This window comes from Sorex fumeus, unplaced genomic scaffold (assembly GCF_029834395.1).
Source record: "Sorex fumeus unplaced genomic scaffold, SorFum_2.1 ptg000061l, whole genome shotgun sequence".
NCBI lineage: Eukaryota > Metazoa > Chordata > Mammalia > Eulipotyphla > Soricidae > Sorex > Sorex fumeus.
The window spans coordinates 18,962,398-19,250,755 of NW_026606118.1; the positions used below are offsets into that span (position 1 = coordinate 18,962,398).

The 288,358-nt window shown below is 41.4% G+C and overlaps 2 protein-coding genes across 3 annotated transcripts; both read left to right on the forward strand.

The window, feature by feature from the left end:
• Positions 1–16,418: 16,418 nt before the first annotated feature.
• On the forward strand, positions 16,419–33,124 carry FBXO30 (F-box protein 30). The gene is made up of 3 exons (XM_056126374.1): positions 16,419–16,547; positions 24,715–26,762; positions 31,000–33,124. Exons 2-3 carry the CDS (start codon positions 24,726–24,728, stop codon positions 31,201–31,203), a joined length of 2,241 nt encoding a protein of 746 aa, XP_055982349.1. The 5' UTR covers positions 16,419–16,547; positions 24,715–24,725; the 3' UTR covers positions 31,204–33,124.
• A 19,140-nt stretch (positions 33,125–52,264) lies between these two features.
• Positions 52,265–194,058, forward strand: EPM2A (EPM2A glucan phosphatase, laforin). 2 transcript variants are annotated; one of them, XM_056126130.1, is made up of 4 exons: positions 52,265–52,359; positions 109,994–110,168; positions 183,241–183,482; positions 192,395–194,058. In XM_056126130.1, the coding sequence occupies exons 2-4, from the start codon at positions 110,155–110,157 to the stop codon at positions 192,670–192,672; spliced, it is 534 nt and encodes a 177-aa protein (XP_055982105.1). In that variant the 5' UTR covers positions 52,265–52,359; positions 109,994–110,154; the 3' UTR covers positions 192,673–194,058. The 2 variants fall into 2 exon arrangements, with proteins under 2 accessions (XP_055982105.1, XP_055982104.1); XM_056126129.1 differs by lacking the exon at positions 52,265–52,359 and adding an exon at positions 69,398–69,712.
• Positions 194,059–288,358: the final 94,300 nt, after the last annotated feature.

The window sequence follows — 288,358 nt, forward strand, 5'->3', positions numbered from 1 at the left end:
GATTACTATAAATTTCTAGTAAAAATTTCTTTAATCTAGAAATTTTAATTTCTAGATTTGAATTTGAAATCTGAAAATCAAATTTTTTTTAACTTTTCAAAAATTAATTTAGATTCTTTGATTTACAATACTGTTAATGAAGTTTTTCCATGCACATAATTAAAAAAATTTTTTTTTCTTTTATAAAGTAGTTCACAGTATTTGACTACATTTAATATTCAAACACCAATCCCACCACCTTCCCACCATCATACTTTGGGTGTTTCCATCCCGAACCCCAATCCCAGGCCCAAAGCAGAACTGAAATAGTATAATAAATAATATATTATATATTATAATATATACAATTATATATCATACTAATATATAATTAAATAATTAAAATAATTGTAGCAGTGTAGCACTGTCCTCCCCTTGTTCATCAATTTGCTCGAGCGTGCACCGGTAACGTCTCCATTGTGAGACTTGTTACTATTTTTGGCAAATCAAATACCTCACGGTTAGATTGCCAGGCTTTGTCGTAGGGGCGCGATACTCCCGGTAGCTTGCATAGCTCTCCAAGAGGGGTGGAGGAATCAAACCAGGGAGTATGGGTAGGGTTGGTCCTATGAAGTGTTGAGGTTCACTCATGGCTGAGGGTCGGCCTGAGCATGTGGAGCACAGCCGTGAGCAGGGCGGCCGTTGAGTTCTGGAGGTTTTCGGCTGCCAGGGTTGGGTCCCTTGGGACCAGGAGGGCTCTCATCCACCCGCCTCTGGGGCACCCTGAGTGAAACAGCCTGGCTCAGCCATGCACATGATTTTAGCCACACCCCTCACTAGTCTCCTGACCTTCCTCCCTAGGGACTCCGATGCCCCTTTCTTTCATCACTCACCCCTTCCACCAACTTAGTGGTGTAGAACACCTTTCCTGTTGTTTTGACTTGATTCTTAATGCTCAAGTAATATAGGTAGCTAAGGTTTACCTTTTTTCAGCTTTAAATGCTTTGACTGTATTTTTTGTTTTGTGACATAGGAATTTTTTTTTAAATCAGAATACAAGATTTTTTTTTTTATTAAAGACAGCTTCAAATTTCTATGTCTTTGAGGGGAGATGCAATGCATTAGCTTCATCTTTAGAATGTTTCTGTATGAAAACATTAAATAAAAATGAAATAAAATAAAAAGGAAAGCACTGTCCTCATTTTGTAACTTTTCTCATGGGAATATTACATAACATCAACATCTTTTAGAACTTCCTTTTTTCACTAAGAAGGTATCATTCTTATATCAGTGCATAGAGTTTCCCTATTAATCAAACAAAAACAAACACTGTCCTCTTGTTCATCGATTTGCCCCAGCGGGCCCAGTAAGGTCTCCATTTTGAGACTTGTTGTTTTTGTCTTTCAGGTAGCTTGCCAGGCTTTACGGGGCAGGCAAGATACTCTTGGTACCTTGCCGGGCTCTCTGAGAGGGGCGGAGGAATCGAGTCCGGCTCGGCTGGTCTGGCTTCTCACAAGGCAAATGTCCTACCGTTGTGCTATCACTCAGGGTAGCGTGTTAACCTTGCACGTGGCTGAACTGGGTTCAATTCCTCCGTCTCTCTCCCTATTAATATGAGCAGTTAATTATAACACACCATATTAATACATAAGTGTAGAACTTTAAGCATCTATAAAATCAACACTTAGGTAGAAAGAACATCACATCATTTCCCAAAGCCTCTTTCATGACTCATTTAGGCAGTAATTCCTGATTATTGCTATTCTGACTTCTATCACACCAAAGAATTATTCAACTTTTTGAGCATCATATGAAAAAAATCCATAAATAATTTGTGGATTTTGCTGTTCTGTATAATGAACACTGTACATCTAAGACTCATTCATTCTGTTACATGCAGAAATAGTTTAATACTTTTATTTCTTATAATGTTCATGTATGTGACATAGAAACTTAATTAAGCACACATGATTCTATTTTTTTTAATTTTCCCAAGATACTTGATTTTTTTGGTTTTTGGCTTATTTTTAGGGTCACACCAAATATATTTATATATTCACTTCACTTAAAATCACTTATCTTCCCGTTAGTCGTCGATTTGCTCGAGCAGGCGCCAGTAACGTCTCCATTTGTCCCTGTCGCGTGCTAGTGTAGCCCAATGGCATCTCTTCGCTCCGGGAACATGGAGGGCCTCAAACCGATCGTTCATGATCCTGACAAAGAAGTCTGACCATCTGGTAGGTGGGCGGCCACGCGGTCTCTTGACATCCCGTGGAATCCAATCAGTAACAGCTCTAGTCCAACGGTCGTCTTTAAATCTCATTACGTGACCAGCCCATCTGATTTTCGACACCTTGGCAAATGAGACAGCGTCCCTGATCCTTGATCGTCGACAGATGTCAGAACTCCGGATTCGTTCTCTCATTTGAGTGAAACGTGATATTCCAAGCATAGCTCTTTCTATTCTTCTTTGGGAGACCTGAATGGCGTTCTCATCTTGTTTGCATAGGGCCCAGGTCTCTGAGGCATATGTTAATGCAGGAAGAACAGTGGAATCAAAGAGATGTGCCCGGAGCCGGAGGTTCTTCGTCCTCTTAGCTATTTCTTCGACGTTCTTGAAGGCGTTCCAAGCCGCTCTCTTCCTCCTGCGCAGCTCGGGTGCCAGGTCATTTGTCATGTTGACCTCTCGACCTAGGTACACATAGCTGTTGCATTCGGAGATGGTCGTTCCATTGAGAGCGAATGGGGCGTCAGGGACAAGGCTGTTTCTCATAAACATTGTCTTCGTAAGATTCAACTGTAGTCCTACCTTTCCACACTCACGGTCAAAGTCGGCCAGCATTTGTGCCGCTTGGCTGATGTTTGGTGTTATTAAAACAATGTCATCAGCAAAGCGGAGGTGGTGTAGTTGCCGACCATCTATCTTCACTCCCATTCCTTCCCATTCCAGTCGTCGCATGATGTTCTCGAGGGTGGCACTGAAGAGTTTTGGTGAAATGGTATCACCCTGCCGCACCCCTCTCTTGACATCAACGATCACTTCTTTGTAGAATGGTGAGATCCTGGTAGTGAATCCGCAATACAGCTCACGGAGGATCCTGATGTATTGGGCTTGAATGCCCTGATTGGCTAGGGCTTCAATGACCGCTTCCGTCTCAACAGAATCAAAGGCCTTCTTTAAATCAATGAACGTTAAGCAGAGCGGCATCTTGAACTCCCGAGAAACCTCAATGAGCTTGGTTATCGTGTGGATATGGTCGATGGTGCTGAATCCTTTGCGGAACCGTGCTTGCTCACATGGTTGTCCTTCATCTAGTGTTCTGCCAATCCTATTCAGGATGACTCGAGTGAACAACTTGTAGATGACAGACAATAGGCAGATCGGGCGATAGTTGCCAATGTCATGGATGTCTCCCTTCTTGAACAGTAGTACGGTCCTGCTGGTTTTCCATTGAGATGGAATCTTGCATTCAGACAGGTAGCGAGTGAAGAGCCGAGCCAGTGTATTGATGAGTACTGACGGCAGGTTCTTCAGGTGTTCAGGTCTGACCTTGTCTGGGCCGGGTGCTGTTTGCTTCTTTACTGACGAAATGGCGTGTCGGATTTCGGAAGGGAGAACGTTGGGAACGACATACCCATCCTGTGGAATTTGGTATGTCGGCAAGTGGACATGGCTATCGAAGAGATTTGAGTAGAAGTCATGGATAATCTTCTCCATTGCCGTTCTGGAGGATGTGATGGATCCATCAGGACGTCGGAGGGCAGTCATCTTGGTCTTATAGTTGGCGAAGGACAGGCGGGCGTTACGAATACTTTTCCCGGCTTCTGCCGCATCTACCAGTACTTCTGCTCTTCTCTCTTTGAGGTCTTCCTTGATCGCATCTCTGCACTGCTTTGCGAGCTCGGACGTTAGCTTGCGGTTGCCTGAGGCATGCGCCAAACCACGCTGGCGAATTAGCTCAAGAGTTTTCGAAGATAGGCGACTTTTTGTGGCTATCTCTCTCTTGGCGTTCCTCGCACATTCATGGAGGTGCTGAACCAGTCGATCGTATTCCTCGTCAATGTTGTCAACAATGGCATCTTCCCATGTTGCCGCAATAGTACCAAAGAGTTCCCAGTTGGTGGTCGTTCTGGGAGTTCTCTTTTTGAACTTTGCAGCCCTTTCTCCCCGCTCTGTGAAGTAGAATTTTGCACGAAGGAGACAGTGGTCCGATCCCGTTCGAAATTTTGGGACAACAGCGACATCAGTCAGGCAAAACCGTCGATTGAATATGATGTGGTCTATTTCGTTGTGGAATCGTCCACCGGGAGACTCCCATATATATATATATATTTATATATTTATATTATAAATATATAAATATATAAATATAAAATATATAAATATAAATATATAAATATGTACATTTTAATATATTTATGAAATATATTTATATATTATATAAGTATATTTATGCTATATTATATATTATATTATTTATTATACTATTTTGGTTCTGCTTTGGGGCCGGGATTGGGGTTCGGGATGTAAACACCCAAAATATGATGGTGGAAAGGTGTAACGGTGGTGGAATTGGTGTCTGAATATTAACTGTAGTCAATGCTCAGGGGTTACTCCTGGCCCTGTACTCAGGAATTATTCCTGGTGGTGCTCACAGAACCATAAGGGATGCCGGGATACTGGACATGGAACCCAGGTGAGCCACGCTCAAGGCAAAAGTCCTACACATTGTACTATTGCTCCAGCCCTGCTTCTATTTTCTTAAAAAAATTACTGAGCATGCTCATTTTTTCTTATTTGTTACTGAATGATATTGTAAGCTCAGTTGTGGCATTGCTCATAGGAATCATCAAAGCCTGGAGGCATAAGGCATTCTATGAAGCTTTTCAGCCTGGATATTTCTATTCACTTTCTCCACTTTCATCAGATGCTCAGAGATTTATTTCTTGCTGCTTTTGGTATGTGTGCTTATTTCACTTCTTTTAAGCATATTTCAATTTGTGGCCTCGATTTTTTTGTATGTTAATTGAAAGTTACTTCCAACAGTACTGGAAATAAAACAGGATAATTCATATTTTAAATAGTTCTAATAGTAGGTGTCCTTTTGTTCATGAGTATTTTGGCATAGTTTAACTGCTCTTGGAGTAGCTATTTTAGTTAGTTGGGCTTCTGGGACATTGAACTGTTTTCCTATTAAATATGTTTTAGATACAGTTGAGTTTAGCAGAAGTCAATGTAGATGTATCTATAAAATATAAACTCTCAACAAAATAAATCAGTTTCCTGACTTGTGAAACTTCAGGAACATATGTTCCCCAACACATACTACCTTGTGAATGACAAGACAATTGTATAATCTCATGAAGTATATATGTCTATTGGCTATTTAAGTATTTAATTTCTCTTCTGGATATCTTATATATACATATAAATTTTAAAAAATAATATTTTTATTATTGAAGTCCTTTCAAGCAGTAATTTAATTCACCTTTTTTGTGATTCTCGCTATGATCTTACTGCCTAAGTGCTGAGTATTACTTCTCACCATGAGGAAATGCATAAATTTTGAGCTGCCTCATTGCCTAGATGGAAATTAAGGGTGTCTGTGTGTGTATGTGTGTGTGTGTGTGTGTGTGTGTGTGTACATATATGAAAAACTTTTAGCTTATGATCTACCTTTCTTAATAAAATTGTAAGCATGGTTAAAGTATTAGTATCAACAGATACAAAATAATATATTGATTTTGTAGAATGGAAATTAAAAAATCGTACCTCGTTTCCCTGTTCACCAACCCCTGGCAATCAGTTCAGGATATATAACCAAAACAATTAAATGAATATCTCTAAGAAACATCTACATTTCCATGTTCACTGCAGCATTGTTTACATAAGCTGAGAGATGGAAACAACCTAGTGTTTACTGACAGATGACTGGGTAAAGAAAATGTGGTAGTCACATAAAATGGAATACTATTCAACCTTCAAAAAAACCCTCTGCCACTTGCAATAGTATGAATGTACCTGGATGGCATTATTCTTCACAAATGAGTGAGATACATCATGGTTCCACTTATATCAAGCAGTAAAAATAGTGAAACTTTTTAAAAAACAGAACTTCCTCACTCAACAGGAAAATAAAAATATTATCAGAAAATAATTCTTTAATAGAGAAGACAAGTACAGAAACTACAGCATGAGTAGATTTTAAATTCCCAGATGGTGAGGCACAGACCCGCTGGCATCTTCATTAAAAATCCATCATCTCTAGACACTCTCTTCACTGCTAAGCTAGTTCTGGCTCTATATCCCTACATGAAGTCCTAAATGTCAAAGTCATTTTCAATACAGATTCACAGAATACTCTTACATTAACCTAAAAAAAATTAATATATTCAGTACAACCCACAGACCTCTGTGCATTTCTATTATATTGTTATTAGATTTATACTTGATTTATGGTTCCAAATATCTTTCTCATTTATTTAATCTGAGTATATCTATATCTTGAATTTTATTTCGTGTAATCTTACTTCAAACTTTTTTTTTTTTTGCTTTTCGGGTCACGCCCACTGATGCACAGGGGTTACTCCTGGCTTTAATTTACTCAGGAATTACCCCGGGGGGGGGGGTGCTCGGGGAACCATATGGGATGCTGGGAATCGAACCCGGGTCGGCCACGTGGAAGGCAAATGCCCTACCCGCTGTGCTATCTCTCCAGGCCCCTTACTTCAAACTCGTGAAGATGCAATTGTATTCAAAGGGAGAAGCTAGGCATACACAGAGGGCACATAGCGATGAATAGAGAGAAGACAGTGGGTAGTGACAGTGATGGAACAGAAGATAGTAGACACATATATCTTAATGCCAAATCCGTAATCATTTTATGGTACTGGACTTGATTATTTTAGTAAGCAACCCTCAAGTGTATGCAGTCTTCAGACTCTTAATGTGCCTCTGTTTTTCATTCCCAAGATAGTCCGGGACGACTCACAGGCAAACCAATGGATCATTGCCAGACGCACTTGGACCAGAGCGGGAGGCAGCCAGCCGCACTAGCCCTGCCAGAAAGAGTTGGCTTAGGAGCTCAGGTCATGCAGCCAGAGGCAAACGGGTTGGGGGAGGTCAAAGCAAAACACAGTCTCAGAATTCGCAGCCCTGGAGACTTGGCCTTGGTCCCGCCCTTCCCTGTGACCAGGCTTTCCTAAAGTGGTTGTATTTTAGATTCTGACTCCAATTACATTGCTCTGCCCCTTTGCCTGGATTGTTTCTGAATTACATTCAATACAGTCGACTTGGTCTCTTTAGTTCTCTGACTCTATCTTATTATTATCCATTTAATATTGAACTGTTATGAATGGGGGCAGGGGGGAACTGCAGATCAGGATCAGGAAGCAACTTGGATTGACCAATGTGGCATGTTCTTGTAAAGTTCAAGTGCCTTGTGTCCAAATGTGATGTCAAAGAATTGTTCTCTCTATTAGAAAATGGTAAGCAATGGTTCTTTTCTACATGCTTTATCATTTAAAAGTATTGTGAATAAAATTGACAAACAAAGCCATTGTCTGAGTCACAAACACCAAAAAATTCTGTTCTGATATAGTTCACTTGTTGAAGTGACTTTCTTCTTCTTTTTTTTAAAAAACCCAACAAAAAAAGTTCTTTATTGCAAAACTGTTAAAGCAACTTTCAAACAGAAACTAAACTAATCCAGCTCAATTTGAGGACTACTGTAAAAAAAAATATGAAAAATGGTTTGTATATTTCCCTCTCTAGGGTCTACTTATCCCCTTAATACCTCAAATACTTCTCATTAGGCATTTGCCTTGCACGTGGCCGACCTGGGTTTGAGTCCTCTGTCCCTCTCAGAGAGCCCGGCAAGCTACTGAGAGTATCCTGCCCGCACGGCAAAGCCTGGCAAGCTCCCCGTGACGTATTCAATATGCCAAACACAGTAACAACAAGTCTCACAATGGAGACATTACTGGTGTCTGCTCAAGCAAATCAATGAACAAAGGGAGCACAGTGCCACAATGCTACAGTGCTCTGAACCTCATTGTCCTGTTTCTTTGTAATCCTGGTTGTCCCTCATTGTACGTAACCCTCATTTTCCTTTTTCTATGTAAACCTAAGCCTGGTTAGACTCAGAATCTAGTTTCATCACCAAAGGCCCCACTAACTCTCTATTCCTTTTTGTCTTCTCTCTGTGTACCGAGACTAGATGTTTATTTTTGTTTTGGGCCTCCCATGCAGTGCTTAGGGAACATGGGGGCTTGATGCAAAGGCAGAAGAATGCAGTGTTGCTTGGGTTCTGCAATGCCAGGGACCCCCTCCCCAAGTGGTGTTCAGGAGCCTCTAGGAGGGGCCAGAGCGATAGTACAGTGGGTAGGGCGTTTACCTTGCATGCAGCCGACCTGAGTTCAATCCCTGGCATCCCATATGGTCCCCCAAACACCACCAGGAGTAATTCCTGAGTGCAGAGCCAGGAGGAACCCATGAGCATTGCTGGGTATGATCCAAAAAGAAAAAAAAAAGAAACAACAACAACAAAAACAACAAAAAAACCAGAGGTCTCTAGAGCTAGAAGAGCTACACCCTAAAATACTGAGCATGGGTGTGGGGCATTCAAAGCTGGAAGACTGACTTGGCTTGAATGTTTTCACCCCTAAACCCTGTGATATTTCCACAGTCCCTTACTCTTAAGTTCTAAACTCTTACACTGCCAGCCTGAGAAAGTATAATTTCACTTTTAAATTAGGAGACTTGATTTGTTATTAGCCGGTTACCAAGTACAGCAACCACACAGAAGTAGGGCAGACTGCATCTCCTCATTCAGAATTGTTGAGCTATGCAAACCCGGAAAGAAGATATTCTAAACACCCTGAAAAAAAGATGTATTGGTCCACGTGGTCGGCTGCTCTTTCTAAGGGCAGGTGCTGCCTCCAAGTAGGATGGGTATTTGACAGCAAGTCTGCTAGTGCCAGCTGTGCTGACTCTACCCAGAGAGACACATTGGCCTCCCACGACCATGTGTCTTCACTTGCGAAATGATAGATTGTTTTTCCCTAGGACCCAAAGCATTTGCTCATTTTATTCCTGAAAAAAGACAAATGCAATCATTAGCAGAGCCCAGATCTCCTTCCATTTCTTTGCTGTGAATTCTAGCTAACTTAGAAGCAACATATCCCTATCTCTCTACATGCTAGCTAAGTATAACCCAAATAACTAGTGAGGCTGATAATAAATAAATAGTAATTAGCTATAAAAACACTATATGGGCTGGGGAAGTGCCTCAAGTAAAGGAGTATATGCTTGACATGTCCCTGAGTTTGATCCCTGGTTCCACATGGCCTTTGATCCTTACTAGTTTTGTTTTGTTTTGTTTGTTTGTTTTGTTTTATTAGTGAAACACCATGAGGTACAGTTGTAGACTCACAAGTTGTTGTGCTTGGGTTTCAGTTATACAATGATCGAGTACCCATCCCACCACCAGTGCCCATTCTCAACCCCCACCAATCCCAGTATCCCTCCCACCCCCCCCCATCCCCCATCCCGCCCTGCCTCTGTGGCAGAGCACTCCCTTTTGTTCTATTTCTCCTTTTGGGTGCTGCGGTCTGCAGAAGAGACATTGGGTGGCAATCATGTTCGGTCTATAGACTACTTTCAGCATGCATCTCCCATCTGGGCGGATCTTCTCAGCACCCTCTATCTGGTGCTCCCTTCTCTATCTGAGCTGCCTTTACCCCTAGAGTATGCAGCTGGCCTCTAAGCCATGGAGTGAACAACCTGGTATTTATCACAGCTGTTCTTGGGTGTTAGTCTCTTATTTTGTTACTTTATGTTACCCAGATGAATGCAATCTTTCTATGTCTGTCCCTCTCTTTCTGACTCATTTCGCTTAGCATAATATTTTCCATGTAGTACCACTTACTAGTTTTGGATCATGAGGGCAGCAGCACAATAAGCAACAACAGCAAAAACAAAACAAAAAGCAAAATAATTTGTATGTATCAGACATATGTTAGCTACTAGCCACTTAAAATTTAGTTTAGTTCAATTACAATAATCAAGGTAGATTCTTCTTGCTTCGGGAAGAGGAGGAGAATAATTTGCCTTAGCTAATGAAGCTAACAAAACCAAACTGATATCCAAACCACTTCCATTTAAGAGTAGAAATCAGAGCAAAGGATCAAAATGAAGAATATTCTTCTAACATGGCACGAGGGTCTTCTGGTCCAGGAGATCTACTCTTGCTTACTTAAGTCAAGTCTGACTGAGGTCAGAAGTTATTAGGGTATACCCAGGTTGGCTTATGCTGCAGGGGGAATCATAGGAAGTAAAGGAGACTTTTTCTTGAGCAGATCCCTCCTCCTTAGATCCCACCAACCCCTTTTCAGTCATCCACCAGAATCACTACATACCCCGCCCTAAACCCAAAATACCTATATTTCTTGATATGTTAGGTCAGACTTCGTCAAGACCCTGAATGATCGGTTTGAGGCTCTTCATGTTCCTAGAATGAGCAGATGCCATTGGGCTACATTAGCACGTGACAGGGATGAATGGGGATGTTACTGGTGCCCGCTCGAGCAGGTTGATGAGTGATTTGACAGGGATGTTGACTTGACAGGGATGTCAAGTGATCAAATGATCAAGTGGTGTTACGTCAAGTCCAGGGTGGTTTTGTGTTATTGTTCCTAATGGTGCTTGGTAGACTGTATACAGTTCTGAGGATCAAACTGGGGTCACTGTGTGCAAGGCAAGTGCCTTGATCCATGTCTATCTCTCTGACCCCAAGAGAATTTTTTTTAACAGTGTACGCATTTAACAAAATTTGAGAATCAACTAAGAGTTATACAGTCAAGTCTGTTTCTTCAAGGAACATGACTGTGTGGCCTCAACTAAGGAAGGAAAGAAATAGAAGCATATATTGTTTACAATATTTCTCTGCATGAGATGTGTTGAGAAAAGGGTGAGCAGAACTGGGGTGTAGATTGCTCGCTAAACTTTGGAACCTCTGAGACAGACCTGAGGAAGACTAAGTACCCAAAGATAAGGCATTTGGGTTGTGAAGACATAGACTATATAACAAATGGCCTTCGTGAGCCTGCTTTCAATGTTTCCATTTCAGGTTGGAAATTTAATCAAGCATCTTCAAAGTGATGCAACTCAACTTAGGGTTAATTTAGTTTTCAGATGAGTGTGTTTGTTCTCAATATCTTGCTAATTAAGTCATAGTGTGTGGGAGTCAGGTCATAGACTTGGGTCCTGGCTCTGAAACTGATTTTACTGTCTTATTTAACAAAATATGGGTGATATGAAAGTCATAATGCTCACTGGGGCATAAAATGCCAGTGAATCTTTCCCCAGGACTTCTGCGAAAAGGATATCAAGGGCAATAAACTTTGCTTCTTCCTTTGTGTCTAGAAACTCGATAAAAGTCTAGATAGAACAAATTTGTCCTGCAATATCAAGGCAAATTGAAGAGGATGATGTCAGCATTGTACCTAATAAAGTTTTAATTATATCAGAATGTGCAACTCATGTGGGAAAAAATGGGTGCAGACTGAGGATTGTTTTGTGGATGATTCATCTTTCGCCAGAATCTATAGATGGAATAAACAGTATTTATATTTCATAGCTTGAGTCTGGTGCCTTAGACCACTCGGCCATCCACCGTAGGGTGTTTGCCTTGCATGCAGCCAACATGGCCGACCCGAGTTCGATTCCTCCGCCCCTCTCAGAGAGCCCGGCAAGCTGCCGAGAGTATCTTGCCTGCACGGCAGAGCCTGGCAAGCTCCCCCGTATTCGATATGCCAGACACAGTAACAACAAAGTCTCCAATGGAGACGTTACTGGGCCCGCTCGAGCAAATCGATGATCAACGGGAGGGCCTTTACTTTTACTTTACTTTTATATTTCATAGCTGAATTAAAAGCCATCTGCCCAGACCACTGCTAGAACCTGCTTCCACCTCAGGTCTGACAAGAAAGGATTCTACTTCCATTCCTTAATATAAGGTTGTTGGCAGGATTTGGTTGTTTGGGATTCTTACTTGGGGAAAGGCAGTGTGCATCTCAATCACTACTTGGCTATTGTACAGTGGAAACCCTCAGTTCCATGCCACATGGCCTTCCCCAAATGATGATTTGTTTTATCAGTGCTAGCAAGGGGAGACTGCCAGCAAGAAAGAACTCAGTCTTTAATAATCTAACTGTAGAAGACATATAGCAATACCTTTGACCTATTATAGAGTAGAAGCAAGCCACAAATCTTGTTCATACTCCCAAGGAGAGGATTACACAATAGTGGGCAGATGAGGAGACTTGGGTCGTTTGGGGACCATCCTAGAATTTGCGAGCTATATACAAAAAGGTTAAGTAACATATAATCTTGGAACTTTTAGGCTGCTATAATGAAATGCCACAGACTTGTTGGCTTAAAAATAACAGAACTCGGGGCCGGAGCAATAGCACAGTGGGTAGGGCATTTGCCTTGCACGCGGCCGAACCAGGTTCTATTCCTAGCATCCCATATGGTCCCCTGAGCACCACCAGGAGTGATTCCTGAGTGCATGAACCAGGAGTAACTCCTGTGCATCGCCGAGTGTGACCCAAAAAAGAAAAAAAAAATAACAGAACCATTTTTAATTGTTTAAATATTTGTTAAATTGTTTTTGATTAAAAACAACAGAAATAGAAGCATGAAAGTCTAAGATCATGATGACTGGTGAAAGTTGGGGTCACCATAAGCTCACATGGTGGAAAGGGCAAAGAATGTTTTCTAGGTCTCTCTCACAGAATATGGATCTCATTTGGGGGTGGGGGGAGATTCCTCAAATAATTAGGAACGAGTCTATTTCTATTTTATCATCCTTAGGATAAATCCACTAGTGTAAGGATTACTATAGAGACAGATGCTCTTTTGCAATTGTTGAATCCCTCCTCCAATCACACAGATTTTCAAAAAACCTTGAAAATAACTAGAGTGACTTCATTGTACTTACCTAGATTTCCAGAAGTTTAAAAATATTAAGGGATATGTAACACTACTACCTTCATTCTGAATTTGCAACAGCTATTGACCAGCACTAAGAACTTTGTAATGATCTAGACTTCCAGAAGTCTAAAATTATATAAGATATGTAATAATGGGCTGGAGCGATAGCACAGTGGTAAGGCGTTTACCTTGCATGCAGCAGACTCAGCCTACCCGGGTTCGATTCCTCCACCCCTCTTGGAGAGTCCGGCAAGCTACTGAGAGCATCTCGCCCACACGGCAAAGCCTGGCAAGCTACCTGTGACGTATTTGATATGCCAAACACAGTAACAAGTCTCACAATGGTGACGTTACTGGGCACGCTTGAGCAAATCGATGAACAACAGGAGGACAGTGACAGTGACAGTGATGTAATACTATTGCCTTCACTCTGAATTTATAACAGTTATTGATTAGCAATAAGTAACAACTTAGTGAGAAAGCATTTGTCTCATTTCCAAATTCCCTTTGAGCACACTGTGACTTGCAAGGCATTCAGACGCAGACATGGAACTATACTCAGTACAATCAAACATAAAGTTTGATTTATCATTTCTCTCAGCAGGCTTGAGAAATGAAGAGAGTTCATGAAAGTGTGAACCAGGGGTTTTTCCAACATACCTAACCAATATAAAAATTTTTAAATAATATGAATTTATGCATAAAATTAAATTCATCCCCAAGGTGCTAACAAGACACATTTATAAATAATTGACTCAGAGAAAAAAAATCTTTGTTATTCCTATTTTACAGGTTAGCTGCTCATTTGCTTGTGCACAAACTAATTTTACCTTGTAGTAGCAGTGACTCAAAATGGTACAATGCCTTAAAGACACTCAACAATCTTTTTGTAAGAATAGAATTATAGTTGGTTGATGAATATTTATTCTACTTGCGAGGCACTGTATTAAATCAACTATGAAACACTGAGATATGCATGATAATTTTAACAATGCCCTATTAACAAGTCTGTGGTATATTGGAACAAAAGCTGGGTCTTTTACATTTCCAACATTCCAGGCTGCTTTTGTTCATATTCTCTTGATTATTTATATAAAACAGTGAGGCTGATTTGAGGTTATGCACACAACCTTTGGCAGGCTGTTTCAAAATTACCATATAATTGTATGTTAATTGTCATAGTCTTCATACTTCAAATAAATTTATATAGGATATATAATTACAGTTATTAGATTCTAAACCCTGGCAATTAGGTGATTCAAACAGGTTCTTTCTCTGCAGTGCCTTAGGAGAATATCATTTTAAAACACACACACACACACACACACACACACACACACACACACACACAAAGAATGGTGTCTCCTACCACAGTCCCAGCTGGTAATTCTGATTTGTCCCATGATTTCACAGCTGCTATTACACAGCCCCCACCATCTCACACTTGTCTGGCCAGTGGAGCTTTCCTTAATTAGCAAATGACTTAAACTTTAGTTTTCACTTATTTGTTGCCTAGATTCCCTGGGCTATCTGAGTGCGGGCTAGTCTAACTGGCAAAGAAAATCTACTTGAACATTAATACTATTGGCCTGTTACTGAACAAAAGGAAGAACGGTCTGGTGGTTGAATGTGCTTTCCTTATTAATGGAATTGCTTCTCTGATATCTTCTCTTTCACTATTATTTGGCTTGGGGGTCACATCCAGAGATGCTCAGGGGTTATTCCTGGCTCTGCACTAAAGGTGCAAAGGTGCTTGGGAAACCACCATATGGGGTGTCAGTGACTGAACCCATCGGCAAACCGCCAACCACCTGTATCCTTCGGACCCCTGCTCTTTCATTTTAGACAGCTGTCTAGACTCTGTACTTTTACTTGGGGTGCTGGTTTAGTAAAGTATAGTAAAGGCCCTCCCGTTGATCTTCAATTTGCTCGAGCAGGCCCAGTAACATCTCCATTGGAGACTTTGTTGTTACTGTGTTTGGCATATTGAATACGTCACGGGGAGCTTGCCAGGCTCTGCCGTGCGGGCGAGATACTCTCGGTAGCTTGCTGGGCTCTCCGAGAGGGGCGGAGGAATCGAACTCGGGTATGGCTTTCCAAAGAGACTCGGCGGGGCTGGAGCGATAGCATAGCGGGTAAGGTGTTTGCCTTCCACGCAGCTGATCAGGCTTCTATTCCCAGCACCCCATAAGGTCCCCTGGGCAACGTGGGAGTAACCCCTGTGCATCGCCCAGGTGTGACCCCAAAACAAGAAAAAACAAACAAAAAACCCAAAAAGACTCAGGGCTATGTCTTGTCTACATTTGAGAGGGCCCACAGAGCATATTTTGTGGAGATCCACAGTCCTCTTCTTTAAGAAGTAGGTCAAACATAGCAATATTTTTACTTTTCACCTCGAAATGTACCATCTCTGACACTTTGCTAAAAACTGCTGTTAAGACCTCTTATTTATTGAATGAGGCATGGATATGAACAATACACTTTTTCTCTCTCAGCACAATACAAAGCTAATGATCTAAATTCCCTCTTCACTTTTTTTTGGGGGGGGGGAGGTCAGTGCTTGATGCCAACTCTCAGAGACATGTGAATCATGAGCTCTATCTACCCCTGAACTGCAGACCCTTCTTCCATCCTCCGTCAAGTGCAAAAATAACTGCAAGCCCCTCTTCTATGCCGACGCAGAGCCGACAGCCACGCTGCAGTGTCCCGTATGAGGGGATGCTCCTTCGCCTTCGCCTCCCCGAATCCGCGGCTGCGCTCAGTCCCTCCAGCGGGATGCAGGGCCCTCCAGAGCCCCGGGCACGGTCACCTGCTGGCCAACTGGAAGAGGCCTGCGATCCTCAAAAATAAAAAGCAGTTTCCCCGCCCCAGAAGTGAAGCTCTCCGTAGCACCCAGCTCAGCAAGGGGAGGGTGGGCTACACTGCACAACTTCGGGGAGCTAAAACTTGTGATTCTGCATCCTCTCTCGAGGAGTCCTTCCAGGAACAGACAGTTCTAAAACCGAACCCGACCCAGAGCGGAGCTGACGCGAAGGCCCGTGGGTCGGGAACCGCGGAGCCCCCCGCCCAGTCGAAAGCCTCCAGTTAGTTTACCCAAACCCGGCACTGCTGCCCGGCGCGTCGGTCTGAGGGCGGCGTGCGCGCGTCCCCGCCGAGCCCAGGGCGCGCCGCCGCCGCCGCCGCCGAGCCCAACGTGCGTGCGCGCGCGTGCGTGTCCCCGCCGAGCCCAGCGGCGCGTGCGCGCGCGTCCCCTCCGAGCCCAGCGGCGCGTGCGTGCGCGTCCCCGCCGAGCCCAGCGGTGCGTGCGTGCGCGCCGCCGCCGCCGCCGCGAGCGGGCGCCCGGCTTGGTGGGCGGGGCCGAGCGGGACGGGGCGGGGCTGCGCGCGCGAGGGGCGGAGGCCGGCGAGCGAGAGGAGGAGGAGGAGGAGGAGAAGAAGAGAAAAGAAAAGGCGGCGGCCCGGCCGGGGAGGAGAGGCGCGGCGGACGCTGACGGCGCCGGGGCAGCTGGGAGCGAGCGGGCACGGCGGCCAGGGCAGTCCGGGCCGGGGCCGCGCCGGGGCCGCGCCCGCCGGTGAGTGTCGGGCGGCGGCGGCGGCGCGCACGGGAGGCCGGCGCGGCCTGAGCGGCGCCGGGGCTGGGGGCGGCGGGCCGGAGCCCGGGCGGAGCAAGTCGGTGCCTCGCGGGGGGACCCCACTCCCCACCTACCTTTGGGGTGGGGGGTGGGCCCGAGCGCGAGGCTCGACGGAGCGAGGGGCGGGGGGTGCGTTCGCCACGATGCTCCCGCCGGGGGCCAGCCGGGAGGCGGTCGGCAAATGGCGACCCGGACGCGACCCCCCGGGTCACCCTGCCCTGCCGCGTCGTGGCGCGGCATCCCCAAGGCCCGGGGGGAAGCAGGAGTGGAACTTGGGAACCTCCCCCCGACCCCCCACGCGCACCCCCCCAGTTGCACCCCAGTTGCCAAGTTGCTCTCCCATCAACCCCCCCCAAACCTGACTCCTCTTGCACTTTATTATTATTATCATTATTATTATTATTATTTTCCCAGAAACTCGGGGCTCCCTGGGGCCAAACGGGTTAACCGGGGATCGCCTCATCCCCGGGCTGCACGGGGATGAGGGTTAAGTTGGGAACTTTTCCATTCATGGAAGTGCGAGGCTCGGAGGAGGCTCTTCTTCTCCTCCTGGGACATCATTAAAAGGGCAACTTCCAGGTTTCTTTCTCTTTTAGTATTTGGTTGTCTGTCTGTTTGCGGGGCGGGGGGTGGGTGTTTCCCGGGAGGGAACCCCGGGGGCCGCGTGGATTTCGTGGGGTGGGGTGGGGGGGGCCGAGGGGCGCGCGCGGCGGCCGGCGTTGTTTACCCGCGCGCCCGAGTCTCCCCCCCGCCCCCCCCCCCCCCAGGTCCCCCCGCGCGCCCGCGGCTTGTTTTTCCCCTTTCCCAGGCCGTGTCGTCAGGCCCAGATAAAAAGATGCTTGGGAAGGAATTGACCTTTTATTCCATAATTGCCCGCTTGACTCGGAGCCAAGCTCAAGTTATTTATGGACATTCTGTTATCGGTGTAGATTAACATAAAACTCCCCCCCTGCGTGCAAAAAAAAAAAAAAAGAAGTGGGAGGGGAGGAGGGGAAAAAAATAAATAAATAAAACCCCACAGCCACCGAAGAACTTTCTCCGACTTTCTCTTTGCCCCGAGTCAAGCCAGCTGAGGGGCCCAAGAGAGACTTGGGAGGGGGAAGTGCCCAGTCCCGGTTGTTGACCAGGCCAAAGGGAGAGAGCTTGAGTAGCTTTTTAAAGCCTGGTGGACTTTTTTTTAAAAGTCCCCCAAAACACCTTTGGGACTTCTCCGAGAGGTTTCAGTATGTGCCTTTGCTGAATCACTCTTCTTGATGCTTAGTCACTGTTTCTTACTCTAGAAGTTTAATTGCGGGGGCGGGGGGGAGGGGTGGATAACGCGGTGTTTGGGTCCCTTTTTTAATCGCCGGGTTGCTTTTATCTGGTGCTTCAGTGCGATGACATAAGCCTTCTTGGGGGTGATTTTTGAAATGCTCGTGGGTGGAGGTTTGCCAGTGTTATCGCAGCGGAAGTTTCCAGTGTAGGTAAACTTTTCTTGCATTCCGGGTGTACAGGATAGTTTTAATTTCAGACCAGTGCTTCCGTCTAGTTTTGAGACATTTGAGAAGCTAGAAATTGTCTTTAAGGAAATGGACAATTAAAGAGGAATAATAGTGCATGTTTTTGGAGAAAATGTATTGATAGATACTTTTAGGTCACCAAAACTAGGTATTGCTAAATACGGAGGTTTTGCTATTTGATGCAATATTCTCATCTGTGACCTTTTTATGAAGTTAGCCTTATGCTGCTTAGTTTTGGATAAATCTTTTCCAAATTTCTAATGGCTGTCAGTTTATTGAATGACTTCGAGGTTGTAGTACTTTTTGATGTTAAGCCTTGGACCAAAAGGATATATAAAATATGCTTTGATTTCAGAGTCAGCTTAATGAAATAGATGAGACTGGTCTTGGACTGTTAGCTGAATATAGTTAAACATGCCTCGATTAAAACCCATATGTAAAAATCTTTTCCAAAAGGATATTTTCTCCCCAAGGGTGGTAATGTTAGCATTAGTTTTTCCTTTGATTTCTGTAAACTTTATAAGTTTAAATGACCAATATTTTTGGGGGGAAAAACCTAAATGTGACTGTTTGTGTGAACTATGTCCCTATTTTTTCAGGAGTGTGTGTTTGTAGCCAAATGGACTCACATAATTATAAACAATCTTTGAGAGTTCTAGATTGTTTTCTTGGGAGAGTAATTGCCATAAGGTCACAGAGCTTAGATTCCTGGGAAGGCCATTCTCACCGTCCACTGGCAGTCGCTGCCCATTTTGTTGTTGGGTTTTTCCTGCTTTGGGAGCCACGTGGGGCTGTGTTCATGGACCCCGTGGTTCTGGGGGTTTGAACATGCAGTCTTTGGGCTCAGCCTGTTGAGCGGTTTTTCCTGACCTGCCCCTTTGAATACGCCTCGGTCCACCATTTGGGCGGGTTACTATTAGTAGATATACTTTGGGGCTTGGGAGAACTCCACCTGGCACTGTTTAGGGTTTACTCCAGGATCTCTGGGGTTGCTCCTGGTTGCACGGAGAACCCCTGGTGCCAAGCATGAAACCTGGACCTCCTGAGTTCCAAGCATGCCCTGTAGCCCACTGTGGCCCTGGGAGGATTATTTTTGTTGGTATTAGTTGACGTAGGTTCTGGTCTGGGGATTAAATATTTATTAATATTATTTTGGTTTTTACGTACATCTGCAGTATTTTCATTTGCTTGTTGAGTGAAGAACATTACAAGTAGCACTTTTAGTTTGGAATAAGCTCCTCATGACCATATTTAGAAATGTTACATGTATGTTTTGATTCTATTCATTACCGGAACCATAACAATGAAAAGTTTCCTTATAATCTCATAAAATTGAAAAGTCAGAACCAGAGTTTCGTAAAAGCATTTGTACATCGTAGTTCACTTAACTATTTTGAACTCATCAAGAGGCCGTGTGCTTCAATTCCCCCCCCCCCCCCCCCCCCCCCCCCCCCCCGGTTTTTAAAACTGAAGACATGGGATGTTCATCTGACACTATAGATTTATTGTGATCTTAAAGCAGAACATACCCAGTCAGTAAATCAGTCAGCAAGTGTTTGCATTCAGAATAAAGCCCTATGCCACACAGTACATAAAGGATGGGACTTGCTCAGAAGCTTTTAACGGATTGCTAAATTTCACGTCTCAGTTGTGTTATTTGTAATGAAGGTTAACTGATTTAACGAGGCTGAAGTTTCAATTCAGCCTTAAATGGAAGCAGCTTTTTCTTGTCTAAATAGTTGTCTCCTCTCCTCTAAGAGGAGTCAACTATAATGTTAAGCAGTGTGTTTATTCCACTTTGGACTTTGAGCTTTTTCTCACTGTGTACCTACTCTGGCACTTGCACTTAGTTCTCCTCTGCCTTTCTTTTAAAAACTTTAACACTTGAATGCAGTTTTCCCTAGCAATCAGAATGGAAATAGGTAGTAAAAGGGGTGTGTGTGTGTGTGTGTGTGTGTGTGTGTGTGTGTGTGTGTTTGGGGCAGCAGAGGCAGACATTAAGAACTGTACTGGGCTCCCGGAGGTGGCCCTGGGGACAGACCACATGGTCTTGCTATCGAGGCCCTGGGTTCTTGGGTTCCATCCCTGGCACTGCATTCTCCTAGAACATCATGGGTGAGGCCTCTGGGCCTTCTTCCCATGTGACCTGACTTTTTTGTATTTTAAAGTTATACAGTTACCTCCTTATGTACTTTATGCAATATCTCCTTATTTGAAAAAAAAAAGAAAATGGATTTTTTAATGACATAAAAGTATTTTTATAGCTTGCTTGGCTGCCATCGACTATAAGTTGGCAAAGAATTAGAAAATTGAAATGAAAATAAAGCATTTAATTACAGATATTTTCCAATCTAGTCAAACCTTCCTCCTCATTCAACTTAAGTATTTAACTTTAATAGAATTGAATACTATTTAGAATGTTTCGATTAATTTTCAAGAGAGTTTTGCAGGAATCCTATGGAGGGTCTTTATATTTAGTTCTTCTTAAACGTGAAGCCTTCATTTTATCAGTGTTTTCAGCTGGGCCTGCTGTCTATACTGTTCAGCTGACAAATCTGGGATTGATGGTTTAAATCCATTCAGCGGGATTTATGAGCAGTTGTGAAATATGGAGGCATATTTAATTTGACAATATTGATCTTGGTTAGAAATGATGAATCTGAGAGTTTTAAATTCTGATAGCTGAAGGTTCTCTCTCCAGAATACTCTGGTTGCTTAAGTGCTCTTCCCCCCACCCTTAATATATTCAGCCATAAGATGAAATTATATTTGATTTCTTATTTATATAGCTGCATTTAGAATTGTGAAATTGTTGTTTCTTACATTTATATAGGTCCTTGGAAATGTAACTTATTTTTTAAAGTAACTTAAAACACATATTCAAGCATAGCAGCGTGCTATTATAATTAGAAAGGGCCTAAAAAGGGCTTTCTTGACCATAGGGGTGATTAAGTATTCGAGTAAACTCTGGCAAAGTTGTGTAATATTCATTCCTTAAATAACATCTTAAAATTGGATCACCAGTTATTGACGTGCTGCCTTATTTCCTTAAACTTTTACAACTACTACATGTGCCTTACTATTCACATGCGGCATGATTCTGATTCCAATTTCAATTCTCGCTGCCACATAGATGACCAGGTCTTCCTCAGTCTGTGTCCTCTGGGTTGTTAGCAGCATTAAGTGGCATGGTATGTGTTAAGAAGGATAAAATAGGCACAGGGATAAAATCCTTCTCTCTGAGTCTGCTATAATAATAAATATTGTGGACTTATAGCTGTGGATGCCTTTTAATGAACATTCTATTGCATTCAGAGTGGAATAGTGTGGAAGATGTTATTTTGAGGTTTGAGAGCATTCTACCCTTTGGAATTACTGTTGCTTTGCTTAACCTGGTTCTTAACAGTTACTATTTTAAACACTCTGGAATGAAGTGTGTGTGTGTGTGTGTGTGTGTGTGGTGGGGGGGGTATCATGTACTGTGCATATAACATAAATTTTGCCTAGAAGATCGGAGAGCATTGGTCACTTTCATTGGAACTGCTTGGGTTTGTAGGTTTCTCTCCATAGCAGTCAGCATGTGAGATTCAGTCTAGTTGTTGCAAAACAAGAAAGCTACAGCTGTTTTCAGATCTGATCGCTCAGTAAAATTTGTCTTAATTCTTGTTAAAGGTCCTCCGAGCGTCTGCTTAATTTATAAATGTTTGTCATCATTAGTCTGTCATTTCTTCTGAGTATTTTAGCATGTCTGTCTTTAATTACTGACTGGTTTTGCTCCTAGCTTTAAATGTATGACCATTAACATTCTTAGTATTTAACTCAAACCTGTAATTTTTAAACATAATTTAAAAATGCGGTTTGATTGGTAAACGTGTTCCTGTTTCCCGTCATCCCCCATATCATTAAATGTCATACTACCAACTCAAGACTACTTAAACCAAAAACTCTGTCAAAAATGAATGCCTGTTATTTCAGTTTGAGGAAATTCAAGTCTGTAATGGAGAAAAATGCAAAGGAAAAGTTTGCGTTTTGGGGTGTGATTAGCTTACATTAGCTAACTACAACCAGAGTAGAGGTTGTAGCAAAATGTGGCACTGCACTGTAGCACTGACCTCCCGTTGTTCATCGATTTGCTCGAGCAGGCACCAGTAATGTCTCCATTGTGAGACTTGTTACTGATTTTGGCATATTGAATACGCCACGGGGAGCTTGCCAGGCTCTGCCATGTAGAAAAATACACCAACTATTATATTGGTATTATTGTCTACCAACGTGATTGGCTGTAAAGGTCTGAAGTTATAAGAGGAATCAAATAAGAAGGTTTAGGTGAGTTTTCAACAGCTTTTGAGAAGTTCAGAGTACCCAGGGGAAATTATTAAAAAAAAAAAGTGAGGAATAAATTACACAGATCGCTGAAGAGTAAGAGAAGAAAAGCTAAAGAATAACCTGAAGTAGGGGGAACCCAGGAAGATAAGGTTATGGAGGAAAAATGCTATTTTCACTTAGCATTGAGGATCTCAGTAGCACATTTTAATTAGATTAGAGGACTGGAGAGTATAGGAAAGGATAGAAGATCTTTTATGTTTCCCCTGAAAGCTCTCATCCCGATCATGTGGTAATGTGATGTTTCTATTGCCTCAGACTTGTTGTAGCTCCATGAGAAGGAGGCACCATGTTTTACTAATATTTATGTTGCCACACCAAAACACAGTACCTGGTACTAAATACTTAAGTGGTGGATAGGCATTTAGTGAGTGAATAATGGAAACTGGCCTTCAGAGGTAAGTCATTTGCAGGGACATCCTTTCTGGGTAAATTCTCTGGTTTTTTTTTGTTTTGTTTTGTTTTGTTTTTTAAAGGCTGTTGGTTTGTGTTAAAATTTATTGAGGCATATGTTGGAAAGACAATTAGAATCTTAAATATTTATGAAATTAAAAAAACATTTGGCCTGTCATCCCCTTTTCAGGAAAAAAAAATATGCAGCATTTCCATGGAAATCTATTTATGTGAACAAACTACCCCATCCCCTTCTCAGTTTTGCTTAAATATATCATGAAATTTGGATTCTTTTTGTTTGTTTTGGGGGAGTGGACCCATACATGGCGGTGCTCGGGGTTTACTCCTGGGCACTCAGGGATTGAACCCAGGTTGGCTGCATGCAGGCAGCACCCTACCTGCTGTACTGTTGCTTCCAGCCCCAAGATTATTTTCTTTTAGACTTGATGAACTTGATTAATTTTCTTTAATATTCTGGGTATGAAAAAAAACTGTTATGGTTGAAATTTTAAAGGTTAAAAGCTAAAGCTTTATCCTTAATCTAAAAGTTATGTATGCATTACCTTGTTTTTAGTATTGATTTCTATGCTGCATAGGGCGTTTGCCTTGAACACAGCTGAACCGGGTTCAATTCCTCCGTCCCTCTCAGCCTGGCAAGTTCCCCATGGTGTATTCGATATGCCAAAGACAGTAAAAACAAGTCTCGCAATGGAAATGTTACTGGTGCCCGGTCGAGCAAATCGATGAACAACGGGAGGACAGATAGGACAGTGCACAGTGCATTTAATGTACTGAATTATCTTGAAGTGTTAACGTTTTTTTTTTCACTTTAAAAAATTGTTTAAATTTACATTTAGTCACTGAGACATTGCTGGAGTGATAGCACAGCGGTAGGGCGTTTGCCTTGCATGCGGCGTCAGCCGATCCGGGTTCGATTTCTCCACCCCTGTCAGAGAGCCAAGCAAGCTACTGAGAGTATCTTGCCTGCTCGGCAAAGCCTGGCAAGCTCCCCATGGCATATTCGATATGCCAAAAACAGTAACAAGTTTCACAGTGGAGACGATATTGGTCCCGCTGGAGCAAATTGATGAACAAAGGGAGGACAGTGCTACAGACATTGCTACACCGAGATGTTACAAAGTTATTCATTACTGGGTTCAGACATAGTGTTTTCAACATCAGTCCTTCACCAGTGTCCACTTCCTTCGCCAGTGCCCTCCCATTGTGTCCCCGTTTGCCTCCCACCCACCTGCCTGCTTCTGCGGGGGGAGCTTTCTTTACTGTTTCCTTCAACATGGTTTACCGTTCCCATTGCTGGTAGGGTTCCATACATAACACTTTTCTACCCTTCAATCACCACCTCCTCCCTGTTGAATACTTCCCTCTGCAGTGGCCATTTCCCTCTCCCTGGCCTAACCCCAGCTCCCTCAAATGGCATGTTTCCTACCGAATTCCAGTTTTCATGTTCTTTGTTTCTATCGTTTCTAAGGCTTTTCTAAGATGTAACTGTTACATGGATTATAAACTATAGAATTGGTATAATTTAACCTACAATAAACCACTCGGGGGCTGGAGCGATAGCACAGTGGGTAGGGCTTTTGCCTTGCATGCGGCCGACCCGAGTTTGATTCCCAGCATCCCATATGATCCCCCAAGCACCGCCGGGGTAATACCTGAGTGCAGAGCCAGGAGTAACCCCTGTGCATGGCCGGATATGACCCCAAAAGCAAAATAAAATAAACCACTCTACATCATGATCTGATGTTTGTAAGCAGTTTTCTATAATTGATTTTTTTTCTAATTTATTGTATTTTTTCCGTTTCAACAATTAGATCTGGCCATTATGGAGGAGGAGTCGCAGCATTCACACTGTGTGAATTGTGTCAGCAGACGGTGTATGACTAGACCCGAGCCTGGCATTTCTTGTGACTTGATTGGTTGTTCATTGGTTTGTGGAGCTGTTTTTCATTCTTGTAAAGCTGAAGAGCATCGACTTTTATGCCCATTTGAACGCGTGCCTTGCTTAAATAGTGATTTTGGATGTCCATTTACAATGGCTCGAAATAAAGTTGCTGAACATCTAGAAACGTGTCCTGCAAGTGTTGTGTGCTGTACTATGGAGTGGAACCGTTGGCCCGTTAGCTACGCAGACCGGAAATCCTATGAGAATCTCAGTCGAGACGTTGATGAAGTAGCACAATTAGATATGGCCTTGGCCCTTCAAGACCAACGAATGCTCTTAGAATCTCTCAAAGTCGCCACCATGATGTCAAAAGCTACTGACAAAGTATCAGGTCCCAGAGAACAAATCTCCGTAAAATCAAGTGTTCCAGAAATCGCACATGCCAATGGTTTGGTATCTGTTGATGAAGAATCTTATGGTGCACTTTATCAAGCTACTGTAGAAACAACTAGAAGTTTGGCTGCTGCTTTAGATATCCTGAATACCGCCACAAGAGACATTGGCCTGTTAAGTACAAATCTTTGTGCTTCCCCAAGGGAAATGGATGAAGAGCAGGATGCTGGAGAAAGCTTACAGAGTAGAAATTCAAAAGACCAAGACGGTCCTGATGAGGATGAAATTGGAGCAGTGGGTGGAATTAATCGTGACACAAACCTGAATGCCCTGTCTGAACAGAATGGTTCCAGTGATTTATTATGTGACTCGAATACCAACTCATATGGAACTTCTGCTCTTTGTAATGGCTTTCCTGCGGGAGATATATGTACGCATGTCCTAGATCAGGATGAGGACTTGCATGGGGATTCAAAACAAAGTACCTTAACAAATGGAGAATGCGTAGCATCAGATGGCTCTTCAGATCCTTCTGGCTCAATCTCAATAGCAGCGCAGCTTCGGGAAGTTATCCCATCCAACACTTTACCCAACGGTACAGTTCAGCATCTCCTCCTGCCCAGTGAAGAGGATGAAGGGGAATTGTATTGGCGAAAAATAGGCTTAGGAGACTTGCGAAATTTAGATGCCTTACCTATCAGTCATACGCCTTCGTTCAAATTTATTTCTAATTCGTTGTGGTCGAAGCCAAAGGAAGATAAAGCCGTTGATACATCAGATTTGGAAGTCGCTGAGGATCCAATGGGCCTCCAAGGAATAGACCTCATCACAGCAGCGTTACTGTTTTGTCTAGGAGATTCTCCAGGCGGAAGGGGCATATCTGATAGCCGCGTGGTTGATGGTTATCACATTGACTTTGGGACACAGACTTTCTCCCTTCCATCTGCAATATTAGTTACAAACACCATGGTAGGGGAAATTGCTTCGGCTTCAGCTTGCGATCATGCCAACCCACAGCTTTCAAATCCAAGTCCTTTTCAGACACTTGGGCTGGATTTAGTATTGGAATGTGTCGCTCGGTACCAGCCCAAGCAGCGTTCAATGTTTACATTTGTTTGTGGACAGTTATTTAGAAGAAAAGAATTTTCATCGCATTTTAAGAATGTGCACGGTGACATTCATGCCGGACTCAATGGTTGGATGGAACAGAGGTGTCCTTTAGCGTATTATGGTTGTACCTATTCCCAGCGCCGATTCTGTCCTTCGACGCAAGGAGCGAAGATTATACACGACCGCCAGTTGAGGTCATTTGGCGTTCAGCCGTGTGTTTCTACAGTATTAGTGGAGCCTGCTAGAAACTGTGTGTTGGGATTACATACTGACCATCTGAGTGGTCTTCCTTTCGAAGTCCTACAACATATCGCGGGCTTTCTGGATGGATTCAGCCTATGCCAGCTCTCGTGTGTGTCCAGGTTAATGAGGGATGTGTGTGGCAGTCTGCTTCAGTCTCGTGGAATGGTCATACTGCAGTGGGGAAAAAAGAAGTATCCAGAAGGAAACTCATCATGGCAGATAAAAGAGAAGGTTGGTAGTTAAATCTTTGTGTGTGTGTGGGGGGGGGGTGGGAATGGGGGGCCCTGGGGGCATACTTGGCGGTGCTCAGGACTCCTGGCTCTGCACAAGAGATCTCTCCTGGCCGTGCCTCGGGGACCATATGTGGTGCTGGGGATAGAAGCCAGTCGGCTGTGTGCAAGGCTAGCACCCCACCAGCTGCACCCTCGCTTCTGCCCAGGCTAGCTTCATCTCAACTGTATCTGTCACTGTCACTGTCCTCCCATTGTTCATCGATTTGCTCGAGTGCGCCCAGTAACATCTCCATCGTGACATTTCTTGTTACTGTGTTTGGCATATCAAATACGTCACAGGGAGCTTGCCAGGCTTTGCCCTGCGGGCCAGATACTCTAGGTAGCTCCCCAGGATCTCCGAGAGGGGCGGAGTTTGTATAAGCCCTTTATTTGACATAATAGTTATCACTGTCACTGAAATAATAATATGTTGTCTAAAATTTGACCACCTTAAAGCTTAATAGGAGCCAGAGAGAGGACAGGCCTAAGTCACTTGCCTTGGTGCAGCCCATACCTGTTTGATCTCTGGCACTGCATATGATTCGGGGGTCATTACTCTGGCGCTCTGAGTTAGGAGTAGCTGCTGGAGCTGCACAGGGTATGGCCCCCAGCAAAACAGACACAGAATAACAGCAGGTTCTTTTTAAAACAGTGATCATGCACAGAAATCTAGGATAATTAGAATTCTCTTGATCACTAAATTCTGATTTGGCAAAGTAAGGAGACTGTTCCTTCATTTGTGCATTTTGCTACCCTTTTAATTCTCCAACAACTCCCTTTAGTTTTTTTTTATCTTTTTTATCTGTTTGTGTTTGTTTTTATCTTTTTTATATATTGAGTCACTGTGAAATAGACCCTTACAAAGCTGTTCATGATTAGGTTTCAGTCATGCAGTATTCCAATACCCATCCCTCGACCAATGTACATTTCCCAGCACCGGTGTCCTCAGTTTCCCTCCCTGCTCTTATGCTCTTATGGCAGATACTTCTCTCTCTTTCTCTCTCTCTCTCTCTCTCTCTCGCCCTCCCTCTCCCTCGCTCCCTCTCTTCCATCTCCCTCTCTCCCTCTCCTTCACCTCCTCTCCCTCTCTCCCGTAGGACAGTGAAGGAAGCAAGAAGAATCTTTTAAAATTATTTATAATTGGCAGTTTCTCTCCTTTCTTGGCAGTGTTTTAGAACTGGATTGTTGCTTAGAACGTGGTTGTTGCAGGTAGAACTAAGAGGAAGAGAAAACTATAGTATATTTGGATAATAGTGTAAATACATAGATCTGGAAATGTGTTAAGAGGTGAAATAAGAAGAGAATAGGGTTGGATACTGTTGGTGAGGACTTTGGGTTTAGCATATTATAAGGATATGTTGTTTAATTTGGAGCCTAAGCTGGAGATCTAAGTAAGTACTTATTTAGTATTTGGGGAACAGATTTGGCCCCACTGTTTTACTCCTATAACTACGTTTGCTGAGCTTCTGTTAGAGGAATCAATAAAAATTATAAGGTATTACAGATAACTTTGATTAAAGAAATGTAATCACAGGGTCATAAGGAGTCTCAATACTGTTTGCTTTAAGAGAATGTTCGCCTTATTCCTGCAACTCTGTTTCCAGTCTGTTTTAAATGTATGCCATTCTCACTGGAGAGCGTTGATAGCGCCTTGTTTAGATTTGCATTTCTCTAATAGTAATGGCAGAGAACACTTCGTAAATGTGCCTACCAGCCGACCCCAGGTCCCTTCTAGAAAAGGGTCTTATTTCCTTCCCCTGTGAGGTTCTTGTTGTTGCTGAGCTTTATGAATTCTTTCTGTATCTTGGATATTACATTAATCCTTTATGTCTGGTATGCAAATATTTTCTCCTATTCAGGAAGTTCTTTTAATTTCAGCCTCAGCTTTCTTTTGCCATTCAAAATCTTTTCAGCTTGATATATTCCCCTTAGTTTTTGTTTCCGTTGTCTTTGCCAGGGAAATCAGATCATTGACAATACCTTGGAGGTAGAAACAGATTTTTAAATGAAGTATTTCATACTGTTCATGATACATTGTCTTTATTTTCACTTTCAGTTACTGCTGGTTGCTTTATAGTCCAGCCCACAGTGATTTATTTACAGTTGCCTGTTGTTTGTTATCTTCAGTTCTTTGATATATGCAGTTCATTTGATCGGTAGAAATACAGTAGCCAGCAGTTACTAAGAACTTTGCCCTCATTAACTTAGTTGACACTCCTTGTTTTATGGTAAAGAGCTTCTTGAGGTTTTAGAGGATAACTCAGACCTAGGGAAGAGGTCTCTGGATCTTGTAATCTTCATCAGCTGTTCTCTCTTCAGATCTTCAAGAAAATTTTTAGAATTTGTTTTGGAGTCAATTTTTAAAATTTCTAAACAAATTTTAGAATTTGTTTTGGAGTCACACCTAGTAGTGCTCAGGGCTTTGTCCTGTATTTGGGGGATTGTAGGGCATGCCGGGGATCAAACCCACATTGGCCATGTGCTTAAACACTTAAAAATCAAGCACCCTGCCCACTAGACTCTGGCCCCAAGAAAGCTTTTTGGCATACTCCCCACCCCAAGCCTGTAAAGATGTGCACTGCACTGTAGCTCTGTGGTGCCTTGTTATATACAACCCATCCTGTACTCCTGCAAAAGTACTCATTGTTTCATTTTGAAATTGACTAAAGAATTGTCACTTTTCTTCAGTAATTAAGCTCCTTAAGAAGCAGAGCTTTCTGGGGGGGGGCGTGTTTATTGGGGTTCTTCGTGGTGAAAAATAAGTATTGGTAAAGGGAAATGTGATTGATATTTGCATGACTGAGACCTAAACCTGAAAGCTTTGTAACTTTTCCCACAGCGATTCAATAAAAAAAAAAAAGAAGAAGCAGAGCTTTCTGGGAACCAAAATAACTACTTCCTACTAAGCCTGCCTTATAGTAGTCTCTCAGAGAAGAGTTGATGGATATATGAGTGAAAATTGGCCCACTTAGGAAACATCAACAGAAGATGGGAGCCATCCATTTCTTCCTGCTTTTCTGAGCTTGTTTCTTTTTCAGACTCATCACTGTGTGATGGGGCAGGCTACTTGCCACCATTGATAATTTGAGCTAAAAGAACTTCTAATTCTTCCCATAGGTTCATGAGAGTGGGAAATTGTAAGGGAAGCGATTGGCTTCTATGATGTCTTTTGGTAACTCCCCTCTGTTCTTCCCTGACTCCTGGGAAATGGTTCCGACCAGGATTATATAACCTTAAGGAGGGCAGCAAGCGAGTCCCTCTGTGAACAGTGTTGGCTTCTGCACACCACTCCTACTTCCTAGAGTGTCTGTTCATTCCACGTCTGCAGTATTCTCTTTCTGTAGATGAGTTTGGGCGCTTGTCATATTTTATTCAGGCTTCTTGCCTGGGTCATCCTAGTCCCTCACACTTTTACCTGTGTTTAGGCAGTTTTATATTTGGAATTATAACGATGAGGGCATGGGTCACAATAGTGTTTGCTAGACAGATAAATTGATAGTGCTAAGGGCTCAATGCTAGGTGAATGAACGAAAGGGGTAAGTTAACCCACATGTTTCTCACAGATACCCAAGTACAGATGACAGGAGAATATTATGGAGTCAAATAACATTCCATTTACAGAAACTTGATTGTAAATTCTGTATACAGAATTTTGTAATTGTTTTAAATAAATTGAGGTCCCTGTGTCCTTGAATATTACCTATAATGCTAACAGTGGAAAGATAAATTGCCTTGGCATAATATTTTAGAGTATTTTTGTTAATGAATTTCACATAATAGTATTGGGAGAAAATCTTCGAGAAAAAAATAATACTTGAGTTGTCACCCCAAGGCCAAATAATTATGTGTCCACATTTGGATACAGTGAAAGAATAATGCACGGCCTATATTTGAGGAAGTCTCTATGACTTCATGAGGTTATGATTCTGGTTTTAGTTGTTTAGTAAGGCAGGTTGGAGTTTAATGTTTTGTCTTTTCGGTTATTTATTGAATTCATGATGTCAGAATTTATAAATGTTTGATAAATAGATTGGTATCCAAATGGATGGATTACGTTCAAATTTCTAGCTAATTGAAATGTTATATTGGATATTTCTCTAAGAGGACAAAAGTATATAGTTAGAGCAAGAAGTATTTTTATGTTTTTAGTTCTAGTAAATTGACTTGTTTAAATCTAAAGTAGACTTTTCTTTTAGGTATGGCGATTCAGTACTGCGTTTTGTTCTGTTAATGAGTGGAAATTCGCTGACATCCTCAGCATGGCCGATCACTTGAAGAAGTGCAGTTACAATATTGTAGAGAAACGAGAGGAAGCAATTCCATTGCCATGTATGTGTGTCACGCGGGAACTCACTAAAGAAGGACGTTCACTTCGCTCAGTTTTGAAACCTGTACTTTAAAAACTGTAACTCCCCTTGCACATGCAAGCACCTAGTATAATTTTCTTTGTAATATGAAACACTTTATTAATGTATTAAATATTACAACTAGCTAAATTTATTGTCACAATGTACATAATGTTTTGAAGTGACGTATATTTTTATAAAGTACTGTTTAGTTGGGAAAAAGTTGCCTTAATGTTTGAAATGTGTGAATTTTTGCTGGACAGGGTGATTTAATTCTTAGCTACACAATTTTCAGAATTGGTATTTCTACTGGTGTGCGTATTTTGGTTCTTAAATATTTTGCTTCTTGAACTAACATGATCCTGACCAAACACTTCTTATTTTCTGTGGGTTGTAACCCAGGCATTGAAACAGCAAAACTTTGATTTTTTTTTTCAACCTTGGTTTTTCAGATAAAAACTTCTCAGCTTTTAAGCACTTAAGCACTAACATAAGGTCATTATAAAATTTTACATTTTTATTTTCTAGCACTCCCCTTACTCTGCTTTCATAATATTAGAATCATAGCTACTATTTGGTAATGTTACTTACTAAGTTTTTTAAATACCAGTATTTTTGCTTTGTGTACTTAACCACTCTAATAGAGGTGTGACCTTAGGCAGCTTTGTTTTTGATTAGATACTACATCCAAAGAGTCATAGTAACGTGTTATATAATAGTGTAGGTAAAAACGAAAAAAAACCCTGTGAATTTAATTTGGACCTGTGTGTGGTATTTGCTAGGTACCTGGTATTTGGAGAGAAGAAAACAATACCTCATTTTAAGCATGAATTGGGCATAATGTGTAAATAAATTCCAGATACTCAGAATGCAAAAAGGGATTAAGTTTTTCATAAGCTTTAAATTTTTTGCCATCTGGGGTTTAAAAGTTATGTATTAAGACAAATGTGAAATTTGATACTGTTTTAAGATGACAATTGTGAAAAGCAAAAAGCTATTCTTTGTCGACAATCTCTTTAAAATATTTCTAGGTTAATTCCCTAGGCTTTTTTACCAAAACAAATTGATTTTGTCAAAAAGTCAGAGTATGACAGAAACAAAGACCCATGCTCATTTTATTACAGTTTAAAATTTGATTGCTACTATTACTAACCTGATATGTTTAGTAAAGAAGAGTAAAGGCTGTGGATGTAACTCAGTGGTAGAGCACTTGGCTTGTCTATGGTAAGACTTGGGATTCAATCACCTGCATAGGGGGACTGAAAAAGAAGTGCCAAGAATGATATCAGTTTCTAAAAATCATAAAATGGCATATGTACTTTAACATTTATTTCTAGGTAATTTCTGACATCTAGTTGTCTGACTTTTTGACAAGTTACTTGTTAAAAACTTGACCGTGTCTTCTCTTCCTACACTTGCCCCTGAAAGGGCTCTAGAATTCGGGAGTTCTTGATTCCCGTACATGGCAGCCAGTCCAGGAGGAGACAAATTCCCAACTGTTTAGACTTGGATTGGGTTTAGTCCTTATTATAGTCAAAATATAAGACATTGAAGACTCATCAGTTGTTTTACCTCACCTATTAGTAAACTCGTGCCTGCAAGTTTCCGATTATAAGACTGAATATACACAATCTATTTCTGTGCAGAAGTAAAGCATAAGATGTCAGATATCTTTGTAAAGGTACCACTACAAAGATATCACTGTAACATACCACTTTGTCTTGTAAAGTTTTGCTGAAGAATGTGCCTATGTTTAGGATAGCACAAGCATCAATGTTTCATGGTTGTGTTTTTTATTTTAAATGCTTTATTTTCTAGTTTAGGTCTTGTTTGCACACTGGATCATGAGATATTTAGTATTTCACCACCTTACATTTCTTTTACACATCTGTTATGCCACCATCAATTTTGTTAAAAAAATGTTTTTGTTGTGCAGCATTTGTCCAAATTCAAATAAAATTAATATTTCTCTTTATATGGCTCAGTAACTTAAAAAGAAAAGCTTTCATTTAAATAAAATTTTAATACTGGTTTGACAAATTTCAAAACAGTCATATTGTTTCATATTGTGGATTTTTTGCATGTTGTAGCAGTTGCTTGTTGGTTATCATTGTCCACCCTTGGTTCACTGGTCAGTGTTTAATTTTTTAAACTGTGTTTGCTTTCTCTACCCCTTTTAAGGTCTTCGTGAAGTAAAGATATTTTAAGGATATTGAAACTGTAAAAAAAGTTTCTGGAAATACTACTTTTGTAAAAATTGGAAATGATCAAATCAGTTCTCTAAGCATGAAGAGACTTACGTTGATCAAATATGTTGTCATTTGAGAAGAGTTTGTTGAATCCTTAGTTAAGCAGCAAGAAAAAGAGTCCATATCAGGATAAAGAAACATACTTCAATTTATTTTATCCTTTGTTTCTCGCAAGTTCCTGTTAGCTTAAATCTGTCTCTCTGTAATTGACTTTTGAAACAATCAGATACTTAAAGTATTGATTCTCAGTGGTAGTAATTAATCTCTGAAGTAGTCATCAGGGAATTTGTAGAAATGCAAATTTTGGGCCTTTCCCCAGACCTAATGATCCGGTCAGCCATCAGATCTAACAAAGGTTAGACCACCTCCAGGTGATTCTGATATGCGAATTTTGAGAACTTTGGAGTAGATTTATGTGTGTATGTAAATACATCTGTAATCCAAAGTCAGTAGTGATTTATTCATTGTAACTTATATTTGTTTTCTCAATTTTATAGCCTTATACAGAATATATTGGGTACTGTGGTTGTCCAACATTTAAACAGGACTTGTATTCACTAGTATTTTAAATTTGTTACTAGTATTTTACTAGTGTTTGTTTGGCTCACGTTAAATTGTGGTGTGATTTTTATCATTTGTTAGCATTTAGTTTAGCCATTATTCGCATTCTTGTTTAGTGGTTGCAAAGTCATGTGAACATACTAGATTTCTAGAGAAAGCTAAGAGTAGAAGTAGATGAATACTGGATTGAATTACATGAGAATATTTATAGAAATACTCTCAATCCTATCAGTAAGAGATATTAATGATTGGGCTTCTGGATTATCAGTGATATAGAATTATTTTGGTCTTTGATCCTGTTCTACCTGTGTTGTCAATATCATTATTATTATTCACCCAAACATTAGATCTTAATATAGTTGAAGATGGACTTTCAATAAAACATTCCTATTCTTTGAAGATACGGCAGTTTATATTATTGGTAATAGATTTTTAATCTGGCATTTTGAATGTAGCTTTTGGCATTTTGCACTCCAAACTAAAAAAAATGAGGTTATTTTTTAAAAGGAGTTATTATGCAAACATTAAAAAATGTTTCTTGCATAATAACACATTGGAAGGTGACATGTGATTAGAACCTGCAAAGTTGGGAGTTTAAAACTGTGGTTTAAAAAAAAAAAAACCCAGGGGCTGGAGCAATAGCACAGCAGGTAAGGTGTTTGCCTTTCACGAGACCAACCCAGGTTCGATTCCCAGAATCCCATATGGTCCTCTGAGCACCGCCAGGGGTAATTCCTGAGTGCAGAGCCAGGAGTAAACCCCTGTGCATCGCCAGGTGTGACCCAAAAAGCCAAAAATAAAAACAAACCAAAAAAAAAAAAACCCCACTTGACCCTTTTTTTTTTTTAAAAGGCTGTACCAAAAAAGCCTTTTGTTGGAAAGAATTCTAATATGTATTTGGTTACTTAAATTCTGTTCTAGACCATCTTATTTATTCAGCTGATGAGGTCAAGATGCAAGAATTAGTTATATATTCTTAAAAAAAAACCCATTTGTGACTTGTTCACTGTACTTAAAATAACTCAGTGATGCATTGTTAGGATTTCATCTAAATCTGATTTCCAAAACAAAATTTATAAGGCCAACATTACTGAACTTTCTAAATAAGATGAGGAAGGCTGGTTCTCTTCACAGCCACTTTTTAGGCAAGTATCTTCTTTCATTTAAAAAATGAAGATGCAAATGAGAGAGCCTTTCATATTTTCATTGTATGAATGAGGAAATAGGCTCTCAAAGCTTAGGTATTCATCAATATATGGAGTATTGGAGAGAAATGCTTCTTGGCACAGTTTACCCTTCTGTCACGTTACAAATGCAGAAAGAGAAGATACACTTAAGTGTATGGAAATAACTTTGGAAAATATTGTTACATACAAAATTTGATTCCTAGTGTCTTAGAAAGTATTACTAGGTTATACCAAAATGTAGAAATTAACAGTATGATATGTTGCTCTGAAATTTCTTCCCAAACTAGGGTCTTTTGCCACATTATTATGTTTTATTGCTTCTGTGATTGATAAAATTTTATAAATGTATTATTTATACATAAATTTATTTATATGTGTCATCTCCAGAAGTTGACCAAGTAGATGTTAACACATCTTGAGTTTTAATGGAGATAACACGTCTTGGGGTGCTTTTCTTTTTTTATCCTTAAAAACATTACAAACTGTATTGATGATAGTTAATATTTCTATGTATTATGTGGGAAATGACTTATTAATACACTACAAAAATGGAAAATTCATGCACTTTGAAAACACAGTAAATCTTAACTAATCATTTTAATGCTTGCTGTAGTAAAGCATCTGTCTTTATAATTAAAATAGTTTTGAAGTCAAATGATATGTGGAATAGAGAGATATGCTGGGATTTTTTCCCTACTAACACCAATTAAAATTTGAGCACTCTTAAATCAATCATTAATCCCATTAGCATGTAAATATGATAGGAACTGATTCTTCAGTACATAAGTAGTATTGGTAAGAGTAGCGTATGTGTTTGGAAGTCATAGAACTACTTCTGTAAATACTTCCAATTTGGGAAAGGTTAAATTGTTCTTATCCAGTGAAAGTAAATACATCACATTTAATTTTTACTTTTTTCCCTAATATAAATTGTTAGCTGTACCATACCCCTTCCCCCAGCTAAACAATATTATCCTTAAACAGGTAATTTGATAAGTAATATTAATTTATTCTTTGGCAGAAGTACTGACTAGAGCTACATAGTTTTTCTGCACACCTTCTGGTCATAGAATAATATTAATTGCTACATTATTATCCAGTAGTCTAATAGAGATGATTTATTATTGCCTGCAAGGATGATAATTTAAAGGACGTTATGCCCTTTGTCAGGATTTTTTTTTTTCATTTAACAGCTTTCCATATTGTCATCGTTTATCCCATGACTTAAATTTTCTGACAGGTGATCAGAAAATGAACTTTTAGCACATAGAATTTTCTAAAACGTGTACTGCCAAGTAGCCTATGTTTAGTAGTTCAGGTTAGTAGGTTTAGATTTGATAAGATAATTTATTCAGGTTCTTTTGAAGTCTCACAGTTCACAAATTTGTAGTATTTATTGTAAAACTGAAATTTTAGCACTCAGGTTTATTCATGTTATTTGATATTAAACCATACAATATTAAACCACGTATGGAAACTTTAATAGTACCACTTCTATTCAAAAGTAATATTACCCAATGATTATTTATATCAGCCAGATACAGTATTTTCATAAATATATTTCTCTTGAGGATTTGAAGCAAAGGGTATTGATTTCCCCCCTATATTCAGTTGCTTTGTGACAAACCTCCACCATGAAATAAATTGCTGTGAATGCTTAAAAAATTGAGGAACTTAAATTCTAAATGTTTTTGCTGCATTAAAATGTTAAAGTTGTTTATTTGATCAATGTTTAAGTATCAGTTTGTCCTGAAAACTTGAATTGCATTCTGCAAGGTATTTGCACTGACTCATCCTCTTACCTCAGATGTCAATAAATTTCCAATTTATTTTCCTTTCTCATGATTTATGTTGATAGTGGCTTTTTTATGAATGCAGAATGATGTGATGTTTTCTTAAAAAATATTTTAAGTAAAAGCTTGGTACAAAAGGGCCACATACTATATAATTCCATTTGTATGAAATAATCCAGCATAGACTAGTTTACAAAAAAATCAGATTAATGTCATGGAGGTGCTGGGAAAAGAGAATCCTGGGAAGTGATGCTTAATGGATACTGGTTTTCTTGGAATGATTAAAAAAAGAAATAACCCTGTAGAAGTAAGATAGTGATGATGATATGGTACAACATTGTGAAAGTACTGGGTGTCATTTCAGTTGTATGCTTTAGCAAATTTATGGTTTGTATATTTTACCATATTTTATACTGGAGGGTGGTTTGCAGTCATTACCAAGGTGAAAAAGAATGTGCTTCAGGCTTGTGAAATGCTCAAGATAATAAGAGTCAATTTGCAGCATTACTGATGTGACAAATTTACAACATTCTAATGAAAATTCTAAATCCCTTCACAGAATCACTGCTGGCTATAGCAGAAATAAGGTGTAACTCACAATTTTCTTATATTTAATACAAGAGGAAGTGACTTCCACTGTTAGTGTTCATTTTTTAAATCTTTTTTTTTTTTTGGTTTTACTACGATTCTATACCACACATCTTAATCACTTTTTAAAGATGTTTTTAAAATCTTGCTCTAAAAAATTTTGTATCAACTTCAGGGTTTTCTTTTTATAGTTTTGTACTTTGTTTCTTTTAAAGGACAGATGACAATGAACATGAGACTAAATAAAATTGAACTGATGTACATACGTTTTGTATTCTTTTGTCTTGTGGGAGATGCATTGGAATCTTAGCGATAGGTACTTTAGTGATTGTGGGAATAGCGGAGTCTGTCACGGTGTTCATTCATTATTCCCTGAGCACACCCTGGGCTTGATTCTGAAAGCTGTGCCTCACCCGTAGTTACAGAGGGAAGAGGGAATGCGACTTTTCCTTCATCTCCTTTCCCTTTCCTCTTTCCCTTGTTCCTGCTGCTACTGCCACTACCCTTGTATCTGCTAATTGTATCAGCTCCATGGGCAAGTTTAAGAAGGAAAGATTGTAGACAGTGATGCACTTTCAGTGCAAGTTCTTCTTTTAACTCTTCCCAGACACTTTTTAAAGTATTGCAAAATACACCTAATTTTAGTCTTGAAGAATGTGATTATTTAACAATTAAGTTTGCGGCCAGAGCACCTGTACAGCAGGTATGGAAGGCACTAGCCCAGCACACTGCTGACCCGGGTTCAGTCCCTAGCACTACATCTGGTCCTCTGAACCCTACCAAGAGTGATCCTTGAGTATCATTGGGTGTGGCCCAATAACAAAACAAAAAACCCAAACCAAAAACAAAAAAAAAAAAACAAGTTTAACTTCATGACTTTGGGGAAGAAGGCATTTCTAAGGAGTTGACTTTAGAAAATTGTTGATTCAAATGAGTTACAAGTTAAATTGCTTTGTACGTTACTTGTCTTTCATATAATTAGGGATGTGTTGTTCCCAACTGGAACAACAATAAGCATAATTAAATGAGCAGAGTGAGAGTGAGGATGCAAATGAGACGTTTAATGAACAGACTTGAAACCACAAGCTTTGTTTACATGCTACACCAGAGCCCCAGATCAAAGAGGATGGGAGGAAGGACATGTGACATTTTATACTCAAGCTTATTGTGATATTTCACTTTAGGATATGATTCTGATATTTCTTTAATAATTGGAGCTGCTTACAAATAGCTTATTGGACCTGGATTTTCTTAATCATCACCATTTTCCCCTAAGGTTTTGGGGATCAAAGCCAGAATCTCACACATGAAGAGCAAAAGTTCTACAGCTGGATTTTTTTTTCTTTTTGGGTCACACCCAGCCGATGCTCAGGGGTTACTCCTGACTCTGCAATCAGGAATCACTCCTTGCGGTGCTTGGGGGACCATATGGGATGCTGGGAATTGAACCTGGGACGGCCGCGTGCAAGGCAAACGCCCTACCCGCTGTGCTATTGCTCCAGCCCCTGGATTCATTTTTTTAGCATTACCTAAACATTGCATTCTTTTTTTCATTTCTGTCTTTATATATGCTACTGCTTTTGCTTTTTCCAACTGTGCCTAATAAATTTCAGTTCTAGGGTGAGGACTCATTTCAGATATTACCTTCTCCCCCCAAGCCAATGAGACACCATCATCTTTGTCCCCATTTTTTTTTTTAAAGTCACACCTGATGGTGCTCAGGGTTTATTCCTGGCTTTGTGCTCAGGGATCCCTTCTGGCAGTGCTTGGTAGACCATATGTCGTGCCAGGAAATCAAACTGAAGTGCAAGACAAGTGCACTAATTAATTAGTGAATTAATCCCTGTACTATATCTCCAGTCCCTGTATCCCCCGTTCATAAAAATTGGTTGGTTTTTTTTCCTTCAGTATTCATTATTGTCACCATCTATTTGCTGATTATCTCTACACCATAGACAGATGCCTTCAAACAGAAACCATGTCTTAGTTTTGAATATATGTGCCTACACCAATTAGACATCCAGTAAACTAGTCAGGAAAAATGATTAAATAACTTAATGCTGTTCCAGTTAGCTTTTGCTGCATAACATGCCTCCTCCAAATTGTAGCCTGAAAGGAGCTTAATTAGTGCATGGTTAGTTTGGCTGGCTTGGTTCTATTTGGTTGGCTTTCACATACATTGTCAGCTGATGGGTCAGCTAGAGGCTAAATGATCTAAGACTGCCTTACTCAGTTGCCTAGCAGTTGCAGGCTGTTAGCTGGGTGGTGGGAATGATTAGACCACATCTCTCATCATCCACTAGGCTAGCCTGGGCTTATTGGTATGAAAGTTGCAAGAAGAGCATGAGAATAGTTCCCAGTATGCAACCTTTTATCAGGACAATACCTACTACAGTTGTCAATGTCCCGTTTTCCAAAGCTAATTCCAGCTAATTCCAGAGTCAAGGGGGTTGGTAAAATAGACTCTGACATTTTGATGGGAGGGGCAATAAAGTCATGTTGCAAATTAGTGTGTAGATAAGAATGAAGAGATTCGTGGATTAAATTCTGCCACAAATTCCTAGAAAACCCCTAAAATTGACAGTCTCTTTTCCTCTTTTTAAGATTTTTTTCTAGCAGCGGGAGTGACAGTCCAATGGCTAGGGCGTTTGCCTTGTACGCGGCTGACCCAGGTTTGATCCTTTGCATCCCATATGGTCCCCCAAACACTGCCAGTAGTAATTCCTGAGTGCAGAGCCAGGACTAACCTCTGAGTATCTCTGGGTGTGACCCAAAAAGCAAAAAAAAAGAAAAGATTTTTCTAACAATACCAAAAGCCCTGACATTAAACACTAGAAATAATACAAAACCAGGATAATATTGCTTTCCTTTTACCAAACAGTAACATTGTTCTCCCGAAAATTCTTGAAAGAAATGAAGTTATAATTAAAAAAAAAAATCAGCAGGACTACTGATGTAGCACTGGTGATAGAGCAGCACAAGCTTTGCCTGTACACACGCACAAACCATTCTAGCACCACAATTTTTTAAAATCTTAAAATGGGATCATGCTAAAGATAAAAGTCACGATGTTCATCTTTTTGGGGGGGGCTTAAGGGTTAACAGGAAGTTATCAGAGCCTGCAGATACTCATAGAGGCCTAATGTTATACTTAGATGGTAGTGAATTGGTTTTTTGTTTGTTTGTGTTTGTCTCTGGCTTGCTTGCTAGAGTAGTACAGAGCAAAATGATAAGGCAAAGAAAAGAAATCAGAGCCGGGGATGGTCAAAGTTTAGATTCAGGCTATTTGAAATGTAGGAGAGAGCTGAAGAAAAGTGTGAATAGGTTGTTTGGAGTGATAGTGATGTAGCTTATGATGTGGATATTTTTATATTCTAGCGGAGAAAAAAAAGTTGGAAATTTACTTTTGAGAACTGTTTTGTCTCATGAGCCATGCTTCCTAGAATGCAGTTTAGTGTGGGGACAAGTCATGCAGAACACCAATTATGCTCAGGTGATCCATGAGACTAATGGCTCTGAGATTAACATTGATGGTATAGGAAGCTTAGAGAATTTTTTTAAAAAATTTTATTAGTGAAACACCATGAGGTGCAGTTGTAGACTTACAAATTTTTATGCTTGGGTTTCAGTTATACAATGATCGAATACCCATCCCTCCACCAGTGCCCATTCTTGGAGAATTTTTTTTCTTTCTTTTTTTATTTTTCTTTTTTTGGGGGAACCACACCTAGCAGTGTTCAAGGCTTACTCCCGGGTGTGCACTCAGGGATAACACCTGGCAGCGCGTGATGTAATAGTACCCAGGTCAACCATGTGCAAGGCTTGCCTTCTCTGGCCCATCAGCTGGAGAACTTTATGAACAAATTTTGTGCATGTAACCAATTCTCAGCCGTTACGGAGTACCGGTGAAAGAACTTTATTCCTGGGACTTGAGCAGCTGCTAATTGTAAGAGCATCGCCTGAAGCGCAGAGGAACAGCAGAATCTTGGGGGCTTTATGGCAGAAGAGTGACGGCTGCAGGTGAGTAAGGGGGACATGTTGTGATGTCGGGGACACCTTTGAGAGCCAGCCCAAGGGACAAGAAAACAGAAGAGCAGTTTTGGAAGGAGTTCCAGATAGGCACTTCTCCAGTTTCCTCTTTTGATGGACCTGCCTTTACAGACAGAACTGGGACATAAGAGGGATGTTTGAGTGGACGTGTGCCAACATATAATGCATGAGTGCATGACCCATAGAAAATAGCATATTTTTTCAACTACACACAATACCAAGTTTTCGTAGGGCTCCCCTATCTCCTCAAATTTGTCTCATACAGAATTGAATATAGCAGAAGCAAATTGCTTCTGCTAAGGTTTCTGATGATCAGACACAGGTCCATCAACAGTAAAAGTGTTCTTTTAAAATCTGCCATCCTCAAAACCAAGACAGAGAGTATTTTTTTTTCAAACATAGGGATAGTGGGGCTGGAGCGATAGCAGAGCGGGTAGGGCGTTTGCCTTGCACATGGCCGACCCGAGTTCAATTCCCAGCATCCCATATGGTTCTCCAAGCACTGCCAGGAGTAATTCCTGAGTGTATGAGCCAGGAGTAACCCCTGTGCATCTCTGGGTGTAACCCCCCCAAAAAGGGATAGCTATTATTTAAAAATATTTCTGCTTCCATAAAGTTTAAATTAAAGTTATAGGGAATCTGGGAGATCAGAGGATAGAAAGTTTCCCCTTTGGAGGCCATCAGAAAGATTACAGGGATATCGGAGGGCTAAAGTAGGCACAGTGGCCAAGTCGGCAAGTGGAGTCCAGTGGAGCGCAGAGAGCAAAGTTCCAGGATGAAAAGATGTTCCATGAAAACTTGGTAAAAACACAAGGTTGTTGAGACAAAGGATGGATGCCTCTATGTGGGACACTCATCCATTATATTCTAAGTAATTAATAAGAAATTTTTCAAAATCAAGCTTAGGGATGAGAGGGAGCAAAAGGGTAGTATAGGAAGTAACTTGCCTTGAAAGCAGCTGACTGGGACTCAATTCTGGTATCACATGTTCCCCTGAGCACTGTCAGGGCTGACTGAAGAACACAGAGCCAGGAGTAACCCCTGAGTACTCCGGATATGACTTCTATGGGGGAAAAGTTGATTTGTGTGATTTATTTTTTCTTGTTTTGATATATTTTAAATTTGAGGTGCACTTAATGATGCTCAGAGCCACAAGTACAGATGTGTTAGTGCAGTAGTGGAGAGCAAAACTCAGGGCCCCAGACACACTCAAAGTGCTAAACGGTGTGACTGAATCACCACCACTGAACATGAGAATTCCTTCCTAGGCACTTTTCGGAATAGCTTGCACTCTCCAGGTTCTTCAAAGATACTTAACCATTCCCTGCTTCCAATACTGCTATGAAAAATTAACTGTTAAAATATTTTTTAAGGGGCTGGAGAGATAGAGCAGCGGGTAAGGCGTTTGCTTTGCACGCGGTCGACCCGGGTTCGATTCCCAGCATCCCATATGGTCCCCTGAGCACCGCCAGGAGTAACTCCTGAGTGCAGAGCCAGGAGTAACCCTGTGCATTGCCGGGTGTGACCCAAAAAGCAAAAAAATAATTTTTTTTAAAAATTAAGGAAAAAAAGAAAGAAATTAAAGAATTTAAAAAGCAAAATATAGTTATTTATCTTCCCTTTGTAGATTACCTTTCTTTTTCCTCTACCTACTCCTAAGATAAGTTTTTTCCCCCCATTGGTGTTGTTTATTTTCATTATGGTAGGTATACACATAGGTTTCTTTTCCTTTTTGGGGGGACCCATAGAAAATAGCATATTTTTTTTCAACTACACCCCAAAACAAGTTTTCCTAGGGCTCCCCTACCTCCTCAAATTCGTCTCATACAGAATTGGATATAGCAGAAGCAAATTGCTTCTGCTGAGATTTCTGATGATCAGACACAGGTCCATCAACAGTGAAAGTGTTCTTTTTAAATCTGCCATCCTCAAAACCAAGACAAAGTGCATTTGTTTTTCAAAGTAAAGATAAGTATTTCATCATAGCCTTCAATCCATAAAATATTTACTGTGGAATGATTCACAGTGACCTAGTACAGATTTTCTCATACATAATTTATCTCCAATGAGATAAGGGCCTAACTCTAAAACATGCAACTTTCAATGAACTTTGCACCACTCTCTGAAGTAGTCAAGAATTAAAAGTAGAACTTTGCAATTTAATCTTAAGAGAAAGAGAGAGTCCCAGGAGGATTTTATTTTTTATTGTGTGACTCACCAGGACACAAAAAAACAGATGAGAAGTACACAAAGAAAAGACAGTCTGAAAAAATTTAAATTTAAAATAATTTTAAAAAAACACAAAAAAACAAACTAAAAGAAAAGACAGTCAGAGTCTCACTGGTGTTTGTCCTTTGGTCTATCTTCTCAGCATTTAATATGCTTTATTTTCATGATATTAGATGTAATTTTAGGGGTTGGAGTGATAGTACAGTAGGGCGCTTGCCTTGCATGCAGCTGACCAGGGTTCGATTCCCAGCATTCCATACAGTCTCCTGCATACCACCAGGACTAATTCCTGAGTGCTCAACCAGGGTAAGCCCTGAGTTTAGTGGGGTATAGCCCCCCAAAATATATTAGACATTCATTTCGATCACAAATGCAATCCAACAATAAATAAATAGTCTTTTTTACACACACCTTTATGTGTTTCATTAAATTGATAAAAATGTTAAATGTATCTTCATAGCCTATTTGGCCATAGTTGTCCGTCTATGGACTTTTAAAGCAAACCTGATCTGAAATCCTTTCTTGAGCGACATCTCATTCTGTCATGGGAATTCCAGGTAAGAATTCCTGTTTGAGTGCGTGAGAACAGTGATACAGTGGAATATTATGCAGCTGTTAGGGAAAAGGAAGTCATGAAATTCACTTATAAATGGATGGATGTGGAGAGTTATCATCCTGAGTGAAATGAGTCCAAAAGAGAGGAACAGACAGAATGATTGCATTCATTTGTGGGAATACCAAAAAAAAAGCATATTATGAGACATACCCAAGGACAGCAGAACCAAGGGCCAGGAGGATAGGTCGACGATTGGGAGCCTGCCTCAAGTGCTGGGAGAGAAGGCAGTTGGGATAGAGAAGGGACCACTATGACAATGATAGTTGGAAATGATCACTCTGGATGAGAACTGTGTGCTAAAAATAGTGCTGTGTGCTGCAAAGGAACAAACAGGATAACCTTTCACCTTTCAGTATCTGTATTGCAAACCATAATGCCCAAAAGGGGGGAGAGAGAGAGAGAGAGAGAGACAGAGAGAGAGAGAGAGAGAGAGAGAGAGAGAGAGAGAGAGAGAGAGGAAAAGTGCCTGCTTTAGAGACGGGCTTGGGGGGTCCAGCAGGAGGGAAACTGGGGTCATTGGTGGTGGGTACACTTGTGGAGGAATGGGTGTTATTTTTTTAAGAGGAAGAAATAGGTGCAAATTCATTACAGCAATCAGTGTTAAATCATTTGCATAAGATTTAACAACATTTTTATAATGAATGTAGACATTTTAACTTAATGGTACTTAAATAATTTAAAAGAAAAATGTTATCTTAGACATTCTCATATTCTCATTCTTATTCTCACATTCTTTTACAATTCCATCCCATTGCTATATTGCCAGTTGTTAAAGAAAATATTTCAAGAACCCATCTTTTCTCAGGAAAAATGCCTTTATCCACTAGTGAAGAACTTTTATACAAGGACACCAATATTCCACTTTTGTTTGACTGTGGAATATGTGCTAGAAAAATTGCACAGAAGATGACTGCCTAACAGATAATACTCGTCAATACTTTAGGTGTCTGTACACAATGATGAAGTCTACTGTGACCAACATTCAGGCAGGTTGGTTCACATAACTTTTTTTAAATGGGGTGTCATGGAAATCTGTTTCACCAGAGAGAAGAAGAAGGAGAAGGGGAAGGAGAAGAGGAAGAGGAGGAGGAGGAGGAGGAGGAGGAGGAGGAAGAAGAAGAGGAGGAGGAAGAAGAAGAAGAGGAGGAAGAGGAGGAGGAGGAGGCGGAGTTACTGATGTACGATGTATAGGAACAAATAAAAATTGGTAGCAGAGGAGAAAATGAGAATTGCTGCAGTGAAGCTCTTGGAAGATGAGATCATGAGCAGAGCAGAGAGGGAGAAACCACGGAGAGATGTGGAGAGTCTGTGGGCACGGGAAGGCCGTAGTCTGAGTCCAACTACATTTTATGGGTTAGAGAGTTGACAGCTGCTAGAAGTTTTTTTTCACATAAGTAATCATGTGCGAGGACCAATCTGTGCTCAAGGGCTATGTGAGCAGGGGCCAGACCCCAGGCCCCCCACACAGGGCACATGCCCCATCCATCACTTGGCCCACATCCCCAGTTCTGAAAAGAATTTTTTCAAACATATTTTTTTCAATTCCCTTCAAACGAGTAGATGAGGGGCTGGAGAGAACACAGCAGTTCAGACGCATGTTAGTATGTGCTCCATCTAGTTTCTGTTCCTGAATCACATGCTCCCTTCCCCCACTCTGGGCATTGCAAGTTGCCGCCCTGGGGGCCCTGAGCATTTCCCAGGTGTGGCCAGGACACTGGGGACCCAACAGAGTAGCATCCTCTGCCTTTGCACTGAACCATGAGCCTGGTTAAATGAGGGCTGTGGGTGGGCTGGGAGCTCCTGAGCACTACCTGGGAGCACCTCACTCACCTCCAAACCCCCAAAAGGGAAAAAAGGGGGGGCCAGGAGATAACCAGAGGTCAGGAGCACATATTCTGCTTGCTTGGAACTCCTGTGAGCAACGCTGGGCATAGCTATGGAGTCCCCAGCCAGGTGACCAGCCACTGCAGCCCCATACCCATGCATGGCTGGACCATCAAGTCCAGCTGAAGGAGCACTGCCGGGAGTGACCCCCAGTTCCCTAAGCATGGCCTGGGAGGGCTCTCCCCCACCATACCCTGCACCCAAAAATTGGGTTATACAGGAACATGATTTCAAAGATTTTGTGGAATATAAGGTATCAGAATGGGAGACTAACACCCAAGAATAGTAGAGATAAGGACCAGGAGGTTTACTCCAAGATTTGGGAGCCGGCTTCAAATGCTGGGGGAAAAGACAGCTCAGATAGAGCAGGGAACACCAAGTAAAGGGTGTTTGGAGGACCTGCTCGGGTTGGGAGATGCTTGCCAAATGTAGGCTATAGATCAAACACAATGGCCACTTAGTGCCTCTATTGCAAACTACAACACCCAAAAGGAAAGAGAGCAAAAGGGAATGCCCTGCCACAGATGTGGGGTGGGGGGTGGGGATACTGGGATCATTGGTGGTGGAAAATGGGCACTGGTGGAGGGATGGGTACTTGATCATTGTGTGACTGAAATGTAAACACAAAAGTTTGTAAGTCTATAACTGTACCTCACGGTGATTCACTAATTTAATAATAAAAAAAAGAAATAAACAAAAAAAAAGTTGCATGAGATTTAAAACCTTATCCACCAAAGAGAACTTTTGTTAGAGGCAAGACTGGATATATAAGAGAGGAAGCCAGAAAAAAAGGAGGAACCTTCTCTCTGAATTTGCATTCAAGAGAAGCCACTATATCATACTAATTTGCATATTTGAAATACTCATACATGTGTATTTATTCCTTAATTAATGTTAAGTAGACTATCCAAGAATGAATGTAAAAAATATCTATTTTAAAATAGTCTGCAGATGGTCTGCTTCTTAGATGAACTCAGTTTTCTGGGCGCTTAAATACTAAGAATGACAAATATCTATTTCAGAAAAAGTTACAGTTTTTTAAAATGCGTCCTCAAATGTTTCCCTATTCAAACATTTTTAATTGTTTTTGATAACAATATCTTCTAGTTTTAGTACTAGGTGTCTCAATTAATCAAGGAACTCTAGCTCTTTATAACATAGCAACTAAAATACAAGACTGAATATTTTATAAAAAATAATAGGACTTGGGGCTGGAGCCATAGCACAGCGGGTAGTCAGCTTTGCATGAGGCTGACTGGGGTTTGATTCCCAGCATTCCATGTGGTTTCTTGTGGACTGCCAGGAGTAATTCCTGAGTGCAGAGCTAGGAGTAACCCCTGTGCATCGCGGAGTGTGACCCCAAAACAAAACAAAACAAAAAATAATAGAACTTTGAAACCAAACCCTCTAGATTTCAAAAATTATCTTAACTCCTTGCCAACCTGGCAGAGAAAGAATTTACTACATTCCATGAACTCCTGAATCTAAACTAGTAATATATGTGATAGTTTTTTGTTAATATATATAAGATAATTTTATAAGGCAATAAAACTTATAAGATAAAGCTTATAAGACAAAGTTATAAGATAATTAACTTATAAAATAATAAACTTATAAGATAAACTTATCTTATAAGATAAAAAAAGACTTTTAAAATTTAGTAGCTCACTGATAATTTTTGTACTACCAAACTATTTGAGAAAATGCAAGAATTTATAGAGCAGATTTTCCCCAACCATTTTGATTTCCTCTTCAGACATTTTGTTTAATCAAATAATTAAATGCATTATAAACTGTCTTATGTAAACAAAAGTCTATGTAATCGCATGAAATTTCTTTGTGCTTAAGAATAAATCTGGTTTACATATTTCTGATTGTGAAAAAAAGTCACACTTCCAATTTTCCAAGTACAAATGGTCAAACCGATTTTATATTAAGAGTAGTTTTTTGGAAACTAGTAAAAACAAAAAGCCAGTAAAAATTTCCCTGTTTTACTTCCCTTCTCACTGTTGCTGAGCAACGGGCTAAAACTTTTGAAAAAATCTCCTTTGAATAGTAAATTACCGTTGCGATGTGTGTCTAGCACTAAATTGAAGATCAAATATGCAGACACAATTGCCCCCGAGGCGACAGTTGAAGCCTACTAAGTATTACCTCATGGCTACTAAGGATCCAATGTTTTGCCTTTCCTGATTGGGAATATCATCATGTGCTATAACTTATGCATAACACATTCAAAATAAGGTTGTCCGAATCTGGAGCTGCAAATGGGACCGCGTCATGTGGCCAAACACCCTCTTCAATACTTAATCAGAGCCAGGCTTCCAGAAGCATCGCTTATTTGCATCAGAAACAGACTCAGAAAGTGTGATATGAATAAGGTAACAGTACATTCCTGCGTAGTGGGAGGAAAACTAGATTGGACCCTAGATCCATCAATTAACTGAATTATAAAATCAATTAACACTGTTAATTATTTTCGCACCTCTTGTCCGCTGAAAGTTGACCAGCTTTGAACAATAAATTACATCATCACCCTGGGTTTGCAAAAGAAAAAAGTTTGGACATAGTCCCAAAGAAACTAAAGGAAATAATTAGAGGCATAGGAAATGGCTTCTCTGAAAGAATGGATAATTGGGTTTATTTATTTTCTTAAAGAAAGGAGAAAACTTAGGGAGATTACACTTCCTAAGGAGAAAGTTTAGGGGACACTCAAAGAGGAATCAAATGCTTTTGCTGTCTCTCCCAATCAGCACTGTTTAAAAATAAAATTTCATCCTAAGAGGTGCTTTGTTGAAAGTATAAATGAGAAAGATGTACATTCTACAGCGTATCCTCTCCACCTTGCATTCCTCCTCTGACATATTCAAAGTTTTGATTCAGAAATAAATGCAAATGATTTCTTCATAAGAGCTCCCACCGAAACAGATTTTTAAATCCAGGGCTCAAATTCAAATGTTTCCCCCCCCTTTATTTTATTTTATTTTTTTTTTACAGTTGTAGATTTACAATTTTTGTGCTTTGGTTTAAATTATACAATGATCAGATACCCATCCCTCCACCAGTGCTCATTTTCCACCACCATGGATAATATCCCTCCCACCCCCATCCCCCCATCCCCCCTGTCTCTGTGGCAGGGCAATCCCCTGTGTTCTCTCTCTCCTTTTGGGTGTTGTGGTCTGCAAAAGAGGCATTGAGTGGCAAACATGTTCAGTCCATAGTCTACTTTCGACATGCATCTCCCCTCCTGGGAGGATCCTCCAAACATCCTTTATTTGGTGCTCCCTTCTCTATCTGAACTGCCCTTTCCTCTAGTTCCGGCTGGCCTCTAAGTTATGGAGTAATCCTCCTGTGAGTACTTAAAACATGTGAAGTGACTGGGGCTGGAGAGAGAGAACAGAGGGTAGGTGCCTGCCTCACGCATGGCCCACCAGGGTTCCATCCATCGCACCCCATATGGTCCCCAAAATCCTTACAGAAGTGATCCCTGAGCTCCAGCCAGGATTAAGCCCCAAACATGAACGAGTATGGCCCAAAAGTCAAACAAACTAAAAAAAGAAACAAAAACGTGAAATGACTGATAATTATTGTTGATCTGCAAAACTGGCAACTAAGGCTCAAAAAGTTTGCTTGGGAAGGAGAAATAGTTGGCTTTTTTTTTTTTTTTGCAGGGAGGGGGTGGGGTGTTTGCACCCAGGGATGCTTAGAGGTTAGTCTTTGCTCTACTCTCAGGAATTTCTCCTGACAGTGCTCAGGGGACCTTATGGGATGCTGGGAATCAAACCCCAGTCGGCCTCGTGCAAGGCGAACGCCCTACCCGCTATGCTATCGCTCTGGTTCAGGAAAAATAGTTGGAAGTTGAGACTGAAAGCGGACAACAGAAAGTGGGTTTTCTTTGTTTTGCTGCGTTTTTTTCTTTTGGGCCTTCCTGGTGATGTTGGGGCCACAAGGTTCGATACACAACGGGGCTCAGGAGGTCAGGCAGTGCCGGGGATAGATTCTAGGGCCCTCTACGTGCCAGGCCCATGCTCTCAGCTAGGTCCCCAGCCTCAGGACACACTTCCGATTTAGTTACCAGTGGGGATGACTATAGTTTCATCCCTGTAGATAAATTCAAGTGAGCCAAAAGAAAAAGAACACACGTGAAAATTAGCGTAATTTGAGGTTAGCATTTGCCTTGGATGTGGTCTCCCCGCTGCACAGTCAGGAGTGATTCCAGAGGAGTGCAGAGTCAGGAGTAAGCCCTGAGCATCGCCAGGTGTGGCCCCCAAACAGGCAAAGAAAGAAAAAAAAAATTAGCTGAATTTAAGAAGGAGCAAAGAGGCTCAGATTTCATGCACAATTTCTTGTCAGTTTTTGCTGGCAAGCTCTCTAAGGTTTTCAGTGGCTCCACAGAGTATCACTATTTACCTTAAACGTCTCTGTCATCTCAGACACATGTTCCTAAAGCTACTGTCATTTGGGCCACAGACTGAAACTGCAACTGAGCTTTTTTTTTTTTTTTTTTTTTTTTTCCGCTACAAGGCTCACTGGTAATCTTCCAGATTACCCAACGAATAATTTGGAGAATGTTTATTTTTTTTTTAAATTTAATCATAGTGAGATACAGTTACAAAGCTTTCATGTTTGAGTTTCAGTCATACATTCATCTTTCCAGTGAAGATTTTCCACCACCAATATCCCTGGTATCCCCCCCACCCCCCACTCCCATCCCAGCCCTCCCCTTGCCTCCTTGGCAGACAATTTTCCCCATACTCTCTCTCTACTTTGGGGCATTATGGCTTGCAATATAGATACTGAGAGGCTATCACATTTGGTCCTTTATCTACTTTCAGCACAGAGGTTGTTTATTCTTTTTTTAAATTTTTTATTTTTTTGGGGGGTCACACCTAGCGATGCACAGGGGTTACTCTTGGCTGTGCACTCAGGAATTACACCTGGCAGTGCTCAGGGGGCCATATGGGATGCTGGGAGTCAAACCCAGGTTGGCTGTGTGCAAGGCAAACGCCCAACACGCTGTACTATCGCTCCAGCCCCAAATTCTTAAGTGTGGAATATATTTCCCTATTTTAATAAAGTCTTATTGGACCACAACACGGCTCATTCGCTTATATACTACTTAGGGTTGAGTTTGCACTATGAAGTTCAGTAACGGGGATAGAAATCATATTGCTTGCAAAACCGAAAATATTTGCTCTTTGGTCCTTTGCCAAAAAGTTTGCTGAGTTCCAGCCTTACAGTCATCACTCTGGCAGATAGATAAAGCTCTTCATTGTGCTGCCTCCCCATTTGAACCCTGTGCAGATTGTTACTACATGATGACTTACCCTTCCAAATGTCCCACAAAGATTGTAGTAGAACCCAGTCTCAAGTAGGAAGACAAACAAACAAGGTAAGGGTTCAGCAAAGAGTTAAGTATTACATCGTCGAAGCAGATATTCCTCATCAGTGAAAAGAGAACGATTCCTTCTTTTCTTGCAGAGAAATACTGAAATGTTTTGTGGGAATGGAAAATGATGGTCACAAAAGAATGCAGCAGAGTATTTTTTAGCACTAAGGTATATGCAAAGGGCCATCATTCACTCAGTGATGCAGTTCAAGAGGGGAAACGTGCCACAGCCCTTAGAATAACTGCATGATCTTTATGACAGTGAGTGACTGACTGGGACAATGGCGCTAAGCTAGCAACCTCAAATATTTAGGAACTCTCCATTACTCTTATTTATTTACTTATTATTTTTACAGTACCAGGAATCAAACTCAAGGGGCTCACGCAGCAAGATGTGCTCTCCTACTGAACTATAACACCAACGCGCCATTCACGATACAAGGCAGCATGTAATTAAATCAAGAGAAAATAATGCAACCCTAAATTTAGTTGAGAAAGAAAAATACCAGTATCAGCGTTTATAGTCTGATGGCAGTGGCTCATAAAGTTAACTCGGAAAAAAACAAAGGAGCATCTCTAAGCAATCCTGCATTGTGTTTCTTGATACTCCGGAAGAGGACATGGTAACAAGATGTTTATGTCTTGGGTTCAAACACTGAATCACGTAAGTTGCTTTTCTCAAGGATACATAACACATAGTAAAAAATGGCTAAATAAGTCTAAAACTGAAGATATCAAGATAAAATATGATTTTAAGTGATAAAATATAATATTATGCAATAGTTTAATTGGTATTGTTTTTCTTATTGGGTATATGTGAAATAATGGCACACTTTATAATCAGTAACATTTTGCATTTAAAGCAATGTGATCATTTTAAATAGTATTGCAACTTTCTCAAATCAATATTGAACGGAGAAAACATCTGGCAGGGAAATGTGAGAAGACTTAGATAGCAAAAGAAAATTAAGATATGTATCTTTATACAACTATATATAGAATAATCTAGAGCACATGGAAATATTTATGACTTAAAAATCATAATAATATTAGGCAAACTATCCAATTAAGTTTTTCATAAATCATGCTATTTGGTTTGGGATGCTAATTTTTAAGGGGAAAAATGAACGGAAGGTAAGAAGAATGATGGAAGACCAGGGAGAAAATTCAGTGGTAAAGCACTTGCTTTGCATGTGTGAGACCTTGGGTCTAATTCCCAACCTCCCCCAACACAGACACACACTATAAAAGATACATGGTCTGATGTAGAGACAAATCGGTTGTAAAATAACCATATAAATATAAATGATAATTGTTTTTCATTAATATCATTATAGTAATTGGCTGTCTCTTCAAGACTCATGTTTATGTGAGATTTCAGAATACAAAATGGGTCTTTTGGGGAGTGGGGTTATGCTACAGTGGCAGTGGTCAGGGACTTCTCCTGGCTCTGTGCTCAGAGATCATGCCTGGCAGTTCTCAGGAGACCATATATGGCACCCAGAATCAAACTGAATTTGGCTGTGTGCAAGGAAAGTGCCCTTACTCTTCTACTATTTCCTTGGTCCCATGAAACAGGTCTTTCCAGATAAGTTAATAAAGGTAAAATGAGGTTATACTTGACCAGGACAAACTCAAAGGGCAAAACTGCAAACTTCGCAGGAAGGGTGGGGTTTAATCGTCAGTCCCCACACACTGCCAGGAGTCACCCCAAGTAAGCAGAGGGTTTATCATCCCTAGCAGGGACCTATATGCAGTCTGTAAAAGAACAGACACACTGAAGGCCATGGAAGAGAGGGGGGGTTGGTTTGACTTTTTACTAGTCCACGATCAAAAAGGGTATATCTATTTTCAGGATATATTTATTTATTTTTCGCTTCTTTATGCTGAAATATTTATCTCTCTTTGTCTTTAATGTTATTCACATTTTAAAAAGTATACTTGATAGTCCAAAGAGATAGCCTAATGGACTGAGCACTTGTTTTGTCCGTGGGAGGCCTGGGTTTGATCCCTAGCACCACATGGTTACCCCAAACACCACCAGGAGTGACACCCAAACACAGAGCCAGAAATAGTTCCTGAGCCTTGCACACGGCCAACCCAGGTTCAATCTCCGGCATCCCATACTTTCCCCCGAGCACCGCCAGGAGTAATTCCTGAGTGCAGAGCCAGGAGTAACTCTTGAGTGATTGGTGTGTGATCCAAAAGAGCCAGGAAGGAAGGAAGGAAGGAAGGAAGGAAGGAAGGAAGGAAGGAAGGAAGGGAGGGAGGGAGGGAGGGAGGGAGGGAGGGAGGGAGGGAGGGAGGGAGGGAGGGAGGGAGGGAGGGAGGAAAGAAGGGAGGAAAGAAGGGAGGAAAAAAGGGAGGAAAGAGGGGAGAGGACAAAGGAAGGAAGGATGGAAGGAAGGAAAGGAGGGAGGGAGGAAAGAAGGAAGGAAGGAAAGGAAGGAAGGGAGGGAGGGAGGAAGGAAGGGAGAAAAGAAGGGAGAGAAGGAGGAAGGAAGGAAGGCAAAGGAAAGGAGGAAGGGAGGAAGGAAGAAAGGGAGGGAGGGAGGGAGGGAGGGAGGGAGGGAGGGAGGAAGGCAAAAGAAAGGAGGAAGGGAGGAAGGAAGGAAGGAAGGAAGGAAGGAAGGAAGGAAGGGAGGGAGGGAGGGAGGAAAGAAGGGAGGGAGGGAGGGAAGGAAAGGAATAGCTCCTCAGCACCACTGGGTGTGACCCCCAAGTCATGAAAAAAACAAAATAAATTTTTTAAAGGAAAGTATACATTAATCTAGAAGGTTTTGCAATAAAAGTTTGCCTGATATTTTCTCATGGGAAAATTCATGTAATATGTTCTAAGACTATCTTTATCGTTTATCACAGTACCGTCACAAAGTGATGAAGGATTGTCTGTAGAATATTTTCTGAGGAAGTACAGAATAAAAGCTCTGTTGACGAAGGGCAAACTCACTAGATTATCAGAGGGTAGTCAAACAAATGTTTATTCTGTAGAAATATTATTTAGGAAATAATCAAGAGAAAGTTATGCCCAGCACACACAATAGAACAAAAGGGAAAAAATAGCTGAGTCACACTTACAGTCAGAACACCAGAATGGAAACCGAATTTTTCCAGTTTCTCATTAGAGACAGTCATTAGAGTTTTAATAGAAATACCAGAACCACTTTCAAATCTCAGTATTATTATTAAGCAATGTTTTGTTCTCTGTGAGATGTAGCTGTTCAGCCCTCTAATTCTTACTGAGCTCTCATAAGCTGACATGACCTAATTATATCTCTCCACTCCTTAATGAGAGCAAAAATTAAAATGGTAATGACTGAGGGCTGGAGAGATAATACAGCAGGTAGGGCCTTGCATCTGGCTGACCTGGGTTCAATCCCTAGCAACCCTGAGCACTTACTGAAATGTTCCCCAAACACCACAGTTGTGACCTGAAAACAAATAAAAAATTTGATATGACTATAAATTATAGGGTCTTATAATATGAAGTCACTACCCAGTGGTAGAAATAATCAAAATATCTTAAGATGAGAGACTAGAGAGGTAGTGCAGCAGGTATTGGGCTTTTCATGAGACTGAGCTTGGTTCAGTCTTGGTTCTTGGGAACCATATATGATTCCCCAACCCCTACCAGAGACGATCCCTGAGCACTGAGGCAGGAGTAGGCCCTGAGCACTGCCAGGTGTGGCCCCCAAATGAAACCAGAACAAACAAATTTTGGCTTGTTTTACAAGTCTGTGTTCTTCCCTGAATATATCTCTTTTTCTTCCCTCACTTCTTTCTCTTCCCTCACTTCTTTCTCATCTATCCTTCCTTCCTTCCTTCCTTCCTTCCTTCCTTCCTTCCTTCCTTCCTTCCTTCCTCCCACCCTCCATCTCTTTCTGCCTCCCTCCCTCCCTTCCTTCCTTCTTTCCTTCTTTGTCATTTGGAGAGATAGTACAGTGGGTCAGGCACTTGCCTTGTGTGTGGCTGAACCCTATTTGATACCCAGCATCCCACGTGGTCCCACCAGGAGTAACTCGTAAGCATTGTCAGGTGTGGCCTGAAAACAAAAACAAACAAAAAGTGGTTTTCTCATATTTCAAACAACACCAAAAACTATAACATGAAGGTTCTTCTGGTTCGTAAAAATCTAGTTTTGGGGCTAGAGATAGTAAAGCAGGTCTAGTATAAAGAGTCTGTCTCACGTATAGCAGACTAGACCCAGGTTCGATCCCTGGTCCCCCATGTGGTCTGCTGAGCCGCAACAAGAGTGATCCCTTGAGCACAGAAAGAGTAGCTCTGAACACTACCAGGTGTGGCATCCCCTGCCCCCCACTCAAAGACACCTCACAGTATTATGTGCAACAGGACTGTTTGGTTTATTGATGATAGACTATAGAGTTTGGTAAGAAAATTCAAGATTGAAAATTGCCTGAGGAGTTTACAACCAATCTCAGAGAAATGATTGTATACCGATAACAAGTAAATCTTGAACCATAATTTTGGATAAACGCCTCTAAAAAGGCTGGAGCAATAGCACAGCGGTAAGTGCACGCAGCCAACCTGACCCACCCGGGTTCAATTCCTCCGCCCCTCTCAAAGACTATCTCGCCCACACGGCAAAGTCTGGCAAGCTCCCCGTGACGTATTCGATATGCCAACACAGTGACAACAAAGTCTCACAATGGAGACATTGCTGGGCTCGGTCGAGCAAATCGATGAACAACGGGAGGACAGTGACAGTGACCTCTAAAAAAGGGAGTTTTTTTTTTACATGCATTTGATTTCTAGTTAAGCCCTATTTTATCGGTAGCTGAATCACTCAATTTCCAACAATTCACGGTGAATACATACTACTCAAGGAAAACTCTGTCAATCCATAATTGTTTCCCCTCCCCTTGCTTATCTCTAATATTGGAAAGTTTGCTTAGCTCACTGAGATGAGGTGAGTCTGTTCCTTGGCCAGCAACTCCTACATTTCCAGCCTATGCACAGGCAGCCAATTGTGACTGGCCCCGTTGGTGGCTTGTGGTAGCATTACTTGACTTTCCTCTGTACCCAGGGCTAGCTGGAGGGAGACCAGGGGCTGAAGGCTTGCCCTGCATGTGGCTGGCAGTATCCCATCCTGCAGGGCCTAGGCAGCTCCACGCCAGAGAGCCCTTGTACTGACACACCCAGGAGTGGGCCCTAGGCCTCCTGAATATTGCCCAGGAAGACCCTTCCCCGTAGGGAAGTAGCTCAGAGAGCTCAAAGGTTCAGAGCACATGCCTCTTACGTGTGAGGCCTGACTTCCATCCTTGCTCGTGCATCCCTGCACATGTGTGCTGGTGCCCATGGATGGAGTAGGTGAAGATATGGCCAGGCTTTCGAGGCTGGGCTGTGTGTTGCCAGAAGCGGCCCTCAGCACCCCTGAGCACTGCTAAGACCCTCCAACTTCCTGCAAAATCAAAAAAATCTGCAGTTCCAAAACAAGAGGGTTATTTATTTATTTATTTATTTATGTTTAACAGTTACAAAGCTGTTCACTATTGGGTTTCAGTCATATAATGTTCCATATACACCTGTCCCTCCACCAGTGCACACTTCCCACCACCAATGTCCCCAGTTTCCCTCCGGCCACTCCCCTTCGCTATCTCTATGACATGTGCTTTCCTTCTTTCTCTCTCTCTAACAAGAGTTCTTTTTTTTTCCTTTTTGGGTCACACCCAGCAATGCATAGGGGTTACTCCTGGCTCTGCACTCAGGAATTACTCCTGCCGGTGCTCAGGAAACCATATGGGATGCTGGATATCAAACCCGGGTTGGTCGAGTGCAAGGCAAACGCCCTACCTGCTGTGCTATCGCTCCAGCACCACAAGAGTTCTTTTTTAAAAAGTCTTGGGGCCTGGAGCAATAGCACAGTGGGTAGGGCATTTGCCTTGCACGAGGCCAACCCGGGTTCGATTCCCAGCATCCCATATGGACCTCTGAGCACCGCCAGGGGTAATTCCTGAGCGCAGAGCCAGGAGTATAACCCCTGTGCATCGCCAGGTGTGACTCAAAAAGCAAAAAAAAAAAAAAAAAAAAAAGTCTTAACTCAGGGCAATGTGGTGAACTTAATTTTATTAAAGTGACTGAATATTAAAGACATTAATCTGGCAAAATAAATTATATTTTCATTTTTTCAATGAAGGAATTTTTCTAAGTCAAACCATGGAATCAATCACTGCTCTACTTGGGATGTAGAAACTTAATTAAACAACATTTTTTTTTCTTCTGGTGAATTTTGAGGCCCTGCAGTGACTGTGTTTGAGTGGGACATTTATTGAAAATGAAAGATTTTTGGGAAGTCAATAAATCACAGTTTCTGAAAAGAATGTTACTTCATAGAATGCTCCAAAGGTCTGATATCTAAATGAGCTTATTAAGTGAACAGTAGCCTTGCCATGATTAATATTGTTCACCTGCTAAGTTTTGCACAGTGTTCCCACATAATGATGAAGGCGTGAGCAAATAGGTTAGAACAATTTACAAGGTATTAATCTCTGCTGCAAAATGAGCTCATACCTTTATGTCGAACTAAGGAAACGGTTAGTGTGATAATCTCTCTTTGGACATTACACACACAAAATTGTTTTCTCTTTTAGTTTTCATTTCTTTTTCTTAAATAAATTTTAATTCCTTTTTTATTGATCTTATCATATGTTGAACTAAGGTGTATGAAACAGTGAGTGTGATAAGTTCTCTTTGGACATTACATATGCAAACATGTTTTCTCTTTTAGCTTTCATTTCTTTTTCTTACAGAAATTGTCATTTTTTTTTAAATTGAACTACCTTAACATCTTTATTGCATCATCCATTATTTTGTTTTGTGTTTTCTTTTTTTTTTGGGAGGCCACTCCTGGCAGTGCTTGCTCGAGGGTTTCACCTGTGTGTTTGGGGGACCATGTCATGCCAAGCATACACTTTAGCTCTTTGAGTTAGCTTTCCGTCCTTTATCCATTGTATTACAAATTGCAGTGTAAGAAACAACTCATGGGGCTGGAGTGATAGCACAGTGGGTAGGGCATTTGCCTTGCATGTGACTACCCAGTTTGATTCCCAGCATCTCATATGGTCCCCTGAGCACTGCCAGGAGTAATTCCTGAGTGCAGAACCAAGAATAAACCCTGTGCATCGTCGGGTGTGACCCAAAAAGCAAAAAAGAAAGAAAGAAAGAAAGAAAGAAAGAAAGAAAGAAAGAAAGAAAGAAAGAAAGGAAGGAAGGAAGGAAACAAGTGCTTAATTAGCCTGTATGCAGTTCTCTTTTTTTAGGGCGGAGGGAGAGGGAGGGTGGTTGTCACACCCAGCAGTGCTCAGGATTTTGGACTCTGCACTCAGGGATCACTTCTGGTGGACTTGGAGGATCATATGGAATGCCAGACTCAAACCTGTGTCAGCCACAGGCAAGACACATCCCCTATCACTGTGGTCCCTGTATGCAGTTCTTAAGGCATAACATATAATTATCTTTTTTCTTGGTATGTGTGTGTGTGTGTGTGTGTGTGTGTGTGTGTGTGTGTGTGTGTGTGCAGGGCTGTTGTGCTATACCCAGCACTTCTCCCAGGGCTTACTCCTGGTTCTGTGCTCAGGGGACATAGCAATACTCAGGGAACTTATGGGGTGCTGGGGATCAAACAGGAATCATCTGCTTGCAAGTCAAGTATCTAAAGCACTATAGTTTTTTTTTTCTTTTCATTTCTTTCTTTCTTTTTTTTTTAAAGTAATGCTTTATTGAGATATAATTCACAAACTATACAAGCAATCCATTTAAAGTATATGAGTGGGGGGTCTACCGATCTCTTCAGTGCAAATATGCAGTTCAGGGTTTATGAGCAGTGTATGAGTTATACTAGCCATAGGTCTAGCTGTTGGCTGGGAGGGGTGGGTAATGGGTTAAATATTCCTAGGAGCAAAGTCTCTCGCTCTGTCATTAATTAGCTGCATAACCTTAGATTAGTGAAGGTTTCAAAAACTTGAGTACTTCTCTAGTAGTTCTTCAGAGTTCCTAACTGTATTATCAGAATGCGTAAGATAATATGAATTTTATTCATATTAAATTTTATCCATTTCTGGATATAAATTTTATTCATATTAAATTTTATCAATTTCGGGAAATGATCTTGTTCCTGATGTTCCATTCACTCTCAATGGGATGAACATCTCCGAATGCAACAGTTATGTGTACCTAGGTTGAGAAGTCAACATGACAAATGACCTGGCAGCTGAGTAACGCAGGAGAAAGAGAGTGGCTTGGAATGCCTTCAAGAACGTTGAAGAAATAGCTAAGAGGACAAAGAACCTCTGGTTCCGGGCACATCTCTTCAATTCCACTGTTCTTCCTGCATTAACATACGCTTCAGAGACCTGGGCCCTACGCAAACATGATGAGAATGCTATTCAGGTCTGCCAAAGAGGAATCAAAAGAGCTATGCTTGGTGTATCACGCTTCACTCAAATGAGAGAAAGAATCCGAAGTTCCGACCTTCGTCGATGGTCAAGAATCAGGGACGCTGTCTCATTTGCCAAGGTGTCGAAAATCAGATGGGCTGGACACGTAATGAGATTTGGAGATGACTGCTGGACTAGAGCCATTACCGACTGGATTCCACGGGATGTGAAAAGATCACGTGGCCGCCCACCTATGAGATGGTCAGACATCTTCGTCAAGACCCTGAATGATTGATTTGAGGCTCTTCGTGTTCCTTGCCATTGGGCTACATTAGCATGCGACAGGGATAAATGGAGACTTACTGGTGCCCACTCGAGCGAATTGATGAATAATGGGATGTCAAGTGATCAAATGAAGTAAATTTTATCCAGTGTAACCAAGACTGACTTGAGGACTTTAGTGACTAACACAAAGGAAATGATAAAGATAAACTTGGGGGATTAGGGGTGTTTGCAAGAACACTAAGTTTTTCTTGGTGGGGGGGAGGGGAGGAAAATGGGCAATTCACTGATGAAGCCAAAAGAACTTAGGGTTAATATCCAACACAGCAGGTAGGGCACTTGTTTTGCACTGATCCAGGTCCAATTCCCAGCACAGAGATAGTCGTTGAATAAATGGCAATATTTCATCATGACGATAATGATGGGATGCTGATGATGCAGATGCAGCATGGATCAGAAAAATGCCATCCTGCTATGGAATAGGAGAAAATACTCACACGCCATTTATCTTACAATGGGCAAGATATTCAAGCCACATAAGGAACTCCCAAAAATAAGATAGCACTGTAGCACTGTACTGTCCTCCCATAGTTCATCGATTTGCTCAGGCGGGCACCAGTAATGTCTCCATTGTGAGACTTGTTACTGTTTTTCTCATATTAAATACGTCATGGGTAACTTGCCACGCTCTGCCGTGTGGGTGGGATACTCTCGGTAGCTTGCTGGGATCAGTAGTTAATGGAGAAAAATAAGATATATATGAAAATTCATATACACATACCCTTCACAAATAAGAAGAGAAACTGACCAGATACTTCACCAAATGAGACAGCCAGGTAGACAATAAGTATATGACACAAGGTTTGTTATCACTTGATATAGGGCAAAATGTGAATCAAAATGATCACAAGAATAGGCAAGGTTCCTAATGCAGAACCCAGCAGCTTGGAGCAGAAAAGTGAAAGGACTATGCGTTAATCCAGGCAATCATTTCTGCCCAGAGGGGAAAGGGTGTTGCTCCCTTCCGCCCTCCTTCCTCTGGAAAGAAAGATGGCGGCCACATGGGAGCCTTGTGGACAGCAGGTATGAGCCGGGGGTGTGGGGGCGACTAAAACCTCATGGGAAGGGGGGCGTTCTGGTCCATCCTTCACGCCCTACCGAGGTCACCAGTTGCCCCCCGCGAGCGGCTCTCCAGCACGGCCACGGCCCCAGAAGCACAAGGACTTAATGCAGAACCCAGCAGCTTGGAGCAGAAAAGTGAACAGACTCTGCATTGATCCAGGCCATCAAGTCTGCCGGAGGGGAAAGGGTGTTGCCCCATTCGCCCTCTCCTCTCTGGAACGAAAGATGGCGGCCACATGGGAGCCTTGTGGACAGCAGGTATGAGCCGGGAGTGTGGGGGCGACTAAAACCTCATGGGAAGGGGGGCGCTTCGGTCCGCCCTTCACGCCCTACCGAGGCCACCAGTTGCCCCCCGCGAGCGGCTCTCCAGCACGGCCAGGACTCCAGAACACAGAAACCAATTTCTTAACTATCTGACTTTCAGTAGAAATACTTCCAGGGTCAATAGGTAAAAGAGCAGAAATCCAAAACCAACATTTAATTCTTGAACCCAGCCGTAGAAAGCAAATCACTTCACAATGCTTTTTCAGCATGTCTGATTTGGGGGGGGGGGGGTAAACTCTAAATAATAGTGGTGAATCTTTTATTGAAACAATGAATCTAATCAAAGCAGATAGAGTGTTAACTAGAATTCATCTGCTTCACAGGGACGGGGAGGGGTGGGGGGTGGGGTTTTATTGGGGTTCTTCATGGTAAAAAATAAGTATTGGTAAAGGGAAATGTGTTTGATATTTGCATGACTGAGACATAAACCTGAAAGCTTTGTAACCTTTCCCACAGTGATTCAATAAATAAATTAAATAAAATAAAATAAAACTAAAATAACTTTAAATTAAAAAAAAAAAGAATAGGCAAGGTTCCATCTTTTCTTATCACTGTATAGAATTTCATTGTGCATATATACCACAATTTCTTTATCCATTAATTGTTGGCCATTTCGTTTTTTTATCTTTCTAATGTAACTGTTCTAATAGTCATATTGTAAATATTGGACTTCAATAAACATAGGAGTGTACATATATTAAAAAAAGAAAGAAAGAAAAATACCATCCCAACTGTAGAACTCAGGTGTAAGGTTGCTTATATGTCCCACAAGTTGGAACAATGCTTCCAGGCTTCTGAGAATTCTCTCATTCTTGTCAAGATTATTTGGGTTTTAAAAGTTTAATAGGTCTAATCCTTGAAGTTTTATATTAAATCTTATAGATTTTTATCTGCTTATGAAATGAGTCTATCTAGTTGAACGGGTTAACCCAAAAGTTACATTTTTATCACCTAATGGGAAGTCCTTCTGTCTTTATTTAAATTCAGTTAAAACTTTAATTCACTATTGAAAGAAACAGAAAAAGACACAATAAAACAGAGGTATATTTTATCCTATAGTGATCTAATGTCTTCACCAAAATTCTCATGACATTCATCAAGGACCTGGAATAAATACTGTTAAATTTTTATGGCACCATAATAATCCAAAAAGATTTTTAATTTTTATTTTTTACTCTCTGAAGGAAGCTCTGCACTGGATTGTCTCTCACCTTGACGTGCAGTCACCTGACTTGACCTTCTACTTTCCCTAGGAAAGGCCAGTTGAGGCCACTGCCTAACAGACACTGGGCTTGAGCCATTGATTGGGAAGAGGATCTCAAATGAGAAGTGCACGGAGGAGGCGCGGGTGTTACAGGGCTGAGGGTGGCTTGCAATGGCCAGGCAAGGGTCAGTTCAATGTCTTCTGAAAAGTCACAAGTAACAACTAGTGACAGCACTAGTTGTTAGTGAGCACTGAGAATGCAGCTCTTTTCTCTGCTGGTGTTGGGTGGGAATGGAATTACTGGAATCTCCTTGAGAGAGACATGTCATATGTATCAAAATGGGATGTGGATTTTTTAAATAGTTGAGAAATGTTGTGGGATTTTTTGGACAAAACTTTGGGAAAGCTTTTTTCCCCGCCCCCTGTTGTTCAGACACGCAAAGAAATTTCAAGTAGCCCAACTGATAATTTTCCAGCCTAGGAAAAGGTCAGTTGCAAGATGCAAAGATTGCACTCGAATTTTCTCTGGAGGATTTTGTTAAGCTTTCATTTTTAAGAAATCTATAAAATATGAAATAGTCTATGTGATACATTTGGCTCTTAAATATATTGTGATAAGCAATAATTAATGGTCCCTGAACTCCCTGGATGAGCCAGAATTTACATTAGTGATTGTGTATATACAGATAAAATATTGTACGGGGAGATTTAGGATAAACCACTGGCTAGTGAAAGTTTGCTTGAGAAACTGAAATCAAAAGATCTAACAATGCTTTCTCTGGGAGAGCTTTGAAGGAATTTACATGTGAATTGGATCCCGAAATTTCAGGCTTGGGAGAGTTGTCTTGGTGGATGAGAATCTGTCCTAGAAGAAGCTTCCCCTGAGGGAAGGGCTTTACCCCTATTGATTGTGACCACACCTATGTGTAAGCCCCAACCCTCATGCTTTTGGGATTTAACTAAGACTGTAAGAGTGGGCTGGAGGATGCAGAAGGAGAATGAAGGGGGATGGAGAAGGGGAATGAAATAGCATGGGGGAGGAAGAAGCAGGAGGAGAATCAGAAGAGAATGGAGATGAGAATAGAAAAAAGTGCAACTGACACCAACCAGCCAGGCCTTTGTTACTTCCTTCATCCGCCCATTGCCATCAGGTGGGGGAAGAGGCTCCAGACCACCGACAAGGGCAATGAGATAGAAAGAGCACCACCATGGCCCTTTAGTAAATACACACTTACAGTATTGTAACTAGAAAGTAAAATAATAAAGAATAAAGAATGAGAGTGTTGGATAACATTGGGTTATCCTTGCTCCTCCTTCGGGGAGCTTAGGTTTAATAAGTTACTCCCACAACAGTGCCCCTGAGGCACACCCAATTCCATCAGGCACTAATAATCCTACATTGTTTTTCTCTTTCCTTTATGTCCTTTGCATGGTTTAGCAATGTCCTTTTTGTATAGACACAGGAAGACAGTTAATGCTATGCTTTTGTAACATGGGAGTTAATTGACTCCAAATAATATATATTCCTGGGCATCGATCATATTTACTTCACTTAAGCCTCAGTTGCCCTTACTTCCTAACACCTCCTAAAGGAGGGTCCCAGCGAGGGACAAGGATGAACCCAGGGTAAGCTGTAAGCTACCCTGGCATGGGAAAGGGACAAGCCAAGTGCCATAAGAAGTATAATAAATTAAGACCATGGACATGGAATAAACTGTCATGACTCAAAAAGAAGTAACTGAATAAGGACCTTGCTGGGATTAGGAAAGACTAACCTGGCCTGAGGACTGAAGTCTGGGATAAATATAGCGAGATGTCCCCAGGAAGAGCCAATCTTTTTTTTTTTTAATTTTTAATTTTTTTTTATTAGTGAAACACCATGAGGTACAGTTGTAGATTTACTATTTTTTGTGCTTGGGTTTCGATTATACAATGATCAGATACCCATCCCTCCACCAGTGCCCATTTTCCACCACCATGGATAATATCCCCCCCACCCCCATCCCCCCATCACCCCCTGCCTCTGTGGCAGGGCAATCCCCTGTGTTCTCTCTTTCGTTTTGGGTGTTGTGGTCTGCAAAAGAGGCATTGAGTGGCAAACATGTTCAGTCCATAGTCTACTTTTGACATGCATCTCCCCTCCTGGGAGGATCCTCCAAACACCCTTTATTTGGAAGAGCCAATCTTTAAGCTTAATATATCTCTTACTGTGTTCATACAAAATGATTAGAAATATTAGCAAGAAGTAAACTTACTGTGATTGTTTAAGTGCCAGACTGGAGTGATAGCACAGTGGGTAGGGCATTTGCCTTGCTTGCGGCCGACCTGGGTTCGATTCCTCCGTCTCCCTCTCGGAGAGCCTGACAAGCTACTAAGAGTATCCCGCTCACACGGCAGAGCCTGGCAAGCTCCCCGTGGTGTATTCGATATGCCAAAAACAGTAACAAGTCTCACAATGGAGACATTACTGGTCCCTGCTTGAGCAAATCGATCGATGAACAGTGGGAGGACAGTGCTACAGTGCTACAGTTTAAATGGATTACCAGCTGAGGAAAGGAGAAAACAATACACCCTAGATGGAATCCTGCCCTTGACCAGATCTCCTAGTAATCTAGAGTGATGAAGCCTCAGATGTGATTTTGTCCTTGAGTTAATCTCCTAGAACTCCCCCTGAAGGAGTGTGTTTACACCTGTTTGTTGTTATGACAATGTTCAACCGCATCTATGTGTACACTAACCCTTCATGATTTCTATATCACTATGCTATAAGGAAGGAGAAAGGAAGCGAAATTGCTATGCTGTCAGGGGAAAGAAAGAAGTACGCTGGGGAAATAACAAGGGAGAAATAACAAGGCTGTGAATAGGGAAGAAATATTGACAGTGGGAAGTAATAATGGGGGAAGAGATCTAACTATGTTGGAGAAGTTACTACACTGTAAATGGGGAGAGATCTAACTATGCTGGGGAAGAAATAACTATGCTATAAGAGAGACGCAGGAGAACAAAGCTGTAAGGATGAGGATGGGAATGAAATAAACAGTCCCTGATTACCAAGCAGCCTGGGGTCCCGTTTCCCCATCCCTTCATTCATCTGTTGCCATTGACCGGCCTGGGGAAGCGACTCTCTGCCACCAAATGCTCCTGTCCCACATGCCCAAACTTCCTTGAAACTCACACACGAGTACATGACAATGAATTTACTTGACATGTAAGGGCTTAATAACTATTTTCATGGGCATAAATTCAGGTGAGGGACTGGAGTGGAGTGAAAGTACAGCTGGTAGGGTGCTTGCGTTGCATGCATCCAACCTGGGTTTGACTTCTGCCAGCCCGTTTGATCCTCCAGAAGTGCTCCCTGAGTGCAGAGCCATAAGTAAGCCCTGAGCACCACTAGGTGTAACCTCACCTCCCAAAATTCAAGTGATAATTTATGGTTGAGGAGTTTGTTTAATTCAGATTTTGGCATTGCTTGTTTCTTTAAAAAATAATTTTTAAAAACTTGTGGAATGTATTTATTAAAATATTTTGTCTTTAAAGGACCTTGGGGCCGTATTTGAAAATGCTCAGGGATCAATGCTTGAGGGACCAGATCCAGAGCTTGGGACTGAACCTGTGTCTGCTGCATGTAAGATCAGACTTACACCCAGCATTATCTCTCGAACCCAGCTCTCCTTTCCAATTTTATTTTACCTAGGGGCATAAATGTAGACATCACTTTGTACTATATATATAATCCACATCATAAAATAGGCTGCTCCATTTTGGGGGATGGGTTGGTTTTTTGGGCCATACCTGGCTGTGTTCAGGGTTTACTCTTGATTCTGTGTTTGGGGATCATTCCTGGCAGTGATCTCAGGATCATATGCAGAGCCTGGGATTGAACCACGGCTGGCTGCAAGCAAGGCAAGTGCCATACCTTTTGCAGTATCTCTCTGGTCCTGCTACATATTTTATTTGGGAGCTTTTATCTGGGATTCTTCAAAGCACTCAGCTTCTTTATGCTAAGAGAGAGGAGGAAAGGAAATAGCATCTGTTAAATATACTATTTTACTTCTGGGGCTACTTTATTATTTGCAGAATGAGGGTACTCACTTGGGAAGAGCTGGCTGGAAAGATGCCATTTGGAAAGTACACAAGTAGCAAAGCTCAAGAAAGTCCTGAACTGTGAACTCCGGGGGTATTTGTACGGCCAAATGACTCTTATTTTGTAACAGCCAGAATATTTTGTAACAGTAACTTAAAAAAGGACTCACATGCCACTGTGATTTAATGTCTGTTTTGCTACTGAATCATCCTTGTTTGGCCAGCCCAGCCGTCTTCACATTTTTCTTTGTGTTTATCTTCAACCTTAGCAACTAACCAAATACTGAGTGGAATATCAATATTTATGAGTAAAATACATTGAGTTTACTAATTGTTCCATAGAGAGACTGCAGGGCTTATATTTTTGTACTTTCTGGTTTGTTTATCTTGAATATACGCAATTCTGGGCTTTTTACTATTCATAGATATTTAAATACTGATAATAATGTTAAAAATTTCATTTTTAGTTTATTTTAGGATGGGGGATGAGGGGTGGGGTTCTCTATAGCAGTGTTCAGTTGGCCAAAGGACCCAACCTGGGATTCTAGTTCAAACTGCAAGGATGGAAGAACTGACGCTGTACACCTATTGGCTCTGGTCTGAGGGTGGTGGGGGAGGGGATCCCTGTGATGCTAAGGCCTTCAGGGCCACAAGTGGAGGGCTGCACCTAGCAATACTTGGGGAACCAGGTGGTAGTGGAATCCCATGCTTGCGCCCTAACTGTTGTACTATCTCCAAGACCCTACAAATGTAAAGTTTTGTGTATTAGTAGTTTATGAGATTAATGATATCAGCATGTGGCATGCTGATTAATACACAAATGTAACAAGAATTAAAACTAATACAAAAAATTGAAGATGTTGACATTTTATCTTGGGCTGGAGCGATAGCACAGCGGTAGGGCGTTTGCCCTGCACATAGCCAACATGGCCCACCCAGGTTCGATTCCTCCGCCCCTCTCAGAGAGCCCAGCAAGCTACCGAGAGTTTCTCGCCCGCGTGGCAGAGCCTGGCAAGCTCCCGGTGATGTATTGGATATGCCAAACACAGTAACAACAAAGTCTCCAATGGAGACATTACTGGGCCCGCTCCAGCAAATCGATGATCAACGGGAGGGCCTTTACTTACTTTACTTTTAAAAATGTAACAAGTACATAAACAGGCAGACTGGTTTTCTTAGTTTGGGGATAAAAATGAAAGCTTCCCTCTCCCCATGGAACCTGTAGTTTTCTTTCGAGCCAGTAACTGCAAACCTGTGTTTCTTGGCACAGAAATGTCCACATTGAAAACACAGAGATTAATACTGAAACCAAAGTTTAAAAAAGGCTCATTTTGTATGTCAATATAAACATTCTACATTTACACTCGCAGAATCAGTATTTCTATGTTGTTTAACCTTGTAAAGAACTTGAAAATACTCCAAACTCATTTTGCACGTAAATATAATTTGTGGGTAAACAGTCACGTGCTACTTCAGGCATCCAGTTGGGTTAGTGGTTGGAAATGTTTTGGTTTTAGCATCTGGGGCTCCGAACAGCGCCTTTTCCTCCGAACTAAGAACTTCTGGAATTAGCGGTGATTTTAATAATATTTTTTTCTCTCACTTGGCATATTTGAAATCCAAGACCCAGAAGAGCAAGTTAAAGTTCAAGCTCTGAAGAATTCCAGTCCAGGATCTTTTCTCAACTTCCCAATTACCGAGGCTGTTTTCTATATGCCATACACTCTTTCTATATGACCCTCAAAAATAACTTGCAGTCTTTAGAAAACACAATTGGAAAATCACAGCGAATAGCAGAGGTTCTCCACCTTTTTTTTTCTTTTTCCCTTTCCGGTTGCTGCGCGGTGCTAGAAAAAGTACCCTTCTATATACGTGTATTTGTTCCCCCGCCCCTAAAAAGGTGCACCTCACACGTGTCCCCAGGAAACCCCGCTGCAAAGATATGGGCCCATCAACCAATCGCCGCGGCCGTCTTGGAGGCCACGCCCACCCGACCCCTCTTCGTTGTGTACTCTGGGAGCTGCCGCCCAATCGCTGCGGCCGCCCCTCCGGGAGGCCACACCTACTAGCCCTCCAGCCCCACTGTGGCTGGAGCCGCAGTCCAATCGCCACGGCCGCCTGGCTCTCAGGCCACACCCACCAGCCCTCCTCGTGGGTACTTCGGGAGCCGCCGCCCAATCGCCATTTCTCCCGAAGGCCACACCCGCCAGCGCCTTCGCCCAATCGCGCGGCCGCCGGGCTCCGAGGCCACGCCTACCGGCCCTCCTCGAGGGCACTCGGAGTCCCGGAGCGGCTCGGGCGCAGCGTCATGCGGTTCCGCTTTGGGGTGGTCGTGCCAACCGAGCTGGGCAGCTCGGCTCGGGAGCTGCTGGTCGTGGGGTCGCGGCCCGAACTGGGGAGCTGGGATCCGCAGGGAGCCGTGCGCCTGAGGCCGGCAGGCGTCACGGCGTGCGCGGGGGCACTGGCGCTGCCAGAGCCCGGCCTCTGGCTCGGGGAGGTGGAGCTGGAGCCCGAGGAGGCGGTGCCCGACGGGGCGGAGCCGGGTCGCGTGGGCACGTTCTGGTTCAAGTTCTTGAAGAAAGATCCCGGAGGAGAGTTTTTCTGGGAAGGTACTACTGAAGCTTCCGTTCCCCGGAGCTCGGAGTTAGGAGCTCACATCCCCCAACTCGGCCCGCGCCGTGCCTGTGACTTCCCCCTCTGCGTCCTTCTCGGGTTTCCCCAGGCTTTGAAGGTCGCCCGGGGTTTGATTGACAACGCTGTCGTCGCCTGGCGTGCCCGGGCTCTAGGCTGGTCCCTCAGATTCGCGCCGTATCCCAGGCGCATCCTGGAGCTGTTGCCACTCGCTTCCGTGCGCTCCCGGTACCCAGCGCCGGGGTCCCGTGTGCCCCGCGGTCCAAAGCCGCTCTGCGCCCCGACTGTCGGGGCGTGCCCTACCCTTGCTTCCTCCTCCTCTAGTCTGATCCAGCGGTTGGAGGCCAGCCTCTCTGCTAATTCTAGATTGCAACATGCTGGTTACTATTTTTCTTCTCTCGGGAGTGGAGCTGGAGCGTCAACCGGAAATGTTTTTCTTTTTGGAGTTCTTAAACACAAAAAACCAAAACAACCTAAATGGGACGACCGAGGCATGCTTTGATTCTTGAAAATATAATGGACAGGAGATAATATAGTGGGTAGGGCGCTTCCCGTGCATGTGGCGATCTGGATTTAATCCCAGGTACCTTTTATGTTCCTTGAGCCCTGCCAGGAATGATCTCTGAGTGCAGAGCCAGGAGTAGACTCCGATCTCCGCGGGTTGTAAAAAAATGCACATAGTACATGCTGGTTGTTAATAAAAAAAGAGAAAAGTACAAGGGAAAATTTCAGTGTTTCCCTTCCCCTTAAAACCTACTGCTTGTGCGCGTGTGTAGCTAGATAACTCAGACTGTATATTCTGTAGTTTTTTTTTTAATAATCTTAACTATATTGTGGGGACCGTTTAATGTCACTGTAGCAAATTGCGATGTTTCATTTTAAAACTGGCTACAAAATGTTCTACATCTAGCACTATACGTGGAGATTGCTTTTCTCTTTGCCAGGAACAGTAGTCGCTGCATGTAAATCAGTACAGAAATCTCTGAGCATTTGGAGGGTAGGGTAGATTCTAAGAATTGACATTGTTAGTTTATTGGTTTTTTTTTTTCTTTTTGAGTCACAACCCGTGATGCTCAGGGGTTAGTCCTGCATTGCACTCAGGAATCACTCCTGGAGGTGCTAGGGGGACCATATGGGATGCTGGGAATCAAACCCTGGTCAGCCGCGTGCAAGGCAAACGCCCTAACGCTGTGCTATTGCTCCAGCCCTGACATTGTTAGTTTAAACGGTGGCTCTACTGATAGCTCAGCAAAGACTGCCCGGTCCTAACCTGGAAAGCGTGTAGCCAAGCAGACTCCAGTGCATGTTCTGGAATCTGTTAAGACATTATCTTTGTATCTCTTTGCGACTGGTCCTGCAACCCTGATTGTTCTTAAGGTCCTTAATGGTATCAGGCGGGGATTAAGAGGCAAATCATCTTTCTCTTAAATTTCTTTTTGTTTTCAATGAAAACTATTTTTTTGTAGTTTAGATATGGTTTTCCACCCTCTGATATGTTTGATGTAATGTGCCCCAGTTTCATCTGAGTTGCAGCTCCCTGTAAGTGTACCTATTTTCTCATGGCTGCATATTATTCCATTGCCCCTATGTCCCTCGGCATCTCTTCTTGGATATTTGGGCTGTTTCTATGTCCTGGCTATTGTACTTAGTGCTGGAATAAACATGAATGCGTATATCTTTTTGAAGTAATTTTTTTTTCCTTTTTGGGTCACACCCAGTGATGCAGGGGTTACTCCTGGCTCATGCACTCAGGAATTACTCCTGGCAGTGCTCAGGGGACCATACGTGATTCTGGGAATTGAACCGGGGTTGGCTGCGTGTAAAGCAAACACCCTACCTGCTGTGCTATTGCTCTAGCCCTGTTTTTGTATTCTTGGCAGGGAGAAGCCATCTCTTCTTTAGATTTTACTGCTCTTAATAGTATTGTGTAGTTATTTTCATAGTAAACTAGTATTGATAATTCCAATACAAGTTAAAAGGGTAAAAAACAAAGGTTTCCCTTCCCTCCAGCTCTCATGTTCTCTGGTTTTCATTTTTGCATGTTATTTCCAATATTCTGAGTATTTTGTTGATACTGTCATTTCTTTTGTTTCATTATTTCTCCCAGGCTTTAGGGAGACATCTGTTTGTGGATGTTTGGGTGGGTGGAGGGATGATCGCCCAGTGCCAGGGGACCAAATTCAGACTTCTTGCATCCACTGCATGTGTTCTAGCCCACTGAACTATCTATCTCGCCTTCACATTGTTGTTTTTAAATTATTAATGTAAAATTTATTTTGGGGGATGTTGTAAGTGGTAGTGGGACAGACCGATAGCATAGTGGGTAGGGCGTTTACCTCGCACGTGGCCGACCTCGGTTCGATTCCTCCGCCTCTCTTGAAGAGCCCAGCAAGCTACCGAGAGTATCCCACCCGCACGGCAGAGCCTGTCAAGCTCTCCATGGCGTATTTGATATGCCAAAACCAGTAACAACAAGTCTCTCAATGGAGACGTTATTGGTGCCTGCTCGAGCAAATCGATGAGCAATGGGAGGACAGTGCTACAGTGCAGTGCTGTATGTGGTAGTGCTTGGGAGATGAGGACCAGGTGATGACAGGGATCAAATCTGGGGCTCCAGCCTTTGGAACTATCACCTCTTCCCTCTCCCTCAGCTTCAGCTCCCATTTTTAGGTTTTTTTGAGTTAGCATGTAAATTATGTCAATTTACACATGAAGCAGTTATATAGTATTAAATATTGAATATGAGATTAAGCACTTCATATTAAAATTAGACACTTGTTACAATTGTGACAAACTCTTAAATGAGCCATCATCCTATTTATAAAATCTGATTTAGCCCAAGTTCATGACAACTCTCCCTGCTGGTTTCAAAGTATTATTTTAAATTGCATATAATTATATATAGTGACCTTTGTATTTCAATAGAAAGTTTTGTAACAGAGAAAGCTACTTCTATATTAAATGATAAGAAACAGTTTGTATGTTTCTCTCCATTGTCTTTAATTAATTCAGATTTATACATTTTTTTAATTTTATGCAGTTTATATCTTCCCATCATGTACTTGTGTCTGCTTGTTTGAGATCCACAGGTTTAGTATAATTATTGTAAAGTAATCGCGAATTTTGAGCTGAATTAAGGCCTGTTTTATGAACTAGGCTTTTGGAACCAGAATGCCTGGATTTGGTAACCAGCACGTGATTTGCACATGTCTCTTAGCTCACCATGTGATGCTGAAAGGACTAACCTGGCTGATGGCATCCAATGTACTTAGAATATTAAGACTTAGGGCCGGAGCGATAGTACAGTGGGTCAGGCATTTGCGTTGCATGCAGCTGACCTGGGTTTGATCCTCGTCATCCCATATGGTCCCCCAACACTACCAGGAGTGATTCCTGGGTGCAGGACTAGGAGGAACCCCTGAGAATCGCTAGGTGTGACCTAAAAAAAGAAAAAAAAGAATATTAAGGCTTAAGTAAGTATTGTTTTTAATTTTGTGCAGAAGTCAGTGGTGAATTAAACCCAAAGAAAGGCAATGCAACCTGATGGTGTGTAATCAACCGCAGGAAGAAAAATTCTTTTTTCTTAAACTGTAAATCATGACCACATTCTAATGTAGGGATAATATAGTTTCTTTAACTTCATGTTTGGAGGGGAACTTTTTCCCTCCAGTTTGTCTTATAATTTCTGGTTTTTCGTTTTTTTTTGTTTTTAATGCCTTTAACTTTTATTTTCTTAATTTTTATTTTACAACACTATTGATAGTGGTTTCTCAGGAACATAATTCCAACACTACTGCTGCCTCCATTGTATCCATCTCTTTCTCCAAGGAACCCAGGACTCATTCCTCTCATCCTCCAAACTCAATTGTGTATAGTAGTCTCCCATTATTTTCCTTTGGACCTTTGTTACTGCCTTATTGTGTATCTTTTACTATTGATCACTTGATCACTTGACATCCTGTTACTCGATTTGCTCGAGTGGGTGCCAGTAATGTCTCTATTTGTCCCTGTCGCATGCTAGTATAACCCAATGAAGTCTGCTCGCTCCAAGAACACAAAGAGCCTCAAACCGTTTGTTCAGGGTCTTGACGAAGAAGTCTGACCATCTCGTAGATGGGTGGCCAGGCATTCTTTTGACGTCCCGTGGAATCCAGTCAACTCTAGTCTCCAAATCGCATTATATGTTCAGCCCATCTGATTTTCGATGCCTTGGCATATGACACAGTGTCCCTGATTCCCGATCATTGACAGTGTTCGGAACGCCGGATTCCTTCTCTCACTTGAGTGAAGCATGATGCTCCAAGCATAGCTCTTTTGATTCCTCTTTGGGAGACCTGAATAGCATTCTCATCTTGTTTGCATAGGACCCAGGTCTCTGAGGCGTATGTTAATGCAGGAAGAACGGTGGAGTAGAAGAGATGTGCCCAGAGCGGGAGGTTCTTCGTCCTCTTAGCTATTTCTTTGATGCTCTTGAAGGTGTTTCATGCCGCTCTCTTCCTTCTGTGCAATTCAGATGCCAAGTCATTCATCATGTTGAGTTCTTGACTTGCGTACACATAACTGCTGCATTCGGAGAGGTTCCTTCCATTGAGAGCAAATGGAATGTCAGGAACGAGACCGTTTCTCATGAACATTGTCTTCGTGAGATTCAGCTGCAGTCTGACCTTTCCACACTCATGGTCAAAGTCGGCCAGCATTTGTGCTGCTTGGCTAATGTTTGGTGTTATTAGAACAATGTGATCAGCAAAGTGGAGGTGGTGTAGTTGTCGACCATCTATCTTCACTCCCATTCCTTCCCATTCCAGTCGTCGCATGATGTTCTTGAGGGTGGCACTGAAGAGTTTCGGTGAAATGGTATCACCCTGCGAACCCCTCTCTTGATGTTGATGATCACTTCCTTGTAGAATGGTGAGATCCTGATGGTGAATCCGTAATACAGCTCATGGAGGATCCTGATGTATTGAGTTTGAGTGCCCTGTTTGGCTAGGGCTTCAATGACCGCTTCTGCCTCAACAAAATCAGAGGCCTTCTTTAAATCAATGAACGTTAGAGCGGCATTTTGAACTTCCGAGAAACCTCAGTGAGTTTGGTTATCGTGTGGATATGGTCAATGGTGCTGAATCCTTTGCGGAACCCAGCTTGCTCACTTGGTTGTCCTTCATCTAGTGTTCTGCTAATCCTATTCAGGATGACTCGAGTGAACAGCTTGTAGATGACAGACAACAGGCAGATCGGACGATAGTTGCCAATGTTGTGAATGTCTCCCTTCTTGTACAGTAGTACAATCCTGCTGGTTTTCCATTGGGACGGAACCTTGCATTCAGACAGGTAGCATGTGAAGAGCCGAGCCAGTGTATTGATGAGTACTGATGGCAGGTTCTTCAGGTGTTTGGGTCTGACCTTGTCTGGGCCTGATGCTGTTCATTTCTTTATTGACAAAATGGTGTGTCGGAAGGGAGAATGTTGGGAACGACATATCCATCCTGCGGAATTTGGTATGTGGGCAGGTGGACGTGGCTATTGAAGAGATCTGAGTAGAAGTCATGGATAATCTCCATTGCCTCCTGGAAGATGTGATAGATTCATCAGGACATCGGAGGGCAGTCATCTTGGTCTTGTAGTTGGTGAAGGACAGGCAGGCGTTGCAAATGCTTTTCCTGGCTTCTGCCTCATCTGCCAGCACTGCTGCTCTTCTCTCTTTGAGGTCTTCCTTGATCGCTTCTCTGCACTGCTTTGCGAGCTTGGACATTATCTTGTGGTTGCCTGCAGCTCATGCCAAACCACATTGGAGAATGAGCTTGAGAGTTTCTGAGGACAGGCGTCTTTTTGTAGCTTTCTCTATTACTATTACTAAATAGTATGGGTTTTCATTTTTCTAGCTCCCTTGAACTGTTTTGTCTCATAACTTATTGATTCCAAACATTGATTCTAAACCATAAAGTTTAAATATTCAGTTAGGGGGCATGACATTTTAAATCATTTTTCATATGTGTATCTTTAAGTCCTCCATATGAGAGAGATCATTCTGTATCTGTCTTTTTCCTTCTGACTTCACTCAGCATAATATCCTCTATTCCATCCCACATTGGTGCAAATTGCATGATTTTATTCTTTCTTAGAGTTGTGTGTGTGTGTGTGTGTGTGTGTGTGTGTACTGTAGCACTGTCCTCCTGTTGTTCATCGATTTACCCCAGTGGGCAGCAGTATCGTTTCCATTGTGAGACTTATTATTTTATTTTATTTTTTTGCATATCGAATATATCGGGGAGATTGCCAGGCTTTGCTGTGCAGGCGGGATATTCTTGCTAGTTTGCTGGTCTCTCTGAGAGGAACAAAGGAATTGAACCTGGGTTGCTGTGTGCAAGGAAAATGTTCTACCCGTGTACTATCGCTCCAGCCCATACTTACCATATGTGTGTGTGTGTGTGTGTGTGTGTGTGTGTGTGTGTGTGTGTGTATAACCATAACTTCTTGATCTCTTTATCTGTAAGTGGACATTTGGCTTGTCTTCAGATCTTGGCTATTGTACTAGGTGCAATGAACATAGTGATGAGCATAGATGTGTATGTATCCTTTTGAATGATTTTTTTGTTTGGGGATAGATAGATATGAAGAAGTGGTATTGCTAGGTCATATGGGGGGGTTATTCCTATTTTTTTGAGAAATTTCCATATTGCTTTCTGTAAAGGTTGAACCAGAAGACTTTCCCACCAATGAGGGTTCCTTTCTCACTACAACCCGGCCAACACTGGCTATTCTCAGATTTTGCTTTTTGCTTCTGGGCCATACCTGGCAGTGCATAGGGATTAACCTTGGCGCTGCACTCAGGAATTACTTCTAGCTGGTGCTCTTGGGACTTAATGGGGTGCCAGGGATTGAACCTGCATTGACCATGTGCAAGACAAGGGCATGCATCTTATCCACTGTGTTATCTTTCTGGCTCTAGATTTTTTGATATGTGCCATGCTCACAAGCGTGAGATGATATCCCACTGTTTTGACTAATTATGAGTGATGATGAACACTTTTTCATGTGCCTGTTGTCCATCCATCTGTCTTCTTTTGGAAGTTCTTTTAAACAGATGAACCTCTGGAGGTGGAGAGAGTACAGTGGGTAGGGTGCTTGTTTGCACACAGCTAACCCGGCATCCCCTCCAAACCTCCCACCCCTTCATGCATTATTCAACGAAAGCAAATTCCTTCTCTTTTAAAATGCATTTTTCTTGAAGAATTGGGTTGTTATTCTACCTTCCATTAATATATATTTCTCTGAACTCAGCCATTTAAGACTTGAAAAGTTTGAATTCATGTCTTAATTACATTGCTTTGTATTCCACCTCTCCCTCTTTCTTGAATATCTTCATTATTTTGTTGGATATTCTCTAGTGATTTTCAAGAATCAGTAATTGGGAGATAAAATATTGGTGTCTTGAAACACTGAAAAGTGTTTTCATTTTATCTTCACACTTGATTGATCTTTTGTAGAGTATTCAAGTCTCAATAAAATTTCCTTTCAAAGGGTTTGCATCAGCAATTTCTAGCACTAAGTGTAGTTTATAATTTAAGATCAAGCTAAGTCCATTCCTTTGTAGGCAATCCGATTTGAATTTAATTAATTAATTATTTTTTTTGCTGTTTGGGTCACACCCCGCAATGCACAGGGGTTACCCCTGGCTCATGCACTTAGGAATTACTCCTGGTGGTGCTCAGGGAACCATATGGGATGCTGGGAATCAAATCTGGGTCAACCGCGTGCAAGGCAAATGCCCTACCCGTTGTACTATCGCTCCAGCCCCTGAATTTATTTTTTTTACTTTGGAAACTTTTAAACATTTTTATCTCTTATAGCAGGATGTTTCTAGACTTTTGTTGATAGTCAATAGCAATTGACAATTATGTGCCTCTTTCAGTTCGAGGGATTGTTCTCAACTCACAGACATTTTTATTAGTTTTTTATTTGCTCCTCTGACTTCTTTATTTCCACTGAATTGTTAGTAATAGACTGTGTCTTCTACTGTATATATATTGAGCATATTTTAACTTTTATATTTTCGATCTTTTGTGTTTGATAGAAGCTATCTGTATTTCCCAATTTCACAGAATTTGGTTGTTTTTCAGTACTGGCCTTTCTATCAAAATCCCTTACATAGGATTTTGAGATTTTTATATTTTGGCAGTTATTGTTTTTATCTCCCACATTTCCCTGCTATTTGTTAATTCTTTTTGTTGTTGTTGTTGTTTTTTAATCAGAGCTTATCTTCTTCCTACATGGATATAATTTATATCTGAATCTTTCTGAAGTTATTGTTTAAGAGTGGTTTTATTTTCTTTCAGAAATATTTTTTACTCTGATTACTTTTGTATAATTTTTATTTATACAATTTTTTTTTCATGCTATAGATTTTCCCCAGGTGTTTGGTAATCCATAGATAACCATTCATTTTTATGAATAAGGATAAGTTGATTAGCACAGGTGACTTTGCTAGCCTCCTTTTGACATAACTTGTGTTTATCCCAGATGTACTTTATTATTATTATTTTCCTTCTTTTCGGGTCACACTCTGCAATGTACGGGGGTTTCTCCTGGCTCTGCACTCAGGAATTATTCCTGGCGGTGCTCGGGGACCATATCGAGTGCTGGGAATCGAACCTGGGTTGGCCGCGTGCAAGGCAAACACCTTCCCTGCTGCGCTCTCGCTCCAGCCCCTCAGATGTACTTTAAATGGGAAGATCCTCAGAGCATATGGTACAGTTTGGTAGATTTTGGGGAGGGGCAATTTTTCTACTTCAGTGTTTGTAGGTGGGGAGCCAGTAGTTTCAAGTTCCCTATCCGTAGCAAAGTAACTGTCCTCCCCAATTTTAACATGGTGTGATCCACTTTAATATTTTAATTCTTACATAGAGTTGTCCTTTCCCTTTTTTTCTGGCATTGTTGGGTAAATCCATTGACATATCAGCATCAATACTGCCTAGATCTCTAGCCCATTCCCTGCACTAAGTCCTTCCAGGCGACCCTTTCCTAAGATCACATTCATTTAATATTCTGGAGGTTGGGGGTTAGGATAGGAGGAGGCAGGTGAACATTTGTTTGTTTGTTAGGTCTCTTGCATTTTGCCTTTTAAGAACTCTTCCCTAACAACCTTCTTATTCTTTCTCATAGCACTCCATTCTTTATATGTGCAGTCTAAAATTGCCTAAGTTTTATTGTCTTGGACTCTTTGGTTGCAAGTAATAGAAACTGAGTGTCAGCCAACCTGAAAAAATGATCTCATATAACCCACTTAAAGCAAAACTCCTCTCACTCCCTCTCCTGTTCTCTTCCTGAAATTTGATTTATTCAGGCTTTAGCCTGCTTTTCTCAGGCTGACTCTGCTAAGCTAGACTTAACCACAGGGAGCTGAAAGTTTCCATACTTAAAACCGGAGAGGAAACAAGACATTCTCTCTTTCTCTGTCAGTTCTCCTCTGGAAAATCTGGAGGATGGACTGAATTTACCTGCTTGAACTCCTACCTTTGCCAAAGAGATGGAGGGAACAATGCTGAACATTTCCAATAATGTTTCTGGAATAAGGGAGGAGGACCTCTCTTCCTGTAAAATGTGTCCTGTTTCAGGAGCATCTAGGGATTCAGGTTAACAAAATACACCACACAGTTGCATAAACAAATTAGGATCACCTTCCTGTGGTGAAAAGTTTGTAGGTAGGTGATTCTGGAAACCTGTGATCCCACAGCCCTGGATGTCAGATGATATGCTTCTGTATTTTCCTTGTCTTTTTTTTTTTTTTTGCTTTTTGGGTCACACCTGGCAATGCACAGGGGTTACTCCTGGCTCTGCACTCAGGAGTTACACCTGGCGGTGCTCAGGGGACCATATGGGATGCTGAGAATCGAACCCAGGTTGGCCGCATGCAAGGCAAACGCCCTTCCTGCTGTGCTATCTCTCCAGCCCCTTTCCTCGACTTTTGAGGACCACAAATGGCTGTTGAAGCTTTAGCCATTACATCATCTCTGGAGAACAAAAACTTTACCATTACACCCAACACACACTGACACACATGCGCGCGTGCACACACACACAGAGCTATTATACTGGACTGTCTCTGAAACTGTGAAAGTAATTTATTTATATTAGCACATTGCTACCTTGAAGAAAATTGGGATTCTTAGGTCTGATCTGAGAGGGACACTTTCACCTGAGTATGATAGACATTGAGTTTGATGTTAGCTGTGGGATTTTGGTAAATAACTTTAACTTTATTGAGGAAAGTTCCTTCTATTCTCATTTTATTGAGGTGTTTCCCCCCTCCCCCATAGTGAATCAGTATCAGAACTTGTCAAAAGTTTTCTCTGCACCAATTGATATGATCACTGTATCACTGTATCACTGTCTTCTTGTTGTTCGTCAATTTAATCGAGTGGGTTCCAGTAGCATCTCTATTTGTCCCTGCCCTGAGATTTTAGCAGCCTCTCCTTACTCATCTTTCTCATTGATTAGAGGCTCTCTCAGGGTCAGGGGAATGAGACCTGTTATAGTTACTGGTTTTGGCATATCAAATACGACACGGGTATCTTGCCAAGCTCAGCCTGTGCAGGCTACTCTCAGTAGCTTTCTGGGCACTCTGAGAGGCATATATATATATATATATATATATATATATATATATATATATATGTTAATGCAGGAAGAACAGTGGAATCAAAGAGATGTGCCCGGAGCCGGAGGTTCTTCGTCCTCTTAGCTATTTCTAAGACATTCTTAAAGGCGTTCCAAGCCGCTCTCTTTCTCCTGCGCAGCTCGGGTGCCAGGTCATTTGTCATGTTGACTTCTCGACCTAGGTACACATAGCTGTTGCATTCGGAGATGGTCGTTCCGTTGAGAGCGATTGGAGCGTCAGGAATGGGGCTGTTTCTTATAAACATTGTCTTCGTAAGATTCAGCTGTAGTCCTTCCTTTCCACACTCACGGTCAAAGTCGGCCAGCATTTGTGCCGCTTGGCTGATGTTTGGTGTTATTAAAACAATGTCATCAGCAAAGCGGAGGTGGTGTAGTTGCCGACCATCTATCTTCACTTCCATTCCTTCCCATTCCAGTCGTCGCATGATGTTCTCGAGGGTGGCACTGAAGAGTTTCGGTGAAATGGTATCACCTTGCCGAACGCCTCTCTTGACATCAATGATTACTTCTTTGTAGAATGGTGAGATCCTGGTAGTGAATCCGCAATACAGCTCACGGAGGATCTTGATGTATTGGGCTTGAATGCCCTGATTGGCTAGGGCTTCAATGACCGCTTCCATCTCAACAGAATCAAAGGCCTTCTTTAAATCAATGAACGTTAAACAGAGCGGCATCTTGAACTCCCGAGAAACCTCAATGAGCTTGGTTATAGTGTGGATATGGTCGATGGTGCCTCAGAGACCTGAGCCCTACGCAAACAGGATGAGAATGCTATTCAGGTCTCCCAAAGAAGAATTGAAAGAGCTATGCTTGGAATATCACGTTTCACTCAAATGAGAGAAAGAATCCGGAGTTCCAACATCCGTCGACGATCAAGAATCAGGGACACCGTCTCGTTTGCCAAGTTGTCAAAAATCAGATGGGCTGGTCACGTAATGAGATTTAAAGACGACTGTTGGACTAGAGCTGTTACCGACTGGATTCCACGGGATGTCAAAAGACCGTGTGGCCGCCCACCTACCAGATGGTCAGACTTCTTCATCAAGATCATGAACAATCGGTTTGAGGCTCTTCATGTTCCCAGAGCGAACAGATGCCACTGGGCTACACTAGCACACGCCAGGGACAAATGGAGACGTTACTGGCGCCCGCTCGAGCAAATCGACGACTAACGGGAAGTTAAGTGATTAAATGATATATATATAATATATAAATATATATAAAATTTATATATAAATTTATATATATAAATATATAAAGACCCAGAGACTATAAAACCCAGCTCCTGGAAACACGCAGCCGCATTTGCAGCCGCACGACATCTTATTATCTCATTTTTACTTTGGACAACCTGGCAGGTTACCAAATGTTACCTGCCCACATGGCAGAGTTTGGCAAACTCCCCGTGTCATACCCAATATGCCAAATACCAGTAACAATGATGGGTCTCATTCTCCTAATCCTGAAAGAGCCTTGAATATGGCATTTTTTAAAATCTTAAGGTTAGGATGAATAGACATTACTGGGGTCTGCTCGAGGCAATCGACGAACAACAGGATGATCGTGATCGTGATACATAAATATATATATATATTTCTCTCTATGATCTGTTGCCTACTGTCTGAACTCCATCAAACATGGTGTGGTAATTATGGACAATGGGTAGGAAGTGTCCCATGATGTGGCGCATGGTCCAAAAAGTGGCCTGGAGTGTGGCAGCAGTTGGGTAGTGGAGGTTGGCTCCCGGGGCTGGGTCCCTGATGGTGGGGAGGGCTTTCGCCTGCACCCCTCTGGGGTTCCCCGTGGGAGCCTGGCATGGAGTCTGGTGGCCTGGTTATGGGGACCTCATTTTATACTCCCATCTGGGAGAAGAAGTCGTGAGTTCTGGAGAGTGGTTTGTGAGGAGATTATCTGGTGCCAGCAGGGCATGGCTTATGGGTGTGACCCCTGGCCTGGGTCAATGGAGACTAGGGGAAGCAGGCAGAGGATCTCTGCTCCAGAGTCCAAGGTCACAAGGTTCCGCATTACCTGGGTTCTGTGGGAATTCACTCCTGTGTGAGGCTCGGCCCGAGCGTCTGGAAAGTGGCCTGGAGCATGGCAGTGGCTGGGTAGTGGAGGTCAGCTGCTGGGGCTGGGTCCCTTGGGGTAAGGAGGGCTCTCGCCCATACCCCTCTGGGGTGAGCCAAGTGGAAACAACCTGGCGTGGAGTCCCATGATCCCATGGTTTAAATTTTTTCTCATCTGGTGTGTTACCTTGACTTCTGTATGTTAAACCATCCTGGGGCAAACCCTAATTGGTTATAGAATATGATCTTTTTGATGTATTGTTGGCTTCTGTTAGTATTTTATTGAGGATCTTTGCATATATTCATCAGAAATATTGGCCTATAACTTTGTTTTTTTTTAGTGGTATCTTTATCTGCTTTGGTATCAGGGTAATGTTTGCTTCATAGACATGTTTGAAAGGGCTCCTGTTTTCTTCACTTTTCTGGAAGAGCCTAAAAAGGATTGGGACTAGGTCTTATTTGAAGGTTTAGAAGAACTCACTAGACTATTATCAATAGCCAGAATCTGGAAATAGTTCGAGTGCCCAAGAACAGATGACTGAATAGAAAAAACTATGGTACATCTACACAATGGAATGTTATGTGACCACCAGGAAAATTATGAATTTTGCATGTAAATGATGGACATGGAGACTCTCATGCTGAGTGAAATGAGTCAGAAAGAGAGGACAGATATAGAATGTTTGGATTCATTTGTGGAATATAAAAAAAATCATAGTATGAGACTAATACCCAAGGAGAGAGGGAAAGAGGGAGGGAAAGAGAGGAAGGGGGAGAGGGAGGAAGGGAGAGAGGGAGAGAGGGAGGAGGGAGACACAGGAGAGAGAGATAGTGAGTAGGGGGGGAGAGTGAGAGAAGCAGGCTTGTGGGAGGGAGTGGCCTCCCAAGAAGCTGAGGACATTGATGAGAAATGAACAAATGCACACTGGTGAAGAGATGGGTGATGGGACATTGTATGAATGAAAACCAGTCATGATGAACAGATTTGTAACTGTGTATCTCAAGATAGGGTGTTTGCCTTGCTTGCTACCGACCCGACCGACCCAACCGACCCGGGTTCAATTCCTCTGTCCCTCTCAAAGAGCCCAGCAAGCTACCAAGAGTATCTTGCCTGCACGGCAGTCTGGCAAGCTACCCATGACGTATTCAATATGCCAAACACAGTAACAACAAGTCTCACAATAGAGACGTTACTGGGCCCGCTCAAGCAAATCCATGAACAGTGGGAGGACAGTGACAGTGATAGTATCTCAAGGCGATTGAACAACAACAAAAAAATAGAAGAGCTCGCTAGTAAACCCATCTAGCTAGTAAATCTGAGCTTTTGTTTTCAGCGGAGACTTATTACCATTTCAATGTTATTGACATTAATAGGTCTGTTTCATCTTGTTTCAGCCTTGTACATTTATGAATACAAAAATTTATGTGTTTGTTCTAAGTTTTCCAATTATGTGTCATAAAGGTTTTCATTGTAATCCCTAATGATCCTTTAAATTTATGTGCTGTTGTGACCTCTCCCGTTTTATTTCTGATTTCTTTTGTTGGTTTTCTTTCTTTCTTTGTGAATGTAGCTGGTGGTTTGCCACTCTTTGAACACAGCTTAATTATCTGAAAATCTTTACCAATATTTATTTCCTCAGATTGTTCTTGCTATTTAACTTATTAGGGAAAATTGTCCCTTGCTTCTCAGTTGAAAAACTTGCTCTCTACATACTCCACATCTCCTGCCAGGAATTGAAGCCAGGGTCTCACAAACGCAAGGCGAGTGCTCTACCTAGCATTGAGCCATCTCCCTAGCCCTGAGTGTCTTTTGTTTTTTAATGACATTTATTTGGATGGCAATATGACGTCACATCAGCCTACAGGGAAATCATGAATGTTCGCAATAGAACAAACCAAGGTTAGAGTCCAGACTCTGCTGTGGACTTCTTGTGTAATCGTATGTGTTTTGCTTACCCTCCTAGTTTGTTTCTTCCTGTCTAAAAAGGGGTGATTACTAACCACAGTTGAGTTGTCCTGAGAGCTGCTCATAAAGTCAAGAACAAAGTAGACTCTACGAGGTTATCTTAACAGTCTATGGCAGTTGAATTTACCTTACTGATTTTGTTAAGGCAAAATTTATTGCTTTTTTTTCTTTTTTGGGTCACACCCGGTGATGCACAGGAGTTACTCCTGGCTCTGCACTCGGGAGTTACTCCTGGCGGTGCTGAGGGGACCATATGGGATGCTGGGAATCGAACCCAGGTTGGTCGCGTGCAAGGCAAATGCCCTACCCGCTGTGCAATCTCTCCAGCCCCAATTTATTGCTTTTTAAGAGTATGTATTCAGAATGACAGAAGTTTTATGTCAGACTAGACTGTTCCACTGACCCCCAAACATGCCCAGTATTGCTTTTGTGTGTATTTATCTAGACCGTGGTGCAGTGTTGAGATCCTTGCTTACATTACTCTCGTCTACTTGTGACTCTACTCAGACTGTGGTTTGCCTTGGTGAAGACTGGGCTTGAGGGGAGATACATGGACGATTATTGCTTAGAGGGTAGCATCCACACTTGGACCAAGTTTCCCAGATTGCTCAGATGTGTCTCTTGTAGGCAGCAGACATTGGTTTCAGCTTGTTCTCTTTTTCTTTTTTGCCACACCCAGCAGTGCTCAGTGGTTACTCATGGCTCTGCACACAGGAATTACTCCTGGTGGTGCTCACGGGACCATGTGGGATGCCGGGGATCAAACCCACGTCAGCCTCATGCAAACAGGCACCCTACCTGCTGTACTATTCCAGCCCCTGGTTTCAGTTTTCTGATCCGTCTTGCCTCTCTGTAACTTGATTGGTGAGTACAATGAGTGAGATTGAGATGTTGGAATTAATCGCCTTCACTTTGTAGCAGTTGTGCGTGTTTGTGAAATTTGCTTTTTAAAGAAGTTCTTTTACTAGTTGTAAAACTGGTTTCAAAGCTATAAAGTTCTTGAATTGTTGCTTGCTCATGAGGCTTTTTATCATTTCTTCACATCTGACTGATAACCTAGCTAGATAGAATATTTTGCTTTTTTTTTTATTCCTGTGAATATAGTTCACTCAATTTGATAAACTTTGAGTAGGTAAAGGAATTTTAAGTCTTTCTTGGTCATTTGTTTCATTCAGTATAAAGTGAGAGTATTTTAGGAGCATAACTGTGATGGCTGCCTCCAACGTAAGTTTTAAAAAATAAGATCATCACTCCCCCTTTTGCAAACCACAACACCCAAAACGAGAGAGAGAACAAAAGGGAATGCCCTGCCACAGAGGCAGGGTGGGATGGAGGGATTGGGGTTGGGAGGGATACTGGGACCTGTGGTGGTGGAAAATGGGCACTGGTGGAGGGATGGGTATTTGATCATTGTATAATTGAAATCCAAGCACAAAAATTTGTAAGTTTACAACTGTATCTCATGGTGTTTCACTAATAAAAATTAAAAAAAAAATAAAGTCATTAAAAGGGACTATAAACTGACCTGGTAGGAATTATGTGAAACTTCCTTAATGAGAGTCATGAGGGACAGTGGTGAAAAGTTTGAAGAGTGTCATGTAAACGAAAGAAATAAATGTTCTTTGTAGTATTCATTAATAACTCATATTACTGTTATTTTATTATTATAAATAAAATATACTGTTGAATGAAAAATTCCAACTACAAAGTGTGACATGATACACACACATCTATTTTATTAACTGAAATTGTCTTTGGAAACTATTATTGTCTCTATTAAACCATAACATCATTATATTGCACTGCCTCTTTTGGTATGGAAAAAGTCAGGCCTGAGTGGTTAAATAGATAACCCAGGTTCAGACGTGCTGGCTCTTGAGAAGCCTTGGGATAGAATACAGGTATCCTAATTGGTTGCTTCATCTACACTGTATCACCTCATTGAGGTTGGACACGGGCATTGGGTGAGTAGCACTGTAGCACTGTCCTCCCATTGTTCATCAATTTTCTCTAGCAGGCCCAGTAATGTCTCCATTGTGAGACTTGTTACTGTGTTTGGCATATTGAATATGTTACGGGGAGCTTGCCAGGCTTTTGCTGTGCAGGTGAGATATTCTTGGTAGCTTGCTGGGTTCTCTGAGAGGGGTGGAGGAATCAAACTCTGGTCGGCCGGTCGGCTGTGTGCAAGGCAAACACCCTACCCGCTGTGCTATCGCTCCTGCCCATTGGGTGAGTGAACGTAATTTTATTATTATTGTTTATTTTTAATTTTTGGGCCACATTTGGTGGTGCTTACGGGTTACTCATGGCTCTGTGCTCAGGATTCTGTTCCTCAAGGTACCTACATGGGTGCCAGGGATACAACTCTGGTTGGCCATGTGCAAGGCAAATGTCTTACCTGTTCGTAATTTTATTATCTTTGATGGTACTGGGAATTGGCAGTACTGAACCTAGGGCCTCATACAAGCGCTCAACCACTCCACCGTATCTTCAGTTCTGTTTTTTTTTTCTTTTTGGGTCACACCCGGTGATGCTCAGGGGTTACTCCTGGCTCTGCACTCAGAAAGTACTCCTGGTGGTACTCAGGGGACCATATGGGATGCTGGGACTTGAACCCGGGTCGGCTGCGTGCAAGGCAAATGCCTTACCCGCTGTGCTATTGCTCCAGCCCCAGTATCTTCAGTTCTGGTGGGTGAAATTTAGTATCCTGTACACAAACTCTGAGCTCAGGGACTTGATAGATGAGGAGTTGATGGTGTCTGTGGAAGTTTTGGACTTTCTCTGTGCTATCACTGAGAAGAAAAAGATACAGAAAATGAGGGAAAAAAATGGAAAGGTGAGTTGAGACTATTCTAGGCGGTCTTAGTATTCTCTTATGGCCCTCTACCCCATCCTTTACTTTTCTCCTCATTATTCATGAATCTGTTGCTTTACCAAAAACAATCCATCATTTTAAGAAGCTGGTCAAAAAGATATGTAAGTCAAAATGAAAAACAGTTCCTCCCACTCTTGGGTCAAACCACAGATGACCACTTATTCAAAACATGTCATGCCAGACAGAAATAATCCAGAGGAAATTATTACTGCAGTTTCTCTTTGCATCTCCCCAGTACTGGAACATCCATCCTTTGCCAGTTAAAGGGAGCTGAAACGGAAATACTTGGTACTTTTATAGACTTGCTGATATTATCTTGCAGCAGAACGAGGCCCTAATCATAGGAGACACCAGAAGAATACTGTTGCAAGTTTATGAATTTTTTTTTCCTCAAAAGGTGCTAGTGAAGCTATAATCTTAAAAATGTTCATATAATAGATTGAGTAAAGCATGTTTCTAAACCAGTGTATCTTTTTAAAAAATTGTTTTTAAGGAAATAGGGTTATAATACTTTATTGTAGCACTGTCCTCCCGTTGTTCATCGATTTGCTCAAGTGGGCCCAGTAACGTCTCCACTGTGAAACTTGTTGTTACTGTGTTTGGCATATCGAATACGTCACGAGGAGCTTGCCAGGGTTTGCCGTGGGGGTGAGATACTCCCGGTAGCTTGCCTGGCTCTCCGAGAGGGGCAGAGGAATTGAACCTGGCTCCGCCAGGCCGGCCGTGCACAAGGCAAACTCCCTACTGCTGTGCTATCACTCTGTTTATTTGTATAAAGAAAAAAGTTTTGTGTATTGGGAATATGGGAATGAGCAAGGAGAATATCTGCTTGCGTTTACAGAGGCAGAGAGTGGATAACGGAAGTGATTGAAATCTGTGTGAAAGCAAGTAAATGCCCCAGCGGTTGGGTCTGGCTAGCTGAGCTTTCACGTGATGTGAGAAGTTGTTCATGCCTTGATACTGCTATTTATGCCAGAATCTCTGTACCAGGAAGCTCCTGGACATGTTTGATTATTCCAAGGTCATTATTGATTTTGAATTTTGTTATCTGGAGAATTTTTTGTTTTCTTCTGTGATGGTGACATCCTGAGTCATGTCCTGCTAACTCCCGACTATAATTCAGCCAATACTGTGCTGAGAAGCTCAGCATTTTAAATTCCATGACCCTTTTCTTTTTTTTTTCTTTTTTTCTTTTTAAATTTTTAAATTTTAGTGAATCATCGTGAGATACAGTTACAGACTTACAAACTTTCGTGATTACATTTCAGTCATACAGTGGTCGAGTTTCCATCCCTCCACCAGTGCCCATTCTCCACCACCAATGTTCCTAGTTTCTCTCCTGCCACCCCCACCCCTTCCCATCTCCTGCCTCCGTGGCAGACACATTCCTCTTACTCTCTCACACTTTTTGGGTGTTATGGTTTGCAACATAGGCACCAAGCAGCCATCATGTTTGGTCCATAGCCTACATTCAGCACCCATCTACCATCTTGAGTGATCCTTCCAACTATCATTTGCTTAGTGGTCTCTTATCCATCCCACATGCCCTTTCCTGCAGCATATGAGATCAGTTTCCAAGCCATGGGTCCACCCTCCTGGCCTTTACCTCTACTATCTTTAAGTATTATTCTCCTATTATGTTACTTTATATTCCACAAATGGGTGCAGTCATTCTGCGTCTGTCCCACTCTTTCTGACTCATTTCGCTTAGCACGATACTCTTCATGTTGATGCACTTATATGCAAATTTCATGGTTTCATCTTTTCTAACCGCTGCATAGTATTCCACTGTGTAAATATATCAAAGTTTCTTTAATCAGTCATCTGTTCTCTGTCACTTCCCCCCCCCCCCCCCCCAGATTCTGGCTATTGTAAGTAGTGCTGCAATAAACATACAAGTGCAGATGCCCACAACCCTTTTCAATGGTAAATTGAAATTTTGTATTAGCATCTAGCTTTATCCTGAATTTTTGCTACTTAAGCCAAAGAGAATCAGGGAAATAATTACTATGAAATCATTTTCTTTTTCAGTTTAGTTGCAAAAGGCTTCTATACTGTTTCCATGAACAAAGTGAATTTTTATCACTGTTTAATCTGTTACAGTGAGAATGTCAAAACACCAAATATGTAGATTCTGCTAAATATTTGTACCTTCAGAAAAAGTTCTTAACATTCCTATAAATACCCTATATATTTATATTACCCTCTTCTTTGACTAAGATCACCAAGAAATATTACTAGTGTGACAGCTGTTTTGTAGAACAGTTCCAGACAATTCAAACACTGCTCACCACCTATGAGGGTTGCACTGTTCATTGCAGAGAGCTTCTTTCTTGTCTCTAACTGTCAGAGAATGAGAGGCAGGGGACAGAAGAGCTCAAGCAAAGCATCTTTTTTAGCTTTTTGGGTCACACCTGCAATGCACAGGGGTTACTCCTGGTCTACACTCAAGAATTACTCCTGGCGGTGCTCAGGGGACCATATGGGATGTTGGAAATCAAACCTGGGTCGGCCGCATGCAAGGCAAACGCCCTACCTGCTGTGCTATCTCCAACCCCCAAAGCATCTTTTAATACAAATGAAAAGTCCGCTCCCAAGCAATGGGAGGGGTTCCCAAGCAGATGGCCTCTACCAAAAGAAAACAAGGTTCTTAGGCTCCTTGAAGGGAAGACCTCAGTCAGGAGAGTAAGATGTAATTCAGGGTTGTGAGGCACAAGAAGAAAAAGGTGTAACCTCAGCCACAGTGCCATGTGACTGGGATGAAGGGAAGTGTTGGCCCGGGACCTGCCGTCATCTTAGTTCTTTGCCTTTGTTGGGGAAAGAATTCAAGGACAAGATAGTGTAGGTAATGGAGAGATTTATTAAAAAGATGGTAACTCCTGAGGCAGCAGTGCTGTTGGGAGAGTCATGCTGGGCCTGGGGTGGGCACTTCTTAAGGAGTAAGCCGACGATGAGAGGGATATGCATGGGAGAGGAGTTGGGCTAAGCAGTGCAATTTGGAGTGATGCCAAAGTTTTCTCTCTCTCTCAGGAAGTTGGTAACCACTATCTGATGAGAGCTTTATGGCCCCTTCATCATAAGGTCTTTGTGATTTTTTGCTTAGACACACAAGGTTCTCTAATTTGCTCAGAGCAGTTGTCCAATACTGTCCCTCCTTCCCCCCGTTACAGCCTCCTCCGTGTCAAACATTCAACACCTACATGACCTCCCCATAATCTCAGTGCTGTTCTAGTCTCAGTACTAGTATCATTGTTACCTGTTGAATTATGAGTTGTGCAAATCCTAGATATTGGGCAAAGAGTACTCTTGGAAGCATGGGGATTCAGATGCTGGTGTACAGACTGGTCTGCAGAATTTCCTGCCAGCCCCCAAAATGGTTATTGCCACTCACCAGAGGGTAACTAATGATATGAAGCATTGCTTTGAAACTAATTCAGAAGAATTGAGTCAAGATATAAACACCCCTTATAAATGAAAGCAATAAATATTTCTTTTAAAATACTGGGGGGTGGAGCAATAGCACAGCGGATAGGGCACTTGCCTTGCATGCGACTGACCCGGGTTCGATTCCTCTGCCCCTCTCGGAAAGCCTGATGAGCTACCGAGAGCATCCCACCCTCATAGCAGAGCCTGGCAAGCTCCCTGTGGTGTATTCGATATGCCAAAAACAGTAATAAGTCTCACAGTAGAGATGTTACTGGTGCCTGCTCGAGCAAATCGATGAACAATGGGAGGGCAGTGCTACAGTGCTACAATTAAAACACTGACAGAATTTGTCATTGGCTTATTTATGTTTATTATTATTAAATGATATTTTGTTATAGAGTATTCCATAAGAAAACATTTACTAAAAAGTGCTCTATCCTCAGCTTTGTCTAGTTGCCTTTTTATAAAAACATAGACTTCAAACTTTGCTAATATGTTTCAAAATTTTAATCAGAATATTTCACTTGATAATGTCTTTTGATTGTGATTGAAGAGGTTTTATTATTTCTCAGCAAGATGTACTTAGATTTCATTAGTGAAACAATCTAATTAGGGGTGAAGAATGTAGAGAGACTTAATGCTAATCAAACTTCAGAAGTAGTTCTTCTAGATAGAAGAACTGCAATTAGAGAGAGGGGAAATGTCATGACCATTTAAAAATTCATTTAACTTAATTTCAAATTTTAATGTTATTGAGAATCTTATTTTGGTATTATCCATTGAGAAATAACCTTTTTCTCTTACTATCTCAGGAAGAAAACTCTGACATGCCAGAGTCAGCATTTCATTCTTTCGCTCATTTAACACTTTGTGGTTCAGCTATCCATGTGGGAATTCTGATAGATGATTTGGTCACGGTCACGATCATGGTCTTCCCGTTGTTCATCGATTTGCTCGAGCGGGCCCAGTAACACCTCCATTGGAGACTTTGTTGTTACTGTCTTTGGCATATTGAATACGTCACGGGTAGCTTGCCAGGCTCTGCCATGTGGGCGAGATACTCTCGGTAGCTTGCCGGGCTCTCCGAGAGGGGTGGAGGAATCGAACTCGGGTCAGCCATGTTGGCTTCTTGTAAGGCAAATGCCCTACCGCTGTGCTATCGCTCCAGCCCGTGATTTGGTAGAAAAATGAAAAATTTCACGAGCCTTCAGGTTAAGAGCTTTTATACCATCTGGGGAATAATAACGGTTCTCCCGTTGTTCATTGATTTGCTCGAGCAATTTTGTTTTGAAATGCCTGAGTGGTTCTTGTAAAGTGTGCTGTTACTTGTTGTCACCAAGTAACCCAATATGATGTTCACTCAAATTGTCACCAAGTAACCCAATATGGTGTGCACTCAGTTTCTGGTTAGGTACCTGTGGCAGGAGCCAGTAATGTCTCCATCATGAGACTTCTTGTTACTGTGTTTAGCATATCGAATACGTCACTGGTAGCTTGCCAGACTCTGCCGTGCGGGCGAGATACTCTCGGTAGCTTGCCAGGCTCTCCGAGAGGGGCGGAGGAATCGAACTCGGGTCGGCCATGTTGACCGCTTGTAAGGCAAACGCCCTACCGCTGTGCTATCGCTCCAGTGGCACCATCTGGGGAAAAAAGGGCAAATAATCGAGTAAGCATTGAAATGAAGTCTACAATTACAAGGGTGTTAGAAGAACTTTTGTTAAGAACTTTTGGAGAATGTTAAGAACTTTTGGAGAAAATTGAGCAAGGGGAGAAAAGAGGGAAGGATTTATTGAGAGGTAGTATTTTAAATTTGGTATTTAAAAAGCAGAATCTTCCCTTACTTTTGTAATTAAAGAAATAAAAGCAACCAAACCGCCTTTCAGTTGTTTTTTTTTTTTTTTAAAAGTGTAAATTCACTTTTTGGGGGAGAGGAATGTCGTACCACACCCAGAAGTGTTCAGGGGCTCTTTCTGACTTTGAGCTTAGCAGGGATCCCTGGCGGACCACATTTGGTGTTGGGGACGAAAACCAGAGTCACAGCTTAAGTGGCTGTATGCAAGGCAAGTGCCTTCCCTTCTGTAATATCCTCCAACCTCAAGTTTACATAAAAAAAAAACCCCTACCTCACAGTGATACAGATATAATCCTTGAATGGATAATAGGAAACCACAGAGGAGGCAGCTGACATAACTAACTTGGGATGCGCATTGAAGATTTTGTTTTGAAATGTCTGAGTGGTTCTTGTAAAGTGTGCTGGTACTTGTTGTCACCAAGTAACCCAATATGGTGTTCACTCAATTTCTGGTTAGGTACCTGTGGCAGGAGCCAAGCTCACCTTTCCTGTGCACTATCCATAGACATGTTCTTGAGAGTCGTTCCTCAGATCGTTTATCTCAAGGCACGTTTGTTGGAGAATGATGATTAGGCTCCAGATGGAATTTCATACCTTGATGTCGTTCAGGCATCTTACTTTATGTTTCTGTGGTACTGTGGATCAAACCCGAGGCCCCACACATGGAAGATAGACATTCTGCCAATAAGCCACATTTCTGGCTTGCTATGAGTGCCTCAAATGCAGTATGACCAAACCTCAATCCATCATCTACTTTTGCAACTCCTGCCTCCCCCCCTCCCATCCTTGCTCCTGATTTATTGACAGTACTCTGTCACTCAGACTTGTGGAAAGACAGACCTCTTAGACTGGGCTGCTTGCATCAAGAGCTTCTGGAATATGACAAACATTTCCTAGGCAGTGCCTTTAGGGATTCTTAATAGTTTTGGGATTGATCCCAGGGTATGAATATTCCAGGTGCTTTGACAATCTGGTTTGGGAGACTATTCAAGAGATTCCGTAGTTGAACTGTTTGATTTTGGGGCTAGAGAGGTTACTAAGTGCATGGTCTCCTGAGCGTTTTGCTGTGTGGCCCAAGCCCTGCCTTCCTCCCAAAAAACTAAAACCAGAAATATTTCATTTCTTTTTGCACCTCTTGATAATCTCTTTTTAACATCTTCACCCTATTTTAACATTTTCATCCTTTGCTATAGTTTGGTCCTTTGGTACCTTCGTGGACTTCTGCAGTATTCCATGGTCCAATTCTTTTGTGACCCTGCTTTGGATAACCCTTCCTCTACACTAGTGCCTCTTCTTAAAATACACATGGGCAGATGTCCTGCATAAGAATGAAAATTCCTTGGTTGTTTCTTGTTTCTTGTAGAATAAGTACAAACTTCGTAGGATGGCCTTTTTTCCTCCCAACATTACTATTGTACGTGTGTGTGGGGCGGGAGCAGTTAGCCACACTGTGCTCAGAGGTTACTCATGGTGGTGCCCCCTGGCCCCCAATAAAATAAAAAGATGGATTCATACATTCGTTGTCAATCTCACTGGATTTTTTAAAAAGGAAGGCATAATTGAAAATACATGGAAAATTATGCAACTCTCTTATCCCAATTGAAAATGATGAATTCTTGGAATCTTCAAAGTCGTACATTTGCGTTCTCTTGAAATTCCACTAGGTGGCAGTGTTTCACTTGCACACGACAGTAATTTTTCAGTTCCTCTGTAAACTCAGAAAAGAATTAATCGCCACATCATTCTTTCCCAGCCGTACCTGTCCCCTTTCCCATTTGATATACTCCCTTGCTCCCAGAATAATTCATGGTTACCATTCATTTAAAAAATATCTAATAAATTGAGTGTGAGGATAGTTTTCATCAGAGTTTGCGATTTATCCAGAGCTTGTGTTTCATTTGGGGAAAACTCTTAAGTTTAATTTTACTCAAATGTGAGCAAATTACTTTATGTAAGGCATCATCGATAAAAGCCTTGCCTTTGGTTCTATTTTTGGTGACCGCTTCAGCAGTATTTTTCCCATTCATCTCATGTGTTTTTGATTGATGATATCAGTGATGCTTGTTTTTTCCTGTTTATCATAAGATCATACAATTGTTATGTTGACTATTTTGATGTATTATAGGTCTAAAAAAGTACCTTATCATGCTTTGTAGGTCTAACATAGGTCTGGAAGATACCTTATCATCTCAGTTTAGTTTGAGCAGAATTTCTTAGAGAATGATGCAAGATGAGTTCAACGAGAAAGATAAAATTAAAGGGTATGCTTAAACAGTATACACTTAAGGGAATACTCCTTACTGCTTTCTCTTGATATTAAAACTTCAATATAAGTGACGTCTAAGATTTATTAGAATGGTCTTCTAGCATGAAGAAAATAATTCTTTGTTTTTATTTTATTATTTTTAGCTTTTTGGGTCACACCCAGTGATGTTCAGGGATTACTCCTGGCTCTGCACCTAGGAAATACCCCTGGCAGTGCTTGGGGGAACATATGGGATGCCCGGGTTGACCACCTGCAAAGCCAGAACCCTACCCATAGTACTGTTGCTCCATTCCCCCCATCCTCCATAAACATTCTTTAGTAATATAATTTATTTTTAGCTTTCATGTGTAAGGAGCCTGTCAATATAATTTTTAAGTTTCCATAATTATATGTTATATGAGAGAAAGTAGCTGCTTTGGGAAATTAGTTCAAATGCTTTCTCTAAAATGAGGTGAATAGATAAATCTTTATTTTTAAGTGGTGGAAATTTGATAGAAAATTTTGTTTTGTGTTGAATATGCTATTTTCAGGGAGAAAAAGAAGAAAAAGTAAAACAAAAAGACTAAATGATAATGTTAAAGGAATTTTTCCATCTTACAGAGTATGAATTTCCTTTCCTCTCTTCTAACATAAGGAATCATGATGAGTTGTATGTACTGTGTGTAGAAGCATTACAGAAAGATCTCGAAGGAACGTGCTCCAAGACTTTCCACTGATGCTTAAAGGGACTCATGACTCAGATCAAATAAAGAGGACTGATATTTTGTCATCATTTCATCTTTTTGAAGGAGGTTTCAAATTGATTAAGATGCTTGACTTTATCAAATATCATCCGTATTTGCAACATAGATTAGAAAACTTTATATTTCTTTGTACACAAATCAGAAGGTGATTGGATGGACAATATATAATCTAGGTGGATTAAATGCAAGTTGAACTGTAGAAACTAATGTGGTCTGATTGATAAATAAGTTCGAACACCGGGGTGAGTGCAGGTGGCCTGTGGAGTCCTTTATTCTAGATCCTTCCTTGCTAACTCTTGATTTGTGATTCAGGAAGCCCACTTGGCAGAGAAAAGAAAATTGGGAAAGATTGTTGCTATTTTGTTTGAAGAAGCAGTGTTCAGAATATTAAGCTACAGAGACAGGAACAAATCAGGAAGAAGAAATTAATGAAGGCCAAGTCTTGTATTTACATTAATGAGTTACTTTATAAAAATAGGGAATAGAAAGGACCATTTACAATTTGCTTTGAGAGCAGTTTAAAGAAGGAAGATCTGGGACCTTCAGTTAGTTTTGGTTTTTGGAAGAAATGAACATGATTTGGATTAGAGGTTGATCAAAATTTGTAAACTAGGTGAACTGGGAAAAAAAGACAGTGATCTTACTGTTGAAACATGCAAGCCTTATGGAGTTGCCGTTACTGCCTTCAGACAAGTAAATAGCTATTAAAACAATTTGAGCTCCTTTTTGCAGTTACTGTTTTGCAAGTCATTGTATAGTACTAATAGACTGGAAAAGATGCAAGAGAATGGTGTTTAAGAGCTATTGTTGTTGTTGTTATTATTATTGTTGTTGTTGTTGTTATTTGGTTTGGGGCTACACTTGGCTGTGGTCAGGATTACTCCAGACTCTGCGCTCAGGGATCACACCTGATGAAATTGGAGGACTATATTGGGTATCAGGGATCAAACCTGAGTGGGCAGTAATGTAAGGCAAACTCCCTTATTGCTGTATTACTACTCCAGCCCCAGAAGTATTGAGTTATTGTTGAACACCAGCTGTTGTAGGACCCTTGTTAAAAATTCTTTAATGAGTTGAAGAATTATATCTTTGAATTTCTTCACAACCACCCCATGAGATCGATAGTACTGTGGTCCTTTTTCCACAAATGAGGAAGTGGAGACTCTAATTGCTCAAATGATTTTCTCTTTCCTCTTTCTCAACTGTAAGTAGTGTTACCTTGGAATAGAGTTCCGTTCGGTATGGATCTTGAGCCCATACACTTAACTGCTGTCATGTACTGGCTCCTGGGAGAGTATTGTGGGCCCAGCAGAGAAGAGTTTTGACAGTGTGGTCACTTGTCATTAATCATGCTGCAGGTAAAGAAAAATGAAAATGAACCTGGCAGTTAGGAGATGACTGTTTCAAGTTTTCTCAGTGCAGTGTTGAAGGCATTTCCACATTGCAGTGCACTAAAGAACGAAGCGAATAAGCAAAGGAGAGAGTGCTGGGAAGACAGGGAAGGTTAGAGGAAAGATAACAGTGCCCAGAGGTGATGGCTGGCAGAGATTACAGGAAAACTGGAAGAGAAGAAATTGAGGAAATTTAAAAGTAAAAATAGAAAGAAAAGATTCTGTTATGGCAATGAGGTTGTATAAGCAAGTGTAATCAAGAACTAAAAATATGATTGAATTCTTTCTTTTTTGGGGTGGCTGACTTTCAATTTTTTTCAAGTATATTAAAATGTTTTAAATTTTATTGTCTTTTAAGTGAAAATAATTCACAATTAAAGATGTAATACATTTTTTGGGGGGGGTGAATAAAACCAGGTTGCATCATATGATAATTAAAGAAATATGGCTTATTTTCCAAAATAATCCACTGGAAAATGATATCTTCCAGCCCATCTCAAGCGCCAGCAGTGGATTAATTACCTTTCATTTCTCCTCATTTGGTTTAACTAACAGAATCCCAATTTGTTTTGGTAGCAGTGGGACGAATTATGATTATTCTAACCAGTGATGAAAGTCTCATCCCTTTTGGCTAGCCATTGGCCTAAGGATGTCCACATCACCCACTTATGGCTACTGAGAAACGTTTTGGTCAAGACTCCCATGAAAGTTTTCATTTTTCTTACGAAAGGAGGTCAGGCTTTCAGCCTTATCCTGAGTACTAAGACTTAGAAGTTAGCTCTGAAGGCAGATGACAAAAATGACAAGAGAGTCAATGTGTGAAGGATGGCAAACGGATGTTTAGAAGGCATTTGGAAGTGAGTAAAAATAATAAAAGACCTAAGGCAATTAGTAACTCTAGGAAACCTGCAAAAATAAAATAAGGGGGAAATCCAGTGTAAGGAAACGATTGTACTTGACTCAGTAGAGAACCATATACACTTGATCGTCTTAATGAATTGTTTATAGCAAATTCTGTATCACTGTATCACTGTGACCCCATTGTTCATTGATTTACTGAAACAGGTGCCAGTGAAGTCTCCATTCGTCTGAGCCCTGAGATTTAGCAACCTCACCTTACTTGTCTTTCCCAATGCTGCCATATTGGGGGCTCTTTCAGGGTTAGGGGAATGAGACCCATTATTGTTACTGTTTTTGGCATATTGAATACGCCATGGGGAGCTTGCCAGACTCTGCCGTGTGGGTGGGATACTCTCGATAGCTTAGTGCTAGACTCTCTGAGAGGCGCATATATACATATATATGTATATATACATATATACATATATGTATTTCCCTCTATGATTTGTTGCCTACTGTCTGAACCCCATCAAATATGGCATGGTAATTATGGAAAATGGGTAGGGAGTGTCTTATGATGTAACAAACTCTAACATAGTTAGGAGAATGGACTAGTAGAAGGGTCACTGTCACTGTCACTGTCCTCCCATTGTTCATCGATTTGCTCAAGCGGGCCCAGTAACATTGTGAGACTTGTTACTGTGTTTGCCATATGGAATACGCCATGGGGAGCTTGCCAGGCTTTGCCATGCGGGCGAGATACTCTCGGTAGCTTGCCGGGCTCTCTGAGAGGGGTGGAGGAATCGAAGTCGGATCGGCCATGTTGGCTGTATGCAAGGCCAACACCCTACCTGCTGTGCTATTGCTCCAGTCCAGTAGAAGGGTATATGTGTAAAAGGACTCATTCTATATGCTTTAGAGTAGAAAGATAATATATAACGTACACAATAGGCTGAAGAAATAACATCATTATCTTTTAACAGAGTTCAGAATTTCATGAACATACAGTTAAAGAACAGTAGGAACATGCAGGTATCAAAGATGGTTGACTGTAGGTGGGAACAGAAGAATGGAAAAGAGAAGGAGAGGAGGAACGGGTGGAAGAGGATCTTTTTACCATACAAGAAAACGTTGGGGTATTATTTCAGCTTTACAATACTTCTGTATTGAGAAAAAAGAAGCTCTGATCTTGCCCCTAACATCTTGTCATGTGTGGCCTAGGCTAGTCAGGTGACTAACGGTTAGCTTTTCTGTTGCTTATATTAGGATATGAGGATATAATCCTAAGAAAAACACAATCCTTCAGTCATTTTGTTTCGATGTGTAGTTCATGAGTATGGCACATTTAAAAAATATTGGGCCATATCCAGTAGAGCTCAGGAACAGCTCCTGCTTCTTCTGTTTTTATTTTAATTAAATGAATTAAATTAAATTTAATTAATTTTTTGCTTTTTAGGTCACACCCAGTGATAGTCAGGGGTCACTCCTGGCCCTGCACTCAGGAATAAGTCCCGAGGGTGTTCAGGGGACCATACAGGATGCTGGGAATTGAACCTGGGTCAGCCATCTGCATAGCAGATGCCCTACCCGCTGTGCTATCACTCCAGCCCTGCCCCTGCTTCTGTGCTGGGGCCTAAATCCAGGTTTCCTACATGCAGAGCGTGCATTCAGCTCTCCGAACTGTCCCTCTTAGCCCAATTCTGGTCAATTTTGAGAAAAATATCTCTAATGAACTTTCATTAATTTTTATAATCTTTAATATTTTACTGTAAAGGTTTAAAAGTCTGCTCTTATCAGTCAAAAAAATAGTTGTTGGGGCTGGAGCAACAGCACAGCAGGTCGGGCGTTTGCCTTGCATGCAGCCGACCTAGGTTCGATTCCCAGCATCCCATGTGGTCCCCTGAGCACTGCCAGGAGTAATTCCTGAGTGCATGAACCAGAAGCAACTCCTGTGCATTGCCGGGTGTGACCAAAAAAGCAAAAAAAAAAAAAACCCCAAAATTTGTTGTTTCTTGAAAATTACATTTGAGGTCTGGAGTGATAGTACAGCAGGGGTTGGGCATTTGCCATGCATGTGGCCAGTCTGGGTTTGATCCCGGCATCCCATATGGTCCCCTGAGCACTGTACTCAGGAGTAATTCCTGAGTGCAGAGCCAGGAATAAAAAAAAAAAAAGAAAGCAAAAAAAAAAAATGCTGGGTGTGCCCCCTCTTCTCTTCCCCCAGCCATAACATTTGACCTTTCTCTTTTGCTTCGCTTGGCTGGGTAGTTCTGGTGTCTTTCCAAGTAACTGGAACTGAGCCTAATTTTGTTTCTATGAGCTGTTTTCAGGAATATTGAAAAATAGTTATTTTTCATGGAGAAAACCAAAGCGTGACCCCACCAGAGATGGGATACATATCAGAACTTGATCAGTTCATGGGAAGAGGTCATTCTAAAATTTTTACTTGAAGAGAGATTTCATGCCTATTTGAAACTGCTATGGTACTTGTCTGCTGGGCTATTGGCCCTGGATGGGCTTAAGTATAAAATAATTCTCAATGTTCTTCAAAGTTTCTAGGATAAATATGATTATTTTGTGCTTTAAATTTTGGAGACTCTTAATATTGCCTTCTTCTTCACCATCTTTGACTTAAAGACATGATTATAGGTAACGTCGGAACCTTTTGTTGTTGTTGTGGGCTCTTTAAGACTTGTCACGTCAAGTATTGAAATATAATGGAAGCTTTTGCTTTATAGGGAGATTCTTATGCCAGGTAGATGCTTTATCATTTTGTTTTTCTTTTTTTTTCCCCCCAAACCTTGGTGATGCCCAGAGGCTTACTCTTGACTTTGTGCTTAGGGATCGTTCCTGGCAACCTTCTGGGGAGGGTGATATGGGGGACCATGCAGGGTTGAATTCAGGTCAGTCAGTTGCATGGCAAGCTTCACACCCTCTGTACTATCTCTTCAGTGTGCTTATCTATTTTTAAATAGTATGATTAGAATTCTCAGGAGTTCAAGATGCCGCTCTAATGTTCATTGATTTAAAGAAGGCGTTTGATTCTGTTGAGACGGAAGCAGTCATAGAAGCCCTAGCCAATCAGGGCATTCAAGCTCAATACATCAAGATCCTCCGTGAGCTGTATTAAGGATTCACTACCAGGATCTCACCATTCTACAAGGAAGTGGTCATCCTTGTCAAGAGAGAGGTTGGGCAGGGCGATACCTTTTCACTAAAACTCTTCAGTGCCACCCTCGAACATCGTGCGATGACTGAAATGGAAAGGAATGGGAGTGAAGATAGATGGTCGGCAACTACACCACCTCCACTTTGCTGATGACATCGTTCTGGTAACACCAAACATTAGCCAAGTAGCACAAATGCTGGCCGACTTCGACCATGAGTATGGAGAAGTTGGACTGCAGCTGAATCTCATGAAGACAGCGTTTATGAGAAATGGACTCGTTCCTGACATTCCCTTTGCTCTCAATGCAATGAACATCTCCGAATGCAGCAGTTATGTATACCTAGGTCAAGAACAGAACATGAAAAATAACCTGGCACCTGAGTTGCGCAGGAGGAAGAGAGCAGCTTGGAATGCTTTCAGGAGCATCGAAGAAATAGCTAAGAGGACCAACAACCTCCGGCCCCAGGCACATTTCTTCGATTTTACTGTTCTTACTGCACTAACATACGCCTCAGAGATCTGGGCCCTATGAAAACAGGATGAGAACACTATTTGGGTCTCCCAAAGAAGAATCAAAAGAGCTATGCTTGGAGTATCACACTTCACTCAAATGAGAGAAAGAATCCAAAATTCTGACCTCTGTTGACGGTTGAGAATCAGGGATGCTGTCTCATTTGCCAAGGCATCGAAAATCAGATGGACTGGACACGTAATGCGATTTGGAGAAGAACGCTGGACTAGAGTCATTACCAACTGGATTCCACGGGATGTCAAAAGATCGAGTGGCTGCCTACCTATGAGATGGACGGACTTCTTCATCAAGACCCTGAAAAATTGGTTTGAGGCTCTTCATGTTCCTGGAGTGAGCAGACACCGATTGGGCTACACTAGCACACTACAGGGACGAATGGAGATGTTACTGGCACCCGCTCGAGCAAATCGATGAGTAATGGGATTTCAAGTGATCAAGTGATGATTAGAATTTGTTTTCAGTGAAAAGCAGAATAGACTTCCCTTAATATGATATCATCTACTTTCATCCGTGACTTAAAGTTACACAGTGAGGTAGCGACAAAGTCCATAGACAAGGTAATGGGAACTGATCCACACGGTTGCATTGGGGTGAGTAAGAAGGTTTGGTTCTAGGGTCCATGGTGGGAGGGAGCTGGGTACATTGGTGATCTGTGTGGTGTTGAAATTATGTTCACAAGAAATCGTTATTAATGTAATTATAAACTATAGGATTTTAATAGAAATGATTCAAAAATTTAGAACAAAAATATAGAATGGAGTGTCTCATCAATTCTGGAAATAATGTGAAGAGAAAAGTATGACCTGATAATGTAACAACAAAAGTCTAAATACTACTTTAAAATTTGTTTAAACAACAATAGAAAAAAATCAGCATTAATATGTTAAAAAGCAATTATATAGAACCTATGAAATACATGAATAGAGATTTTTGCATTAACACTGAACATTACATTTAGTACCTAGCAAATATATCCAACTGCACAGGAATAAAACATTCAAAATATTCTTGTCTCCTTGTTTCACCCATTGACTCATGACATATTTAGCTACCAGTAGTTTTGATCACTTTATTTTTGTTATTTTTGGCCATACGCGGCAATGCTCAGGAGTTACTCCTGGCTCTGCACTAAGGAATTACTCCTGGTGGTGCTTGGGGGAGGGGACCATATGGGCTGCCAGAGATCAAACCCACATGCAGAGCAAAAATCTTACCCACTGTACTATTGGTCTGACGTCAGGTTTTGATCACTTTAAATTAGGTGGTCACATCTTTTGATTTCACTTAGGTTGTCATTATATTGAATGAGTTATTAATAATTCAGCCTTGTGACTTTGAGCCAGATCTATGAAGAACAATATAAGACTCAGATTCTCTATAAATATTATATAAGGAGACACTTGTCACTGCATTTAGTTTTAAGTGGAAGTATAATTCTCTGATAATGCCATTGTTAAAGAGAATCTTCCATCTTTGAAATACTTCCAAGTTTGAGATGTATATATCATCATGAATGACTGCTGTAACTCTTAAATAATATAACTTCTTAAGTAATGGAGAAGAGCTGCTTTTATTATCTGCTTTTCTAAGTCATGAAGTACATCTGTTTTAAAGTCCTTGCTTTAGAATTTGGTAAGTAATAAGGACCTCCTTTTGAGTCTAAATTATGTTGTCACTCTATTAACTGAAATATATTTATTCTTATTATGTCATTTCTGCTTTGAATTGCAGTCATTCACACATTGTTGTGTTCTTTGTTACGCATCTGAAGTATAGCTTGCTGTCAATCACAGCTTGAGACCCATTTCTTCTATCACAAACACTTTCCATAATTCTGTCTCACACTGATACCACTGTCTCCAATTTTCATCTTGTACATCTGAGTACACACCACAGATCTATCACAGTTTTGTTTCCTAGTGAGTTAATTGCTTTTTAAAATGCATCTCAACACATCCTTCCAGTGCATTGGACTTGGTATTGGAAGTGAACCGATTCGCAATCCTTGAATGTTCATGTATCAGTATCTCCTATAAAGTTTCATTTTGCTATCATTTAGCTTGGTTTCATTTGTTAATTGTTTTGCATTTCTTTTGTTTCTTCAGCTGTGGGCCATTCACTGTGGAAATGATGCTTTAAAATGTTCTACGTCACTTTATCTGCAGACTGGATATAGAACAATTCAATAATGTCTTTTGTGGGATTAAACTCTAGAATATTTTATACATACATATAAGGAGATTACTCAGCCCAAGCAGCTGTACCACATTACCGTAGACTGTGTGGCTTAAATGATAGACAAGACTTTTCTTAGGTTGAAGCTAGAGGAGTTGGCAGATGTCGCTTTGTGAGGACTCTTCCCGGCTTGGTGGTGTGTGTCTTCTCAGCACACATCCTCACATCTTTCCTGGTGCCTGCCTGCTCTCTTCCCCTTCTCTTAAGGGTGCTAGTCCTGTGAATTACGGGCTCATCATTAGAATTTCATTTAACCTTAATAACCTCCCTGCAGCCTCTATCTCCAGATAGTTATTAGGAGGCATTAGAACTTTCCCCATATAATTTTTTTTAGGGGGAGGGATATAATGGGATCAACACAATGACCTATTAAGGTATTGGGAAGTCTTTCAAGACTGTAGCTTGAATTTTATTTTTCACACATCAGTGGTAGGGCGTTTGCCTAGCATGCAGCCAGCCCGGCCGAGCCGGGTTTGATTCCTCCACCCCTCTCGGAGAGCCCGGCAAGCTACCGAGAGTATTTCGCTCACACGGCGGAGCCTGGCAAGCTACCCATGATGTATTCGATATGCCAAACACAGTAACAACAAGTCTCATGATGGAGACGTTACTGGGCCCGCTCGAGCAAATCGATGAACAATGGGAGGACCGGGACCAAAAGTATATTCTGCCTTGACCCGTGCTTCCATTTCATTAATCTTTCTCTAATATCTTTCTCTAGTCTTGGATTTGTCTTGGATTTTTCCCTTCTAATGTATTCTGTGTGGTGCGGTATGTGTTAATTCTTTCTTAGCTGGTATAACATTTAGGACTAAAGCATAAATATTAATTCTCTATAACTAGGGTACTGCACTAAAAAAAACAAATACTAGAGATGTATGTCTTAAAAAAACAGTTCTTAGTTCTTAGTTCAAGGCTAATAAGGGAGGTTTTTTTTTTCTTTTTGGGTCACACCTGGTGATGTTCAGGGGTTATTCTTAGCTTTGAAATTACTCCTGGCGGTATTTGGGCGACTATATGGCATGCTGGGCATCGAACTTGGGTTGCCTGCGTGCAAGGCAAATGCCCTATCTGCACTATCGCTTCAGCCCCTCATCTGGGAGTTTTACCAAGAAGATTCTTTCTGGAGACTTGGCAGAGAATATCCAGGGCTGTTTTATTGGTCATTACTGCTGTTCCCTTTCCTTCATATCTTCAGCTTACCTTTGAAGGGACCAACATATCTCATCCACTTACTGGACAACTGATTGAAGGACTCTTTTTGATTATCTTGTCTTTGAAGCATATATGAATGGTCCTAGATCTGATTATTTGTGAGAACAAGTGAGGCTATACCAAATATGTACCAAACAAAGGTGTGAAAGCACCGGCTTGTAAATCTATCCAGTTGTTGCCGTCAGCTGAGTGGCTCATTTTTGGTTAAAAGGGATAGATGACTTTGTATAATATCAGATGTATAGAGGAATAATAATGTATTTTACATTTCAGCTTTTTCTTTACTATAAAATTAGCAAGTGCCTGTAATAGTTTTCTTCTTTTTTTTCCTTTTTGGATCACACCCAGTGATGCTCAGGGATTACTCCTGGCTCTGTGCTCAGGAATCATTCCTGGCAGTGCTTGGGGGTCCATAAGGGATGCTGGAGATTGAACCCAGATCGGCTGCATGCAAGGCAAACACCCTACCCCTGTACTATCGCTTCGGCCCCTGTAATAGTTTACTTCCTTGAAAGATAATCACCCATAGACACTATATACATGTATGCATATATGTACTTAGCCAGTGTTTGATTCATAATCATCTGTCTTGATATTTTCTGGTACTGTAAAGCTCTAGTCTCCTTAAAGATTATATATATATATTATTGCAAAACAATATATATTATTTCTAAATCCAGTTCCTGTTTCCATTATTGCTAAGAGGTCCAATTCTTTGTCTTTGTAGTTATTATTATTTTAATTTAAAACCCATGGAGTTTTGGGGCTGAAGCAATAGCACAGTGTGTAGGGCGTTTGCCTTGCACGTGGCCGACCCAGGTTTGATTCCCAGCATCCCATATGGTTCTCCGAGCACCAGCAGGAACAATTCCTTAGTACATGAGCCAGGAGTAGCCCCTGTGTGTTACCTGGTGTGACCCAAAAAGCAAAAAAACAAAAAAACAAACAAAAAACCCCCCCAAAACACCCAAAAAAATCCAATGGAGTTTTTCCCTGAATTTATTGTGTTATTTCCGTATTGTATTTTTCCTAGGCATTATTTCAGCTTTAACTCTAAGCATAGCAGACTTTTTTGGTAATTATGGTGTCAGAGATCAAAAGCATTAGCAGTCAACTATGTGAACCCCCCTATTTTTTTTGCTTTTTGGGGTCACACCCAGAGATGCTCAGGGGTTACTCCTGGCTCATGCACTCAGGAATCACTCCTGGCGGTGCTTGGGAGACCATATGGGATGCTGGGAATCGAACCTGTGTCGGCCACATTGCTTGTATGCAAGGCAAATGCCCTACCCGCTGTGCTATCGCTCCAGCCCCAACCCCCCCTATTTTTAAAGGCAAAATAGGTACAGGTAGGAACTGGATTTTATTGTCTACCTTCCCCAGTCTATCTCAGTTTGAATAGAACTTTCATAATACCTGCGGGCAGTCATTGGTTTCTTCATTTATATTAGTCAGACTACTTCTATTTTGTGTTTGGAATTTGTAATTGCCCTCAGTGGAATTCGATTTGAACTGAGATTTTCCTCCTAATGATTGATGTTTTAATGACATTTTGAGTCTCTTTTCTGTAGATGGTGGAATATGAGACTCTCTAAGATGTGTGTGTAGTAGCAATTTTAATCGCCGAGGTCATGCTTTTCTGTTTTTCTGCTTTTGCTCTCCTTAGTAGACAGACCTTTTGTGGCTTTGCTTATGTCCTATAGCAAGTCAAAGTCGGTTTGTTGTTCAGGTTTAAAAATAAATTTTCATTAGTGGACAGTCTTCTTTCAACATAAATAATTTATATAAGTGTGTTTGGTTATGTTTATGGTTGGGTGGGAGGAGTAAATCTAAATGTTACAGAAGGGAAAATCACTGAAAATTAAATTTGAAAACTCTTGCCTGACCTGTTCTGTAGTGGGCTCGTGGGCTGTCACTGTCACTGTCCTCCCTTTGCTCAGCGGGCTCAGTAACATTGTGAGACTTGTTACTGTGTGTGGCATATCGAATACATCACGGGTAGCTTGCCAGGCTTTAGTGGCAGGTGAGACACTCGGTAGCTTGCTGGGCTCTCCGAGAGGGGCGGAGGAATCGAACTCAGGTCAGCCATGTTGGCTGCGTGCAAGGCAATGCCCTACCTGCTGTGCTATTGCTCGTGGGCTGGTGTTTTGATTATCCATTTGGCTTTACATAGTTTGTGACTGGATGATCTCTTTCTTCTCTTTATCTGTCACACATTTCCTTCTCCTCATGTTGTGCCCCTTCTCTCTGTTCTTATCAGCAGGGTTCAGGACAGATTGCTCAGCGATCTCCTCTTAATGCCAGACTCTTTCCCTACCTTTGCTTGTTGTAGGGGTTCAACATTTTCCATCTGGACAGTATCTTAGGTCTTTGGAACAGGCAGCTGGTTGAGCAAAAAGAACTTTTTTTTTTGTGGTTTGTTTCATTTCTGTCATTGAAACAGAATATCAAAATGCTAGGGAGTTTGTAATGATTATACTATGTTTGTACAACTTTATCACCAATAGCTTCTGCAGTTGTAACAGATGGGGCATGAAAGAGATTTGTTTCGAGTGAATTAATAGCAAAATGAGAGATTAATATGTTCTGTTCAGAATTTATGTTCATGTGCTAAGAAATAAAATCTGTAAAGTAGTTAAACTCCAAAAATTACAGACAAAAATTACATATTGATAATAATTAGGACTGTAATTTTAAGTAGAGAAGAAACTATCCAAATACTTATGACTTTCCTGATACAGCTTTATTTTATTTTACATATTTATTTTTTGCTTATTGGGTCATATCCGGCAATGCACAGGGGTTACTCTTGACTCTGCACTCAGGAATCACTCCTGGCGGTGCTCAGGGGACCATATGGGGTGCTGGGAATCGAACCTGGGTTGGCCGCGTGCAAGGCAAACGGCCTACCCACTGTGCTATTGCTCCAGCCCCTCCTGATACAGTTTTAAAACTTTGATATTACGAAAGATAAACCACTTGGTCTGAACTTTCAATTTTATAGATCTGTTATAAGTAATCCTTCAGTTTTGGTTAAAAAAAATTCTGGTGTTTCTTCTTTGACTCTAACTGAAGTACAAGAAGGTAGGACTCTTACTCCTTTACATTAGTTCACTGTATCTTAACTTTCCTAACTTGCCTCAGTGAGTGGCCTATTTATTTTGAATCAATGCTAATGGATAACCAACAATGCCTAGTTCTGATCTAGATACCAGTTCTCCTGCTATCACTGCCACAAAGTTGCTGCCTCACTTTGTCACTACTTAGCCAAAATGGCTCATTTGTGAAGTTATTTCTGTGGGGTTTGTTTTGAGAACTTGGCTTGCTAATAAATTGGGGTTTCATGCATTCAATTAATAGGTAGTAGAGAAGTTGGTGTAGTACTTTGTAGCCCCTGAGAAAAAATTTATATAATCTAGGAAGATCAATAATGATTCAGTAAGAGAACCAAAGACAAATAGTTGGTTTTTTATCAATACCTTTTATTGGAGAGAAGAAGTTATATCATCAGTTATTTTGGGATTTTTAAAAAATATTTTATGCCAAATAACTTTTAAGAAATATTTTGTTACGGCCAGAAACAAGCGAGACAGATTGTTATATCCTTAGCAGATGTGACATCCCTATTATTTTTTTTTTTAATTATTATGATAACACTTGGAGATTAGGTAGTTGAAGGTAAGGTAAAGGTAAGGTAAAGGCCCTCCCATTGATCGTCGATTTGCTCGAGCGGGCCCAGTAACGTCTCCATTGGAGACTTTGTTGTTACTGTGTCTGGCATATCGAATACTCTCGGTAGCTTGCCGGGCTCTCCGAGAGGGGCGGAGGAATCGAACTCGGGTCGGCCATGTTGGCCGCTTGTAAGGCGAACGCCCTACCCGCTGTGCTATCGCTCCAGCCCAGTTGAAGGTAAGAAGTGATTTTAAATGATTCATCTCATAAGAAGGACTAAGTAAAATGACATGAATTTAATGATAATTTCCATAGAAATAAAGGATGATTACTGGGACTGGGCAGAATTATGAAGTAAGCAACTAGGGTTTTTTTTTTTGCTTCTTTGGGTCACACCCAGCAATGCACAGGAGTTACTCCTTGCAGGAATTACTCCTAGCAGTGCTTGGGGACCATATGGGATGCTGGGAATCGAACCTGGGTCTGCTGTGTGCAAGGCAAATGCCCTACCCGCTGTGCTATTGCTCCAGCCCCTGCAACTAGTTTTTATAGTGACCTTCCATCTCAGCCTTTTTTTTCTCCACTGTCTGGAAAGAGAGTTGTGTATCTTGGTTCTTGTGAAGTAGTCAAGTATCACAGCTGCCTGGGGGGCCAGGGTAGGGGGTGGGGTTGCAGGGAGGGGAAGAGTATCAGTTTACTCCTGTTTACTGGGTCTGTGACCACGGTCAAATTAGTTAATCTCTATGAGACTTTCTTTCTCCCTTCTGAAAACAATACTAGCCACAGATTTACATTCATTTTATTATTAATGTATTCCTTTTTAAACATTTATTTTTAATGTTTGGGCTGATGCTTAACAACGTTATCACTGATACTAGTCATGTCCAGAAAGAGAAAAGTGCACGATGCAATGATGTTAACTTCTGTTAATGCCAACAACCGATCAATCTATAAAATAATTCACAGCATGCTCTGAGGGCATGTGTTCTTCGGTGTTTTTATAAGGCCAATGGTTTTCAACCTTTCGATGAAGTGAGCATTTGTCTATGGTTCAGTGGGTGATTGAAAACTACTGCATTAGAGGAATTTCTTGGTGGAAATTCTAGAAAATACTCATGTAGTCAAAGGACCCCAGAATTCTGTGACGTTCGTAAATAGCTTTTTATAAAACTCTGTTTCCTCAATAAAGCATAGGTTCAAAAAATGACAGAATAACAAAATTCTACTGTTTTCCCTTCTACTTTTCCTTATTAATTTCACACCAATTACTTCTTTTTTTTAAGCAAAGCATGGATTTGATTGCAGTTTGTCATTTTTTGGCTTTGTTTTTGTTCTAGGTAATGGGCCTCACCATGATCGCTGCTGTACTTATGATGAAAACAACTTGGTGGATGGTGTTTATTGTCTTCCAATAGGACACTGGATTGAGGCCAGTGGGCACACCAATGAGAAGCAGCACACAGGAGACTTCTATTTTAAAATTGCAGCCCACCAAGCCATGCATTATTCAAGGTAAAAATAGCATCGTGTTTATAAGCATTGAAGTAGGGCAAGAGTTTGCATTAGGATAATGAAAGTATTTACTGTGTTCAAAACTGCAGTGTCTCCTTTGGGAGGGGTGGATAGGCCCTCCACACTTCGAGGAGATAAATTACAGTGAATCACTATGAGGGTTTTTTTATTCTTTTTTTTTTTTGATTCTAGGAGTGAAGGAGCCTTTTTATAGAATTGTTTCATTAAATACATTCCCTGGCATAAACATATTTTTACCAGGCAGCAATTATCCAGTCTTTGTACTTATATAGTGGATTAAAAATAAAACAGTACTAGAATAGCCTAGATCAGTGTTTGTATTATTCACATTACTGACCAACAATGAAACAAAAATTGGTGTCTCTTGATAAAATTATGTTCAGATAAATTGTGAAAAACCTAACAAAATAAAATTGGATATAATTATTCGCTTTACTTTTATTAATATATTTATTTTTAGTTGGTATTTATTATGCCAGCAGTTTAAACTATAATAAAAATTCAAACATTGGCAAGGATACTTAATGAAGTAAGGCTTGCTACATTCTTTTTCATTCCCACTTATTGACAGTAACTACTTTTTGACACTTGTGGTTACTTTTCTGGAGCCTATATTGAATCTTTCTATTTTTAATTATTTATTTATTTATTTTTTCTTTTTGGGTCACACACGGCGGTGCACAGGAGTTACTCCTGGTTCATGTACTCAGGAATTACTCCTGGCGGTGCTCGGGGGACCATATTGGTTGCTGGGAATCGAACCTAGGTCAGCTGCATGCAAGGCAAATGCCCTACCTGCTGTGCTATTGCTCCAGCCCCTAATATTTTTATTTTTAAAAAACTTTTATTTTTTAGTTGAATCACTGTGAGATAGACCCTTAGAAAGCTGTTCATGATTGGATTTCAGTCATACACTATTCCACCACTCATCCCTCCACCAGTGTACATTTCCCAGCACCAGTGTCCCCAGGTTCCCTCCCATCACTACCCCCCCCAGCCCCTGCCTACCTCTATGTCTGTCTGTCTGTCTATCTGTCTGTCTCTTTCTTCTCTCCCTTTCCTCTCTCTTTGTCTCTCTTTCTCTCTGTCTCTGTCTCACTGTTTTCTCTCTTTCTGTCTCCTAATCTCTGTCTCTCTGTCTTTCTCTCTGTCTCTGTCTCTCTGTCTCTCTGTCTCTCCTTTTGGACATTGTGGTTTTCAATATTGATACTAAAAGCTTATCAAAAATATCCTTTTACCTACATTTAACCTTCAGATCTTGTCCAGTGTGATCATTCCCGGCTATTACTGTCATACTGGTCTCTTCTCTGTCTTACCTATCCTCAGCTCCCCACACACTTGTGGTTAGTTTCAACCACCTAAGTCGAATTTTAAATAATTTGTGAAATTTTTTTGGATGATTGTATCCATTATAAAAGTTTTGGCTTTCCTCTAGGACATGAGAGAATTCAGTTTGCCTGTCTTTGTCCTCTCTCCCCGCCCTTAATCTGTATACATGTAATTTTAAAAAGTCTTTTTAAATGTATTTCAAAAAATGTTTCTTGATCCTTAGGTTTTGACAGTGCTGCTGATTTCTACCTTTCACTTAATCTTCCAACTTTTATTACAAGTTGGTTTTCAAGTTTCGTAGATTACTTTTATTTTATTAAATAGAAACATCTACCAGACCTTGATGGTTTATCCAATATGTAACAGTTAGAATATGGGAATTTACTTAGTATAGAATATGTATTCAGACCAAAGACTTAGAGATGCATGATTGTTTTCTTGAACATGACATTCATTGAGTTAATGATATGATTAATTCAATACGGTCGAAAAAAGGAGAAGAGAGAAAAATCTACCTTTATCTTAATGTTAAGGAAGTAACATTCTTCTTGAAACATCTTTTTATTTATTTTCATTTAAACACTGTGATTTACAGAGTTCTGCATTAGACACTGTCTCAGACATGCAGTGTTCCAAAACCAATTCAACCACCAATGTGACATTCTCTCCACCAACTGGACCACTAAATATATCCACACTAGATGTTGAGAGCATGAGGGAAATAGAAGTTAAGCACATTTTGTGATGGTCTGTGCTGCTATATTAATGTGTACTGAGGTGGGCAAGAGTTGGAGATGAGCAGTTGGGGGTAAGAGTTGAAATTAAAATTCTGTTTTTGACATACTCCATTTGGAAAGTATGCTAGCTTGCAGAAAAAAAAACAATTTGACATGTGTGGAATTTTGGTGAGAGGTTGAAAATGGAGATTTTTTTAACATATGCTTTCAGTTATTTTGGTCTAATTTCTTTATAAGTTCATTCTCAATTGAAACAGGGTAAGATAAAGTTATTAATTCAGTTTAAAGGAAAATCATTGAAAAGAAACTAGTCTCTTTAATTATTAAATTGAAATCATCTAATTGCTCCCTGCTTGCTAGATTCATCTATATGTAAGCTATGGTAATGAATGAATACATCTTTGCTGAATTAGTTTCAACAGATGATAAGGTCATATGTTTAAATATATATATATAGCAATACAGATATCAAACTCACCTAAAATTTTGTAGTCACAAATTTTCACTTTTTGGTTTAAATACAGAAATGGAATTATGATAGGAACATCTTTTTAGAGTGAGAGTAGTAATATCAGAATTAAGTTCCCAGTAAGTGACCTGAGTAATGACTTTCAAGAATATAACTACGTGTACTATTCAATGTTAGATAATAAGATTAGATTTTCATTAAGAATTGTATGGAGGACAGAGACAGTTCAGAGATGTAGGTGTTGACCTAGCATGCAATTGCGGCTGTGATCCTGCTCCAGATCTTGGCATTGCATACGATCCCCCCTCCCCCCAACTCCCATCCCTGCATGACTAGGCATGGTTCCTGAACATAGAGCCAGGTGTGATCCCTGAGGACCGAGTGTGGCCCCTGAGCACTGTCAGTAATTCCCCACACCCCCCAAAAAATGATCTGAAGAGATTATAAGGCTAAGGCAGTACCTTGCAAGAGGCCAGTCCTGGGTTTGATTCCCTGCATCTCATTTGGTTCCCCAAGGACTGCCTGAGCACAGAGCCAGGAGTAAGCCCTGAGCACAGCTGGGTGTGCTCCCTCCAAATCAAATGTAGAAAGTTGTGTTTATTGTTGGAAAATCAGACATAGAGACATCATGATCCCTGCCAAGAGGGACTCATGCCCTGTAAATGTAGTGAGAGGATTGCTCAAATGAGGCCACACAGACAGTGTGATAATGACACAGTGTTTAGTTCAGGTAAACATAAAGAGTAGAAACATGAAGGGTGTTTGTCGTCCTGTTGTTCCCCCCCTTACCTACCCCCACACAGGAAGCCAAGACTTATGAGAGGGAGACTCCTAGTATATATGAATTGGGGGCATGAGAGAGTATCAGGCTATGAGTAAACGAAGGTAACTTAATGGTTATCCTGCACAGTCACGGTCACGGTCACGGTCCTCCCGTTGTTTATCGATTTGCTCGAGCATGCCCAGTAACGTCTCACAACAAATTGTGGGACTTTGTTGTTACTGTGTTTGGCATATTGAATACGTCACGGGTAGCTTGTCAGGCTTTGCCATGTGGGCGAGATACTCTCAGTAGCTAGCCAGGCTCTCCAAGAGGGGCGGAGGAATCGAACTCGCGTCGGCCATGTTGGCTGCATGCAAGGCAAATGCCCTGCCTGCCTTGCTATCGCTCCAGCCCTTATCCTGCACACAGGGTATAAAGTCGAACTGTCTGGGCACACTAGAACAGAGGGTGACCCACAGGGCACGTCACATGGATGAGAGCATTGCAGGGCTGCTCTCTGTGGAACCCAGCAATCCTCTGCTCCAGGGGCGGGCTGTTGATCCCCTTTGTGGAAATGCATGACCGTGTGTGGGGGATTATTACTACATTTGGTTTTGAGTTTTAGACAAAGTATATAGGTGCACCTATATACTAGTAGGTCTACAAATTTCTTTTTCGGGAGAGTGGGCCACAGTCAATGATGCTCAGGGCTTGGTCCTGCTGGCTCAGCACTCAGGGGATCACTCCTGGCAGGCTCAGGAGACCATATGGGATGCCAGGGATTGAACCCAGGTTGGTCACATGCAAAGCAAACACCCAACCCACTGCACAATCTCTGCAGTCCCAAAGAAAGTAGTTTGCAGGATCCTCCTCCTCCTTCACCACTTTGATATTTCCACAGGCCGAAATTTTCACTTTTTTTTTTCCACATCCACTGGTGCTCAGGGCTTACTCCTGGCACTATGCTCAGGGATTACTTTAGGTGGTGTTCAATGAACCATGTGGAATGCCAAGGATCGAACCTGGGTCAGGTATGTGGAAGGCAAATCCCTATCTGCTGTTTTATTATATATTCCAGCCCTTATTTTCTTTTTCTTTCTTTCTTTCTTTCTTTCTTTCTTTCTTTCTTTCTTTCTTTCTTTCTTCTTTCCTTTCTTTCTTTCTTTCTTTCTTTCTTTTTCTTATCTAGGATGTTAAAATACTATTTATTAAGTAACATCTTAATAGGACATCTGGAAATCAGGAAGCCCTAAGTATGACAATATATAAATCATCATAGACCAAAATATGTGATATACAGATAAAGTCAATTATAGCTGTACATTATAGCTACACATATACACACACACATCACTGTATCACTGTCATCCCATTGTTCATTGATTTACTCAAGTGGGTGCCAGTAACAGCTCCATTCGTCCCAGCCCTGAGATTTTAGCTGCCTCTCCTTACTCGTCCTTCCCAACAGTGCCGTATTGGAGGCTCTTTCAGGGTCAGGGGAATGAGACTCGTTATTGTTACTGTATTTGGCATATCGAATATGCCATGGGGAGCTTGCCAGGCGTGTGTGTGTGTGTGTGTGTATTCTTTATATATAAAATTATAATTAGAAACACATGAAATAGTAGAAAACAAACCAGTAGAAAACACGTTGTAACAATAAGCTCCAAATCAAAGAGCAGAGATTGATAAAATAAACGGCCCCTATTTTCATCTTTTAAAAATTTATCTTTTTATCTTCAGGGACATCCCCAGAGGGGTCTGGGATCTTGGGGTCCTTTCCTGGTGATACTGATGGTTTGTTTCTAGACCTGGTGATACAGCGATGCTCCTGTTGGCAGGACTGGGGACCCCCAGGACCTCCCCAGCAGGGCTGAGCTCAGGGGCTATGGAGTGCCTGGGATGGAGCTTGGAGGAGAGCTGCAGTCCCCAGCTCTGTCTCCTGGGACTCTACCTTGTCAGGCTTATTCTTCTAAATGCTTCAACTAAATGCTAAGTAAGAAGAGTACATTCCTATTTCTTGGCTTGTGTTTTAGGTATATTCTATTGATTTCACACCATGTACGCTTAGCTGTTTTTTCTTCTTTTTTTCTCCTGAAGCTCAGTTATATTCCTCCCAATATAGTTGTTCCATACTATATACATTTTTTTTTTTTTGCTTTTTGGGTCATACCTGGCAATACTCAGGGGTTACTGCTAGCGGTGCTTCAGGGGACCATATGGGATGTAGGGAATTGAACCCAGGTTGGCCTCATGCAAAGCAACCCCTTCCCACCGGCTATACTACCGCTCCAGCCCCAGTCATTCCATAATTTTGATGAGATCAGTATTCCAGCTGTTTGTTCCTCTACATATGTGGATGCTGTTTGACTCTCCTAGATGTTCACAGAGGTCTGATTCTCCTTGGAGGGGTGTGTGTTTTCAAGAGGTCTGGTAGTGCTCTATCTCTCCCACCGCTTCCGTTTGGTAGTCTCACATCACTTCCCCCACCCAGGGCAGGTCGATGACGATGGGCAGGCAAAGGAAGGAACGAGGGCCAGGCTGGTCGGTAGTTTATTCCAATCTTCACTCTCACCTCCTGACTCTGCCCTCTGGAGCCCGAACTCCCAAGTGCCTGAGGCTCAGTCTCAGTCTCTGCTCTCTCGAGCCCAAGCCCAAGCCCGAGCTTGAGCCTAAGCCTTCTTTCTCCCTGCTCTCTGGAGCCCAAGCCCCCTCCGCGCTTACAGTCTTAGTTTATATAGTAGTCACGTAGGGTGGTGACACAAAGGTAGGTTGAACATTAACAAATCAGCAAAGACAGGTAAGACCACTCCTCGAGGAGATTAACTCAAGGATAAAATCTCATCTAAAGAGATTATTCCAGATTACTAGGAGATCTGCTCAAGGGTGGGATCCCAACAAGGGTGTGTCCTTTCCTCAGCTAGTAATCTACTTAAATAGTTGTAGTAAATCTACTTCCAATATTTCTAGCAATGTCATTCTATGTGAGCACAGTAAGAGATATAAACTTACAGTTTGGTTCTTCCTGAGAACATCTCACTATACATTCCGCAGTCCTCAGGCCAGGTTAGTCTTCCTCGCCCCAGCAGGGTCCTAGTCTCATCGTTACTTACTTTTGGATCATGACAGCATTTGTCCATGATTATGCCCTCAACTTATAGTTGAGTATCATGGCGCTTTGGCCTGGCCCATTTCGATGCCAGGGTAGCTCACAGTTTGCCCTTGGTCCATTCAGTCCCTCATTGGGACCCTGCTTTTGGGGTGCTAGGAACTAAGGGCAACTGAGTCAAGGAAGCAGATGCCCAGGAGTAAACATTATTCGGAGTCAGTCAACTCCCAAGTAACAAAGCATAGTATAGCTGTCTTCCTGTGTCCATACAGAAAGGACATTGCTTTAAGGTAAACTATGCAAAAGTCATAACTTACAATACAAGTTCAGTGTTCTTAGAAGGATCTGATCTTACAAGCTAACAGAATCTGATTAGGGAGAAAAGGTGATTTGCTGATTGGGGAGGAGAGCACAGAGAAGAATTTACAGATAAACAGAGGAATGGGAGTGACTGGGAGCACTGTGATGGGTGTAACCAATAAACCGAAGCTCTCTATGGCAGTGATATCCTATAAAGGTGTACAGAGCTCTCAAGGTTGCTATTGAGAAGCTGAAGGCTATTGTGATTCCCATCCTTTATGATTGGATTCTATTTTTTCTCTCTGTAAAAGCCTGCAGAGCTTGTCATTTCTAATACTATGAAATGTCATGGGTACCTCTTGATTGATCTATTTTTTTCCATTTGGTTCTAACTGAGGAGACTTTGTTTCTGCAAACTCAGTTACCTCTTCTAACAGATTTTCTCGGCTTACTTGATTGCCCCAAAGTACATGTGAGGTTTGTATTTTGCTGTTGTTCTTTGTGTTAGAAGCTCTTTATCTGTTCTGATCTTCCCGACACTCGTTCAGCCTTCCCCAGAGATCCAACTCCAATCTTCGCCTGGGCTGGGGAGGGCGGCTTTCTCATCTGAGAATGCTGGGAGAGCGAGCTAAAGATCTGGCCACTTCATAAACAGACTAGCAGCCACATCTAGAGAACCTTGAGATACCAGTTTCCGAATCTGCTGGGGACCCTTTCGTGTAATTCTAGTTTCTTCTCCTCTGTCTCCACTGCTGGTCCTAGGACTTTCCTATTTTCAGGTCTGCCAAAGTGTTCAGATTCCAGCTTCTAAAATTTTATGGTAGTTTCCCCTGTTGGTCTCTTTTTTTTCCCTTTGACTTCATATATTTCATTTTTACTGTTCAGTTAAAGGAATTTGATGAGTTAAGTTAGATGGATAGACCCAATGCGCCCATAGTGAAGTTAAAGTAAAGCAAAGAATTCAAAGTGTCTAACATCAAGTCTTAGTGAAGAGTAGCACAATGCATTTTAAATCTTTTTTTTTGGGGGGGGTCACACCTGGTGTTTTTCAGGGGGTTACTCGTGGCTCTACATGCAGGAACCATTCCTGGTGGTGTTTGAGGGGCCATATGGGATGCTGGGGATCAAACCTGGGTTGACTGCGTGTAAGGCAAGCACCTTACCCACTGTACTACCTTTCTGGCCCCCATTTTAAATTTGTTTTTAAAACTTCTCACTTTTAACTTGTATCCTGGTCCTCTGACCAAAGTGTGATTTATTTTTTATCCATGCTTAGAATGAAAATTTAAAAATCAAGTGTGTACTTTCACATTTAGGATTTGCTTATTAACAAACACTATCATTCATATTAATTACTTTATTCAGAAAAATGAAAGTTTGCATTAAAGAAATTTACTGAGACTTTAGAAGAAGAGATATTTTGTATTTTGAAAAGACTTAATACCCATTTACTCACACTTCAAGAAACAGAGCAGACTTTATGAAGGTCACACTTGATATTTTTCAAAATGGTACTGTTTAAAAAATGTATTGTAAAATCTTGTTTATGTTTTATAGCTCTTTTGACTTACAAAGACAGATAAGTAATCATTTTAAAGCCCAAGATTATTCAAAATCCTGTAGGACAATAATTTTGCACATTTTAAGTATTGTTTTCTCTACCACAATTTTCAAAATGAATGAAATTAATTACGCTGGAGAGAGAGTGTGTGAGGAACTTGGGTGCTCGCCCAGCTCATTTCCTGTGGGCAACCTCAGGACAATTCTATGTCAGTTCTAGATTTTCGTTTCCTACTTTACAAAAGTGATCTGGTTAAGCCAAACGACTTAATAAAAGCAGTTCTGTAAATAATCCAGGATTAAAATTAATTAAAAAAAGTTGAAGGCATTTTCTTTCTTTTTTTTTTATAGCTCAAGAACATACACTTAATCTAACTTAGCAGTTTAATTTGGAAATCCCCGCGTACTGTAGCCAGTAATCACTCTTTACTATGAAGCTATGTATATATTTTTTGTAATTCAAAATTTTATTTTAGGCACCATGATTTAGAATACTGTAAGTGGTAGCATAAAACATTCCAGCCCCCCTCCCCCTGCGAGAATGTCCTCTTCCTCTAGCACTGTCCCAAGTATCGCCTATCTTTGCTCTCCCCATCTGCTGCCACGTAAGTTTCCTACTGAAGATCAGCTCTCAAGTTTCTGTTGCCTTTGGGCCTATTTCTTCATTGTGCTTTTTAAAAATTTTTTTTTAAATTTTATTTTTATAAATTTGTTCACAATAGTGCATTCTAGATAGAATTCAAGCTCCAACACCACCACCGTGCACCTTCTTACCACCATAAGGGAAAAGTGTGAGAAGAGTGTTGTATTTCATCCTGGAGCCATTTAAGCCCTTGTATAAGAGATTGCAAGCCTGTATGTTGAACCCAAACAAATGTGTGCTACTTTTGTTACATCAGTGGGCTAGAGTATAAGAGGTCTCGAGGCCGCACACTCCAGGATATTCTGTGTCACTCTCTTCCAGGAGCTTTATTTCACAGTCTCTGGATCTTGATCATTGATGAGATGTTATGGGAAAGGGGGGCAGTTTGTGGGTGTGACTGCCAGGGTACTGGAAAACTGGGGAGCTGGGGGGAGGAGGCCCAGTCTCCTTCTGAAGGAGCTTGGAGATCTCAGTCATGGGTCCCGCATACCTGGATTTTTCTGCAGGTTCCCTTGAGGTGAGGCTCATCTGAGCCTGTGGTGAACGGCCTTGAGCATGGCTGTGTGGTTGGGTTCTGGAGGTTTTCATCTGCTGGGGTTCTGGCATGGGGTGGGGTCCTCCTGGGTTTTTTTTTATTTTACTGTGTTTATGTTCCACATATAAGGGAGATCTTCAGTATGATTTTTATATAATGATATACACTTCTTTTTTTATTGGTTTATCATTTTTCTGCAGCAGATGGGGTTTTGTCACACTGTGGCTTTTATCATTCCCTCCCCCCCAAGTTCTAGTTCCATCTCACAACCAAAGTGACCCCTCTCCCCATTTCTCTCACGCTACCCCTCTTGCCCTCTGCTGGCCAACACTGGGTCTGACAGTTAGTTTTATGGTTCTCTGCCAATTTCTTTGCCTTAGTTATTAATATTCCCTACATTAGAAAATACTTGAGTAAATACACTAGTTTTCACTCGAGGCACCCCAGAGTGGGGCAGGTGAGAGCCCTCCATGCCCCAAGGCACCCAACCCTGGCAGCCAACCTCCACTACCCAACTGCTGCCACACTCTAGACTGTTTTCTAAACTATGCAGGCGCTTTGCGGCCACATGACACATCATAAGACACTTCCTACCCATTTTCCATAATTACCACACCATATTTGATGAGGTTCAGACAGTAGGCAACAAAATAATAGAGAGAAATATATATATACATATATATTATAATATATATACCTACATATATATTATAATATATATATACATATATATATCTCCTTCAGGGTCAGGAGAATGAGACCAGTTGTAGTTACTGGTTTTGGCATATCGAATATAGATGGTTGGCAACTACACCACCTCCGCTTTGCTGATGACATTGTTTTAATAACACCAAACATCAGCCAAGCGGCATAAATGCTGGCCGACTTTGACCGTGAGTGTGGAAAGGTAGGACTACAGCTGAATCTTACGAAGACAATGTTTATGAGAAACAGCCTTGTTCCTGACGCCCCATTCGCTCTCAACAGAACGACCATCTCCGAATGCAACAGCTATGTGTACCTAGGTCGAGAAGTCAACATGACAAATGACCTGGCACCCGAGTTGCGCAGGAGGAAGAGAGCGGCTTGGAACGCCTTCAAGAACGTCGAAGAAATAGCTAAGAGGACAAAGAACCTCCGGCTCCGGGCACATCTCTTTGATTCCACTGTTCTTCCTGCATTAACATATGCCTCAGAGACCTGGGCCCTACACAAACAGGATGAGAATGCTATTCAGGTCTCCCAAAGAGGAATTGAAAGAGCTATGCTTGGAATATCACGTTTCACTCAAATGAGAGAAAGAATCCGGAGTTCTGACATCGATGATCAAGAATCAGGGACGCTGTCTCATTTGCCAAGGTGTCGAAAATCAGATGGGCTGGTCACGTAATGAGATTTAAAGACGACTGCTGGACTAGAGCTGTTACCAACTGGATTCCATGGGATGTCAAAAGACCGCGTGGCCGCCCACCTACCAGATGGTCAGACTTCTTCATTAAGATCATGAATGATCGGCTTGAGGCTCTTCATGTTCCCAGAGCGAACAGATGCCATTGGGCTACACTAGCACGCGACAGGGACAAATGGAGACGCTACTGGCGCCCGCTCGAGCAAATCGACGACTAACGGGAAGTTAAGTGATAGTGTGATATATATATATATACATATATATATATATATACATATACTTTCACTGTTCTCCCGTTGTTCATAATTTGCTCGAGCGGGTCCAGTAATGTCTCCACCATGAGACTTTGTTGTTACTTTGTTTGGCATATCGAATACGTCATGGGGAACTTGCCAGGTTTTTCCGTGCGGGCGTGATACTCTCAACAGCTTGCCAGGCTCTCTGAGAGGGGCAGAGGAATTGAACTCGGGTCAGCCATATTGGCCGCTTGCAAGGCAAACACCCTATCCTCTGTGCTATCGCTCCAGCCCATATATATATATATATATATATATATATATATATATATATATATATGCCTCTCAGAGAGCCCAGCAAGCTACCAAGAGTATCCCACCTTCATGGGCAGAGTTTGGCAAGCTCCCTGTGGTGTATTCGATATGCCAGAAACAGTAAAGATAAGAGGTCTCATTCTCCTGACCCTGAAAGAGCCTCCAATCATTGGGAAAGACGAGTAAGGAGAGGCTGCTAAAATCTCAGCCTGGGAGGAATAGAGATGTTACTGGTGCCTGCTCAAATAACTCGATGAGGATGACAGTGATACAATGATACATTAGTAAAACCCATCTGGCACTTGCCTTTCCCTTCCCTACTTTTGTCATTTGTGATCTACCTTGAGTCCTCTCCATCTTGTTCCAAAGGAATAAATTTGTTTTGTTTTGGGTTCACACCCAATGGTGGTCAGGGATTACTCTTGGCTCTGTGCCCAGGGATCACTCTTGTTGCTTAGGAGAATGTATGTGGTGTAGGAATTGAAGCAAAGTGAGCCCCTGTACAATCTCTCTGGCCCCAGATTTATCTTTTTAAAAGACTTAGAAGTGTTTCCTCTGGGTATATGTATGTCTTACAAATATGTATGTCTTTCTTTGTATAGTCTTCTGTTGATGAGTATTCAGATTTAGTCTATGTTTTAGTTATTGTGAATATGCTTTTATGATCATAGGCATGCAAATGTATTTTTGAATTGGTGTATTAGTGTTTTCATATTCTTTTGTTGTTGTTGCTTCTTAGGTCACACCTAGTGATGCTCAGGGGTTACTCCTGGCTTTGCACTCAGGAATTACTCCAGGCAGTGCTTGGGGGGGTTGCATATGGGATGACTAAGGATCAAACCTGGGTTCGCTGCATGCAAGTCAAAAACTCTACCCACTGTCCTATAACTCCAGCACTGATTCACATTCCTACCAACAGTAGGGCTGGAGCGATAGCACAGCGGGTAGGGCGTTTGCCTTGCACGCAGCCAGCATGGCCGACCCGAGTTCGATTCCTCCGCCCCTCTCGGAGAGCCCGGCAAGCTACCGAGAGTATTCGATATGCCAGACACAGTAACAACAAAGTCTCCAATGGAGATGTTACTGGGCCCGCTCGAGCAAATCGACGATCAACGGGAGGGCGTTTACTTTACTTTTACTTACCAACAGTATACCTGAGTTTTTTCATTCCCATATCCTCTGCAATGCTGTTGCCTCTCTTTTTTGATGTAGGCCATTCTCATGAGTGTGAGAATGTATGTGTAATATTTATGGTTTTGATTTGTATTTCCCAAATGAACATTTTTCATATACCTGTGGGCCATTTGACTATCTCCTTTAGAGAAGTGTCTATTCAGGTCATCTACCCATATTAAAAAAAATTGAAGTTTTTTGCTTTTCAGTTGAATTGTGAATGATTTTGGATATTGATCTCTTCTTAGATATATGATGGATATGTTTCAAAATTTGTTGTTTAACTTTTTGTTTTTGTGCTGGTTTATTTTTCCAGCAATCCCTCTTTTTATTCTTGCTTTCATTTCCACTGAAGTTGAATCTTCAAATAAATCTTTGAAGTTGAGGTTATGATGATAAACTATATTTTGTTTACATATCTTATTTTCTTGGATCTAATATCTAGCTCTTTATTCCACTTGAGTTCATTTTTGTGTGTGGTATTGAACAGTGTTCAAATTTTATTATATTGTGTGTTGTAGTTCTGTCTTTCCAGCATTATTTGTAGAAGATTTATTTTCTTCATTGTCTGGTCTTGGCTACTTTGTTATAGAGTTCATGATCATGTATATGAGGACTTATTCTGTTCTGTGTGCTATTGATCCAGGTGCCTGTTTTATTACATTACCATAGTATTTTAATTATTGTTGTTTTGTAATATCACTGTATCACTGTCATCCTGTTGTTCATTGATTGCCTCGAGCAGGCACCAGTAATGTCTCCTTCATCCTAGCCCTGAGATTTCAGAAAGTGCCACATTCGAGGCTCTTTCAGGGTCAGGAGAATGAGACCCATCATTGTTACTGGTGTTTGGCATATTGAATACGCCACGGGAGTTTGCCAGACTTTGCCGTGTGGGCAGAATACTTTTGGTAGCCTGTCAGGTTCTCCAGAGTAAGAACTAGATAATAAGCTGTTGCGCAGCCACAAATGTGGCCGCATGCTTCTGGGAGCTGGGTTTTATAGCCTGTGGGTCTTGGCCATTGATGGGATTACACGGAGCCGGGGGCAGTCGGTGGATGTAACGCCTACATACTGGAATATGGGGGATCTCGGTGTTGGAGGCCCAGTCCCAATCCGAGCAGGCTTGGAGATCTATGCCCTGGGTCCCGCACACCTGGGTTCCTCTGCCGGTTCCTTCATGCGTGATGCTCGTCCGAATGTGTGGAGAGTGGTCTTAAGCTTGGCTGTGGCTGGAACCAGAGGTCTTTAGCTGCCGGGGCTCTGCTCGGGGTGGGGAGGGAAACTCAACCCACACTCCTCCAAGGGGCCTGGGTGAGGACAGCCAGGTGCGGAGGCAATAGACTCTGCACCGCTATTCTCTTCCGGGAGCTGGGTTTTATAGTCTCTGGGTCCTGGCCATTGACAGGATTACACGGCGCTGGGGGCAGTTAGTGGGTATAACGCCTACAGACTGGAAGATGGGGGATCTGGGCGTTGGAGACCCAGTCCCCCCCAAAAAAAGAACCCTATAATACAAAACTAGATCTCCAAGCTTTGTAATATAGGTGGGTTTTATTTTTTTTTAGGTCACACCCGGCGATGCACAGGGATTACTCCTGTTGCTGCACTCAGGAATTACTTCTGGTGGTGCTCGGGGGACCATATGGGATACTGGGAATTGAACTCGGGTCGGCCGCGTGCAAGGCAAATGCTCTACCCGCTGTACTATCTCTCCAGCCCTTGTAACATAGTTTAAAGCTAAGGCATGTGATGCTTTTATTTGTTGCTTTTCTTACAGAAATGCATTGCATATTCAAAGTCCTTTCTATTTTTTATGCAAGTTTAAGAATTGTTTTTATCTATTTCCTTGAGAAATAGCACTGTAGCACTCTCCTCCCCTTTTTCATCTATTTGCTCTAACGGGCACCAGTAACATCTCCACTGTGAGATTTGTTACTGTTTTTGGCATATCGACTATGCCCAGGGTAGTTTGCCAGGCTCTGCTGTGCAGGCAGGATACTCTTAGTAGCTTGCCGGGCTCTCGGAGGAGGGAGGAGTTGATCTCGGTCGGCCTCATGCAAGCAAACACCCTATCCGCTGAGCTATCGCTCCAGCTCTTCCTTGAGAAATATCATTGATAAAGGTTATGTTGAATCTGTGGATTGCTTTAGGCAAAACAGCAACTGAAATAGTGTTACTCAATCTATGTACATAGGATGTCTTTCCATTTCCTTGTGTCTTCTCTTTCTTTCAGTAATGTCTTACAGCTTTTAGTGTATGGGTCTTTCATGTCCTTTGTTAGGTTTATTCCCATCTATATTATATTTTTGGGAAAAATTATAAATGAGATTGTTTTCTTAATTTTCCTTTTAACTCATTGATTGGATGTAGAAATGAGTAGATATATGCACATTGATTTTTGTATTCTACCACTTCACTGAATTAATTAATTCTTAGTTTTCTTTTGTGGAGCGATAGCACAGCGGTAGGGTGTTTGCCTTGCACGCAGCCAACATGGCCGACCCGAGTTCGATTCCTCCGCCCCTCTCGGAGAGCCCGGCAAGCTACCGAGAGTATCTCGCCCGCATGGCAGAGCCTGGCAAGCTCCCCGTGATGTATTCGATATGCCAAACAGAGTAACAACAAAGTCTCCAATGGAGACGTGACTGGGCCCGCTCGAGCAAATTGATGAACAATGGGAGGACAGTGACAATGACAGTGACAATATAAAAATAATTTTGTATTACCTATACTTATAATAAAAATTTTGAAAAGAAATATTTGTATGTATAATATTATACACACATTTATATGGTTTTTGGGCCACATCATATAGGGTTTAGAACTTACTGCTAATTCTGTACTTAGGTATCACTTCTGGCAGGCTCAGGAAACTAGATGAGGTGCTGGGGATTAATCTTGGGTCTTTGTTAAGCAAGGTAGGGACCTTATCTGACTTACCATTTCTCAAGCCATAAAAATATTTTTTTGAGTAAATAGAGAAAAACCACAACATTTGTTTGGTGTTTTTATCTAATTGACTGATTTAGATTTTTTTCAGTATTAAAACAAAGATTATAATTGTTCATGCTAGTGTCAGGAATGAAATCGCATAATCCTCCTCCCTGTTGAAGTTGTCTGATTGGGCAGTATTTTTAAAATTATTTTTAATTGAAGTATCATAGTTCACAATACCACTGAAGTTGTCGTATAGTTGCATAGCTTATATACTTAATTGGACATTCTTCTTCTTTTTTTTAATTTATTTTATTTTATTTATTTATTTATTTATTTATTTTTTATTATTAGTGAAACACCATGAGGTACAGTTGTAGATTTACAAATTTTTGTGCTTGGATTTTGGTCATACCATGATCAAATACCCATCCCTCCACCAGTGCCCATTTTCCACCACCAGGATAATATCCCCCCCCATCCCCCCTATCCCCCCATTCCCCCCTGCCACTGTGGCAGGGCATTCCCTTTTGTTCTCTCTCTCCTTTTGGGTGTTGTGATCAGCAAAAGAGGCATTGAGTGGCAAACATGTTCAGTCCAGTCTACTTTCAACCTGCATCTCCCCTCCTGGGAGGATCCTCCAAACACCCTCCATTTGGTGTTCCCTTTTCTATCTGAACTGTCCTTTCCCCTAGAATACCCGGCTGGCCTCTAGGCTATGGAGTAATCCTCCTGGTGTTGATCTCAGCTATTCTTGGGTATTAATCTCATATTTTGTTATTTTATATCCCCCAGATGAATGCAATCTTTCTAGGACATTCTTCTTATTATTAACTGAGATTTCTTGAATTCCTTCTGTAAATAAAGCTGTCCTTCTTTTAGATGATCAAATTAATTCAAAATTTTCATGTTTTTCCATGGACTGCAATATATTTTGTTGTAAATCATGATGCCACAATGAGGGCTTTTTTGGCAGAGGGGGTGGGGTTCCCAGGTGATGCTCAGGAACCCAGGATCACTCCCAGTGATTCTCAGCCAACCAAACTGGGGCTAAAGGAGATTGTACTGCTTGGGCCCCGTGGCACCAGGGACACCGATTAACTGAGCACCCAGTGGTACCCACGGGTCACTAGGCCACACCCAGTGATGCTCAGGTGTCTTCAGACTGCATCCGGCCATCCTTAGGGAACCAGGTAGTGCTGGGGATCTAACTGGGTGTGACTATATCCAAAGTATGTTTCTTAACCCCTGTATCTTTTCTCTGCCCCCACAATATTTTTTATAAAACACATTTCATATTGAATTATTTCAGTAAGAGATTATAAATATGTTAGATTGTGCTGGGATGATTTATTTTCAGTATCATAAATTGTAGCAGTAGCTATTAACATCTTAATGATAACAAAACTAGTGCAAATATATCAGTTTAAGTTTTTGTCTTTGGGCCATACCCAGCAGTGCTCAGGGCTTACTCGTAGCTTGCAAAGGGAAATGCCTTGTCACTTCCCCCCTCCCAAATTTAATTCTTCTTTGGAAAAAAAAAAGTACAAGGGATGGAGAGATAATTCAGCAAGGAAGGCTCAGGCTCTACCAGGAGTGATCCCCGAGTGAAGTATGGCATCCAAAAAGGCAAACAACAAAACCTTTTTCTTTTCTCTCTTTTTTGTTCCTTTTTAGGTTACAGCCAGCGATACACAGGGGTTACTTCTGGCTCATGCACTCAGGAATTACTCCTAACAGTCCTCAGGGCACCATATGGGATGCTGGGAATCAAACCCCGGGTTGGCTGCGTGCAAGGCAAATGCCCTACCAACTGTACTATTGCTCCAGCCCTTCAGTATTTTTTTTATTAGCCCCCAAACCTTTTTCATTATTAAAAAAATTCACTTTCAGTTACAATTCTTTAGTTTATACTCCACTTCCCTTTGTTGCTGTGAGGGCAGGAAGACTGCACACTCTGGGTTGCAGTGCTCACACACAATTTGGTGCTCATACTTAGTGGTGTTGCTTGCTAGCGGTCACAGTTGAGTTGTATTTCCCATTTGGGGGCCTACTCACACCTGCTTACAGCCGCGCACTGGAGATTCACACTTTGCTATGACCATGAGGCTCCCAGATGGCAATGCCAGTGGTACTGTGCACAGCCTGTGGGGTGGGGTCAGGAATCAAATCTGCAGCCTCATTCCTGCTTCAAGGCAGATGCTTAACTACCCTAGGCCTATGCCATTTATTTTATTTTATTTTTTTTGCTTTTTGGGTCACACCCGGCAATGCACAGGGGTTACTACTGGCTCTGCACTCAGGAATTACCCTTGGAGGTGCTCAGAGGACCATATGGGATGCTGGAAATTGAACCCGGGTTGGCTGCATGCAAGGCAAACGCCCTACCCGCTGTGCAATAGCTCCAGCTCTGTCTTCGCCATTTAATTCTTTTGTTTGTGTTTGGACCACACCTGGTGGTGCTCGGGAGTTATGCCTGTCTCTCCACGCAGAAATTATTCCTGGTGGTGCTAAGGATACCATGGAGTGTGCCAGGAATCGAACTGGAGCTGGCCTACCACTGTACTATTGCTCCAGCTCCAAAGCCATTGAATTCTGAATGTCTCTGCAGCCATTTAGAATTTATTTGCTAAACCTTGTGAAGAAATCAATTTTGCTCATAAGTGCAACTGTGGAATCAGTGCAATTATATAGAAAGCAGCTTGATTCTGTGCTGTCATACTTTGTAGCAACAGTATTGTTCTTAAAATATGAATGCAATGTCTTGTTCATGGGTGAATGAGAGGGATTTTTTAAAAAAAAATTTTATTAGTGAAACACCATGAAGTACAGTTGTAGACTTACAAATTTTTGTGCTTGGGTTTCAGTTATACAATGATCGAGTACCCATCCTTCCACCAGTGCCCATTTTCCACCACCACTGATCCCAGTATCCCTCCCACCCCCCATCACCCCCATCCCACCCTGCCTCTGTGGCAGGACATTCCCTTTTGTTCTCTCTCTCCTTTTGGGTGCTGTGGTTTGCAAAAAGGCATTGAAGGGCAGTCATGTTTGGTCTTTAGTCTACTTTCAGCATGCATCTCCCATCCTGGGAGGATCCTCCCAACACCCTTTATTTGGTGCTCCCTTCTCTATCTGAGCTGCTTTTCCTCCTAGCATGTGCAGCTGGCCTCCAAGCCATGGAGTGAACCTCTTGGTACTTATCTTGGCTATTCTTGGGTGTTAGTCTCCTATTTTGTTACTTTATGTTCGAGAGGGATTTTTGATTGGGGAGAAAATTTGATAGTCTGATCTAAGGTAGGGACTGGAGGGAAGGTATTAAGGAAAAGGAACTTTTCCATCCATGGATTAAGCAAATTAGTTTCCTAAGTCTTTATTGATTAAGAAAGAAAGGGAGAAGTATAGGACCAAAATATTTGTGTAAGAAAGAGTGAAATAAATCTCAGAACAAATAGTTCATATTATATTCTTAGGAAGGCAGAGTATTAGGACTGGCTGCTGGCAAGTCAGTGTTGCGGTGCTTTTCTCCGGGAAATAACAAGCAAGGTCATCTGAAGAGAAGCAGAGCCATTTTTTTGGTTTGAATGAGATATGTAAACTGGGGAGCTAATGGGATGCTAATGTACTAACTCATGAATTTCAATTTTTTATAAGATTCTCTCATGCTTTCCAATATTTAAAGGCATGACAACTGAAGATGACTTATTTTCCCATTTTAAAAGAATTCGGAAGACAGACAGGATATTAGTGATGAGCTGAGATAGCCCTTTCTGAGGCTTTCAGTGTGCCAAGTCAGATCAGAAAGAAGACTTAGTTGCATTTACCATGGAGGCGGGGTGGGCTGGAGTCCTATACCATGTTTTCCAGAAGGAGAATTCAGTCTGTCACGTAAGCCATTGTGAAAGGTCCATCTCAGGAAGACATCTGGATCTATTTATATTAAGGTCACTGGATATATCAGGAACACATCTATCTTGTATTTAGAGGGTCGGTATATTTAGACCTTTTGGCCAGTCATGGATTACAACCGTTTAAAATTTCTAGTTTGTTTTTCATTTTTTAAAAAGGAGTTATTTAAAAATGTCTTCAACCCCCTTTTACTTTTCTTGTGGTGCCAACACTGAGAACACAGGAGCTCACACTTATAAGCTAGTCACTATCACTGAGCCACACCTTTGCCTTTGACTAGTTTCTTAGTGTCTCTTTTGAACAGAACAGAATGCTAATGGAGGGCTCATGAAATCACTGGGGTCGGTGTTTGGGGGAGGGTGGAGATCAAATAAGAAAGTGTCAATATTCAAGTTGCTTACTCTATTTGAGAATCAGTTTTGCTCTTGGCCACTTTTGTATCCTAAAGGCTCTATTCGGACTTTCCTGTTTATATTTGTTTTTTATCTGAAGAGCAAAAACCTTAATTTTCATGCTTCATCAACTGTAAAATGCCTGGTTCATCCTTTATCCCTAAGTTCTTTAAATTTTTCCCTTAATGTCATGTAGACTTACTTTTTCTGATAAATATGTCAGTAGTGATGAAAATATTAACTTAAGCTGATTACAAGTGTCAACATTGCTCTGCTTATCACCGAGTACTGGCACTTCGTTTTGTAGTGAAAGGATTGTTTTCTCCCCGTAGGCCACACAGTGGATTTGACAGTGCAAGGGCATGACTCCAGGACCTAGGCTAATGACGAAAGGTGATTGTAAATGTTATTCAAGGATTATATTGGGCAAGTCAAGCTCTGGTAATGTGTTCCGACCGTTTTCTCCTTCTGATATGGGGTTAAAGGCATCTCACATCACGTCCCCTCCTGTTACAGAGGAACAGCAATGTGGGAACTCAAGTTGCCACACTATTCCTGCACTGTTGAAGGCCAGCCTCATTCACTCATTCTTTTTTTTTTTTTAACATTTTCTTTTCTTTTATTCTTTTATTTTTTTTTATTACTGAAACACCATGAGGTACAGTTGTAGACTTACAAATTTTTGTGCTTGGGTCTCAGTTATACAATGATCAAGCACCTATCCCTTCACCAGTGCCCATTTTCCACCACCAGAGGTCCCAGTATCCCTCCCACCCCCTAGCCCCCGATCCCACCCTGCCTCTGCTAACACCCAATAATGGCCGAGATTAGTACCAGGAATTTTGCTCCATGGTTTGGAGGCCAGCCACACATGCTAGAGGAAAAGGAAGCTCAGATAGAGAAGGGAGCACCAAATAAAGGGTGTTGGGAGGATCCTCCCAGGATGGGAGAAGCATGCTGAAAGTAGACTATAGACCAAACATGATTGCCACTCAATGCCTCTTATGCAAACCACAATACCCAAAAGGAGAGAGAGAGAGATCATTCACTCATTCTCCTCCAGAAATGCCTATTGGCTCTATTTCAGATAGGTTTCATTTTGTTATTCCAGAACATTCTACCATCTGGGTATAGACAGTGATCAAAACAAAGCAAAACAAAGCTGCTTATTTTCACTAATGACATTCATAAATGTATAGACATAGTTCATAGAAGTCTGGATAATGGGAACTAATTATAAAAGGACCTGATGCCGTTTTTTCTTTTCTAACAATTTCATATCATTAGAAAAAAAAAGATGTTTATTCAGGCATTTGCTTCACATTGAGCTTGTTGCATTATCCTTCCTCACCTTATAATCTTGAACTGTTGTATTATGTGCTTGTCTCAGTTCCCTGTTCTCTAGGGTAGTGGTTTTTTTTTTCTTTTTAACTGGGGTTCACATGGCTCTCCTGTGGGCCCCTAGGATATTCCATCGGGGCAGCAGGTGGTAATCACATAAATTTGGGGCCACAGCAGGAGGCTTGGTTGCCAGTTTACAGAACAAAGAACAGTGGGAAGCACGTACTGGTGACGGAACCACAGTCAGCATAGACTCGACCAACACAGCCGTGAGGTACACAGTCTTTCCAACATCTTATTCTTCCACCAGATTTCTTGCTCTGGCCAGGTTTACTGTTCTGAGGCAATTATTATTAACCTTGATTCCATCACTTTGTTTATGGTTTCCTCAGAAGGTTGCACTGTACTCACCGTTATGAACAGACCCATTGATGTTTGAGAAAGGCCTTTTGTAAGAGGATATTCCAGTATAGACACATAATTTTTTCCTGCTACACTTCCTGTGGACTTTATTAGGCATGACATCTCAGGCTTAGTTTTATAGCAACTGAATATACTAAATCCCACAAGCTCAGCAAGATAGAAAATAGGAGGTCAGCAGGGGATTTTGAAGTGGTGACCTTGTGAAAGATTTTAATTATTTCCACATACTTTTTATTGGTATCTTTGTTGGAGGGAAAAAAACCCCAAAGTTAACATTAATGATCAACCAGGAATGGAAATTAAGAACCTCAAAAATGGTGAATTAGAATTGGGGATTTGGCTCAGTGGTAAAGTTCACGCTTTGTACTCATGAAACCTATGTTCAGTTGAATCCCCAGAAGCACATATGCTCCCCTACGTACCACTAAGGGTCACTCCTGAGCTTGGAGCTTCTGGGTGTGACCACCAAGCAAGCAAAGCAAAAAAGGAGAGACTTTTTTGGGAATCAAGAGTGGGGAATAAGAAGGAGCATAGATTTCTTTCCTGGATTGGCTCTTTTTTTTTTTTTTAAAGTCAGCTATTCTGTGACTGCAGATGGTAAAAATGGCTTATTTTTAAAGCTTCTTGTGGGTGCATGCTTTATTTGCGAAGAGTTTACTCAGAATAAAGGATTGTTTCTGATGTTGCCAGAGTTTTGGAAATAGAATCTCTTGTGTGTCTCATTGTATAGCCACGATGCATTTTGAACACTTCGGATCTTTTCAAGGAAAACAAAGCCCGGAAATGCAGTGAAAATGAAAGAGCCTTTCTGAGAAAGATCAGGATCACAGAATTGATCAGTGGACCTCAGCCCAGACTAATTGCTATTTTTACTTAGTGGGGTTCAGGAGTTGTCTTTTCATTTGGGTGATTCAAAACATCAGATTCAGATACTGTTAATTAAGTCAAGATCAGTGAAGAGGACAATTCAGATGGCAAACAGGCATTGGGAATACATATAGTTGATTACAGAGTGTCAAGTATCTAAATACTTTTTCCATGAGCTTGTTCATTATTTCTTACTTGAGAAAAGTCTAAAATTGCTAAATTTAGGAGTCCCGTTATGATTATATACCCAATATTGTATAGGTACTGTTAAGTCTTTTTTTCAGTCTCAACAGTACCGAAAATGTGTGGTATTTCTTTATATCTGAAGGGTTCTTCACCTGAGTAAGGATCCCCTTGCTTTTCCGTGAGTCAGCATGGTCAGGAGAGAGTTGAAGACAGGATATTTCCCCACTTGAGCTAATAAACTCTGAGGTCTATTTCTGGTTGGTCACTGCCACTATGATGAATATCCAAACTTCAAACGGCTGTTAACAAGCTAATTTACATTTCAAAGGTGAATAATGAGAAGTTTAAACTCCTTAAGATTTTCACCACCAATAAAGCTTCTGTTCCACAGTGATGTTGATAGAACATACAAATGTAACTTTATCTGTCAAGATTTTCACTATTGGCCAATTTTTCTATTTTTCTTCCTTTTCCTATATTTCTAGTCTACTCCTCAACTACTGCCCGCCTTGGCTTTCACCGTGTCTTTCTTCCGTGGTTCCTCATTTCCCTGTGCAATCTCTTGCCTTCCTTTTTCCTACATGCCTCTGCTCCCCTGTTGTTGCATTCCCCCACTTTTTTGCATTTCCCCCCCCCTTGGTGCTTTCTCACTTGGTCCCAATATAGCATTGAAGCTCATATCTACATACATACTTAAGTACATAATTTCTGTTCTTAATCCAGCCACCAGGTGACTTGCTTCTGCTTCCCTTCCATTTATTCATTGAGCTATCTTGAACACATTCTTCATGTCAGAAACTAGATTAGAAGGATTCGGGGTCAAACAAACCCCACATCTCATCAGAAGTTAATAGTTCCACATAGGAAACAACGCATATATTGTTACTGTGACCATTCTAATTCAGTTCTTTGGACTTCTCCGTGACTTTTTTTCAACTTAATTTCTTTCAGTGACCTTGCAAACATGAAAGTCATAAATTCATGTTGACGTCTCTACAATTAAAATGGGATTTTGCTTATAGAAATTTAGCTTACATTTAATCTTCGGTAACCGTACTTTCAATTAGGAGAGAGACCATAGTGCTTTGAATTTTATGTAATAAGGAAATATATAAAAGTTTATTTTACCTCATATTCTCTTCTGTAAATATGTTATTAACCACTGAAAAAAAGCCTTCAGGGTATAGTATTGTGTTCTTAAGTTGTGCTTTGGAGTTCAATTATTATTAAAAATTAAATTTTCTAGAGAGTTGGGTATGGGACCATTGCAGTGGACAAGCTCCGACCATATAAATCATACAGTAGTTTCTGTGAATGCTCATAAAACTTCTTTGTGCAATCAAAGCTTGCCTGGCTATAAGGGAGTAAATCTGGTCAGGTAATAATTTTGAAGTCCTCTTGATGTGTTCCATAAACTTTCGAGACACAGCAAAAGTGTATTGACATATACTTTGAAATTTTCAATGGGTTTTTGACCGAAGAAATAAAAAATCTATTGCTGAACAATCACTGACATTAGTGTGTTTTAGTTTGGGAGGCCCATGCCTGATTTTTCATCACCTCGTTGGAGATGACTGGAGTGAATGAAGGTCCCTCCTTATTTAATACTCAAGAGTATTCGGCTTCACTGTTTGGGGTTTGGAACACATCACCCCCAAATATGACCCCTCTGGTGGACTGAGTATTATATGGAGGAATCTGAGAAACAGCACAAGCAGGAAGAAGGACTTTCTCTCCTTCCCTTGATACAGGTAATGCCATGAGTGTCATCTCCCAGCGTATCCAGCTGATGGGGAATCCTCTCCTTGGGGTGGATGGGCACTGAGGGGAGTTCAGAGCTCAGGCCTTGCCAACTCTTCCTGTTCACCACCCTCAGCTCCTTCGGTTCTGTCTGCCTTTTCAGCCACTTCTGGCCATGAGTCTTAGAATAAAGCAGCCTTAACCATTTTGCGAAGTTTATGTTTCTTTGTGAAGGTTCCTGTGCCACAGTGACCCTTCCATAAGTCTGTATCATATCTTGCAGATTGTGTCTTTTGTCCTAATTCACAGGGTCCCAGCCAGATAACCCAGAAAGAGTAGTGTTAAGAAGGCCGGAGAGGTAGTGCAGTGGTTAAGGTGCTTGCCTTGCAGGTGGCTGGCTCAAGTTCCACCCCATGCCTCGTATGGGCCCCTGAGCACCGCCAGGAGTAAATCCCTTAATGCAGAGCCAGGAGCTGAACAGCACCAGTGTGGCTTCCAAACCATGCAACTCCCTCTCCCCCCCCTCCAACACACACACACACACACACACACACACACACACACACACACACACAGAGTAGCATTATGGCTAAACTGGCTAGCTTCTGAGTGGGTCCTTACATTTTGTGTCTAAAATTAGCATACAAAATTCTGGCCACACCTAGCTGTGCTCAGGATTTACTTGTGGCTCTTTACTCGGGGATTACTCCTGGAAGGGCTTGGAAGACCAGATAAGGTTCCAGGATTCAAGAGCCCTACTCACTGTACTCTATCTCTTCTGCCACTCCCGTGCATTGATATTGAAGTTTCTGTTTAAAAAATTTTTTTAAATTCATTTTTTAAAATTTTATAAGGTAGTTCAAAGTATTTGAATACATTTAATATCCAAACACCAATGCCACCGCCTTCACACCTTCCCACCATCATATTTGGGATGTTTCCATTCCCAAGGCCCAATCCCTGTCCCAAAGCAGAACCGAAAAAATATATTTTGTATTGCTTGTTATGAAAAACCACTGAAAATGCTACAAAAAAGTATCCATAGAGGAAAGAATGTGAAGATTGTTCTGTTTTCGCAGGGGTCATTAAGACTTTCTTTAAGATATCACTAACATGTTGCTAAAGGTTGAGTGTTGTGAACTTTTTTTATATATATCTGTAAATATATATATATATATATATATTTATATATATGAGGTTTGGCATGTGGGGAGCGGCCTTGAGCATGGTGGTGGTTAGGTAATGGAGGTTTTTGGCTGCTGGGTCTGGTCCCTTGGGGTAGGGAGGGCTCTCACCCGCCCCCCTCTGGGGTGCTCTGAGTGATACAGCCTGTTGTGGGGTTCCAGTGGCATGGCTATGGTGGGTGTGATGTTGTGCTCCCTATGAACGTTTCTTTATTGTACAGTTTAGGTAGTTCTCAGTCTCTCCCTCCCTTCCCGCCACCCCCCCCCCCCCCGCCCCGTCCCTGTTGTCCAGGCCTCTCTCCTTTGCCCACATATGATGTCACTAGTTCTATTCCTCTCTGCTCACTCCTTTCCAGTAGAAAATGTCACTCATCCTGTCCTACACTGCCTTGAATAGCCCCAAGGCTCTTTGTCCCTTTGTTTTTCTCTTCTTAGGCACAGGAGTGAAAATTGCTATTTCCTGCTGTTTCCTGGCTTGGGTGAGGAATCAAGAGAAGTTTCCTTTCTTGAGTGACTTCTCTCTATTTTTTTTGGGGGGGAGGGAAACATGTGATGACGTATAGGGGATCACATGTAGTACTGGGGATCGAACCTGGGTCAGCCACACGCAAGAGAAGAACCTTTCCCGCTGTACTATTTCTTGTACCATTTGTGTGCCCCCTTTTCTATATTTGCTGTATCTTCTCCCCACAGCCAATTCATTAGCTCTCCCACTTGCTACCCCTCATGTTGGCATGATTTAAAGGACCCAATTAAATGAACTAGATTACCTGGCACCTCTCCTCTATAACAGTAGGGATTTTTCCCCCCTAATCTATATATATATATATATAATGATCTGAAATTTTTTATTTGAAATAGTATTTGTGGGGAAAATGAATATAAAACAAGTGTTTCTATGTACTGTAGGAAAATGGAGATGACAAAATTATGTTAAGGTCTCAAATCCACAGTTGATGTTTTTAACAAACCTCATTTAGATTTTAAACTTAGAAGGACATTTTTGGCTTTATTATTATTATTTTGTCACACACAAGGTGCTGAGGGCTTCCTCCTGGCTCTGTGCTCAGGCTTCACTCCTGGTGGTGCTCAGGGGACTATATGTTGTCTTTGGGATTAACCCAGCCCCTCTGTGTGCAAGGCAAGCTCCTTAACCCCTGTACAATCTCTCCAGCCCAATTTAATTATATTCTAAATGAAAAGAAGTAGGAAAGGCATCTACAGGGATTTATGCATTTAGAAATTAAATTAAGGTACAACTAACACTGACTGAAACTGTCTCAGCATCCTAGGAGTCGTAATGAGAAGGAGAAGTAATACATTTAGGAACAAAATTCATTTTTTGTGCTGTAAGTGGTGATTTCAAACCAGAAGTCTTCATTAAAAATAAGAAGCTCTTAATTTAAAAACTGCTATAGAGTGTGGTCCAGGTCAGCCATTTAATGGGCTGTATAAATAAAGTAGAAAATCAAGAAAGGGGAACAGTGGGATTGCATGCTGGGACAGAGGCAGAGTGGATTTGTTCTCCGACTTCAACTTAAATTATTTTGTCTTGTTTTGACTAATTTTTCTCACTTATTTAAGGGTTTTTTCTCTTGGGCTTCTTTCTTGCTAATGTAAATAGGTTTGTTTTTGGAAAATAAAATTTTTAACTACAAATATGTATTAAAGTAACTGAGTATTGTAAGAAGCATGAAGGAACTGAAGTTGTATTCCAGACAGTTGAAGTCGGCTTAGCATCAGCTGATGGGAATTGAGTATGATGAGTTTTGGACAGGCTTGAAGGGCAGTCCAATGAGATGTGTTATCATACTACCTCCACGTGTGAGTTCGGCAGTCTCTGTGGACAGAGATTGTAAATCTTCTGCTGTTTTAAGAGTGAATTGACAGTCTTCTGAGGAGAGCATGAAATTTGTCCTTAGTATGAACTTGAAATTCTTAACAAAAGGCTTCTCTGCTATTCCTAAAATTCTAATAGAAGCCTGCCCTGTAGCAGCCTCAAACCCCAATTGGCCAAAGAAGTTATTACAGAAATGCTTCTTAGATGGAAAGTCAGAGCAAGTTTAGAGATGCGTACACTGGAGGAGAAGCAGCAAATGTAAGAAGGGAAATGGGAGAAGAATATAAATGAGAGAAAGCAAAGGTCAGAAAGAAAAACCAAATTAAATACATATTAATGATAAGAATAAATTCTGTCAGATAAATAGAAGGCAGAGTTTCCTTCTCCAGACTCTCATGGAATTGGGGGTGGGCTACCTTCCCCATCTCCCTGTTCTTCTGGAAGCCTGGCAGTCACACCCTTGGACTGCCTTTGGTGCCAAGTAAACGCCTTAGACCATGATCCAGAGACTCATATATAAATCTCGAGAGAGACCAACATGTTGCAGAGATGCTTCCAAACCCATGGCTCAATGTCACAATCCAGTTAAAAATTAATATGTATGTGCTAAATACTACAAAATCTGCACTGCACTGTCCTCCTGTTGATTGTCGATTTGCTCGAGTGGGCCCAGTAACATTTCTGCTGTAGACTTGTTGTTACTGTGTTTGGCATATCGAATAGATCACAGGTAGCTTGCCAGGCTTTGCCTTGCAGGTGAGATACTCTCAGTAGCTTGCCGGGCTCTCCAAGAGGGGCAGAGGAATTGAACTCAGGTCAGCCAAGTTGGCCGTGTGCAAGGCAAACCCCCTACCACTGCCAATCTTTTTTTCTTTTTGGGTCGCACCTGGCAATGTACAGGGGTTACTCCTAGCTCAGCACTCAGGAATTACGCCTAGAGGTGCTCAGGGGACCATATGGGATGCTGGGAATCGAACCTGGGTTGGCCGCGTGCAAGGCAAATGCCCTACCCTCTGTGCTATTGCTCCATCCCCTAAACAATTTTTTTGGATTTATTCTTCTTGATCATAGATACTACACACAAGTAACTTCTTTTTCTTTTATTAGGGGGTCACACCTGGCATTGCATAGGGGTTACTCCTGGCTCATGCATTCAGGAATTACTTCTGGCAGTGCTCAGGGGACCATATGTGATACTGGGAATTGAACCCGGGTTGGCCGTGTGCAAGGCAAACGCCCTACCCAGTGTGCTATTGCTCAGACCCCCACGCAAGTAATTTTTAAATATGTAATAACTACTTTGTTCTGTTTATTTATGTCTTAAAATGCAATAATATATTTTAAGACATAAATATGTTTCCTGAGTTAGAGGATGATGGTAATGAATCACTGGGTACACTAGTCCTGCTTTCAGTCCTTGGTAGAACTGCATGTGTGAAAAGCATAGGTACCAAGTATACCGAACAATCTCATACAGCTTGGGCAACAGGCAGAGCAAATCACAAAGGTGAATGTGAAAAATAACCACGGGTGTGCTGACTGTCTAGACCCGAATTTAATTGTTGGCAAAAGTTCAGTGAAATTAGGGATTCTGGAAATTAAAAGAAAACACCTAAAATTTCAGGAACTTGAAACACTTGTATTGACATATTGAACTCAGATGATCATCTTTTAATGAAAAGATAAAGAAATTAAATTTAACAGGTCTGTTACCAACTATCAAATTGTAAGCCAAGTGCTCTACTCAAATTATACTTTAAATAATAAGTTATATCAGTGAACACTTATCTTCTATTGCCAGGGAATTAAAAAAGTGAGTTATGGTTTACTTCAGGTAGTAATAAACTTGGCAACTTTATAAAGCTTCAAAGGCAACTATGAGTTTCTTTTGGACTCTGAGTGTGACAGATCAAAACTTTTTTTTCTGTATTTTTTATATTCATGAAATTTTCAGTAACATAGCAAGTTTATTTTTTTGTTCTCCTTTCTGTTTATGAAATAATTTTCTGTGTACCTATGTTTTTATGCAGTATTTGCGCTATATGACTTTAAAAATTGGACTTTTAAAAGATGTATCACTTTATTATTCCATTATTCCAGATGTTTGTGTGAAGGTATGTTTTAGAGGTTAACGTTCAAATCTGTAGACTCTTGAATACTGACTACTTCCTGCATCCTTTGTACACTCCGTAATGGGGATGGTCTTAGTTCAAGCAGTTCTAGGTCTTGAAAGAAAAGAAGTTCGACCTCCGGTATGTGAGAGCACAGTGCCTGTAAAAGGCCCTTAGGTTTGACCTATCCTGTTGGTGCTTCTCTTCCGTGGGTCTCTCTCTAGTCTGCTGATCTGTCCTAGAACTTTTGGATTTTTTTTCTGTCCTCTGTGATGCCATAGACCAGTTTTGTAAATGTTTATATACCATTTTTTTTTTCTGTGCAGAATGATAATGCAGTATCAGTGGCAGTTGAAAACTGTGATTTGAGTGGAATTTTTGATTCCACTCAAATATTAAGTGCCATGCCTCTTCTTTATGTTTTCCCATATTAATCTTCTTTTCTAGGTGATGAGCCCCTGTTGATATTGTCCATCGCAACAATATCAAAGATATAGCTTGGCTAAGGACCTTGAGGAGGTGTATTCCCTCTCAAGTTAAAAACTTTCAGTAATGAATGCAAAAAATATAAGCAAGTCATTGGATATTTTTGCCCTTCTCTGGTGATTAGGTAGGCTTGCAGAGACATCAGGTGCTCCCATGGAATACTATATGAACAATTTAGACTTTGCCCTTCAGGAGTGCTACAGCACTCCACCCCGTAAACCAACCTATGCCTCCATTTTCCTCAGCCTGTAAGTCAGGGTAGATTACAGACCTACCAAATAAGCAAAACCAGTCAATCCTGTGTTACTGAGTAACACAGATTATCCTTGACTAGGAAAGAATGGGAGAGGAGTCTTCTAGGACCTTGTAGAAGTTAAGTTTCCGGATTTGCGCCTGCTGAAAAAAAATTATTCAGCTTTATTAAAAAATATACTGAGCAGCACAATACATATATAATTCTATTTTAAGTTTTAATGGAAAGGTTTAAAATTTTTATGTACTCAGGTCTGCAATTTTTAAAAAATCCTAATGTGTTGCAGAGATAACTGAAATAACATGTCACAGTATTTTCCCTCAATTGTTTCCATCAGAAAATTAGATTCCCATTAAATGACTCCAAAAAGACATAGTAAAGTATAGACAAAGGAAAACAATTTGCTTCTAAGTTCATGGACTGAATTTTAGTAGACACATGTAAATTGTCTTTTAGATCTTTGATCGTATATTTATTTTATGTGTTGATGTTCTTCTCAGGGATGCAAGGAGGCTAAATGGATATATTTACTAATGAAAGGGACTTTGGATGTTCGTTAAAATGTGATGGAAAAGTCAAAGCAGTATAGAGTTTTTATAGATCATAAAAAGAACAAATAAAAGCTGAAATATATATTTGAAATTTCATGGTTTTAGTCAGAAAATGGACTTATTTAGTGTTTCAGTAAAGCCGTGAGTGGGAACATCTTCTTTTATGAAACTAAGTATTATGCCAACTACCTACTTTTAATAATAATGAGAAGAGAATGGATTGAATTTTCACACCCACATTGCATGGCCCAAATAGTAATGCACACTGACATTTTCTGCATTTCCCCTTTGACTTGTTTCATAAAATAACAGACGTACAAATCTTGTGATTTTCTTTTAAAAAAAAGCACCCGAGTAGCTGAGAGCCATCCTTGCAGATATGCTGATGGCTTGGGTGACATTAGAAGCACTTCACACCCTCAGTTACAGCCCCACTTGTGGTTATTTTATGCTTTGACAATTTTTCTTTATTTCCTTATATAAATGAAAGAAAATCACCATTTAATTCCTGTTTTGTTTTGTTTTGGGGGGTGGTTGTTGGATAAGGAAAGTAATTCATTGCTGCATCACTATTTCTAGTTGCTGAAATGCTATGCATTGCTAAGCAGCGGAAAACACACTCAGGAAAGCTTCCTTTACATTGATAGAAACAGGTGTTCCCTTGTACTTGTCAAGTCAGCTCCCTTCGGAGAATCTCAGATAAATGGTCCAAATTACATCTAAGAGGAAAATTCGCCACAGCATAATTACTTTTCATCAGGGTGCCACAAAAACTGAAAAGAAAATTCTGGAAGTATATTGTAGTCTACTCAATCACCATCATTTTAAAAAGCTGATGTAGAATTCCTTACTTCAAGACAAATTGTATAGCTTTGGTGGTAAATTAGGCATATTTTCTAAACACGAAATTATATTTCTCCTAATTCGCATTTGGCCAAGAAAAGCTGACTAGTCTTTGAAGCAATGGGATGTGAGCGAGAAGGTTCACAGCTGCCATATCAGACAGAGCAATTTTTTGTTGTTGTTGTCTATTCAATGCTTCCGGTGTTTTGATTCACACTGAATAATTCTCTTTTTTCTTTTTGGTAAGACGAGTTCCATCAGCATTGTCACCTCTGTGGGACCCGGGCAGATCACTTCTGTTCACCTTGTCTTCCCACACTGCTTTCCCTCCACCCAGTCCCAAGAGCCAAATCTGGGGAGAGCAGTGAATTTTTCATAGGAGTAGAAAAAGTAAAGCTTTGCTCGGTGATAAACAACTGTCTAGCACAGTGCATTTGGAATCCCAAGTTTTATGTAGCATTTCCTTACATTTGACAGAAGTTCTAGAACTGAAAAAAGCTTGAATTGTGGTAAAATGGGTAGGCTGGTATCTCAGATAATGCTCTGCTGTCCTTTGGATTCTAACAGTGTTAGAATTGCATGGTCTGTAGAGAAAATGGCACATTTGGTACTTTAGAAATCACATTTCTTGGTTCATTTATTAAGAAGAGTAACATTTGGGTTGCCCAGAAACTCAACCCTTGATTTTATATGGGGAAGTTGCTTAAGTTTTTGCTGTTTTTGAATCTATGAAGTTGAGAATATAATCCATAGCATAATGAAATAACATAACAAGATGAATAGCATAATGAAATTTTTCTTGTATTGCACTTGACTAATAGTATTAGCTTTAGTTTTGGGGAAAGAGTGGGTTGACTTTGGAGGGGTCCCCTCCTCTCCCCTTCCTTTTTTTTTTTCATTCTCCCACCCTCCCTTATATTTCCTTGGAATACCACATGAAATCTTACTGCCCATCTTTTAATTAAAAAAGTTATTTCAGCCATTTAGTTTGGGGGCCTTCCAAGTGATACTCAGAGGACCTGGGGACCACACTAGTAATTTTTGGCCACAAGGACCAGGTGTTCAGTGCCAGGGCCCAAGGCTGCTGTGCCACTCAGGGATCCCTGGGTCATCTGTCTGTGTTCAGGACCTCCAGATGTGCACCCATGGTGCTCGGGACACGTGGTGCTGGGAATCAAAGCTGGCTTGAATACACCAGTTCTGGCACAAGTTGCCTCACAGCTCACTGGTGTCCTGTCTCCAGACCCTTGTCTCACTGGTGTCCTGTCTCTGTACCACGTGTCTTACTGGTGTCCTGTCTCTGGACCCCAGGTCTCACTGGTGGCCTGTCTCCCGCCCCCTGTCTCACTGGTGTCGTGCCTCCAGGTCCTCATGTCTCACTGGTGTCCTGTCTCACTGGTGTCCTATCTCCGGACCCCGTGTCTCACTATTGTCTTGTCTCTTGACCCCACATCTAACTGGTGTCCTGTCTCCCGTCCCCACATCTCTTCACTTTTTTTTTTTGGTACCCCAGGCAATTTTTAATTTCTGTTTTGATTTCTTCCAAAGGGAGCGCAGAGTTGTTTGGAACATGCTGTCTTGCTTTTTTCTCTATGTTTTTTGGCTTGGGATACTTACTGCAACTCTCTACCCAGCCTTTCCTGTGAGTCTGTGTTCATGTGCTGCTGTTGCTGATCTACCCCACGAGCCAACTGCAGGCTGGGAGACTGAGCGTGCGCCTTTATACATGCTAGAGTGTTGGGGGTTCATTGTCTGGCCACAGCGCCCTGCTGCAGGTGGACACGTGAATTTCCTGCCCTTCTGTGATGGTGCAATGTTCAAGAAGGGAGACATCCATGACATTGGCAACTATCGCCGGATCTGCCTATTGTCTGTCATCTACAAGTTGTTCACTCGAGTCATCCTAAATAGGATTGGCAGAATACTAGATGAAGGACAACCATGTGAGCAAGCCGGGTTCCGCAAAGGATTCAGCACCATCGACCATATCCACACGATAACCAAGCTCATTGAGGTTTTTCGGGAGTTCAAGATGCCGCTCTGTTTAACGTTCATTGATTTAAAGAAGGCCTTTGATTCTGTTGAGATGGAAGCGGTCATTGAAGCCCTAGCCAATCAGGGCATTCAAGCCCAATACATCAGGATCCTCCGTGAGCTGTATTGCGGATTCACTACCAGGATCTCACCATTCGACAAAGAAGTGATCGTTGATGTCAAGAGAGGGGTGCGGGAGGGTGATACCATTTCACCGAAACTCTTCAGTGCCACCCTCGAGAACATCATGCGACGACTAGAATGGGAAGGAATGGGAGTGAAGATAGATGGTCGGCAACTACACCACCTCCGCTTTGCTGATGACATTGTTTTAATAACACCAAACATCAGCCAAGCGGCACAAATGCTGGCCGACTTTGACCGTGAGTGTGGAAAGGTAGGACTACAGCTGAATCTTACGAAGACAATGTTTATGAGAAACAGCCTTGTTCCTGACGCCCCATTCGCTCTCAATGGAACGACCATCTCCGAATGCAACAGCTATGTGTACGTAGGTCCAGAGGTCAGCTTGACAAATGACCTGGCACCCGAGCTGCGCAGGAGGAAGAGAGCGGCTTGGAATGCCTTCAAGAACGTCGAAGAAATAGCTAAGAGGACGAAGAACCTCCGGCTCTGGGCACATCTCTTTGATTCCACTGTTCTTCCTGCATTAACATATGCCTCAGAGACCTGGGCCCTACGCAAACAAGATGAGAACGCTATTCAGGTCTCCCAAAGAAGAATAGAAAGAGCTATGCTTGGAATATCACGTTTCACTCAAATGAGAGAAAGAATCCGGAGTTCCGACCTCCGTCAACGATCAAGAATCAGGGATGCTGTCTTGTTTGCCAAGGTGTCAAAAATCAGATGGGCTGGTCATGTAATGAGATTTAAAGACGACCGCTGGACTAGAGCTGTTACCAACTGGATTCCACGGGATGTCAAAAGACCGCGTGGCCGCCCACCTACCAGATGGTCAGACTTCTTCGTCAAGATCATAAACGATCGGTTTGAGGCCCTTCATGTTCCCGGAGCGAACAGATGCCATTGGGCTACACTAGCACGCGACAGGGACAAATGGAGACATTACTGGCACCCGCTTGAGCAAATGACTAACAGGAAGTTAAGTGATTAAGTGTGATTAAGTGATCTGTGATGGTAGTTCCTGGAGCTCTGAAAACTGTTGTGCTTCCTAAATTTTAGTAGTGGATTAGCTTCAGAGACGTGGTGGGAAGGGGACTCCGTCTGCCGGGCTGCCTCTGCTGAGACTGCTGGAACTTTCCATCAGGCCAGAGCACTTCCTCAGCAAGCACATCACTCACTTTCCTCCACAAGGGGCCAGAGCGATAGTACAGTGGGGAGGGTGTTTGTCTTGTATGTGTCCGACCAGGTTCAATCCTGGGCATCCCATACGGTCCCACAAGCACTGACAGGAGTAGCTCCTGAGCGCAGAGCCAGGAGTAACCCCTGAGAATTGCTGGGTTTGACCCCAAAAGAGAAAAAAGAAACCAACAACTTTCCTCTACAAAGGCTAAGCTTACTCAGGCCCTGAATACCTGGGCAACCCCAAGTCCTGACTCCTCTCTACAGGGACAGCAGGATGGGGAACTTTCCCTGTCAGGTCCCAGCTAGGCAGTTTTCTATAGCTTGCAGCCACTTCTGGCTGGAGGCAGAACTTCAGGATGGGCTATGGGATAGAGGGTCCAGCCCCCCATACTGTGGCCACTGAACCTTATGGAGCATCGCGTCCAGGAACAGAACTCAGATTCCAGTGAGCAGCTGGTCTTCCTGCATCCTCGAGTGTACCCGGCATGGGTCAGAATTTCCCCTTCCCTGGCTTTGTGCTGAGCTTGAAGCTGGAGTCCCTCCTTGCTCTGCTGACCTGACATGGTTTCCTGCCAAGTGTCCTAAAAAAAAATGCAGGTGTTCAGATTGAGCAAATGGCCTCTGGTGTGAGGCTGGTGTGGGTCGTATCAAATAGATGGCTGGTTTCTGGCTGTGCTTAAGGGCCTCTGTCCTAGATGCAGTTCCATCCCACCATTTTTCACAGACTGTGGGCTGGTTTGATTTCTGTCCCAGGGATGGACTGCATTTAGGGCTTGTGTACGATGTAATTTCTTTCTTTCTCTTTCTTTCTTTCTTTCTTTCTTTCTTTCTTTCTTTCTTTCTTTCTTTCTTGCTTGCTTGCTTGCTTGCTTGCTTGCTTGCTTGCTTGCTTTTTGGGTCACACCCAGCAATGCACGGGGTTACTCCTGGCTCTGCACTCAGTAATTACTCCTGGAAGTAATTGGGGGACCATATGGGATGCTGGGAATTGAACCTGGGTTGACTGTGTGCAAGGCAAACATCCTACCCGCTGTGCTATCACTCCAGCCCCGGATGATGTAATTTCTATGGCAGCAATTTAACTCTTTTCTTACAGTGTTAAAAGTATATATACATATGTGTGTATGTGTGTGTGTGTGTGTGTGTGTGTGTGTGTGTAGTCAACACATAACAAAGTAAATGTGGCATTGCCCATTAAAACCTCTATTTGCTCTCATTTCCTATTGAGACAGGCTAGGGGTGGGGTCGGGGGGTGATAGGGGGAATCTGGGGACACTGGTTGGTGCTGGGAAATGTACATGGTGGAGGGATGGGTGTTGGAACACTGTATGACCGAAATCCAATCACAAACAGCTTTGTAAGGGTCTATCTCACAGAGACTCAGTTACAACAGCAACAACAACAACAACAACTTTCAGTTGCAAAAAGAAAAGAATGTGGGCTTGAGGTACTTCTTGAGTCAAAAATGATCACGTCCTAAAGTCAAAGAGATGAAAGAGATCAAGTCCTAAAGTCAGCATGCTAGTGTGGAGACAGGGCAATCCGTAGCCCAGCTCCTCACAAAATGTACTTCAGAGAAAGCCATTTCCTCACAATCCTGGGTTGAGTGGTCAGATAGTGTTTTTGTTGTTGTTGCTGTTGTTGCTGTTGTTTTTGTTGTTTGTTTTTCTTTTTGAATCACACCTGGCAATGCACAGGGGTTACTCCTGGCTCTGCACTCAGTAATTACTCCTGGCTGTGCTCAGGGGACCATATGGGATGCTGGGAATCGAATCCAGGTGGGCCGCGTGCAAGGCAAACGCCCTACCCGCTGTGTTATCACTCTAGCCCCTAGTCAGATAAAGATTTAAATGATGTGTTGGTCCCTACGCTAGACTCCCTTGATACTTAACGTACTAAAGCTGCTGACGTTTCTGAGTGGGGAGTGGTGATGCAGTACTAGCACCAGGAAAGAATCCTAGGGCCTTGTCTCAGTGACACTTAATATGTACAGAGAGCCATTTGAAATGCTTAGCAGGTATTATTTCACTTAATCTCACAACCCCCATAAGGTATATCCTAGTTAATGCCATTTAATAGTCATTGATAAGATGACATGGAAAGGTGGATTGGCCTGCTGATGAAGGAAGAGTGACATTTTGCTGATGACTGTAACAGCAACGTTTATAGTCTTGTAAACTAATGCTGTCTCGGTGAATTAATAATAGCATCAGTTAATTAAAATACCTGCCAGTTCGTGGTAAAACAGTTCATGTGGCTGGGATTCTAATGTGGGAAGTTTGGCCCCATACCTGTGCCTTCAAGTACCTCTAGACCCCTCCGTGAAACACTTAAGTGGGGACAGTGCCGTTCAGTTTGGTCCTCTCCCTTCCACATTAGAGAAATGAGGTTCAGAGAGCTGCTCCAGAGACTTTCCACAGGTCATAAGTGTAATTAATACCTGAGCTAAGTCTCCAAGTCAATTACATCGCTACCTGGTGCTTCATTTAATCCTTTATAAAGATGGAAACTCCTTTTAAAAATGAGTAATTACCTCTAGTTTCTCCCTTTTATTACAAGTTTTCACAGTCAGTTTCATTTCAATAGGTATAAAAATGCATTTTTTTAAAAAAAGAATTATTTTCACTTTAAAAAACCTGGCAGTGCTTTGTCAAGGGAAAGATGATCTCTCTCTCTCTCTCTCTCTCTCTCTCTCTCTTTCTTCCCCCTTCCCCCCCTCCCCCGCTTAATCTAAATCAGTATTTTTCCAGCTCTGATTGGAATCACTTGGAGTGCTTGGAAAGGCAGATGCCAGGTCCCACCATACCGCCTCACAAAATCAGTTTTAATTGAGGATCTGGCACCTGATTTCCAAAAATGCCTCTAAGAAATTCTAATGTGTAGCCAGGGTTACCAACCTCTGCTCTAGAATCGCATTTATTTTTCTCTATACTTGGCCTTCGCGTTTAAAGCTAAGATTTTAAAATGCTACATGGCATGCACAAAATGAAACCACAACTATGGTCCATGGCTTCTAATTAATAGAAATGTGACCATATTCCAAACATGAGTGAAACTTGATTATTGCAGAGAAATTGTACTAACAGCTGTAATATTCATTTTTCAGTGAGAGGGACTTGTGGATCGACATGCATAGATACAAAACCTGACTGTTTGAGATTTACCACCTTCAGTATGACAGTTTTAGTGTGGGTCTGAGTGCTCCGTGATTGTCCTTGTGAATTGTGTTTAATTATGTGTCCAGTGGTTTCAGATCAGTTCTCGTTATGAATAATGTAAGTTGATTAAGTATTGCTGCTACCTGGCCTCTTTTCTAAGTTTTTGCATCTCAGGATCCATAGATAACTTACTGGATAACTTACATGGATAACTTTTGAACCACATATCCATAGGGGGCTTCATTGACTCTCCTGATGTCTCTCCAAACATTATGAAATGGACCACCTGTGACTTGATGTGGGAGGTTGACTAAAAGAAGCAAAATTTCCCAAGGATTTATAGGTGCTGACAGTATAACACTTTCAGTTTTACAACTTTCCTTTTCTCTGTCACTCTTACTGCTCCCATCATATGGAGGAGATGAGGCTTTCATTATTTATCTTCTGGAATTTTATCTCATTTCTGACATCCCTGATTACAGCTCTCCTATTTGGATCCAAGTTTCCAACCGTTTAAATTCCATCCCATAAATTTGAATTATGCATATTTTTCTCAGGTATTAGCATTGTATATAGATGTGGGAGACCCTGCCAGACCAGTCCTCTGGCCCGCGGAGGTGGCCCTCGAGTCCGTAGGTGCAAGGAGGGACCCACTGAATGAACACAAGACACAAGAGACAGACTGCATTTTAGAAGCAAAGAGAAAAAGGGACAGGCCTTTATTGGGAGCAATCAGGGTATATATACCTATTAGTACAGGAAACTATGCATACAAAGCATAAGGCAGTTCATGTCCATATATGGTTAGGAAAGTTACAAAGTCTATACGTTTCACATACCAGGCATGAGGTACTTACTTCTTATTTTTGGTGACAGCCATGACAGATGTTTTCTCAAGATAACCATACATAGCACAGGCACATAGGCCTTTGGTCAGTTAAAGGGCCAGCTTCCCACATATAGAAATATCTCAAACTGCATTTAAAAAAATGACACGAAGGAATCTTATTATAGGTCCTTATCAAGATGATGATGAACACGCTCTACATAAGAAGAAAAGAGGTAGACTAGAGAGATGGTATAAGGGGAAGGTGCTGACCTTGCATGCTCAAACCCCGGTTGAGAAGAAGAGGAAAAGAAGAATGTCCTTCAACCAAGGAAGCCATCATGTAAATACAGTTGTTTGGTTTCCTGAAGAGTCTTCTCTGGGAATTCAAGAAGGAGGGCTAGCTATAGAGATTTCATATTTTTCTGAGATTTATGGAAGTTTTGTAAAAGCAAGTCTGTACAGTTAATAATTGTCCTCTAGTATTAGTATGGACAATAGATGCTAATGTTTGGCCGAGTTAAAGAATCATGTTTGGCTGAGTAAAAGATTCTTACTTTTCCTTCTCCTGTGCTTGAGCATTGTAATTGATATCAGGTAATTATGATACATTACAAATGTATCTAACAGTCTTTTTAAAAATTTTTTATTTCATTGATTTTTGGGTCACACCCAGCGATGCTCAGGGGTTACTCCTGGCTCATGCACTCAGGAATTACTCCTGGTGGTGCTTGGGGGACCATATGGGATGCTGGGAATCAAATCCGGGTCGACCTCGTGTAAGGCAAACGCCCTACCAGTTGTGCTATTGCTCCAGTCCCAACAGTTCTTTTTTGAGTAGTCTTTGCTCCTCAGACATAGGTCTCAGGGCCTGCAGTAAACGACATTTCAGGGAAGCTTATGAAAAATTCAGACTTTCAGGCTCTCGCCCATATTTTCTGAATCAGTATCTGCACTTGGGCAAAATGCCTGCACAATTTGTCTCCACATTAATATTTGAGAAGCAGTGCTCTAGATCGGCATTTCTCAGCCAGGGGCCAGAGGCTTCCCTGCTGTCCCTGGGTTCCAGGGACATCCCAGGGGCCTATGAGTGAAAAGAGAATCAATGAGAGCAGGGGTGGTCTCAGCATGAGACTAGGAGACCAACCAGTGGGGTGGGGAACCACAGGAAGGAAACCGGTTTGGAAGGTGACCGGGGTCAGTGAGGGTTGGAGCACGGACCTGGGAGGCCGATCATCTTATAACTGTTGGAAAAAGATTTTTTTATTGTTGTTGTTTTGGAAATTAAATTTAAAACCCATCTTTGCTCAAAGTATTTAATAGACTGTATTTTTCTTTAGGAATCCCTTATTGTTCAACAAGTCTAATAATCGGTTGGCTGTGAAGAATGATTAATGGATAAAAGAAGAACAGTCATTATTTTTAAAACTGTTCAACTATAGGACTGGGGCAGTAGGTTACCTTGCAGGTGGCTGATCTGGGTTTGATAGGGTCCCCTGAACCCAGCAGGAGTGATCCCGAGTACAGAGCCAGGAGTCAGCCCTGAGCATTGCCAGGTGTGCCTCCCCCGCCCCCAAACCCCAAAATAAAACAAATTGTCCAAATATATTGTTTTAGAAATTCACATTTATTTTAAATTAAGGCCCACAGATATGAATTGTAAATTAAAAAAATCATTGCTTTTGTTCGTAGATTAGCTAAGTCCACTTTATTGTGTACAATGTTGTTCATAGTGGGTATTTTCTCTGACTGTGTACAGTTTGGTCTGTAGTGGCTAGTTTTCTTGATAGGATCTGAATCTAATTGGTTGAAAATATATAGCATGTATAAAGTTCTTCCATTAAACAAAATTCCTTCTTTCTTCACATTTCTGTAGTAGAAATTTTAAGTGGACATCTTAAAGAAAGTTTGAGTACTTTGCTACCATCAAATCTTTAGGTGTATGGCAGCCTTTAGCATGACCCTGCTTTCAGAGTTAACCCGAAGTCTGTAAAAAAACACGTTGTGAGGAAACTTAGAGAGACAAGTTTCAATTAAGGTAAAAAAAATACCTGCCATAGAGGCGGGGTTGGGGGGAACAGGTGGCAAACTGGGGAAATTGGTGATGGGAAATGCTGAAGGGACAGGGTTGGAATATTATATAATTGAAACCCAGTCATGAGCAACCTTGTAACTGTGTATCTCACAGTGATTCAGTTTAAAAAAATTGTAGACTGTATTGCTTTAGTAGCCATGAAGTCAATTTTTTTATTACTCATCAATGTTTTATTTCTTTATTTTAATTTAGTATTTTTTTTGTTTTTAATGAATCACCATGAGATGCAGTTACAGACTTACAAACTTTCGTGATTACACATTTTCAGTCATACAATGATCGAATACCCATTCCACCAATGTTCCCAGTATTACTCCCACCAGCCTCCCCCTTACTGTCTTTTATGACATGTTGGAGGTGCTCTGTGATGGATTAAGACAGAGTGAAGGGAAGAGGATGGGGTGGCACTATATAAGAGAACCATAGGACACCAGAGACAAATGTTAATTGTATTTGTAGTATTTGTGGGATTACAGACATCAAGGCAAAAGGTGAAAAATGGGCCAAGGTTGGAGCAATACCTGGACATGCTCAGGGCTACTCTTGACTCTGTGCTAAGAGGTTACTCCTGGCTGTATTCAGTAGACCACTATATGTGTTATCCAGGGTTGAACCTAGCTTGGCCTCATGAAAGGTAAGTGCCTTTCCTGCTGTACTATTTCTGGACTTTAAAATTCTTCAAGTTTCCTTGATGTATGTATATTTGTCTGAATGACTGAGTGTACATGTTTAGGTTTTCTTTAGTTTAGTTTCCTGGAACAGCCACATCAAAATACTACCAACAAGGTGACCTAAACAATAGAAAAAAAATGTTTCACAGTTTGGGAGGATAAAACAGTGGATCTGCAGATTGATTTTTTTAAAGGTCCATCTCTGCTTGCTTGGAGGTAACTATTTCCTGTCACTTCATTTGGGATATTGTCTTTTCTCTGTATATATGTGTGTCCAAGTTTCCCCTTCTGATCAGACTATCTGTTATGTTGGGTTAGGGTCTACCGTAGTGAGTGCTTTTTAACTTCATTGCCTCTGTCTACAGCTTATCTCCAAGGAACCTCACAGTCGGAGCTACTGCTGATTAGTACTTTATTAAATTACTTGGCATTTTATGATATAGAAGGGCTGGAGTGATAGCACAGCCGGTAAAGTGTTTACTATGCATGAGGCTGACCCAGATTCTATTCCTCACCCCTCTTGCAGAGCCTGGCAAGCTATTGAGAGTTTCCCGCCTGCACAGCAGAGACTAGCAAGCTCCCCATGATGTATTCGATATGCCAAAAGCAGTAACAAGAAGTCTCACAATGAAGACATTACTGGTGCCCGCTCAAGCAAATCAATGAACAACAGGAGGACAATGCTACAGTCCTACAGTGCTTTATGATATAGAAAATAGAAATACACTTGTCAAAATGTTTGCTCCATATACTGCATATAAAAAAATCTTGACAATCTGAACTTACATAAATTAGCATGTGCCCTATATATACACTATATATCTGACCCATAACCAAACTGTGATCAAACCATTTTTTAAATAAAAAGAAGCAAATTAGTGCCACTCTAAATTTGAATTTGTCCTTGAGCAGTTATTCAGTCTGTAAGAAGCACCTTTGGGGTTGAGGTTTGGTATTAATAACTTAATACTTGGCACCCCAGGGCAAATTTTTAGCAACAGATATTATGTGTGTGTTGACGATGGGAGTTTACTAGAGGTTAAATTTAATGTTTTTCTTGCTTTTCTACTAATAAGATCTGAATCACTGGACTGATAGACTTTTCCCCCCATACTCATTATTTAAGAGTCAGAGCACATTTTAAATTTCACATTAAATTGTCTGTAAAATAGTAAACAAAGTAAATGTGGCACAATTATTCAACTTAGGAAATGTGCCAGTGGCTTTAACTTCTGAATTTTGGATGGATTTTATAAAGAACCTCAGCAAAATCCATTTTATTTATCCTTGTAATGGTGTTATGTTTGTATGGCTGGGAAGATCACGACCACAATCACGATCATCCTGTTGTTCGTCGATTGTCTCGAGCAGGCCCCAGTAACGTCTCCTTCGTCCTAGCCCTGAGATTTTAAAAAGTGCCACATTCAAGGCTCTTTCAGGGTTAGGAGAATGAGACCCATCATTGTTACTGGTATTTGGCATATCGGGTATGCCATGGGGAGTTTGCTAGACTCTGCCATGTGGGCAGGTTACATTTGGTAGCCTGCCAGGTGTACAAAGCAAGAATGAGATAATAAGATGTCGTGTGGCCGGGAAGGAGGCTAGAAAGAAGGTTCTGTTATTCAATAATTGTGGTTATCCAATAATTGTGGTTTCTTGGTGTAATTTAAAAAAATTTTCTTCCTTTTTTGATTTGGGCCACACCTGGCGATGCTAGTGATTTAATCCTGGCTCTGCATTCAGGAATCACTCCTGCTAGTGTTCAAGGACCTTAAAGGGTGGCTGGGGATTGAACCTGGGTTGGCCTCATGTAAGGAAGGTGCCCTACCCACTGTACTACCTTTCCAGTTCCTGGAATACATTTTTTAAAAGCCTGTGTGCATAAGTTGATCCCATCATTCCTTTTTTCCCCCCCAACTTTCTTCTCCATTTTTTTTTCTGTAAACAACAAATAATTCTAATTTATACCTTTAGGAAAAGGTTTTTCTGCAATTTTTCATGACCTAATGTATTGGAACTTATGAGTTGGAGTCCAGATAATGGTTTTACTTCCATTTTTCTCCTGTCTCTTCTTTTCTCTCTCCTCCCGTAGATACCTTGTGCGTGTTTTTTACACAGAGCTTAGATTTCTTTTCTGTTAAATGTACTCAAGAGTGCCAAGGAAACCTCTCTTGACTTTTAGTTGAGATGGAGCAAGTTACGCTGCTTCATATGTTATAGTACCTGTTATACCGCAGACCTCAGGGTGAAGCAAATGGTGTAATATTGTGATGTTGTTCAGGGAACCACAAATTAATATTCACTCAAATGAATTTTGGGGCTAGAGAGAGAATATCACAGGGGTGGGGGGTGCTTGCCTTGTACGCAGCCCATCCAGCTTTGATCCCTGGCACCATACACGGTCCCCCAAGCCTGCTGTGATCCCTGAGCACAGAGCTAGGAGGAAGCCCCAAACACTGGTGGGTATGGCCCATAAACTGAAACGAAAACAAAACATAACAAAACTAAAACGTACTTCAATTTGTACTTTAAGCAAGTAAGTTACCCGAATGTCAGTTGTCCCTTTCTTTCGCTTGGCTTTAGCTAAATTGTAATCCAGTAGGATAGATTTTATGTAAAGCCAGTCTTGCTGAATCTTAGTAGAAATAGTCAAAATACCAAGTTAACTTGGTTTTCCTACAAATATGTTTTTTTTAAAGCGGTAGGGCGTTTGCCTTGCACACAGCCAACATGGCCGACCCGAGTTTGATTCCTCCGCCCCTCTCGGAGAGCCCGGCAAGCTACCAAGAGTATCTCGCCCGCACGGCAAAGCCTGGCAAGTTACCCGTGACGTATTCGATATGCCAAACACAGTAACAACAAAGTCTCCAATGGAGACGTTACTGGGCCCGCTGAGCAAATCGATGATCAACGGGAGGGCCTTTACCTTTACCTTTTACCTATCTCCATGAATATTTATTGAAATAGCACTCCCTGCCCCACTTTATTTAAACACCATCATTTACAGAGTTGTTCACGATGATTTGTCACAGGCATTCAGTATTCCAACATCAGTCCCACCACCACTGTCACCTGCCCTCCATCATTGTCCCATTTTCCCAATCACCCTTCAAGACCGTCCCCATAGCAGACCCCAATAATTTATTTTGTATTGCTTGTTACCACTAAATGACCAGCAGATCACTTGATCACTTGACATCCCATTACGCATTGGTTTGTTCGAACTGGTGCCAGTAATGTCTCCATTCGTCCCTGTCGCGTGCTAGTGTAGCCCAATGGCGTCTGCTTGTTCTAGAAACACAAATTGCCTCAAACTGATTGTCCAGGTCTTGAAAAGAAGTCTGACCATCTTGTAGGTGGGCAGCCATGCGATCTATTGACATCCTGTGGAATCCAGTCGGTGACGGCTCTAGTCCAGCAGTCATCTCCAAATTGCATTACTGTCCAGCCCATCTGATTTTCGACCCCTTGGCAAATGAGACAGTGTCCCTGATTCTCTATCGTCAATGGAGGTTGGAACTCCAGATTCTTTCTCTAACTTGAGTGAAGCTTGATACTGAAAGCATAGCTCTTTCTATTCCTTTTGGTAGACCCGAATAGCATTCTCATCCTGTTTTTGTAGGACCCAGGTCTCTGAGGCATATGTTAATGCAGGAAGAACAGTGGAATTGAAGAGATGTGCCTGGAGCCCGAGGTTCTTGGTCCTTTTAGCTATTTCTTCGACGCTCTTGAAGGCGTCCCAAGCCGCTCTCTTCTTCCAGCGCAACTCAGGTGCCAGGTCACGACCAGCAGAATAACCAAAAAATACTTCTGGAGAAAAAAATTGGTGAAAATTTTTGTATCTTTACCATGGGGACATGAAGTCATTGTCTGAACATTTACAAAGATGTTGCAAGTTAAGTCTTCTGTGTAAATGTTTCTGTTAGTTGAAATTGATTGGCTTCTATATTAGATCCCATCCAATCTGTTGTGTTATTCCTGGGATGTCAACATTGTGGAATTTGGAGATGTTGCTCCATAAATAAATATCCTGCAAAATTTAACTTGGGAGTCTGGCCAGAGGTTCGGCAGTGACTTTGGGGTGTGGGACTGGTTGTTGGGGCCTTTTTAGGGAAGGTGTTGTGCCACCCCTCTCGGAGGTTGGCCCAGAGGTCTCCCGAAACAGGATGTCTGAGAAATTTTTGTGACTGGTTCATCTCTTTTGAGATTTATTTAAGAGTCTCTGGAACAAGGCTGGTAGATGAGCCTTACATGGTGGCATTTCCAAAATATGTTCTTAAGGTATATAAGTATAATAAATAATTGTCATGACTCAGAAGAAGATTTAGTTTTGACTTTTCAGAAGATACTTTGCATTAAACTCATGGATTCTCTTTTTCATACTGTTGCTATATATCAGTTTTCTTTCCATCCTTGCTCTTTATGAATCATTTGCACTTTTTAACTAGTTTTGGAGAAAAGCAAAGCCTCAACTTTGCATGAACATGTATTGAGCACGTCCGTATTCTCCCATAGCCATGGATACTTCATGCTATTAAAAGGTATCAAGATCTGCAGACTGTTAGCTTCTTCTGTCTTGCTATTAGAATCTGCCAGGCCTGGAGTTTAGGTGCATATGTTGAATATTGAATCTGGTAAATTTCTAGGAAGAAAAGAATACAGAAAATTATATACATAACTCAGGAACCACTTTATCATTATCTCTGGAGCAGTTCCTGCTAATTGAAGCTTTAATAGAAGTAACACATGTAACTTGAATGTAAAACCAGGTTTGAGAACCTAATCATTCAGGGTTGACAGGCCAAGTGTCACTTCCCATCTGATGCTGTGGTTTCTCTTTGGTTTCTCCCAAGCATCTATTGTGCTGCTGCCAGATATGTCTGACATAACTTCTGACTGATAGAGAGCTGCTCATCAAATAATTTTCTGGCAGTTTTGTCATATAATGGTAAACTATATATATATATATATCCATTATTTAATTTTTGAAGTTTGGTATGTTTTACTTGAAAATAATTTTTGCAAGAGACAATAAGTATATTTTATTACTATTATTTAGGTAACATGGTTTGCAATATTGTTAATATTTATGTCTTAAGCATACAGTGTTAGAGTACAGTGTTAGATACCCACAGCCAAAGTGCCAATACCCCTTTACTGCTTCTTGTCTCTTCCTTACACACACTCACACACACACACACACACACACACACACACACACACACACACACACACCCCTTTACACTCTCCCCCACCACCTTGGGAACCTCAGTTCCTTCAAAAAGCTTCTTTGAATTGGAAAAAATTTCCTGATTTAAAATATTGTTTAAGATACTGTGAATCATATTTTTGAATGGATAAGTGAAATTTTAATTACTTTTTGGAAAGTACATCATCTATCTTGTTACCTCCGGGGTATCATGTAACTATAAATATATCACCTATTAGAGACGCAGAGTGAACTAGGATGTGTAAAGGGCACTTCGGTTGTTGCTGTAAACAGAATCTATTGATTTCTGCATTTTTGAGAGTTGCAGGCTTTTTGTCTTTGCATCTCACTTAGTAAGTAGATCAATACAATGTATGAATTTTTCTCTCCTTCAATATAATACTTGTTTTCTGAATATATCCTCTGTGTTCCTTTATCCTTATTTTAGGCCATCTTGATTAAAAAAACAATGAATTATTTTATAGTTATTTCTTAAATATCAACTCTGCTAGCATTTCTAAGACAGAATTATCAGAAAGGCAGAACTGATTCAGAAACTGGCGTTTATATGGGTGTGTTTGTGTTTCAAGGGTTTATTTCCATTAGAAACTTGAAAAATTGCAATAATTAAGTTCTTATCTCCTAGAAGTTGAGAATTATTGGAGAATACTTTTGTCTATACTTTTTTTTTTTTGCTTTTTGCGTCACACCCAGCGATGCACAGGGGCTTTTCCCTGTGCACTCAGAAATAACTCCTGGCGGTGCTTGGGGGAACATATGGGTTGCTGGGAATTGAACCTGGGTCAGCCACGTGCAAGGAAAATGCCCTACTTGCTGTGCCATCGCTCCAATCCCTTGTCTGTATTTTTTTTCTTGCACCCAAATCCCCTTGGTGATGAAGACAATTGAAATATTTGTGTTTATGAGTTTAGATTTTAATAAGATTTCAAATATCATATATATCTTTCTGCCTCACTTTTTCACTTCGATGCGCTGTCTGTCTATGTAGTTACAAATGACAGGATGTCCCCACCCTTCGTCCCTCCCTCCTTCTTGTGACCTTAGGGGTCATCTGTTGTACTATCTCTCTGCCTCCAATATATATCCTCTTTTAATGGCTGAGTAATATTTTTTATTCATTCATTCAGTTGTTAATTATTGATTGATCTAATCAAGATTCTTTTCTCAGTTCTCTTGGGTGTATACCCAGAAGTAGAATGCCTGGGTTATATAGGAGATCAATTTTTTTTTCTTTTTGGGTCACACCAGGGAATGCACAGGGGTTATTCCTGGCTCTGTACTCAGGAATTACTCCTGGCGGTGCTCAAGGGACCATATGGGATACTGGGAATTGAACCCAAGTCGGCCGCATGCAAGGCAAATGCCCTATCTGCTGTGCTATTGCTCCAACCCCTAGGAGATCAGGTTTTAAAATTTGAGGAGCTTATTATTTTCTCTAGTAGTTGAACGTCTGATATTTGGTCTTCAAGCATTGCAAAGCTTTATTTCACCAAACTTCTTGTCTTCTCACTTATGCTCATTGTTACTTAATTTAGTACATTATTTAATTGTATTTATTCCTTAAATAATTAAGGTCACTTAGTTTTATTAGGCCCATTTTAAAGATGAGTACATCAGTTTATCAGAGAACATAAAAAATAGCTTGCTCTGATGTCAGTTACTGCCCAGTGGTTCATAACATATATCCGAGAATTGACCTTTCAACATGTTTTCTTTTGTATGTTTAGTTTTTTTGAATTTTCCCACACTAAAAATGCTATATTGCCATTAGATTTTTCCTTTATTCTCTAGATCTCTTTATATACATATGAATGTTTTAAAATAGGACATGGCGTATCTCACAGTCCTCAGAGCAGCATAACTGATGACCCTCAAAATCTGTCAGATCCTATTCTACCTTTACTTTCCTTTTACAGATGGTACAGTTTCAGTTCAACTTTTATTCTTCCATACTAAGGCTTCTTAAACTCAGCGTTAACCACATTTTGGATTAGATATTTTATTCATTTTTTAAATTTAAGCTGGCACCTTTTCAGTGATTTAAAAAAAATATTGAGGTAATGTGGTTAACATTTATGCTTTAGGTGTATGATGTCACTGCACTACCTCCCATCCCCTACCAAGTGCCAATATCTTTCAGCACTGTCCTTAGACCCCCTCTCATTTGTCCCTTCCCCTAACTCCTAATGACATGAATTAACTCAGCTATTTTTAGTCTAAGGGGTTTGTTTTCATTTCCTATATTCTGTTCCTTTGCTTTTTTTTAATATGTAGGAATACTACCATTTATTCAGCCACTGATTAGCTGATTGAATTGTGCATGAACTCTACCTTACTTTTTTTTTTCATTTTTTATAATTTTATTTATTGAATCACTGTGAGAGCAGTTACAAAGCTTTTGGGTCAAAGTCTCGGTCATACAATGAAACACCTGTACCTTCACCAGTGCCCATTCTCCACCCCCAACAACCCCAGTATACCCCCATTCCACACCCACCCCCTACCTGTGGAGTAGATGATTTCCACATTATTCTCTCTCTACTTTGATCATATTCAACACTTTGACACCAGACCCACCATTATTATTTGAGATTTTACCCCAACACTCAGATCTGCTGAAAAGGCAACAGTAGACAATTTTTTTTCTATTGCTGGTTATGAATAACATATGATATTGCGTGTCTGCAGTTGTGGCCGTGCGATTTTGAAATTCCAAAATTTTAACACTTAAATCTGGAGGGATTTCTGCCAAAACCTGCTGGGTTCCGAGATTTGCTCCTGAGTCTCTGGGATCATGGCCGTTAAGCAGTTTGATCAGGAGCCAGAAAGGCCATTTGTGGGCGATGACTTGGGTTCTCGTTGGGACGGGGAGGACAGAACCAGCTCCACCCCCAGCCTGTGAGACCCAACAAGTTTCATCACTGCAGGTCCAAGCCTGATTGTCCAATGGCCTCTGGAGAATGACAGCCACTGAGCTGCCAAGGGGGAGCAGGCGGAGTGACAACACTCTTTCCCCCTTGGTGTGACCCAGCAAGATTAAACTGCTGTGGGGTCCGGATGCATTTCTGCCAAAAGCTACTGGGTTTCAAGATTTGTTTCTGAGTCTCTGGGATCATGGCCATTAAGCAGCTTGATCAGGAGCCAGAGAGACCGTTCATGGGCGATGACTTGGGGTCTCGTTGGCACAGGGAGGAAAGGACCAGCTCCACCCCCATCCCGTGAGGCCCTGCGTGTCTCATCACTGTGGGTCCAAACCTGATTGTCCAGTGGCCTCTGGAGGATGGCGGCCACTGGGCTGCCAGGGTAAATAGACCAAGGCATGAAACCTATTCCCACCTAGGTTGACCCAGCACCGGTAACATACTGCAGGGACTGGATGCATTTCTGCCCAAAACTGCTGGGTTTTGAGATTTATTTCTGAGTTTCTGGGATCATGGCCATTAAGCAGTTCAATCAGGAACCAGAGAGGCCATGCCTCCAATTATATAGCTGAGCTGGAGGTGGTCTGTGGGTTTGTCTCCCACATACCTAACTTTTGGCCATTTACTTTCTTGATAAACTTTGCCCCAAGTTTTGGGGTCTGGCCAAAGGAATAGCAGCAATTTTGGGGTATCTGGAAGTCTGTAGATGCCATCAGGCTGCTGATGCACTCACCTCACAGGTACAGATTGACCTGCTGGCGACACCATACCCCCACTTTTTTTTTAAAGAAAATTAGTGCTGAGTGAAATCATCTGATGATTGCCTTTCTTTTGACTAAGTTTCTTTAACATGACATTCTTTCAGTTTATCTTGCATTTTCAGCAAAATGCAAGATACCATCTTTTCTTATTGCCAACTGGTAATCCATTGTGAATCTACAGATTTCATTTTCTTCATTAACTTAATCTGTTCCTGGACATATGAATTGTTTCTAATCTTGGGTCTTAATAATAGCCTACAATGAACATAGGTTGTGCAATTTTTTAAAACAATTTTTGTCTTTGTATTCTTGGGATAGATTCCCAGGAGTGGAATTACTGGATAATATGGTAGTTCTGTCTTTCAAGTTTTTGAGGTTTCTTCATACTGTTTTCCATAGACACTGAACCAGTTTATATTCCCACAAATAGAACAAAGGTTTCTTTTTTACTGTATCCCTGCCAGCAGTAGTATGTTTCTAGGATTTTTGATACAAGTCATTTTCACTGGTGTGATAAGCTCATTGTTTTGATTGCATTTCCTAGGTAATCAGTGACAGTGAATCCTTCTTATGCCTGTTGGTCATTTGTATGTTTGTTTTTTTCAGAAGTGTCTGTTTAGCTCTTCTCTCCCTTTTTTGATGGAATTGTTTCCTTTTTAAAAAAACTTTTGTGAGTTTTTTGTTTTGTTTTGTTTTGTTTTGTTTTTGGGTCACACCTGGCAATGCTCAGGGATTACTCTTGGCTCAGCACCCAGGAATTACTCCTGAAAGTGCTCATGAGACTATAGGGGATGCCAGGAATCAAACGCAGATCAGCCTCATGCAAGGCAGATGCACTACCTGCTATACTATTGCTCCGGCCCCTATTTTTGTGAGCTTTTTTTATGTCTTGGTATTAACTTTTATCAGGAATGTGATTTGCAGATATTTTCTATAATTCACTAAGGTGCTTGTTATTTTACCTTAATTCTTTTTCAGTGAAGTATCATTTAATTTGATAAGTTCCATATGTTTACGTTCTGTTTCTTTGTTAATGGGGTCTAATAATTGAAGACATCTCTAAAGTAAGTATCATGTAGCGTTCTCCCTATGTAGTCCTCTATATATTTATGGAGTTGGGATTAACATCAAAGTTTTTTTTTCTTAAATTTTTATTAGTGAAACACCATGAGGTAGAGTTGTAGACTTACAAATTTTTGTGCTTGGGTTTCAGTTATAAAATTATCCAGTACCCATCTGTCCACCATTACCCATTCTCCATCATTTACATTTTTTAAAAACTTTTTGTTAGTGAAACACCATGAGGTACAGTTGTAGATTTACAAATTTTGTGCTTGGCTTTCAATTGTACAATGATTGAACACCCATCCCTCCGCCAGTGCCCATTTTTCCACCACCACAGATCCCAGTATCCCTCCCACCCCTCACCCTCCATCCCACCCCGCCTCTGTGGCAGGGTATTCCCTTTTTTCCTCTCTCTCCTTTTGGGTGCTGTGGTTTGCAAAAGAGGCATTTAGTAGTGGTAATCATGTTTGGTCTCTAGTCTATTTTCAGCATGCTTCTCCCATCCTGGAAGGATCCTCCCAACACCCTTTGTTTGGTGCTCCTTGCTCTATCTGAGCCCCCTTTTTCCCTAGAGTGTGTGGCTGGTCTCCAAGACATGGAGCAAAACACCTGGTACTAATCTTGTCCACTCTTGGGTGTTAGTCTCCCATTTTGTTACTTTATGTTACCCAGATGAATGCAATCTTTCTATGTCTATCCCTCTCTTTCTGACTCATTTCATTTTAACATGATACTTTTCATGTAGTACCACTTGTATGTATATTTCATGACTTCATCTTTTCTAACAGCTACATAGTACTCCATTGTGTAGGTGTACCAAAGTTTCTTTAACCAGATGTCTGTTCTCAGGAACTCAGGTTTTTTCCAGATTCTGGCTATTGTAAAGAGTGCTGCAATGAACAAACAAGTGCAGATGTCACTTTGACTATATTTTTTTTGCCTCTCTGGGATATATTCCCAGGAGTGGTATTGCTGGGTCAAATGGGAGCACAATTTCTAATTTTTTGAGAATCGCCCATACTGTTTTCCAGAAGGGCTGAACCAGTCAGCATTCCCACCAGCAGTGAAGGAGGGTCCCTTTCTCGCCACATCCACGCCAGCACTGGTAGCTTTTGTTCTTTTGGATGTGGGCCAGTCTCTGTGGTGTGAAATGATATCTCATTGTTGTTTTGATCTACATCTCCCTGATGATTATTGATGTAGAGCATTTTCTCATGTGCTCTTTAGCCATTTGAATTTCTTCTTTGAGAAAGTTTCTGTTCATTTTGTCGCCTCATTTTTTTTTATGGGGTTGGATGTTTTCTTCTTGTGGAGTTCAACCAGTACTTTGTATATCCCTGATATCAACCCCTTGCCAGATGTATATTTGGCGAATATCCTTTCCCGTTCTGTAGACTGTCTTTGTATTTTGGTTACTTTTTCTTTTGAGGTGCAGAAGCTTCTTAGTTTAAGATAGTCCCATTTATCTATCTTTGTTTTCACTTGCTTGACCAGTGGCATGACATCTTTGAAGATACCATTAGCTTCAATATCATGGTAGATTTTGCCAACTTTGTTTTCAGTGTACCTTATGGATTCCAGTCTGATGCTGAGGTCCTTAATCCACTTTGATCTTACTTTTGTACATGGCGTTAGGCAGAGATCTGAGCCCACTTTTTTGCATGTAGCCATCCAGTTTTCCCAGCACAATTTGTTAAAGAGGCTTTCCTTGCTCCACTTCACTTTTCTTGCCCCTTTATTGAAGATTAGATCATCATATTCTTGAGGGAATATGTCAGTGTATTCAACCCTGTTCCATTGGTGTACAGCTCTGCCTTTGTTCCAGTACCATGCTGTTTTAATTATTACTACTTTGTAGTAGAGTTTGAAGTTAGGGAGGTTGATTCCTCCCATTTTTTTCCCCAAGGATTGCTTTAGCTATTCGTGGGGGCTTATTGTTCCATATAAATTTCAGGAATGTTTACTCCATTTCTTTGAAGAATGTCATGGGTATCGTAATAGGGATCTCATTGAATTTGTACAGGTCTTTGGAAAGTATTGCAATTTTGACAATGTTAATTCTCCCCATCCATGAACAGGAGATATTTTTCAATTTCCTCATGTCCTCTTTTATTTCCTAAAGTAGCGTTTTGTAGTTTTCTTTGTACGGGTCATTTACTTCCTTAGTTAAGTTGATTCACAGGTACTTGATTTTCTGGGGCACAATTGTGAAAGGGATTGTTTTCTTCAGGTCACTTTCTTCTCTTTCACTATTTGCATATAGGAAAGCCATGGACTTTTGGGTATTGATTTTATAGCCTGCAACTTTGCTATACAAGTCTATTGTTTCTAGGAGTTTCCTGGTAGAGGTTTTAGGGTTCTCTACGTATACTATCATATCATCTGCGAATAGTGAGAGTTTGATTTCTTCCTTTCCTACCTGGATGCCCTTAATATCTTTTTCTTGCCTAATCGCTATTGCACGTATTTCCAGTACTATATTTTACAGTAGTGGAGAGAGTGGGCATCATTGTCTCATCCCTGATCTTAGGGGGAAGGCTCTCAGTTTTCCCCCATTGAGGATGATGCTTGCTGTAGGCTTGTGGTAGATAGCTTCAACTATATTGAGGAAAGTCCCCTCTATTCCCATTTTGGCGAGGGTTTTCATCATAAACGGGTGCTGGATCTTGTCAAATGCTTTCTCTGCATCTATTGATATGATCATGATTTTTTTCTTTTGTTGATATGATGGATTATGTTGATCGATTTCCGAATGTTAAACCATCCTTGCATCCCCAGGATGAATCCTACTTGGTCATGGTGTGTGATCTTTTTGATGAGTTGTTGAATTCTATTTGCTAGTATTTTGTTGAGAATCTTCGCATCCATGTTCATCAGAGATATCAGTCTGTAGTTTTCTTTTCTTTTGGTGTCTTTGTTTCCTTTTGGTATTAGGGAGATATGGGCTTCATAGAAACTATTTGGGAGTATTTCTGTTTTTTAACTTTCCTGGAAAAACTTGAGAAGAACTGGCAATAGGTCCTCGTTAAATGTTTGGAAAAATTCGCTAGTGAATTCATCTGGACCTTGGCTTTTGTTTTTGGGAAGATTTTGATTACAGTTTCAATTTCTTTGATGTGAATAGGTCTATTTAGGTACTCTATGTCTTCTTGATTCAGCTTTGGGAGATTATAGGAATTCAGGAATTTATACATTTCTTCTAGGTTCTCTTGTTTTGTGTCATACAGACTTTCAAAGTAGTCTCTGATGATCCTTTGAATTTCTTTGGTTTCTGTTGTGATATCCCCATTCTTATTTATGATTTGATTTATTACGGTTCTCTCTCTTTGTTTCTTTGTGAGTGTTGCTAGTGGTTTATCTATCTTATTTATTTTCCCAAAGAACTGCTCTTGGTTTCATTGATCTTTTGGATTGTTTCTTTGTATTCCATGTCGTTGATTTCTGCTATAAGTTTTATGATCTCTTTCCGTCTGCCTGATTTGGGCTCCTTCTGTTGATCCTTTTCTAAGATCTTGAGCTGTGAAGTCAAGTTTTTTATGTGCATCCTTTCTTCCATCCTGAGATATGCTTGCAGAGCTATAAATTTTACCCTTAATATGGCTTTAGCTGCATCCCATAAATTCTGGTTAATTGTGTCTTCATTCTCATTTGTTTCCATGTGTATTTTGAGTTCTTCCTTAACTTCCTTCCTGATCCACTCGTTGTTCAGTATTGATTTGTTTAATTTTCAGGTGTTTGATTTGGTTCTCCATGACTGTGTGTGATTCACTTCTATTCTCAGTGCATCATGGTCTGAAAAGATTGTTGATACTATTTCTATCTTCCTGATTCTCTTGAGGTATATTTTTTGGCCTAGCACATGTTCTATTTTGGAAAATGTTCCGTGTCCACTGTAGAAGAATGTGTATTCTTTCTTTTTGGGGTGTAGAGCCCTGTATAGGTCTATAAGCCCTTTCTCTTCTATTTCTTTTCTCAAAGCCAATGTTTCCTTGCTGAGTTTTGTTCTTGTTGATCTATCCAGAGGTGATAAGGCAATGTTGAAATCTCCAGCTACTATTGTGTTGCTAGCAATGTCCTCCTTAAAATCTGTTAGCAGTTGTTTTAAATATTTAGCTGTTCCTTCATTAGGTGTATATACATTTAAGAGTGTGATTTCTTCCTGTTGTACGTATCCCTTTGATGAAGAAAAAATAGCCTTCACTGTCCCTTCTAATCTTTTTCAACCTGAAATTTATGTTGTCGGATACTAGTATGGCCACCCCAGCTTTTTTGAGGGAGCTGTTTGCTTGCAGGATTGTTTTCCATCCTTTCACTTTGAGTGTGTTTGCTCTGACTGTTGAGATGAGTTTCTTGTAGGCAGCAGAATGTTGGTTTCTGTCTCTGAATCCATTTTACCACTCTGTGTCTCTTAATTGGTGAATTTAGACCATTGACGTTGAGAGAGATTATTGTTATGGGGTTTTGTGTCATCTTTCTGTAAGGGCGTTTTGTGGTTGTAGCGTTTGTCTTGTCTTATAGTAGCCCCTTTAGCCCTTGTTTTAGGTTTGGTTTTGAGTCTATGAAGTTCCTGAGCTGCTGTCTGTCTAGAAAATAGTGTACCGTTCCTTCGAGTTTGAGTGAGAGTTTTGTCGGATAGAGTATTCTTGGTGAAGCATTCATTTCAGTGAGTTTTTTCACTATATCTTGCCACTGTCTTTGGGCTTGGAGGGTTTCCTCTGATAGATCTGCTATGAATCTACGGGTTGCTCCTTTGTATGTGATTTTCTTCTTTGACCTTGCTGCTTGCAGTATTGTATCTCTATCAGCAGCATCAATCATTCTAACTATAATATGTCTTGGAGTGTTTTTGTTGGGGTCTGTTTTAGCTGGCACCCTTCGGGCTCCTTGAACCTGAATGGCTGCATTGTCGAGCTCTGGGAATTTTTTAGCAATGATTTGTTTAACCATGGTTTTTTCATTGGGATTGTTTCCCTGAGCTTCTGGTAGTCCAATGATTCTTATGTTGTTCCTCTTGGAATTATCTCCTAGGACTCTGATTCTCTGTAGAGCTATTTTGAGGTCTCTTGCCACTGTTTGTTGTTGCCTGTTGGCTTGGTGCAGCTAATCTTCTAGCTCACTGATTCTCTCTTCAGCTGTGGTCATTCTGCTGTTGAGGGCAGAGACTGAGCTTTTCATGTCATCTACGGAATCTTTCATTCGTGACATTTCTGCTCTCATTTCTTTCTGTAATTTTTCGATTTTTTCTGTCATGTTACTGGATAAATGTCTGACTGTTTCATTGAGTTGATTGAACATCTTCATGACTTCATATCTGAATTCTTTGTCAGAGACGTCCCTTAGGTGAGCAGTATCTACAGAGTCTTCTTGATTCTTTTCGTTGTCCTCCTCATGTGGTGGGGATTTGCGTTGTTTCTTCATGTTGGTGTGTAGGTATGGGGACTAGGTTTCTTGGTATGGGTAAACTACCTGTGGCCCCGTGAACATTGGCCCCCTGAAAAATAGGCCACGCCCGCTTCCACAGAAGCCATGCCCAGTTCTGAAGAGGCCACTCCCCCAGGGAAACCTGGTGTGTGTGGGGGCGGGTTGTAAAGACTGGGTGATGGAGAAGATCTGCACAGCTTGGGAGAGGAAGAGGCAGAGGCTCAAAGCTGCTTTTCTCCCAGCATCCGAGAGGACGCTTGGGGGGCCTGCAGGGAAAAATTCAAGTCCCAGGTTTGAGTACCGGCATATAAACTGACCTGGGTGGCAGAGAAGATCAGCACAGCTTGGGAGACGAAGAGGAAGAACCTAACATCAAAGTTTTAATCCATTTTTCATTAGCTCTTGTGTTTTGTGTGAAGTACAGGCCCAGTTTAGTTATTGTTATTATTATTTTGCATGTAACTATTGAGTGTTCTCAGCACCATTTGTTGAAGACTTTCTTTCCTCCACTTTATGCCCTCAACTTCATTGTTATAATTTAATTATACATATAGCTCAGAGTGACTTCTATGCCATCAGTGGTATTTTTCCAAACTTCTATTTTTATTCCAGCACCACATTGTTTTAATTTCTATTGCTTTGCTTTTCAGTCAGTTTTATTGAAGAATCATGATATTTAATAATTTTAATGCTATTCTATGCTTGCAATGTACCTCTCCCATCACCTGAATTCCAGTATTTCAATGTACCTAGGTCTCTCCCCCGTCTCCTTGGCATTCTCAGTTCACAATTATGTTGGTAGAATCTCAGATTACATAAATAGCTATATAGTGTGATTTTTAAACTCAGTAAATACAGTGCCTCCTATCACTTTTCCAAGCATTGCTGTGGTTATTTGGGGAAGTTTCATGGCTGCATTTTGAATTGAGCAGTGTACTTTCTGTGTCCTTGAAGAATGCCATTGAAATTTTGATAGGGATTACGTTGAATATGTATAACATTTTGGGTGGGATGATAATTTTAGTAATGTTAATTCTCCCAGCCAGTGAGCATTCTTTTGATAGTGACATAGTTTCCTATAGATAAATTTTTACCTTTGTGAATTTGATACCTTCATTTGAAGTTTTCTCTTTTTCCTCTTACAGGGTTTTCTTTTTTTTTTTTTTAATGATTTAATCTTCCTTAATACTACTGGCTCTGCACTCAGGAATTACTCCTGGTGGTGCTCGGGGACCATATGGGATGCTGGGGATTGAACCCGGGTCGGCCACATGCAAGGCAAATGCCCTACCTGCTGTGTTATCGCAGCAGTTGAGGCTGGAGAGCTCTTTTATTGCATGTTAATTAACCTACAGTGTTTGTTAGCTCAATAATTTCTTTGTTTTGGGGCCATACCTGGTGATGTTTGGGGGTTACTCCTGGCTCTGCTCTGCTCTAGGAATTACTTCTGGTGGTGCTTAGGGACCATTTGGGGTGCTGGGGATTGAACCCAGATTGTTCATGTGCAAGGCAAGCACCCTCCTCACTATAATATTTCTCCAGCCACTTAACTCGATAATTTCTGATCATATTTTCCTGTTACTCTTATGCTTTCTCTGTTCTATCAGTTTCTTTAGTTCAGTGATGGCCTTAATATTGTTGATTTGAAGTCTTTAATGGGGAGTTAGGAAAGCCCTTGTGTCCTTGCTTGGAATTTATCCAAAGCTTTTGCCTTCATCATTAAGTGCAGGTGAATGCCTCTGCTTCTTTGTTGGGTCTGGTTCTCGGTGGGGTCTGGCTAAGTTGGTTGGTTCTTAATGAAGGCTTGTGTAGTAATCTGATGTTCATTCTCACTAATGCCAGCCCAAGACTGTGACTTTTAATTGATATCATTCTGGATTGCTACTGGGAATTTATAATTACAAGCAGCATCTATAGTTCCAAAGACTGGCAGACCAATGCTACATTTCAGCACTCTGAGTTGCTGGTTCCTGTTGGTCACTGTCACTGTCCTCCCGTTGTTCATCAGTTCGCTCCAGTGGGCCCAGTAATATTGAGAGGCTTGTTACTCTGTTTGGCATATCAAATACGTAATGCTTTGACGCAGACGAGATATTCTCGGTAGCTTGCCAGACTCTCTGAGAGGGGTGGAGGAATTGAACTTGGGTTTGGCCATGTCAGCTGCATTGGTTGCATCCAAGGCAAATGCCCTATCTTGCATGTGGCTGACCCAGGAGACCCTGGTTTGATTTCTCCACCCCTCTTGGAGAGCCCGGCAAGCTACCTAGAGTATCTCTCCCGCATAGCAAAGCCTGGCAAGCTACCTGTGACGTATTCAATATGCCAAACACAGTAACAACAAGTCTCACAATGGAGACATTACTGGGCCCGCTCGAGCAAATCCTGTCAGTACTGTGATGTTATATCCAAAAAGCTGGGTAGCAAATGGGAGCTCACAGTCCTGAGTTCCCATAGAAATTGCAGGAACCAGGAGGACTGTGAAGCTATTTCCAGTGTCTGTCACTATAATTTCAGATTCAGCCAGACTGGAGAATGTCCTGTGGTCCACTGGCATGGTTTTTTGATGAAGTCTGTTGCCCCACATTTGACTATGCATGACTAGTATCCAAGCAGATATTCTCAAAATGACTGGACCTAGGCACAGCGGGCAATGGGAAATTTGCTGCATATTTTTTGTGTGTCGGGAAGTCCTTCTGGCCAGGCACTTAGTCACCCTGCTGTCAGTCAGATGTGGATTGGGAAGAAGGGGCTTTGTTTAGTCCTGGTTGAACAAATGTCACTCAGCCCTCCTGTAGCTCTGCCTTTGGCATAGAAATGGCAAAATTTGCCCTCAGATTGCATTTCATTTTATGAGCATTCAGATATGATAGCTTCCTACCAGTTTGCAGAAACCTTGTATTGTAAATCACAAGCCCTCAGTAAAGATAACTTTATTTATCTCAATAAAGGCCCTCAATCTCTCAAAAAAGATTTTTAAAAAAGTCCCCATGACCATTGCTCTATATCTAGTCTCTCAGTATCCGTGGGTACCTGATAATCATAGCAGCAGGGTTTAAAGAAAGCTTGAAAACTCATGCATCAAAAAAAAAAAAAGAAAAAGAAAAAAAAGATAAAGAAAACTCATGCATCAAGTTTTACAGATGTCCTAGAAGTGACATGTTTTACGTGAGTTCACCTTTTGTCCTCAGCAAGTCACATGGTCATGCTAACTTGAGGCAGAGAAGCGATAGCACAGCCGGTAGGGCATTTGCCTTGAGAGCGGCTGGTATGGTCAAGCAGGGTTCGATTCCTCAGCCCCTCTCAGAGTGCCTGGCAAGCAACTGAGAGTATCTCGCCCGCACAGCAAAGCCTGGCAAGCTACCCGTGACATATTCGGTATGCCAAACACAGTAACGAGAAGTCTCACAATGGAGATGTTACTGGGCCCACTCGAGCAAATTGATGAACTATGGGAGGACAGTGCTATAGTGCTACAGTGCTTGAAAGAAGATATCAGGAAACATTGGTGAGTTTTAGTTATGTCTGCTATTGTTATCTAGTTAGCCTGTATAGTTCTAAGATGACACGATTCAGGTAAATTTGAATAATAGTGTCTACTTTCATTCTGGAGAGAAACTTTAGATGTGAAATGACTGATGAAAAGACAGCAGTCACTATGCACAATAGATTGTAATAATATTCATTAGATTTATATTAATTATGAAAATATTTGCATTTTATACTTTTACATTCTAATTAAAAGACTTGGTATTGCTCTATGTTGTTGTTGGTTGTTTACTCCCCCCCCCCCCCCAATACTGTTTCACATTAAATTTTTTTGGTCCATTTTCTAAGGTCTTCTTCTATTTCTTTTTTTAGGTGATGTATGGCTTTCTATGAGTGGATCTCTCACATCTTTTGTTGATTCCTAGTTATGTGATGTTTTTGGATATTATTTTGAGTGGAATAGACTCTGAGTTCTTTCTATTTCATTATTAGGGTCATATAGGAATGCAGTAAATTTTTGTGTGTTGATTTTGAAGCTAGCTACATTTATTTTTTATGATTTCTAAGAGCCTCATAGTGAACTTTTTAGGGTTTTCTGTGTATATCATAACATCATCTTCAAATAGTGAATTTGACTACTTTTCCAACTTGAAGCCATTTTATTTATTTATCTTGCCTGGTTGCTATTGCTAGTACTTTACTGTATTGAATAAAAGTGGAGAAAGTGGACATTTTTGTCTTGTGTCTGATCTCACTGGGAATGGGAAAGACAGAATCAGTATTGTCAAAATAAACTCTTTACCTAAATTATTATATCAATTCAATACAATCCCCATCCAAATTCAGATGGCATTCTTTTTTTTTTAAAATTTTTAATTAGTTCACAATGTTTGATTACATTCAATATTCAGACACCAATCCAATCACCATTACACCTTCCCACCACCAAATTTATGATGTTTCCATGCCAAATCCCAATCCCTGTCCCAAAACACAACCGAAATAATATATTTTGTATTGTCTGTTATGAAGAACTGCTGAACATGCTTATAAAAAAGTATTCATATAGGAAACAGTGTGAAGATTGTTCTATTTTGACAGGAGCCATTAAGACATTCTATAGGATATCACAAACATGTTAAGGTTTGAGTGATGTGAGCTTTGGTGTGTATATATATATATATATATATATATATATATTTGAAAATATGTATAAATGCATATATATATATTTCCCTCTATGATTTTTTGCCTATTATCTGAACCCCATCAAATGTGGTAATTATGGAGAATGGGTACAAGTATTTTATGATGTGTCCAGGAATATGTTTACTCATATATGAGGCTTGACCCAGGCGCATGGGGATCAGCCTTGAGCGTGGCAGAAGTTGGGTTGTGGAGGTTTTTGGCTGCAGGAGCTGGGTCCCTTGGGGAGCAGAAGGCCCTCACCTGATCCCTCTGGGGCACCCCGTGTGAAACAGCCTGGTGCAGAGTCCAGCGGCATGGTTATGGGGGCCTCATGTTATGCTCCCTTTAGGGAGAAGCACCCATGTGATCTGGATGGTGGCCGATGGCGAGATTATCTGGCACCAGCAGGAGGTGGCTTATGGACGTGAACCCTGGGTCACTGGAGACTGGGGGAAATGGGCAGAGAATCTTCGTTCCTGGTCCTGTTGAGCCCAGAGTCCAAGGTCACAAAGTTTTGCATTGCCTGGGTTCTGTAGGAGTTCACTCATGTGTGAGACTCAGCGGTTGTGTTGTAGAGATTTTTGGCTGGCAGACCTGGTTCCCTTAGGGTGGGAAGAGCTCTCACCCACCTTCCTCTGGGGCACCCCAGTGAAGACAGCCCGGCGTGGGGTCAGGACATTCTGTGGTGCTCTCTTTTGGGAGCTTTAGTTTATAGTCCCTGGTTCTTGGCTGTTGATGAAATTACATAACACTGGGGGTAGTTTGTGGATGTGACTGCCAAGCTACTGGAAAACTGGGAACCTGGGGGGAGGAGGCCCAGTCCCGATCCAGTCGGGTTTGGAACTCTCAGTAACGGGTTCCTACATACCTCAGTGCTACTGGTCCTAAATTAGTCTTTTGATATTTTTTTTCCCCCTTTATTTTATTTTATTTTTTTTAAAGTTGTAGATTTACAATTTTTTGTGCTTTGGTTTCAATTATACAATGATCAGATACCCATCCCTCCACCAGTGCCCATTTTCCACCACCATGGATAATATCCCTCCCACCCCCATCCCCCCGTCCCCCCTGTCTCTGTGGCAGGGCAATCCCCTGTGTTCTCTCTCTCCTTTTGGGTGTTGTGGTCTGCAAAAGAGGCATTGAGTGCAAATATGTTCAGTCCATAGTCTACTTTCGACATGCATCTCCCCTCCTGGGAGGATCCTCCAAACATCCTTTATTTGGTGCTCCCTTCTCTATCTGAACTGCCCTTTCCTCTAGGATACCCGGCTGGCCTCTAAGTTATGGAGTAATCCTCCTGGTGCTGATCTCAGCTATTCTTGGGTATTAATCTCATACTTTGTTACTTTATATCCCCCAGATGAATGCAATCTTTCTATGTCTATCCCTCTCTTTCTGACTCATTTCGCTTAGCATGATACTTTCCATATTGTACCACTTGTATGTAAATTTCATGACTTCATCTTTTCTAAGAGCTACATAGTACTCCATTGTGTAGATGTACCAAAGTTTCTTTAACCAGTCATCTGTTCTTGGGCATTCAGGTTTCTTTCAGTTTCTGGCTATTGTAAAGAGTGCTGCAATGAACAAACAAGTGCATATGTCACTTCGACTATACATTTTTGCCTCTCTGGAATATATTCCCAGGAGTGGTATTGCTGGGTCAAATGGGAGCTCAATTTCTAATTTTTTGAGAATCGTCCATACTGTTTTCCAGAAGGGCTGAACCAGTGGACATTCCCACCAACAGTGAAGGAGTGTCCCTTTCTCGCCACATCCACGCCAGCATCGGTTGCTTTTGTTCTTTTGAATGTGGGCCATTCTCTGAGGTGTGAGATGGTATTTCATTGTGGTTTTGATCTGCATCTCCCTGATGATTAATGATGTAGAGCATTTTCTCATGTGCTTTTTTGCCATTCGGATTTCTTCTTTGAGAAAGTTTCTGTTCATTTCATTGCCCCATTTTTGGATGGGGTTGGATGTTTTCTTCTTGTGGAGTTTAACCAGTATTTTGTATATCCTGGATATCAACCCCTTGTCAGATGTGTATTCGGTGAATATCCTTTCCCATTCTGTAGACTGTCTTTGTATTTTGGTCACTGTTTCTTTTGAGGTGCAGAAGCTTCTTAGTTTAAGATAGTCCCATTTATCTATCTCTGTTTTCACTTGCTCGGCCAGTGGCGTGGCATCTTTGAAGATACCATTAGCTTCAATGTCATGGAGGGTTTTGCCAACTTTATCTTCAATGTACCTTATGGTTTCTGGTCTGATGTTGAGGTCTTTAATCCATTTTGATCTTACTTTTGTACATGGTGTTAGGCAGAGTTCTGAGCCTATTTTTTTGCATGTAGCCGTCCAGTGATGCCAACACAATTTATTAAAGAGGCTTTCCTTACTCCACTTCACATTACTTGCACCTTTATCAAAGATTAGATGAGCATATGATTGAGGAGAGATGTCAGTGTATTCAACCCTGTTCCATTGGTCTGCAGTTCTGCCTTTGTTCCAGTACCATGCTGTTTTAATTATTACTGCTTTGTAGTACAGTTTGAAGTTCGGGAGGTTGATTCCTCCCATTTTCTTTTTCCCAAGAATTGCTTTAGCTATTCGTGGGGGCTTATTGTTCCATATAAATTTCAAGAGTGTTTGCTCCATTTCTTTGAAGAATGTCATGGGTATCCTTATAGGGATTGCATTGAATTTATACAATGCTTTCGGTAGTATTGCCATTTTGACAATGTTAAGTCTCCCGACCCAAGAGCAGGGGATATCTTTCCATTTCCTCATGTCCTCTTTTATTTCCTGAAGTAGCGTTTTGTAGTTTTCTTTGTACAGGTCCTTTACTTCCTTAGTTAAGCTGATTCCTAGGTACCTGATTTTCTGGGGCACAATTGTGAATGGGATTGTTTTTTTTCATGTTGCTTTCTTCTCTCTCACTGTTTGCGTATAGGAAAGCCATGGACTTTTGGGTATTGATTTTATAACCTGCAACTTTACTATACGAGTCTATTGTTTCTAGGAGTTTTTTGGTGGAAGTTATTGGGTTCTCTAAGTAGAGTATCATATCATCTGCGAATAGTGAGAGCTTGATTTCTTCCTTTCCTACCTGAATGCCCTTAATATCTTTTTCCTGCCTAATCGCTATTGCAAGTACTTCCAGTACTATATTGAACAGCAGTGGAGAGAGTGGGCATCCCTGTCTCGTCCCTGATCTTAGAGGGAAGGCTCTCAGTTTTTCCCCATTGAGGATGATGCTTGCTGTAGGCTTGTGGTAGATGGCTTTAATTATGTTGAGCAAGGTCCCCTCTATACCCATTTTGGCTAGGGTTTTCATCATAAAGGGGTGCTGGATCTTATCAAATGCTTTCTCTGCATCTATTGATATGATCATATGCTTTTTATCTTTTCTTTTGTTGATATGGTGGATTATGTTGATTGATTTCCGAATGTTAAACCATCCTTGCATCCCTGGGATGAATCCTACTAGGTCATGGTGTATGATCTTTCTGATGAGTAGTTGGATTCTATTTGCTAGTAGTTTGTTGAGGATCTTTGCATCTGTGTTCATCAGGGATATCGGCCTGTAATTCTCTTTCTTTGTGGTATCTCTGTCTGCTTTTGTTATCAGTGTGATATTTGCTTCGTAGAAACTGTTCGGAAGTGTTTTTGATATTTCAATTTCGTGGAAAAGCTTAAAGAGCATCGGGAGTAAGTCCTCTTTAAAGATTTGGAAGAATTCACTAGTGAATCCATCCGGGCCAGGACTTTTGTGCTTGGGGAGACTTTTTATTACCATTTCAATTTCCTTGATGGTGATAGGTCTGTTCAGGTATTCCAGGTCTTCTTGGTTCAGCCTTGGGAGTCTGTAGGAGTCTAGGAATTTATCCATTTCCTCGAGGTTTTGATGTTCCGTGGCATAAAGCTTCTCAAAGTACTCCCTGAGGATCCTCTGAATTTCTGTGGTTTCGGTTGTAATGACCCCCTTTTCATTTCTGATTCGGTTTATTAGGGTTTTCTCTCTCCCTTTGTGAGTTTTGCTAGAGGCTTATCGATCTTGTTAATTTTCTCGAAGAACCAGCTTTTGGTTTCATTGATCTTTCGGATTGTTTTTTGGGTTTCCATCTCGTTAATCTCTGCTCTGAGTTTTATTATTTCCTTTCTCCTGTTCGGGTTGTGCTCCTTTTTTTGGTCCTTCTCCAAGCTCTTAAGCTGTGAGGCTAGGTTACTTATGTGTGCTCGCTCCTCCTTCCTGAGGAATGCTTGTAGAGCTATAAACTTTCCTCTTAACACAGCCTTTGCTGTGTCCCATAAGTTTTGGTAACTCGTGTTCTCATTTTCATTCGTTTCTAGGAATCTTTTGATTTCCTCTTTGATTTCCTGTCTAATCCACTCGTTGTTCAATAGTGCACTGTTTAATTTCCAGGTGTTTGATTTAGTTTTCTGTTTTTGTGTGTGATTTACTTCTAATTTCAGCGCATTATGGTCTGAGAAGATTGTTGATACAATCTCTACCTTCTTAATTTTATGGAGGCATGTTTTGTGGCTCAGCATGTGGTCTATCTTGGAGAATGTTCCATGTACGCTTGAGAAGAATGTATATTCAGCTTTTTGTGGATGAAGTGTCCTGTATATATCTACTAAGTCCCTTTCTTCCATTGTTTCCCTCAAATGAAGTATGTCCTTGCTAAGCTTGAGTCTGGTTGATCTATCAAGAGGTGACAAAGCAGTGTTGAAGTCTCCCACTAGTATTGTGTTGCTATTGATGTCTTTTTCCAAATCTATGAGTAGTTGTTTTAAGTACTTTGCTGGTCTCTCATTAGGTGCATATACATTTATTATTGTAAGTTCTTCCTGTTGTACAGATCCTCTGATCAATAAGAAATGGCCTTCACTGTCTCTTATGACCTTCCTCACTCTGAAATCGATGTGGTCTGATATAAGGATGGCTACCCCAGCTTTTTTATGGGAGCTGTTTGCCTGTAGGATTGTTTTCCAGCCTTTGACTCTGAGTCTGTGTTTGCTTTGACTATTGAGATGCGTTTCTTGCAGGCAGCAGAATGTTGGGTTCAATTTTCTAATCCATCCTGCCACTCTATGTCTTTTAATTGGTGCGTTTAGCCCATTGACATTGAGAGAGATTATTGTTATGGGATTTTGTCCCATTGTTTTGTTAAAATTTGGTGTATTTGAGGGGCCTTTCTTGCCTTAAAATAGCCCATTTAGTTGTTCTTGTAACCATGGTTTTGAGTCTATGAAGTTCCTGAGCTGTTGTTTGTCTGTGAAACTGTGTGTTGTTCCTTCTATTATGAATGAGAGTCTTGCTGGGAAAAGTATTTTGGGGGAGGCATTTATTTCATTGAGTTTTTTTTACTATGTCCCACCACTGTTTTCGGGCCATGAGGGTTTCATCAGAAAAATCAGCTGTGAATTTTATGGATGCTCCTTTGTAAGAGATTTCTTTCTTCGATCTTGCTGCTTTCAGAATTTTGTCTCTGTCTAAGGTTTTGGTCATTTTGATCAGAATGTGTCTTGGGGTATTTTTATTCGGATTTCTTCTAGCTGGTACCCTTCGGGCCTCCTGAATGTGGTCACAAGTTTTCTTCAGCTCTGGAAATGTTGTAGCAATGATTTCTTTGACAGTTTCTTCTTCATCGAGGTTTTCTTCCTGTCCCTCTGGGACTCCAAGAATTCTTATGTTACCCCTCTTGGCTTCATCACGATCTTCTCTTGCCATCTGTTCCCGAATTGTGAGTCTCTTTTCCATTTTCTGCTCTTTTCTGGAGAGTCTCTGAACTTCATCTTCGAGCTCACTGATTCTGTTCTCAGCCGCTGTTACTCTGCTGCTGAGGCCTTCCACTGAGCTTTTCAATTCGCCTACGAGATTTTTCAGGTCTGACATTTCTGATTGCATTTTCCTCATTTCTGCCTTCAGATCCTCTTGTCTTCTATTGGCATTGTTTTCCATTGTTTCTTTTAATTCCCTAAGCATCCTAAGTAGCTTCCTTCTGAATTCCTTGTCAGAGAGGTTGTCTAACACTACAGTACTGTTGGTGTCATCTGGGCTAGACTCTTCAATATGAAAGTTTGGTGGGCTTTTGCGTTGCTTTACCATTGTGAGAGGTGTGGTTTAGTCCTTCACGTTCACTGTTACTATTCTGCTTGATATGCAGTGTAAGTTAAGATAGGCTTATGAGTTATTGGCTACTGTGTTTCTAGTGGCTGAGGTAAAATAGAGAAGGTTCCATCTAAGAAGTTAGCTTATGGTTCCTATGGCATGTGGAGTGGGAAAACATTTCGCGGCCGCATCAGCGGCCTCGGCTCCGGAAAGAGTCCCTGGCACTGGGCGAGGAGTTGGGAACGTCTCCTGTTTGGAATTGGAGCCGTTCAGCTTTGTTGCCAAGAGCTGGGCCTCTGTGCCCGTCCCACGTAGATCAGGGGTTGAAAACCGGCTGTCTAGGGGCTGTTTCTAGCTGCGCGTGCCCAGAGAGGGACCCAGGCCCTTGGGGGCGGGCTGTACCTGTTGGAATTGGAGCCGTTCAGCTTTGTTGCCCAGAGCTGGGCCTCTGTGCCCATCCCACGCAGATCAGGGGTTGAAAACCGGCTGTCTAGGGGCTGTTTCTAGCTGCGCGTGCCCAGAGAGGGACCCAGGCCCTTGGGGGCGGGCTGTACCTGTTGGAATTGGAGCCGTTCAGCTTTGTTGCCCAGAGCTGGGCCTCTGTGCCCGTCCCACGCAGATCAGGGGTTGAAAACCAGCTGTCTAGGGGCTGTTTCTAGCTGCGCGTGCCCAGAGAGGGACCCAGGCCCTTGGGGGCGGGCTGTACCTGTTGTAATTGGAGCCGTTCAGCTTTGTTGCCCAGAGCTGGGCCTCTGTGCCCGTCCCACGCAGATCAGGGGTTGAAAACCGGCTGTCTAGGGGCTGTTTCTAGCTGCGCGTGCCCAGAGAGGGACCCAGGCCCTTGGGGGCGGGCTGTACCTGTTGGAATTGGAGCCGTTCAGCTTTGTTACCCAGAGCTGGGCCTCTGTGCCCGTCCCACGCAGATCAGGGGTTGAAAACCGGCTGTCTAGGGGCTGTTTCTAGCTGCGCGTGCCCAGAGAGGGACCCAGGCCCTTGGGGGCGGGCTGTACCTGTTGGAATTGGAGTCGTTCAGCTTTGTTGCCCAGAGCTGGGCCTCTGTGCCCGTCCCACACAGATCAGGGGTTGAAAACCAGCTGTCTAGGGGCTGTTTCTAGCTGCGCGTGCCCAGAGAGGGACCCAGGCCCTTGGGAGCGGGCTGTACCTGTTGGAATTGGAGCCGTTCAGCTTTGTTGCCCAGAGCTGGGCCTCTGTGCCCGTCCCACGCAGATCAGGGGTTGAAAACCGGCTGTCTAGGGGCTGTTTCTAGCTGCGCGTGCCCAGAGAGGGACCCAGGCCCTTGGGGGCGGGCTGTACCTGTTGGAATTGGAGCTGTTCAGCTTTGTTGCCCAGAGCTGGGCCTCTGTGCCCGTCCCACGCAGATGAGGGGTTGAAAACCGGCTGTCTAGGGGCTGTTTCTAGCTGCGCGTGCCCAGAGAGGGACCCAGGCCCTTGGGGGCGGGCTGTACCTGTTGGAATTGGAGCCGTTCAGCTTTGTTGCCCAGAGCTGGGCCTCTGTGCCCGTCCCACGCAGATCAAGGGTTGAAAACCGGCTGTCTATGGGCTGTTTCTAGCTGCGTGTGCCCAGAGAGGGACCCAGGCCCTTGGGGGCGGGCTGTACCTGTTGGAATTGGAGCCGTTCAGCTTTGTTGCCCAGAGCTGGGCCTCTGTGCCCGTCCCACGCAGATCAGGGGTTGAAAACCGGCTGTCTAGGGGCTGTTTCTAGCTGCACGTGCCCAGAGAGGGACCCAGGCCCTTGGGGGCGGGCTGTACCTGTTGGAATTGGAGCCGTTCAGCTTTGTTGCCCAGAGCTGGGCCTCTGTGCCCGTCCCACGCAGATCAGGGGTTGAAAACCGGCTGTCTAGGGGCTGTTTCTAGCTGCGCGTGCCCAGAGAGGGACCCAGGCCCTTGGGGGCGGGCTGTACCTGTTGAAATTGGAGCCGTTCAGCTTTGTTGCCCAGAGCTGGGCCTCTGTGCCCGTCCCACACAGATCAGGGGTTGAAAACCGGCTGTCTAGGGGCTGTTTCTAGCTGCGCGTGCCCAGAGAGGGACCCAGGCCCTTGGGGGCGGGCTGTACCTGTTGGAATTGGAGCCGTTCAGCTTTGTTGCCCAGAGCTGGGCCTCTGTGCCCATCCCACGCAGATCAGGGGTTGAAAACCGGCTGTCTAGGGGCTGTTTCTAGCTGCGCGTGCCCAGAGAGGGACCCAGGCCCTTGGGGGCGGGCTGTACCTGTTGGAATTGGAGCCGTTCAGCTTTGTTGCCCAGAGCTGGGCCTCTGTGCCCGTCCCACGCAGATCAGGGGTTGAAAACCGGCTGTCTAGGGGCTGTTTCTAGCTGCGCGTGCCCAGAGAGGGACCCAGGCCCTTGGGGGCGGGCTGTACCTGTTGGAATTGGAGCCGTTCAGCTTTGTTGCCCAGAGCTGGGCCTCTGTGCCCGTCCCACGCAGATGAGGGGTTGAAAACCGGCTCTCTAGGGGCTGTTTCTAGCTGCGCGTGCCCAGAGAGAGGTCTTTTGATATTTTTTTGAGACTTATAAGTCTCTGAAATAAGGCCAATAAATGAGCTTATATAGCTGAGCTGGAGGGGGTTTGTGGGTGTTTCTCCCACATACCTAACATTTGGCCATTTAATTTCTTGGTAAACTTTCCCCCAAGTTGTTGAGGTCTGGCCAAAGGCACAGCAGCAATTTTGGTATCTGAAAGTCTGAAGGCACCTTTAGGCTGCTGATGCACTCACCCCACAGGTATAGGTTGACCTGCTGGCGGCACCATACCCCCATCTGATGGCATTCTTAAAGGATTTTAAAAAGTAAATAACAAAGTTTGTGCAATATCTTAAAATACTTCAAATATCTGAAGCCATATTGAGTAATAAATTGGGAGGTATCTGGTACATAACTTGAAATTATACTATAAAGATATAGTCAGCAAGCAAAGATGTGGCATATCTATATCTGAACCACAGATACAACAAAACTAAAAGCATGAGCTCCAAACAACAATAATCAAACTTAAAAATGTGTCTGTCAAGGAAGCAGACTTGGGTGAGGGAAGGAAACTGGGGACATTGGTGGAGGAAAGTTGAAATTGTCAATAGGATTGGTGTTGGGAAATTGTATGCTTGAAACTGAACTATGAATAACTTCTAAATCATGGTGCACTCAGTAAGAATTAAAAAAATATTTTTCTTTTTATATGGATTCCTAGATATTTTACAGTTTTTTTTTGTTATTTTTGAATGTGATGCCACCCTTCACCCCTCATTCCACACCCTTCATGTCTATCTGGCTATTTGATTTTTTATGTATTTTTCCTTATCCAGTTCCCTGATTCCTAATACTTTTAAACTTTATGTGGCTTTTGGTATATGGATTTCTGAGGAATATTTCATAGGTTTTTGGCTGTAAGTGAGAACTGATTGTAAATCAGAACCTGAGAACTGATTGTAAATCATAAACTCTTGAGGGTGGGTCCAGCATTAGAAAAACTTAGGTATGTGACTCATACTTGAAGTAAAGTAAAAGTAAAGGCCCTCTCGTTGATCATCGATTTGCTCGAACGGGCCCAGTAACGTCTCCATTGGAGACTTTGTTGTTACTGTGTCTGGCATATCGAATACCTCACGGGGGGCTTGCCAGGCTCTGCCGTGTGGGCGAGATACTCTCGGTAGCTTGCCGGGCTCTCCGAGAGGGGCGGAAGAATTGAACTCGGGTCGGCCATGTTGGCTGCATGCAAGGCAAACGCCCTACCGCTGTGCTATCGCTCCAGTGATATTTCTATACTTGAAGTATAGAAATAATAATTTCTCTTTTTTACAGATTATTTCTTTTTACCTTAGAGCCTTTGATGAGCATAGAGCATTGTTGAGTTCTCATGAAATACTTTTGACTTTGATTTTAATTGAAAGGAGATTGTTGCCTGTTAGTTTTTGGTATTCAACATGTCTTAAAGGTCTGTGCAGGGGGCCAGAGAGATAGCACAGCAGGTGAGGCACTTGCCTTGCATACAGCCAACCTAGGTTCCATCCTTGGCACGTTTTATGGTTCCCTGAGCATTACCAGGATTGGTCCCTGAGTGAAAATCTCAGAGTAATCCTCGTGCACTGCTGGCTGTACCACCCCCCACCCCCCAACCAGTCAATAAATAAAAGATCTCATGCTATTTGAAATTTTATATAAGGTTCTGGGCTGGAGTGATAGCACAGCTGTAGAGCGTTTGCCTTGTGCACAGCCAGCCCAGCTGAGCCGGGTTTGATTCCTCTAACCCTCTCGGAGAGCCCGGCAAGCTACCGAGAGTATCTCGCCCACACGGCAAAGCCTGGCAAGCTCCCCGTGACGTATTCGATATGCCAAACACAGTAACAACAAGTCTCATGATGGAGATGTTACTGGGCCCGCTTGAGCAAATCAGTGAACAATGGGAGAACAGGGCTGTACAAGGTTCTAAGGAGGAATAATCATTTGAATTTGAGCAAAATATTTCTAGACTGTATTAACTGTCATAATTATGCCTTTAATTTGTATTTGGAATACAGCTTTGGATTTCTTAATGTTGAACCATATATGTATGCACTTATGGATTTAGTTGACCATGCTCTTTGATTTTGCTATTTGTGCCTGCTCCAGTTACCTGAATGGCTTTCCCCCAAACAACAGTGCCGGGGTCTCTTTCCCCCCTGAATAACAAGGATGGCTCTCATGTCCTTTTCTATTTGGGGGTAGGTTGGGCACCCAAGTAGTGGACCCGGGGTGGGGGGGCCTGGGGCTTATGAGACTACAATACTCAACCCAGTTTTGCATGTTGGACAGTTCAGCATTAGGGTTGGGTGATGCATTGCTGCCAAGGCCCAGTCGTGCTGGAAGCCACTAGAACCACACAAGGGCCATATATTATGGCATTTGGGAGCCCATAAGTTCTGGGCACCGAGCTCCGGACCTTGTGCTTGCTGGGCATGCGTCCTAGCTCTCTCAGCTTTCCACCTATCTCCAGGCCTTCACGCTCATATACAACTTTCCCGGGGCCAGATTTAAAGGTTATTTGCATTTTAATACAAAATTTTTTTATGCCATTCCTCACATCTCAAATTATAATAATAGTTGACTCCATGTGTTCTTATTAGAATTCTGCACAATCTCTGGCTGGGCAGCTGTCCCCGCCAAGTGGAGCATGTGACCATCAGACTGAAGCATGAGTTGGGGATTACAGCTGTAATGAATTTCCAGACTGAGGCGGATATTCTGCAGAATTCCTGCGGCTGTAATCGCTACCAGGAACGCATGAGTCCAGACACTCTGGTGAAACTGTATAAGGAGGAAGGCTTGGTTTACATCTGGATGCCAACCCCCGATATGAGCACTGAAGGTAAGAGGTGGAAGAGTTTTTTCTTGTTTCTAATGAAAAAAAAATTGAGATAGTGTGATTTTTTTTTTCTTTTTGGGTCACACCTGATAATGCACAGGGGTTACTCCTAGCTCTGCACTCAGGAATTACTCCTGGTTGTGCTCGGGGGACCATATGGGATGCTGGGGATCGAACCTGGGTCAGCTGCGTACAAGGCCTTACCCACTGTACTATAGCTCCAGCCCCGGTATTGTGATTTAAAATGTGGTTAATGCTTTTTTTCTGTGTCCTAATTCAAACCCCTGCCCATTGCACACCTTTTCCTCCAAAGCTCTCAAGTTTGTTTATGAGATAGAAGAATCTTTCTGGTTTCCTAGTTGAAAGTGTTTCAGAGAGGTTCTTAAGGTCTATTACTTATCTGTCTTTCTAAAATCAAATGACCCATGACAAATAGAAATGGAATAAACAAATAAAAGGCTCTGTCTTCACACTCTAGCCAAAGTTCTGTTTCACACAACTTTGATTTGTTCAGTCATTACCTGATGTGATGTGTGTTAGGAGTCTACTGTGGGTGGCATTAGGTTATAAACTGGAAATTCAGGGGTGCAGAAGAGAGGCAGAGGAGCTTCTCTCTCTTTTTTTTCTTTTTGGGTCACACTCAGCAATGTACAGGGATTATTCCTGCCTCATTCACTCAGGAATTACTCCTGGCAGTGCTCAGGGGACCATATGGGATGTTGGGAATCGAACCAAGGTCGGCCGCGTGTAAGGCAAATGCCCTACCCGCTGTGCTATCGCTTCAGCCCCCAGAACAGCTTCTCTTCATGGGACATATAACCCTACAGGGAAGAGAGGTGCTACTCACATGACTTCAGACGAATTTAAAATCATGATGAGTTGTTTTGTTTTTGTTGTTCGAAAAATACACTTGCTATGAGAGCATGCTCAGACAAAACGGATATAGGAAAGGCTTTCCAGGGAAGTAAGTTATTCTAGAAGATGTGAAGATGGATTGGAAGGTACTAGGCAGGAAAGAGAATTTCAGGCAGGGTCTACAGCTCGAGAAGATTGGTTGATGCAGGAGAGTGTTGACTGTTGTAGGATCCAAAAGAAGGACCGTAGGTGTGCAGGTCAGAGAAGGGGGGAGAAGGGTTGGCAGTTCATGGCCCCAAGAGGGACTTCAGATCCTTTGCCGAAGTGGTGAGAAGCATTTGAAAGAACAAGAGGCTGGGACATGCCCACACAATCAATTTTTCACTCCAGACGAACACTCAGGTTGCATTGTGAAGGGTAGGTTGGAGAGGAAACCAGAATGGGTGTGAGGGTGCAAGTGAGACGGTCCCGCAGTCGTGAAGGTGAAGATTAATCAGAGAAGCGACATGGCACAGAGTAGCGGATCCACAGTGAAACCTCATTCTTTGCGCAAGTGTTGGCTGAGCCTGTTTTGATACAGATGAAATCCTGGTGACTTTTGGGTGTTTCCCAGCAGACAGGAACAACTGAAGACATCCTTCTGATTTAACAGTAAGAAGTGGCTTACACACGTTGAGCACTAATGACAGAAGAATGTGGTAGGCATGTGTCTTGTGCTCTAGGAGGACCATTTCCTGGGGAGGAGTGGGAAGTAGAATGGCTAAAGGAGTGTCATTGAATGTCATGGAGGTATGACAGGTCATTGTGGAGGGAGAGAGGCCATGCCAGGTGGAGGAAAAACAGAAACCATGGCGCCAAAGCATGAGAATTTAGAGTAATGACTCACATTGCAAACCTGGGTGTTTGAGACTTCTGGTAGAAAAGACAGCGGTATCTGAAGCCAGGAGAGCCACAAGACACAAGTGCTAGCAACCAGCTGTCGGCAGGGGGCAGCAGAGAGCTGTGGACCACTCACTGAGAGAATCTGGTGAACTGCTATTCTGGGGATAAGAAGGAAGAGAGGTCCTGATGCCTGGGAGGAAATGCCCACCACCAGCCCCCTTCCTCCAAAGAACACATTGCACGGCAAATATTCTAAAGAAGTTGCACACAAAGACTCATTTGCTTTTTGCAGTGACTCTGAAGGTTTTGTGGCCATCTCCCTTTTACAGTGAAAGAAACTGAGGCACAAAAGAAGTTAAGACCATTCAACAGAAGGTTGGAGTGAGGCATGGTCCGAATTTCAGTGCACGCAGTCTCAGAACAGTTCCCCCGACCTGTTGCAGCATCTCCCCGCTTGCTCACACAAACTCTTCACAAGAGGTCTGCAGAGATTCATAGTCCCACGTTATAAGGGCAGTCACTTATCTCCCCAGTGTCCAGGGGAAGAACAACCCGCAGAAGACAGTGAGGGAGCCTCGGCCCTGGGCCCTCTGGGCATCTCAGGTGGTCCTCCTGGGTGCTCCGAGCTGGATTTTAGAATCTGTTTTGGTTTTATTATATATATGGGCTGGAGTGATAGCACAGTGGGTAAGGCGTTTGCCTTGCATGCGGCCAATCCAAGTTCGATTTCTCCGCCCTCTTGGAGAGCCAGACAAGTTACCGAGAGTATCTCTCCCTCACAGCAAAGCTTGGCAAGCTACCCATGACGTATTTCGATATGCCAAACACAGTAACAATTGTCACAATGGAGATGTTACTGGGCCCACTCGAGCAAATTGATGAACAACGGGAGGACAGTGCTACAGTTTTGGTTTTATACGGACAGTGTTGGGGATTGAACCCAAAGCCTTTCACATGTCAGGAAGGTATTTTTATTGCTTAGCCATATCCCCATCCCTGCTGTGGAAACTGAGTTACCATGGGGTGAGGCACAGTCTTGGTTCCTGAAGATGTCAGTTTGGTATTCCTCCTGGGAATGCTGATTCAAGGAAATGAGATGAAGATATTGAGTTCTTTTTTTTTTTCATAAAGAGGGGAGAAAGGGAGGGAGAGAGGGAGAGGGAGAGAAAGAGAGAGAAGGAGAGAGAGAGGGAGAAAGAGAGAGGGAGACAGAGAGGGGGGAGAGAGGGAGAGAGAGAGAAAGAGAGAGAGAGAATTACTGCACAGAAGAGAAATTATTGACTCTAGGTTCATTGTGTGAATCTGGTTCCCAAACCAAGGCTGTTGTTAGGGTGGTATGCCTGTAGCACCCAGAGGCATGCTGAATTTTCACTTCAGGTTTCGTTTATTTCTTTTTATTGAAGTAACACTGCATTGTAAGGTGATGTATAGCATGAAGCCCTGCCACTTGCAGCCATGCAGCTAGACCTAGAGGGTCCGAGGCTTAGTGAAATGAGCCAGATGGAGAAAGACAGACTCGACCTGATTCTCACATCTCGGGTTTGGATTTGACGGCACTGTTATCCCTTTGGAGAATGGTGAGAAAAGGCTGTGGTGAGCAGTGAGACAGCCGCTAAATAGGCGCCCTCCCATCCTGCAGCTGCTAATCCCCCCCCCCCCCCCCCCCCCCAGGCCTCAAGCACTCCAGCTCATTCATACCACACTGTGCACACTGTGAGCATAAACAGAAACCTGAGGGGGAAAAAAAACATGCCCAGAGACCCACTGGGGTTGTATTGAAGACGTGATTAGGTCACAGTCCCCACGTGCCAGGAACAATGGTGGCGTGCCCTCCACGTGTCATAGCAGTGTGACAGCCATGAAAATGTCCACGTGGTGAACAACAGCCACCGAGACTGACCGCTTCCAGGATGTCTTTGTTTCAGCATGGCCCTGTGAGTAACCAAAGGGTTAACGACCCTCCCTGGGTCACAGGTTTTTTTTTTTTTTTTAACCAGTAGATCGATCTGTGGGATCTTGGCTCACAGTATTAGCACAACTAAGGTATAGATGAATTCGGCGGGATATTTTTAGAACCTGGAGAAAAACCCAGCTGGAAGTGTTTGGAGCTGCGGCATAATCCTGTCAGGTACTGCCTGAGAAAGACGACAGTTCGTTAGACCCAACTGTCACCACTGGTTGTCACAGGGCCTGTTGTAATCAATTGTACCATCGATCTGTACCCGTGTACATTTTGTCATATGCAGAGGAGTTGTCTAGGTTTTTTTTGTCTTCTTTTCTAATTCTTTTAAAAAAATTCTAGTTTCTGTCTACATCCACCTGAGTCGCAAACAGATAGCACCCCCCAAAGCAGCACCCTCCAGAGAGCAGCAAATATGCACCCTTCGCCTGAGGACTGTCTTGTGACCCCGTCTGTGAGGTGCTGCTGATACCAGATTATTGCTCTGCCTTCCCGCCGTGAGAATCACTGCCCAAGCCCTTGGCCACCCCTTCTGCTCAATGCTCTCGAGTTCTTTTCTTTGACTCAGTGCCCTGAATTCAGCTCTGCTCTGGTGGAAAGACTTTCCTCCCTGTGGGCCTCCCACTCTGGGATCGAGTCTGCTCATGACCACAGCTGTGTGGTATGGGGCCATCCAGGGCATGCATGGGGCAAACGGGGGTGGTGACAGTACGCACCGTACAGGATTAGAATAGAACCAGGGGCCAGAGATCCAGGTTCGAATCCCAGACAATACATATGGTTCTCCCAGCACTAGCTGGGGTCTCTCCTGAGCACAGAGCCAGAGTTAGCGCCTAGCAAATGCTGAGGGTAGCCCCCAAACAAAATGTACTATTATGAAAGTGATGAGGAATGGATATGAATGTGTTTTGAACGTCACAAAAGTTGGGACAGTGGTTTTAACAGATCTTAATCTTTGTTGCATCATGGGATTAATCTGTCACTGTCACTGTCCTACTGTTGTTCATCGATTTGCTTGAGAGGACCCAGTAACATCTCCATTGTGAGACTTGTTTTTACTGTATTTGGCATGTCAAATACGTCACGGGTAGCTCACCAAGCTTTGCCGTGCGGGCGAGATACTCTCAGTAGCTTGCCAGGCTCTCGTGAGAGGGGTGGAGGAATCGAACCCGGGTCGACTGGTCGGCCTCATGCAAGGCAAAAGCCCTATCACTGTGCTGCCAGACAATATTTCTTCTAAGCCACAATGCTGTGCAGAAGAGGAACAATGGGTATTGGAACGAGGTTTCCAAAAGGAAGTTGATGGATGGTTTACCCAGCAAGGAAAATTGCTAACCCCTGGACCAATGCAGTAAAATATTACTAAAGGATTATGATTTAACTCTGGTGAAAACCATCTTCCATGGGAAGGGACTGAACAGAAAGTAAGGTAGAAGTAACTCAGAACTGTGCTTTCTGTGCCATGAATGAACCTAGTGGAAATCTTAAGCCTCCTCTCCTAACACCTGTTCCGCATCAAGGAACTTAGACAGAGGAGTATTGACAGCTTGACCTCATGCAAATAATCAAATGCTCATATGTTCAAGGTATAAATATCTGTTGGTTCTTATTGATAGCTTCAGTGTATGGGCAGAAGCTTTTCCAATCTGTACTGAGAAAGCCAAAGAATGGCTTGGTGTTTCTGTGTCCATTAGAAAAATCTGGACACAGGAAGTCATTTTTCTATCGACCAAACCTGTGGGTAGACTTATTCCTTTCCATTATTTTAATGATACATATGGCTATATCTATATAGATATAGAATGGCTGGAGCCATAGCATAGGGCAAGGCCGAATGGCCACCCCAGGTTCGATTCCTCCGCCCCTCTTGGAGAGTCCGGCAAGCTACAGAGAGTATCTTGCCCGCACAGCAAAGCCTTGCAAGCTACCCGTGATGTATTCTATATGCCAAACACAGTAACAACAAGTCTCACAATGGAGACATTACTGGTGCCCGCTCAAGCAAATCGATGAACAACAGGAGCACAGTGCTACTCTACATGAAAGCCAGGAAGTAACTCAGCTCTGGCTGCGGGTGCTGCTCATCTTTTTTTTTTCTTATTTTATTAGTGAAACACCATGAGGTACAGTTATAGGCTTATAAATTTTGTGCTTGGGTTTCAGTTATACAATGATCAAGTACCCATCCCTCCACCAGTGCCCGTCATCCATCACCATGGGTCCCAGCATCCCCCCCCACCCCCCATGCTGCTCATCCTTTTAACGCCAGGACCTAAAGGCCGTGTGGCCCGGGTGAAGTGTTTGTCGCTGGAATCCCTTCAAGCGGACACACTATGCCGGTGCCCTGCTCCTCAGGGCGCTGCCGCCGACTCCTGAGACCTGTGAACTAGAGATGTGTCAGCAGCGCTGGAGCACTGGAACAGCACTGTCCTCCCATTGTTCATCAATTTGCTTGAGCGGGCACTAGTAACGTCTCCATTGTGAGACTTGTTGTGACTGTTTTTGGCATATCGAATACGTCATGGGGAGCTTGCCAGGCCCGGGTTTGATTTCTCCACGCCTCTCGGAGACCCTGGCAAGCTACTGAGAGTATTTTGCCTGCACACCTCACCCAGAGAGTACTAAAGCCCAAACTGAGCCATAAACCAATGACTTCCCTACTGCATGCTGGGCTCGGCTGGCTCTGAGGGGATTTGCTCTCAGGGGCCATCATCTACAAAAGTTCCAACCTAAAGAAAATAAAATACCCCTTGACCTGTGACAGAGTGTGGGATGTTGGCAGTATACGCATTTAGGAATAAAGGGGGTCCCCAGGATAGCACTTGTGGTGTCACCCAGAGTCCCTACTTTGGATGTTTTATCTACTTAGGCTCCATCCAGTTAAATTCTATATGAATTAAATATATGACATTTCCATTCTTTGAAAATGGCAGTTCTTCAGAGCAACACAGAAATAAATATTTGTTATAAAATATTCCATGTTTCCAATTCCAAATTGGCAATGTACTTGAAACGCTAAACCCTTTGCAAGGGTTGAACACTCCACAGGGGTTAATTCCACAGCAAGACGCTGTGATTCTTACTTTGTAACATTAGAGTCCTTGACTGCTCCTAGGTGCTCAACAGCATTCTTTAAGAATACGAATATAAACAAAATAAAACAATGCCCAAGACTATCACTGTGATCTGAGACACTCAGAAAAGCAGCCTTTGATCTAGTGTTTTGGCCACGCCTTCTCAGGCTAACTGTACTAGGGATGAACAAAAGCTTCCAGAGAGCCTAGGGATATGGTCCCAGTGGTAGAACTCAAAAGTCGCATGTGTGAGGTCCCAGGTTGAATTCCTGGCACCACATGGCCCCATTAGCACTGTCGCTTGCGATAGCAATAAATACTCACATATGCATACTCATAAACGCATAAATACCCCCCCCCCCCCAATTTCCTGTCAATATGCAAGCAGGCCCAGTAACATCTCCATTTTGAGACTGTTACTGTGTTTGGCATACTGAATATGTCACGGGTAGTGGGCTGGAGCGATAGCACAGCAGGTAGGGCGTTTGCCTTACAAGTGGTCAACATGGCTGACCCGAGTTTGATTCCTCCGCCCCTCTCAGAGAGCCTGGCAAGCTACTGAGAGTATCTCACCCGCACGGCAAAGCCTGGCAAGCTACCCATGACGTATTCGATATATTCGATATGCCAAACACAATAACAAGTCTCACAATGTTACTGGGCCTGCTAGAGCAAATTGATGAACAATGGGAGGACAGTGACAGTGACAGACTAAAAGTGAATACAGAAAGTAGAGTATCCACTTAAATCTTTGAATATGGTTTGTGTCCCTCTTAGATAGAGAGAAACTGAGGGGTTCTCCAGGCCCGGTGGGACTTTGATCATCTTTGCTGGGATGGTGAGGCCAGAGCACTGTGTATAGAGTTGGCTCCAGCAGGGAGAGTGACTCCCAGTTCATTAAGGGAAGGACCAAGGGACATCTCTGGCAGGGAGTCTAAACTCACTCACGTGAGATGGGGGGACCTGGGGCCCTTGGTAAGGGGTGCAGTGCCGTCACTGAGTTGGGGTGCCCTTCTGCCTTTCCAAGTCTGTAGCAGGTGATCCTGGATGGAGCTCTTCTATGTGGGTCCCCAGGGGAGCCCCCAGATCTCTTGGACCCTTGGGTCACAGAGGGTAGGAGAGTTAGGGAGTATCCGGTCACAGATACGCATGAAGTGGTAATACAGGGCTCTGTGGCCTCTTCTGGCGTGCTTTCTTGGTGGCATTCACACAGACGAGGCCCCCCCCCACATCCCCTGAGCACCCCCAGTGCCTTTTCTCTGAAAGCCTGTGTGGAGAAAGCTACAGGAGCTGGATGAGTTTAGAGGCATCTCTGTCCTGGAATGAGAGTTTGCTCTCTAAATGTGGCGAGAAGATTTTTGAATCATCGAATAATCCACATAAAAGTGAAGGTCGTAGCTGTATAAATTGTTAACCCGTAAGAAAGATGGAATCATTTTTAGCATGGTTACCATGTAGGGCTACACAAACAATCGCTTATACCATGTATTCCCAGTTAATAAGAGCTCTGTTCCGCGGGGCCGGCGCTGGAAGTTCACATGTGGTGTGTGAGTAAGATGGACTCCTTGCAATAAGGTTAAGTCTGTGCTTTCCATTCCCCCGGAAGATCCTCTTGGATGAAAGGAAACTCAGGTGACAGCATCTGTCAGTCAGGCGCCTTTTGAAAACCTCTGCCTGGACCTTTTTTTTTTTTTTTTGGCTTTTGGGTCACTTCTGGCAATGCACAGGGGTTACTTCTGGCTCTGCACTTAGGAATTACCCCTAGTGGTGCTCAGGGGACCATATGGGATGCTGGGAATCGAACCCGGGTCGGTGGGGTGCAAGGCAAAACGCTACCCACAGGGCTATCACTCCAGCCCCTGACTGGACCCTTTTGATTACAACAACCCGTCCTCCTGATGGTGAGCACTCGCTGACTTTTGTTTCTGGGGAGATGAGCACCCACGCAGAAGGAGCTGGTCCATGTGATGGGTCTGTGGCACCCTCAGTCCCGCTGCAGTGCCCTTCCTCCTCTCCTGTCCTGTGGAAATGGTTCTCACTTGCTTTGCAAGCCAAAGGCAAATGGTTCTACCCCTGCCTCTCGGAAATTGTGAGCCTGAGACCCTGCCCTCATTCACTCGTCCCCTGTGTTTCTCCCTCTCCAGGTCGAGTGCAGATGCTGCCCCAGGCGGTGTGTCTCTTGCACGGACTGCTGGAGAATGGACACACAGTGTACGTGCACTGCAATGCCGGGGTGGGTCGCTCCACGGCGGCCGTGTGTGGCTGGCTCCTGTACGTGCTGGGCTGGCAGCTGAGGAAGGTGCAGTACTTCGTCATGGCCAAGCGGCCGGTCGTGTACATTGATGAGGATGCCCTGACCCAGGCCCAAGAAGATTTTTTCCAGAAATTCGGGAAAGTCTGTGCTTCCAAATGTCGCGTGTAGTTGGGCCACTGACCTCTTTCCCACCCCCTTTCCTTGGGGGGTGAGGCGCTTAGGGGCTTTGGGTACCATGACCCAGAAACAGAGGATCTGCCTGAATTGAAATGACCCCGCGGTCCCGCCTGGCATGTTCACGTTAGTCAGGGGCTGACTTTCTGGCAGCCTTCGGTTGAGCTGTGCCTTTGAAGTATTTCCCAAAGAAGCTGTGACTTGTGCATGAGAAAATGCCTCAGAGCAGGTGGGCCCTGCATTATCCTTGTAGTCAGAGAGGAGAGGGCTGCATGCAGTTTCCTCATCCCAGGAAGAGAAGCCCTTTGCTTCACAGACACTGCCTCTGCGGGATTCTGGACTTTGTGCTGTTCTTCCTCCCGACGTTGCACCATGGCACACAGAAGGAAAGGCAGGGTATCATGAAGGTTTCTTGACTTATGTTTCTGTCACCCATATGCACGCATGCCCGCACACATGCAAATGCACACACGCCCACACGCATGCAAACGCACACGTGTGCACACACGTACACGCACACACACATGCACACACGCATGCAGACACACACACAACATATGCACACACACACGCACACACACACCAGTTTTGTAGAACTGAAATGAAGTTACTGATTGAGAGTGGGTCAGTTGCCAAGGAAAGAAATAGAGCAAAAACCTAGCCTGTGAAAAAGAGTCCCCATGAGCATTGAAGGATGACTGGGTGGAGGTTGTTCACAGTTGTTGAGGCAGCTCTGAAGCTCCCAAACCCACGAGAGCTCTTAGCAGTGAGTTCCTTGGGAGGCAATGAAAATAGGGGGTGATCTCAGGACATTGCTTTGTCACCAGCCCTACCTAGAGTAACCCAGGGGCATCATGGCCAGAATCCCTTTGTGGAAGCTGAACCTGAGGCCTGATCAGGAAAGGCTCGAGCCCCTGGGAGAGGAGGAGCTCCAGAGGAATGGAACGCTGTGAGAGGGAGCACAGTGGGCTGGGTGCGCTCCAGGTGTCACCCCATCCCGGAACCTGCCAGGAGTGAGCCCTGGCTGCAAAGCTAAGAGTCAGCCCTAAGCAGAATAACCAAAAGCAAAACAAAAACAGAGAAGACCAAAAATTCCAAGTCCTTTCCCCTAGACACAGCCTGGGAAAAGACCGTTGGTCTCTTCTGGGGAAAGAGGTGGTCTCCGCTGGGGAAAATGCCTGTAAAACCAACTTTGCAAAAGCAGCCAGGGCGCATCTCCATTCTGAGTTCCCAAATTTCAACTTGGGATGTGTACTTCTTTTTACTTGATGGGGCTCTCTCTTCTCTGGAAAAGACAGTTGTATTCTCTTTGGAATGTGCTTTTCTTCTTCTCCCTCACTCCTTCTCCTCATATTTCCTCAATAAAATTATTTTATTTCACTATTTGTCTTCTCCTGAAATTCCTTTTTCATAAATGATGATGATGACAAACCTGCAGAACCTGGGAGACCTGGGTGGGGTCAGGACTGACTTTCTCTCCTTACACAGAGCAAGCCTTACTCCAGCCCACAGCCCTGCTCCAGAAAACTCCAGAAAACTCCGGGGTTGGGGCCTCAGGTACACCTTGGCGGCTGCCTTGGAGCTAGTGGGATGCTTGCATCCATGCCTGGCTAGTGACAGAAACCTATGACAGAAACCCTTCCCCAGGTCAGTCAAGCTGTAGAGCTGTAGAACTCTCTCCAGAAGCTACAGTGATTTTAGCTCCGGTGTATAAAGTTTCCTTACCTCCCATAACACTGCATGGAATTCAAAGTAGACCCCTTACCTGTTGTTTGCATTGAGACTTAATGAGCAGAGCTAGCATTCCAAGGTCTTGTGACAATTCAGGGCTACTTTATAACACATGTTTATTTGACTCAGTGCCTTTCCAGTACAGCTTGTTTTTCTAGCATACTGTGGCGAATTCAATTTCTCTCTTCAGAAGAAGGTCGATATTTCCATAGAAGTCTGACAGTGAGAAATGGAACAGTATGTTGATCAGTAGCCAAGGAATTTAGGGACGTAGTTATATTTTGTACGACCTAATTTAGAGCATGGTGGGCCACCTCAAGACCAAAGTATCCTGAGCCATAGTGCATTGGACAGGTTGTACTGCATTACCAAAGGAGGTCTATGAGCTCAAATCCATACCCGTTTATTCTACCAGACAGGAACAATCCTTGCCCAGTCCTCCATACCAAATGCGGTATGTCTCTGGAGTATGAAATTTATTGTTTTGGGCTCTACAGGAAGCTCAAAGAATTTTAGTATCAGGAGACATGAAGAAATTGTGGTTACATGAAGTGGCCAGTGGCCAGTGTCATATGGTGATGAACAGATGAAAGAGAGACTCAAGCAAGACTCAAAGGCCATACTTATATTCTAGTTGGCTCCCATGCATATTTTCCTGTTCCTTCTTTTCTGCCACAAATATTTATGGAAAGATACGAGAGACCTTGACTTAGGAGTGGTGGGGGTTGGAGAGCTGTAGGACTCCATGACTCAGGGGTGATGAAGTCAAACTTGAGTAGAGGTATGTAGACAGGACACACTTCAGTTTTACAATGCAGAGTTTATAATCCAGCTTTAAATAATATGAAGCCCAGGTCTCTTTAAAAGCAAATACTGTAGTTAAGGAACCCACTTACAGTCTAATCTGAAAAGTATAGTATTTCTGATGAATTATGATGTAAGTTTGTGTTCCAGTGTCTGAGTTCAGCAATGTCTTTTATATGCCTATAAAAAAGGCAGTAGGAGGTAGATTTTCTCCTTTTTTCCCCCTCCATTGGACACAATTTACAAACTGATTTATCAGCTATTGAAGAAGGTCTTGTTTTCAACAAAAGGGATGTCCAGTGTATTTCTTAATCACCTGGAATCTGTGCTAAATAAAAGCATTAAAATGATTCCTGTGTACAGAATTTTAAAAGAATGCTATTAATCGAAGGTCCAAAAGAACAAACTGTATTTTCTTACTTGTAAGGAGCCAGTGAGCTAAGCTAAATTGATTTTTCCTTGTCACTCTTACTTTTTTGTTACCTGATGAAAACTGGCAGTTATGCGACAAAAGAAAGTTAGAAGTGAGGACGTCACACAAAAACTAGGATGAAAAACTGACTCAGGAGTGTGTCAGAGAAAATCAAAGCAGATATCATGTCAGTAGCTGTTTGTCATGGGCATTAGCAAAACTCTCTTTTACAGATTTCTCAGGTCAGAATATCTTCCTCATGATAAAGAAATGTCCAAATGAGATTGCATTGGAAAAATCTAAAAACACACACATGCTTTCACTTGGAACAGCATTATGATGTGGGCTAATCTTGCCTTAGCCTCAGAAATAATGAGGGGCTGGAGCAATAGTACAGTGGGTAAGGTACTTGCCTTGCATGTGGCCAAACCAGGTTCAATCTCTGGCCTCAAGTACCACCAGAAGTAACCCCTGAGCATTGCTGGGTTTGCCCCTCCCCCACAAAAAAAAAAACAACAAAAGAAATAATGGCAAAAACCACTTGCCTTAGTCTAAGAATAATGATGAATATGATGAAGAAATGTGGTTAGGCCTTTGGAAATTATTAGGAAGTAAAAAGGAAATATTTGAAGACAAGTTAGGTAGGAACTGGTTAGAAACTGAGAACTTGTTATAAATAGGAAAAAAAGGTGTATGTGTGTGTCGGGGAGTGATAGTTAAATATTTTGATCAAAAGTTAAAATGGAAACTATCTTAACCTATATTTTAGTTACTTTATTTTACAGAGGAGCAGTTAAGATGCAGAGGTAGTAAATGACTCTCCTTGGGGCAAAGCATTTAATTGAGGAAAGGAATAATCTAGGAAGATAGGTCAGGAGATTTATTGGTAGTATCAGGCACAGGAGGAGAATTAATGGGAATGAAAACAGATGGTATTTTTAATGGGGAAGAATTGGCGGGAGGTTTCTAGAAAGTGGAGGAAGTGAAAGAAACATAGCCGAAATGAGAAAGGCCAAGAACAACCAACTACCTAAACAAAAAGGTGTTTTCTTTTATACAGATTCTATGAGAGGGATTGAGAAGGAAGATATCATGCTGGAGAGAGAGGTTATAATCAAGGTTTTGTCCAGGGTGGACAGGCAAGCAAACTATTCTGCTTCAGAGACTAGATTACTATGGGAGTAAGGACCAGCTAGTTGCAATGTGTTTACTAAATTGGGTGTGTGAATGTACAGTGGTGGTTTAGCTGTGTTAAAAAAAAGGGGATATCTGCTAGGATGTCGGACTAAGAATAAAGGACTGATTAATTGACTTCTTTTTCTGTCTGTCTGTCTGTCTGTGTCTGTCTCTCTCTTCATTTTAGTGGAAGCGTCATGATTTACAAAGTTGGTTCCTGTTTGGGTTTTTTTTTCTTTTTGGGTCACACCCAGCAATGCACAGGGGTTACTCATGGCTCTGCACTCAGGAATTACTGCTGGTAGTGCTCAGGGGACCATATGGGATGCTGGGAATTAAACCCGGGTTGTCCGTGTGCAAGGCAAATGCCTTACCCACTGTACTATTGCTCAAGCCCCCCTGTTTGGGTTTTATACATAAAATATTCCTTCACTGGTCCCGTCAGCAAGTTCATCTTCCTCCACCAGTGTTCCCCAATTCCCTCTCCCAAGTCTGCCATTTTTCGTTTGTTGACTTAAGATTCCTTCTCCTTTTTGGATCATTTTTAGCAAATTATTTATAAAAAGCAATATGAAATAAATTATTTAGGGCCTGCTATTGGGGCAGGTTTGGGTGGTGGTTGGGAAAATTAGAAATAATGGTGGTGGGTAGGGTGTAATGGTGGTGTGATTGTTGTTGGAATATTGAATGTAATAAGTTATTGCGAACAACCTTGTAAAAATAAAATAATAAAAAAGATTTGATCTATTGATTCCGTGTTGTTGACTCTGGTTTGGTTATTTGGCTCTGTTATTCCTTAACACCACTGATGGGCATTGATTAACTCTTCTTTCTTCAAGATGAAATTTAAATGAGATAAACTTTAAAAAAAACTCATTCATATGACAGTGTTCAGTGTTTCTAGTGTTGCAAATAGAAACTTCTATTTGAAACTTCTATGTATTAAAACAGTCAACAGCCTAAAAGAAAATACGTTTAAAATGCTTGTTTTATACTTAGCCTTTTTTTCCCCATGTAAGATCACTCTACATTTGGTACCAAGGTATTTAACATGATAGTCTTTTGAATGACTTTTTTTTTTTTATCATCTTCTAAATTTGTCTCTCCAGTCTTTTATTTTTGATTCCTTGGCATTAATTTAATACAGGCATTAAATACTTGGTTTGTATATGTTAAGTTAGGTGTAGAATAGTTAAACATCTGGATTCCTATAGCTAGAGAGTAGAATATCCAAGTATCTATACAAGGGGAAACAACCTTCAAACTGAAATATAACCTGAAATTTTTATTTGGTCTAATGGACAGAATCCAAAGAACAAAGTTTGAGCTAGCTGAAATAGTCGAGAGACAGAAATGGTGGTGTCATTCAAATAAAAGATAGGAATTCCAGCATTATAATTGTGCCAGTCATTATACTGGTATTCCTAAAGGAAATGCTTTTTAGCATTTAGTGAATAAGATTGGTCTCATGGACAATGTTCTGAAGCTCCCCAACCCCCCCAAACCACCAAGTATCTGATAACATGGTAATTCCATACCCCCAATTTTTCAAAATTGATCGAAAACAACCTAAGTACTCATTAAAAAGTGAATGGATAAACAAAATGTGTTATATACACAATGGGATGCTATTTGGCTCTCAAAAAATGAAATCCTGCCATTTTCAATAATATATGGGCTTAGAGGACATTGTGTTTAGAGAAATAAGTCAGAGAAATATAAAAACTATGGTTTTACTCATACATGGTACATAAATAGCAGAAGTAAATAAAGCAAATTTAATTTTAGGTCATAAGACCAAATTAGTGTTTACCAGAGAGGAAGGGAGTATAAGTAGAGTGGATTATGTGTTTAAATATAAAGTCATCAAGTATAGAATTCTACTTTTACTGGTAGACATATACAGATGTTGATTTATAATGCTATATGCTTGAAATCTATATAATGTTATAAACCAATAGTATATCAAAGTTTAAGCATACTTAGTTTGCTATATATAATTGTTTAAGAAAATGGGATATATGTTTTCATGCAGTAGAAATCACCTAACTGAAAAGGTGTTTGTATGATCTCAGTGAAAATGCTTCTCTCATTGCACAAACAAGGAAAGTTCCTCCATTTGTTGTACAGAGGTGTTCAGACAAAGCTTATACCTACCTGCATCTCACATGTTAGCGGCTTATTTATATTTATTGAAATTACTGATAAATTTGTAGTTCTTTATTCTGTCGTTTATAGTTTAAAAATTCTGCTTTTTTCTATGTTTCTTAGTTTTTATGAATTTCTTGCTTTTTATTTTTTACTTTATCTCTTGCCCCATTACATCAAAGAACTTTATTGTTGACTTTAAATCACAGGTCTTTATTCCTGTGTCGACATTATTATGATAATCATGAGTTTTTGTCAGATATATTTTCTTTTATACTTTCTGTATATTTTAAAAGTCATTGATGACGTTAGGAAAATGATAAGGACATATTCTTCATCGCCAGAATTTGTATTACTGCTTCATCTCCATCCTGGTTTTTGTTTTCTTGGATCTCCCAGTTTTCTTTATGATTGAGATTTTAAACTCTTAAGGTCAGTGATCCCAAAAATCCTAGTCAGCATATCATTGCCCATCTTCCCTGCAGTACACCTGGGCAGGTATTCTGAGCTACTGCTATCTTTGCTTTATTTCATTCCATCATCAGCATGCTTCCAAAAGATTTTTTTCATGCTGACCTATCTTTTTACTATCTATAGTTTTCTTTATTTTAGTTACTATAATTTATTAGACCGTTAGTTTAGGCTTTTATGCTTACAGTGTTCCAGTACCCACATCCTTCACAGAATCCCCTTCCTCCACTATTATCTCAGCATTTCTCCCTCAAGTCCCCTTCCTCACTGTGTCTCTGCCATGGGAGGCTCAGTTCTGTAGACCAGTTCTCAGCTTTTCTTGCTTTTGTCCACCTTTTTTACCTTACTATGTTTCTCTATATCCCATATATGAGATGGATCAATCTGTATCTCTTTCCTTCCTTCTGATTGTCTATACACAACCAATCCCTTCCAGTTCCATCCTTGTAGTGGCAAGTTGCATGATACCATCTTTTCTTATAGCTACATAGTATCCCATTGTGTATGTATACCATAGTTTTTCTATTCAGTCATCTGCTTTTGGAAAACAATTTTGTTTCTAAATTTTTGGCTGCTGTGAATACTGCTATCATAAACAAAGGAGCACAAACTGTTTTTGTGCTTTCATAGGAGCACAATCTTTTTCAGGATAGAGTTCTGGGACCCATAGGATAGATGTTCAGAGTGGAGTTGTCGGATCAAATGGAAACTCAACTCCTTGTTTTTTGAGAAGTGTCCCTGTTGTTTCTCAAAAAAGCTGAACCAGTCAAAATTCCCACCAGCTGTGGATGAAATTTCACTTTCTCTGACATTCATGCCAACACCAGCTGTTTCTACTCTTTGTGATGTGTTCTAATCTCACCGACGTGCCCTTACATTTCATGATTTTAATTTACATTTCCTGATGATAAGTGGTGAGAATATGTACCACTGTCCTCCCGTTGTTCATCAATTTGCTCGAGCGGGCCCAGTAACGTCTCCATTGTGAGACTTGTTGTTACTGTGTTTGGCATATCGAATAGATCATGGGTAGCTTGCCAGGCTTTGCCGTGCAGGAGAGACACTCTTGGTAGCTTTCCAGGCTCTCCGAGAGTGGCAAAGAAATCGAACCCAGCTCGGGCAGGCCAGCTGCGCACAAGGCAATGCCCTACCGCTGTGCTATCTCTCCAACCATGGTGAGAATAATTTTTAAAATTTATCTGTTATATCCATGTGTATGTGTTCTTGAAGGAAGTTAAGGTTCATCTCTTTTCAAGTTTTAATGGGGTTTTTATGTTTTACTTGTTAAATTTTATCAGTGCCTTGCATATATTGATAATTCACTTTAAACTTTCTTTTCATTGTTGCAGGGAGAACTGCGTCTTCAAATTTTATATTCTAATGCCATTCAGGTGTCAGGAGGAATATTTGGCATGTATATGTCACCTTAAATCAGAATTCAGAATTTTCTCAGTCCCCCCCGCCCCCCCCCCCCCCAGCCAAGTCTCAATGCTAAATTTCTTTCCTAAGGACCATGTTCTATATCAACTTCATTCCTTAACATCTCCTTGGAACTGGGTATTTTCCAGAATATCTGCCAAACTCAGTTCCACAAACTAAAGTAACTACTTTCTTTTTTTTTTTTTTGTAAATGATTACATATTTTCTCTGCTGAGCAGACAGAGGTTATTCCTTAACTCCTTGTCCAGCCCGTCCTCACTACTCCCTCCTGCCCGATCCATTGTTCAAGTAAATTGAATGTCATGTTTACCTCTCTGTCTCTCTATCTCTCTATCTCAGTATCTCATCAAACTTTTTTTCAGCTATACCTTCCAATTACACGGCGCCAGGGGGCCAGGTGGTGGGTGTGACCCCCGCCTACTGGAATTTGGAGGATCTGGGTGGAAGATGCTCGACTCCAATTCGAGTAGGCTTGGAGGTCTCGGCCCCGGAACCCGCGTGGCTTTGTCCCTCTGCCAGTACCTTCAGGTGTGCGGAGAGTGGTCTCAGCATGGTGGTGGCTGGTCCTGGAGGTCTCCGGCTGCCGTAGCCCTGGCCGGGGCGGGGAGGAAAGCTCAACCCGCTCCCCTCCAAGGGACTCCGGGAAGGAACACCGAGGCGCGGGGGCAGAGACTGCACTGCTCTCGTCCGGGATCTGGATTTTATAGTCTCTGAGTCTTGGCCGCTGATGGGATTACACGGCGCTGATGGGATTACACGGCCACGCGGGTTCCGGGGCCGAGACCTCCAAGCCTACTCGGTGTTCCTTCCCGGAGTCCCTTGGAGGGGAGCGGGTTGAGCTTTCCTCCCCGCCCCGGAACACCGAGGCGTGGGGGCAGAGACTGCACTGCTCTCGTCCGGGATCTGGATTTTATAGTCTCTGAGTCTTGGCCGCTTGATGGGATTACACGGCGCCAGGGGGCCAGGTGGTGGGTGTGACCCCCGCCTACTGGAATTTGGAGGATCTGGGTGGAAGATGCTCGACTCCAATTCGAGTAGGCAGTCTCTTGGAGGGGAGCGGGTTGAGCTTTCCTCCCCGCCCCGGCCAGGGCTACGGCAGCCGGAGACCTCCAGGACCAGCCACCACCATGCTGAGACCACTCTCCGCACACCTGAAGGTACTGGCAGAGGGACAAAGCCACGCGGGTTCCGGGGCCGAGACCTCCAAGCCTACTCGAATTGGAGTCGAGCATCTTCCACCCAGATCCTCCAAATTCCAGTAGGCGGGGGTCACACCCACCACCTGGCCCCCTGGCGCCGTGTAATCCCATCAGCGGCCAAGACTCAGAGACTATAAAATCCAGATCCCGGAACCGCGCGGCCGCATTCGCAGCCGCGCGACATCTTATTATCTCATTCCTACTTTGGACAAACTTGCAGGCTGTCGAATGTAGCCTGCCCACAGGGCAGAGTCTGGCAAACTCCCCGTGGCCTACCAAATATGCCAAATACCAGTAACAATGATGGGTCTCATTCTCCTAAAGAGCCCTGAATATAATCTCAGGGCTAGGATGAAAGAGACGTTACTGGGGCCTGCTCGAGGCAATCGACGATTAACAGGATGATGAAATGAAAATGAAAATACCTTCCAAATTCTCTTTAATATTTTCACAGCCTGGTATCTACTCTGACCATAATTATTGAGACATTCCAACCTATCATTCTGATTTTATTATTGCCCTCTTTCAGGTAATTCTTTATTCTGCTGACAGGGAAGCATTTTTTTAAAAAAAAATTCCAATATGATGTTTTCTCTTCTTTTTCTCTGAATGGGTCCACATTGTTATCATGAAAAAAAAAAGAAAAAAACACTTAAAATTTTTTAAAAATTTATTTCGAATACCCATCCTTCCACCAGTGCCCATTTCCCACCACCACGGATCCCAGTATCCCTCCCACCCCCAACCCCCCTCATCCCACCCTGCCTCTGTGGCAGGGAATTCCCCTCTGTTCTCTCTCTCCTTTTGGGTGTTGTGGTTTGCAAAAGAGTTAAGTCTGATTTTCAGGGAGAAACCTTGAATGATTTACTTTCCATTGATCACTTTGTATATAAGGAGATGTCCTTATATATAAGGTTTGGAAAGAATGTCCTGGTGTCCGCTTGCAGGCTCATGGTCATCGGGGTTCCATCTGGGGAAGGCAGAATGCAGCACCTACCCATCTGGGACCGCCTGGTGATGTCGGCTCTGTTTGGGACCTAGAGCATTCTTCGGGAGTTGTGGGGGCCCCTAGCCGGTTTTCTTCTTTGTTGCTGTGTCAAAACCACTTAAATTTTATTGTGAAGTTTAGGTCGCCAAGGTCTGGACCTTCACCCTTTTGACTCATTGAGGCTTTCTTCTTCTTCTTTTTTCTTTTAAACATCATCCAAACTTTATTTATTTATTTTTTTTGAGGCTTTCTCATTTTCCTCAGAATCACTTCCCAAGACTATACTCCAGTCACTTACAGTGGATCACTTTTAAATGTTCTAGGATCTTTTTGATTTTTGGGTTTTGACACCTATTCTTTATATTCTTTCCTTTACTTGGACTCTTTGGTTGTTCCATTCTCCCTGCTAGTTTTGACTGTCTATTGGGTCTCTTACTATTACCTTCTCCAGGGCACTCCTCTCTGACATTGCCTTAGGCTCCACATTCACTACAGTAGAAGCACTTAACACACACTAACACATCTTCAGGGAATATTGTAAATAGTACTTGGCAATATGGATTTTGTACATTCTTGGATAGTAGTTAAGCTGACAACCTCCTTGGATCTGTGCTGAGGTCTAACATATATTTTCATTTTAGGGAAATGCCAAGGCAGCACTTAATGAGAATTTTTTTAATTTGTGTTAATGGTTGGAGCAATTTATTCAATGGAATCACTATCTAATACTTCTTTTTATTCTTTTTTTTTCTGCTTAAAGCATTTAAATACCTGAATCATTGCAAGTACCATACATCAACATTAGAAAACAGATTGCACAGCAGGTAGGGCTTTTGCCTTGCATGTAGTCCCCCCATTTTTCATCCTCTGAATCCCATATTGTCAGTCCCCTGAGCCTTGCCAAGTGATCCCTGAGCACAGAGCCATGAGTAAGCCAAGAAGAGAAAAGTACTATATTGTGTAGTCAATTCATTCTGATGCTGAAAATTACATTTATCTAAGCCACATTTGGTCTGCCATCATAGAATAATTATTGATGATCTTCAATAAAGGACAGTTTTATGAGATTATGTGCCATGTATGCTGAAAATATGCTACAATGAGCAGTATTCGATGACCTCATGGCAGCAATTTCCTATTGGCCTAGGAATTAAACATAGTTGCCTTTTTACTGAGCAGTAAAAATACTTTGTGAAATGTGATGCTTACAAATAAGTGTATTTTCTTCTCTAGTTATAGTTAGAATTTGTAATGCTAGTTCCTGGCTATCTTTATTTCTTGCTCTGGCTTGTATTTCTATCTATTTTTAATCCTTACTTCATCTCAACGTATTTTAAATTTTGTTTTGACTTTTGTATAGTGTTTGATCCATTATAAAATAACTTTTAATTTTTGTTAGATATAAATAAAGAAAAGAGATATAAATGAATAACTATACACACATAATAGTTGCTGTGTTCAAGTTCCAACAGAGGCTGAATTATGAATGATATCAGCGAATTAGAATACTATTAGGTAAAGCTAAATGTCATGTGTCATGGAAAAATCTATATTTTAGAAATGACACATGCAATATAGTGTAAGTATCATGGTCCTCCTGTTGTTCATCGATTTGCTCGAGTGGGCCCAGTAACGTCTCCATCGTGAGACTTGTTGTTACTGTGTTTGGCATATCAAATACGTCATGGGTAGCTTGCCAGGCTCTGCCGTGCGGGCGAGATACTCTTGGTAGCTTGCCGGGCTCTCCGAAAGGGGCGGAGGAATCGAACTCGGGTCGGCCATATTGGCCACTTGTAAGGCAAATGCCCTACCGCTGGGCTATCGCTCCAGCCCATAGTATAAGTAATACATATAAATATTTAAATATATATTTAATACTATATATAAATATAATATTTAAATATCATTTGAAACAAATATAAATATTTAAATATTGTATTAAATATACATTAACTTATAATATATAATCATTTATTATCATTTACCTTTCTTTCATCTCATTGTTACAAATACCAGTGCATTTGTCAAAGGTGTATGGTGACTATGATTTGTATGATTATATTAAATATATTTATTTTATATATTTGTATGATTTGATTCACAGCAGAGCCTGGCAAGCTCCCCGTGGCATTTTCGATATGCCAAAAACAGTAATAACAAGCCTCACAATGGAGACATTACTGGTGCCCGCCCGAGCAAATCTATGAACTATGGGAGGACAGTGCTACAGGGCTATGGTTTGATTGGTGCATTCTCGTGAGTAAGCAGGAATGAACAATAATTCAGTTCATCATAATAGCTTTCAGGACTTCTAAAACTTTAGAATTGGAAGTGATGTTTCTTTTTCTTCTGATTAACCCGACTATTTTCCACAGTCTCTGTGGTTTCTCTTGTAATCAGTGCAGTGAATAATTAGATGTGACCACCTGTTCTTTTGTACATCCTGATGAGCACATAAACAGCTGCAGTCCTCAGAAAGCCATAAATTAAACTCACCAAGAAAAGATTAGGCAAACCTAGTGACTTGTTCTGATTTACAAGTCTGAATAGTGGCATCCTGTTTTCCAGAGAAAATTTCAGACCTGTTTGTCATTATTGTTATGTATCCACATCGTTCCCTTTTGAAGTAAGCAGTCATATTTTCTCCCTATTTATGGTATAATTTTTCTCTAGGATAATAAAAATATGTTAATGTATTGTTTTGAAATATTTTTATTTCTATACACACAGAAGATGTCTTGAGAAATTTTAGTATATTAAGCTGATAATTGGGATATGGAGGTGACACACTTTGGAAGGTAGTAGATTGTTGCATGTGTAAATCAATTAGAGAAGTCATGAGTAACCATTGATGAGCATTGGTTGGAGTTGTATAAAGAAAATTGCCTTATTATTTAGGTACTTAAATTGGTCCAGACATGATAAGTGATAACTGATATAAAAATTATCTTTCCAAGGTGATTTTAAAGTGTCTATGCATGAATATTCTCATTTAATGTGAAGTACTTGTCAGTTTTCTTTTCCTAGTACTTATTTCACAAAAGTATTGTGGTTAGTATAGAATAAATTTTATTCCTTGAGCTGTCTTTTTTATTCAGGTCACGAAGAAGAACTTTGTCTCACAATATCAAAATTTTTGTTGTGAATTTTAATGGCAGAAATAGAGACTATATAAACTAACTCGGGGTTTTAGTGAGGATTCAGTCTTCTTTCAGTTTATAAACAAAATGTTACTAAGATACTATGTAAAATTTATAAAAAGAGAGAAGCAAATGAAAACAATTTGGGATGCTTAAACAAGAGAGTCATTTGTTATTGCTGCCAAAATGGCTAACAGAATGATGGGCTGTTTTATTACACACAAAAATATACAAGCAGACAGGGAGTGTGCAGGTCCTGACCACAGAATGTAGACTGCAATTACAATAGAAGGGTTAGAGTCAGTTCTGATCCAGATTGAAATAAGGTACTGACATTTAAAATTCCAGTGTTCAAAATCAGATTTTTGGTTTCTTTGGAGGACTAAATGCAGAAAACAGAACCCAAAGACCTTTTATTACTTATAATTTCATAATTTGAAGAAACATAAATATTTACTCTCTTCCAGGTTTGTATGGGGCATTAACTTATTTGCTATTCAAATATTTAAAGTATTTGTATATAAATAAAGGAACTATCTTGCAGTTGGGGCTCTATAGGTAGAAGTAAGGTTCATATTTAGGACTTATAAGGTGTTAGCACTTGGCTGTCTTTAATAAAAAACATTCTAAATGGAGTTGGAAAATAGTAAACAGATTGTTTTGTGAGATAGTAAGCTTCCTACCACTTAATAATCTTAAACCAGAGGCTAAAAAAACTTTCCTTTAATAATGCATGAAAGAGAATAGATTCTGGATAGAAGACGTGTTCATATGACTTCTGACATCCTTTCCAAAGTTAGCAACCTATGCTTCCAATTATTGATTTATGTCAACTTTCAATGTCCTCTTTTTCCTTGAACATTGAAAGCTCAAAATTAGCACTTACCAAGGTAATGAAAGGACATAGGAGCACAAAAGTCTTATGAGACAAAATTCAGTGCTCAGAGACAAAATTTGCTCAGAGACAAAATTCAGTGCTAAAATTCTTCTAAGGGGGATGGATGGTGGAGAAGAATGGGTAAAGGAAATGAGTACCTATATAAATGAGTACACACTATCCTGGGGCTCACCATTATCTGCGAGGAATACTAAAATAACATCTGGGGTCAAATAGAATGAGCTATGAATAGGCTCTCCACTGAGAAGCACTTTTAAGGACAGGGCTGGACCATAGAGATAGCTTAAGGGGTTAGATCACAGGCTTTGCAAGAGGGAGGCCTCCGTTTAGTCCCTGATACCATGTGATCTCTTGTGAGCACTGCTGGGAGCAATCCCTGAGCACTTCCAGAAATGATTCCCACGCACATCTCCAAGAGCAACCCTGAGCACTACAGGGTCAAGAAAGGAGAGGACATTCTTGTTTTTTTTTTTTTTTTTTTATAAAACACCCAATTCCTTTTATTGTTGTGTAACATTGAGAGTTGAGAGGCCATTCTTGACACAATAGTCCACCTTTAAAATCCATTAGAGAGTGGCTGTCCAGCACAGCCACGGTCCCAGAAGCACAAGGACTTAATGCAGAAAACCAGCAGCTTGGAGCAGAAAAGCCAACGAACTATGCGTTAATCCACGCCATCAGGCCTGCCTGGAGGGGAAAGGGTGTTGCCCCATTCGCCCTCTCCTCTCTGGAAAGAAAGATGGCGGCCGTATGGGAGCCTTGTGGACAGCAGGTATGAGCCGGGGGTCTGGGGGCGACGAAAACCTCATGGGAAGGGGGGCATTCTGGCCTGTCCTTCACGCCCTACTGAGGTCACCAGTTGCCCCCCACGAGCGGCTCTCCGGCATGGCCACGACTCCAGAGCACAGAAACCAATCTCTTAATTATCTGACTTTTAGTAGAAATACTTCCAGGGTTAATAAGTAAAATAGCAGAAATCCAAATTTAATTCTTGAACCCAGCTGTAGAAAGCAAATCATTTCACAACGCTTTTTCAGCATGTCTGATTGGGGGGGGGGGGTAAACTCTAAATAATAATGGTGCATCTTTTATCAAAACAATGAATCTAGTCAAAGTAGAGTGTTAACTAGAACTCATCTGCCTCACAGGCATTGGGAGGGGTGGGAGGTGGGGTTTTTTTGGGGTTCGTGGTAAAAAATAAGTATTGGTAAAGGGAAATGTGTCATGATATTTGCATGACTGAGATCTAAACCTGAAAGCTTTGTGACTTTTCCCACGGTGATTCAATAAATAAATAAATTATTAAAAAGAAAAAAAGAAAATCCATTAGAGTTCATGCACATGTCTTTAGTTGAGCCTGGAAAATATCTGTATACTTGCTTTTCTCCTTGGTCCACACCCTGCTGTGGTCAGGGTCACTGCTGGCTCTGCACTCATTCTTTACTCCTGGATGGGCTTGGGAGACCATATGAGGTGGCAGAGGTTGAACGCAAGTTGACTTGTGTTCAAACCAAGAACCTTACCGACGGTACAATCTTTCTGGTTCCCTATGTATTTTCTTCAAAGAAGTTTTTATTTATTAAATCACTGTAAATTACAGAGTTACAAAGTTTCATGATGGAGTTTCAGGTGTACAATGTTTCAACACCAGTAAATGAGTATGTACCATGTGTCCACTTCCATTCAGCAATGTCCACCCTCTGTATACTTTCTATGGTACGATTTTCATTTATAATTTTTCATAAAGATTTAAATTATCTTTATTTTTCTTTAAAATATCTCAGACCAAAAAATCCAATCTGGTGGTAGTAAAGCAAATTTGATTATTTAAGTCTCATTGACCCTGGACCCAGTTCCTGTTTATGGCTGACAAGTCTATGGTTGTGTTAGATGGATGTCTTGACTGGACAAATTCTGTACTATTCATTTAAAAACTTTTTTTAAATTTAAAGTATTTATTGTTGTAGAAATAACATGGTTTTAATTGAATTAATGCTTCTGGTGCATAACATTTTATTCTGCTGTTTAACTTAAAACCAAATATGGAGACAGATCAAATTAATTGACTCTGAGTACTAGTCAAAGAAAATATATAAAATAGCACGTTTAACTGATGACCTAGTTTTTTTAAAACTAAATCCAGCCCAATTGGAGAAATTTCTTTTTCTTTCTTTCTTTCTTTCTTTCTTTCTTTCTTTCTTTCTTTCTTTCTTTCTCTCTTTTTTGGATCACAGCCGGAGATACACAGGGATTACTCCTCTGGCTCATGCACTCAGGAATTACTCCTGGCATCCTGGCAGTGCTTGGAGGACCATATGGGATTCTGGGAATCAAATCCGGGTAAGATGCGTGCAAGGCAAATGCCCTACCCGCTGTGCTATCACGTCAGCCTGAAATTACTTTCTTTAACTCTTCTGTAGAATGGGAGCTGCTCGCTGAGATATTATCTTTGACAAGAACTCCAAAGAGAAGGATGCTTGTGAATATGGTCATATTTCCTGAAAATAACAATCTCTTCAGTTAGCATTATTTCTATTTTCCTTGTGATGTGATTTCCCCCTCTGGTATAATTTGCTGCTTGTTCTGTTAGAGCAATTAGATATTCGTGATCATTAGGTACTTGTTGTCTCTCCTGAAGTGGAGTTACATAAATCTCTAATGGAAGCTGCCTCTTACAAGCTTGTTCTGCATGTAGCTCTTTTTTTGGGTTTTGTTTTGCTCTTTTCTCCAGGCTTACTTGTATTATTTTCTTCACTGCTGAGCATGTTGCTCTGAAAATACATTAACCATAAATGGTTCCTCCAAACTGCACTTCTTGGTACTGTCTGTTGTTTAAACTTGTGTTGATGATGCTGTTCACTTCTTTGGTACTGCCGGGGAAGAGAGATGACCAACTCAGGAGAAAATCAGAACGTTTCCTCTCACATTTCAAGGTCCTGGATTACTTAATGACGTGAGAAGTGTAAAAAAATTTTATTTTTCTTTTTGGGTCACACCTAGTGATGCTCAGAGGTTACTCCTGGCTCTGCACTCAGGAATTACTCCTGGCAGTGCTAGGGAACCATATGGGATGCTGGGAATTGAACCTGGGTTGACCTTGCGCAAGGCAAACGCCCTACCCACTGTGCTGTCGCTCCAGCCCATAAAAGAAATATTAAGGCAAACAAGGTGGTTTTGTTTTCTTTTTTGTGAGCAAGTGTAGAAAGCAAAGTGATTTTACAGAAGAAAAGAACATGGAGAGGACATGATTGAAATAGTTTCTGGAACTGAATCCCGATTTCGCTCTCTAGCTTTGGAAGGTGTAAGTTGCATGTGTGCATGCTTCTGGATGTGTGACCCAAATCCGTTTTGGACTCCTGTGGAATGTTTCCACTTTCCACTAAGAAACAGCAGGCCAACTCCTCTACCACCACTCCACACATAGCGACCAAGAGTTCTAGATGAGAGAAGCAGCAAAAGGGTGACACTGTACACGTCAATATGATAGCACACACTTAGAAACATGGGTGTAATTCATTTTTCTTTTACTTGGTCATCTTGTGATTTGAGGTGGGCATCCCATGTCAGCTGAGGATGGGAGAAGGTGGTGCTTCTCGACCCCCTGTAGACCAGAGTGCCTGGTCATCCCTCGCTCAATTCAAGCCACAGTGTTGTCATTTTTATCTCTGCGTTCTGTGCTCTGATCCTGCAAACAAGGTGGTTTGCAGGTGCCTTAAGTTTATTGATGTTTTCTTATTCAAATCCCAATGGTTACTGCTTGTCCTAGCATCTTTTTGTTGTGTATTGATCCATTTCAGTCTCCTTCCAGATTCCCTGCCCAAACCCGTTCCACATTTATAATTGGCATTCTGTGATTACATTGTCTTCTGTATCCACCCCTAAGTTCCAGAAAGTTCATATTTCTCCTCCAAACTTTGTATTGCCTTTCCACTGATTATATTCTCCAGGTCATTGATATTCATCAAAGCTAGTCAGGAACAAGCTTGAACTTTTCCCCCGTTGTTTTCATCCCTTGGCTCATGGGTCTTTTATTATACTTCATTTATTTTTTATCATTAATAACTTAAAATTTGTTTAAATTTTTTTCAAAAACTTTTTTTTATTATTTTTTTAAATCGAGATAACACTGGATTACAAGGCAGTGTGCTGAGTTTAGGGGTAAACACCCATGTGCTTTAGGAGTGCAGTGTTACCAGACCTCACCCACCACCAAAGTGTTGATATCTCTCCACTGCTGAATTCCTGGATCTTTAATCAAGTTAGATGAGTCTGCTCCAAACACTCAAGATATGGCATCGCAGTCCAAATGCCAGGTCTCTAAGAAAATAGTCTCATAAGCCTACATTAAGCTTCAATCCACTCAGCTTTGCCTCTCTTGTCATCAAAATGTCACACAGAAGTGCTCTTCCACAAAGCTTTCTTTATGAACCAGAGTTAAGCTGCACTTCCCTTGTGGAATATAGATTTCCCAGTGACTCCCACAAATGTCCACACAGTTTTCTCCATATGCCTCTGGTCTATTTCTTCTTCATAGAATAACCCTCACATACATAAATGATGTTCTTAATGGAGTATGCAAAGTTCCATATAGGCTGCTCTGTGTGTTAAAGTGTGTGTGTGTGTATGTGTGTGTGTGTGTGTGAGAGAGAGAGAGAGAGAGAGAGAGAGAGAGAGAGAGCTAGCAAATCTTGTAGTGTCTATACAGACCTCATCCATGTATATGTATAGGTCTACACATACAATGTATTGTAAAAATATACTTGACATTTTTGGGATGGTGATAAGAGTTGTAGTGGGATGACACTTCATCTAGAACTACATACAATAGTGGTAGCTAAAAATGGATTGGGTTCCACAACAATTTCTTGAGGTAGATAACTGTAATTGTTCTCATATTCTCATGAGAGAAATACATAGAGGTTAATGATTTTCATAAGGCCACAAAATTTGTGTTAGCATTGTAATCAGGTTATCTGATACCATAAACCCCTCTCTTAGCACTAGGGTCAAGTTGTCAGGATAGCTGATTTATTTTTAAATCTATATCAAAGAGAACCTCAAGCTTTTTCATGATATTTAAAAAGGATATTTAAAATATTTAATGAAAAATATAGAAGAAAATGTCTTGGCATAGCTAAAATGTATTCTAGTTAGTAATCTAACAATGTTTCCTTTATTTTTCTAAATTAAAGTTTAATATAATATATAAATATTTAACCCTGAAAAATGAATATAAAATTAAACAATATGCTTCAAATGGAATGGGAAGGAATGGGAGTGAAGATAGATGGTCGGCAACTACACCACTTCCGCTTTGCTGATGACATTGTTTTAATAACACCAAACATCAGCCAAGCGGCACAAATGCTGGCCGACTTTGACCATGAGTGTGGAAAGGTAGGACTATAGCTGAATCTTACGAAGACAATGTTTATGAGAAACAGCCTCGTTCCTGATGCCCCATTCGCTCTCAACAGAACGACCATCTCCGAATGCAACAGCTATGTATACCTAGGTCGAGAAGTCAACATGACAAATGACCTGGCACTTGAGCTGCGCAGGAGGAAGAGAACGGCTTAGAATGCCTTCAAGAACGTCGAAGAAATAGCTAAGAGGACGAAGAACCTCTGGCTCCGGGCACATCTCTTTGATTCCACTGTTCTTCCTGCATTAACATATGCCTCAGAGACCTGGGCCCTATGCAAACAGATGAGAACGCTATTCAGGCCTCCCAAAGAAGAATTGAAAGAGCTATGCTTGGAATATCATATTTCAGTCAAATGAGAGAAGAATCCGGAGTTCCGACATCCGTCGACGATCAAGAATCAGGGACGCTGTCTCATTTGCCAAGGTGTCAAAAATCAGATGGGCTGGTCACGTAATGAGATTTAAAGACGACCACTGAACTAGAGCTGTTACCGACTGGATTCCATGGGATGTCAAAAGACTGCGTGGCCACCCACCTACCAGATGGTCAGACTTCTTCGTCAAGATCATGAACGATCGGTTTGAGGCTCTTCATGTTCCCAGAGCAAACAGATGCCATTGGGCTACACTAGCACACAACAGGGACAAATGGAGACATTACTGGCGCCCGCTCGAGCAAATCGACGACTAACGGGAAGTTAAGTAATAAAATGATTAAGTGATGCTTCAAAAGCATATTTATTTCATTTATACCCAGGTATATATTTTTCCCTCATGTAAGAATTCAAAATAGGAAAAATAATGATAATTTATTTTAAAAACAATAGACAATGGAACAATTCAGAAATGTTAGATTCAATTACATATGAATTCTGCCTACAGAAGTTCTTGAAGGGTATAGAAATAATTAAATATGGACAGGAGCCATCAATATTTGGTATCATTTGATCTGCATTCAGACTGTCTGGTTTTGTTTCTATATTTTATTTCATTTTCTTCTTTTTCCCCTTGGTGGATGTAGATTGAAAGTTGATTATTGCTGAGGGGAATTGTGGGCCGACAGAGGGTTATTTCCATAGTCTGTCACCTGGTTTGAGAAATATCTTGTGGGAAAAAAAATCTATAAGATAAATAGGTGTGATTGTGTATGGCTCTTTTTCCCATGAATCTAAGGTACAGTGACAATTTCCTAGAGTTTTCCTTTCACAGTTTCTTCTTGAGCACATTATGTGTGCTGCTTTTTGATGAGTCAGTTTCTGAGTTATTTTTTCTGAATCTAAAGGCATATTTTTAATTTCTCTTTAACCATGGAATTTAAATTTTTAATCTTTTAAATTTCATTGTTTATAAATGTTAAGAGAGGATTTGAAAATTTAATACCAAGGAAAACTACTTCCTGTATGTGGAAAGGAGCATTAAGTAGTATGTCTGCTCTCTTGGACATTAGTTTTCCTGAATTACTATGATGTTGCTCTATTTCTGAGCCATGTATATCCTTTTTCAGATCTATGCTCGGCATAATCATGTTTCTACCTTTCTATGTGGTTTTATTTCAGAATTTACAAATATTTTCCAACACCCCTATTTCAGAGAAGAAATGACGTAGGCAAAATAGTTTGAGTTTATGTACATATGTCAATGGTAGCAGCCAAGTTACCAGGAATTAATGATATAAAAAGTTAAGACACTCAACCTATAGTCTGTTATTCCATGCTTACATGAAAAATAAGGAAGAGGGGAAAAAAAATCCTTTACAGGTCCAATTGGGAACTGGATAAAACAAAGCATATTTTACTTACCATATCTGATATATTTCAACTGCAATTCTCGAATATGGTTGCATATAATCTTCATATGGCATAATTTTTGTTATCTTTTTCCTTCTCTTTAAGCCTAAATTATTGCTAATGATTGTTTCTTTCCCTCTTCTTATCCCCAGTGGTACCAATACGACATGTTACCTCACTCTGGTATCCAGGCCAGCTTTACTCAGTTATAGACTATTCTTATTTCCCTGATGTAAAAGCCTGCACATTACTTTTGTTTATTTCTGGGCCACATTCAGTGGGGTTGTGAGGCCTATGCATTGCTTCTTGTTCAGGGATCACTCCCTATAGTGCTTCTGTTACAATGCAGTGCTAGGAATTGAACCCGGGCCTCCTATACAGAGAGCATATCATAATGCTCTGTCTATTGAGCTATCTCTCTTGCCCTCTTACTTTCATTGTTGGGCAGTGCTCTATATTAAGCTTTAGAGGCATTATACTTGAACAATAAAAGCTTGGCAATATTTAGCACTCCTCCCCACAGTTAGATTTTCTTCTTCACTTAGTTTTTCATTGAATCACCATGATACACAGTTACAAAGTTGTTCATGATCAAGTCTCAGTCATAGTGTTCCAACACCCATCCCTTCACCAGTGCACATTTCCCACCACCAGTGTCCCCAGTTTCCCCCCCAAGCATTCCTGTATGGCTGGCATTTCCCTGCCTCCCTCCTCCTTCCCTTTTCTTATTTATTTTTTTTTAGGCACTGTTCCTCCCCACAATTAGACATCGAAAAGTAGCCTCTTTACATATTGCAAGTATTGAGGGTTTTTTTTTTTTTTTGCTTTTTGGGTCACACCTGGAGATTCTTAGGGGTTACTCCTGGCTTTGCACTAAAGAATTACTCCTGGCAGAGTTCAGGGGACCATATGGGGTGCTGGGAATCGAACCTGGGCCGGCCGCGTGCAAGGCAAATGCCCTTCCCGCTGTGCTGTCACTCTAGCCCCGCAAGTATTGTTTTAGAGCAAATCACAAAGTGTTAAGTATTTCTCGTTCTATGACTCTTTAGTGTCCCAATTTTAGATTTCTTAGGGAAAAAAAGGCATTTTGGGTCATACTTGGTAGTTGTCAGGACTTACTCCTCTCTGTTTGTTCAGGGGTTACTCCTGGCGATGCTCAGGGAACCAGATGTGGTATTGGGGGTTAAACCCCAGTTACCTTACCCACTGCACTATCTCTCTTGCCTTCAACTTAGATTTTTAAGCAGACTACCTGATATTTTAAAACTCTTATGACCATTTGGAAGAAAGTGAATGTAATATATCTTATTCTATTTTCCCAAAAGGAAGAACTGTTATTAAGAGATGTATTTTGTAGGGGATTATGGAAGATGGAATGCCTCTTTTAGTTCACTCACTTTCCCAAAGTTTCTTTGCCTATTTCTTTTCATTTCTTTTCTTTTTCTTCTTCTTCATTTTGTTTGTTTGTTTGCTTTTGGGCCACACCTGGTGGTTCTCAGGGCTTACTTGTGGCTCTGCACTCAGGGATCACTCCTGTAGGTACTTGGTGGAGCATATGTATGTGGTGTCGGGATTGAGCCAGGTCAACTGTATGTAAGACAAGTGCCATACATGCTATATGGTTGCTCTAGTCGCACTTCTCCCTTTCTGTTTCTCTGAAAAAACTTAACTATTTTATTTTTTATTCCCAGACTCTGCAGCGAATACCACAAAAACTGTGCAGTTATTAGGAAATTAATGTTTATTCATGGTAACTCACAGTTCCAAAGGCAGAATCTAAACGATGGACATGGGAGTGTCCCGGTAGTCAATTCCACAACGAAATAGACCACATCATATTCAATCGATGGTTTTGCCTGACTGATGTCGCTGTTGTTCCAAAATTTCGAACGGGATCGGACCACCATCTCCTTCGTGCAAAATTCTACTTCACAGAGCGGGGAGAAAGGGCTGCAAAGTTCAAAAAGAGAACTTCCAGAATGACCACCAACTGGGAACTCTTTGGTACTATTGCGGCAACATGGGAAGATGCCATTGTTGACAACATTGATGAGGAATACGATCGACTGGTTCAGCACCTCCATGAATGTGCGAGGAACGCCAAGAGAGAGATAGCCACAAAAAATCGCCTATCTTCGAAAACTCTTGAGCTAATTCGCCAGCGTGGTTTGGCGCATGCCTCAGGCAACTGCAAGCTAACGTCCGAGCTCGCAAAGCAGTGCAGAGATGCGATCAAGGAAGACCTCAAAGAGAGAAGAGCAGAAGTACTGGTAGATATGGCAGAAGCCGGGAAAAGTATTCGTAAAGCCCGCCTGTCCTTCGCCAACTATAAGACCAAGATGACTGCCCTCCGACGTCCTGATGGATCCATCACATCCTCCAGAACGGCAATGGAGAAGATTATCCATGACTTCTACTCAAATCTCTTCGATAGCCATGTCCACTTGCCGACATACCAAATTCCACAGGATGGATATGTCGTTCCCAACGTTCTCCCTTCCGAAATCCAACACGCTATTTCATAGGTAAAGAAACAAACAGCACCCGGCCCAGACAAGGTCAGACCCAAACACCTGAAGAACCTGCCGTCAGTACTCATCAATACACTGGCTCGGCTCTTCACTCGCTACCTGTCTGAATGCAAGGTTCCGTCCCAGTGGAAAACCAGCAGGACTGTACTACTGTTCAAGAAGGGAGACATCCATGACATTGGCAACTATCGCCCGATCTGCCTATTGTCTGTCATCTACAAGTTGTTCACTCGAGTCATCCTAAATAGGATTGGCAGAACACTAGATGAAGAACAACCATGCGAGCAAGCCGGGTTTCGCAAAGGATTCAGCACCATCGACCATATCCACATGATAACCAAGCTCATTGAGGTTTCTGGGGAGTTCAAGATGCCGCTCTGTTTAATGTTCATTGATTTAAAGAAGGCCTTTGATTCTGTTGAGACGGAAGCGGTCATTGAAGCCCTAGCCAATCAGGGCATTCAAGCCCAATACATCAGGATCCTCCGTGAGCTGTATTGCGGATTCACTACCAGGATCTCACCATTCTACAAAGTGATCGTTGATGTCAAGTGAGGAGTGCGGCAGGGTGATACCATTTCACCAAAACTCTTCAGTGCCACCCTCGAGAACATCATGCGATGACTGGAATGGGAAGGAATGGGAGTGAAGATAGATGGTCGGCAACTACACCACCTCCGCTTTGCTGATGACATTGTTTTAATAACACCAAACATCAGCCAAGCGGCACAAATGCTGGCCGACTTTGACCATGAGTGTGGAAAGGTAGGACTACAGCTGAATCTTACGAAGACAATGTTTATGAGAAACAGCCTTGTTCCTGATGCCCCATTCGCTCTCAATGGAACGACCATCTCCGAATGCAACAGCTATGTGTACCTAGGTCGAGAAGTCAACATGACAAATGACCTGGCACCCGAGCTGCGCAGGAGGAAGAGAGCGGCTTGGAACGCCTTCAAGAACGTCGAAGAAATAGCTAAGAGGACGAAGAACCTCCGGCTCCGGGCACATCTCTTTGATTCCACTGTTCTTCCTGCATTAACATATGCCTCAGAGACCTGGGCCCTATGCAAACAAGATGAGAACGCTATTCAGGTCTCCCAAAGAAGAATAGAAAGAGCTATGCTTGGAATATCACGTTTCACTCAAATGAGAGAAAGAATCCGGAGTTCTGACATCCGTGGACGATCAAGAATCAGGGACGCTGTCTCATTTGCCAAGGTGTCGAAAATCAGATGGACTGGTCATGTAATGAGATTTAAAGATGACTGCTAGACTAGAGCTGTTACCGACTGGATTCCACGGGATGTCAAAGACCGCGTGGCTGCCCACCTACCAGATGGTCAGACTTCTTTGTCAAGATCATGAACGATTGGTTTGAGGCTCTTCATGTTCCCGGAGCAAACAGATGCCATTGGGCTACACTAGCACGCGACAGGGACAAATGGAGACGTTACTGGCGCCCGCTGGAGCAAATCAACGACTAACGGGAAGTTAAGTGATTAAGTGATTAAGTGAATGTTTATTAGTTATTTGTTTAAAAGATTGCTACAAAATGAAATGGGAAAAGTTTAATTTTTTTCCATGGGGAAAACAATATTTTACATTTATTAGAGCATTTTAAGAATTCTGCAAATTCAGTAGTTATTAAGTCAGTGTAACATTTGCATTTCTAAAAGCAGGATGACAGTAAAAAATGAATCATTTAAATGTACATATGGCTTATTTTGTTATTTATTTATTTTATACCAGAAATCAAATTTGTTTGAAGAGAGCTATACTAAATGTCCTTTTTGTCTAACTATCAAATATATTTTTCTCAACTTGGATACTAAATTCCACAAGGAAACTTTCAAATCTTTGTTTATAGTTATCCATTAGCATAGTAGAACTTTTCAAATTCTCAAGAAGTGCAAACAATTTTTGTCTTTAAATAATATGCTTGAGGGGACAGAGCGATAGTACAGTGGATAGAGCGTTTGCCCTGAACACGGCCGACCCAGGTTTGATTCCCGACATCCCATATGGTCCCCTGAGCACTGCTAGGAGTGATTCCTGAGTGCAGAGCCAGGAGTAACCCCTGAGCATCACTAGGTGTGACCCCCCCCCCAAAAAAAGCAAAATAAATAAATAAAGAATATGTTTGAAAATACACTTGCTATAAAATAAAATTTAAAAAAATTTTAAATAAGGAAAAAAATGCACTTGCTTTTTAAGTACTTTTCTTTGTATGACCTTCCAATAGCACAATTCATCATGGTTACCCATTTTGATTTTTGAGAGTAAACATTTTATTTTTATGGATTTGTGGCTGAAATAAAATAATTCACAAAATTTTAAATGCATTTTAATAAAATTTAATATTGATCTACAGACTTGCTCTGAAGAAAACCTTTTCCCATTTAAATTGCTTAAAGATGTTAGTGATTTTATATATGAGAATATTTCTGTATTTAAAACTCTAAATCGTTTAGTTTTTTTTTTTCTTAAGAGAACAGGATCCTAAGAAATCACTTCTAGAATAACTTCTTCAGTCTGAAGATTAAAAAAGAAGCTTTCAGGGCTGGAGCGATAGCACAGTGGGTAGGGCGTTTGCTTTCCACGTGGGCCGACCTGGGTTCGATTCCCAGCATCCCATATGGTTCCCCGAGCACCTCCAGGAGTAATTCCTGAGTGCATGAGCCAGGAATAACTCCTGTGTATCACCGGGTGTGACTCAAAAAGCCAAAAAAAAAAAAAAGAAGCTTTCAAAGAAGTCACAAAGGCCATCTGACACATGACAGAAATACTAAATTCCAGTTCAGAGAGTAGATCAGTTCAACATATTGAGAACTCACTGGGGACTTTGAATTATTGAGAATATAATGTCAGTTTTCAAGGAATTTACAATCCAATAGGATCTTATAATATGCAAGTTGTGATTGCTTGATCACTTGGTATCCCGTTACTCATGGATTTGCTCGAGTGGGCGCCAGTAACGTCTCCAATTTGTCCCTGTTGTAAAGTTGTGAGAGTAAAGATAATAAAGACAAACTATTGTGGTAATATGTAGGAATTCTGGGAACCCTCAAGGATCTGATTTTTTACTTATTGGAAGTATTTTATTTAATTTTTAAAAATTTTATTGAATCACTGTGATATAGTTACAAGCCTCCATGTTTTGGTTACAGTCACACAATGATCAAACACCAATTCCTCCACCGGTGCACATTCCCTACCACCAATACCCCTGGTATACCCCCCTTTTCCCACCCTCCCCCTGCCTCCATGGCAGACAATATTTCCCATACTCTCTCTCTACTTTTAGGCATTATGGTTTGCAGTGCAGATACTGAGAGGTTATCATGTTTGGTCTATTATCTACTTTCAGCGAAAAGTTAGAAAGTTTTCTCTCTAGCAATAATATTTAAATGGAATGTGCATACGTCCCATTTGTATACATTGCATACAGATCTATATGCAAATCCTACACTCAGCTCTGTTTTACTTGTGAACGTTTTATTTATTCTAAAATACTATCATAAAGTAATCAGTAGTAATTGAAAATATTAAAAACAACAACTAACAAACACTGTCCTCCCGTTGTTCATCAATTTGCTCGAGCAGGCCCAGTAACGTCTCCATTTTGAGACTTGTTGTTACTGTGTTTGGCATATTGAATACTCTCGGTAGCTTGCCAGACTCACCGAGAGAGAGGCAGAGGAATTGAACCCGGCTCGAATGGGCTGGCTGCGTGCAAGGCAAACGCTCTACCGCTGTGCTATCACTGCAGCCCTGAAACTATGGCCAACCTAGAAATAATATTTTATCAGTATAACTATTAATGCATTTTCATCAAAGGACTCAGATTATTTTTTTGGGTATGGTGTAACATTGTTGATTGCATTGTATAACTCTTAGTTATGTAGTTTCTCGTCTGATCTTGGTGTGAGTACGTCCTGGCTGCCACCAATGGTCAGATTTCCGTAATCACCATCCTGTGAGTCTCCTCTCTTGGTCTCACCCCACCCCATTCACTTCGTCTCTGATGAAGACCATTCTGTTGCCAGAATCTAAGATCTTATTTTTGTTTGGTTTTCTCTTTGTGTGCAGATACCTTATATATCTTCCTACATATGAGCGAAATCACATGGCATTTGCCTTTCTCTGTCTGACCATATATCATTTAACATGATCTTTTCAAAGCAGATTTATATTAGCAAGATTTCATCTTTTCTTTTTACTGTTGAGAAGTCATATGAAATTATTTACTAATCTCAATAAAAACTGATAAGTGTACCAGAGGAATTACAACATACATTACTGATATGTTGTCTTAGATGTTCCTTTGATTCTTAGAAAGTATTAATAGTTGTTTAAGGACTTTTAAGACCAATATTACTATTTGCTTTGCACAACATTTTGTTATTAATATCCAGTTTTATTGCATTGCATTCCCAGAGGCTGTATCTCAATAGTCAGCTTTGCTATTCACCAATTAACCTTTCCATAAAATCTTGATGCAGACAGCAATGCAGATGGTGTTTTCCTATGGCATATTGCTCTGAACATGCTACCCAAAGAGCTAAAGCAAAGAAAAATGAGAAAATGAAGATACAGAAACTTTTAAAAAGAAATATAAACACGACTATTTGCAATAATATTTTAAAAATTCTCTGAACTAAATCACTTGAATGTGGTTGGTTTAAAATCAATATGCAAAAAAAAAAGTCACCCCATTAACTTTGTTTTCTACCTAGAATACTAAGCAGTTACAAAACAAAAATTTAAACATATGTATATAATTTAAGTGGGCAATTATACTATAAAATAAGGTGTGAAACACTTTATCTTTGAATATTTAAGTGAAGGAACTTGTGAAAAGAGCATCTATTTAGTGTTACTTCTCTCTACGTTCCAACCCATTTCAAAAGAAAACCATGTAAAATGGCTTTTCTGATAATGCATGAAAGAATTTTATTTGTTTATTCCTTATCTGCCCTCCTCCAGAACTTATGGCTGCTCCTCCCAGACGGGAGTATAAAATGAGGACCCCATAACCATGCCACCGGACTCCACGCCAGGCTGTTTTCACTCAGAGCACCACAGAGGGGCCAGGCGAGAGCCCTCCCTGCCCCAAGGGACCCAGCCCTGGCAGCCAACCTCCACTACCCAACTGCTGCCACTCTCCAGGCCACTTTCCAGACCATGCGGCCGTTTTAGTGCTGCATGACACATCTTAAGACACTTCCTACCCATTTTCCATGATTACCACACCATGTTTGATGGAGTTCAGACAGTAGGCAACAAATCAAAGAGAGAAATATATCACTGTCACTGTCCTCCCGTTGTTCATCGATTTGCTCAAGTGGGCCAAGTAATGTCTCCATTGTGACAATTGTTACTGTGTTTGGCATATTGAATACGTCATGGGTAGCTTGCATGGCTTTGCTGTGTGGACGAGATACTCTCGGTAGCTTGCCAGGCTTTTTGAGAGGGGCGGAGGAATTGAACTCGGGTTGGCCATGTTGGCTGCTTGGAAGGCAAACACCCTACCCACTGTGCTATCGCTCCAGCCCTTTTGCTAGGTACTAAACGTAATGTTCAGTGTTAATGCAGAAATGTTTTTCATGTATTTCATAAGTTCTATATAATTGTGTACATCTTTAAAAAGTAGCTCCCTCGATCAAAACACAAGAAAGGTAAATGGCAAGGGAAGAAAAAATGTTACACAGTGTGACAAACTCTAGTAACTCCAAATAAATCTTTTTTAAAAATTTTTAATTTTATTTTATTTTTAATTTTTATTAGTGAAACACCATGAGGTACAATTGTAGACTTACAAATTTTTGTGCTTGGGTTTCAATTGTACAATGATCAAACACCCATCCCTCCACCAGCGCCCATCCTCCACCACCACGGGTTCCAGTATCCCTCCCATCCCCCATCCCCCACAACCCACCATGCCTCTGTGGCAGGGCATTCCCTTTTGTTCTCTCTCCTTTTGGGTCCTGTGGTTTGCAAAAGAGGCATTGAGTGGCAGTCATGTTTGGTCTATAGTCTACTTTCAGCATGCTTCTCCCATCCTAGGAGGAGCCTCCCAACACCCTTTATTCTTGAGCACAGGGTAGGACTAAGTCCTGAGTACTTACAGGTGTGGCAAAGAGAAAAGTAAAAACATTTGCCGAATTACTTAAATTCAATAACCATAATGTGATGAGTATAGAACTCAATCAAATAAATCTTAATAATTTCTAATGATTTGAAATATCTCCATACTATATAAAAAATGTTGGTGGGGGCTGGAGTGATAGCACAGCAGGTAGGGCATTTGCCTTGCATGCAGCTGACCCTGGTTCGATTCCTGGCATCCCAAATGGTCCCCTGAGTACCACCAGGAGTAATTTCTGAGTACAAAGCCAGGAGTAACCCCTGTGCATTGTTGGGTGTAACCCAGAAAGCAAAAAAAAATAAAGTAAAAAAAAAGCCTAGAAGGGAAAAAACGTTCCCAGATATATCCATGTATATATCAAAAGGATATATCCATGGTTCAAATAGCGGCCTTAGATTCTTATGGTAGAAGTATTATGCTAAACAAAGTAAAACAGAAGAAGGACAAACACAAGATTATTTCACTTGCATATGATATATAGAGTAATTGTAAGAGGGAGGGAGTGTAATGTTTCAAAGGAGAGATGCTGGATCAGCCTTGTAAAGGACAAAGAAGGAAAGAAATTGAGGGAGTAAGAGAAGACAGGAAGCAACAGTCAAGTGTATTCAGACACGGGTTCAGTGATGACAAACTCTAGGTCTCAAAGGATAGAGGCTGGGCCAGTCCTTCTCACCCCCCCCCCCATGGGACCCTGGAAGTCACCCCCACAAACAGCCTCTGGCTTCGACTTAAACTCTTTAACACCATGACCCAGAGACACACAAAAGAATCTTTGAATGAAGCAGCTTGGTGCAGAGATTTCTCCAGACCCTAATTATCTGGGATTTTAGAATTCCAGGAGCACACGGAACATCTTGTGACCATGCAACATCTTATGCTACTCATAACAAGTAATACAAAAGAGAGTATGAAGGAGAATGTCTGCCAAAGAGGCAGGGGAAGGGGTGGGATGAGGGGGAGATACTGGGGACCTTGGTGGTAGAAGATGTGCACTGTTGGAGGGTTGGGTGATCTATCATTGTATGACTGGAACTCAAACATGAAAATTTTGTAAATATCTCACAGTGATTCAAAATAGTAATAATAATAATAATAATGATAATAAAATTAACATTCTAAATTAAAAAAAAGTAATGTGGAGTTCTTGAAGAAATAACTAAAAGGACAAAGAACCTCCAGCTACGAGCACATCTCTTTGATTCCACTATTCTTCCTGCATTAACATATGCCTCAGAGACCTGGACCCTACGAAAACAGGATGAGAACACTATTCGGGTCTCTCAAAGAGGAATCGAAAGAACTATGCTTGGAATATCACGATTCACTCAAATGAGAGATAGAATCCGGAGTTCTGATCTTCATCAACGCTCAAGAATCAGGGACGCTGTCTCATTTGCCAAGACATCAAAAATCAGATGGGCTGGACACGTAATGAGGTTTACAGACAACCACTGGACTAGAGCCATTACTGATTGGATTCCACGAGACATCAAAAGATCATGTGGACGCCCACCTATAAGATGGTCAGACTTCTTCGTCAAGACCCTAAATGATCGGTTTGAGGCTCTACATGTTCCTAAAACGAACAGATACCATTGGGCTACGCTAGCACGCAACCGGGATGAATGGAGACGTTACTGGCACCCGCTCGAATAAATCGATGAATAACGGGGATTAAGTGATTAAGTGATTAATGTGGAGTTCATACCCAATTCAATCAGCTTAATGAATGGCTGAATAAATAGCAGTACTCATACATTAAAAATAAAAAAAGAAAAAAGTGTATTCAGGTACATGGGCAGCTTAAAGGAGTGGTGTAGCTAAATACTCAAACTGGAGTTGATAACGCTGTCTACAAGGACCCATACTTTTTTTTATTCTTTTAGAAAATTTTATTACTATCTTTAGTGAAGAAATTTTATTTATTTTTTTATTATTTTATTTTTATTAGTGGGACATCATGAGGTACAGTTGTAGACTTACACATTTTTGTGCTTGGGTTTCAATTATACAGTGATCAAATACCCATCCCTCCACCAGTGCCCATTTCCCACCACCACGGGTCCCAGTATCCCTTCCACCCTCTATCCCCCCCATCCCACCCTGCCTCTGTGGCAGGGCATTCCCTTTTGTTCCCTCTCTCTCATTGGGTGTTGTGGTTTGCAAAAGAGGCAATGGGTGACAATCATGTTTGAGGACCCATACTTTAACAATCAAACTTAAACAGGTATATGTCAGTGTGGCAGGTTAGGGGGTGATGGTGGGAGGAGGAGGTGGGAGGAACCTGAGTACCCTGGTGGAGGGAAATAAACACTGGAACATTGTAGGTCTAAAAGTCAACTAGGAATAACTTTGTCAATCATGGAACTTTAATAAGATAAAAAATGAAAGAAAAACTAGATTAATTCTGTTGTAGGTAATAAAAACAATATCCATGAAAAATTTTTCAGAAGGTATACTCTAACATAGCAATGATGTTCCTGAGAATTTAGTCTAAGAGAGTAAGTACACAAGAAGTCATGTATGACGATGTCAATCCAATTTGTTCATGATTGGGTTGTAAGTGCATTATTGGGTTTTAAATGCAAATGAATTAAATTTGATAGTATTTAATCCAAGATTTTTAGTTCAAATTTTTTTTTGTGTGTGTGTGTATTTGGAAATAATGTCAGCCTGTAGTTTTCCTTTCTCATGATGTTTGTCTATGTCATTATAATGCTGAAATCAGAGTGAGTTTGCAAGTGTTCCCCTTGCATCTATGTCCTGGAAAAAAATGAAGAAAATTGTTATATTTGATAGAATCCACCTATGAGTCAGTTTAGTCATGGTTTACATTTTTACAGGTTTTTTTTACAGTTTACATTTTTCCTTCTTCTTTAAAGTTTAGTAATGACTGAGTTGATTGATTTTTTCTTCCATATATGACTTTTTTTCTTCAAGCATTTTTATTTACTTGTTTTAGTTTTTGGATTTGGGACCACATCCAGCAATACTCAGGGGTTACTTTTGGCTCTGGAATCACTCCTAATGGGGCTGGAGTGATTGTAGGTCTATAACTCTACTGTGATTAAATTAAATGTGGGAGGATCAAACCTAGGCCTGCCTCATTCATGACAAAAGCCCTATCTGCCAAAGTGTGCTATCACTCTGGCCCCTGAGTTGATTGTTGTAATACATTAACAGCCACAAAGTGGAATGCATTCAGAATTATCTTTCTCCTTTTGTGACTTTTGGTAGTCTATGTTCTGAAGTTTAATTTAGATATTTTCAATTTTAACATGTATTTAATGATATTCTCAGCCTTGCTTTTTCTGATTCCATAACTTTTTATTAATTTTGTTTTAAAATAATTAGTGATTTCTCTTGAAACTATCTTTTTGACTCATGTAATTTAGAAGTTTAATTTCTAAATGTTAAAGACATTTTTATATTTCTTCTGTTTTTAATTTTTCTTTTTTTCCCCCCCTGTTGTTAACTTCCTAACTTAATTCCATTGTTTCCAATTTCAGTGTGTCAAAAACATATGTTGTATAATTTCTATTTATCAAAAATTTACAGTGCATGTTTTCATAGCTCCAACTGTGCTTTATCTTACGAAATGTTCCATGTGATCTTGAGAGTAATGTGTGCTCTCTTCCTGGAGAGAGAATTCTGTAAATATCAACTAATACAAGCTGAATTATAGTGCTGTTCAAATCTACATAATATTTATCATTTTCTCCCTGATTGATTTATTAATTACTGAAAAACAGTATTGAAATAAATTTGTCTCTTTCTCCTGACAATTCTTCAGTTTTAGGCTCGCATGCTTTCTGTTCTGTAAGTCTACAAATGTACCTCATGGTGTTTCACTAATAAAAATTTAAAAAAAATAAAAGGATGCATGGTAAGACATTTTTGCATGTTTAAGAATAGACCCTTTTTCTATCATATCTCTTTACCCCAATGGTTTTCTTTATCTCTTGTTTCTACTTAGTTTAAACTTGATAGACAATCTGTTCAAATTATTGTAAACTTGATTTGTTTCTATTTACTCTTTAGCTTCATTCAGCCAAGATGAGTTCTTGCCTCTGGGGGAGGAGTGGATAGATGAGGGAAGGGAGCACCATGACAATGGTGGAGGAATATGGGAGCTGAAAGAAGATAAAAAAAGGACAGCCATGTAGGTAGGCTTAGGAGGTGGGAGAGAAATTGGGAATATTGGTGAAGGGAAGTGAACGTTGGTGAAGAGATTGGTGTTTGGAAATTCTACATCTGAAACTCAATCATGAATATCTTTGTAACTTTATAATTCATGATAGTTTACTAAAAATAAATCTAAAGTAAAATAAGATTAATTTTGTGTAGACAGTGACTTGTTTTCATACACTTTGACAGTAATTTCTTTTAATTGGTATATTTAGGCCATTCAAATTCAAAGTGATTGACATGGCTGAGTTAATGCCTGCTAAACTGTATTCCTCACGTCTTTTTACCCCCACCCAGGGTTAGGGGTAGGGGTTTGGGGCTATGCCCTTTTTTCCACCCCTTTCTGGTGCTCTCTCTTTTTCAATTGATCCTTGTCATGATCTTCTTTTATCTTCTCTACCATATAAATTAGACTTCTTTTCAAAAGGTTTTTTTTGATTGCTCTAGCATTCAAAATATGCACTTCAAATGCCTTTATCACTTATTGTAAATCCATTTGAAAATAGCACTGTACCATTTCATATGCAGCCAGAAATCTTAGAATATTACCAACTTCTCTTTTGATCTTTTAGAATATATTTTCACTTTCCTATATGCTTTACATCATCCAGTAGATTATTATTATTAATAATAGATATCTTTTTTTTTTCTTTTTGGATCACGCCTAGCGTTGCACAGGGGTTACTCCTGATTCATGCACTCAGGAATTACTCCTGGTGGTGCTCGGGGGACCATATAAGATGCTGGGAATCAAATCCAGGTTGGCCGCCTGCAAGACAAATGCCATGCCCTCTGTGTTGCTGCTCCAGTCCCCTTAATAATAGATATCTTTTAAATAAATTAAAACTAAGAAAAATAATAAACTTTATTTTAGGGGCTAGGAGATAGTATAGTGGTGAGGGCACTTGTGCATGTGACTTACCCAAGTTAGATCTCAGGCACCGCCACATATGGTCTCAGAAAACCACAGCTGGCAATAGTCCAAAATTGGACAAAAAATTAATTTAATGTATTTCATTCTTTTTAAAACATATACCTGAATTTCTAACCAGCACAATTTTCCTTCTCCTAAATCTACTTTCTAGCAGAGCTTGGTAGCCTAGCACTACCAAGGTAGACTAACCCCAGGGCCACTCATTTTGGATACAGAACCTGGAACTAATAGTGCTGGAAGATCTTGTTTATGCAATTCATATGCACCAGCATTTGCGCTTTCTCTCTGGATCCTCTCTAAAGAACTTCATTTCACTTGGAACTGAGCGTTGGACCACACCTGACAGTGGTTAGGGGTTCACTACTGACTCTGTCATTAGGAGTCACTTTCATGGTGCTTGGAGACCGCATGTAGTGCTGAAGATCAAACCAGGTGCTGTGTGCAAAGCAGGTACCTACCCCCTCCACTCTCTCTCTGGCCCCACCACCTAAAGAAATTGAAACAAATATTTTTTTTTCTGGGGTGGAGATATATACATCAAGCGTCACATTTCTCTAATGTTTTTGTTCTATTCTCCCCTGTATTCAGGATTTCCTAAGAACGCTTAGGTACAAGTTGTACCTAACTCTTTGTCATCTATTGCTGTTCCTGGGTGGATGGTCACCGTCCCACCCGTGGTGACCAGAGGGTCCCCTTGGTGCATTCGAGTCTGATCACTGTCCCCCTTTCCCCCACCCAGCTGGCTGATGTTATGGATGAACGAAGGAGGGAACAGGGACCACCAGGGTGTTTGGTAATCAGTGGCCATTTATTTAAGTCTCACAGTTAGTTATAGAGAAATCGTGAAGGGTTGTGGGTAGCAATTACACATAGGTGTGGTAGAACATTATCATAAACACAGAAACAGAAATATATCCTTTCCTTTATGGGAAGTTCTAGGAGAAATGCTCAAGGACAAAATTTTATCTAAGTGCTCAGCACTCTAGATTCCTGCTAGGAGATCCATCTAATGGTGTATTGCTTTCTTTTTTCTTAGTACCTATTTAAATCACCATCGTAAATTTACTTCTTAATAATATTTCTAGTTATGTTTTATGGATACAGTAAGAGATATATTAAGCTTAAAGTGTGGCTCTTCCTGGGAACATCTCACTGTAAATCTCAGAGATTCCAGTCCTCAACTCAGGTTAATCTTTCCTAACCCCAGCAGGGTCCTTATTCAGTTACTTCTTTGGGGGTCATGACAGAGTTTGTTCCATGCCCGTGCTCTTAACTTATTATATTTCTTATGGTGCTTAGTCTGTCCATTTTCAATGCCAGGGTATCTTGTGGCTTGCCCTGCGTTCATCCAAGTCCCTCTCTGTGACCCTCCTTTGGGGGGTGTTAGGAAGTAAAATGGCAACTGCAGCTTAAGTCAAGTAAATATGATGGATGCTCAGAAGTCAATATTATCCAGAGTCAGTTAACTCCCATGTTACAAAAGCATAGCATTAACTGTCTTCCTGTGTCTATACAAAAATGACAGTGCTCTAACGTAAACTATACAAAGGACATAAGGGAAAGAGAAGGCAATATTTCACATACACATGCAAAATTCAAAGTCCCCAGAGGAATTTGACTGTACAAGTCATGGGGTCTGATTTGGGGATATTAGTGATTAACAGATATGAGAAGAAGAGCACAGAGAATAGGTTAAAGATAAACACAGAGGAATGGGAGTGTCTGATGGAATTGGTGTGCCTCGGGAGCACTGTGATGGGAGTAACACAATAAACCTAAGCTCCCTGCAGGAGGAGCAAGGACAAACCAATGCTACTTTTTTTTTAAATAAAAAAATTTTTAATAGTGAGACATCATGAGGTACAGTTGCAGACTTACACATTTTTGTGCTTGGGTTTCAATCATACAATGATCAAATACCCATCCCTCCACCGGTACCCATTTCCCACCACCACGGATCCCAGTATCCCTCCCACCCCCCATCCAATGTTACTTTTTAAAATGCTTGGAACTAAAATCCAACAGTCATCCACTATTATTTTTTGTATATATACATAATCTTATGAATAAATCCTTTAGTGTCTTTGTGTTCTTAGACTATGGAATTCACCAGGTCTTTTCACTTTTTTTTTGCACTCAGGTGAGACAAAAGAACTAGAACAGTCAGAATAAGATAAATTTCTTTCCTTGATTATGATCATTCAATGATTATTCTCTCTTTTCCTATTTGGCATCATATTTGGTAAGTTTTCACCGTGAAAAAAATTCTGATACTCTGGAGTTTAAACTTAAAACACTGTGTGAAGGTTTCTCTAAGATTGTGACCTCTAGTAGTTTCTCATTCTCATTTTAGTTTATACTCTTTCTCCAGAAATTTATCAAAACTACTGTTTGCAGGTTCTGAGTGTGTGACTCCAGTATATTCTGATTCAGGTAAATAAATTTTGATGTTTTAAAAAAATTTTATCCTGCCTCTCCAGATTTCAGTGTAGCAATTTAAGCTATGATTTCATTTCCTTGATGGAGATTATTGACCCCTAGTTTTTTGGATTAAAAAAAAAAACTAATGGATAGGAGAAACAATTTCCAAGTTCTTTACATGTCAGAACTAAAACTGTTTGTGGGTATTCTTTCAAAGTTTTATTTTGTTTTTGTCATGAAGTTTTCTTCTAAATTTTTGAGTTATAGACTGAACATGCATTGCTTGGATAATCCATATATTAGTGATCTTCTTTTGTGTTTAAGTTGATCCTCTCTTGCCCCAACATCAATCAGTACACAAAACCTAGACCTTCCTCTAGTTTCCACATAAAATCCAATTGCACTTACCATTCATCTCCACACTTCTCTATTTCTTATTTTTGTAGTCTGTACTTAAGATTTATGGAGGCAGCGGAAAAGATGACAGTCACATACTGCATTCCATGCCCTTAGACAAACTCCCATTAAACATATTTCTTACAAAGTCCCTTTCTCCTGTAACTGCTTCAGACATGCTACTTCAATATAACTTAGATAGCCCTTATTCTCTCCCTAGAAATGTTGCTCAACCTTATTTTCTCCAATAAATACTGGATTTATAAATTTTTTATTTGTTTTTAAAATTAAGCTCATTTGCAAATAAAGCCTGCTATTTCATAGAGTTAAGCTCATTTGCAAATGAAAAGTAGGCGGACCATTCTATTCTGTTGCACATTAGACCATGGTTTTCTTACCAAAAGCAACCCTCAATCATTGAAACTTCTCTGTAACATTGGGCTGCTGCTTCTTTGCTTTAGGAGCTTGGACTGTTTTTATGGATCAGCATAGTTCATTTCCTTCTGGCAAATTTCTGTGTAATGCGCTAGAGTTCATCACAGGAACTCATCTTGAGATTTTCATTGTTTATTGTCAGCTATTGCTAAGCATGCTCTTAATACATTTTTCAAAAGTGAATGACAATTAAATTTGTAAATGGGTTTCCCCAAGCAGATTACTGTTGAATTTATGTGAGTATAACATATTTAATTCAGATATTTTATTTATGAGACTTCATCAACATTAAAATTTCATTTCCAAACCTCCCGATAAGTTGAAAATACAAAGAATGTAATATGTTTGTTAAAATAAAATGACATACTCTTTGAGGTTTTAGATATTTTGTTATTTTCTACTTCCTCAAAAGTTCCTTTAACTCAAATTCATGTTTTTCTCCTCTTAGGAATAATATGAATTGGATTAAGTGAGAATTACGCTCATTAATGACAATTAGAATATATGAATTGGGTACTCAATTTCTGCTATAAGTTGCAAGGGTTTACAAGCCATATTTTGGCCCAGATTTCACCTGTTTGAAAAATAAATGAGTCTCTCCTCTTCCCAACTTGCTGTACTGAGAGAATTCTTATCTACAGAAGTCAAGGAACAGATGTTTGCTAATGGATCACAACAGGGGAATAAACACAGCAGTCTGGGCAGAGGATATTTTTTACTCTTGTGAAACTTGTTTCTCAATATTTGTCCTCTGTTGTGGATTATAGAGTGTGTATGTGAGAGTAAACACCAGGCAATCATTCTTTCTCTCCTGCCATGAGGAATAGCACTTTGAGGCATATTAATAATTCATATATTCTGAGCCATGTGCAAGGCGACTCTTTATTGAATAAAACGAGCATAAAATGGAAACATGAGTTAGATTTACTTTTCTCATTAATCTAAGGAATAACATATTAAGATGGATCTATTTCTTTGAAACAGGACATCACTGATTAAGCGGTTTGTTTGTTTTCCATATTATGTATTACCAATTACTACTGTTTCCATAATTATGTGACTGGTGAAGTCGTCTAGGTAAGATATTATGAGAATGAACTGGAGGGAAAGTGACCGAAATAAGAACATTTAAAGATGATAAGTTGTTAAAAGTTTTAAATACTTGAAAGAGTTTATATGTAAAAACAAATTTGAAACAGAGAAAGTCAGTAAAGATATTTATTGTATTTTTCAGTTAAGAGATTTTTTGGTAAAATTGTCAACTTCAGACCCAAATTGCAAGGGTTAAGGTTTGATTCTTGATTTATAGAAATATAGGCAGTAAAGGGCTGTCAAAATTCATTTGAAAATTTGGTATAGTAAGAGGCAATGGTATGTATTTCTTTGACTTGGGAATTTGATTCTTTGATTTGAACTTATTCGTATTGATTAATTTCCAAAATTTGGTTTGGAAATTGGTTTGAGGCTGAGAAAGATGTTTAGCAAGTGCTATTAACTAATAAGCAAGGGTCCAGAGTGATAGTCCAGCAGGTAGGGCACTTGCCTTGCATGTGGCCAATCCAGGTTCCATCTCCAGCATCCCATTTTGTCCCAGGAGCACCACAAGGAGTAATTCCTGAGTGCAGAGACAGGGGTAACCCCTGAGCATCACTGGGTGTGGTCTAAAACAAAAACCAAAACAGAACAAAGTAAACAGGAAAAATCAGTTTTGAGGAACATGGAATATGATTGTATTTATATTATACAAAAACCCAAATAAAGGAATGAATCTTTAAAGGCAATCTTGTTTAAAACTTACCATATCTATTGCTTAATTTTTATTTATTTATTTATTTTTAATTTAATTTTTATTAGTGAAACACCATGAGGTATAGTTGTAGACTTACAAACTTTCGTGCTTGGGTTTCAGTTACAATGATCAAGGACCCATCCCTCCACCAGTGCCCATTCTCTACCACTAATGATTCCAGTAACCCTCCCAACCCTGCCTCTGTGGCAAGGCATTCCCTTTTGCTCTCTCTTTTTTTAGGGTGTTGTGGTTTGCAATAGAGGTTTTGAGTGGCCATAATGTTCAGTCAATAGTCTACTTTCAGCACGCACCTCCCATCCCGAGCATGCTGTTCCCTTTACTTGGTGTTTCCTTCTCTATCTAAGCTGTCTTTTCCCCCAGCATGCACTGCCAGCTTCCAAAGCCATGGAACAAACCTCCTGGTACTTATCTCAACTATTCTTGGGTGTTAGTCTCCCATTCTGTTAAGTGATATTCCACAGATGAGTATCACTTAATTTTTAAGTACAGATACAGTCACTACCCTCTTTGTTCATATTACTGCTGCTCAAAAATTATTTGCAGCACGTTTGACTAAATGAGAATTCATATAACTACAGAGCAAAAACAGTTCTGAAAGTTCTGAATTGTATTTGACAGTACCCTGCTTTTACACTCCATTCTCTCTGCTTCTTTCTTTAAATTAAGGCTTCTTATTTTTTTCCACCTTATTTTTTTAAAAAATGGAATCACTGTGAGTTTCAAGCTTACAAAGTTATCCATGATTGAGTTCCAGGCATACAATGGTCCAACATCAGTCTCTTCACCAGTGTCCACATTCCTCCAATGATGTCCGTCCACCCTCCCCAGCCTGATTCTATGACAATGCCTTTTGCTTTCTTTCAGCATTTCATCTTCTCTTTAAATACTTGAAAGAGTTTATATATAAAAACAAATTTGAAAGAGAAAAAAATCAGTAAAGATAATTATTGGACTTTTCAGTTAAGAGGTTTTTTGGTAAAGTTGTCAAGTTCAGACCCTAATTGCAAGGGTTAAGGTTTGATTATTGATCTATCTTATAGAAATATAGGCAGCAAAGGGCTGTCAAAATTCATTTGGAAATTTGGTGTAGGAAGAGAGTGACCACTATCCCTCCCCCACCCTCTGCCCCACTCAATGTAGTATTTTATCCTTCCCTGATCTGTTTCCATGACCCCAACCCCCAGTCCAACCTCCAGGGCAGTTTTCCTACAGAAACTAATTTTCATGCTCTTTGTTTCTATTGCTTTTGGGCATTTGTTATTGCCTCCCTGATCCCACATGTGAAAGAAATCACTCTGTCTGTCTTTTTCCACCTAATTTCACTCAGCATAATACTCTCCAGATTTATTTATGTAACAGCAGATTGCATGACTTTCTTTTCTTATGGCCATGTAGTATTCTATTGTACATATGTACCATAGGTTTTTTTTTCCCAACATTGTAAAATTTATTTCATCACCTTTTTCATTACCTGCCATAGTGATAGATAGTAATTTTTCTGTTGATTTTTATTTTATGCTTTACACCATACTGCTTAGGGCTAAATGCAGCAAATTACATTTTCCTTCTAGTTTGAGCATTTGGAGTCAGACGCACTACCGTTGCACTATGAGGTCCTTAGTTTGAGCATTTGACTGAAGAATTATGTTATCATATATGAAGAGTATTTATTTTTAATTTTTAATGAATCACTGTGAGGTACAGTTACAGACTTACAAACTTTTGTGATTATGATTCAGTCATACAATGATTGAGCACCCATCCCTCCACCAGTGCCCATTCTCCACCACCAATGTTCCCAATATCCCTCCTGCCACCCCCTCAACCCCCTCCTGCCTCTGTGGCCTGCACATTCCCTTTTACTCTCTCTCTCTTTTTGGGTGTTATGGTTTGCAATGTGGGTACTAAGTGGCTATTCATATTTGGTCCATAGTCTACTTTCAGCACATATCTCCCATCCTGAGTGAGCCCTCTAAGCATCATTTACTTGTGTCCATAGTTTTTTAACTAGCCATATGTTCTTGGGCACTTAGATTGTTTCCAGAGTTTTTGGTATTGTGAATAGTGCTGGGCTGGAGCAATAGCACAACGGTAGGGCATTTGCCTTGCATGCAGCCAACATGGCTGACCCGAGTTCGATTCCTCCGTCCCTCTCAGATAGCCCGGCAAGCTACCGAGAATATCTCGCCTGTAGGGCAGAGCCTGGCAAGCTACCCGTGATGTATTAAATATGCTAAACACAGTAACAACAAAGTCTCCAATGGAGACGTTACTGGGCCCACTCGAGCAAATCGGAACAATGGGAGGACAGTGACAGTGACAATGACAGTGAATAGTGCTGCAATAAACACAGGAGTGCAGATGTCTTTTCTGCATTGTGCTTTTGGGCTCTTGGGGTATATTCATAGGAGTGGAATTGCTGGGTCATATGGAAGCTGAATTCCTAGTATTTTTTGGAGATGTCCATATTATTTTCCCAAAAAGCTGGCTCAATGGACATTTCCACCAGCAGTGGATGATGGTCCTTTTTTATCTTGCATCCATGCCAGCACTAGCTACTGTTATTTTTGACGTGTGCCACCACTGGTGTGAGGTGGTATCTCATTGTTGTTTTGACTTGATTTTTTTAATGATCAGTGATTCAGAGCATTTTTCATGTGCCCTTTGGTCATTTGTATTTCTTCTTCGAGTTCATCATTTCTCTCCATTTTTTGATGGGGCTGGATGTTTTTTCTTGTAAAGTTGTAACTGTACTTTATATATCATGAATATTAACCCTTTACCAGATGAATGGTGGACAAAGAGTTTCTCCCAGTCTGAGGGGGTGTGTTTATATTCTGGTGATTGTTCCCTTTGAGGTGCAGAAGCTTCTTAATTTAATGGAATCCCATTTGTAAATCTTCCGCTTGCTTGCTTGGTAAAGAGTGTTGTTGAATCTTTAAAAAATGCATATTGCTTCAAATACATGGAGGTTCTTTATATGTTTTTCTCTATGTAGTTTAGGGAGTTGGGTCTAATATCAAGTTCTTTAATCTATTTTTGATTTTTCTTTTGTGTATGGCATTAGAAAGGTATCGAAGCTCTCTCTCCCTCTTTCTCTCTCTTGCATGTAATCAACCAGTTTTTCAATATCACTTGTTTAAGAGACTTTCCTTCTTCCATTTTATATTTTCTGATTTTTTTTGTTTTATATTAGCTGCTCAAATATCTGAGAGTCTTTTTTTTGGATTTTCAAATCTATTCCATTGATCTGAGGGCCTATTCTTATTCCATTACCACACTATTTTAATTACTACAGTTTTGTAGTACTGTATGGAGTTGGATAAAGTGATGCCTATCATTTTTTTCTTCTTGAGGATTGTTTTGGCTATTCAGAGGGGTTTATTGTTCCATATGAATTTCAGGAGTTTTTTAAAAAATCTATTTATTTGAAGTATGTTATGGGTATTCTTATGAAGAATTTGTGAAATCTGATTTGGGTACTACTACTATTATGACAAAGTCAGTACTCCTAACCCATGAGCAAGGAATGTGTTTCTTTTTTTTATTTTAGTAGTGCTTTGTAGATTTCTTTGTATAATCCTTTCATCTCTTGTTAAACAGATTACTTAGTATTTAATTTTCTGATTTTTTGTATTTGATTAGTATTTAATTTTTCACAATTGTGAATGGAATTTGAAAAAATTCTCTCCTATTTTATTATTTGCATGTAGAAAAGCCACAGATGTTTGCATGTTAATTTTGTAGTCTCTCACTTTACTATATGTATCTATTGTTTCTAAGAGGGTTTTTTTTGTAGAGTCTTTTTGGTTTTTTTTGTTTGTTTGTTTGGGGACCACAGCCATACCTGGTGATATTCAGGGGTTACTCTTGGATCTGTACTCAGGAGTCACTCCTGGCAGTATTCAGGGATGACAAGGGTCAAACATGGATTGGCTGTGTTCAAGGCAAGCACCCTATCCACTGAACTATCACTCCACCCCTTTTTTGGTACAGTCTTTAGAGCTAAATATAATATCACATCATCTGAAAAAAGTGAGAGCTTGACTTCTTTTCCTATGTTGATGCCCTTGATATCTTTTTCTTGCCTTATTGCTGTGGCAAATACTTCCAATACTATACTGAATAGAAGTGGTGAGAGTGGGGATCCGTGTCTTGTGCCTGATCTCAGAGAAAAGGTTTGCATTTTTCCATCAGTGAGTATATTTGCTGAGGGATTGTGGTAAACACTTTGACTGAGTTAAGAAAAGTTCTTTCAACTCTTATTTTGTTCACTTGATCACTTGACTTCCCGTTAATTTTCGATTTGCTCAAGTGGGCACCAGTAACTTCTCCATTTGTCCCTGTTGTGTGCTAGTGTAACCCAATGGCGTGTGTTCGTTCTAGGAACACGAAGAGCCTCAAACCGATCATTCATGATCTTGATGAAGAAGTCTGACCATCTGGTAGGTGGGCGGCCATGCGGTCTTTTGACATCCCGTGGAATCCAGTCGGTAAACAACTCTAGTCCAGCGGTCGTCTTTAAATCTCATTACGTGACCAGCCCATCTGATTTTTGACACCTTGACAAATGAGACAGCGTCCCTGATTCTTGATCGTCGATGGAGGTCGGAACTCCGGATTCTTTCTCTCATTTGAGTGAAATGTGATATTCCAAGCATAGCTCTTTCAATTCCTTATTTTGTTAACAGGATTATTTTTTCTTCTTCTTTTTTTTTTTTTTATAAATCATGAATGGGGCCTGGATCTTGTCAAATGCTTTCTATGGATCTGTTGAAATGATATATGATTTTTTTAATTTATTTATTGAATCACCGTGGGAAAGGTTACAAAGCTTTCAGGTTTAGGTCTCAGTTATGCAAATATCAAACACATTTCCCTTTACCAATACTTATTTTTTACCATGAAGAACCCCAATAAAACCCCACCCCCCACCCCTCCCAGTTCCTGTGGGGCAGATGAATTCTAGTTAGCACTCTATCTGCTTTGATTAGATTCATTGTTTCAATAAAAGATTCACCACTATTATTTAGAGTTTACCCCCCCACCCCCAAATCAGACATGCTGAAAAAGCATTGGAAGTGATTTGCTTTCTACAGCTGGGTTCAAGAATTAAATGTTGGTTTTGGATTTCTGCTATTTTACTTATTGACCCTGGAAGTATTTCTACTGAAAGTCAGATAGTTAAGAAATTGGTTTCTGTGCTCTGGAGTCGTGGCCGTGCTGGAGAGCCGCTAGTGGGGGGCAACTGGTGGCCTCAGTAGGGCGTGAAGGCCGGACCGAAACACCCCCCTTCCCATGAGGTTTTAGTCGCCCCCACTCCCCCGGCTCATACCTGCTGTCCACAAGGCTCCCATGCGGCTGCCATCTTTCTTTCCAGAGAGGAGAAGGCGACTGGGGCAAAACCCTTTCCCCTCCGGACAGACATGATGGCCTGGATTAACGCATAGTTCGATCACTTTTCTGCTCCAAGCTGCTGGGTTCTGCATTAAGTCCTTGTGCTTCTGGGGCCGTGGCCGTGCTGGAGAGCCGCTCGTGGGGGGCAACTGGTGACCTCGGTAGGGCGTGAAGGACGGACCAGAACGCCCCCCTTCCCATGAGGTTTTAGTCGCCCCCACACCCCCGGCTCATACCTGCTGTCCACAAGGCTCCCATGTGGCCACCATCTTTCTTTCCAGAGGGAGGAGGGCGGAAGGGACCAACACCCTTTCCCCTCCGGGCAGACATGATGGCCTGGATTAACGCATAGTCCTTTCACTTTTCTGCTCCAAGCTGCTGGGTTCTGCATTAAGTCCTTGTGCTTCTGGGGCTGTGGCCGTTCTGGAGAGCCGCTCGTGGGGGGCAACTGGTGGCCTCGGTAGGGCGTGAAGGACGGACCGGAACGCCCCCCTTCCCATGAGGTTTTCGTCCCCACACCCCCGGCTCATACCTGCTGTACACAAGGCCCCCATGCAGCTTCCATCCTTCTTTCCAGAGAAGAGCGGGCGAATGGGGCAACACCCTTTCCCCTCCGGACAGACATGATGGCCTGGATTAACGCATAGCCCGTTCACTTTTCTGCTCCAAGCTGCTGGGTTATGCATTAAGTCCTTGTGTTTCTGGGGCTGTGGCCGTGCTCCAAACTTAACTATGATTTTCAGAGAGAAACGTTGGGTGGTTTACTTCCCATGGATCACTTTGTATATAGAGAGATGTAGAGCGGCCGCGCGGTTTTGAGGAAAAGTCCTAGTTCCCGCATACTCGAGCTGTGCTTGTAGAGGCTTCTGGTCACGGGGGTTCCATCTGGGGGAGGCGGGATGCGGTACCTACCCCATCTGGGACTTCCCGATGATCTCGGCTCTTTTTGGAACCTGTTTTTTTTTTTTCCCTTCGGGATCTGTGGATCCCGCCCTCCATGTAGTCCTTCTCTTCGGCTGAATGCTGATTTTTATTTTTCTTTTATTGTTATGGTGTATCATGTTGATTGACTTTGCGTATGTAAAACTATTTTTGCCTACCTAGGATCACTTCCACTTGGTCATGGCATATGATCTTTTAAATGTGTTTTTGGATTTGCTTTGTTGGTATTTTGTTGAGGATAACACTGTTTTGTCCTTCCTCATATAGCTTAGGTTTATCGTTCACACCCATCCCAGTCTCTCAGTCACTCCCATTTCTCTGTTTATCTGTAAACTCTTCTCTGTGCTCTCCTCCCCAGCCAGTTAATCACCCTTTCTCCCTAATAAGATTCTGTTAGCTTGTAAGATCAGATCCTTCTAAGGACACTGCACTTGTATTGTAAGCAATGTCCTTTCTGTATGGACACAGGTAGACAGTTAATATTATGCTTTGTAACTTGGGAGTTGATTAACTCCGAATAATATTTACTCCTGGGCATCTGTTTTCTTGACTCAGTTGCCCTTACTTCCTAGCACCCCGAAAGCAGGGTCCCAATGAGAGACTGAACAGACCCAGGGCAAGCTGTGAGCTACCTTGGCATCGAAATGGGCTAGGCCAAAGTGCCACGATACTCAACTATAAGTTGAGGGCATGATCATGGACAAATGCTGTCATGATCCAAAAGTAAGTAACGATGAGACTAGGACCCTGCTGGGCTAGGAAGATTAATCTGGCCTGAGGACTGTGGAATGTATAGTGAGATGTTCTCAGGAAGAACCAAACTGTAAGTTTATATCTCTTACTGTGCTCACATAGAATGACATTGCTAGAAATATTAGAAGTAGATTTACTACAACCATTTAAGTAGATTACTATCTGAGGAAAGGACACACCCTCATTGGGATCCCACCCTTGAGCAGATCTCTTAATAATCCGGAGTAATCTCTTTTCATTCATTTTTTTCATTTCATCATCCTGTTATTCGTCGATTGCCTCGAGCAGGCCCCAGTAACGTCTCTTTCATCCTAGCCCTGAGATTATATTCAAGGCTCTTTAGGAGAATGAGACCCATCATTGTTACTGGTGTTTGGCATATTTGGTATGCCACGGGGAGTTTGCCAGACTCTGTCCTGTGGGCAGGCTACATTCAATAGCCTGCAAGTTTGTCCAAATTTGTTAAGATGTCGCGCGGCCGCGAATGCGGCCACGCGGTTCCGGGATCTGGATTTTATAGTCTCTGAGTCTTGGGCGCTGATGGGATTACACGGCGCCAGGGGGCCAGGTGGTGGGTGTGACCCCCGCCTACTGGAATTTGGAGGATCTGGGTGGAAGATGCTCGACTCCAATTCGAGTAGGCTTGGAGGTCTCGGCCCCGGAACCCGCGTGGCTTTGTCCCTCTGCCAGTACCTTCATGTGTGCGGAGAGTGGTCTCAGCATAAAAATCTCTTTAGGTGAGATTTTATCCTTGAGTTAATCTCCTGGAGGAGTGGTTTAACCTCTCTTTGTTAATTTGTTAATGTTCAACCACCTTTGTGTCACCACACTACATGATTGCTATATAAACTAAGAATGTAAGCTTGGAGGGGGCAGAGTCAGAAGTGAGGGAGCTCAGGCTCCAGAGATCCAGAGTTAGAGCCAGACGAAGAAAGGGTTCCAGATTTGGGCCCAGGAGAGAAGGAGGCAGAGGAGAGACAGGAGTGAGGAGGATTGGAATAAACTGCAACTAAGACCAACCAGCCTGGCTCTCGTTTCTTCTTTTGTCTGCCCTTGGCCAACAGTCATCCTGATCCAGGCCACACAGTAGCTCAAGAGCACCAAACATGGGTGGTGAGATAGAGCCGTCCAGAGAGCCCGCGAACGCACAACCTTCAGTGTGCTAAGATTTTACATAGGTTTACTGTGGATATGGGCCTATAATTTTCCTTTTCTGTGCTGTGTTTGTCTGCTTTTGATATCAGGATAATGTTTGACTCATAGAAACTGTTTGGGAGTGTTCCTGCTTCTTTGATTTCCCAAAAGAGCCTGAAAGACATAGGCAGCAGTTCCTCTTTAAGTTGTTTCAGGAATACAATGTTGCAACACAAGTTCCACCACCAGTGACCCTAGGGTCCCTGTCATCCACTAGCCTGTCTCCTAGGCAGGCATATAACAAGTTTATTTTACAGTGCTTGGTTCAACAAAACTTAAAAATGACAAACAGAATTATCAGAAGATAAATCAACAAAGGTCAATTTTTAATGATTAATTGCTATATGATTTTGATCTATGTAAATATGGAAATTCATATAATTTAATATAACATAGTATACTGCTTATTCTCATTAAAATAGCTAAGTTTTCGACTCTGGCATCTAAAACATATTTTATTAAATTTTATTTTGTACTTGAATTTTTTTGTAGTAATTATCATATCTTTCCTGTTGTAAATTAGGCTTCTTTTTTTCCCCTGTTGGCAGGCACATGATAAATGTATTTTATATTACTTGGTCCAAAAACTTAAAAGAATGGCAAGTAGTATTAGAAAATAAATTAATAAAAGTCAATTTGTGATGATTAATTGCTATATGTTTTTAACCTTTTGAATCTAGCAAAGGACAACTATATACAATGTAAGTGAATACCATATTTAATACCACATGATGGAAACCTTTTCCTATCCTTCAAAGGAGCTCTTTTAATACTTCTTGCAAAACTGGTTTCAAGGGTATGAATTCTCTGAGCTGTTGCCTATCTATGAAGCTCTATATACTTCAAATCTGAATGACAATCTAGCTGGATAAAATATTCTTGGTGAGTTGTTCAGTTTGTTGAGTTTTTGTATTATACCTTTCCATATTCTTCTGACTTGTAGAGTCTCATTTGATAGATCTGCTGTGATTTCATGGACTTTCCTTTGTAAGTTCCTTTTATGATCCTGCTACATATTGTCTCTATCTTTAGATTCTGTTGTTTTAAGTATGTGTCTTGGAGTTTTCCTAATTGAGTATATTTTCACTGGGATCCTTCAGGCCTCTTGATGTCTATAATCCAAAACTCTGGAAAGTTTATTTTTGTTTCATGTTTTTGTTTTGTTTTAAAGCCACACCCAGCAGTGTCCAGGGCTCACTTTTTTTTTTTTATTTTTTGAGTCACACTCAGTGATGGTCAGGGATTATTCCTGGCTATTCACTCAGTAATTAGTCCTGGCAGTGCTGGGGGACCATATGGGATGATTGGGGATGGGGATTGAACCCTGGTTGGCCATGGCAAGGCCCTACCCACTGCATTATTGCTCTGGCCCCAACCCTGAAAAGTTCTTAACAATGATTTTTTAAACTATTGTTTCTTCACATTTGCCTTCCTGTTTCTTAAGGACTCCACTGGTTCTTTTTTTTTTTTTTTCTTTTTTGGGTCACGCCTGGTGATGCACAGGGGATACTCCTGGCTCATGCACTCAGGAATTACTCCTGGTGGTGCTTGGGGGACCAGGTGGCATGCTGGAGATTGAACCTGGGTTGGCCGTTATTGGGGTCCTGACCAGTCGACCCGGGCATACTGGAGTACGATCTCCTGGTCGTCAGATTTACTCCCTATATGAGAGGGAGTGGGCAGGAGAGAAGCCTCTGCTCTAGCCCTTGGTGCAAACAGCAACGTTTGGATCATGAAAGCATTTGTCTATGATCAAACGCTTAACTTATAGTTAAGAATTGTGGCACTTTGGCCTGGTCCATTTCGATGCCAGGGTAGCTCACCGCTTGCCCTGGGTCCATTCAGTCCCTCGTCGAGACCCTGCTTTTGGAGTGTTAGGAACTAAGGGCAACTGAGGCTTAAGTCGAGAAAGCAGATGCCCGGGAGTGAATAATATTCAAAGCCAATTAAATCCTAAGTTATAAAGCATAATGTTAATGGTCTTCCTGTATCCATACAAAAAGGGCATTGCTTTAAAGCAAACTATTCATAAGACATAAGGAGAGGAGAAAGGCAATATTTCACTCATACATATAAAATCATACATTTCTAAGGAATCTAACCTTACAAGTTAACAGAGTATGATTTAGGGGGAAAGGTGATTAACTGGTTGGGGAGGAGAGCATAGGGAAGAATTTACAGATAAACACAATGGAATGGAAGTGCCTCAGGAGCACTGTGATAAACCTGAGTTCCTCGTGGGGAAAGGGAGAGAGGACAAAGCAATGTCCTCCTACATCTGGTGATGCTCAGGGATTACTCCTTACTCTGCACTCAGGAATTACTCCTGGCATTGCTCAGAGGACCATATGGAATGCCAGGGATTGAACTCTATCGGCCATGTAAAAGGCAAATGCCCTACCCACCGTACTATTTCTCTGGCTCCTGCTTTCAGTATTCTATCTCTATCTTTCATCATTTGATTAGGATGTGTCTTGGAGTCTTTTTTATTTGGGTCTTGTTTAGTTGATACCTTTGGGGGCCCCTTGGATCTGAATGCATGTGCTCTTCATCTCTGGGAACTTTTCAACAATTATCTTTGACAGTTGCTTATCTTTGACTGTTGCTTCTTCATTATGGTTGCCTTCCAGGCCCTAGAGGACCCTGATGGTTCTTAGGTTGTATTCATTGTATTATTTTTGATTCATGGTGCTTGAATTCATTCCAAATTTCTTTCACCTGAAGTTTATTTATTTTGACTTTTTTTTCCATGTCTTCTGTTGCCTGCAGGTTTTCTGCATCTTGAATCTTGGAGCTCACTGAGTTTTCTTTTTAGCTGTCATTGCATTGTTGCTGAGATCTTTCAGTGAGTTTCTCATTTCACCAACCAAATTCTTTAGTTCTGTCATTTCTGATTTTCTTTTTCTTACACTTTTGTGTGTTTTCTTGGATGTCTGTACCACTGTTTCTTTGAGGTCAATGAATGTTTTTATTATTTCCACTCTAAATTCCTTAGAAGTCATATAGATGGTTAGTCCTGGTGGATTTCCAGGCTATTATCTCCTTTTAATGAGCTTGGTGTGGTTCTGTGCTGCTTCCTTATTGTGACATGTAGTCTGGGTTGGAGAATTTCCACTTCTTTCACACCATTCTTTCTCCAGGCAGTTCTTTGGAGGAGCTAGCAGGCTGATGAAGATCTTCAATCCATTTTGTTGTTATTAGGTGTTGAGAGTTTCTCTTGCTGGTTCTGAGAGGCTTTTGATGCTCTTGACTTACTTTTACCCCACCTATGTTTTAGCTTTCATAATGAACTTCGCTACCACCACTACCTTTACAAGATTTTGTGTGAATGGTGGTTGAAACGAAGCTTGACTGAATATCAACAGGGTATGACTGTTGGTCGCCAAACTATTCCTGCATGAGTTCAGTATAGGAAGCCAAGGTGTATCCCATGTGGTATAAACAGGGAAGGTATATTTGGCTGCTGCATTAGTGGTTGAAGTCATGATTTAGCTGACACTAGCAAAAGGTCACTTTTACCCAGAACTTTTTGGCAGGGTCAGGTGTCTCCCCACTGAGGCAGCGGTGGGTGGGGGATGCTGGGGTGCTGAGGTGTGTGCAGTTCCTGTGAGCTCCCGATTCTGGGCTGGATTGAGGCTGCCCCATGGTGATTTAGCTGACGCAAGCCAAGGCTCCCATGCTGAGTGGCAAAATTTAGCTCAGAAAAATCATGGAAAAAATAAACATAATTTTTAAAAATACCATTTAAAAAGTACTAAAAAGATAGTATAACAGGACCAATATCTATCATCCCACATTATATAAGGAAAATATTTCTGCCTCATGACTACAAAGCTTACAAACATGGTTTTAGCACATGAGAGAAACAGTGACCCTGAGTGATGAAAAACAGATGACATGAGCCCATGGGTGGCCTCAGCCTACTCCCTTAATTCAGGGATCTTAATCTAGGAGAAACTCAGCCAATATCTTGGATGAACGACATAAAGTTGTGAGTTTGAGTGAACAAAATCAGAGTATCCAAGAAAGGGGAAAACAGAGAAAAAGAACATGTGAAATTTCTCAGTATTCACATAGGACTGGAGATTATAGCAGCTCCTACTAAAAAGACTGAATAGTGGCAAATTTATGAGAATGGAAAAAAAATCATAGAAGAAATTTTCATCAAGTGTAGCAAAATTAGCCTTGAAAATCACTCTAATCCTGCTTAATAGATTTTAAAAGTAGATACCAAAAGATTAGTCTTTTCCTACCTTGATTATATTTTGAAAAACCACTACAATATTCATAGATAGGTATGTTGTGTAGATACTTACATAGATAAATGTATTTGAGCCATAGGAGAAATGTTGAAGTCTGTCATCGAGGAAGATGATAACATCAATGGAAAAGTGCCTTCTGGGGTCAGAGTGATAGTACCCTACAGTGGGTAGGGTGTTTGCTTTGCACACGGCTGACCTGGGTTCCATCCCCAGCGTTCCATATTGTCTCCAGCACCACAGGAGTAACTCCTGCGTGCAGAGCCAGGAGGAACCCCTGAGCATTGTCAGGTGTGACCCAAAAAAAGCAAAAAGAAAGAAAAAGAAAAGTGCCTTAACATGATACTTTCCATGTAGTACCACTTGTATGTAAATTTCATAACTTCATCTTTTCTAACAGCTACATAGTACTCCATTGTGTAAATGTACCAAAGTTTCTTTAACCAGTCATCTGTTCTTGGGCACTCAGGTTTTTTCCAGATTCTGGCTATTGTAAAGCGAAATGAGTCAGAAAGAAAGGGATAGACACAGAAAGATTGCATTCATCTGGGGAACATAAAGCAACAAAAAGGGAGATTAACACCCAGGAATGGCTGAGATTAGTACCAGGAATTTTGCTCCATGAATGGAAGGCCAGCCACAGGCTCTAGGTGAAAAGGAAGCTCAGATAGAGAAAAGAGTACCAAATGAAGGGTGTTGTGAGGGCCCTCCCAGGGTGGGAGAAGCATGCTAAAAGTAGTTGATAGACCAAACATGATTGCCACTCAAAGCCTCTCTTGCAAAACACAGTACCCAAAAGAAGAGAGAGAGAACAAGGGGGAATACCCTGCCACAGAGGCAGGATGGGACGGGGAGGGGGGGGGATAAGGGTTGGGGGGCGGATGCTGGGACCCGTGGGGATGGATGACGGGCACTGGTGGAGGGATGGGCACTTGATCATTGTATAACTGAAACCCAAGCACAAAATTTGTAAGCCTATAACTGTACCTCATGGTTTTTCACTAATAAAAAAAGAAAAAAAAAGTGCCTTTAGCCAGCAGTGCAAAGAGTACTGCAATGCTAACTAAGTTAACAAGCTAACTAAGGTAACGGTGTTTAAGGGAACCTAAAGAACTTTCATTCTTATCTAAATATTTTAAGAACACATTTGACTCTTTAAATAAAAATAATAACAATGTAGTCCTCGGTTTAAAATGTATGTAGAAGTGCAAAGTTTTAATACAAAGATGAAAGAAATGGAAGTAAACCATTGTGAGATTATCACAGCCTATGTAAAGTATAGGGACTCCGGGTCAGGCTGTGGGGCGGGTGAGAGCCCTCCCCACCCCAAGGGACCCAGCCCTAGTAGCTGACCTCCACTACCCAACCACTGCCACGCTCCAGGCCGCTTTCTGGACCTCGTGGCCACCGCCGCACGACACATTATAAGATACTTCTTACCCATTTATGCCTCTCAGAGAGCCTGGCAAACTACAGAGATTATCCCGCCTGCATGGGCAGAGCCTGGCAAGCTCCCCATGGCGTATTCAATATGCCAAATACAGTAATGACAATAAGTCTCATTCCCCTGACCCTGAAAGAGCCTCCAATCACTGGGAAAAGACGAGTAAGAAGAAACTGCTAAAATCTCGGGTGGGGAGGAATAGAGATGTTACTGGCACCCGCTCCAGTAAATTGAAGATCAACAGGATGACAGTGATGCAAAGTATTATTATACTTTAAGATATAATTATTTGGTTTGGGGCTACACCTTGAAGTGGTCCTGACTCTGTGTTCAGGGTTTACTCCTACAACAGAAATCATGTTGGAGTGCTGAGAATTGAACCAGAAATGGCTGTGTGCAAAGCAAGCACACTGCCTGCTGTACTATGTCTCTGGTGCCTGCATGTTTTTGGTTTTCTTTTGTATTGCTTTTATAAAATTTGAAATTTCCCCCTATTCTCTTCCTTTTTTTTTTTTTACTCAAAGTTGCATTTTTGGGGCGGTGTTTACACACCAGCCTGTGGTATACCAGAGATCACACTGTGTGGAGCTATAGGCTACAGCTGAGGATGTTTAATCAGCTCAAAGATCTGATGACATAAGATAGTCTGCAAAGCCCAAGAAAAATGTGAGGGCAGAATAAAATGCTACATTTAAAAGTTCCAGAAATGAAAAAATATGACTGGTAATATTTTTAAAAAATGCAATATAGAGTCTGAGAGCAGAATAACAGCAGCTGAGGATGAGATCGAGGAGCTTCAAGTTGAGGGGCAGGAAAGTTCTAGAGAACAGTAAAAATGAAAAAGATATGAAAATAAATGAACAGCACAACAGAGAACTACGGGTTGAAGTCAGGAGGAACAGTATAGGAATCATCAGCATTCCTAAATACCTGGAAGGCAAATTTGAGGAAGAATAAATAGGATCTCAAAGCTAAGAATTTGCCAGCATTGAGGTGCACAGGAAATGAGATCCAAGAAGACAAAAGGGGTTCAAACAAAAATAGACACAAATAGAAATACTCCAAAATACATTATAATCTAAATGACAGAAGCCATAGATAGAGAAAGAATATGTAAAGTGGTAAAACCAAAAAAGAAAATTACATACAAAGGAAAGCCAGTAAGATTCATAGCAGGTCTATCAAATGAGAGACTTTATGAGGCAGAAAAGAAGGGTGGGATATAGTGAAAAATTCAGTGAAATGAACAATCACCAAAAATACTCTATCCAGCTAGATTATTCTTCATATTTGAAGGAACGGTATAGTGCAGAGCTTCATGGACAGGCAGCAGTTTAGGAATTCATAGCCTTGAAACCACTGTTGCAGGAAGCGTTAAAGTAACTTCTTTTAAAAGACAAGATAAACTCAGCATTTTTCCGTTGAGAAAGCTTTTCATTCACGGTACTTATGATTGCCTTCTTAAAGATGAAGATGTTCTGTTCGAAACCTGCTAAGAGGTTTTTATACTTTTTCAATAAGGATTAATATTTCATACATATGAATGTTTTATGTCTATTTGGGTGATTGTTTTTTGCATCCACAGAGATTTTTATTGCAATATTTTCACTATTAATGCAGATACTTAAGAATTATCTATAACATAATATTTTCTAACATAAAACCTAAACTCCCTTTTAAAGATAAAACACACTTTATACTTTTATAGGCCTATTAAGATTTTCCCTTAAATTTTGTTTTAATTCTTGGGACCAGAGCAATAGTACAGCAGGTTGGGTGTTTGCCTTACATATGGCCTACCCGGGTTCAATCCTTGCACCCCACATGGTCCCTTGAGCACCTCCAGGAATAATTCCTAGTGCAAAGTCAGGAATAACCTCTGAGCACCTCTGGGTGTGGCCCCAAATCCCCCTCAAATTTATTTTACTTCTCCTCCCACTCTTAATAAGTTGTGCATATGTAGCATTTATCTGTTTCATGTTAATTTTAAAATGTATTAGTGTAAAATTATTTGCATTATTTCTTTTAAATTTATATTAAATTTATTGTATTTTTATCAAAAATTGAAAGATACAATTCTTGAAAAAAAGTTCCAACTTGTTGGTGAAATTCCACAAAATCTGAGGAATTTCAGGTGTTCAGCTTTTATCATATATATGCATGTAGCTATCACCACTTCTGCAATAGACAATTTTTTAAAGGATCTCTGTCATATGTGGGTTATAAAGAACCATAGTAAGGGAAATATAAATGTTCAAAGTCTTCACAGCTGGAGATTTTGTCTGTAGAACTGACCTTATATGGAATCGGGTGGCTGGGAAGGACCCCTTGAAACACTGGTGGAGAGAAGAGGTACTCTATAGTGTCTGGTGTTAGAATGATATATGTATGAAAATTATAATTAGCAGCACTGTAACTCCCAGAATATCAATAAAAACAGCAAAAATAAATTTATTGCTTGTGAAAACAAAGGGAGTACATGCATCAAAAAGGGCTTTTTGAGTAATATATTTTAATTAATTAATTTATTGCTTTTTGGGTCACACCCGGCGATGCACAGGAGTTTCTGCTGGCTTTGTATTCAGGAATTAATCCTGGCGGTGCTCAGGGGACCTTATGGAATGCTGGGAATTGAACCCGGGTAGGTCACGTGCAAAGCAAATGACCTACCCAATGTACTATCGCTCCAGCCCCAAAGCAATATATTTTATTTTATTTTATTTATTTATTTTTTTGTCACTAGTGCCTATTTTTTTTTTTATAATTTATTTATTTATTGAATCACTGTGGGAAAAGTTACAGAGCTTTCGGGTTTAGGTCTCAGTCATGTAGATACCGAACACATTTCCCTTTACCAATACTCATTTTTAACCCCGAACCCCAATAGACCCCCCACCTCCCACCCCTCCCAATTCTTGTGAGGCAGATGAGTTCTAGTTAATACTCTATCTACTTTGACTAGATAGATTATTTCGATAGAAGATGCACAATTATTGTTTAGAGTTTACGACCCACCCCCCACAATCAGACATGCTGAAACAGCGTTGTGAAATGATTTGCTTTCTACAACTTGGTTTAAGAATAGAATGATGTCGCGGCTGCGCGGTTTTGAATTTCTGCTATTTTACTTATTGGCCCTGGAAGAATTTCTATTAAAAGTTAGCTAGTTAAGAGATTGGTTTCTGTGCCCTGGAGTCGTGGCCGTGCCGGAGAGCCGCTCGTGGGGGGCAGCTGGCGACCTCGGTGGGGCGTGGGGGACGGCCCACAAAGCCCCCCTTCTCATGAGGTCCCCGCCGCTCCCCCGAGCCAGGCTCAAACCTGCTTTCCACAAGGCTCCCGTGCGGCCACCATCTTTCTTTCCAGAGAGGAGCGGGCGGGCCGGTCAACGCCCTTCCCCCTCCGGGCCGGCTTGGTGGCGCGGTTCAACACAAGTCCATTTGCTTTTCTGCTCCAAGAGGCTGGTTCTCTGTGCTAAGTCCTTGTGCCTCCGGGGCCGTGGCCGTGCCGGAGAGCCGCTCGTGGGGGGCAGCTGGCGACCTCGGTGGGGCGTGGGGGACGGCCCACAAAGCCCCCCTTCCCATGAGGTCCCCGCCGCTCCCCCGAGCCCGGCTCAAACCTGCTTTCCACAAGGCTCCCGTGCGGCCGCCATCTTTCTTTCCAGAGACAAAGCAATATATTTTAGAATATGTGTTTGAATAAGAGCAAATGAGACTACTGTGCCTTCTAGAATGATGAACTTTTTTTTCTTTTTTTTTTCTTTTTGTGTCACACTTGGCAGTGCACAGGGGTTACTCCTGGCTCTCCACTCAGGAATTACTCCTGGTGGTGCTTGGAGGACCATATGGGATGCTGGGAATCGAACTGGGTTAACCATGTGCAAGGCAAATGCCTACCCTGTTGTGCTATTGCTTTAGCCCCTGATGAAGAACTTATAAGAAATTGAAAGAGTAGTAAGCAAGCTCCAAGATTAAGCAGATTTAATTATATCCTATAATGCATATGCTATAGTCACTGGGGTCGAAATAGGAATTTGGTCCTGAGATTTCAACAGGAATTTTATCTGTAATGTGCGAAGGTAATCTGGGGTCTTCCCCAAGATAGCATGCTCGGGGTGATGAGGCTCCCTGAGTTGCCACGAATGTTCTGTTCTTTCATGTAATTGTAATTCACATCATCAGGGATGCTCAAATGATATTACAGAATGATTCTATTATCAGTGAAGAACTTAAAAAAGGTGTGTAAATTCACAGTTGCTAAAGAATTTTTTTCTTTGTTTGTTTAAAAATACATGTCTGGTATTATCACAAAAGTAGACACTGACTATCCCGTTTGCAGCAAGCAGTCAAGCAGAAAGGTTGTTTTGCCTTTTGTTTTGTTTGGGGCCCTCACCTGGAGGTGTTCAGAGCCTATACTGCAGCTAGAGCTTAGGGGCCATGCAGTACCAGGGCCTGAACACAGAACTCACGTGTGAAGCATGCGCTCTGGCCATCTGAACTATCTCCCTAGACCTTACTGTGTTTTTATAGGAAAGGTATATTGACTGCTCCACATTTTATCAATTTCTATCTTGTTTGGTTTTCAGAAACTTTGTGCTTGTGGTTCCCTCCTCACCGTTCCGAAACAGGGCAGTTTTTGCACCTTCCCATAGCTCAGTCTGAGCCTGCCTCCTCCCCCTTCAACTCGTTTTATTGTCTGTGGTGCATCTCCAAGGCAAATTCATTTATAGTCCAGGCACCAGCAAACTAGCGCTGCTTGAACACTCCATGGGGAAGCAATTATTCCATCAGCGGCCTCTTACTGTCCTCATCGTGCCACTAATTTCTGCATGATTTAAATGTGCATTTGCCACTGTCTATTATTTGCCTGGTGCTGACACCACAGGTACTATTAGCAGAGCAGACCTGGTTCTCTATTTTTATCTTCCCTATGGTGTCAGGTTGGTGTTCTGGCATTGGAAAAGAGAAAAGCCTAGAAGAGATTGGGACCTAGCTCTTGGTCTGTCTCCACAAAGCACTTAGAAGTCACCAACCCTGGGGTCCCATTCTGGCTTTACCATTCACAGGTCATATAAACGCGGATGTTTCACTCGAACTTTCAGTTTCAGTTTTCTATTTGAGAGGGAGAGGATAAAGCAAGAAGTCTGTTGGAGAAGTCTTCCATTCATTTTTTTATGGCATCATTCAAATATTCTTGGGGAAATATTTGAAATGCAGAACAGATGCATTTATTACAGTGCTATAAGAACACATTCAATAAACAATTTTAATGGGCATGACAGGGACATTAATTATGTGGCATTCTCCTCCATGCTGTCAAATTTTTGATCTTTGAGTTGGAGATACTACTATGAAATGCTTCTAGTTGACAACAAGTATGAATGACTGGACAGAATTTCACAAGGTTCTCTAAACACAGGGAAAAAATCAGATTCTTGGCACTGTACAGAGACAGAGAAGGACCATGGGAGTGAACCCCTATTTTCCCTCTGCATAATCAAGAGGCACCAAGTTGTTTTTTGGCAGATGGCTTTAGGGTCAACATGGGTAAAAATGGATAAATCAAGGTGCCTGCTAATCCTTGCAATCTGTATGCCTGGTTGGGAGTGCCGGGTGTACCATGCACAGCGGCCGTTAAAATCCATGCTCATTCCACCTTTTTTAGCTCCTGTGAAATGAAATTCAGTGATCTGACCAATGAGCTGGGAGCAGATATGTTGGTGACACTAACAGATAAGAAAATAAGAGCTGATCTGCTCATACAAAAATCCTTTATCTTGTTTGACAACAGGTTCAGGAGGGTAACACTCTAAGATAGAGCTGGATGACCAACGTACATTCGACTTTCTGCCTTAGGAAAAAAATAAGCCTTTTTGTCTGACTTGCCCAATTTGGGTGGCTTGTCTGTTACAATATCTAGTGACTATTATGTCATTTGAGATAAAATAGTAGATATGGAAGAAGGAGAATAGAATGGAGCATATCAAAAATTATGGAAGCAGCCAAATTGGCAGGGTTGTGGTGAATAAGTTACCCTCATCCACTATGGGTTAGAATGTCATCTGGTTCAGTCTATATGGAAAGCAATGTGGATATCTCTAAAAAAAAAAGGAATAGAACTAGCATATGACCCAGCGATATTACTTCTTGGCATCTATCCACAAAACATAAAATCATTAATTCAAAAGGATATATGCATACCTGTGTTCATTGCCATACAATAGTCAAGATATAAAAACAACCCCAATGGCCAATTACAGATGACTGGATCAAGATGCTATATTACATATATATGTATATATAACACTATAATATATAATAGATGCATACATTATGTATATATAGATATATATGTATAAAATGGCATACCATGCATTTCTATGCATCCCTAAGAAAGAACAAAAGCATTCAATTTGCAGCAACATGGATGGAATTAGAGAATATGCTGAGTGCTATCAGATTCATTTCTGGGATAGAAAAACCTATTAAATAAATCTATTCATAAATCCTACTTTATTTGATCTGTATTTGTTAATAATCACATATACATAGTTTGGACTCTAAAACATGCTATCATGAGTAAAAACTGGGTAGACGCATGCTGGACTTTCTAGTAGGTGACTTGCTTTAATATTCTCCATCAACTTCATAGAAACCATGATTTAAGTTTATGTATTTGGAAAAATTAGCATATTAATTTTCATGGCTTTCTGAGGCTGCTTGAGAATAATAACTCATGGAATGTTAATTGTGCTCATGCTGTTACTACATTATACTTCTAAGTAGTCATACCTCACCATTTTTCTGCCCGAACAGAGATATATGTGAGAGCTGATTGTCTTTCCCTTTACTCACCCACCCTTATCAGCCTCCTAAAAATAATCTGTTTTGAAAAGATGACAAACAACAGGCCATGAAATAAATTAGCATAAATAAATGGATCAAGAAGGTGATGACTATTAATAATAAGGTCTCAGTGGATTTAACATAAGATAAAGCAACACCAAAATATAAAATCATTGGATGAGGGTATATCTTTTGTTTCTCAGAAATGAAGGCAGCTCATGTAAGTCATTTACTGCACTAGATACCTTCTTTTATTTCATTTTTAAATTTAATTAAATTAATTTTTACAAGGTAATTTATTTTGAACTTTTTAAATAAATCACTGTGAGATAGACCCTTACAAATCTGTTCATGATTAGATTTCAGGCGTACAGTGTTTTTCAACACCCATCCCTCCACCAGTGTATATTTCCCTGCACCATTGTCCCCAGGTTCCATCCTATCACCCCCATCCCCTGCTTGCCTCTATGGTAGGTACTTTTCTTCTCTGTTCTTCTCTGTCTCTGTCTCTGTCTCTCTCTGTCTCTTTCTCTCTCTCTGCCTCTCTCCTTCCTTTTGGACATCGTGGTTTGCAATATTGATACTGAAAGGTTATCAAGGTTATCAAGGTTATCAAGAATATCTCATTACCTACTTTTAACCCTCAGATCTTGTCCAGTGTGATGATTCCCAGCTGTTATTGTCATACTGGTCTCTTCTCTATCTTACCTATCCTCAGCTCCCGACACACTTGTGGTACCTTCTTGCAGGAACAAAAGCACTGAATGCAGCCAGCATATTCACACTTGTTCTATTTCCTCATGAAAAAAAATCCATAGATCTCTTAAAAAATAAAATTAATATTAAATATTCCATTGGCTTAATTCCATACAGACACCAATGGGAATCTGAAAAGATTTGACTTTGGTAAGCAGTCCTAAGTGACTTTTTCTTTTCCTAATATCAAATAACATGAGCCTGATTCTCATCTTTTTCTGTTCAGTAAACAAATCCTGTATCCTTTGAATGTAAATTTTCATATTTATATAATCTGTAATAAAATAGACAGTGCATCCTAGAGTTTCATTGTCTGACTGAATAGACAGCAGTAAATTCAGGTAAACCAAGAACAACATCAAATATAAACACAATGTAAATACTTGCAAATTTCATCTCTAAGCTCTGATAAGTTAACCTTAAAATGTGAAGCTCTGTTGTATTAATTTCATCAATATTATTACTCAATGTCATTAATTATCCACTGTAATCAATTAGTCACTTGATCACTTGACTTCCCATTAATCATCGATTTGCTCGAGCGGGTGCCAGTAACATCTCCATATGTCCCTGTCGTGTGCTAGTGTAGCCCAGTGGTGTCTGTTCGCTCTAGGAACACGAAGAGCTTCGAACCGATCATTCATGATCTTGATGAAGAAGTCTGACCATCTGGTAGGTGGGCGACCACGCAGTCTTTTGACATCCCATGGGACCCAGCCGGTAACAGCTCTACTTCAGTGGTCGTCTTTAAATCTCATTACGTGACCAGCCCATCTGATTTTTGACACGTTGGCAAACAAGACAGCGTCCCTGATTCTTGATCGTCGATTGGAGGTCGGAACTCCAGATTCTTTCTCTCATTTGACTGAAATATGATATTCCAAGCATAGCTCTTTCAAGTCCTCTTTGGGAGACCCGAAATAGCGTTCTCATCCTGTTTGCGTAGGGCCCAGGTCTCTGAGGCGTATGTTAATGAAGGAAGAACAGTGGAATCAAAGAGATGTGCCCAGAGCCGGAGGTTCTTCGTCCTCTTAGCTATTTCTTCGACGCTCTTGAAGGCGTTCCAAGCTGCTCTCTTCCTCCTGCGCAGCTCGGGTGCCAGGTCATTTGTCATGTTGACTTCTCGACCTAGGTACACATAGCTGTTGCATTCAGAGATGGTCGTTCCATTGAGAGCGAATGGGGCGTCAGGAATGAGGCTGTTTCTCATAAACATTGTCTTCATAAGATTCAGCTGTAGTCTGACCTATCCACACTCACGGTCGAAATCGGCCAGCATTTGTGCCGCTTGGCTAATGTTTGGTGTTATTAGAACAATGGCAACAGCAAAGCGGAGGTGGTATATTTGCCGACCATCTATCTTCACACCCATACCTTGCCATTCCAGTTGTCGCATGATGTTCTCGAGGGTGGCACTGAAGAGTTTCGGTGAAATGGTATCACCCTGCGAACCCCTCTCTTGACATCGATGATTACTTCTTTGTAGAATGGTGAGATTCTGGTAGTGAATCTGTAATACAGCTCACAGAGGATCTTGATGTATTGAGCTTGAATGCCCGGATTGGCTAGGGCTTCAATGACCACTTCTGTCTCAACAGAATCAAAGGCCTTCTTTAAATCAATGAACGTTAGACGGAGCGGCATCTTGAACTCCTGAGAAACCTCAATGAGCTTGGTTATCGTGTGGATATGGTCGATTGTGCTGAATTCTTTGCAGAACCCGGCTTGCTCGCATGGTTGTCCTTCATCTAGTGTTCTGCCAATCCTATTTAGGATGACTCGAGTGAACAACTTGTAGTTGTTCAATTAGTAGCAGTTAATAATAATAAAAGCAGCCAAAAGCATGTGTTCTCCGTCAGTTAGTAATCAACCTTGAAATTACCATCTTTTGTGCTATGTTTATGCCTAACTGGATTTTCTGACATTTGTTACTCTGATGGCTTCAAGCTATTCTTCACAAAAGCTAAAAATTATTCCTATCTATTCTCTTTTAATATATCTAATAATTCTAATCATTTAATTAGTTATCTAATTATTCAGATGTTAATTTGCATTATCTTTCTGTTATTCAGAGCTCAAGGCTTTCTGTTGTACAGAGCTCATGTTGTATAAATATCTGTATCATTTTATTAATATCATTGGTAATGATAAAAAAGTTATCTGTGTTCTAGAAGCAAATCCCTCCACAGATGATTCATGAATATTATTTTTAATATTATTATTCATTTTATAGCATTTATAGTTTACCATAACTACCAATTTAATCAACTTTCAAGTTTCCTATGAATTTATCAACTCATTAATCTGACAGGTTTTAAAATAGAGGTGTTTTTATTGTAGAAAAACTTAAAAAAAAACCTGTATGAGTTCTGCTATTAGTTCTGCAATACTCTATGTAAAAATCAGGTAAGTATATTCACTATTAAGTTGTATGAAAATTTCCAAGAGAACTATATACATATTAGTTTTGGGAAGTTAAGAGAAGATGTTCATTTATTACTGCCATAAAAAGCATAACTTACACAAGAAAGATAGAAATATGTTAATAGAATTATTTCATTATTACATTACATGTTTCATAAAAAATTCCAGTAGATACATAGCATAAATTTCTTGTCAATTCAGGCATCCATGAGGTGGAAAGATTACTTTTGAGGTCCTTACAGAAAGAAATTAAGGTTCATTATGGAGGTTTTACTTGATAGCTCACATTTTCTTCTTATCTGCTGCAATATGAGGTATTTAATCCACAGTATTTATTTATTTATTTAATTTAGGCAGCATGATTTACAAATAACAGCTTTCTAATTTCTAAATAACAGTTTTGAACATTCAGCTTTCAACTTCAAACCCATCTCCAATTCTTTTTTTTTCCTTAAATTTTTATTAGTGAAACACCATGAGGTACAGTTGCAGACCCACAAATCTTTGTGCTTAGCTTTCAGCCATACAATGATCGAATACCCATCCCTCCACCAGTGCCCATTCTTACTAAGTTATTTGTAAACTCATCTCTTTCTTAAAGAGAAGATTTTTTCATTCCACAAAGCAAGGAAATAGTATCAAAAAATAAAAATTCCTTGACCCTGAATTACAAAATTCAGATTACCAAGCAGTCAGGGCGGGGGGGGCGGGGGTGGGAGGGTATGTGGTACGGATAGGAAAACTAGAGATAATTTGGGGGAAATGATATGGTAGAGGGTCTTAGGCACTTTGGTCATGTTGAGGTACAGAAATTTGCACATCAATACTATAAATTAGCACTATTGCAATCACATTACCTACAGTATTAAAAAAAAAGAATATTCTCTCTATTCCCCATTACTAAATAGTATGGGTTTTCATTTTTCTAGCTCCCTTTAACTGTTTTATCTCATAACTTATTGATTCCAAACTTATTGATCCCAAACCATAAATCTTAAGTATTCAGTTGGGGGGGATAACATTTTAGTTACCAATTGTTATATTCATTGTCTACTACATAAAAAAACTCAACAATTGTATAATTAATTATTCCAAAAATTCAAAGCCTAAACCATAATTTAGTTTCAGGACATAAAGTTTTGTGGGTCAGCTGGTATAAACTGAACTCAGAAAGAAGTACTTAGGTTTCTCCTTTGCTTGGGACCATCAGGCTAGCACACACAGAAATATCATGCACAGAAGAAAATAAGCTGAAAAACACAGACAATTTTATGGGGTCTTTTTTTGGTCAGTATATTATACCTCCTATATCTTCTAATATTGTTTAAAGCAAAACTCCCGTCAAAACTTAGTCAGAGAAACATATTCCTCCTGAGGAACTACAAAGTCATGTGGCAAAGAATAAGGAGAATCTTTGGGCAGAGAACCACAGGCATGAGTAAAATCTAGCAGTAACTTTAGTGAGGAAAGAGTAATAGTAAGCACAGTCAAATTGTAAGATCTGTAGGATTAAATAGGATGGAACATTTTTTTACAGATTAACATATAATGTATTTTAATATTATGGATTATATATATTTTTATTAATTAATTAATTAATTAATTTTTTTGAGTAAACCTTCTTTATTTATTTATTTATTTATTTATTGAATCACCATGGGAAAGGTTACAAAGCTTTCAGGTTTAGGTCTCAGTCATGCAAATATCAAACACATTTCCCTTTACCAAAACTTATTTTTTACCATGAAGAACCCCAATAAAACCCCACCCCCCACCCCTCCCAGTCCCTGTGGGGCAGATGAATTCTAGTTAACACTCTATCTGCTTTGATTAGATTCATTATTTTAATAAAAGATTCACCACTATTATTTAGAGTTTACCTCCCCCCCCAATCAGACATGCTGAAAAAGCACTGTGAAGTGATTTGCTTTCTACAGCTGGGTTCAAGAATTATATGTTGGTTTTGGATTTCTGCTATTTTACTTATTGACCCTGGAAGTATTTCTACTGAAAGTCAGATAGTTAAGAAATTGGTTTCTGTGCTCTGGAGACGTGGCCGTGCTGGAGAGCCGCTAGTGGGGGTCAACTGGTGGCCTCGGTAGGGTGTGAAGGGCGGACCGAAACGCCCCCCTTCCCATGAGGTTTTAGTCACCCCCACACCCCCGGCTCATACCTGCTGTCCACAAGGCTCCCATGTGGCCACCATCTTTCTTTCCAGAGAGGAGAAGGCGACTGGGGCAACACCCTTTCCCCTCCGGACAGACCTGATGGCCTGGATTAACGCATAGTCCTTTCACTTTTCTGCTCCAAGCTGCCGGGTTCTGCATTAAGTCCTTGTGCTTCTGGGGCCGTGGCCGTGCTGGAGAGCCGCTCGCGGGGGGCAACTGGTGACCTCGGTAGGGCGTGAAGGACGGACCGGAACGCCCCCCTTCCCAAGAGGTTTTAGTCACCCCCACACCCCCGGCTCATACCTGCTGTCCACAAGGCTCCCATGTGGCCACCATCTTTCTTTCCAGAGAGGAGAAGGCGACTGGGGCAACACCCTTTCCCCTCCGGACAGACATGATGGCCTGGATTAACGCATAGTCCTTTCACTTTTCTGCTCCAAGCTGTCGGGTTCTGCATTAAGTCCTTGTGCTTCTGGGGCCGTGGCCGTGCTGGAGAGCCGCTTGCGGGGGGCAACTGGTGACCTCGGTAGGGCGTGAAGGACGGACCGGAACGCCCCCCTTCCCAAGAGGTTTTAGTCACCCCCACACCCCCGGCTCATACCTGCTGTCCACAAGGCTCCCTTGTGGCCGCCATCTTTCTTTCCAGAGAGGAGAAGGCGACTGGGGCAACACCCTTTCCCCTCCGGACAGACCTGATGGCCTGGATTAACGCATAGTCCTTTCACTTTTCTGCTCCAAGCTGCCGGGTTCTGCATTAAGTCCTTGTGCTTCTGGGGCCGTGGCCGTGCTGGAGAGCCGCTCGCGGGGGGCAACTGGTGACCTCGGTAGGGCGTGAAGGACGGACCGGAACGCCCCCCTTCCCATGAGGTTTTAGTCGCCCCCACACCCCCGGCTCATACCTGCTGTCCACAAGGCTCCCATGTGGCCGCCATCTTTCTTTCCAGAGGGAGGAGGGCGGAAGGGACCAACACCCTTTCCCCTCCGGACAGACATGATGGCCTGGATTAACGCATAGTCCTTTCACTTTTCTGCTCCAAGCTGTTGGGTTCTGCATTAAGTCCTTCTGTTTCTGGTGCTGTGGCCGTGCTGGAGAGCCGCTCTCGGGGGGCAACTGGTGACCTCGGTAGGGCGTGAAGGACGGACCGGAACGCCCCCCTTCCCATGAGGTTTTAGTCGCCCCCACACCCCCGGCTCATACCTGCTGTCCACAAGGCTCCCATGTGGCCGCCATCTTTCTTTCCAGAGGGAGGAGGGCGGAAGGGACCAACACCCTTTCCCCTCCGGACAGACATGATGGCCTGGATTAACGCATAGTCCTTTCACTTTTCTGCTCCAAGCTGTTGGGTTCTGCATTAAGTCCTTCTGTTTCTGGTGCTGTGGCCGTGCTGGAGAGCCGCTCTCGGGGGGCAACTGGTGACCTCGGTAGGGCGTGAAGGACGGACCGGAACGCCCCCCTTCCCATGAGGTTTTAGTCGCCCCCACTACCCCGGCTCATGCCTGCTGTCCACAAGGCTCCCATGCGGCCGCCATCCTTCTTTCCAGAGAGGAGAGGGCGAATGGGGCAACCCCCTTTCCCCTCTGGCCGACTTGATGGCCTGGATTAACGCATAGTCCTTTCACTTTTCTGCTCCAAGCTGCTGGGTTCTGCATTAAGTCCTTGTGCTTCTGGGGCTGTGGCCGTGCTGGAGAGCCGCTCATGGGGGGCAACTGGTGACCTCGGTAGGGTGTGAAGGACGGACCGGAATGCCCCCCTTCCCATGAGGTTTTAGTCGCCCCCACTACCCCGGCTCATGCCTGCTGTCCACAAGGCTCCCATGTGGCCGCCATCTTTCTTTCCAGAGAGGAGAGAGCGAATGGGGCAACACCCTTTCCCCTCTGGACAGTCATGATGGCCTGGATTAACGCATAGCCCGTTCACTTTTCTGCTCCAAGTTGCTGGGTTATGCATTAAGTCCTTGTGTTTCTGGGGCTGTGGCCTTGCTCCAAACTTAACTATGATTTTCAGAGAGAAACGTTGGGTGGTTTACTTCCCATGGATTACTTTGTATATAGAGAGATGTCCTTTTGAGGAAAAGTCCTAGTTTCCGCATACTCGAGCTGTGCTTGTAGAGGCTTCTGGTCACCGGGGTTCCATCTGGGGGAGGCGGGATGCGGTACCTACCCCATCTGGGGCTTCCCGATGATCTCGGCTCTTTTTGGAACCTTTTTTTTTTTTTTCCTTCGGGATCTGTGGATCCCGCCCTCCATGTTGTCCTTCTCTTCACTTGAATGCTGTAAATATGGCGCTGGGGGGCGGGCTGTGGGCGTGACTTCCGGAATCTGAGGTTACCTGGGAGTTGTAGTCCCGGCAGATTTGAGGAAAAGTCCTAGTTCTCGCATACTCAAGCTGTGGTTGTAGAGGCTTCTGGTCACCGGGGTTCCATCTGGGGGAGGCGGGATGCGGTACCTACCCCATCTGGGGCTTCCCGATGATCTCAGCTCTTTTTGGAACCTGTTTTTTTTTCCTTCTGGATCTGTGGATCCCGCCCTCCATGTTGTCCTTCTCTTCAGCTGAATGCTCTAATTTATTTTTTTAATAGTGAGACATCATGATGTACAGTTGCAGACTTACACATTTTTGTGCTTGGGTTTCTATTATACAATGATCAAACACCCATCCCTCCACCAGTGTGCATTTCCCACCACCACGGATGCCAGTATCCCTTCCACCCCCCAGCCCCCATCCCACCCTGCCTCTGTGGCAGGGCATTTCCCTCTCTCTCCTATTGAGTGCTGTGGTTTGCAAAAGAGGCATTGAGTGGCAATCATGTTTGGTCGATAGTCTACTTTCAGCATGCTCTCCCATCGTGGGCGGATCCTCCCAACACCCTTTATTTGGTGTTCCCTTCTCTTTCTGAGCAACCTTTACCCCTAACATGTGTGGTTGTCCACCGGGTCATTGAGTAAAATTCCTGGTACTAATCTCTGCCATACTTGGGTGTTAGTTTCCTATTTTGTTACTTTATGTTCCCCAGATGAATGCAATCTTTCTTTGTCTATCCCTTTCTTTCTGAGTCATTTCGCTTAACATGATACTTTCCGTGTAGTACCACTTGTATGTAAGTTTAATGACTTCGTCTTTTCTAACAGCTACATAGTACTCCATTGTGTAAAGGTACCAAAGTTTCTTTAACCAGTCATCTGTTCTCGGGCAATCAGGTTTTTTCCAGATTCTGCCTATTGTAAAGAGTGCTGCAATAAACAGACAATTGCAGATGTCACTTCGGCTATACTTTTTTGCCTCTCTGTGATATATTCCCAGGAGTGGTATTGCTGGGTCAAATGGGAGCTCAATTTCTAGTTTTTTGAGAATCATCCATACTGTTTTCCAAAAGGGCTGAACCAGTCGGCATTCCCACCAACAGTGAAGGAGTGTCCCTTTCTCACTGCATCCACACCAGCACCGGTTGCTTTTGTTCTTGTGGATATGGGCCAGTCTCTGCGGTGTGAGTTGATATCTCTTTGTGGTTTTGACCTGCATCTCCCTGATGATTAATGATGTGGAACTTTTTCTCATGTGCCTTTTAGCCATTCGGATTTCTTCTTTGTCAAAATTTCTATTCATTTCATCTCCCCATTTTTTGATGGGGTTGAATGTTTTCTTTTTGTGGAGTTGAACCAGTATTTTGTATATCCTTGAAATTAACCCCTTATCAGATGTGTAGTTGGCGAATATCCTTTCCCATTCTGTAGACTGTCTTTGTATTTTGGTCACTGTTTCTTTTGAGGTGCAGAAGCTTCTTAGTTTAAGATAGTCCCATTTGTCTATCTCTGTTTTCATTTGCTTGGCCAGCGGTGTGACATCTCTGAAGACACTATTAGCTTCTATGTCATGAAGGGTTTTGCCAACATTTTCCTCAATGTATCTTATAGATCCCGGTCTGATGTTGAGGTCTTTAATCCACTTAGATCTTACTTTTGTACATGGAGTTAGGCAGAAGTCTGAGCCCATTTTTTTGCATGTAGCCGTCCAGTTTTGCCAGCATAATTTGTTAAAGAGGCTTTCCCTGCTCCACTTCACTTTTATTGCCCCCTTATCGAAGATTAGATATTTGTATGCTTGGGGGGGGGAGTCAGTATATTCAACCCTGTTCCATTGGTCTACAGCTCTGCCTTTGTTCCAGTGCCATGCTGTTTTAATTATTACTGCCTTGTAGTAGAGTTTTAATTTAGGGAGGTTGATTCCTCCCATTTTCTTTTTCCCAAGAATTGCTTTAGCTATTCGTGGGGGCTTATTGTTCCATATAAATTTCAGAAGTGTTTGCTCCAATTCTTTGAAGAATGTCATGGGTATCCTAATAGGAATTGCGTTGAATTTATACAGTGCTTTGGGAAGTATTGCCATTTTGACAATGTTAATTCTCCCGATCCATGAACAGGGGATATTTTTCCATTTCCTCGTATCCTCTTTTATTTCCTGAAGTAGAGTTTTGTAGTTTTCTTTGTACAGGTCCTTTACTTCCTTAGTTAAGGTGATTCCTAGGTACTTGATTTTCTGGGGCACAATTGTGAATGGGATTGTTTTCTTCATGTCTTTTTCTTCTCTTTCACTATTTGCATATAGGAAAGCCATGGACTTTTGGGTATTGATTTTATAGCCTGCCACTTTACTATACAAGCTTATTGTTTCTAGAAGTTTCTTGATAGAGGTTTTAGGGTTTTCTAAGTATAGTATCATATCATCTGCCAATAGTGAGAGCTTGATTTCTTCCTTTCCTACCTGGATGCCCCTAATATCTTTTTCTTGCCTAATCGCTATTGCAAGTACTTCCAGTACTATATTGAACAGCAGTGGAGAGAGTGGACATCCTTGTCTCATCCCTGATCTTAGAGGGAAGGCTCTCAGTTTCTCGCCATTGAGGACGATGCTTGCTGTAGCTTTGTGGTAGATGGCTTTAACTATATTGAGAAAAGTCCCCTCTATCCCCATTTTGGCTAGGGTTTTCATCATAAAGGGGTGCTGGATCTTGTCAAATGCTTTCTCTGCATCTATTGATATAATAATATGATTTTTATCTTCTCTTTTGTTGATATGGTGGATTATGTTGATTGATTTCCTAGTGTTAAACCAGCCTTGCATCCCCGGGATGAATCCTACTTGGTCGTGGTGTATGATCTTTTTGATGAGTAGTTGAATTCTATTTGCTAGCATTTTGTTGAGAATCTTTGCATCCGTGTTCATCAGGGATATCGGCCTGTAGTTTTCCTTTCTCGTGGTATCTTTGTTTCCTCTTGGTATTAGAGAGATATGGGCTTCATAGAAACTGTTTGGGAGAGTTTCCGTTTTTATCAATTTCCTGAAAGAGCTTGAGAAGGACAGGGAGCAGGTCCTCTTTAAATGTTTGGAAAAATTCGCTAGTGAATCCATCTGGGCCCGGGCTTTTGTTTTTGGGAAGGTTTTTGATTGCAGTTTCTATTTGGTTGATGTTAATAGGTCTATTCAGATACTCCAGGTCTTGATTCAGCTTTGGGAGATTATAGGAGTTCAGGAATTTGTCCATTTCTTCTAGGTTCTCTTGTTTCGTGGCATACAGACTTTCAAAGTAGTCTCTGATGATCTTTTGAATTTCTTTGGTTTCTGTTGTGATATCCCCCTTCTCATTTCTGATTCGGTTTATTAGGGTTCTCTCTGTTTCTTTGTGAGTGTTGCGAGTGGTTTATCTATCTTGTTTATTCTCTCGAAGAACCAGCTCTTGGTTTGATTGATCTTTCGGATTGTTTCTTTGGTTTCCATGTCATTGATTTCTGCTCTAAGTTTTATGATCTCTTTCCTTCTGCCTGATTTAGGCTCTATCTGTTGATCCTCTTCTAAGGACTTGAGTTGTGAGGTCAAGTTGTTTATGTGCACCATTTCTACAGACCTAAGATATGCTTGCAGAGCTATAAATTTCCCCCTTAATATAGCTTTCGCTGCATCCCATAGGTTCTGGTAGCTCGTGTCTTCATTCTCATTTGTTTCCAAGTATCTTTTGATTTTGTCCTTGACTTCGTTCCTGACCCACTCATTGTTCAGCATCAAGTTGTTTAATTTCCAGGTGTTTGATTTGGTTCTCCGTGTCTGTGTGTGATTCACTTCTATCCTCAGTGCATCATGGTCTGAAAAGATGGCTGATACTATTTCTATCTTCCTTATTTTGTTGAGGTATGTTTTGTGTCCTAGCACATGGTCTATTTTGGAAAATGTTCCGTGTGCACTGGAGAAGAATGTGTATTCTTTCTTTTTGGGGTGTAAAGCCCTGTATAGGTCTATAAGCCCTCTCTCTTCTATTTCTTCTTTCAAAGCCAATGATTCCTTGCTGGGTTTTGTTCTTGTTGTTCTGTCCAGAGGTGATAGGTCAATGTTGAAGTCTCCAAGTACTATTGTGTTGCTTGCAATGTCTTCCTTAAAATCTGTTAGCAGTTGTTTTAAATATTTAGCTGTTCCCTCATTAGGTGCGTATACATTTAAGAGTGTGATTTCTTCCTGTTGTACGTATCCCTTGATGAATAGAAAATGGCCTTCACTGTCCCTTCTAGCCTTTTTCAAGGTGAAATTAATGTTGTCAGATACTAGTATGGCCACCCCAGCTTTTTTACAGGAGCTGTTTGCTTGCAGGATTGTTTTTCATCCTTTGACTTTGAGTCTGTGTTAGTTCTGAGTGTTGAGATGAGTTTCTTGTAGGCAGCAGAATGTTGGGTTCTGTCTCTGTATCCATTTTGCCACTCTGTGTCTCTTCAATGGTGAATTGAGACTGTTGACATTGAGAGAGAGTATGGTTATGGGGTTTTGTGTCATGTTTCTGTGCAGGTGTGTTGTGGTTGTAGGGTTTGTCTTGTCTTATAGCAGCCCCTTTAGTCCTTGTTTTAGGTTTGGTTTTGAGTCTATGAAGTTCCTGATCTGCTGTTTATCTAGAAAATAGTGTAGCGTTCCATCTATTTTGAGTGAGAGCTTATCTGGATAGAGTATTCTTGGTGAAGCATTCATTTCAGTGAGTTTTTTGACTATATCTCGCCACTGTCTTCTGGCTTGTAGGGTTTCTTCTGACAGGTCTGCTGTGAATCTCAGGGGTTCTCCTTTGTATGTGATTTCCTTTTTTGCCCTTGCTGCTTGCAGTATTGTGTCTCTATCGGCAGCTTCGATCATTCTAACTATAATATGTCTTGGGGTGTTTCTGTTGGGGTCTCTTTTAGCTGGCACCCTTCGGGCTTCTTGAATCTGGATGGCTGTATTATGGAACTCTGGAAATTTTTCGGCGATAATTTGTTTAAGCATGGTTTTTTCATTGGGATTGTTTCCCTGAGCTTCTGGTAGTCCAATGATTCTGATGTTGTTTCTTCTGGAATCAACTCGTAGGACTCTGATTCGCTCTTGAGCTATTTTGAGGTCTCTTGCCATTGTTTGTTGTTCCCTATTGGCTTGGTGCAGCTGATCTTCCAAGTCACTGATTCTTTCCTCAGCTGTGGTCATTCTATTTTTGAGGGCAGTGAGTGAGGATTTGACTTCATCTATGGAATCTGTGATACGTGCCATTTCTGTGCGAAGCTTTCCAATTTCGGCTCTCATTTCTTGCTGTATTTTGTCAATTGTGCGATCGATTGTTTCTTTCATGTCCTCTTTCAGTTTAGCAGATATGTGTGTTTCATCGAGTTGATTGAACATCTTGATGACTTCATATCTGAATTCCTTGTCAGAGAGGTCCCTAAGATGGCTAGCACATACTGGGGCTTCTAGACTTATTTCCTCATGTTCTCCCTGTGGTGGGGATTTGCGTTGTTTCTTCATGTTGTTGTGTATGTGGAGGGGTAATATTTCTTGTTTTGAGTGACGGCTGCCCGCTGAAAATCAGGCCACGCCCACTTTAAAGCCACGCCCACATCTGAAGTGGCCACGCCCCCACGGATACCTGGTTTCTGTCCAGGAAGTGAAGACTGGGTGGGGGACAAGGGAGCGGCTCAGCTTGGGCAGGCGGCCGGCCCAAAGGGACAGGCAGGCAGGCGCAGATCCCCTTTTCCTCCCAGCGTTGGGGGGGCCACCTGCAGACACTTGCGCGGTGGGGTGGGGTCCCAGTCCCAGGATGGAACTTTGTGTTCTGATGTGACTTTGTTACTTCCTGGTGACTCACAGGGTGTAAGAACAATGAGAGTAGATGCTGCATAGATTCTTCTGGGGAGAAAATTCCTCTTTAAATTAATTTAATTTCCCAAGATTTTAAAAATTGAGCTAAATGTGTTGCGTCTTTCTTTAAAAAAAAAAACCCTTATACTTATTTGTAGATATTGATTTCTAGTTCTTGCAGCATTCATTTGGTTTTAGCTCCAAAATTTCACAATTTTCCATAGCTTAATTGGTATATCAAAGATCAGAATCTCATTGCTTGGTTTTCCTAGATAGATTAGTGCGAATTCAGAAAATATGAAAATCAAATGAATACCAGTGCGATAGCACAGCGGTAGGGCATTTGCCTTGCACGCAGCCAACATGGCCGACCCAAGTTCGATTCCTCCGCCCCTCTCGGAGAGCCCGGCAAGCTACCGAGAGTATCTCGCCCGCACGGCAGAGCCTGGGAAGCTCCCTGTGATGTATTCGATATGCCAAACACAGTAACAACAAAGTCTCCAATGGAGACGCTACTGGGCCCGCTCGAGCAAATCGATGATCAACGGGAGGGCCTTTACCTTTACCTTTTTAAGAATAATTACTCTAGAGCTTATTTTTACTACAGGACAAAAATTATTTTCCACATACTCCATTATAAGATTTTTTTATTCTTGTCAACATGACATGAATTGAGAAATAAAATGGCTGAGTACACAGGGGCATAAAAAGAAAATACATTTCGCTTAGTCATGTCTCTAAGCTTACCTTCTTGCATAAGGTACAAAGTAAGGAACCAACAGAATGTCAAAGGCAACACAGTGGTAGAACTGATCCACACAATTGAGTTGTGGGGAATAGATTCAAAGGGAAGGGCATTAAGATCCTTGGGGGAGTGGGGGTACTCTGGTGATGGGTGGAGTGTTGGAATTATGTGGATGAGATACCACCAATCATAATATTGTTAGTCACAGAAACTCAATAAAGGTTAAATTAAAAATTGTCTAGAAAAAATTTATTTCTTAGGAAAGAGGATTGTAAAAGAAAATTTCAAAAAAATTATTGATCAAGCCTGTCTTCGAAAACTCTTGAGCTTATTCGCCAATGTGGTTTGGCACATGCCTCAGGCAACCGCAAGTGAACATCCGAGCTCGCAAAGCAGTGCAGAGATGCAATCAAGGAAGACCTCAAAGAGAGAAGAGCAGAAGTGCTGGTAGATGCGGCAGAAGCCGGGAAAAGTATTCGTAATGCCCCTGTCCTTCGCCAACTACAAGACCAAGATGACTGTCCTCCGATGTTCTGATGGATCTATCACATCTTCCAGAATGGCAATGGAGAAGATTATCCATGACTTCTACTCAGATCTCTTCAATAGCCATGTCCACTTGCCGACATACCAAATTCCACAGGATGGATATGTCATTCCCAATGTTCTCCCTTCTAAAATCCAACACGCCATTTCGTCAGTAAAGAAACGAACAGCACCCGGCCCAGACAAGGTCAGACCTGAACACCTGAAGAACCTGCCATCAGTACTCATCAGTACACTGGCTCGGCTCTTCACTCGCTACCTGTCTGAATGCAAGATTCTGTCCCAATGGAAAACCAGCAGGACTGTACTACTGTTCAAGAAGGGAGACATCCATGACATTGGCAACTATTGCCCGATCTGCCTATTGTCTGTCATCTACAAGTTGTTCACTCGAGTCATCCTAAATAGGATTGGCAGAACACTAGATGAAGGACAATCATGCGAGCAAGCCGGGTTCCTCAAAGGATTCAGCATCATTGACCATATCCATATAATAACCAAGGCTCATTGAGGTTTCTCCGGAGTTCAAGATGCCGCTCTGTCTAACGTTCATTGATTTAAAGAAGGCCTTTGATTCTGTTGAGACAGAAGCGGTCATTGAAGCCCTAGCCAATCAGGGCATTCAAACTCAATACTTCAAGATCCTCCATGAGCTGTATTATGGATTCACTACCAGGATCTCACCATTCTACAAAGAAGTAATTATTGATGTCAAGAGAGGGGTTCAGAAGGGTGACACCATTTCACCAAAACTCTTTAGTGCCACCCTCGAGAACATCATGCGACGACTGGGATGGGAAGGAATGGGAGTGAAAATAGACAGTCGGCAGCTACACCACCTCTGCTTTGCTGATGACATTGTATCACAAATGCTGGCCAACTTCGACCATGAGTGTGGAAAGGTAGGACTACAGCTGAATCTCACGAATACAATGTTTATGAGAAACAGCCTAGTTCCTGACACCCCATTTGTTCTCAATGGAATGACCATCTTCAAATGCAACAGCTATGTGTACTTAGGTCGAGAAGTCAACATGACAAATGACCTGGCACCCGAGCTGCGCAGGAGGAAGAGAGCGGCTTAGAACGCCTTCAAGAGCATCAAAGAAATAGCTAAGAGGATGAAGAACCTCTGACTCTGGGCACATCTCTTTGAGTCCACTGTTCTTCCTGCATTAACATACGCCTCAGAGACCTGGGCCCTACACAAACAGGATGAGAACACTATTCGTGTCTCCCAAAGAGGAATTGAAGGAGCTATGCTTGGAATATGACGTTTCACTCAAATGAGAGAAAGAATTCGGAGTTCCGACCTCTGTTGACGATCAAGAATTACGGACGCTGTCTCATTTGCCAAGGTGTCAAAAATCAGATGGGCTGGTCACGTAATGAGATTTAAAGATGACCGCTGGACTAGAGCTGTTACCAACTGGATTCCACGGGATGTCAAAAGACCGCGTGGCCGCCCACCAACCAGATGGTCAGACTTCTTCATCAAGATCATGAACGATCGGTTTGAGGCTCTTCGTGTTCCTAGAGCGAACAGATGCCATTGGGCTACACTAGTATGCGACAGGGACAAATAGAGACATTACTGGTGCCCGCTCAAGCAAATCAATGATTAATGGGAAGTCAAGTGATCAAGCAAAAATGATGGTAACTGATCCAATGTGATAATGTATATGGGTCCCCACAGCACTTAAGAAGGTGTAGTAGGAATACTGCCTAGTCCTTGCCTATATCTCACAATTGGGAGGAGCTCATATAGATGGTTGATGCCTGTGAAAGCTATTCAGTGTAAGATCTTGATAGCTGGTGCTGAAATATTGACACCTGTAACAGCTGTATTGTGAACAAATTTGTAAATCACGGTGTTTAAATGAAATTTTTTAAAAATAGTGATAACTCAAATAGTAGTTTTATGGAACGTGCTTTGTAAATATCTCCTCATTGCCAAAGTCAACTCCTGCTTTTGCAGTTTCCAAAGACGAAAAAGACCCTAAATTCTGCTTATTGTCTCTATGTAGACTTTTCTAGGATCACCAAGACACTAACTTTTCTAAGATCACTGACTTTTCTAAGACCATAAGGCACATTTTTTTTATTTTCTATATTTCTCCAGTCATAGGCTTAGGCTTGCATTCTGGGTTATTGTTAGATAATAGCCTAAAGTCTTCCTTCTAAACACTATAGTGAAGCTCATTTTGCTTTGTTTTTAAGATCACATCTGGCTGTTCTTTGGAACTACTACTGACTCTTGGCTCAGGGGTTTCTCCTGGTACAATCCTCAGGGTGCCATATGGTGCCATAGCAAACCTGGACTTTGTGCATGCATTCAGCGAGTTGATCTATCTTTCCAGCTCCCAAAAGTTTATCTTTTTTTAAAATTTTTTTTTTAATTGGGGCTGGAGCGATAGCACAGCGGGTAGGGCATTTGCCTTGCACGCGGCCAACATGGCCGACCCGAGTTCAATTCCTCCGCCCCTCTCGGAGAGCCTGGCAAGCTACGAGAGTATTCGATATGTCAGACACAGTAACAACAAAGTCTCCAATGGAGACGTTACTGGGCCCGCTCGAGCAAATCGATGATCAGCGGGAGGGCCTTTACCTTTACCTTTATTTTTTTTTAAATTTTCATTAGTGAAAAACCTTGAGGTACAGTTGTAGACTTACAAATTTTTGTGCTTGGGTTTCAATTATACAATGATCGAGTACCCATACCTCCACCAGTGCCCATTTTCCACCACCACTGATCCTAGTATTCCTCTCACCCCTCATTCCCCCATCCTACCCTGACTTTGTGTAGTGCATTCCCTTTTATTCTCTTTTTCCTTTTGGCTGCTGTGGTTTGCACAAGAGGCATTGAGTGGCCATCATGTTCCGTCTATAGTCTACTTTCAGCATGCATCTCCCATCCTGGGCGGATATTCCCAACACCCTTTATTTGGTGCTCCCTTCTCTATATGAGCTGCCTTTTTCCTTAGCATGTGTGGCTGGCTTCCAAGCCATGGAGTGAACCTCCTGGTAGTTATCTTAGCTATTCTTGGGTGTTAGTCTTCTATTTTGTTACTTTATGTTCCCCAGATGAATGCAATCTTTCTATGTCTGTCCCTCTCTTTCTGACTCATTTCACTTAGAATGATATTTTCCATGTAGTACCTCTTGTATGTAAATTTCATGACTTCATCTTTTCTAAAGTTTATTTAACTAGTCATCTATTCTTGGGCACTCAGGTTTTTTTCCAGATTCTGGCTATTGTAAACAGTGCCACAATGAACAAACAAGTGCAGATGTCACTTCGACTATACTTTTTTGCCTCTCTGAGATATATTCCCAGGAGTGGTATTGCTGGGTCAAATGAGCGCTCAATTTCTAGTTTTTTGAGAATCAACCACACTGCTTTCCAAAAGGGCTGAATCAGTCGGCATTCCCACCAGCAGTGAAGTGGGGTCCCTTTCTCACCACATTCGCACTAACACCAGTTGCTTTTGTTCTTTTGGCTGTGGGCCAGTCTCTGTGGTGTGAAATGATATCTCATTGTTGTTTTGATCTGCATCTCCCTGATGATTAATGATGTAGAGCATTTTCTCACGTGCCCTTTTGCCATTCGGATTTCTTCTTTGAGAAATTTTCTGTTAATTTCGTTGCCCTATTTTTTTGATGGGGTTGGATGTTTTCTTCTTGTGGAGTTCAACCAGTACTTTGTATATCCTTGATATCAACCCCTGGTCAGATGTATATTTGGAGAATATCCTTTCCCATTCTGTAGACTGTCTTTGTATTTTGGTCACTGTTTCTTTTGAGGTGCAGAATCAAAAGCTTATCTTTTAAGAGTAAAACTTAAGCATTTTTTTAACCCAGGGAAACCAGAAAATTGACTACCATTTTGAAAGATGGTCTGCAGTATCATTAGGATTTTTTTTACGTTTAAACTGTTGAAGTGTCCTCTCTCTCTCTCTCTTCTCTCTCTCTCTCTCTCTCTCCCCTCTCTTTTTCTCTCTCAAGTCACTTTCAATAACTCTTGGTTATTAATGCTTAGGTAAGTAGCTAACATGGTGGTTAATCTGATTATCTCAGCATACATTTGTGACAACAATTATTATCTTGAACAAGTTTTAGGTAAATCTTGTGGATGAATAATCAAGCTAGGTTATGCAGTGACGAAAGCCAAAATAGTAAGTAATATGAAAACATACTATAAAAGATAAGATTAGAGAACATAAGAGAACCAGTTACCAAAAAATCCTAGAACTATCCAAGGGATATTTAGTGTTTTTATTTTTAACCAAAACTACTCTTATAGATAGAATGTAATGTTAATGACAAAGGAAGCTTCGAGAACTTCTAGTCAAAATTTCCAATTTTTAGTCGTTTAAAAAATAAACAGTTATGAAGTGTTTGGCCAAATGTCACAGAATTAATGGCGAATTTAGAAATAGTAATCTTATTTTTCAACAATTTCTTTTGTATTTAAGCATTACTTTGCTCCTTGGAGGGGTACTATACAAAAATTTAAAATAATATTGTAAATAATTTTGTTGTATTCCTGTTATATGCATATAAATTTGCTGTGTGCCTGCCAACGCTGGGGAGTGACAAGGAACCTCAGGACGCTGGTGGAGGGAAGGGGACGTTAGTGGAAGAAGGGGATGGTGGTGGACCTGAAGTTGGAACACTGTATGTAAACAACTCTATCATGAACAACTGTGTAAATCACAATGTCTTAATAAAAAAATTTAAAGCACTACTGTAGCTTAGGAACTAGGTTTACAGTAGCATTAAGTTTATGGTACTGATGTACAATGTCTGCACACCATCACCACCAACGTACTCATGGTCCTCCACTTCTTCCTCTATGTCCCCTCTCGTTTAACCTTCTTCCACCATGCCCCTGCATTTCTCCATAGTCTCTATCTGATGGACAGTTTTGGTATTGGTGCATACTGTTACCCTCCACCTAGCCACTACCCATGTGTCCCACACCCTTCACCTATGTTCTTGCCTTATCTCTAGTCAGCCTAATCATTTCCCTCACCCCTTACTCTACAACCTGGCACTTGGGTGTGTATTCCAGTGTTCAAGATTTACTATCAATTCATAGTATTCATCCACTTGATTTATTTTTCTCTATATTGACAGATGAGTGAGATCATCTTGTCCTTGTCCTTCTGACACTCTGTTTTATTTTGTGCAATATAATATTCTCCAATTCCATCCAAGATGCCAATAATACTTGCCTTATATTTTCTGTGACTATGTAGTATCCTACTGTGTATAATACAATTTCTTTATCCTTTCATATGTTGCTGAATATTAGGGTGATAAAACTCATACTTAAGGAAAGTAGTCTTGATGTAGGCAGGTTGATAGGGAAAGGCTCTCTGCAATGAAACAAAGTCTCATAGAAGAGTTCTAGGACCAACCCACCCTGTGGACACAGAGAATAAAGACTTGATAAGACCATCCCCAGACCCTGAAGATATGGGCCTCCTCCCCATGAAATTCCTCCTTTCCGAAAACCCCCTTTCAATCTGGTTAACTCCAGCGACCCAGCCCCAAGGAGATTCCAGGACATTCCAAGTCAGAAGGTTCTCGAACCCCCTTTCAATCCAGTTAACTCCAGTGACCCAGCCCCAAGGAGATTCCAGAACATTCTGAGTCAGAAGGATCTATAAGAGCCAGCTCGAGAGCCCACTGGGCTCTCTCCACCCTCGGAGAAGCCCGCGTTCCCTCTGGACGCGTTACTCTCTCTCTCTTACTGTCCATTCCCCCGCTTATCTGCTTATCCCTTTTCCTCTCCAAAAGCCTCCAAATAAAACCTGTTACTTTACTGCTCGTATACTCCTGAAATTCTTTTCTGCGAGCGAGACAAGAACCCTAGAAACCCAGGGTAAGGCTTGGGACTGGTCTCTCCTTTCCTGCAAAGAGCAAATTCTCGCCCCAACTTGAGTCCGTGGCTCCCCGAGCAATCGGGCGGTGGGGATTAACTCCTGTGCCGAGAAGATCAAGCGAACTTTAGGTGTGGCTTGACGGCCACCTCGTGGGGCTGGGGGGGCTTAGGCCCGTGCTGAGCAGGTGCTCACTGCAGACTTTACCGGTCCTAGCCTACCCAGGGTCCCGGGTGGCAGAGGTGGGTGTGGAGAAAGTGATCGTCTTTCTCCTCCCCACTTCACATAAGTCACCCGTGGGGTCCACCGACATCAGTCTCAGGTTATAGCATTATTATGCCATTCATCCATCTGTGGTTCCTGACCTCAGTAAACTTCCACTTTCACATACACATAGTATTCACTGACTATCACTTATTACTTAACTTCCCGTTAGTCATCGATTTGCTCGAGCGGGCGCCAGTAATGTCTCCATTTGTCCCTGTTGCGTGCTAGTGTAGCCCAATGGCATCTGTTCGCTCTGGGAACATGAAGAGCCTCAAACCGATCGTTCATGATCTTGATGAAGAAGTCTGACCATCTGGTAGGTGGGCGGCTATGCGGTCTTTTGACATCCTATGGAATCCAGTCAGTAACAGCTCTAGTCTAGCGGTCGTCTTTAAATCTCATTACGTGACCAGCCCATCTGATTTTTGACACCTTGGCAAATGAGACAGCGTCCCTGATTCTTGATCATCGACGGATGTCAGAACTCCGGATTCTTTCTCTCATTTGAGTGAAACGTGATATTCCAAGCATAGCTCTTTCAGTTCTTCTTTGGGAGACCTGAATAGCGTTCTCATCTTGTTTGTGTAGGGCCCAGGTCTCTGAGGCATATGTTAATGCAGGAAGAACAGTGGAATCAAAGAGATGTGTCCAGAGCCGGAGGTTCTTCGTCCTCTTAGCTATTTCTTCGACGTTCTTGAAGGCATTCCAAGCCGCTCTCTTCCTCCTGCGCAGCTTGGGTGCCAGGTTATTTGTCATGTTGACTTCTCGACCTAGGTACACATAGCTGTTGCATTTGGAGATGGTTGTTCCGTTGAGAGCGAATGGGGCATCAGGAACGAGGCTGTTTCTCATAAACAGTGTCTTCGTAAGATTCAGCTGTAGTCCGACCTTTCCACATTCACGGTCAAAGTCATTCAGCATTTGTGCCGCTTGGCTGATTTTGGTGTTATTAAAACAATGTCATCAGCAAAGCAGAGGTAGTGTAGTTGCCGACCATCTATCTTCACTCCCATTCCTTCCTATTCCAGTCATCGCATGATGTTCTCGAGGGTGGCACTGAAGAGTTTTGGTGAAATGGTATCACCCTGCCGAACCCCTCTCTTGACATAGAAGAGAGTTTAGAGAATTCCTATGTTCTATGGGGTACATGTATTTTACGAGGTGTGGGGGCCCCCAAGTAATGCTTAGTGATCTTGGGGGCCACGGTGATACTTTTGCCAACTGGATCAGTAGTTTAATGCAAGGGTCTGATTTACTCCTTGGTTCATGCAGAATTGGGGACCACTAACTTCTCCTTGGCAGTGCTCTGCCTCCAGGGTCAGACCTGGTGCTGATGAAGAGGCCATGTGGTGGCAGGGGTCAAACCCAGTTTGGGGTGCCTGCTGTGTCTTAAGTAGCAGTGATTTACAGCAAATTTCATTCCCGATTTGTTTCCTATCTTTGCTGGAAATAAGCTGATCCCCCTGAAATCCAAGTGGTCCTAAAGTGTGTTTGTCAACCTGCCTGAATGTTCCTAGAATGTTTCACCTCTCTTGCTCCTAGAAACTCTGGAAGAACAAAATAGGAGATTGAAATTCTTTCTGCTCCTGAGGCAAGGAAAAAGGTCTAAATATAGATTTTTTGATGAGCTCTTTGGTCATTGGTACCTGAACTCAGTCACCAGTCCCTCTGCCCTTCCTAGAAGTCCAGGAGGAACTGGAAGTTCAGATCCTCTTATAGAATAATTGATTTTTTTTTTTTTTGCTTTTTGTGTGATACCCAGTGACGTACAGAGGGTTACTCCTGGCTTATGAACTCAGGAATTACTCCTGGCGGTGCTTTGGGTAACATGTGGGATGCTTGGAATTGAATCCAAGTCAGCTGCGTACAAGGCAAATGCCCTACCCACTGTGCTATCACTCCAGCCCCTATCATGACTGATTGTTCAGGCAACAAGATCCCATCCTTAGGTGCTTCCCCAAAAGTCGCCTGAACTTCAACCTCCTTTCCCTTCCCTTTGTTGCTGGCATTGCAGTGCCGGGGGGGGGGGGGGGAGTGTCACACATACTTTGTTGTGGTGCTTGCTGGGGGTTGCACACTTCATTATGCGCATTTGCACACACAAGACTGTATGCTGTCGATCACATGCCCCATTGTGTTGCTGCAAGTTCCAGAGAGAGGCGTTGTCATGATCACGCTGAACATCTGTAGTTGGTGAGAATTTTCAAAGTCATGGATTCAGGCACCTCTAGCAATTGCATCATCTCCTGTACATTATGATATGCATCTTTAATACTCTGTCAGCACTTAGGGAATTCCAAGAACTTTGGAATCTGTGATCCAGGAGCCGTGGATGGAGATCTAATATATCTTTAAAAAATATTTTTATCATCTGAATGACCAAGTAAACATGTCGTTTTAACTGGAATATCCTATCAAGCACATTCAAAAACCTATGAACCTTATATTTCAAGAAAATATATATTGTATATGCTATACATGTATAAATACAACTAAGCTTACTTCATTTATTTTTATTTTTTAAATATTGTTTATTTATTTTTTGCTTTTTGGGTAACACCTGGTGATGCACAGGGCTACTCCTGGCTCATACAGTCAAGAATTACTCCTGGAAGTGCTCAGGGAACCATACGGGATGCTGGGAATTGAATTGGTGACATGCAAGACAAATGCCCTGCTCACTATACTATTGCTCCAGCCCGGCTTACTTCATTTATTATGTGAGTAAGTTTTGCATGGCCCTCATGCTCTCTTCAAAGATTGGCTGATTTCCTTTTTCCTCAGTCTGTCCTCTGTCCACCATGATTACTTAAGTGCTTTGGGGATTGTCCCAGACATCAAATTTGTTCAGATGCCCTCTATTTCTCCAATCTTGCTTGGACAGTGTATCATTTTTTAACAACCCTTCTGTTAGCTCGCAACTTAGATGCTAGCTAATGTCTTCCTGTCTCCCACTCTTCCGGATCTGTATGCTAACCAGATCCTCCCGGGCTTCATTCCATGGGCAGCTGCCAGGGTCTGGGTGAGTTATGTGTCTAGTGTCTAGGATGCAGCTCTAAAGGAGGTATCTTCACAACTCTGAGAGCGAGTGCCTCGTTAGAAGCTTCTCTTGCCTTCTATTCACACCCTGACAGCTAGTGATTATGAAAATATAATCCACTGTGGCCAGCAAGAGAGAGAATTTTGCTACCTCCAAAAATCATATTCCTGGTGTGTCATTGCTTTACATGACAACAGTGGAAAACATTAGGGCTAACATTCATTTGCTAAGTCAAAGTATAAATTATCACAGGAGACATGTCAACTTGTCAAAATAGTTATGCTTAAGTTCTTTTGAAATAATACCACCCCCAAAGAAAAGAAACTGGGTATTAGCAACAGAAGGGAGTTGGGCAAAAAGATATTTCAGATTTGGAACTGACCTAGTTTTATTTTAGCAGAAGAGAAATTTTAAAATAGTAGGGTCTTAAGGGTAAATTTAAGATATAAAATGAAACTTAGGAAAAATGAAATTCGTAATGTGAAAACAATACACGTGTGTTTCTCAAACAGATAGTTTTTAAAGAAAATATTTATGAAATTTCCAGGGGTTAAGTATCTTCATGGGGAAATACATGTTCATGGACATATTTCATCACTAAAGAGGACTCTGCCCATTTGTAGTTGCAGACGGATGACTGTAATGCTGGTATGAAGTTTCCCTAAATCACAAGTGCAAAGACAGTGTTGCGATAGTAAGGAAAAATGGGTGTGCGGTCATATAATATATTTTACATACTTTATTAACCTTACATAATATGAAAACATCCACATTCCCCAAACTCTGTCCTTAAAACTTTTGGATAAGTAAAAAGAAATGTACACTTAAAACAGTTTCATGGGGGCTAGTGCAATAGTACAGTGGGTAGGGCATTTGCCTTGCACGCGGCCAGCCTGGGTTTGATTCCCAGCATCCCATATGATTCCTCGAGCACTGCCAGGAGTAATTCTTGAGTGTAAAGCCAGGAGTAACCCTTGTGCATCGCTGGGTGTGACCACAAAGCAAAACAACAACAGCAAAAATCAGTTTCATGGCAAAAATACAAACTGAAAAAAAGTCAATGTGCATTTATGACAAAAAAATCTAAGCAAACACAATATCAGGTGTTTAAAATATTGCAGCATTTGGGGGCATAAAATAAAGGTGCTTCTTTTTTAATAAATTTCTTTGTGCATTCAACACATACTTATTGATCATCTTTCTACCACGAATATTTTAATGAAGTCTTAGTTTTAAACTAACCAGTGTTACATTAAGCTGGTGAAAAAATAAATACAGAGTTTTGTCTTTAAGGTCAAGGAGTCACACCCAGTGGTTGTGGAATCCAGTTGGTAGTGGTTCTAATCCAGCAGTTGTCTCCAAATCTCATTACGTGTCCAGCCCATCTGATTTTCGATGCCTTGGAAAATGAGACAGCGTCCCTGATTCTTGATTGTCTCTGGATTCTTTCTCTCAAACATGTAGTCTGCACTTAATCCACATCCCTGGACTACAAACTAGGTTTATGGGATAAAGTTTTCAACAGGGTAAACTGATAAATTGGCCTTTAAATTTTATAGTATGGATTTTGAAGGGGTTGACTAAGTTGGGTCTGTGACCCTAAGTCTGCCCCCCATTATTTTAATTTTCTCCATGCTTGCTTTGAGGCTACAAATGCAGATTTGAGGCTGTCTGACTCTCAAAACCAAAAATCAGGACAATTTTGTCTTTGTAAAAAAAATTATTAATTAGTGTTCGAGCAGTGATCTATCTCTTGAATAATGAAACATAAGATCACATTTATTATCTGATTAGTGCTTTGTTTTTCACTTATTTTTGAAACATTTCTGACTTTTTTCAGTTCTTAGAAAAGTTTTTGCATGAAAAGATTCTGAGCAAGTAAAGTGCATCTTGAGCAGGAAATATTTGCTAAAGGATAGTTTGAATTAAGGCAAATTGTCCTTTCTATATCAGTTTCACCACTAACCTTACTATTGTCTTTTGAGATCAAGATTTAGTCATAGCATATTGCATATTTTTTATCTAAATTTATAAGACGTATATGCACTGCTGAATGGACTTTTGTGTTCCAGAATCTGCTTTTCTGTTGTACTTCCAATTTTATGAGTTTGAGTCAGCAGGATTGGACACTTTTAATCTCTCATTGAAACAATTTTATTAAATCACCTTTTCCTTCTCACCTTCCTCTTCCTCCTTCTTCTCTTTTGTCACTTCCTTCTTCTCCCCTTTATTATTCTGTAACTACTTCAGTTGCAAAGTTAATCCTGGCTTTATGAATTTATATATGTGCAGGTTTGAGGCTAAGTGATCACAGATTAGAGTGGATAAAATTATCATAATGTAATTAAGATCATCATTTGAAATATTCACCTCTTATTTCCTGGGGGTAATTAGTTTTGTAATAATACTAACAGTACCAAAGATAACTCCAATAATTATTAAAAGAATTTAAAATTATTACAACTTAGTCTTATCCATTTATTAATTTAATATAGGCATATACTACATTTATTTCTCACAGTACTTTTATTTTCATAATGGAATCTGAAGGATTAGCTTCAAATCACACAGTTCAGAAATGAAATTGAGATGAACTCCAATTTACTTAACTTTGAATTCCCTGATTTATTCTTTATTGACGTTCTACAAACAGCCAGTTAGTTATGGTCTTTTATTTGTGAAAATTTCTTAGGTTCTGGGCCTGGCTCTTTCTTCTCTTCTTTTCATCTATTAAAATTAAGCCATAAACAAAGTACTCTTGCTAGAGATAAAATACTCCACACTAGAATTGATTGTAACGGATTCTTTTATATATTCTACGAAGATTTCATGGTAATCACTCTTGACCAAATTATTATACTTGTCTCTGGATTCTAACAGTGAAGAAAATAGCTCTTCTCCCAGGGGCCTCTTTGTTCACATATACACAAACTACACAAATAATGGCCATCAAATCTCTTCCATGGCATATGTACTTGAAGAGGAATGAAGTTCTAATGCTGAACGTTAAGCATCTGCCCATCAGCTATTTACTTGTCCATCTTGTTAGCCCAATTGAACCTATTACTGTGCCTATAATACTCACCATCAGGAACTTAAATCAAGTTTCAACGCAACTGTAAATTTAAATACTATGATGTAGCCCACTAAGTTACATCTCTTAAATGACATTAACAGCACAGTTTTGGCAATACAGAATGTTAAGTAACATTTCAATCTTGAGGTATTACCTGTCTCCTGTTATCATCACTTAAGTTCTTTCTATAGTCATAGTATTGTGCTCTAGTCATAGAGTTCAGTCAGTGGCTGTGATGGCGTTCAGGACAGGTTTCCCCAGAATAAGATATTTTGGCAGAGAAGTAGTTTAAGACAAAAAGCTTAAGCAGAAATGCCTCTGACTACCTCCTTCTCCTTACTCCCCTTCCCAGAAAGTGACTCTTATTCTTTCACAAATAACGTTTCCTCATATACCAAAAAGGAAGACAATTTTTTACTTTTTTATTTTTAACTTTTACAATTTTTACTTTCTTTTCTTTCAAAAACACATAATAATTGAAGTTAAATACTGAAGGTCTGGAGGGCTAGTACAGCAGGCGGGGTCCTTGGCTTGCACACAAAGACCCAAATTCAATCCCTGGCACTATATATGATCCCTTGAACGTCCCCCTCACCCCTACCCCTCTGAATGATTCTTGAGCAGAGGCAGGAGTAAGAGTCTGAATACCACTAGGTGTGGTCTAAAAATCAATACCCCAATCCCCCCAAAATAAGAATTTTAATTAAATATGGTTGTAAGGATATGATCTTGCATATTTTGCATATTTATAATATCTTTTTGTGTTGGGGGCAAAGAGATAGTACAAAGGGCACTTGCTTTGCATGTGGCTTACCCTGCCTGGTTTCATCTCTGTCACAGTACATAGTTCCTAGTCCAATCAGGAGTGATCCCTGAGCTAAGGGCCAGGAATAAGTCCTGAGCACCATGGGTGTGACGCCAAAATCAAAGAGAAAAAGAAATAAAAGGAGAAAAATAATATTTTTGTGGATAATGAAATACACCCAGAAAATCTATAAAAATTGCCCTGTATTTTCTTTTTCCTTATGAATCTATATCCCTAAAGATAAATGAGAACTTATGCATAAATTGATTTGTAAGAAGCTCTAGGTCCTCTGTTTTGTCTTTTTATGGGACTGTGTACATTGTTTGTAAATAGATAACACCAGAGTATTTTGAGTGATTGCTATGAACAAATATACGTACAGACACAAAATGTCTTCATAAAAATTATTGTAAACACCACAATTCTATTAAAAGGGGAAATGGGAATCAGAGACATAGCATTTACATGATATGAGAGTATATATATTAAGTGGAAAAAATTTTAGCTTTCTTCAAGAAAAAAGTTCTTATCTTTTTGAGAAGAATATTACTTGCTAAGATGACTTGAGCATTTAAAGTTGGTCTGTTTCCCGAACTTTTCCAGGGAAATTGAGAAAAACCTGATGCCACAAACTGTTTTCCACTAACTATATAGGCTGACTCTCATTTTCCCTGAATTATTTTTATTTATGTGTGTCTCCTCGCTTACTACCTCACTTCTGAGAACTCTTACAACTTTCTGTCTTCTAAATACTCCCTTATTAACCTTAAAAGCACGATGAGGCCAGAAGGTGAACTTGCTAGGGCTCTTCATCTTCTGAGCTCAGAAAATTTTATTACATCAGGGTCAAGTAACTGTTGCAAGATTGCTGCTAGTCAGAAACAAATTTGAACCTTCTGGCTTTGCCCAAGGAAATACAGAGAAACTAAAATGCATCAGCAAGAGTCACCTCAGAGCCTCACTCCCTTGAGAGTTTGAAGAGAATGTTCTTCAAGTTTTCAGTGATAATAGAGCCATAAGTGCACAATTTGAGTCTTGGAGATTTTAGCATGCTTTTATATAAGTTCTAATCATAACCAGAATTGTTTGTTAAAAGTAGTTTTTGTTTTGGAACAAAAAACTAATTTCTGAGAACATAAAGTTTCTATTTTCATTTAATAGAGTGTCTTTAGGAGTTGAGTGCAAAGATAAAGCAAGCAGAAAAATTAGTGCATCTGGAAATAAATTATGTATGCATTAAATGTCATAATTTATAAAACTCCACTTTCCAGGGGATAACTTCATTCCCTCCATTACAGAGCCTTTGTCTTTGCTAGCCTACACTTCTGTTGTTGTTCAGCATTAAGTTGGAATTGTTTAAACCAGAGACATCAGTGCATAACTTAAGGCAAAATAAATAAATCCAGAAAGTGGAATAGGGGGCTGGAGCAATAGCACAGCAGATAGGCCATTAGCCTTGTACGCGGCTGACCCAGGTTTGATTCCCAGCATCCCATATGGTCCCCTGAGCACCGCGAGAGTAATTCCTGAGTGCAAAGCCAGGAGTAACCCTTGAGGGTCACCAGGTATGACCCCCGCCCCCAACCAAAAAAAAAAAAAAGAAAAGAAAGAAAGTAGGATAGGAGGCAAAAGGGAAGACTAGAGAAAAAGTTAAGGCAAAGCTTGATCAGCAAAAATACTTTGGGTTACTGGTCCAGAGTTCTATGTAATAATGAAATAAGATAATTTTTTTTGTCTCTATATAAAAGTGAATGAGAAATAGGACTTATTTGAGTGTGGTTAAGAAAGATCAAGATCAAGTCAGGAGACTTAAGGGTCTTATTTCTTTTCTTTTTTTAAAAATTTATTTGTTTTGTCACCATGAGAACAGTAACAAAGCCTTTCAGTTCAAGTCTCGGTCGGTCATACAATGATCAAACACCCGTTCCTTCACCGGCGCACATTTTCCATCACCAAGTATACCCAGTATACCCCCCTCCCACCTACTCCCTGCCTGTGTGACAGATTTCCACTTTACTCTCTCTCTGTCTACATTGATCACATTCAATATTATCACAAAAGACCCAACATTGTTATTTGGAATTTTCCCCAATGTTCAGACCTGCCACAAAGACATCATTAGAAAATTTATTTTTTATTGCTGATTATGAAGAGCATATGATGTTATGTGGCTACAATAATAGCCATGCGAATTTGGATTTCTGATATTTTAGTAATAAACTTAGAGGGAGTACTGCCAGAAGTCCCTGGGTTCCGAGATTGGTATGTGTGCCTTTGGGATCATGGTCGGTCAGAAGCCGGAGGAGGCGTTTGAGGATGGCAACCCAGAGCATTGTCATGGCGGGGAGCAGGACCGATTCCAACTCCATCCATGAAGCCCCATGTGCCTTGTCAATGCAGTCTCAAGGCTTTGTGACTGTTCATTAGGCTCTAAAAGATGCAGGCCACCATGTTGCTGCCACAAAGGGGGGAAGCGGAGGGACAGACACTCTTCCCCTCCCAGGACAGCATAGCACTATAGTTAAATACACAGTAAGTTTCTTATTTCAAGAGCATTCATGGGCCCTGGTATGTCTGGGCATGCCAGGATGAATCCATTACAAGGAAGCAGCTTAACCAAAGCCATAAACCACAGATCATCCAGTCATGCTAGACTTTCTATCAATCAGAACTTCTCTGACAACCACATTTATCTACTGCTTCTCATGTGGAACCAAACATAGAGAAGTCTATGCTCCTTCTATGGAGCAACTTGACCATGGAACCCCAATACTTTCTGGGTCTGTGTTCTCTGGCTACTGTCCTAAACCTCTGGCAAGCATTTTGCTTTTCTATAATTCAGGCAGACTTTGATTTCTCAAACTATACGTGTGGACAGTATATATTGACACTGTGTGTGTGTTGTATTGAGAGAGAGAAAAAGATATTTTAGCTCCCATTCGTAGGTTAAGTTAATTACTGCCTATTCACACTAAATGATTTTTGCATATTAACCGGGGGTTTCTTTAGAATTCACAGTGATACTACTACAAAGCAGATACATTTCATTAAACATTTTTAGATACCAACTCAGTCAAATCTTTCTCTATTTCCCAACTTATTCTAATTTATGATCTACATTACATCTAGAGCTAGCCAAACAGTACAAAGACTGGCTTTGATGTTATGGACTGGGAGAGCTGCATGAGTATAGATGAGAAAGGGAGAGCAGAGACCCTCATCACCTGAGCCCTCCTCTGCTATGTCACTGGTATGAGATTAGAGCAGATGGGAGAGGAGCATCAGCTGAGATAACCCTGATTATGCTAATATTGTGTTACTTGGCATAAACGTTCTTCCAGATTCCTTCTATAGATAGAACTTATCCGAGTATAATGTAAAAATGATCCTATGAACCAGGCATTATTATTCCCATTTTACTGATAAATGAGAACTTGTGCTATTTCTTTTTTGTTTGTTTTTGTTTGGGGCCCACACTTGACTGTCTCTGCACTCAGGAATCACTTCTGATGGGGTTCAGGGCACTATATGGAGTGCCTGGGATCAACCGGGGTCAGCTTCATACCAGAAAAACACCCTACTTGCTATACTATCACTTGGGCCCCAATTTTTATGTGTCATTTGACAGGAAGCAAGAATGCTAACTTGATGTGATTAACATATAAACATAGTCTTTGTGTAAGGCAGATTATCCTCCCTAAAGTGATGAGTCTCATTAATCAGTTGAAAGCCTTTCTTATAGGCAAGTAGTTTTCTAATGTGTATGTGTACCATATAGTTTCTTTATCCAGATCTCTGTTACTGGATGTGCAGATTGTTTCCAATTTTTGACTACTGTGACTAGTGCTGCAGTAAACCTAGGACTGCATATGTCTTTTCTGAATAGTTTTTGGGCTATTGTGGGTAGAATTGCTAGATCATAAGTAAGTAAGTAAAGTAAAGGCCCTCCCGTTGATCATCGATTTGCTCCAGCGGGCCCAGTAACGTCTCCATTGGAGACTTTGTTGTTACTGTGTTTGGCATATCGAATACGTCACGGGGGAGCTTGCCAGGCTCTGCCGTGTGGGCGAGATACTCTCGGTAGCTTGCCGGGCTCTCCGAGAGGGGCGGAGGAATCGAACTCGGGTCGGCCATGTTGGCTGCGTGCAAGGAAAACGCTCTACCGCTGTGCTATCGCTCCAGCGATATGAACATATGTATGTAGTTCAATTAAAAAAATTTTTTTTTTGAATATCTTAACTAATCCCGCACAGCAGAGCCTGGCAAGCTCCCTGTGGTGTATTCTATATGCCAAAAACAGTAACAGCAGGTCTCCCAATGGAGGCTTTACTGGTGACCACTCCAGCAAATAGATGAATAACGGGAGCACAGTGCTATATAGTGCTTAACTAATCCATCTTTAATTGAATCACTGTGAGATAGATGGTTACAAAGTTGTTCATGATCATCTTTCAGTTATATGGGGACCCAACACCTCTTTCTTTCCTTTTTTTTATTTAGATTTTTATTAGTGAAATACCATGAGGTATAGTTATAGATTTACAAATTTTTGTGCTTGGATTTCAGTTATACAGTGATCGAATACCCATCCCTCCACCAGTGCCCATTCTCCACCACCACTGATCCCAGTATCCCTCCCATCCCCTGTCCACCCCCCTCCCACCCTGCCTCTATGGGAGGGCATTCCTCCTTGTTCTCTCTCTTCTTTTGGGTGCTGTGGTTTGCAAAAGAGGCATTGAGTGGTAATCATGTTTGGTCTATAGTATACTCTCAGCACACATCTCCCATCCTGGGAGGATCCTCCCAGCACCCTTTATTTGGTCCTCCCTTCTCTATCTAAGCTGCATTTTCCCCCCAGTGTCCATTTCCCACCACCATGTCTCCAGTTACTGTAGTTCAATTTTTAGTTTTTCAACAGGTTTCCATTTTGTTTTCAAAATGGTTGATCCAGTTTACATTCTTCCCGGGCGTGGATGAGTGTTCCAGTTTTCTCACATTCATATAAGCACTGGTTGTTTTCATTCTTTTTGATGTGTGCCCATCTCACTGGAGTTTTCTCATCGTTTTGAATCCCATTTCCCTGATAATCAGAATTTGAGCATTTTTAAAATATATTTCTTGAGTATGTTTATCTCTTATCCCCCCTTTTATGGCATTGTTTGTATTTTATCTTTAGTTTTTCCAGTGCTTTATATATCTTGGGCTGGAGCGATAGCACAGCAGTAGTGCATTTGCCTTACAAGCGGCCAACATGGCTGACCCGAGTTCAATTCCTCTGCCCCTCTCGGAGAGCTCGGCAAGCTACCGAGAGCATCTCGCCCGGCACAGCTGAGCCTGGCAAGCTATCTGTGACGTTTTCGATATGCCAAACACAGTAACAACAAGTCTCACGATGGAGACATTACTGGGCCCGCTCCAGCAAATCGATGAACAACGGGAGGACTGTGACAGTATATATCTTGGAAATTAATCTTTTGTAAACTAGGTGATGGGCAATTATTTTCTTCTATTATGTGAGTTATCTTTTTATTCTGGTCATCTTTTCTTTTTTTATTTACTTGTTGATTTTTTTTTCATTGCTCTGAGCTCAGGGAATCACTCTTGGAGGGTCTTGGGGAACCATATGCGGTGTCAGGGATTGAACCCAGATAGGATATATGCAAGGCAAGCACCTTACCTGCTATACTATGGCTCCAGTCTCTGAGGTACCATTGTGAATGAAATTCTCTTTAAAAAAATTCTCTCTTGTCTAATACATTGTTTACATATAGGAATGTGGTGGATTTCTTTATGTTGGCTATGAAGCTTGCCTGTATCATTTTGTTGTTTTTAGGAGTTGTTTAGTAGAGTTTTTAGGTTTTTTTTTCTTTTTGGGGTCACACCCGGTGATGCACAAGGGTTACTCCTGGCTCTGCACTCAGGAACTACCCCTGGTGGTGCTCAGGAATGCTGGGATATAGGATGCTGGGAATCAAACCTGAGTTGGCCGTGTACAAGACAAATGCCCTACCTTCTGTGCTATCACTCCAGCCCCAGAGTTTTTTTAGTATTATGTCATCTTCAAATAGTGATAATTTGACTTTTTTTTTTCTAATCTGGGTACCTTTAACATCGCTTCCTTGATGAATTGCTATGGTGAGGACTCTTCCAGTACTATTGTTGGGTACTGAGCGGGAGAAGACAGACTCCATAACGGACTCCATTTTTTTTTTTTTATTAGTGAAACACCATGAGGTACAGTTGTAGATTTACAATTTTTTGTGCTTGGGTTTGATTATACAATGATCAGATACCCATCCCTCCACCAGTGCCCACTTTCCACCACCATGGATAATATCCCCCCCACCCCCATCCCCCTATCCCCCCCTGCCTCTGTGGCAGGGCAATCCCCTGTGTTCTCTCTCTCCTTTTGGGTGTTGTGGTCTGCAAAAGAGGCATTGAGTGGCAAACATGTTCAGACGGACTCCATTTTTATAGCCCCTGCTCCACACCCCTATATTTTGGCTTTCTTAA

Excerpts from the sequence above, each read along its gene's own strand:
- EPM2A (XM_056126129.1), top strand. The coding sequence starts at position 69,412 with ATGCGGTTCCGCTTTGGGGTGGTCGTGCCAACCGAGCTGGGCAGCTCG. Across the intron at positions 110,169-183,240 it reads CAAGCCATGCATTATTCAAG|AATTCTGCACAATCTCTGGC; the intron begins GTAAAAATAGCA and ends TGTTCTTATTAG. Across the intron at positions 183,483-192,394 it reads CCCCGATATGAGCACTGAAG|GTCGAGTGCAGATGCTGCCC; the intron begins GTAAGAGGTGGA and ends CTCCCTCTCCAG.
- FBXO30 (XM_056126374.1), top strand. The coding sequence starts at position 24,726 with ATGGAGGAGGAGTCGCAGCATTCACACTGTGTGAATTGTGTCAGCAGA. Across the intron at positions 26,763-30,999 it reads CATGGCAGATAAAAGAGAAG|GTATGGCGATTCAGTACTGC; the intron begins GTTGGTAGTTAA and ends CTTTTCTTTTAG.